At 46.3% G+C, this 288,358-nt stretch overlaps 2 long non-coding RNA genes across 2 annotated transcripts; one reads left to right on the top strand and one right to left on the bottom strand.

Moving 5' to 3' along the window:
- Positions 1–82,434: 82,434 nt before the first annotated feature.
- LOC141144035 (uncharacterized) lies at positions 82,435–181,269 on the bottom strand. The gene is made up of 3 exons (XR_012244334.1): positions 181,044–181,269; positions 175,795–175,872; positions 82,435–84,737 (listed from the first exon to the last, which is right to left on the bottom strand). It is a non-coding gene; the product is annotated as an uncharacterized lncRNA (long non-coding RNA).
- Positions 181,270–186,355: 5,086 nt separating this feature from the next.
- LOC141144034 (uncharacterized) lies at positions 186,356–215,328 on the top strand. Its single transcript, XR_012244333.1, has 3 exons — positions 186,356–186,671; positions 205,842–205,947; positions 209,976–215,328. It is a non-coding gene; the product is annotated as an uncharacterized lncRNA (long non-coding RNA).
- The last annotated feature ends 73,030 nt before the right edge of the window (positions 215,329–288,358 follow it).

Here is a 288,358-nt window from a genome sequence, read left to right as displayed (position 1 = left end):
ATGTATAAGTGCCAGCCATCAGTGCCCATCAGTGCCGCCTATCAGTGCCCAGCAGTGCTCCCTATCAGTGCCACCCATTAGTACCCATCAGTGCAGCCTTTCAGTGCCCATCAGTGTCGCCTATCACTGCCCATCAGTGCCCACCAGTGCCACCTATGAGTGCCCATCAGTGCCCATCAGTGCCGCCTATCAGTGCCCAGCAGTGCTCCCTATCGGTGCCACCCATGAGTACCCATCAATGCAGCCTTTCAGTGCCCATCAGTGTTGCCTATCACTGCCCACCAGTGCCACCTATGAGTGCCCATCAGTGCCGCCTATCAATGCCCATCAGTGCTGCATATCAGTGCCCATCAGTGCCATCTATCAGTGCCCATCATCAGTGCCACCTCATCAGTGCCATCTCATTGGTGCCACCTCATTGATGCCACCTTATCAGTGCCCGTCAATGCAGCTTATCAGTGCCCATCAGTGAAGGAGTAAACTTACTTTTTATTTTTACAAAATTTTTCAGTCTTTTTTATTTGTTTAGCAAAAAAAAAAAAACACAGAGGTGATCAAATACCACCAAAAGAAAGCTCTATTTGTGGGAAAAAAATGCTATAAATTTTGTTTTGGTACAACGTCGCACAACTGCGCAATTGTCATTTAAAAAGTGACAGCGCCGAAAGCTGAAAATTGGCCTGGGCAGGAAGGGGGGGGGGAGGGGGGGGAGTGCCCTGGTATTGAAGTGGTTAAATAATTTGGATTTTCGTACGAAATGCATTTTTTAATGAAACGAAATAAATAAAAAAAAAACTAATTTTGGGAGTAACTAAAGAAATATAATTTTCGGGTGAAACCGAAATTCCGAAAAAAAATATACCGTGTGCTTATGTCTAGGAGTTCGCGCCGCAACCTTTTTTTTTTTTTTTTTTGCCCATTTCATTTTTTTTGGGGTGGTTTATCCACTTTTAAAGGGGCGGCGTCACTCGGTATTATTTAGATATAATCTTTCCGGCGCCATCACTTGTCACTTTCTGTTCACAGAGAATGTTTACAGAGACGTCAAACGTTTTTCTTTTTGTTGTGCGCAGGAAATACAAAACTGTATTTGATTTATTTCTTTTTTTTTCTATAGAAAAACCTTGTTTGACTTATTATTTATCACTAGATTTTAGAAAAGTGGGATTTTTGCTGACTGGGGATGAAGTTAATAGTCTTACACATAATGCCGTTAACGACGAAACTGGAGGAACCTGGAGAAGAGATATATAATGGATGATCTCATTTGTATTGATGTATGGAAATGTTCAGAAGACCCGGCGGGCACCAATCATTACCCTCATCAGTCTCTGGCATGGGACCCACTCTGGTGTCAAAAACTTTCCTAAACTTCCTTGCAACTTTTTTTTTTTTTTTTTTAATCCGTTTAATTACAACTTGTCAGCCGGGGACGCCGTGTAAGCTAAACAAGCGACTTTGGCACAGAACTCACCTCTCCGGCTCCTCTATAGAGTTATGTCATCTCAGGGAAACCCCGAAGGGAATTCAGACCGAGGATCAGGAAAGCGTTATATTATTCAAATTATAAGTGGAGGAATTGATGGAAATGTCACATAAGAAGCGCCGTGGACAAAAAAAAAAGAGCTGTCAGAATTTCGGTGAGGATTACAGAACAGCCGGCTCTGCTAAAAATGTGGGAGGTCACCGTGAGACCTAATTGACAAATTGTTTTATAGGAAAAAAGTATTTAATAATATGATATGATTTACAGGGAGAAGTTCTGGGAAGGCGACAGAACGGAAGATATCGCTGAGCAATAGACACAAGTACAACCGAGAATTTCCATTTCTCTGAAATTTGGCTAAAATGTTGCCATAGAAGTTAATGGCGGCAAAATGAGTGTGGTTTTTGGTCATTTTTATGGGTTTGTGCATTGATGAGGCTGCACTGATGAAGCAGCACTGATGGGCACTTCTGAGGCTGCACTGATGGGCACTGATATGCATCACTGATGAGGCTGCACTGATGGGCACTGATAGGCAGCACTGATGGCACTTTTGAGGCTGCACTGATGGGCACTGATAGGCAGCACTGATGAGGCTGCACTGATAGGCAGCGCTGATGGGCACTGATGAGGCTGCACTGATGGGCACTGATAGGTCGGCACTGATGGGCACTTTTGAGGCTGCATTGATGGGCACTGATAGGCAGCACTGATGAGGCTGCACTGATAGGCAGCGCTGATGGGCACTGATGAGGCTGCACTGATGTGCACTGATGAGACTGCACTGATGTGCACTGATAGACAGTGCTGATGGACACTGATGAGGCTGCACTGATGGGCACTGATAAGCAGCACTGATGAGGCTTCACTGATGGGCACTGATGAGACTGCACTGATGGGCACTGGTAAGCAGCACTGATGAGGCTGCACTGATGAGGCTGCATAGATGGGCACTGATAGGCAGCACTGATGAGGCTGCATGAATGGGCACTGATGGGCACTAATATGCTGCACTGATGGGCGCTGATGAGGCTGCACTGATGTACACTGATAGGCACTGATGAGGCTGCATGGATGGGCACTGATGAGCAGGGCTGGACTGGGATAAAAATTTGGCCCTGGACTTCATCCAGACCGGCCCACTTTATTTGTGCAAACAAGCACAAAAACAGTATATAAACTATACGCAATTGTAGCATAACATAAGGAGTCCTCACTAACCTCTTTTACTATTTCACTTATTCTCCTCTGTATTTTTCTCATCTTTCTCACATCACTGTGTGAAGTTGAGGGTGAACCAAGAAAGCCATTACTTTGACAGGCTGTCACTGAAACCAGCCCACTGAGCCATCGGCCCACCGGGAAACTCCCTGTAGTCCCAATGGCCAGTACAGGCCTGCTGATGAGGCTGCACTGATGAGCACTGATAAGCAGCACTGATGGGCACCGATGAGGCTGCACTGATGTGCACTGATAAGGCTGAACTGATGTGCACTGATGAGACTGCACTGATGGGCACTAATGAGGCTGCATGGATGGGCACTGATGAGGCTGCATGGATGGGCACTGATGAGGCTGCATGGATGGGCACTGACGAGGCTGCATGGATGGGCACTGATGGGCACTGATGAGGCTGCACTGATGTACACTGATAGGTTGCACTGATGAGGCTGCACTGATGGGCACTGATGAGGCTGCACTGATGTACACTGATAGGTTGCACTGATGAGGCTGCACCGATGGGCACTGATGAGGCTGCACTGATGTACACTGATAGGTTGCACTGATGAGGCTGCACTGATGGGCACTTGGGCACTGATGATGCACTTAAAGAGGAATTCCAATATATTTTTAACTGAACCTAAACATTCTCCCTCCTCCCTCCTAACAATTATACTAACTAACCTGTAGAAGAAAGCTGTGTATAAATACTTATTTTCAAGCCAGTCCAGTCCAGTTATGTGATCTCATTTGTGTCTGCCAGCGGCAGCTGCAGGGGAGAGGAGAAAGCACTCAACAATGGCAGGAATGATGAAGTGATAGCTGGAGTGATGATGCCACCCATAGACTCTCATGTCCCAGAGGTTGCCGGAGCTCCCTCCTGTCACCTACTAGCAGACACAGGGGAGCGGATCACATGACCAGAGCGGCCGGAATACAGATAAGTGTACAGAGCTTTCTTACACTGGGTTGTTAGAATAGGTGTTCGAAGGGGGGTGGGAGCAGTTTTAAGATTAGTTGGCTTTATCCCCGAATACTAATTTAAGCCTGAGATGTCCATTTTGAAATGTGTTAAAAAAAAAAAAAAAAAAAAGAAGAAGAATATTGCACTTTTAATAATGACTTGAAATAAATGTTTTCCTTCCCTGTTGAGTCCATTGCATTTCAGCAAATGGCAAAATATCACTAAAATGTTTCTGATTTCCATAAACCGAAAATGACCAATTTTCTGCATCCCTATTGCTTAGTATGCAGTACCCTGTTTCTCCTGTAGTAGCGCTATAGAGAGAAAGAGGCTGAACCAACCTGGGATTTGTCTGTAGGCCCTCTAGTGGTCAGTCACAGTACAGCAATCCAAAAACCTTGTTTACTTACAACAAAACTTTTTAGATAACTTTTATAGCAAAGCCCCCCCCCCCCCCCCTCCCAATCCTTTAGCCAGCAATCTATTTTCTGTAGCAATTTAGGACGCTGTAAAAATTCTGTATATTTTACCCTAATGGCAATCATTAGGATGAGAACAAACAAAAATCGATATCGCGGAAGAGCGTCTCCAATTCATTGTGACATGAAGGGAATTGCTCAATAAGCTTTGGGAACAATGGAAGAAGTTCTGCCGCCGATTAAACGGCGAGGAGGAAACGGCTTCCATTGTTTTCTAGAAAAATCGCGGCGTTAACAAACAGCCCAATCTCAGAATCCCATTTATTCCGGGAGCCGGCTGTAATTGTTAGTTCCTGCCGGAGTCATGTACAAGCAACGCAGAACAAGCAATAAGTAATTGGATTTGTGATGAACAGCCCCGCACTCTCCAAATTATTCCGCATCAAAGCCAATCCCTCACAAGGAGAACTCCGGCTTTGCCGAGAAATTGTCCGACTCCATGCAAGGATTTCAGCTAAACTTTACTTCAGATCCTTACCTGCTTTGGTTCTGTAGATACTCATGTAGGCCTTGTCAACATTTTCTGTCTCCCTGCGCTACCTTCATAGAGCTTTAGGAAATATATCACCATAGAGCATATGTGTCAAACACAAGGCCCACGGGCCGAATGCGGCCCTCTGGGCCATTTCATGTGGCCCTCGCACCCCTCCTGCAGCCCCAGCGCTCCCTTTGTCTCCACCTGTTTTCAGCAGTTGGCAGCTGCGGGGAGGACAGAATTCCTCTTACAGATCCTGCTCCCCTCTGTGCAGCTGCAGCACCCCTTGGTCTCTGCCTTCCCAGGTCTCAGGATTCAGCTGATTCCAGCCCACCTCTGGTCCTCCTCCAGACCCTGCACTTTCTGATTCCCAGCTCTCCCCCTCCCACCATCTTCCGGGAGCAGCACAAGGTAAGGGGGGTGCACTGTCATATAAGGGAGGGTGGAGGACTCTTGACTTCTGATGGTGGAGGGGCTCTTGACATTTGATGTAAGGGGGGGGGGTGCTCTGGACATCTAGTCTTACAGATACAACCGTCCCTTTGATGCGGCCCATGATGAAATTGAGTTTGACACCCCTGCCATAGAAGAAACTGTAATTCCTCAACCAGCTCAGTGCGGACTGACCAATCACATGACCGTGATGACAAATCAGATTTGTCCTAATCTATCCCAGGTTCCCTAGGGAAGAAAGGAGATGAATGTAAAGGGGCACCCGAAATGCAGTAGGTATGAAATAAAGCGCTGACTGACTTGGTAGGTCACCAGTTGTAGATAGGAGGTCCAAAAGGCAAGGTAAGAAAGGTCTCTTTACAGAGTTGAGCCAATGCGTTTCGGGGGACAAAGGGCTCCCTCTTCTTCAGGGCTGCTGTTTGAATATGGATCCCGTTAGGGTCTGTCTGGGACCTGAGCATCAGGATGCTGCCTCTCAAGCCTCAGTTGACCTGATGCTCAGGTCCCAGATAGAACCTAACAGATAGAACCTAACAGGATCTATATTCAAACAGCAGCCCTGAGGAAGAGGGAGTCCTTTGCCCTCGAAACGCGTTGGGTGCCCTCGAAACGCGTTGGGTATATATTCTACCATCTATACTCCGAATAAAGCAGTTTATTTTACAACTACTGCATTTTGGGTTCTCCTTTACATCCACCTTGCCGCACCCTGAGGTAGCAGTCCATACCCATAACAGGGTTTGCCACCTTCACAAAACAGTCGGGCATCAAACTCTGTAAAGAGACCTTTCTTACCTTGCCTTTTGGACCTCCTGTCTACAACCAGTGACCAACCAAGTCAGTCCAGCGCGATCTCTACCCTTCAAGAATAGGTTCCCTAGGGAAGAATAGGAGGAACAGCACAGTTTGAAAACCCAGAACCACCACACCTGGTTGATGAACCTGTGTCATCAGAATCAATGCAAATTTTTTTTTTTTTTTTTAAAAAGACAGTTTTTTCAGGAGCAGTGATATTAATGATGCTTAAAGTGCAACTAAAAAAAATGAAAAATTCATTTAAATATAGTGCCTGGGGGGTTCCCTTAGTCTGCCTATAAAGTGGTGCATCTGTACCATGTAAAGAACCTGCTGCAGCAAAACTGACCTTTATAAAGAGAAAAAAAAAAGAGTCATATCACATTTCTTCTTCCTTTTCGGGCGCTCCTTTACATTCCCCTCCTTTGATCACTACGGGAGCGACCACCTGGCTGCACCCTGAGGTAGCAGTCCATACCCATAACAGGGTTTACCACCTTCACAAAACCATCAGGCATCAAACTCTGTAAAGAGACCTTTCTTACCTTGCCTTTTGGACCTCCTATCTACAACCAGTGACTAACCAAGTCAGTCCAGCGCGATCTCTACCCTTCAAGAATAGGTTCCCTAGGGAAGAATAGGATGAACAGCACAGTTTTTAAACCCCAGAATCACTACACCTGGTTGATGAACCCGTATCATCATAATCAATGCAAAAACATTTTTTTTTAAAAGACAGTTTTTTCAGGAGCAGTGATTTTAATGATGCTTAAAGTGCCAAAAAAAAAAAAGAAAAATTCCTTTAAATATTGTGCCAGAGGGGTTCCCTTTGTCTGCCTGTAAAGTGATGCATCTGTACCCTGTATAGAACCTGCTGCAGCAAAACTGACATTTATAAAGGGAAAACGAGTCATATCACATTTAATTTATTGCCGGCAATAGAAAAATGTTAAAAAAATAACGCCGCTCGGGCCTGGTATGAATTTTAAGGAAGAACCCCATGCCAAAATGCAAAAGTGGGCGCCCCCTCTGAACCATACCAGGCCACGAGCCCTCAACATGGGGGGGTGGGTGCTTTGGGTTAGAGGGGCACAGCCCCCCCCACCCCAAAGCACCTTGTCCCCATGTTGATGGGGACAAGAGCCTCTTCTCCACGACCCTAGCCGTTGGCTGTTGGTGTCTGCGGCGGGGGGGCTTATTGGAATCTGGAAGCCCCCTTTAACAAATGGGCCCCCAGATCCCGCCCCCTATGTGCATGAGTATGCTGTACATAGTACCCCTACCCATTCACCAAAAAGTGAATAAAAACAAGAGGCAGTTTTGACAATTCCTTTCTTAATAATAAAAATGCCCCCTGGTGTAAATACATCATCAATCACGCTGCCGCCACTGCCAGACCAGAAAAAAAAATGCTCCACTGTCAACTAGGGCAAACCACTAAATGCTTGGCTTGCCATTTGACAGTTCTTCTATAGGTAAGGGTGGGCCCACCTGGCGATGTCACCTGGTGGCACCACCCACTTGTGACATCATCAACCCAGTATGCACCGGTCTGTGACATCACAAGGCGGGTGGTGCCACCCTGAGACGTCACCAGGTGGCTCTGCCCACTTTGCAGGGGCAAATTCTGGTGTTTGCTGAACGGGCAAACAGGCGATGTTCTGGCCGAACTTTTGCTTGGCCCGAACCATTCGTCCAACTCTAATTGTGAAAGGCCATTGCCATCCGACAACACAGCTACATTAATAGTCAATGCTTATCTCCGGCTGCAAGTAATTTGGCAACAAGAGGCATGCAGAAGAAGGTATGGGGGTGGGGGTGTCAGGGGTGACGACCGCGCAATTGTCAGTTAAAGAAGTGCAGTGCCATATCACAAAAAATGACCTGGTCATGAAGGGGGGTAAATCTCCTGGAGCTGAAGTGGTTAATGTCCTGTTAATGTCGTCTTTACATCAGGGTCTCCAGAGTTCCTTCTTACATCAGGGTCTCCATCAAAATACCTCCTTACAACAGGGTGTCCATCAGAATACCTCCTTAAATCAGGGTCTCCATCAGAGTTCCTCCTTACATCAAGGTCTCCATCAGAGTTCCTCCTTACATCAGGGTTTCCATCAGAGTTCGTCTTTATATCAGGGTCTCCATCAGAGTTCCTTCTTACATCAGGGTCTCCATTAGAGTTCCTCCTTACATCAGAGTCTCCATCAGAATCCCTCCTTACATTTTGGTCTCCATCAGAGTTCCTCCTTACATCAGGGTCTCCATCAGAGTTCCTCCTTACATCAGGGTCTCCATCAGAGTTCCTCCTTACATCAGGGTCTCCATTAGAATCCATCCTTACATCAGGGTCTCCCTTACAAAAAATTCCACACTTACATCAGGGTCCTCATCAGAATACCTCCTTAAATCAGGGTCTCCATCAGAGTTCCTCCTTACATCAAGGTCTCCATCAGAGTTCCTCCTTACATCAGGGTTTCCATCAGAGTTCGTCTTTACATCAGGGTCTCCATCAGAGTTCCTTCTTACATCAGGGTCTCCATTAGAGTTCCTCCTTACATCAGAGTCTCCATCAGAATCCCTCCTTACATCAGGGTCTCCATCAGAGTTCCTCCTTACATCAGGGTCTCCATCAGAGTTCCTCCTTACATCAGGGTCTCCATCAGAGTTCATCTTTACATCAGGGTCTCCATCAGAATACCTCCTTACATCAGGGTCTCCATCAGAGTTCCTCCTTACATCAAGGTCTCCATCAGAGTTCCTCCTTACATCAGGGTCTCCATCAGAGTTTGTCTTTACATCAGGGTCTCCATCAGAGTTCCTTCTTACATCAGGGTCTCCATCAGAATTCCGCCTTACATCAGGGTCTCCATCAGAATCTCTGCTTACATCAGGGTCTCCATCAGAGTTCCTGTTTACACCAGGGTTTCCATCAGAGTTCACCCCTTTATATCAGGGCCACCATCAGGTTTCCCCTACATCAGAGCCCCCATCATTATCCCTTACATCAAAGTCCCCCTTACATTAAATAACACACTTACATCAGGGTCTCCGTCAGAGTCCCCCTTTACAAGGGGGACCCATCAGAGCCCGCCCTAACATTAGGGTCTCCATCAGGGCTCGCCACACATCAGGGTCCCCATTAAAGTATACCCTTACATCAGGGATACCTTGAGAGTTCCTCCTTACATCAGGGTCTCCATCAGAGTTCCTCCTTACATCAGGGTCTCCATCGGAGTTCGTCTTTACATCAGGGTCTCCATCAGAGTTCCTCCTTACATCAGGGTCTCCATCAGAGTTCGTCTTTACATCAGGGTCTCCAGAGTTCCTCCTTACATCAGGGTCTCCATCAGAATTCCTCCTTACATCAGGGTCTCCATTACAAATTCCACACTTACATCAGGGTCCTCATCAGAGCCCCTCCTTACATCAGGGTCCCCATCAGAGTCCCTCCTTACATCAGGGTCTCCATCAGAGCTCCTCCTTACATTGGGGTCTACATCAGAATTCCTCCTTATATCAGGGTCTCCATCAGAGTTCGTCTTTACATCAGGGTCTCCAGAGTTCCTTCTTACATCAGGGTCTCCATCAGAGTTCCTCCTTACATCAGGGTCTCCATCAGAGTTCGTCTTTACATCAGGGTCTCCAGAGTTCCTTCTTACATCGGGGCCTCCATCAGAGTTTCTCCTTACATCAGGGTCTCCATCAGAATTCCTCCTTACATCAGGGTCTCCATTACAAATTCCACACTTACATCAGGGTCCTCATCAGAACCCCTCCTTACATCAGGGTCCCCATCAGAGTCCCTCCTTACATCAGGGTCTACATCAGAGTTCCTCCTTACATCAGGGTCTCCATCAGAGTCCCTCCTTACATCAGGGTCTCCATCAGAGCTCCTCCTTACATTGGGGTCTACATCAGAGTTCCTCCTTACATCAGGGTCTACATCAGAGTTCCTCCTTACATCAGGGTCTCCATCAGAGTTCGTCTTTACATCAGGGTCTACATCAGAGTTCCTCCTTACATCAGGGTCTCCATCAGAGCTCCTCCTTACATTGGGGTCTCCATCAGAGTTCCTCCTTATATCAGGGTCTCCATCAGAGTTCCTCCTTACATCTGGGTCTCCATCAGAGTTCCTCTACATCAGGGTCTCCATCAGAGTTCATCCTTACATCAGGGTCTCCATCAGAGTTCCTTCTTACATCAAGGTCTCCATCAGAGTTCCTCCTTACATCAGGGTCCCCATCAGAGCCCACCCCCTTATATCAGGGTCACCATCAGGTTTCCCCTACATCAGAGCTCCCATCATTATCCCTTACATCAGAGTCCCCCTTACATCAAATAACACACTTACATCAAGGTCTCCGTTTGAGTCCCCCTTTACAATGGGGACCCATCAGAGCCTGCCCTAACATTAGGGTCTCCATCAGGGCCCGCCACACATCAGGGTCCCCATTAAAGTATACCCTTACATCAGGGTTCCCATCAGAGTCCCCTTTTTATAGAGGTCCTCATCAGAGCACCCCCTTAGATCGTGGTCCCCATCAGAGTTCTTAATTATATTAGGGTCACATCAGAGTACCCCCCTTAGATTGGGTCCCCATTAGTGTCCTCCTTACATCAAGGTCCCCGTCAGAGCCCATCGCCTTAGATCAGGGTCACCATCAGAGTCCCCCTTACCCCAGAGCTCCCATCATTATACCTTACATCAGCGTCCCCCTTGCATCAAATTCCACACTTACATCAGGGTCTCCATAAACGTCCCCCTTGCAATAGGGCCCCAATTAGAGTCTGCCCTTACATTAGGATCCTCATCGGAGTCCCCCCGCTTAGATCAGGGTCTCCATTAGTGTCCCCCTTACATTAGGGTCCCCATCAGAGCCCACCCCTTAGATCAGGGTCTCCATCAGAGTTTTCAATTACATTAAGGTCCCCATCAGAGCCCACCCCTTTAGATCAGGGTCACCATCAGTGTTCCTCTTACATCAGAACCCCCATCAGAATCCCTTATATCAAAGTCCCCCTTACATAAAATTCCACACTTACAGTACTTCAGGGTCTCCATCAGAGTCCCCCTTACAATATGATCCCCATCAGAGTCCGCCCTTACATTAGGGTCTCCATCAGGGCCCCCCCACACATCAGGTTCCCCATTAAAGTATATCTTTACATCAGGGTTCACATCAGAGTCCCCCCTTTTATCGTGGTCCTCATCAGAGCACCCCCTTAGATCAGGGTCCCCATTAGAGTTCTCTGTTATATTATGGTTCCATTATGAGTCCCCCCCTCACTCCCTTAGATCCGGGTCCCCATTAGAGTCTCCCTTACACCAGGATCCTCATCAGAGCCCCCCCCTTATTAGACTAGGGTCCCTATTAGAGTCTCCCTTACATCAAAGTTCCCCTTAGGGTCAAAGTCCAGCCATCAGAGTCTCCTTTACATCAGAGCCCCCCCCCACATCAAAGTCCACCTTTACATCAAGATGCTCCACCTTACATTGGGGGTCTTCATCAGAGTTGGCCCTCACATCAGGGTCCCCATCTAAGTCCACCTTTACATCAGTCCCCCTTTAATCAGGATCCCCATCAAAGTACCTCTTACACCAGAGTCCCTTTTAGCACCCCCCTTACATCAAGGGGTCAGATAAAATCTTGCAGCGGCAGATTTGGCCCACAGGCCGTAGTTTGGAGACCCCAGATTTAATCCCTACATCCTTTACACAAACTCTGCGCTTGCTGATACCTCCAGGTATACAATGGTGTGTAACACAAATTGCTAATCAGCCAATCACATAACAGCAACTCAATGCATTTAGACATCTAGACGTGGTGAAGACGACTTGCTGAAGTTCAAACCGAGCATCAAAATGGGTAAGAAAGGGGATCTCGGTGACTTTGAACGTGGCGTGGTTTTGATGCTGGACGGGCTGGTCTGAGTATTTCTGGGATCTTCACACACAACCATCTCTCGGGATTACAGAGAATGGTGGGAAAAAGAGAAAATATCCAGTGAGCGGCAGTTGTGTGGAGGAAAATGCCTTGTTGAGGTCAGAGGAGAATGGGCAGACTGATTCCAGATGATAGAAAGACAACAGTAACTCAAATAACCACTCGTTACACCCAAAGTATGCAGAATACCGTCTCTGAACACACAACACATCCAACCTTGAAGCAGATGGGCTACAGCAGCAGAAGACCACACCGGGTGCCACTCCTGTCAGATAATAACAGGAAACTGAGGTTACAATTGGCACAGGATCACCAAAATTGGACAATAGAAGATTGGAAAAACGTTACCTGGTCTGATGAGTCTGGATTTCATCTGCGACATTCAGATGGTGGGGTCAGAATTTGGCGCATGGATCCACCCTGCCTTGTATCACCGGTTCAGGCTGGTGGTGGGGGTGTAATGGTGTGGGGGATGGGATATCACCGGTTCAGGCTGGTGGTGGGGGGTGTAATGGTGTGGGGGATGGGGTATCACCGGTTCAGGCTGGTGGTGGGGGTGTAATGGTGTGGGGGATGGGATATCACTGGTTCAGGCTGGTGGTGGGGGGTGTAATGGTGTGGGGGATGGGGTATCACCGGTTCAGGCTGGTGGTGGGGGTGTAATGGTGTGGGGGATGGGATATCACTGGTTCAGGCTGGTGGTGGGGGTGTAATGGTGTGGGGGATGGGATATCACTGGTTCAGGCTGGTGGTGGGGGTGTAATGGTGTGGGGGATGGGATATCACTGGTTCAGGCTGGTGGTGGGGGTGTAATGGTGTGGGGGATGGGATATCACTGGTTCAGGCTGGTGGTGGGGGTGTAATGGTGTGGGGGATGGGGTATCACCGGTTCAGGCTGGTGGTGGGGGTGTAATGGTGTGGGGGATGGGATATCACTGGTTCAGGCTGGTGGTGGGGGTGTAATGGTGTGGGGGATGGGATATCACTGGTTCAGGCTGGTGGTGGGGGTGTAATGGTGTGGGGGATGGGGTATCACCGGTTCAGGCTGGTGGTGGGGGTGTAATGGTGTGGGGGATGGGGTATCACCGGTTCAGGCTGGTGGTGGGGGTGTAATGGTGGGGGGGATGGGATATCACCGGTTCAGGCTGGTGGTGGGGGTGTAATGGTGTGGGGGATGGGATATCACCGGTTCAGGTTGGTGGTGGGGGTGTAATGGTGTGGGGGATGGGATATCACCGGTTCAGGCTGGTGGTGGGGGTGTAATGGTGTGGGGGATGGGGTATCACCGGTTCAGGCTGGTGGTGGAGGTGTAATGGTGTGGGGGATGGGATATCACCGGTTCAGGCTGGTGGTGGGGGTGTAATGGTGTGGGGGATGGGATATCATCGGTTCAGGCTGGTGGTGGGGGTGTAATGGTGTGGGGGATGGGGTATCACCGGTTCAGGCTGGTGGTGGGGTGTAATGGTGTGGGGGATGGGTATCACTGGTTCAGGCTGGTGGTGGAGGTGTAATGGTGTGGGGGATGGGGTATCACTGGTTCAGGCTGGTGGTGGGGGTGTAATGGTGTGGGGGATGGGATATCACCGGTTCAGGCTGGTGGTGGGGGATGTAATGGTGTGGGGGATGGGGTATCACCGGTTCAGGCTGGTGGTGGGGGGTGTAATGGTGTGGGGGATGGGATATCACCGGTTCAGGCTGGTGGTGGGGGTGTAATGGTGTGGGGGATGGGGTATCACCGGTTCAGGCTGGTGGTGGGGGTGTAATGGTGTGGGGGATGGGATATCACCGGTTCAGGCTGGTGGTGGGGGTGTAATGGTGTGGGGGATGGGGTATCACCGGTTCAGGCTGGTGGTGGGGGTGTAATGGTGTGGGGGATGGGATATCACCGGTTCAGGCTGGTGGTGGGGATGTAATGGTGTGGGGGATGGGATATCACCGGTTCAGGTTGGTGGTGGGGGTGTAATGGTGTGGGGGATGGGGTATCACCGGTTCAGGCTGGTGGTGGGGGTGTAATGGTGTGGGGGATGGGATATCACCGGTTCAGGCTGGTGGTGGAGGTGTAATGGTGTGGGGGATAGGATATCACCGGTTCAGGCTGGTGGTGGGGGTGTAATGGTGTGGGGGATGGGGTATCACCGGTTCAGGCTGGTGGTGGGGGTGTAATGGTGTGGGGGGTGGGATATCACCGGTTCAGGCTGGTGGTGGGGGTGTAATGGTGTGGGGGATGGGATATCACCGGTTCAGGCTGGTGGTGGGGGTGTAATGGTGTAGGGGATGGGATATCACCGGTTCAGGCTGGTGGTGGGGGTGTAATGGTGTGGGGGATGGGGTATCACCGGTTCAGGCTGGTGGTGGAGGTGTAATGGTGTGGGGGGATGGGATATCACCGGTTCAGGCTGGTGGTGGGGGTGTAATGGTGTGGGGGGATGGGATATCACCGGTTCAGGCTGGTGGTGGGGGTGTAATGGTGTGGGGGATGGGGTATCACCGGTTCAGGCTGGTGGTGGGGATGTAATGGTGTGGGGGATGGGATATCACCGGTTCAGGCTGGTGGTGGGGGTGTAATGGTGTGGGGGATGGGATATCACCGGTTCAGGCTGGTGGTGGGGGTGTAATGGTGTGGGGGATGGGGTATCACCGGTTCAGGCTGGTGGTGGGGGTGTAATGGTGTGGGGGATGGGGTATCACCGGTTCAGGCTGGTGGTGGGGGTGTAATGGTGTGGGGGATGGGGTATCACCGGTTCAGGCTGGTGGTGGGGGTGTAATGGTGTGGGGGATGGGATATCACCGGTTCAGGCTGGTGGTGGGGGTGTAATGGTGTGGGGGATGGGATATCACCGGTTCAGGCTGGTGGTGGGGGTGTAATGGTGTGGGGGATGGGATATCACCGGTTCAGGTTGGTGGTGGGGGTGTAATGGTGTGGGGGATGGGGTATCACCGGTTCAGGCTGGTGGTGGGGGTGTAATGGTGTGGGGGATGGGATATCACCGGTTCAGGCTGGTGGTGGGGGTGTAATGGTGTGGGGGATAGGATATCACCGGTTCAGGCTGGTGGTGGGGGTGTAATGGTGTGGGGGATGGGATATCACCGGTTCAGACTGGTGGTGGAGGTGTAATGGTGTGGGGGATGGGATATCACCGGTTCAGGCTGGTGGTGGGGGTGTAATGGTGTGGGGGATGGGGTATCACCGGTTCAGGCTGGTGGTGGGGGGTGTAATGGTGTGGGGGATGGGGTATCACCGGTTCAGGCTGGTGGTGGGGGTGTAATGGTGTGGGGGGTGGGATATCACCGGTTCAGGCTGGTGGTGGGGGTGTAATGGTGTGGGGGATGGGATATCACCGGTTCAGGCTGGTGGTGGGGGTGTAATGGTGTAGGGGATGGGATATCACCGGTTCAGGCTGGTGGTGGGGGTGTAATGGTGTGGGGGATGGGGTATCACCGGTTCAGGCTGGTGGTGGAGGTGTAATGGTGTGGGGGATGGGGTATCACCGGTTCAGGCTGGTGGTGGGGGTGTAATGGTGTGGGGGATGGGATATCACCGGTTCAGGCTGGTGGTGGGGGTGTAATGGTGTGGGGGATGGGATATCACCGGTTCAGGCTGGTGGCGGGGGTGTAATGGTGTGGGGGATGGGGTATCACCGGTTCAGGCTGGTGGTGGGGGGTGTAATGGTGTGGGGGATGGGATATCACCGGTTCAGGCTGGTGGTGGAGGTGTAATGGTGTGGGGGATGGGATATCACCGGTTCAGGCTGGTGGTGGGGGTGTAATGGTGTGGGGGATGGGGTATCACCGGTTCAGGCTGGTGGTGGGGGTGTAATGGTGTGGGGGATGGGGTATCACCGGTTCAGGCTGGTGGTGGGGGTGTAATGGTGTGGGGGATGGGATATCACCGGTTCAGGCTGGTGGTGGGGGTGTAATGGTGTGGGGGATGGGATATCACCGGTTCAGGCTGGTGGTGGGGGTGTAATGGTGTGGGGGATGGGGTATCACCGGTTCAGGCTGGTGGTGGGGGTGTAATGGTGTGGGGGATGGGGTATCACCGGTTCAGGCTGGTGGTGGGGGTGTAATGGTGTGGGGGATGGGGTATCACCGGTTCAGGCTGGTGGTGGGGGTGTAATGGTGTGGGGGATGGGGTATCACCGGTTCAGGCTGGTGGTGGGGGTGTAATGGTGTGGGGGATGGGATATCACCGGTTCAGGCTGGTGGTGGGGGTGTAATGGTGTGGGGAATGGGGTATCACCGGTTCAGGCTGGTGTTGGGGGTGTAATGGTGTGGGGGATGGGGTATCACCGGTTCAGGCTGGTGGTGGGGGTGTAATGGTGTGGGGGATGGGATATCACTGGTTCAGGCTGGTGGTGGGGGTGTAATGGTGTGGGGGATGGGGTATTACCGGTTCAGGCTGGTGGTGGGGGTGTAATGGTGTGGGGGATGGGGTATCACCGGTTCAGGCTGGTGGTGGGGGTGTAATGGTGTGGGGGATGGGGGTATCACCGGTTCAGGCTGGTGGTGGGGGTGTAATGGTGGGGGGGTGTTTTCTTGGCACACTTTGAGCCCCTTAGTACCAACAGAGCATGGTTTAATCACCACGGCCTCCTGAATATTATTATTATACAGGATTTATATGGCGCCAACAGTTTACGCAGTGCTTTACAACATTAGGGAGGACAGTACAATTACAATACAATTCAATACAGGAGGAATCAGAGGGCCCTGCTCATTAGAGCTTACAATCTAGGAGGGAGGGTCAAGTTATACAAAAGGGTAATAGCTGTGGGGGATGAGCTAATGGAGAAAATAGTGCAGTTGTTAGATGAAGGCAGGATAGGCTTCTCTGAAGAGGAAAGTTTTCAGGGATCGCCTAAAAGTGGATAAATTTGGAGACAGTCTGACAGATTGGGGTAGGGAATTCCAGAGGATGGGCGAGGCTTGGGAGAAGTCCTGGAGGAGGTGATGAGGGAGCTAGAGAGCAGGAGGTCTTGGGAGGAACAAAGAGGGCGATTAGGTTGGTATTTGGAGATTAGGCTAGTGATGTAGCTGGAGGATGAGTTGTGGATGGCTTTGTAACTTATTGTTAGTATTTTTGAATTTAATTTGTTGGGCGAGTGGCAGCCAATGGAGGGATTGCCAGAGAGGGGTAGCAGACACTGAATGGAGACCAATGGAGGGATTGGCAGGGAGGGGTAGCAGACACTGAATGGAGACCAATGGAGGGATTGGCAGGGAGGGGTAGCAGACACTGAATGGAGACCAATGGAGGGATTGGCAGAGAGGTGTAGCAGACGCTGAATGGAGACCAATGGAGGGATTGGCAGGGAGGGGTAGCAGACACTGAATGGAGACCAATGGAGGGATTGGCAGGGAGGGGTAGCAGACACTGAATGGAGACCAATGGAGGGATTGGCAGGAAGGGGTAGCAGACACTGAATGGAGACCAATGGAGGGATTGGCAGAGGGGGGTAGCGGACACTGAATGGAGACCAATGGAGGGATTGGCAGAGGGGGGTAGCAGATACTGAATGGAGACCAATGGAGGGATTGGCAGAGGGGGGTAGCAGACACTGAATGGAGACCAATGGAGGGATTGGCAGAGAGGGGTAGCGGACACTGAGCGGTTTGTAAGGTGGATGAGTCTGGCAGTAGCATTCATGATGGACTGAAGGGGGGAGGAGTCTATTTAAAGGTAAGCCAATGAGGAGGGAGTTGCAGTAGTCAAGGTGAGAGATAACCAGGGATTGAATCAGGAGCTTTGTGGTTTCATTGGTTAGAAAGGGACGTAGTTTAGAGATGTTGCGGAGGTTGAGGCGGCTTTGGAAAGTGATTGGATGTGGGGCTGAAAGGAGAGTTCAGAATCCAGGATAACACCTAGCACCCTGACATGTGGGGACGGGTGGATGGTTTTGCCATTGCTCTTGACAAAGAAGTCAGGGGAAGAGGCACGTGGGGGAGGAAATATTATAAGCTTGGTTTTGGACAAGTTGAGTTGGAGGAAGTGACGTGACATCCATACAGATATGTCGGTTAGTAAGTTAGTGATTCGTGAGGAGACTGATGGAGTGAGTTGAGGGGTGGAGAGATAGATTTGTGTGTCATCAGCATAGAAATTATATTGAAAGCCGTGAGAGGCTATCAGCTGACCCAGGGAAGAGGTGTAGATTGAAAATAAAAGAGGTCCAAGAACAGAACCTTGGGGGACCCCGACAGAGAAGGGAAGAGGAGTGGAGGAAGTAGACTTGTAAGTGACACTGAAGGTGCGTTGGGATAGGTAGGATGAGAGCCACTGAAGAGCGCAGTCACGGAGACCGAGGGAGTAAAGTTTTTTGAGGAGGAGGGGGTGGTCAATTGTGTCAAAGGCAGCTGAAAGATCCAGAAGTAGGAGTACAGAATAGTGTCCGTTGGTTTTTGCAGTTAGTAGGTCATTTGTGAGTTTTAAAAGAGCAGTTTCTGTGGAGTGTTGAGGGCGAAATCCAGATTGAAGGGGATCAAGAAGGTTGTTTTTAATGAGGTGGTCACTCAGTTGGTTGTAAACCAGGCGTTCAAGGAGTTTAGAGGAAAAGGAGAGCAAGGAGATAGGGCGTAGGTTGTTAAGATTGGTAGGGTCCAAGGACGGCTTTTTAAGTATGGGGGTGACCAGTGCATGTTTTAGAGCGTCTGGGAAGATGCCAGAGGTGAGGGAAAGATTGAAGATGTGGGTTAGAGAGTGTAGGATGGAGTCAGAGGGCAACCAGAGCATTTGAGAGGGAATAGGGTCCAGGGGACAGGTGGTTAGGTGGGCGATAGAAAGGAGTTTAGCAACTTCGTCTGGAGTAGCAGATTTGAATAGGGGGAGTGTCAGTTGTATCTGTTGACACGGGGTCTTAGCTGGGGGAGATACCTGTAGAGTGGAGATTTCATCGCGGATTGTATCAATCTTGTTTTTGAAGTGATTAATGATCTCCTGGGCAGTGAGTGAGTCAGTGGGTGGAGGCGGTGGAGGCCAAAGTAGAGTTGAAGGTAGAGAAGAGTTTACGGGGACTGGATGAGAAAGTGTTAATAAGAGTTGTAAAATAGGTTTGCTTGGCAGTGTGGAGGAAAGAATAGTATTTTTGGAGGGCAGATTTGTATTGGTTGAAGTCTTTGAGAGATATAGTCTTGTGCCACAGACGCTCAAGAGCAGGACTACGTTTTTTGAGAATTTTAGTGTCATCTGTTTGCCAGGGTTGTAGGGGTCGAGGCCTGATTCTGCGTGTAGTGAGGGGAGCGAGCTTGTCCAGGGTGGAGGACAGGGATTTATTGTAGAGGGACGTGGCTTGGTTGGGACAGGACAGGGGAGAGATTTTGTCATAGAGGTGGTCAGTAGTAGAATAGAGGAGAGAGGAGTTGAAGTTGCAAAAGTTTCTACGGGTGATGGTTAGGCGACTGGAGGGAAAGGTGGTGGAAGAAAGGGGGAGAGAGAAACTAATAAGGTGGTGGTCCAAGATAGGAAAAGGATTGTTTGAGAAGTTGCATGGAGTGCATAGGTAGGAGAATACAAGGTCAAGGGTGTTGCCATCAGAGTGAGTAGAAGCCTGTACCCATTGCTTCAGGTCAAATGAAGAGGTTAGACTAAGAAGTTTAGAAGTAGCAGGAGTGTTTGTATTAATAGGGATGTTGAAATCACTGAGAAGGATTGTGGAAATTTCTGAAGAGAGAAAGTAGGGTAGCCAGGCAGAGAAGTCATCAAGGAAAGTTGATAATGGTCCAGGGGGCCGGTAGATCACAGCAATTCTTAGGGAAGTTGGAGAGAATAGACGTATACAGTGGGCTTCGAATGATGAGAGGGAAAAAGAGGGAGGAGAGTGAATAACCTGGAAGGTGCATTGGGGGGATAGGAGGAATCCCACTCCATCTCTCTTGCGTCCATTAGGCCTAGGGGAGTGAGTCCAGTGAAGGCCACCCTGGGAGAGGGAAGCAGGAGAAGGGGTGTCATGTTCGTGTGAGTATGTGAGTATTGTTGCTGACCATGTCCATCCCTTTATGACTACAGTGTCCCCATCTTCTGATGGCTCCTTCCAGCAGGATAATGCACCATGTCACAAAGCTCCAATCATCTCACCACTGGACAATGAGGTCACTGTCCTCCAATGGCCTCCACACTCACCACATCTCATCCAATAGAGCGCCTTTGGGATGTGGTGGAATGGGAGATTGGCGTCATGGATGTGCAGCCGACAAATCTGCAGCAACTGTGTGATGTTATCATGTCACTATGGAGCAAAATCTCTGAGGAACGTTTCCAACACCTTGTTGTATCTATGCCACCAAGAATGAAGGCCAAAGGGGGTCCAACCCGATACTAGCAATGGGGACCTAATAAAGTGGCCGGTGAGTGAACACTGTAATATACCCGGAGGAAGCTGATGCTGTAAATCTGACTTTTCGCAGAAGATGTATATAGTAGGGAATGATTTTCTAGTAATATCAGTGTGAAGTGAGATAAAGTTCCTGGAAAGCCTCTTGAAGCTCCTCTCCTGAGAAGACTCTCTGTGAAGGACATTAATAAGCTGAAGAGGAATCCGGATATTCCGGAGTAATAACTGGAAGATAAGACTATAAAAAGCATCTAATAACCCCGGACACAGCTGTGCGCCGCACACATCAGCCACGCCGCGTCTCTCCGCACAGCTGTACAAGGCTGAGTGATCCCAACTAGGAAATCATCTCATAGCGGAACATTCCCAGGACTCCTCCACGTCCCGCATCAGTTCCCTCTGTGAGATCTGTAGAGACCACCGGATGATTTTCTACCTTTTCATGCCGCCATTTTTATGACTATCCTCTGACACCATCACCATCCTCTGACACCAACACCATCCTCTGTCACCATCACCATCCTCTGACACCATCCTCTGACACCATCCTCTGACACCAACACCATCCTCTGACACCATCACCATCCTCTGACACCATCCTCTGTCACCATCCTCTGTCACCATCACCATCCTCTGACACCAACACCATCCTCTGACACCATCACCATCCTCTGACACCATCATTATCCTCTGACACCATCACCATCCTCTGACACCATCACCATCCTCTGTCACTATCACCATCCTCTGACATCATCACCATCCTCTGACACCAACACCATCCTCTGACACCGTCACCATCCTCTGACACCATCCTCTGACACCAACACCATCCTCTGACACCGTCACCATCCTCTGACACCATCCTCTGACACCATCACCATCCTCTGACACCAACACCATCCTCTGACACCATCACCATCCTCTGACACCATCCTCTGTCACCATCACCATCCTCTGACACCAACACCATCCTCTGACACCATCACCATCCTCTGACACCAACACCATCCTCTGACACCATCACCATCCTCTGACACCAACACCATCCTCTGTCACCATCACCATCCTCTGACACCATCCTCTGACACCATCCTCTGACACCAACACCATCCTCTGACACCATCACCATCCTCTGACACCATCCTCTGTCACCATCCTCTGTCACCATCACCATCCTCTGACACCAACACCATCCTCTGACACCATCACCATCCTCTGACACCATCACCATCCTCTGTCACTATCACCATCCTCTGACATCATCACCATCCTCTGACACCAACACCATCCTCTGACACCGTCACCATCCTCTGACACCATCCTCTGACACCAACACCATCCTCTGACACCGTCACCATCCTCTGACACCAACACCATCCTCTGACACCGTCACCATCCTCTGACACCATCCTCTGACACCATCACCATCCTCTGACACCAACACCATCCTCTGACACCATCACCATCCTCTGACACCATCCTCTGTCACCATCACCATCCTCTGACACCAACACCATCCTCTGACACCATCACCATCCTCTGACACCATCCTCTGTCACCATCCTCTGTCACCATCACCATCCTCTGACACCAACACCATCCTCTGACACCATCACCATCCTCTGACACCATCCTCTGTCACCATCACCATCCTCTGACACCAACACCATCCTCTGACATCATCACCATCCTCTGACACCATCCTCTGACACCAACACCATCCTCTGACATCATCACCATCCTCTGACACCATCCTCTGACACCAACACCATCCTCTGACACCATCCTCTGACACCATCACCATCCTCTGACACCATCACCATCCTCTGACACCATCCTCTGTCACCATTACCATCCTCTGACACCATCACCATCCTCTGACACCATCCTCTGTCACCATCACCATCCTCTGACACCATCCTCTGACACCATCACCATCCTCTGACACCATCCTCTGACACCATCACCATCCTCTGACACCGTCACCATCCTCTGACACCATCCTCTGACACCATCACCATCCTCTGACACCATCCTCTGTCACCATCACCATCCTCTGACACCATCACCATCCTCTGTCACCATCACCATCCTCTGACACCATCACCATCCTCTGACACCGTCACCATCCTCTGTCACCATCACCATCCTCTGACACCATCCTCTGTCACCATCACCATCCTCTGACACCGTCACCATCCTCTGTCACCATCACCATCCTCTGACACCATCCTCTGACACCAACACCATCCTCTGACACCATCCTCTGACACCGTCACCATCCTCTGACACCATCACCATCCTCTGACACCATCACCAAACTTTGACACCATCCTCTGACACCGTCACCATCCTCTGTCACCATCACCATCCTCTGACACCATCACCAAACTTTGACACCATCACCATCCTCTGACACCGTCACCATCCTCTGTCACCATCACCATCCTCTGACACCATCACCAAACTTTGACACCATCCTCTGACACCGTCACCATCCTCTGTCACCATCACCATCCTCTGACACCATCACCAAACTTTGACACCATCACCATCCTCTGTCACCATCACCATCCTCTGACACCATCCTCTGACACCATCACCAAACTTTGACACCGTCACCATCCTCTGACACCATCACCATCCTCTGACACCATCACCAAACTTTGACACCATCCTCTGACACCGTCACCATCCTCTGTCACCATCACCATCCTCTGACACCATCCTCTGACACCATCACCAAACTTTGACACCATCACCATCCTCTGACACCGTCACCATCCTCTGTCACCATCACCAAACTTTGACACCATCACCATCCTCTGACACCGTCACCATCCTCTGTCACCATCACCATCCTCTGACACCATCCTCTGACACCAACACCATCCTCTGACACCATCCTCTGACACCGTCACCATCCTCTGACACCATCACCAAACTTTGACACCATCACCATCCTCTGACACCGTCACCATCCTCTGACACCATCACCATCCTCTGACACCATCCTCTGTCACCATTACCATCCTCTGACACCATCACCATCCTCTGACACCATCCTCTGACACCATCACCATCCTCTGACACCATCCTCTGACACCATCACCATCCTCTGACACCATCCTCTGTCACCATCACCATCCTCTGACACCATCACCATCCTCTGACACCATCCTCTGTCACCATCACCATCCTCTGACACCATCCTCTGACACCATCACCATCCTCTGACACCATCCTCTGACACCATCACCATCCTCTGACACCGTCACCATCCTCTGACACCATCCTCTGACACCATCACCATCCTCTGACACCATCCTCTGTCACCATCACCATCCTCTGACACCATCACCATCCTCTGTCACCATCACCATCCTCTGACACCATCCTCTGTCACCATCACCATCCTCTGACACCGTCACCATCCTCTGTCACCATCACCATCCTCTGACACCATCCTCTGACACCAACACCATCCTCTGACACCATCCTCTGACACCGTCACCATCCTCTGACACCATCACCAAACTTTGACACCATCCTCTGACACCGTCACCATCCTCTGTCACCATCACCATCCTCTGACACCATCACCAAACTTTGACACCATCACCATCCTCTGTCACCATCACCATCCTCTGACACCATCACCAAACTTTGACACCGTCACCATCCTCTGACACCATCACCATCCTCTGACACCGTCACCATCCTCTGTCACCATCACCATCCTCTGACACCATCACCAAACTTTGACACCATCCTCTGACACCGTCACCATCCTCTGTCACCATCACCATCCTCTGACACCATCACCAAACTTTGACACCATCACCATCCTCTGTCACCATCACCATCCTCTGACACCATCCTCTGACACCATCACCAAACTTTGACACCGTCACCATCCTCTGACACCATCACCATCCTCTGACACCATCACCATCCTCTGACACCGTCACCATCCTCTGTCACCATCACCATCCTCTGACACCATCACCAAACTTTGACACCATCACCATCCTCTGTCACCATCACCATCCTCTGACACCATCACCAAACTTTGACACCGTCACCATCCTCTGACACCATCACCATCCTCTGACACCGTCACCATCCTCTGTCACCATCACCATCCTCTGACACCATCACCAAACTTTGACACCATCCTCTGACACCGTCACCATCCTCTGTCACCATCACCATCCTCTGACACCATCACCAAACTTTGACACCATCACCATCCTCTGTCACCATCACCATCCTCTGACACCATCCTCTGACACCATCACCAAACTTTGACACCGTCACCATCCTCTGACACCATCACCATCCTCTGACACCATCACCATCCTCTGACACCGTCACCATCCTCTGTCACCATCACCATCCTCTGACACCGTCACCATCCTCTGTCACCATCACCATCCTCTGACACCATCCTCTGACACCAACACCATCCTCTGACACCATCCTCTGACACCGTCACCATCCGCTGACACCATCACCATCCTCTGACACCATCACCAAACTTTGACACCATCCTCTGACACCGTCACCATCCTCTGTCACCATCACCATCCTCTGACACCATCACCAAACTTTGACACCATCACCATCCTCTGACACCGTCACCATCCTCTGTCACCATCACCATCCTCTGACACCGTCACCATCCTCTGTCACCATCACCATCCTCTGACACCATCCTCTGACACCATCACCAAACTTTGACACCATCACCATCCTCTGACACCGTCACCATCCTCTGTCACCATCACCAAACTTTGACACCATCACCAAACTTTGACACCATCACCATCCTCTGACACCGTCACCATCCTCTGTCACCATCACCATCCTCTGACACCATCCTCTGACACCAACACCATCCTCTGACACCATCCTCTGACACCGTCACCATCCTCTGACACCATCACCAAACTTTGACACCATCACCATCCTCTGACACCGTCACCATCCTCTGACACCATCACCAAACTTTGACACCATCACCATCCTCTGTCACCATCACCATCCTCTGACACCATCCTCTGTCACCATCACCATCCTCTGACACCGTCACCATCCTCTGTCACCATCACCATCCTCTGACACCATCACCATCCTCTGACACCGTCACCATCCTCTGACACCAACACCATCCTCTGACACCATCACCATCCTCTGACACCATCACCAAACTTTGACACCATCCTCTGACACCGTCACCATCCTCTGACACCATCACCATCCTCTGACACCGTCAGGGGTGGACTGATAACTCATGGGGCCCCCGGGCAATCAGAGATTATGGGGCCACACAGTATACACAGACAGATGTAAAAAAAAACACAGATTTATACATACTGTCCCTGGTTTTACTGAGGCTGGTAACCCTGATGGGGCCCCCTAGTGGCCCAGGGCCCTCGGGCAGTGCCCGAGTGGCTCAATGGTCAGTCCGCCCCTGGACACCGTCACCATCCTCTGACACCATCCTCTGACACCATCACCATCCTCTGACACCATCACCATCCTCTGACACCGTCACCATCCTCTGACACCATCACCATCCTCTGACACCGTCACCATCCTCTGACACCATCACCATCCTCTGACACCATCCTCTGATACCGTCACCATCTTCTGACACCATCCTCTGACACCATCACCATCCTCTGACACCGTCACCATCCTCTGACACCATCCTCTGACACCATCCTCTGACACCATCACCATCCTCTGACACCATCACCATCCTCTGACACCATCCTCTGACACCGTCACCATCCTCTGACACCATCCTCTGACACCATCCTCTGACACCGTCACCATCCTCTGACACCGTCACCATCCTCTGACACCGTCACCATCTTCTGACACCATCCTCTGACACCATCACCATCCTCTGTCACCATCACCATCCTCTGACACCATCACCATCCTCTGACACCATGATCATCTTCTGACACCATCACCATCCTCTGATACCGTCACCATCTTCTGACACCATCCTCTGACACCATCACCATCCTCTGACACCGTCACCATCCTCTGATACCGTCACCATCTTCTGACACCATCCTCTGACACCGTCACCATCCTCTGACACCATCACCATCTTCTGACACCATCCTCTGACACCATCACCATCCTCTGACACCATCACCATCTTCTGACACCATCACCATCCTCTGACACCATCACCATCTTCTGACACCATCCTCTGACACCATCACCATCCTCTGACACCATCACCATCTTCTGACACCATCACCATCCTCTGACACCATCACCATCCTCTGACACCATCCTCTGACACCATCACCATCCTCTGACACCATCCTCTGTCACCATCACCATCCTCTGACACCATCACCATCCTCTGACACCATCACCATCCTCTGACACCATCCCCATCCTCTGACACCGTCACCATCCTCTGTCACCATCACCATCCTCTGACACCATCCTCTGTCACCATCACCATCCTCTGACACCATCACCATCCTCTGTCACCATCACCATCCTCTGACACCATCCTCCGACACCATCCTCTGACACCATCACCATCCTCTGACACCATCCTCTGACACCATCACCATCCTCTGACACCATCCTCTGACACCATCCTCTGACACCATCACCATCCTCTGACACCATCCTCTGTCACCATCACCATCCTCTGACACCATCCTCTGACACCATCCTCTGACACCATCACCATCCTCTGACACCATCCTCTGACACCATCACCATCCTCTGACACCATCCTCTGTCACCATCACCATCCTCTGTCACCATCACCATCCTCTGACACCATCACCATCCTCTGTCACCATCACCATCCTCTGACACCGTCACCATCCTCTGTCACCATCACCATCCTCTGACACCATCCTCTGTCACCATCACCATCCTCTGACACCATCACCATCCTCTGTCACCATCACCATCTTCTGACACCATCCTCTGACACCATCACCATCCTCTGACACCATCCTCTGACACCATCACCATCCTCTGACACCATCCTCTGACACCATCCTCTGACACCATCACCATCCTCTGACACCATCCTCTGTCACCATCACCATCCTCTGACACCATCCTCTGACACCATCCTCTGACACCATCACCATCCTCTGACACCATCCTCTGTCACCATCACCATCCTCTGACACCATCCTCTGACACCATCCTCTGACACCATCACCATCCTCTGACACCATCCTCTGACACCATCACCATCCTCTGACACCATCCTCTGTCACCATCACCATCCTCTGACACCATCACCATCCTCTGTCACCATCACCATCCTCTGACACCATGATCATCTTCTGACACCATCACCATCCTCTGACACCATCCTCTGTCACCATCACCATCCTCTGACACCATCACCATCCTCTGTCACCATCACCATCTTCTGACACCAGGCTGGGAGCACCCCGGCCATTATAGTAATGCTACTAAATGACCAAACCATTCATTGCCCGTTCATTCAACTGCACCGCACTGCACATTACATACACAGATTCACTGCTGTGCCAGTTATTGATAAGGGCAGCCCAACATACTAATATGCATTCTCCCACTGACACCAACAATGGGGCACTATTCCTCTCACTGACACCAACAATGGGGCACTATTCCTCTTACTGACACCAACAATGGGGCACTATTCCTCTCACTGACACCAATGCTGGGGCACCATTCCTCCCACTGACACCAATGATGGGGCACTATTCCTCCCACTGACACCAATGATGGGGCACTATTCCTCTCACTGACACCAATGCTGGGGCACCATTCCTCCCACTGATACCAATGATGGGACACTATTCCTCTCAGTGACACCAATGATGGGGCACTATTCCTCCCACTGACACCAATGATGGGGCACCATTCCTCCCACTGATACCAATGATGGGACACTATTCCTCTCAGTGACACCAATGATGGGACACTATTCCTCCCACTGACACCAATGATGGGGCACTATTCCTCTCACTGACACCAATGCTGGGGCACCATTCCTCCCACTGATACCAATGATGGGGCACTATTCCTCCCACTGACACCAATGATGGGGCACTATTCCTCCCACTGACACCAATGATGGGGCACCATTCCTCCCACTGATACCAATGATGGGACACTATTCCTCTCAGTGACACCAATGATGGGGCACTATTCCTCCCACTGACACCAATGATGGGGCACCATTCCTCCCACTGATACCAATGATGGGACACTATTCCTCTCAGTGACACCAATGATGGGACACCATTCCTCCCACTGACACCAATGATGGGGCACTTTTCCTCTCAGTGACACCAATGATGGGGCACTATTCCTCCCACTGACACCAATGATGGGGCACCATTCCTCCCACTGATACCAATGATGGGACACTATTCCTCTCAGTGACACCAATGATGGGACACCATTCCTCCCACTGACACCAATGATGGGGCACTATTCCTCCCACTGACACCAATGATGGGACACTATTCCTTTCAGTGATACCAATGATGGGGCACTATTCCTCCCACTGACACCAATGATGGGGCACCATTCCTCCCACTGACACCAATGATGGGGCACTATTCCTCCCACTGATACCAACAATGGGGCACTATTCCTCCCACTGATACCAAAGATGGGGCACTATTCCTCCCACTGATACCAAAGATGGGGCACTATTCCTCCCACTGATACCAATGATGGGGCACTATTCCTCCCACTGACACCAATGATGGGGCACTATTCCTTGCAGCAGCACATTCATTTGTTTGCTGGCCGTGTAATCAAAGGGTCAGGAATTGTGTTGACTTCATTAACCAGATATGACCACATGGCCTTATTTACATCACTGGGTACATCACGCCCCTTTGTTTACATTTAGGGATCTGGAGATGTCAATCATGACCAGCGTAGTGTCGGGATTGGATGTTTCCATTAGGTGGTCTTTTTTTTTTTAGTGAGTCGGCGGCTCCGTTCACCATAGACGGGAATCTGCATGATTGGACAACCTGATTGTTGGTGGATTTACATATTTTTCTTTTTTACTTGAGAATTTGTCAAAAAAAGTAGAGGTCCCTATTTACACTTTAAAGGGTACTAATTCACAAGAGGGTGGGGGTAACTGGGGCCCCCTTTATTTTTTTAAAGGGGGCTTCCAGATTCCAATCCCCCCCGCCTGAAAACCCCCCTCACCACCACTGGGCCAGGGTTGTTGGGAAGAGGCCCTTGTCTTCATCAAAATGGCAAAGTAACCCCGGCTATGTTGAGGACATGTGGCCCGTTATGGTTCAGGGAAAGGGCCCACCTTTCCTCCCCTGCCAGGCTGCAAGCTTAGATAAGGGTTTGTTGGGGGGGGGGGTTATGTGGGATTCCCCCCCCTGACATCTTCACCAGAAGAGCCTGAGGTCAGATATAAGGAGCATGGAGACAGGACGCAACTCTGCCGGCAGCCCCCCCCCCCCCCCCATTGTTAGAATATACCCGTCTACAAGGGACCCCGGCTGACAAATAAACAGCTATTTCTGCTGACTGGTGACGGTTTAAAGAGTTTAATTAAAAAACACGAAGCGAGTTTCCTGTCGGTGTGTCGATGTTCAGCCATCGGAATCGCCGGCTGGTGACAGCTCTGCTAAATGACGATCAGCCATGCATCGGGCCGGAGTCACAGCTGACATTATGACTAATGAGCAAAGGAAGGAGGACTCTACCGACGAGCTGATGAAAAGGGAAAAAAAATAAAGTTTGATAAAAGCAACTCCGACAAATTTCCTTTTTTTAAAGCTGAACTCTGGAATAAGGAAATCTTCTCTAAATCGATCGGTCATGTGACTTCTTCTGGAACCTCGGTGATCTTTGTGTATTTCCTCCAGATCTGTGTAGTAATCCAGTGTGAGACTTCCTGTAATAAAGACCGCCCACCGCTGCCTTCATTTCTTGTGATGCGACTGGTCTTGTCTCCGCCCCATCCTGTAGTTTTCTGCAGATATCCTGTAGTGGGTGGAGCCTGCTGGGCCCCTCCCGCAGCTCTACTCTCTCTCCTTGTGAAAAAGTACTGGTCTTGTCTCCGCCCCCTCATTTCGTCTTTGGTAGTGGGTGGAGCCTGCTGGGCCCCTCCAACAGCTCTGCTCTCTCCATGTGAAGGGGGACTGGTCTTGTTTCTGCCCCCTCATTCAAACTTCGGTAGTGGGTGGAGCCTGCTGGGCCCCTCCCACAGCTGTGCTCTCTCTCCATGTGAAGGGGGACTGGTCTTGTCTCTGCCCCCTCATTTAAACTTCGGTAGTGGGTGGAGCCTGCTGGGCCCCTCCCACAGCTGTGCTCTCTCTCCTTGTGAAGGGTGTCTGGTCTTGTCTCCGCCCCCCTCCGTTAGTTTTCTGCAGGCATCCTGTAGTGGGTGGAGCCTGCCGGGGCCCCTCCCACAGCTCTGCTCTCTCTCCTTGTGAAGAAGTACTGGTCTTGTCTCCGCCCCCCTCATTTCGTCTTTGGTAGTGGGTGGAGCCTGCTGGGCCCCTCCAACAGCTCTGCTCTCTTCTTGTGCAGGGAGACTGTTCTTGTCTCCGCCTCCTCTTGTCGTTTTTTTGCAGGCATCCTGTAGTGGGTGGAGCCTTCTGGGCCCCTCCCACAGGCTTTGCTCTCTTCTTGTGCAGGGAGACTGGCCTTGTCTCCGCCCCCTCCTGTAGTTTTCTGCAGTCATTCTGTAGTGGGTGGGGTGTGCCGGGCTCCTCCCGCGGCTCTGCTCTCCTTCTGCAGGGTGACTGGCCTTGTCTCCGCCCCTTCTGTCGTTTTCTGTAGTGGGTGGGTTCCGCTGGCTCCTCCCTCAGTTCTGCTGCCTGCATAGGCAATGTACAGCAGCCTTTATATTTGTTATTGTTTAACATGGACCTAACATCACACATGTTTTTTTATGTAGGAGGCGGGGCTCTTGCACATAATGCCAGAGGCTGGGCTTGCAAAAAAAGGGGTGTGTCTATAGACAAACCTTATATTCCTTTAACCAGGGCCAGGACAAGGGGGGGGCAGAAGGGACGACTACCCTGGGCACTGTGGAATCATGTGAGGTAGGGGCGCTGCAAGTAGGAAGGGAGGGGGGGATTTGGGATTTGGGGTGGGGGGGAGAAGATGTGCACTAGGAGGCAAAATTTTAGGGGTAGAAGATTTGTGCTAGGAGGGGGAATTGGGGGGGGGGGATTTGTTCTGGGAGGGGGGGTTTGGGATTTGGAGTGGGGGGGGAGAAGATGTGTACTAGGAGGCAAAATTTTAGGGGTAGAAGATTTGTGCTAGGAGGGGGAATTGGGGGGGGGGGGGATTTGTTCTGGGAGGGGGGGTTTGGGATTTGGAGTGGGGGGGGAGAAGATGTGTACTAGGAGGCAAAATTTTAGGGGTAGAAGATTTGTGCTAGGAGGGGGAATTGGGGGGGGGGATTTGTTCTGGGAGCAGAGAATTTGGGGTGGGGAGAAAAGATGTGTACTAGGAGGCACAATTTTGGGGGTAGAAGATTTGTGCTAGAAGGGGGGATTGGAGGGGGGGGGTAGATTGTTCTGGGAGGGGAGGATTTGGAGTGTGGAGGGGAGAAGATGTGTACTAGGAGGCACAATTTTAGGGGAGGATTTGGAGTGGGGGGGGATGTGTACTAGGAGGCAAAACATTAGGGGTAGAAGATTTGTGCAAGGAGGGGGATTGGGGGGGGATTTGTTCTGGGAGGGGAGGATTTGGGGTGGGGGGAAGAAGATGTGTACTAGGAGGCACAATTTTAGGGGTAAAAGATTAGTGCTATAAGGGGTGATTGGAGGGGGTGTATTTGTTCTGGGAGGGGAGGGAGAAGATGTGTACTAAGAGGTGAAATTTTAGGGGTAGAAGATTTGTGCTTAGAGGGGAAATTGTTCTGGAAGGGGGGGATTTGGGGGGGGGGGTGTACTAGGAGGCACAATTTTAGGTGAGGATTTGGAGTGGGGGGGATGTGTACTAGGAGCCAAAACATTAGGGGTAGAAGATTTGTGCTAGGAGGGGGGATTGGGGGTGATTTGTTCTGGGAGGGGAGGATTTGGGGTGGGGGGAAGAAGATGTGTACTAGGAGGCACAATTTTAGGGGTAGAAGATTAGTGCTAGAAGGGGTGATTGGAGGGGGTGTATTTGTTCTGGGAGGGGAGGATTTGGGGAGAAGATGTGTACTAGGAGGTGAAATTTTAGTGGTAGAAGAATTGTGCTAGGAGGGGGAAATGGAGGGGGGATTTGTTCTGGGAGGGGACGATTTGGGATAGGGGGAGATGATGTGTACTAGGAGGCACAAATTTAGGGGTAGAGGATTTGTGCTTGGAGGGGTGATTGAAGGCGGGGGGAATTGTTTTGGTAGGGTAGGATTTGTTTTGGGAGAGGAAGATTTGGGGTGGGTGGAGAAGATGTGTACTAAGAGGGGGTAGAAGATTTGTGCTTGGAGGGGTGATTTTATCTGAGGTGGGGCATTTGTGCTTGGTGGAGGGGGAATTGGTGCTTAGGGGGTAAGCATGGAGATTAGTTCTTAGTTGTTTTGTGGGGGGGGGGGGGATTTTCGCTGACCCATAATTCTCATACATTTTGGAGGGGTGGGTTGCAGTTTGGCATGTTCCCCTCGTCTCTAGGTGACTTTGTCTCTGCACTGCCTTTAACCCAGGAGTCTCCAGGCTGGTCATGTCACACCCGGGGTCCTTTTCACTTCAGGGGTGGGCGGTCCAAAAAACCCCCCCCCCCAAAAATAACACTCACGTAGTGACATAGGCACTGTTTTGTTGCATGTTTCTCCTTTGAAGGTCTGTGGGGTGATGTACTCCCCCAGGGGGCGGGTCCATGACACCCTGAGCTCACAGGAAGTTGCCTGATGCTGGATGTCATTCATCATAGAAGAGGAGTATTGGCTTGGACCAGAGAAAGACGCAGAGGAGAGCACCGGAGTGTGAAGTTGGTGAGTAATGCTCTGCAACATTAAAAGGAGAAACAAAAAGCCATAGATGTGAGCTCTAATTTTATATCTACAGATGTGGGAACATACGTGGGAAGGTTATTGCTGCCTTTATCATAAAAAGTACATTTGATGGTTGTTTTCTTGTAAGACTTCGGTCATTTCAGTCCATTTACAAATGTACGGATTTGTCAGTGTTAGCACTTTAATGGCCTTTTGTACTGAATAATGTTTCCTGACCTTTAAAAAAAATCATGGATGGCGGCGCAGTGCTGAAAATAGGGAACGCTGTGTGGGGAAAATATTGTATGAAACAGGAAACATATACAGAGCTGTGAAAAAGTATTTGCCCCCTTCCTGATTTTTTTTTTTTATATTTCTCACACTTTAATGATTCAGATCATCAAACTAATTTTAATATTACACAAAGTTAACCCGAGTAAATCCAAGATGCCGTTTTTAAATTATTATTTAATTTATTAAGGGAAAAAAAGCTGTTTAAACCTGCCTGGCCCTATGAGAAAAAGTAATCGCCCCCTCCCGTGCCGAATCCTGAATGAACTGGGATTAACCACAATTTTTTCGAAAGCCGAGTTAAATTTCACTTGCTACACCCAGGCCTGATTACTGCCAGACCTGTTGAATCGAGAAATCACATAAATAGAAGCTGTCTGACAAAGTGAAGCACGCTAACAGATCACAAAAAAGCCACACATCATGCCACAATCAAAAAAAAAATCAAGAACTGATTAGAAAACAAAGTAATGTACACGTATCGGTCTAGGAAGGGTTTCAAAGCCATTTCTAAGGCTTTGGAACTCCAATGGACTACGGGGAGAGTCATTATCCACAAACTGAGATAACTTGGAACAGTGGTGAACCTTCCCAGGAGTGGCCGGCCTACAAAAATTACTCCAAGAGCATGACGTCTAGGATGTCATAGAAGAACCCAGAACAACATCTAAAGAACTGCAGGCCAAACTTAACTCAGGTAAGATCGGAGTTCATGATTCGCCAATAAGAAAGAGACTGGGCAAAAATGGCGTCCATGGGAAAGTTCCAAGGCCAAAGCCACTGCTGACCAAAAAGAACGCAAAGGCTCATCTCACATTTACCAAAAAACATCTTGATTATCCCCAAGACTTTTAGACAAATATTCTGTGGACTGAGGAGGCAAAAATGTAACTTTTTGGAAGGTGTGCGTCCCGTTACATCTGGCATAAAACCAATACAGCATTTCATAACAAGAACATCCTACCAACAGTCAGACATGGTGGTGGTAGCATGATGGTCTGGGGCTGCTTTGCAGCTTCAGGACCTGGAGGACTTATCATAATTGATGGAACCATGAATTCTGAGCTCCACCAGAAAATCCTGAAGGAGAATGTCCGGCCATCAGTTCCAGACCTCAAGCTCAAGTGCACTTGGGTTATGCAGCAGGACAATGATCCGAAACACAACAGCAAGTCCACCTCCAAATGGTTCAAACCAAGCAAAATTTAGGTTTTGGAGTGGTCTACTAAAGCCTGGACTTAAATCCAATTGAGATGCTGTAATATGACCTTACACGGGCCGTTCATGCTGGAAAACCCTCCAATGTGGCTGAATTTAAAACAATTCTGCAAAGAAGAGTTGGGCCAAAATTGCTCCACAGCAATGTGAAAGACTCATTGCCAGTAATCGCAAGAGCTTGATTGCGGTTGTTGCCACCAAGGGTGGCACAACCAGTTATTAGGTTTAGGGGGGCAATTACTTTTTCACATAAAGCCAAGCAGGCTTGGACAGCTTTTTTGCCTTAATAAATTAAATCATCATTTAAAAACTGCATTTTGTATTTACTCGGGTTATCTTTGTGTAATAAAAAAAAATTGTTTGATGACCTTTGAGTCATTTAAGTGTGACAAATATGCAATAAAACAAAAAAAATTAGAAAGGGGACAAATACTTTTTCACATCATTGTAAAAGTAATGCAAAAGTGGGTATAACTTTTTTATTAACTTATATAGGTAATTCAAATTTCACATGTTGGTAGTAACTCTTCCTCTATGCAAAGATACTACTCAACATAGTCCCCATCACAAGCTATACATTTGCCCCATCGTTGAACCCATCTCTTGTACCTCCGTGGTTTCTACTTCTTTACAACCACTTTCCCCTCGTCTGTGTCATCAAATCTTTGTCCCCAAACAATATGTCCTTTATTGGACCAGACAGGCCCCGGGTGCCACACATCGGGGGGGTGTCAGGCCAACAAGCCTCCCTGTTTGGGAACGAACCAGCCAAGCTGCATTCCATCCCCAAAGACAGATGCTGACGGTGCAGTCGAGATCTACTGTTATACTCCTCGTTGCAAGCGTCTGTGAGTGCGCCCAGTCGGGTTGTCTTCCCACCGGGTAGTTGTGCTTTATCGAACTTAACTTCAATACAGTTCTGTTACTGCAACTTGACTCTGAATGTTTACTGCTGCCGCACCATGCTACACCTCCCCACAGGCTGACCTCCCGATTATGCCGGTCACCTGATTTGTAATCACAGATTGCCGTGGTGAATGTGGATGGTTTTCAGATGCTTGTTCGGTCATTTGCCTTTTAATGGCTTCTCTAAGTTTCCTAAGTATCTCAATGTACCCCTCGCTGGTCACAGTACAACCACGTTCCAGAAAAATAAAGGAGAACGACGCCCTTGTCATCCCAAAAATGTCTCCATGACGTTCTGTGCTGATCGCTGGCTGTTGAACTTCTTGGGTCTTGGGGAAGAGGTGAGACGCCAGTCTATGGACTGATTATTTGTCTCCAAATCATAAAGATGAGTCAACATTTTATCCCCTGTCACCGGATCAGCAAAAAAAAAACATGTCTTCATTGGCACCAAACATTTCCAGCAGATCAGAACAGACCTCCATCTTTCTCTCCTTCAAATATGGTGTTAGCTGTCGAGGTAACCACTTTTTTCCAAGACCCTAAATCGTCCGCCATCTTCTGTCTGTCTTTGCGAATCACTTCGTTCACTCGCTGACAATTCCTGGCAGTGGTCACAGTTGATGGTCTGCCACTTTGTTGTTTGTCTTGAGTGCTGGTTTTCCCTTCTGTAACCACTTGCCTATCGGGAACTTTCACCCTCTACCTGACCAGGCCAGTTTTCAGCTCTCAGCACTATCGTGTTTTTTTACAATTGTGCGGTCATGCAACACTGTACCCATATGAAATTTTTATCATTTTTTTTCACACAAATAGAGCTTTCTTTTGGTTGTATTTAATCACCACTGGGTTTTTTATTTTTTATTTTTTGCTAAATAAATGAACAAAGACCAAAAATTTTGAAACAAAAAAAAAATGTTCTTAGTTTCTGCTATACAATTTTGCAAACAGGTAATTCTTTTCCTTCACTGATGTGAGCTGATGAGTGTCAGAAACCATGAAATCAGGCCGAGACAGAAGTACAGTTAAATCACATTTGTTTAATAATAAAAGTAAAAAGAACAAACGTAGCCAAAACATAGCCAAAGTTCAGTAACCGGAACGGATAGTCAGTCAAGCCAGAAGTCAATGATGAATGTAGTGGAGCAGCAAGCAAGATCTGGAGCCAGTAGGGATGTCAGCAAAGCAAGTCTTGAACAGGATCGCAGGAGATCATTTCTGCGATGTTGACCAAGGCGAAGGTAGAGCTCCTCTGGACTGGACAGCTTAAGTAGACAGGACTGATGAGCAGGATATCATCAACAGCTGAGTAACTGTGGAGAGATAGGAGCTGGCAATTAGCCAACAGCTGAGCGGCCAACTCAGAGAAGGAAGGGCTGAGCTCAGCCCTGACAACGAGGCTGCACTGATGGGTACTAATAGGCAGCACTGATAGCCATTGATAGGCTGCATTGATGAGGTGGCACTGGTGGACACTGATATGCAGCACTGAAGGGCACTGATGGGGAGGCACTGATTGGCAGTACTGGTGGGCACTGATTGGCAGCACTGATGGGCACTGATTGGCAAGCACTGATGGGCACTGTTGGGACTGCACTGATAATCAGGACACTAATGATCAGTGCCCTGATTATCAGTGTAGATGTCCCCTTTCACACTTGCTGGTTAGCGGCTCTCCTCATGCTGTGACCTCATGCATGAGGAAAGGAATGCCGATAACTGGCAAGCGTTTACTTCGTGATCAGCTGTGTTTGGATACAGCTGATCAGGTGGTAAAGGGCCACTGTGATTGGCCCTTTACTGTGAACACAGAGCACGCAAGGGGGCGAGCGAGGGGAGTGGTTCTGGGAGGACGTCCATGGACGCCCTCCCGGAACGAGAGAGCCGCTGTGATTAACTCCTAACCCCGATCTGTGATCAGCAGGAAGAGGCAGCACCACATCGCTATTCACAGATGAATTCTTTAATGTTCAGTTAATTAGCAGTTACACATAAAACTAAAGCAGGCCTATTATTAAAATTCACTCTTCACATGAATGGACGGGGCACACGTCACCATCAACAAATCCCAATGGCGTTTTGAGTAAAAATACATTTCATTTTTTTTCCCCAGATTAAAAAAAATTGCTCCTAAGTTTCTGCCTGTGACCTAAAGCCTAGACAGCCCAGTCCCTGGTCTCTAGCTGGGAAGACCATATGTACAGGTGTTTTGTGTCATTGTAGACGGGGTTAGGGTAGAGGTCCCCTTTAGCAATAGGGCTCCAGACTTCTCCAGACATCTTTCCTGATCTAACGGAGTGCCAGGATCCTCTGAGGGTGGACAGCAACCCCTCTCCATCAACTTCCATTGAGCTTTGCCACCTTGGAAGCTACCTTTGCCACCAGGTGCCTGCCGCAACGGGCGCGGGTGGTTCTGGGAGGACATCAATAGGCACCCTCCTGGAACTGGACGACCGCGCTGTAGCCGTCATTTGGCTATAGCGCGTCCGGCAAGTGGTTAAACTTCTTCATGCATCTGCGCACATTGCTCTTGTCAATGGTGTCAACTCCGTAAACCTTCTGTAGCCTTCTGTGGATGTTGGACAGCCCGCACCCCTCCTTCATCAACAGCTCTGTTTGGTTGCGGAGGCCATAGCTTCCAAGGTGGCAAGGCTCAATGGAAGTTGGTGGAGGGGGATTGGTGTCCACCCTCAGAGGATCCTGGCACTCCTTTAGACCAGGGAAGATGTCTGGAGGAGTCTGGAGCCCTATTGCTAAAGGAGACTTCTACCCTAACCCCGTCTACAATGACACAAAACACCTGTACATATGTTCTTCCCAGCTAAAGACCAGGGACTGGGCTGTCTAGGCTTTAGGTCACAGGCAGAAACTTAGGAGAAATTTTTTTTATCTGGGGGAAAAAATAGATGTATTTTTACTCAAAACACCATTGGGATTTGTTATGGTGACATGTGCCCCGTCCATTCATGTGAAGAGTGAATTTTAATAATAGGCCTGCTTTAGTTTTATGTGTAACTGCTAATTAACTGAGCATTAAAGATGATGAGAATTCATCTGTGAATAGCGATGTGGTGCTGCCTCTTCCTGCTGCTGAGATATAACGATTTTGTGCCACGTGAAGTCATAATGTATCCATGAGAGAGATTCAGCTGTATCTTATTATTAGTGGAAATTCAAATTTTATGACAATTTCACTCAGATCCTCTGACGCCCCCATGCGCTGTCCCAGCTCCTTCACCCCCCAAGCATGCCATCATGTCACCTGTCCCCTTTATCTGCACTGCTTGCTCTCTTTTTAGCTCTTTCTCTGTCAAACACTTTTCTGCTCCTTCACATTTCTCTTCTTTTGCCTGATAAAGGGAACTAATTATTTTAGAAAACTTGTATTATAAGAATTTTTTTTATCTGACAAAAAGTACCACCTGTATTATAATATATACAACATGGCCAAATGCATGTAGACACCTGACCATCAGTTCAAGTTTCTCCAGTGAAGGGTCCTGTTAATACTCCATCATACAAAGACATTGTAGACAATTGTGTTCTTCCAACCTTGTTGTAACAGTTTGGTGAAGACCCTTTTCTGTTCCCCCTGTGTGCAAAGCCAGCTCCATAAAGACATGGTTTGACCAGTTTGGACCAGTTCCATAAAGACGTGGTTTGACCAGTTTGTGGGTTGACCAGTTTGAGTCAGCCCCATAAAGACATGGGTTTGACCAGTTTGTGGGTTGACCAGTTTGGACCAGCTCCATAAAGACGTGGTTTGACCAGTTTGTGGGTTGACCAGTTTGGATCAGCTCCATAAAGACATGGGTTTGACCAGTTTATGGGTTGACCAGTTTGGGCCAGCTCCATAAAGACATGGTGTGACCGGTTTGGACCAGCTCCATAAAGACATGGGGTGACCAGTGTGGACCAGCGCCATAAAGACATGGGTTGACCAGTGTGGACAAGCTCCATAAAGACATGGGTTGACCATTTTGGACCAGCTCCATAAAGACATGTGTTGACCATTTTGGACCAGCTCTATAAAGACATGGGGTGACCAGTGTGGACCAGCGCCATGAAGACATGGATTGACCAATGTGGACCAGCACCATAAAGACATAGGTTGACCATTTTGGACTAGCTCTATTAAGACATGGTGTGACCAGCTTGTACCAGCTCTATAAAAACATGGTGTGACCAGCTTGTACCAGCTCTATAAAAACATTGGTTGACCAGTATGGACCAGCTCCCTAAAGACATGGGTTGACCAGACTGGACCAGTTCCATAAAGACATGATTTAACCAGTTTGGTGCGCAGGAACTAGAGTGACCTGCACAGAGCCCTGACCTCAACCCTACTGAACACCTTTGTGGTGAATTGAAATGAGGAATGTGAGCCATCCAACATCTGTATCTGACTTCACAAATTTGGCACAAATTCCCACAGACACCCTCCAAAATCTCGTGGAAAGCCTTTCCAAAGAGGATGTTCTAGCCACAAAGGGGGACCAACCCCACATTAACGTCCATGATTTTGGAATGGGACATCCAACAAGCTCACCTACCTGTAGATGTGATGGTCAGGAGTCTACAGATTTTCTGGCCATATAGTGTAGCTTAAAGCCACTCTGTCACTATTTTTAAAACGAAAACAAATATTTTTCTACAAAGAGAAGCTTTAATATTTACCAGCCTACCTTTACTCTCTTAATATCTCTGTGAAGGTTCTCATTCATCCAGTTCAATGTATATCTAACAGTAGCCCTCTCCTCCCAAGCTGACCGTCCCCGGCCCATTCCTTTCATTCATTGCATTTCAGCTCCTTCAATCATCAACATCACATGTGGGCATTACCTAGGGTGGTCCGCATGCAAATACAGCATGCCAAGGAACGTCCACTCCTCCGGACCGACACCTACCCATCAAAGACGTTTTGATATTTGCATAACTCTTTCCATTGCTTGCATCAGGACTGAGGGCCCTTTAGTGGAGTACTGAGGCAGAGCGCTGTGATGTCTTCAGGAAGCATTCTCTGCTTGCATTGTATAGAGAGGCACAGAGACCCAGTAATGACATAATTGAGACCAGTGGCGTCGCTAGGGGGTGGCTTTTGGGGCTATAGCCCCGAATCTGGGGCCCATAGCCCAGAGTCTCTGCAGGGGTCCCCAAGGGTAGGGGAGGCTCTCTGGAGACCCTGATGTAAATGGGGGGCTCTCTGGGGACCCTGATTTAAGGGGGAGGCTCTCTGGGGACCCTGATGCAAGGGGGGGCTCTATGGGGATATATACACACACACACACACACGTATATTATATACATGTGTATGCCCGCCCAAGCGTATGACTTTTTTTACTACGTTGCTATGGGCTCTAGCCCCAGATCTTTTGTAGACCTAGCAATGCCCCTGATTGAGACTAACATAAGGTATGGAATACAAATGTGAAGGTTTTATTTAAATATTTCATTAGCATTTTGATGGGGGGGGGGGGACCAACGAAGGCAAATAGAAGCAGAATAAACATGAGTAAAAGCTTTGAATTTGATGCATTTGGTTTTAATACGAAGACAGGGTTGCTTTAATTGTACATTATTTGAAGTATTGGGAGTAAAGGATGAGAAAAAGAAGGCCAAAAAAATGTTGGTTTCAGAAGGGGGATATTTGATTGCCTTGGTCGGTGATGTACTGTTGACTGACAGCCATTTTCGCCCCGGGAAAACTGATGGCCTTTCCAATCCATCTCTTCCCCTCCGGGCCTCGGAATATCTTCATATGGCCCCTGTCAAGCAGCTGATTCATAATGTAATTTAGGAACGTGTACATCAACATCGGCCATTAGCGGGATGCAGAGGATGAAAGTCACTTCCAATATGTTTTATGGTTGGACAGTATTTGCTTTACACATTATTAGCATTAAATCATTCCATTGAAAGCTCATTTGTGTTCCCGTCGGATAGAACAGGACATTAGGCCGCCTGTGCGGACGATTGAAGCAATCAATGAAGGTAGGGACAATATTTAAACCTAATGATAATAATTCACTTATCATTTGTAGGAAACAATTATGGTGCAAAAGAGGCGGGCGCGACTAGATAGCCGCTGGGGGATTTTTAATCCAATCTTTTTTTTTTTTATCCATAAGACCAACTCCCCCATCCCCCCCCCCCCACACACATCATTTTATGGCATTACCACAATGCTGACCTGATATAACAGCCAGGCGTAAAATGGAGAGATTTTCGAGATCATCTCCGTTGCCCCGGTAAAGACGTCCTTTCAGCTGAAACGTGTTGGGCGGTGTTTTAGCAGTGACACCATCACGCAGAGGCGCTCAATGTTGTTCTGTAATATGCCTGTTGCTTCTCATATTATGTGAGTAGTTTACCTTTAATTTAAATAAATGTGGTTTTTAAGTACTACTCAATGAGCGATCCCCTTCCTTTTTATGTTTGATCACTTGGGCTAAATATACAGTATCTCACAAAAGTGAGTACACCCCTCAGTCACATGTTTGTAAATCTTTTCTTCTATCTTTTCATGTGACAACACTGAAGAAATGACACTTGTCTACAATGTAAAGTAGTGAGTGTACAGCTTGTATAACAGTGTAAATTTGCTGTCCCCTCAAAATAACTCAACACACAGCCATTAATGTCTAAACCGCTGGCAACAAAAGTCAGTACACCTCTAAGTGAAAATCTCCAAAGTGTCAATATTTTGTGTGGCCACCATTATTTTCCAGCACTGCCTTAACCCTCTTGGGCATGGAGGTCACCAGAGCTTCACAGGTTGTCACTGGAGTCCTCTTCCCCTCCTCCATGACGACATCACGGAGCTGGTGGATGTTAGAGACCTTGCGCTCCTCCACCTTCCGTTTGAGGATGTCCCACAGATGCTCAATAGTGTTTAGGTCTGGAGACATGCTTGTCCAGTCCATCACCTTTACCCTCAGCTTCTTTAGCAAGGTAGTGGTCATCTTGGAGGTGTGTTTGGGGTGGTTATCATGTTGGAATACTGCCCTGCGGTCCAGTCTCTGAAGGGAGGGGATCATGCTCTGCTTCAGTATGTCACAGTACATGTTGGCATTCATGGTTCCCTCAATGATCTGTAGCTCCCCAGTGCCGGCAGCACTCATACAGCCCCAGACCATGACACTCCCACCACCATGCTTGACTGTAGACAAGACACACTTGTCTTTGTACTCCTCACCTGGTTGCCCCCACACACGCTTGTCACCATCTGAACCAAATAAGTTTATCTTGGTCTCATCAGACCACAGGACATGGTTCCAGTAATCCATGTCCTTAGTCTGCTTGTCCTCAGCAAACTGTTTGTGGTCTTTCTTGTGCATCATCTTTAGAAGAGGCTTCCTTCTGGGATGACAGCCATGCAGACCAATTTGATGCAGTGTGCGGCGTATGGTCTGAGCACTGACAGGCTGACCCCCCCACCCCTACAACCTCTGCAGCAATGCTGGCAGCACTCATACGTCTATTTCCCAAAGACAACCTCCGGATATGACGCTGATCACATGACCTCAACTTCTTTGGTGGACCATGGCGAGGCCTGTTCTGAGTGGAACCTGTCCTGTTATACCGCTGTATGGTCTTGGCCACCGCGCTGCAGATCAGTTTCAGGGTCTTGGCAATCTTCTTATAGCCTAGGCCATCTTTATGTAGAGCAACAATTCTTTTTTTTTCAGATCCTCAGAGAGTTCTCTGTCATGAGGTGCCATGTTGAACTTCCAGTGACCAGTATGAGAGAGTGAGAGCGATAACACCAAATTTAACACACCTGCTCCCCATTCACACCTGAGACCTTGTAACACTAACGAGTCACATGACACCGGGGAGGGAAAATGGCTAATTGGGCCCAATTTGGGCATTTTCACTTAGGGGTGTACTGACTTTTGTTGCCAGCGGTTTAGACATTAATGGCTGTGCGTTGAGTTATTTTGAGGGGACAGCAAATTTACACTGTTATACAAGCTGTACACTCACTACTTTACATTGTAGACAAGTGTCATTTCTTCAGTGTTGTCACATGAAAAGATAGAAGAAAAGATTTACACAAATGTGAGGGGTGTACTTACTTTTGTGAGATGCTGTGTGTGTGTATATATATATATATATTCTCTTTTTTTGTGTACTTTGATTTTTTTTTTTTGACAGCATCTGAAACATTCAATCCAAATTGTAACTTAAAAAAATGGAAAGAGACAGTGCACCATTTCTTTTAAACTCTTTTTTTTCTCTTTATAAATAATTTACATTTACAGTTTTTTTTTTATTTAACTAAACTACAAAGAAATGCTGACTCAAAAAAACAAAACCACCAGTGGGTGAAAAATAAACTATTTATTATAAAGTTCAGTCAGATTATTAATAAGCAGTTTTCTACAGTGTAGCTCTCTGACTTCTGAGTCCTGCCAGTCTGGTGGTCAGGGTAGCGTGTAACGTATGTACATATCAACACACAGATATGAAATATATATTAGTACATTATTAATACAGGACTCATGATGCTGATTCACTATTCCGGAAGTTTCCGTGTTGAATGACGGACTGACAGCTGAAGAAGAACGCGGCTCCACTAATTGATTGAAGAACGGCTCATGGCGTTGTGGGGGGAGTCCATACTCTTCATGTTGTCAGAGTGTCGGGACCTCGGTGAATAAATAGCGCCGGGGAATTGATGAAAGCACCAGAGATTGTCTTTTACTATATTTTCTCCAAGCAGAGATCTGAAAATCTGATTTATTTCTCATTTGTCTGACTTTTTTTATGAGCAGTTCAGTCCGTGTGAAATTCAAGACGGTTAATGTGACTTTCAGGGTTGCATCAAGGTCAAGATTTTGAGTTTGGTGAGAAGTAAAAGCCAACTTTTTTTTTTGTTTCAAGGTGATTAACACATTATATTTATTAATATAATTTTTTATTATTAGAAGTAGTATATTTATTATTATAATTAGTAGCAGTAGTATCTGTATTATTATAAGTAGTAGTATTGGTAGTAGTGTTAGTGGTAGTCATTATTATTTTTTATGGTAGTAGTGATGGTACTAGATTATTATTTATCATTATTATTTATAGTGATGGTGGTAATAGTAGATTATTCATTATTATTATTATTATGATAAATATGATAAGCGCTGCATAAACTGTTGGCGCTATATAAATGCTGTATAATAATAATAATAATAATGACTAATAGTAGCAGTAGTAAAGATAATATTAGATTTATTATTATAATTAGTAGTAGTAGTAGTGGTGGTAGTAGATTATTCATCATCATCATTATTATTGTTATTATTATTAATAGTAAAAGCAGTAGTAAATGTATTAATATTATTATTATTATTATTATTATTATTATTATTATTATTATTTATAGTAGTGGTGGTATTAGTATATCATGTATTATTATTATTATTAGTAGTAGTAGTAGTATATTTATTATTTTTATTAGTAGAGATAATGGTAGTAGTAGTATTATTAATAGCAGTGGTAATACTAGATTTATTATTATTATTAGTAGTAGTAGTGGTGCTGGTGGTAGTAGATTATTCATCATCATCATCATTATTATTATTATTATTATTGTAATTATTATTATTATCAATAGTAGTAGTTGATATATTATTATTATTATTATTATTATTTATAGTAGTGGTGGTGGTAGTAGATCATTTATTATTATTATTAGTAGTAGTAGTAGTAGTAGTATTTATTATTTATTATTTATTATTATTTTTAATAGAGATAATGGTAGTAGTAGTATTATTAATAGCAGTGGTAATACTAGATTTATTATTATTAGTAGTAGTAGTAGTAGTGGTGGCAGTAGATTATTCGTCATCATTATTATTATTATTATTAATAGTAGTAAAAGTTGTAGTAGATGTATTATTATTATTATTATTATTATTATTATTATTATTATTATTATTTATAGTAGTGGTGGTGGTAGTAGATCATTTATTATTATTATTAGTAGTAGTATATTTATTATTATGTTTATTAGTAGAGATAATAGTAGTAGTAGTATTATTAATAGCAGTGGTAATACTAGATTTATTAGTAGTAGTAGTAGTAGTAAATGTAGTAGTAAATTATTTATTATTATTATTGTAATTATTAGTTGCAGTAGTGGTAATATATTTATTATTATTTTTAGCATTAGTGGTATTATTATTTCTATATTGTGTAATTAAAATTGTATTAGATACATCTGTTGAACTACGCATAGCCCCCACGTTTAAGTAGATGTAAACCCTAACTAAACGATATTTTGTTTGCTCTTTGCTTTGCGTATCAAAAATAAAATTGTATTTTTTATTTTTATTTTTCGTTTCTTGTTACATCTCAGTGGCACTGGTCTCCTGCAGCCTCTTTGCAGCCAATTCTTGATTATATGGGCCATTCACAGAACACCTTCTCAAAGAATGCAAAGCGTTCTCATTGGACAAGGTGGGGAGGACAGTAACATCACAATCTCCACCTTGCCCGATCAAACAATGCAAAGCATTCTGTAGACGGTGCCTGTGCCAAGTGGAACCTGGAAGGAAGAAGCAATCACCATAGTAGCAGAGACTACTACAGCGATTTCCAGCTTCTACGGGGATCCCACAGGTATGGAAGATGTATAATTACATCGGTCCAAGCTGGTACAATGGAACTGTGCAATAAAATCAGTACCTGGAATTCATCTTTAAAGTAAATGTGAATCCAATCACCCAATCTCAAAAATCTGAAGCCTTTATTAAAATAATCTCTGGTGATCCTGCCATAAAGGTCCTCATTCTGGCACTTCCTTCCATGTGGAGACAACACACAGTTCCTGTATCCCAGTTGTTCCTCTTGCACGATCCCTTACCTGCTTTTAGTGGGGACTACAATGGAACACAGAAATGTATACCTGAGCCACGGAGCAGAACCTGGCTGTCAGATTGACAGCCAAGTCCCGCAGATTACCCCGAGAGAGCTGGTCTTCATGCGTAATATGCAGGGCTGGGCTGTTAGTTTGACAGCTGGGTGTAGCTCTGGATTAGGAGTAATGATCATTGCCACCAGGCAACTAGTGGAGCTCATATCCGTTAACTTGACATATTAGTTCCATCATGTGTCTATGGAGTCAGGGGGCTCAGATGTCAGTTGGACAACCAGTTGAGCTCTGAACAGGAGGAACTGATAAAGAGCCCCAATACACAGAGAGGGTCTCAGTTGCTCTCCAAAACCCTCCCCTCACAGCTTTCCTGGTGGTGTGAGAGCTTGCCTCGTAGCCTCTCTGAAGGTTCCACTAGTGAAGCCTTTCTCAATCGAGGTCCACATACTATACCTGTAGTGTAGATAGACATATTGGTCCCATCATGAGTCTGTGGAGTCAGGAGGCTCAAGTGTCTCTTGACCCCCAATCCAGCTCTGAACAGCAGTGTCAGGGTACCATTGGCACCGAACCGGGGCGTCGGCGTACGCCTATGCGCCGGCGAGCTCCGTTACGCGCTGTTCAGCAAATCCCTGTTGTTCCCGGGCGTCGGCGCGGCGCTAGGGCGCGCGCGAGTACGCGGCGCTTGTGCGCGCGCGCGTGTGCACATGCGCGCGTACGGGCGTGCGCGCGTTCGCGATAGCGCCGGCTTGGCGTCAAAGTGCACATAAAAGTCCCCCTGTGCCTCTGGCACATTGCTGCTTCGTCTCAGCTTCATGTTCCTTGTATTTGAACCTCATTGCTTGCTACCTATCTGACCCGGCTTGTCTGACCATCCGTCCTGCTCCAATCCGACCCGGCCTGTCCGACTATTCTTCTACTACCTGCCCGATACCGTTGCCGATCTCTGCCTGCCTACCGACTCTGCCTCTGCCTGCTGTTTTTGCCTGTCTCATATCCCTGCTGACCCGGACTGTCTGACCCTGCTTGTTCCTGTTTAGTCCTTGCTGTTGCACCTTCAGCCTCAGCTCCAGAGACCTCTGCATCTCCAAGTGTTCCAGTTTGCTGCCTCCAGTCTCACCTGATCTGCAGTCCAGCCATCCCTGTGGGATCTCTCATCACTTCAGCATCAGAGACTCAGCTCAACAGGCACTCCTACCCCACTGTGCTCAGGAGACCACTGTCCCCAATCCAGTGGCTCCTGAACCAGCGTTGTATGAGAGGTCTTCTCCTACAAGTCAGGCTCTACTACCAGGTACCTAACAGTACGAAGCAGCCATGTCTGAGCCTGCAGGAGATACCTCTCCATTGAAGGAGATATGCACACACCTGGCAGCTCTCACCCAAGCAGTGCAAGCCCTTCAGGACAATTATAACAGACTGGAGGGACAAGTTCAGAATCTTGCAGGGTCTAACCCTTCAACCTCCTCTTCAGCTGCTGCCCCAACACAGACTGTTCCAGGGCCTTCAGTGGTAATGCTCCCGCCAGAACCACGGGTCCCCATTCCTGAAAGGTTCTCCGGAGACCGGGCTAAGTTTCGGGGTTTCCGCAATGCTTGCCAGCTCTTTTTTGCCTTACAGCCCAGAACCTTTTCGCTGGAAGCCACTAAAGTTGGATTTGTAATTTCCCTCCTACAAGGGGAACCACAGATCTGGGCACATCGTTTACTTGAAGGGGACTCTGCTCTAACTCAAACCTTATCCGCTTTCTTCCAAGCCATGGCACAATTATATGAGGATCCTCAACAGACTGCCACAGCCGAATCTGCTCTGCTCGCGCTCCAACAAGGCCGCAGACCTGCGGAGGACTATGTTACTGAATTCAGACGTTGGAGCGCGGACACCTAGTGGAATGACGCGGCTCTGCGTCATCAGTTCCGCATTGGACTGTCTGAAAGTTTAAAAGATGAACTTGCTCGAGTTGGTGTTCCAGATACCTTGGAGGCCTTGATCACCCTAACCATTCAGATCGATCGTCGCCTCCGAGAACGCCGATCTGAACGATCAGTTCAGCCAAACCGCCCGACCTGGATGACACCACGAGCCCCGATTCCTGCATCACGCTACTTACCTGTGCCCAGTCCAAATTCAGTCAATGCCACACCAGATACCTCCGAACCAATGCAGTTAGGTCTGATGCGACCTGCCCTGTCTCCCGAAGAACGTGCCCGACGTCGTCAATTAAATCTGTGTCTTTACTGTGGAGGAGCCGGGCATTTTGTCCATAATTGCCCAGTCAGAATAAGTAAGTGTTCATCTCCTATACTTACCAGTCTCTCTGCTTTATCTACAAATCCTACCCACCTTGCCATTCCTCTCTCGTTACAGCTTCAAGAAAGGACACTCCAAGTCAACGCAATTATTGACTCCGGGGCATGCAGCTGCTTTATAGACTTAAACTTTGCCAATCAGCACAACATCCCTTTACGGACTAAAGCCCATGGACTTTCTGTCTTTCTTGCCGATGGCTCCCGTATTAGATCCGGACAAGTGACACAAGAGACCCTGCCATTATCCGCCACAACTTCTTCTCAACACAAGGAATTGCTGATCCTTGACGCCATCACCTCCCCTATGTTTCCCATTATCCTGGGCATTCCCTGGCTACAAGCCCACAATCCACACATCCACTGGGCATCAGGAGAAGTAAAATTTCTGTCATCCTACTGCCAGGAACACTGTTTGGCGAAAGATTCGGATCCCCAAGCTACCCTGCTTTGCCTGGACTCCGACCAGACAAATTGTCAGGTCATTCCCAAACACTATCATGACTACATTGATGTCTTCAGCAAAAAGGGGGCAGATTCTCTTCCACCTCATCGTCCCTACGATTGCCCCATCGAATTGCTGCCAGGATCCGAAATTCCCTTTGGACGCATCTTTCCCCTATCTGAGAAGGAACAAGAAGTGTTGAAAACATATATTGACGAAAACTTGGCCAAAGGATATATTCGCCATTCTACTTCTCCAGCAGGTGCGGGAATATTCTTTGTTACTAAGAAGGACAAATCTCTCCGCCCGTGTATTGACTACCGAGAATTGAATAAAATCACGGTCAAAAATCGTTATCCTCTACCCTTGATACCCGAACTGTTCCAGAAATTAAGGACTGCCATTATTTTTTCTAAGCTTGATCTAAGAGGGGCCTATAATCTGATCCGCATTCGGGCTGGGCATGAGTGGAAAACAGCTTTTCGGACCCGATTCGGGCATTATGAATATTTAGTCATGCCTTTTGGATTCTGCAATGCCCCTGCGACCTTTCAACACCTAATTAATGATGTGCTTAGAGACTTTTTAGATCTGTTCGTGATCGCATATCTAGACGATATTTTGATCTTTTCAGAATCCCTAGAGCTCCATCAGAAACATGTTTGCCAAGTGTTGGATCGTCTCTGCTTACACAGACTTTATGCAAAGGCGGAGAAATGCAAGTTTGAACAACAGAGCATCCAATTCTTGGGCTTGATTATCTCCTCAACTGGCATCAAGATGGACCCACAGAAGGTTTCTGCCGTTCTGGACTGGCCGGTACCCCTGGACAAGAAAGGGGTTCAGCGATTCATCGGGTTCGCAAACTTCTACAGGAAGTTTATCAAGGGTTTTTCTGCAATAATCGCACCAATCACACAACTGACCAAACAGAATACCCGTTTTTCCTGGAATCATCTAGCCCAAGAGGCTTTTGAGAACCTCAAGAGACTTTTTACCTCAGCACCTATTCTCAGTCACCCTGAACCATCCTTGCCATTCATTTTAGAAGTGGACGCTTCGGAGATAGCGGTCGGTGCGATACTCTCGCAACGAAAGGGCAGTAAGGATGTTATGCACCCCGTAGGGTTTTTCTCCCGAAAACTCTCCTCGGCGGAGAGAAACTATGATGTCGGTGATCGGGAGCTTCTTGCCATCAAGACTGCATTAGAGGAGTGGAGGTACCTGCTGGAGGGGGCTGTGCATCCAGTGCTAATTTATACTGATCACAAGAATTTAGAATATTTACGATCTGCTAAAAGACTAAAACCCCGTCAAGCCCGTTGGGCACTGTTTTTCTCACGCTTTTCCTTCCACATTACGTATCGGCCAGGTTCAAGAAATGTCAAACCAGACGCATTATCACGAATGCATGACAACCCAAGGGACTTATCTGCTCCGGACACCATTTTACCTGCAAACAATTTTTTGCTCATACAAACTGATCTTCTCTCTCAGATTAAGGAAGCATCTTCTGAATCAGCCAGACCCACAGGGTTTACCTTAAGTAGCAAGGACGGACTGTTCTGGAAAGGTAGCCAAATTTTTGTTCCTGAGGAGGTTCGGGTCAAGGTCTTGGCACTCCTGCACGATCACCCACTGGCAGGTCACTTTGGGGTTCGTAAAACACTGGAATTGGTACAGCGTACCTTTTGGTGGCCCAATTTAAAGGACTTTTGTGAAAAGTATGTCAAATCTTGCCCTATCTGTACCCAGAATAAGACTTCCAGGAGTCGAGCTTGGGGCCTGTTAAAACCTTTACCAGTACCCGATAGGCCCTGGAAGATGATATCCATGGACTTTGTTGTAGAGCTTCCATGTTCTGAGGGGTGTTCTGCTATCTTCGTGGTAGTAGACCGTTTTACCAAGATGGCCCATTTTCTTCCATTAAAAGGAACCCCGTCAGCTATTGAAAGGGCTCACATCTTCATTAAGGAAATCATTAGACTTCACGGAATCCCTGTAAACATAACCTCTGACAGAGGGGTACAATTTACCTCACGTTTCTGGAGAGCCCTGTGTGAGTCTTTAAAAATTAAGCTGGCCTTGTCTTCGGCCTATCACCCTCAGACCAATGGTCAGACGGAGAGGACCAATCAGACTCTTGAGCAGTATATCAGATGTTTTACTTCTTTCTCCCAAGATGATTGGGTATCCTTGCTGCCTTTGGCAGAATTTGCCTACAACAATGCCAAACATTCAACCACCGGTCAATCCCCCTTTTTCGCTAATTATGGTTTCCATCTAACCTTTTTACCCGATTTCCTTCCAGAGTCCTCAGTCCCGGCAGTACAGAGTACGGTAGACTTCATCAATCATAACAACCAGATGTTGCAGGAAGCAGTATCCAAGGCTCAGGCGGACAGCAAGAGGATCTTTGACCGGAAGAGAAGAGGGGAATTGAAGCTTCAGCTTGGCGATCAGGTATGGCTATCTACAAGTAATATCAAACTAGCATGTCCTTCTAAGAAGTTGGCACCTAGATTTATGGGACCATTTCCGGTTAAAAGAAAGATCAATGAAGTTTCGTATGAACTAACTTTGCCTGACTCTCTTAAAATACACCCCGTGTTTCATGTGTCATTGCTCAAACCTGCTGTACCTGATCCCTTCCCCGATAGAGGAACTAGACCTCCTGAACCTATTGTGATTGATGGCAACGAGGAATTTGAGGTCGAGGCTATCCTTGATTGCAGGAAAAGACAAGGGCAAATCCAGTTCCTAATTAAGTGGAGGGGCTACGGCCCAGAAAGTAATTCATGGGAACCAGATAGTAATGTGCATGCTAGGCGTTTAGTGCGAGCCTATTTTTCTAACCATCCGGAAAAGAAAAGTCTTTTGGGCACCCGGAGGTTGCCCCTTGGGGGGGGGGCAATGTCAGGGTACCATTGGCACCGAACCGGGGCGTCGGCGTACGCCTATGCGCCGGCGCGCTCCGTTACGCGCTGTTCAGCAAATCCCTGTTGTTCCCGGGCATCGGCGCGTGCACGTGCGCGCGTACGGGCGTGCGCGCATTCGTGATAGCGCCGGCTTGGCGCCAAAGTGCACATAAAAGTCCCCCTGTGCCTCTGGCACATTGCTGCTTCGTCTCAGCTTCGTGATCCTTGTATTTGAACCTGATTGCTTGCTACCTATCTGACCCGGCTTGTCTGACCATCCGTCCTGCTCCAATCCGACCCGGCCTGTCCGACTATTCTTCTACTACCTGCCCGATACCGTTGCCGATCTCTGCCTGCCTACCGACTCTGCCTCTGCCTGCTGTTTTTGCCTGTCTCATATCCCTGCTGACCCGGACTGTCTGACCCTGCTTGTTCCTGTTTAGTCCTTGCTGTTGCACCTTCAGCCTCAGCTCCAGAGACCTCTGCATCTCCAAGTGTTCCAGTTTGCTGCCTCCAGTCTCACCTGATCTGCAGTCCAGCCATCCCTGTGGGATCTCTCATCACTTCAGCATCAGAGACTCAGCTCAACAGGCACTCCTACCCCACTGTGCTCAGGAGACCACTGTCCCCAATCCAGTGGCTCCTGAACCAGCGTTGTATGAGAGGTCTTCTCCTACAAGTCAGGCTCTACTACCAGGTACCTAACAAGCAGGAACATATATAGACCCCCAATACACAGAGGAGGTCTCAGCTGCTCTCCCAAACTCTTCTCTCACAGTTTTCCGTGAAGGGGAGAGCTTGCCACATAGCCCTTTTGAAGCCTTTCTCAACCAAGGTCCACATATTATACCCGAAGTAGTATGTAGATAGACATCTTAGTCCCATCATGTGTCTGTGGAGTCATCTAGGCCTCAGATGTCTGTTGGACAACAAGTCCAGCTCTGAGAAGCAGGAACTGATATAGACCCCCAATACACAGAGGGGGTCTCGGCTGCTCTCCCAAACTCTCCTCCCACAGCTTTCTGTGAAGGGGAGAGCTTGCCACATAGCCCCTCTGAAGCCTTTCTCAACCAAGGTCCACATATTATATCTGAAGTGTAGCTAGACATCCTTGTCCCATCATGTGTCTGTGGAGTCATCTAGGCCTCAGATGTCAGTTGAACAACAAGTCCAGCACAAACTGATATAGACCCCCCTCCAATACACAAAGAGGGTCTCAGGTGCTCTCCCAAACCCTCCTCTCACAGCTTTCTATGTAGATGAGAGCTTGCCGCTTAGACCCTCTAAAGGTTCCTCTAGTGCAGCCTCTCTCAACTAAGGTCCATAGGGTTCCTCCAGAGATTTCTAGGGGTTTCTTGAGCAATACGCTGTGGTAGGTTCACTGTCTGCCTGGTTTTGGAATCAATTTCACTGGGCAAATCCAGTGACCAGGGACCAAATAGGTAGCTAGGAAAACTAGGTAAATTTAGTTCTTTCTGGCTACACTGTAATTAGTGGCGTAGTCTGTGATTGCTTTGGGCTGTTCTGGGCTCCACTGGTTGCAGGTTTGATTGCTTCTCCCTGCCTTGTGGGGGATTACAAAATGTGATGGGCTGGAAAGGCAAATCGGCAACCCGAATATTTATGTTGCCTCAGCCCAGTGCCCAGTAGGTGACTGGGGAATGCATAACTAGTCTAGGAACTGAGGCAACCCGGTTCTTGTCCAGGAGAAGAAGTTCCCAGCCTGAAGGGCTGAGGCAGCCCGGCTGAAGTTCTGAATGTGGTCACTGTGTTCCCAGCTTCTGCTGAATTTGGAAACGGGGGCTATGTGCTGAGATTTGCTGCACCCATACAAGGGACTTTGCTCAGTATCCGTTCTAGAAAGTTCACTAAGGAGAGTATGTTGGATATTGGAAGGTGGCATCCAAATATCCAGGGACACTGTAAGTACAGACCTGTGTGCAGGGTCCTGGTGACTGCTGCTGCTGCAACCCCTTGTGCATTAAGGCTAAAGCATGCCTGGCCTGGGACATTGCATATGGTGTCTCAGTGCTGTCCATCTCTTTGGCTACCACTAAAGGGGACTGTTCCAAGGAGTAGCTACAGAGTGAAGAGTGTACCTTTTTCCCACGTCTCCCTATGCCAGCTATTCAGCAATATATTTAAAATAAAAGCAACCCCTAGACTGTTTACTGAGGCTGAAGAGTGACTGTTGCTGTGCGCCTGGCTGCTGTTGCGCTAAACTGGAAAAGGAACCTAGGGCAAATCAGCAGGCCTTTCCGGAGATGAACGCTACATAAGTAACAACAATCATCTTTTTAGCTGTCTCTAAGGGTGACATTCTCCCAAATGACCACTAATGCAAGAGGTTTAAAGAGACCTAAACATTTTCAGGGGTTGCTCTGGGATAATAAAGATTGAGTAAGTCTACTGTAGAACCCGCACGTCATACCTGCAGAAAGTTCACCCACCTTCCTCCCACTGATAGTGTCATTAACCATTGCAACATTTAGAAAAGGCACTTAACATCCCGATTTGTAAGAAATTAAAAAAACGTAGCCTGTAGAAAATCCATCGTACCATCATCACGGCTTCTTCTGGGCTCCAAAGCTGATTACTGTTTGGCAAGCTGCTGTTTAGTGGATTTTTAAACCTGGCCTTATTAAACTTGTAGAAGAACGGTGCTTTCGGTTATTGATGGAATGTCTCAGGGGCCATCACAGCAAGAGATCTTGGCATGGTTGGCTCCTTCTTATAAATTAGTCATCTTGGAAGCGAAGCTGTCATTAGACTCTGAAAAGGCCCCGGTGAAGTCTTGTCATTGACAAGTTCCATTAAGGTTATGTCACCGGGCCAAGACGAGGGCAGAAGGGAGATCATCGTAAGTTAAGCTGCCATCAGCCTGGAGGAACGCATTACCACAAATATAAAGGCTACATACATCATGCTGAGAGTCGTTTATTAAACTTGCAGGCAGGATGGTCAATAAAACGCTCTATACCTGTAGTGTAGATAGCAGAGAAAGTTAGTTTGGAGGAATCTGAACAAAATAGGGTTTTAAAGCAAAATTCTGGGCAAACATCTTAATGCACAGCTGTCACTTTATCATCTAGGTGATTTATAATTCTGTTTAATCAGTCTTGTGATGTAGACATCCCTTGCCAGACAGCATAGCTGGTGACCTTGATTTTTCCAAAAACAGTTATCCAATACTGTCACGTACCTGGTGGAGATTATTCAGAGGGGGGGTGCTTCTCTTGCACCCCTTCTTCAACAACCTGGATAGTGGTGACAGGATATGTGAGGGCACAGAGGGGCACGAGGGCCATTGCTGTAGGCAGTATCCAAGCAGAAGGCAGGAGTATTGCCAAAAGTCGAATGGTGTCAACAGCCGGGCAGTGAGGTACTGAATCAAGAGGTAGGGACAGTGACAGGAAACAGAGTGAGGTCAGCAACAGCCAGGCAGCGAGGTACAGTAACATAACACAAAGTCAGTGTCAGGATACAGACCATGTTCAGAAACAGCCAGGCAGCAGGGTACTAGAACATAAGGCAAAGTCAGTGTCAGGATACAGAAGAGGGTCAGCAACAGCCAGGCAGCAAGGTACAGGATTAAAAGGCAAAGTCAGTGTCAGGATACAAATAATATAAAATGTTCACAAAATGAATCTTGTAAAAGGCAGCGCTTTTGTAACCATTGGCGTTTTAGGTTATCTACAAAATCCAGTGTCAGGATACAGACGAGGGTCAGCAACAGTCAGGTAGTAAGGCACAGGAATATAAGGCAGAAGCAGTACTGGGAAACAGGCCAAGGTCAGCAACAGCCGGGTAGTGAGCTACTGAATCAAGAGGCAGGGACAGCGTCAGGAAATAGAGCTAGGTCTGCAGGAAAGTACAGGAACATAAGGCAATGGCAGTATCAGGATGCAGGCCAGGGTCAGCAATAGCTGGGCAGCAAGGTACAGGAACATAAGGCAGAAGCAGTGCCAGGATACAGATCAAGGTCAGCAATAGCCGGGCAGTGAGGTACTGATTTAGGAGACTTGGAAAGTGTCAGGATACAGGCCAGGGTCAGCAACAGACAGGCAGCAAGGTTCAGGGACACAAGGCAGAAACGGTGCCAGGATACAGGTCAAGGTCAGCAATAGCCAGGCAGCGAAGTACTGAATCAGGAAGCAGGGAAAGCATCAGGATACAAGCCAAGGTCAGCAAGAGCTGAGCAGCAAGGTACCAGAACTTAAGGTAGAAGCAGTGAAAGAATACAGGCCAAGGTCAACAACAGCCAAGCAGTGAGGTACTGAATCAGGAGACAGGGAAACAGCCAGGCAGAAAGCTACAGGAACATAAGGCAGAGTCAATACCAGGATACAGGCTGAGGTCAGCAATAGCCAGGCAGCGGAGTACCAAAGCAAAAGGCAGAGAGTGAGAGGAGTCCAAAACACAGGATGAGGTTACAAAGGGCAGATATAGATCCAGAGACATGTCAAAGACAAGCTGGGTCATACATAGGAAGGCAGGTCAGGTAACAGAAGTAGCAGGTTTAGGAGCTAGCTGAAGACCAGTCCATGTCACGCACCAGTTTATAGAGGCTGTTTGGTGCCAATACCAGTGCCCACAGCATTTAGTGTGCATGTCTGGCAGTGACCCTATGCAGAACCTTGTAAATGCACCCGCACTAGTTTTCTTGTCCTGGAATGCACTGGTCCTTCCCTACCAAGACACTTTAGTCACCAACCTACAAGTCCCAGTGTTTCAATAGCTGCACACAGCAACTATAGAGCAGGACCCACACCTTAGCTCAGATTATAACCAGAACAGGCTCTGGGTATTCTGATCATCTAGTGCAGGTCCCATACTGTGTGATAAGCTCAGAAGTTCCTAGACCAGATATGTGGTTCTGGGGTAACGGCCTGTAGGTGGGATGCAGCGTGGTGCAGAGACAATAATTCACTTAGGCGGTTGCAACAAAACTTGTATTGAAGAGATGCAACAAAAGTTCACAACAAGCCCAGTGGGAAAGCCACCCAGCCGGGCACACTCACAGTTCAGTAGCGGGACAGAAGTGGCTTCCAGCCTGAATTACAGCATCTGTTGAGAGGGGACCAAATGTGGCCTGGCTGTCTGGTCCCAATCGGGGGATGGTCTAGCAGAGATGAGGCCCAACTCTTACCCTCCTCGTCAGGAACCTTTCCCTAGTGCTGTTACTGTCCCTCACTGTCAGGGTACTTGTCCCTACAATGTCCACCATTGCCAAAGTGCATCAAAACCTGGGAGCCAGGGCCTTAAATATGCTCTGCCTGACCCAAGATGGCTGCTTGAGTCACATGAGGCGGCAGCATCCAATAGGATAGCTTCCACAGTGACCCAGGAAACCAAAGAGGAACCTTGTTTCTCCTGACTTCCTCTCCAGGAAAAGTGGCTCCGCAGGAGAGCGCCACCTGCCATGAAGAATGTAGACTGCACCTGCCTACATGCCTAAGACCCCTTTCACACTGGGGCGGTTTGCAGGCGGTATTTCGCTAAAAATACCGCCTGCAAACCGCCCCTAAACAGCCTCCGCTGTTTGTTCAGTGTGAAAGCCCGAGGGCTTTCACACTGAAGCGGTGCGCAGGCAGGACGGTGAAAAAAGTCCTGCAAACCGCTTTTTTGGAGTGGTGAAGGAGCGGTGTATTCACCGCTCCTTCACCGCTCCTGCCCATTGAAATCAATGGGACAGCGCGGCTATACCACGGCTATAGCCGCGCTGTACGAGGGATTTTAACCCTTTTTCGGCTGCCAGCGGGGGTTAAAACCGCACCGCTAGCGGCCGAATACCGCTGCAAGAACGACGGTACAGCAGCGCTAAAAATAGCGCTGTTGTACCGTCGACGCCCCCACCGCCCCAGTGTGAAAGGGGCCTTAATGCTGGGTACAGGTTGAGTTTAGCATGCCCCTCAGCCCCCTTGTATATACACACGTATCCACTGATCAACCATTGATCACCTGACTGATAAGTTGCAATATATTGATCTTGGTTTTAGATACACTGTGTAGCCAGTTTACACAGGAGGCCATTAAGCAGGCAGGCAATCGGCAAGCCCAAGGTGCACAGAAGAACATAACATGAAACTTCAAATTATAAACTTTCAAACTTAAAAATAAAAAAATAAAATAAAGCGGATCAAATCTTTCACACCTTTAATAGTAGCAGCAAATAGAAAAATATATATATTTTGATATTCTGAATTTTGTTATTTTTGGGAAAACTTTTCTATCATTGACAACTTGCAGAGCGCCTGATTATGACATACTTCTGATATGAATTTCTCCTTGCCAGGCTGGAGGATTAATTAGCAGTTTGCTGGTGAAATATAATTGTATTTTCTGTCATTTGCTCTCCTTTTTTTTTTTTTTTTTTTCCCTCTCCCCGGCTCCCACTCTTATCTGCCCTTGTTGTTAATCTATTCACAAACTCAAATAACTGGGAGGAATGGAACGGATATTTTGCATGTAGATGAAAGCTTGTTTTCTGTTGCTCAAGGTCACTGCGTTCACGATTAGAGATTCGCAATCGCGTTCTCAGATATCTCTTCAATTTGCCTGCTAATTATTTTGGAAATTTTGCATAAAGATGTCACGGGAGATAAATGTTGACTTAGACGTGTTAACTTTGGGCAATCGAAAGGTCTGAAGAACTTTTGGTAATTACCTGCGGTTTGCGGCGTTACCATTGTAGTACAATCGGATGGGCGCGATCAAAGCGGGATTGGCTCTTATGTAAATAGCACATCTCTGGTTTTGCTGTCAAGGTCGCTGTGTGAGTTAAGTGTCCTTTAGAAATCCTGATATCGTATTAGGCCTGCGCAAAAGGATACAGTACGGTTCTATGGTGATCTCCAGCAACAGTGTAATAGAAGAGGACAAACCATATGCAATTTCCCATCGGAGAGGTCCCAATGGTTCCAATACAGGAACAAGATTGCTCCATGAATGCTTCTGAGAATGTGCACTGATGGAAGTCAACCACACACTAGTTCTCCTAATGGCAAATATGGGGGGTGATGTCACAGGGAACTCCCTGGGCTCTTTAATCTGTAATAGTAAATCTCATACATGATATATATACATATATATGTATTTTGGAATTAGCTAAAATGTAACGTTTGCCCGTTTCTCCTGGGTGGAGCCCTCTTCTGTCTCCTGGGTGGAACCCTCTTCTGTCTCCAGGGTGGAGCCCTCTTTTTTCTCCTGGGTTGAACCCTCTTTTGTCTTCTGGGTGGAGTCCTCTTCTTTCTCCTGGGTGGAGCCCTATCCTGTCTCTTGGGTGGAGCCCTCCTCTGTCTCCTGGATGGAGCCCTCCTCTGTCTCCTGGGTGGAGCTCTCTTTTTTCTCCTAGATGGAGCCCTCTTTTGTCTCTCGGGTGGGGCCCTCTTCTGTCTCCTGGGTGGAGCCCTCTTCGGTCTCCTGGGTGGAGCCCTATTTTGTCTTCTAGGTGGAGCCCTCTTCTGTTTCTTTGGTGAAGCCCTCGTCTGTCTCCTGGGTGGAGCCCTCTTCTGTCTCCCTGATGGAGCCCTCATCTCTCTCCTGAGTGAAGCCCTCTTCTCTCACCTGGGTGGAGACCTCTTCAGTCTTCTGAGCGAGGCCCTCCTTTGTCTCTAGGTTTTAGCCCTCTTCTGTCTCCTTGGTGGAGGCCCTTTTCTGTCTCCTGGGTGGAGCCCTCCTTTGTCTCCTAGTTAGAGCCCTCTTCTGTCTCTCAGGTGAGGCCCCCTTCTAACTCCTGACTGGAGCCCTCTTCTGTCTCCTGCGTGGAGCCCTATTTTGTCTCTTGGGTGTAGCCCTCTTCTCTCACCTGGGTGGAACCCTCTTCTGTCTCCCTGATGGAGCCCTCATCTCTCTCCTGAGTGAAGCCCTCTTCTCTCACCTGGGTGGAGACCTCTTCAGTCTTCTGAGCGAGGCCCTCCTTTGTCTCCAGGTTGTAGCCCTCTTCTGTTTCCTTGGTGGAGGCCCTTTTCTGTCTCCTGGGTGGAGCTCTCTTCTGTCTCCTGGGTGGAGCCCTCCTTTGTCTCCTGGGTGGAGCCCTCCTTTGTCTCCTAGTTAGAGCCCTCTTCTGTCTCTCAGGTGAGGCCCCCTTCTAACTCCTGACTGGAGCCCTCTTCTGTCTCCTGCGTGGAGCCCGCTTTTGTCTCCTGGATTTAGCCCTCTTCTGTCTCCTTGGTGGAGGCCCTTTTCTGTCTCCTGGTTGGAGCTCTCTTCTGTCTCCTGGGTGGAGCCCTCCTTTGTCTCCTAGTTAAAGCCCTCTTCTGTCTCTCAGGTGAGGCCCCCTTCTAACTCCTGACTGGAGCCCTCTTCTGTCTCCTGCGTGGATCCCTATTTTGTCTCTTGGGTGTAGCCCTCTTCTCTCACCTGGGTGGAACCCTCTTCCGTCTCCTGAGTGGAGGCTGTCCTCTGTCTTCTGGGTAGATCCTGCCTCCAGGGTGGAGCCCTTCTCTATCTCCTGGGTGGAATTATTTTCTGTCTCTTAGATGGCTCTCTCTTCTGTCTCCTGGGTGGAGCCCTACTCTGTCCCTTCTTCTGTCTCCTGGGTGGAGCTCAGAAATGTAGTCAGCTGTCCTACCATAAAGTTTGTGCACACCTGCACATTCAATCAGCTTTCGTCACCAAAAAATAGTGGACCCAAGGTTTTATCCCACTCAAGTCTCTACAAAGTCTCCAGACTCCAGGACCCTGTCCAGGATTTAATAATCCCAGAGAAAACTGCAAAATCCATTTTCTCCCTTGGAGACAATCATCCCAGAGGTCCTGGGTGAGAACCCTGGGTAACTCCAGAGCTACTAAACACCGTTATATCTAGCCTCACCAAAAGCCTATATACATTGTGGCATGGTGCAGTCCTTTTAAACTATTAAAAAAACATATATATACTGTATACATATATATACATTATATATGTAAAGGATTCAAGCAGAAGTTTCCATCAGTAGCCATCCATCAGTTTCTAAAATGCACCAAAAAATGCTAGTGCCCAACCCCCTTCCTGCAGCCCAGGCCAGTTCCATTGATCCCTTCCAATGCCTTGCAGGCTGGAGCCCCTTTACTATAAAATACACACATTGGATATTTTTAGGGAATGTCAGAAGACAAACATCTAAAGTAATTATATTGATTCCACACCAATCACTCTATACCTCATCATTTCACAGTTAGCAGCACGATCGCAATAAAAAAATATGAAAACGCTCGGCTTAGTTACCCTCTCAGTTAGACAATGACTAATCACACAACCATATGAGTTATTATTACAGGTATTTATACAGCACCATCAATTTACACAGCCCTTTGCATATATATTGTACAGCCACATGAGCCCCTGCCCTAAAGGAGCTTCCAATCTAAGGTCCCTCACTCACATATCTTAGGGTCAGTTTAGACCGGAGCCAATTAACCTACCAGCCAGGGGCGGCCCATCCACTAAGGGCGCAGGGGCACCACCTCCCCTCTCCATCACCGCCGCCACCCCCCTATTCAAGCCCCTTTCAAGACGCCGGGCTCATGAATTACAGTGGTGGCTGTTTTTTTTTTTTAAGCACCTGACTAGAGCCAGAGGCTCTAATAGGCTTCAAAATGGGGTGGGCTGGGATGTAGAGCACTGCGCTCAGAGCCCACCCAGGTGTGTTAGAATAGCGAATGAAAATTCAATATTCTTACACCGAATCGCCTCTCCACCAATCAGGAAGCAGCGTGAGTCTGATACCCGTTTTCCGATTGGCTGAAAGGAGGGGTGGTCCTGTCGGACGCCTAGGAGGAGGGGGGAGATGCACGGCGGAAGCCGCCATGATCCACAGGAGGAGGAAGGAAGAAAGCCGCCGCCCCCCTGGACACGCTGCACGCCCACCTCCTAGATGGGGTAAGTGCGGGGCTTTGATGTCCCGACCGTCCTCCCGGGGGTTGCCGCCGACTGACTGCTGACCAGCCAGGGGTTGCCGCCGACTGACCGACCAGGCCGGGGGGGGGGGTGATGATGGGGGTTCCACCGACCGAATGGGGGGGTTGCCGTCCCCCCCAAAAGAAAAAAACACCAGCTGCCACTGCTACCAGCATGTTTTTTTGGAGTGCATGCAGAGTCCATGCAGATGCTGTTCTAGTTGAGATTTTAAGAGGTACCTCTGGCAAATCAATTAATACTCCAGGTGATGCCGATAGGGTTGCCACCTGTCCAGGATTCACCCAGACAGTCCGGGTTTTGAATCATGTGTCCGGGTTTTCAGGCGGACTGAAACCCGGACACATTATTCAGACTGGGCTGTGGCTCCCCAAGTAACCAAGATAGTCACACATAAATCTGTTGCTGTCTGGGAGCTACGGGCGGCTGTCTGGGGGCAAGTTCGGCATCAATGGGGGGGGGGGGGGGGCAGGGCGATGATGTCATCAAGAGCAATTTGACCACACCCACTGTTCGCTCTGGCATGCTATGTGCACCGCATTACTACCCTCCTTGGGGCACCCAAAGGTGTCCCAGGCCACTAAAGTGTTCAGGTTTGGCTTGGAAAAAAGGTTGGCAACAGTAGATGCCGAATAACATATACAGTATCTTTTCCCCTGAGGGCGCCATCCCTAAAGAGTACAATCTGATCAACTGTCTAGCTACTGTTACCTGAACACTGGGAGCAGAGAGACATGGATGGTGGGACCCACTTTGCCATCCGTCCACAGTATAATATATATATATATATATATATATATATATATATATATACATTCTTACTTTTACCATTGTTATGAAATCAGCTAGATGCCATAACCCGGGTATCATTGTTTTCTGTGGGCGATTTGGAGTCTGATAAAAGTGATCCTAGTGGCTCAATCGCCGCCGAATCACTTTTAGAGGCAGCTGGAGAGGTGCCCCCCCCCGCAGCTTCCCGGTCATTTTCGGGTTTACCAGAGCCGTCGGTAAACACGGAAGTGATCCGATGGGGCCGATGGCGAGGCAGGAAGTCGAGTGAGGGACGGCAAGTCGAGTGGCCCCCCACTCAGCTCTATGCCCTTGGAGGACCGGAGTGACCACTTCCTGTTCTCAGGCGTAAAAAAACTTTTTTTTTTTTTAAGTCAAAGTATCAAAATCTTTTTTATCTTTTGCTTTTAAAGGTAGATATGAGATGTGAGGTGTTTTTGACCCCAGATCTCTCAATAAAGAGGACCTGTCATGATTATTTCTAATACAAGGGATGTTTGCATTCCTTGTCATAGGAATAAAAGTGAACAAAAAACAAAAAAAAAAAAAAAAAAAAAAAAAAAAGGGACAGTGTAAAATTAAAAAGTAAAATAAATAAGAATTTTTTTATTGTTAGGTATGTATTTACTCGGTGTAACATCATCTTTTACATTGTACAAAAAATAATGGGGTAACTGTTGTGTTTTGTTTTTTATGTAATTTATTACAGTGTATTTTTTCCAAAAAAAAGTGTGTTTGAAAGATTGCTGCTCAAATACCGTGTGACATAAAATTTTGAAACATCACCAAGGTCCATACAGACATGGATGAGCGAGTTTGGGGTGGAGGAACTTGACTGGCCTGCACAGAGTCCTAAAAAACAAATGATTTGTTGCGCTTAATAATAAGCTGCAAGAAAAGCCGCTAACACTAAATTGCCGGGTACAATAAACGTAATGTGGGAATAGGGTGTAGCGCTTAAAAACACAAAATATTACAAGGACATAAAGTTCATGAATAAAAGTTCATCTCTATAAATAGGAAAGAACTTGAGACAATCAGAACAAAGTCCACCAGGAAGAAAAATAATCAGAATCCACCATAGGAATGTAGAGGAAATTATATAGATCCCGTCACCTTCACCCAATATAATGACACTTACCATCAGTGTATGGGTTATACACATAGAATGCATTCAGGTAATGACAAAAAACGATCCTTCCAGCTTTAATAGCATTCCACTGCATATGTGTTCCAAAGAGATCCTTCTCCCAATAGACCAGAAAGCAGACTAATAGTATCCTTCCTCTCAGCAGGATATAAAGCTAGTTGTATTCTAAGGCTCAGGATCGATAATCATATAAAAACAAGAAGTAAAAAGAGAACGCTCGTTGCGCAGGCATCCAATCAGAAAGTATTTATTGTACAAAGAAGAATATAAAATAAACTCACATTTTAAAAGGAGTTCAAAAGCAAAAGAGGGAGAAGCGACCAGCGCTTCAAACCAACAAGGTAGCCGCTGTGCCTCCGTCCGTCCGCGTCCTACGTCACACGTCCCGTAGCTCCACCCAACGTTTCGTCATCAACATGCGTCTTCAGGGGCGTACTGCCCTCAACCCCATAGAACACCTTTGGGATGAATTAGAGCGGAGACTGCGAGCCAGGCCTTCTCGTCCAACATCAGCGCCTGACCTCACAAATGCGCTTCTGGAAGAATGGTCGAACATTTCCATAGACACCCTCCTAAACCTTGTGGACGGCCTTCCCAGAAGAGTTGAAGCTGTTATAGCTGCAAAGTAGTGGTGGCTGGTGCTCAATTTTCTTGGGGGGGTGGGTGGCCTGCGGCCTAGTAAGCCAACCAACAAGCACCCCCCACATGCCCCCCCCGTCGCTCAATCGCGCATCACTCGCCCATCGCCCACCAGGCCCCTCGCCAGCCCCTGCACTCACCCCATTCAGGTCACGGCTTCCACCACTGCGTCTCCTCCTCCGGTCGCTTCTCCTCCCAGCCAATCAGGACTTAGGACTCTCAGCCAATCGTTTCTCAGGACCCATTGCCTGATTGGCCAGGAGGAAAAACAGGAAGACATTAGCGAATATTAATTTGCAATCGTACTACAACTGGGTGGGCTCGGGGTGCAGTGCTCTACGCCCTGAGCCCACCCTTTTTGAAGCCAATTAGAGCCTCCGGCTCTAATCATTTGCTTTTGAAAAAAAAAAACAATCCATGTGTCTCTGGCGCCCTGCATGTAGATTAGGGGCTGGACGGATGCATTAGAGGGACAGCGCCCCTGCACCCTGCATGAGCAGCCGCCACAGGCTGCGAAGGGCGGAGCCAACTCAATATTGAACCCTACGGACTAAGACTGGGATGCCATTAAAGTTCATGTGCGTGTAAAGGCAGGCGTCCCAATACTTTTGACAATAAAGTGTATGTCAGATGGCAAGTGGTTAAAGATGTATTAATGATTACAGAGCTGCACTGATTTGCGTCTTTTCCATCTGCCCCCCCCCCCCCCCCCCGGGGTTCTGTTTTAAGAGCCTTTTCCTTATAAAATTCGGGTGGCCCGTAGCGGTAGGCGCCGCATCAAATCCAGAGTGACACATTGGCTGAGAGTGTCTCCCTGCGGCTGACGCCGCTCATATAACATGCAGAGCGCGCGTGGCGGCGCGCTTCACTGGTCTGATAAAATTAATTTTGTAATAATTGCTCCAAACGCTCGGGCATTGCGCACCTTCCTCCGCGTGCGTGATTGACTTCTTCGCCGAGGAAATAATTTTGGCCTTTCATTTGGAAAAAAGTAATTAACTGCCTGGGTATGCTTAGTTGAGTAAGTCATTACAATCTCTTATGGATGCAAATGAGGGTGTTTTGGGCAGAAGTTGCGAGCCGCATCGCGGCACTGCCGCCGCCACCGCCGCTCCCCAGTCTTAGTTTTTTTATTTTTAGTCGCAGGTTCCGGGGGGGAAAATGTAGGTCTGAAAATAAAAGCTGTTTATGTTTAATTTATAGCGCGTAGTTTAATGGTTGCATTGGTTGTACAAATAAAAAGGCGGAATTATGGGGATCGGCGGCTTTGGCGGAGTAAAAGGTTAGTCGCCAGCGGCTGATAACCGGAGACGAGGCGCGGGCTGGAAAAACGTTCCTATAAAGTTACGTTTTCATGTTCACGTTCATTCCAGGTATTGTTCAGCTTTGATAAAGCAGAAAAATGTTCCACAGGGCTGGATGGCGACCCGGCCAATTACGAGCAACGGCGGCGGAATGTTAAAGCTGAACTCCGGACAAATATAAAAGACACAAATTAATGGATTCAAGCGTTACAGCAGGACTCCGGGAAAAGTAAAAGTCCTCCATTGCAGTGGGGCTGCACACACACATTGCAATGGTTAACTGCCTATATACACTAGGGGGATGGGGGATGGGTACAGCAGGTTTACTTACCTAATCCTCCAATTTCGGAGGCTCTACAAATAACTCAACACACAGCCATTGATGTCTAAACCACTGGCAACAAAAGTCAGTACACCCCCGCCTTAACCCTCTTGGGCATGGAGGTCACCAGAGCTTCACAGGTTGTCACTGGAGTCCTCTTCCCCTCTTCCATGATGACATCACGGAGCTGGTGGATGTTAGAGACCTTGTGCTCCTCCACCTTCCGTTTTGAGGATGTCCCACAGATGATCAATAGGGTTTAGGTCTGGAGACATGCTTGGCCAGTCCATCACCTTTACCCTCAGCTTCTTTAGCAAGGCAGTGGTGGTCTTGGAGGTGTGTTTGGGGTGGTTATCATGTTGGAATACTGCCCTGCGGTCCAGTCTCCGAAGGGAGGGGATCATGCTCTGCTTCAGTATGTCACAGTACATGTTGGCATTCATGGTTCCCTCAATGATCTGTAGCTCCCCAGTGCCGGCAGCCCTTATGCAGCCCCAGACCATGACACTCCCACCACCATGCTTGACTGTAGACAAGACACACTTGTCTTTGTCCTCCTCACCTGGTTGCCCCCACACACGCTTGTCACCATCTGAACCAAATACGTTTATCTTGGTCTCATCAGACCACAGGACATGGTTCCAGTAATCCATGTCCTTAGTCTGCTTGTCTTCAGCAAACTGTTTGCGGACTTTCTTGTGCATCATCTTTAGAAGAGGCTTCCTTCTGGGATGATAGCCATGCAGACCAATTTGATGCAGTGTGCGGCGTATGGTCTGAGCACTGACAGGCTGACCCCCCCACCCCTACAACCTCTGCAGCAATGCTGGCAGCACTCATACGTCTATTTCCCAAAGACAACCTCTGGATATGACACTGATCACGTGACCTCAACTTCTTTGGTGGACCATGGCGAGGCCTGTTCTGAGTGGAACCTGTCCTGTTATACCGCTGTATGGTCTTGGCCACCGTGCTGCAGCTCAGATTCAGGGTCTTGGCAATCTTCTTATAGCCTAGGCCATCTTTATGTAGAGCAACAATTCTTTTTTTCAGATCCTCAGAGAGTTCTTTGCCATGAGGTGCCATGTTGTACTTCCAGTGACCAGTATGAGAGAGTGACAGCGATAACACCTAATTTAACACACCTGCTCCCCATTCACACCTGAGACCTTGTAACACTAACGAGTCACATGACACCGGGGAGGGAAAATGGCTAATTGGGCCCAATTTGGACATTTTCACTTAGGGGTGTACTGACTTTTGTTGCCAGTGGTTTAGACATTAATGGCTGTGTGTTGAGTTATTTTGAGGGGACGGCAAATTTACACTGTTATACAAGCTGTACACTCACTACTTTACATTGTAGACAAGTGTCATTTCTTCAGTGTTGTCACATGAAAAGATAGAAGAAAAGATTTAGAAAAAATGTGAGGGGTGTACTTAATTTTGTGAGATGCTGTATACTCCAGCACAATCATTAAAAGAAAAGTTTCCATTATATATGGTTTTGCACACTTTGCCTTAACCAACCTCACAGAAGAACTTAATTAAAATAGGTAGGACAACTGAAAACCAGTAACTGTTGAGTACAGTAATGTACAGTAAAGTGTATCCCCCACTTTAAATTTCAGCAAAAATTCACACCTCTTACCAAAAAAAAAAAAAAAAAAAAACAAACAAGAAAATGCCCCCCCTCCCAGCACAAATCCTCTCTGCCCCGCGTCTCGAGGGTGTCCCCTCTTCCTCAGAACTAAATTTGAACTGGTGGTAGATGGTTTTGAAGGAGGCAGCAATCAGGTGGATCAGATCATGTGATGCCCCTCCCACAAATGACTTATAAATGTAATAAATGTATTTCCTTTTTTTACTTATTTATCAAGCGTTGCCTCTGCCGCTCCTCTAACCCACCAGTTTCAGCACAATATTATAATTTATTGTTTTCTTGTATTCTGTGTAAAAATGATGCCTTTGTGATGTATTTCAATAAGTCTTTTTGCTCTCCAGCCTATAATGCAATATTGAAATAAGCGTCAAATCTTTTCCCCATCATCCAACTTTCCTCTGAAAACTTTCCCTCTTGAAAGGTTGGCCTGATGAACGAGTCGGGAGAGCGATGAGAAATGACCGTTCAGTCAAAAGACATCACTTTCATTTTGGAATTATTATTAAATCCACTTTATTTTCGGTCGGCACAGTTGTAGGCGAAGTAATTTGATGGGAATTTCATGCATAGCGCGGCTTTCGTATAAAAGAATTCAGAGTACGGCTGTCTGTAGCTAACGCCGCGCCATAACATAACCTCATCATCATTTTAGAGAGGGATTTATCTTGTCTCCATGCCTTGGTCAGGTACGTGCCGAGAGATTCTCCTAACCCTTTACTGCCAGAGCCTCTTTTTTTCTCTTAATTTTTTGCACACGTTAAAATGCTAATTTTTTATAACCTTTAGAACCACTTTAACTTTATCGCGAACACAAGGTGGTACTAACCAGTCCCTGAAATCCAGTACTGCCCTCCTCTGGCAAGATCACGCCACTGTAAGAATGGCCTTGCAGTAAAATGCAGTAAAAAATGGAGTTCGGGGGTCTCGAGTGAAGGGTTCTGGTAATACTCCATCATACCAAGACATTGGAGACAATTGTGCTCCTCCAACCTTGTGGTAGGAGTTTGGTGAAGACCCCTTTCTGTTCCAGCATGACTGTCCCCTATGTACAAAGCCAGCTCCATAAAGACACGGTGTGACCAGTTTGGTGTGGAGGAACTTGAGTGTCCTGCACAAAGCCCTGACCTCAACCCTACTGAAAACCTTGGCATGAATTGGAATGAGCCAGGTCTTCCCAACCAACATCTCCATAAAGACATGCTGTGACCAGTTTGGTGACGAGGAACACCAGTGTCCTGCACAGAGCCCTGACCTCAAGCCTACTGAACAGCTTTGAAAAGAATTGGAATGAGCTGGGTCTTCCCAACCAACATCTCCATAAAGACATGGTGTGACCAGTTTGGTGAGGAGGAACTTTAGAGTCCTGCACAGAGCCCTGACCTCAAGCCTACTGAACAGCTTTGAAAAGAATTGGAATGAGCTGGGTCTTTCCAACTAACATCTCCATAAAGACATGGTGTGACCAGTTTGGTGTGGAGGAACTTGAGTGTCCTGCACAAAGCCCTGACCTCAACCCTACTGAATACCTTTGGGATGAATTGGAATGAGCCAGGTCTTCCCAACCAACATCTCCATAAAGACATGGTGTGACCAGTTTGGTGTGTGACAGGCCAACACAAAGTGGCGCATAATTGTGAAGTGGAAGGAAAATGATAAATGGATTTCACATTTTTTAAAAAATAAATATGTGAAAAGTGTAGTGGGGGGGGGGTTTGTATTCAACCTCACCTGCCCCTGAGTCAATACTTTGTAGAACCCCCTTTCTCTGCAATTACAGCTGCAAGTCTTTTTGGGGATGTCTCTACTAGCTTTGCACATCTAGAGAGGGACATTTATGTTTATTCTTCTTTACAAAATATCTCAAGCTCTGTCAGATTGGATGGACAGCATCTGTGAACAGCAATTTTCATGTCTTGTCACAGATTCTCCATTGGATTTAGGTCTGGACTGTGACTGGACCATTCTAACACATGAATATGCTTTGATCTAAACCATTCCATTGTAGCTCTGGCTGGATGTTTCGGGTCGTTGTCCTGCTGGAAGGTGAACCTCCGCCCCAGTCTCAAGTCTTTTGCAGACTCTAACACAGTGGTTCTCAAAACCTGTCCTCAGAACCCACTAACAGGCCAGGTTTTAAGTATTACCTTGGGGGAGATGCAGACTAGAATACTACAATCACTGAGCAGGAAATTATATCACCTGTGATGTATTTCAAATATCTTGCAAACCTGGTCTGTTAGTGGGTCCTAAGGACAGGAGTTGAGAACCACTGCTCTAACAGGTTTTCTTCTAAGATTGTCCTGTATTTGGCTCCATCCATCTTCAACTCTGAACAGCTTCGATGTCCCTGCCGAAGAAAAACATCCCCACAACATGATGCCACCACTATGTTTCAAGGTGGGGATTTTTTCTTCAGGGTGATATGCAGTGTTAGTTTTCTGGCCAACACATAGTGTTTTGCTTTTAGGCCAAAAATTTAAATTTTGTTCTCATCTGAGTAACTTCTTCCACATGTTTGCTGTGTCCTCCACATGGCTTCTTGCAAACTACAAACAGGACTTCTTATGACTTTCTTTCACCAATGTCTTTCTTCTTGTCACTCTTCAATAAAGGGCAGGTTTGTGGAGAACACGACTAATTATTGTCCTGTGGACAGATTCTCCCACCTGAGCTGTGGATCTCTGCAGCTCCTCCAGAGTTACCATGGACCTCTTTGCTCTTCTCTGATGAATGCTCTCCTTGCCCGGCTGGTCAGTTTAGGTGGACGGCCATGTCTTGGTAGGTTTGCCGTTGTGCCATACTCTTTCCATTTTCCAATGATGGATTAAACAGAGCTTCGTGAGATGTTCAAAGCTTGGGAGATTTTTTTTTGATAACCTAACCCTGCTTTATACTTCTCCACAACTTTATCCCCGACCTGTCTGGTGTGTTCCTTGGCCTTCATGATGCTTTTTGTTCACTAAGATTCTCTGACAAACCTCTGAGGGCTTCATAAAACAGCTGTATTTATACTGAGATTAAATCACACACAGGTGGACTCTATTTACTGTAGCACCCTGGTGTTTAGACAGGGTTGCTAGTAAATTTAGTTTGCCAGGCGGTAGTTGCCCTGGTTAATTGTTAGTAGATCTACTGATTCCTCTCTAGTTCTGGACATGCTGCACCTTCTCTCTTCTATCGCTAGGTGGCGTTATGCTGGTGACATTGGATAGACAAGGATTTAGCAAGGTCAGGTTATGAATGGATGGGGTGTCTCAGCCAATTGGCGGGGGATTCTTTAGCCCCTTGGACTGCTGGGGGAGCCTATTCATTTGGTTGGAGTCAGGTGATCGGGGTTCTGTGCCACCGGGATGGCTGTCTGGGTGGAAGTATGTTATGTTACCTAGTCTGTGGCCTATCCCGGGGACATCTGGCTGCTAGGCTATCTGAGGGCCTATCCAGAAGAAGGAGAAGCAGCGCAGGGTTGGGACTGCAGGATTGGAGTCCAACTAAGAGTAACCATTCCACAGGATGGTGGACTAGTTGTGGTCGGAGGTAGAGGGGAAGCTGTCGCCCCTAAGGGACCATCCACCTTGTTGCTTGAGACCACTGTGAGTAAGCTGGAGCCAGTACCAGAGCAGTCTTCTCACCAGCAGGGGACGGTGAGGAACTGGGAAAGCTTCAGCAAGTGCCAATCCAGGGACCCAGCGGGACAGCAGAGGTGACTCTTGAGGAATATCTGTGAGTGCCAAGCCAAGGACCCAGCAGGGAAGCGAGGGTGACGCTTCAGGAACATACCGAATTATGGAAGTGGAGGAAGAGCTCAGGGGATCCAGTGGCGATTGGGGCTGAAAGTCTAGCTCGATGAGTGAAGGCCTACAGTGAGAGACTGTATCATGCGAGGAGAACTATTTGTGTTACCAATAGCTAAATACAACTACCGTTAGTGACTGTTACAAGATTTGTTGCCATAGGGGACAGTAGTCCTACCTATACAGAAGTGGTGTCCGGCTGGAGGCCTTCTACTGTATAGCTGTCTACCTATAGAAGTCTCGGAGTCTGCCAATTGTCATTGCATCTACTTAAGGGTGTCCTGGCCCTAACCCTCTCTCCCATAGTTTTTGTTCAGAAGACAATAAATCTCTTTGCATTCAAAAAGTGTCTGGCGCCCATCCCTTTAGCTTGTATTACACCTACGATGCCTTGTAACCCACTCTACTCAGAAGGATGTCAGCTCTCCCTGACTCTGGAGGTCACCGTTCGGCCTCTAGAGGTCCATGACCTGAAGGCAATTGGTTCCACTAGATTTTAGTTAAGGGTATCAGAGTAAAGGGGTATCAGAGTAAACTTTTCACATATTTATTTGTAAAACATTTTGAAAACCATTTATCATTTTCCTTCCACTTCACAATTATGTGACACTTTGTGTTGGTCCATCACATAAAATCCCAATAAAATACATTTACATTTTTGGTTGTAACATGACAAAGTATGGAAAATTGCAAGGGGTATGAATACTTTTTAAAGGCACTGTAGTATCTATATATGTATATATATATATATATATATATTTTTTTTTTAATTCCCGAAGAATAGACATTCCCTTTAAGCTCTTCTACATTTAGAGTTTATTTATGGAACAGATGTGTCTCTTTTGATATATTTGAGCTGTTTTGAGTCCTATGGGAAAAAAAAATCACATTATACTTTTCTCTGCTTATATTGAACGCTTATTTTTTTTTAACACTTTGAAACAGTTAGAACTTTAAAAGTCTTTAAAAGTTTCCTCCAAACCCCTCGCAAAGGTCAGCGCGGGACACGCCACGCCTCTAATAAATGGCTCATATCGCCTTGTATTACTTCACAAATATAAATGAGCTCTTGACATCTATTTGTCGGCCAATTGCTGTTGACACGCGGAGCCGGAGCAGATTAGAGCCACGGAATAATGAACAATTGAGGAGATTAGGAACTTGTTGTCAAGTTTATGAGGTCTTTGTATGGATATGAAGATGTCACTGGTATCGCACACAAGCTTGGTTAATGGATAATTGCGTGCGTGTAAAAAAAGCCGCAGAGCTGGAGAGTGGCCAGGAGCCTCATTAGACTTCTCATTACAGTCAATAAAATTAAACTTGGAGAGGACATTGCTTGAATTAACGGACGCGCTAAGTGCGCTAGCGGAATGGCTACATCTGTTTGCAGCTTGGAAGACTGAAGAAACGTGGAGACGTGGCTGTGACCCGCCACACTTTGTCACCTGTCCCTGCCTCCGTATGTGTCTTCAGCTGGAGTCATGCCTGAAATGGCAGCTTGCAACCATGGTTTATGGGTTACTTACGGGAGTAGAGTCCGGTTACAAAGATAGTCAGCAGGAAGAATTTATTGGTAAACTTTATACAACAATTTCCAATTCATCTCAGAGGCATCGGCTTCATTTATACAAAAACAATACGCATTGCCAAAGCTTATTAAATGGATAGGCTGCATTCTCAGTGATGTCATCACTCTCCAGTGAATGGATAGGCTGCATTCTCAGTGATGTCATCATTCTCTAGTGAATGGATAGGCTGCATTCTCAGTGATGTCATCATTCTCTAGTGAATGGATAGGCTGCATTCTCAGTGATGTCATTGGTCTCTAGTGAATGGATAGGCTGCATTCTCAGTGATATCACCACTTTCTAGTGAATGGATAGGCTGCATTCTCAGTGATGTCACCACTCTCTAGTGAATGGATAAGCTGCATTCTCAGTGATGTCACCGCTCTCTAATGATTGGATAGGCTGCATTCTCAGTGATGTCATTGGTCTCTAGTGAATGGATAGGCTGCATTCTCAGTGATATCACCACTTTCTAGTGAATGGATAGGCTGCATTCTCAGTGATGTCACCACTCTCTAGTGAATGGATAAGCTGCATTCTCAGTGATGTCACCACTTTCTAGTGAATGGATAGGCTGCATTCTCAGTGATGTCACCGCTGTCTAGTGAATGGATAGGCTGCATTCTCAGTGATGTCACCGGTCTCTAGTGAATGGATAGGCTGCATTCTCAGTGATGTCACCACTCTCTAGTGAATGGATAGGCTGCATTCTCAGTGATGTCACCACTCTCTAGTGAATGGATAGGCTGCATTCTCAGTGATGTCACCGGTCTCTAGTGATTGGATAGGCTGCATTCTCAGTGATGTCACCACTCTCTACTGATTGAATAGGCTGCATTCTCAGTGATGTCATCACTCTCTAGTGAATGGATAGGCTGCATTCTCAGTGATGTCTCTACTCTTTAGTGAATGGATAGGCTGCATTCTCAGTGATGTCACCACTTTCTAGTGAATAGATAGGCTGCATTCTCAGTGATGTCATCGCTCTCCAGTGAATGGATAGGCTGCATTCTCAGTGATGTCACCACTTTCTAGTGAATAGATAGGCTGCATTCTCAGTGATGTCACCACTTTCTAGTGAATAGATAGGCTGCATTCTCAGTGATGTCATCGCTCTCCAGTGAATGGATAGGCTGCATTCTCAGTGATGTCACCGGTCTCTAGTGAATGGATAGGCTGCATTCTCAGTGATGTTACCCCTCTCTACTGATTGAATAGGCTGCATTCTCAGTGATGTCATCGGTCTCTAGTGAATGGATAGGCTGCATTCTCAGTCATGTCACTGATCTGTAGTTAATGGATAGGCTGTATTCCCAAGGATGTCACCGCTCTCTAGTGATTGGATAGGCTGCATTCTCAGTGATGTCACCACTCTCTAGTGAATGGATAGGCTGCATTTTCAGTGATGTCACCACTTTCTAGTGAATAGATAGGCTGCATTCTCAGTGATGTCATCGCTCTCCAGTGAATGGATAGGCTGCATTCTCAGTGATGTCACCGCTGTCTAGTGAATGGATAGGCTGCATTCTCAGTGATGTCATCAGTCTCTAATGAATGGATAGGCTGCATTCTCAGTGATGTCATCAGTCTCTAGTGAATGGATAGGCTGCATTCTCAGTGATGTCACCGGTCTCTAGTGAATGGATAGGCTGCATTCTCAGTCATGTCACTGATCTGTAGTTAATGGATAGGCTGCATTCTCAGTGATGTCATCGCTTTCTAGTGATTGGATAGGCTGCATTCTCAGTGATGTCACCGGTCTCTAGTGAATGGATAGGCTGCATTCTCAGTGATGTCACTGCTCTCTAGTGAATGGATAGGCTGCATTCTCAGTGATGTCATTGGTCTCTAGTGAATGGATAGGCTGCATTCTCAGTGATATCACCACTTTCTAGTGAATGGATAGGCTGCATTCTCAGTGATGTCACCACTCTCTAGTGAATGGATAAGCTGCATTCTCAGTGATGTCACCGCTCTCTAGTGATTGGATAGGCTGCATTCTCAGTGATGTCATTGGTCTCTAGTGAATGGATAGGCTGCATTCTCAGTGATATCACCACTTTCTAGTGAATGGATAGGCTGCATTCTCAGTGATGTCACCACTCTCTAGTGAATGGATAAGCTGCATTCTCAGTGATGTCACCACTTTCTAGTGAATGGATAGGCTGCATTCTCAGTGATGTCACCGCTGTCTAGTGAATGGATAGGCTGCATTCTCAGTGATGTCACCGGTCTCTAGTGAATGGATAGGCTGCATTCTCAGTGATGTCACCACTCTCTAGTGAATGGATAGGCTGCATTCTCAGTGATGTCACCACTCTCTAGTGAATGGATAGGCTGCATTCTCAGTGATGTCACCGGTCTCTAGTGATTGGATAGGCTGCATTCTCAGTGATGTCACCACTCTCTACTGATTGAATAGGCTGCATTCTCAGTGATGTCATCACTCTCTAGTGAATGGATAGGCTGCATTCTCAGTGATGTCTCTACTCTTTAGTGAATGGATAGGCTGCATTCTCAGTGATGTCACCACTTTCTAGTGAATAGATAGGCTGCATTCTCAGTGATGTCATCGCTCTCCAGTGATTGGATAGGCTGCATTCTCAGTGATGTCACCGGTCTCTAGTGAATGGATAGGCTGCATTCTCAGTGATGTTACCCCTCTCTACTGATTGAATAGGCTGCATTCTCAGTGATGTCATCGGTCTCTAGTGAATGGATAGGCTGCATTCTCAGTCATGTCACTGATCTGTAGTTAATGGATAGGCTGTATTCCCAAGGATGTCACCGCTCTCTAGTGATTGGATAGGCTGCATTCTCAGTGATGTCACCACTCTCTAGTGAATGGATAGGCTGCATTTTCAGTGATGTCACCACTTTCTAGTGAATAGATAGGCTGCATTCTCAGTGATGTCATCGCTCTCCAGTGAATGGATAGGCTGCATTCTCAGTGATGTCACCGCTGTCTAGTGAATGGATAGGCTGCATTCTCAGTGATGTCATCAGTCTCTAATGAATGGATAGGCTGCATTCTCAGTGATGTCATCAGTCTCTAGTGAATGGATAGGCTGCATTCTCAGTGATGTCACCGGTCTCTAGTGAATGGATAGGCTGCATTCTCAGTCATGTCACTGATCTGTAGTTAATGGATAGGCTGCATTCTCAGTGATGTCATCGCTTTCTAGTGATTGGATAGGCTGCATTCTCAGTGATGTCACCGGTCTCTAGTGAATGGATAGGCTGCATTCTCAGTGATGTCACTGCTCTCTAGTGAATGGATAGGCTGCATTCTCAGTGATGTCATCGCTTTCTAGTGATTGGATAGGCTGCATTCTCAGTGATGTCACCGGTCTCTAGTGAATGGATAGGCTGCATTCTCAGTGATGTCACCGCTCTCTAGTGAATGGATAGGCTGCATTCTCAGTGATGTCATCGCTCTCCAGTGAATGGATAGGCTGCATTCTCAGTGATGTCATCGCTTTCTAGTGATTGGATAGGCTGCATTCTCAGTGATGTCACCACTCTCTAGTGAATGGATAGGCTGTATTCCCAAGGATGTCACCGCTCTCTAGTGAATGGATAGGCTGCATTCTCAGTGATGTCACCGCTCTCTAGCGAATGGATAGGCTGCATCCTAGTGATGTCACAGCTCTCTAGTGATTGGGTAGGCTGCATCCTAGTGATGTCACAGCTCTCTAGTGATTGGGTAGGCTGCATTCTCAGTGATGTCACCGCTGTCTAGTGAATGGATAGGCTGCATTCACAGTGATGTCACTAATCTCTAGTGAATGGATAGGCTGCATTCTCAGTGATGTCACCGCTGTCTAGTGAATGGATAGGCTGCATTCTCAGTGATGTCATCAGTCTCTAATGAATGGATAGGCTGCATTCTCAGTGATGTCATCAGTCTCTAGTGAATGGATAGGCTGCATTCTCAGTGATGTCACCGGTCTCTAGTGAATGGATAGGCTGCATTCTCAGTCATGTCACTGATCTGTAGTTAATGGATAGGCTGCATTCTCAGTGATGTCATCGCTTTCTAGTGATTGGATAGGCTGCATTCTCAGTGATGTCACCGGTCTCTAGTGAATGGATAGGCTGCATTCTCAGTGATGTCACTGCTCTCTAGTGAATGGATAGGCTGCATTCTCAGTGATGTCATCGCTTTCTAGTGATTGGATAGGCTGCATTCTCAGTGATGTCACCGGTCTCTAGTGAATGGATAGGCTGCATTCTCAGTGATGTCACCGCTCTCTAGTGAATGGATAGGCTGCATTCTCAGTGATGTCATCGCTCTCCAGTGAATGGATAGGCTGCATTCTCAGTGATGTCATCGCTTTCTAGTGATTGGATAGGCTGCATTCTCAGTGATGTCACCACTCTCTAGTGAATGGATAGGCTGTATTCCCAAGGATGTCACCGCTCTCTAGTGAATGGATAGGCTGCATTCTCAGTGATGTCACCGCTCTCTAGCGAATGGATAGGCTGCATCCTAGTGATGTCACAGCTCTCTAGTGATTGGGTAGGCTGCATCCTAGTGATGTCACAGCTCTCTAGTGATTGGGTAGGCTGCATTCTCAGTGATGTCACCGCTGTCTAGTGAATGGATAGGCTGCATTCACAGTGATGTCACTAATCTCTAGTGAATGGATAGGCTGCATTCTCAGTGATGTCACCGGTCTCTAGTGAATGGATAGGCTGCATCCTAGTGATGTCACCGCTCTCAAGTGAATGGATAGGCTGCATTCTCAGTGATGTCACCGCTCTCTAATGAATGGATAGGCTGCATTATCAGTGATGTCATTGGTCTCTAGTGAATGGATAGGCTGCATTCTCAGTGATGTCACCGCTCTCTAGTGAATGGATATGTATTTCCACACTTCTGTCCATCATTTGTGTCCACAGCTGTGTTCATCCAATGGCTCCACTTTATTTTTTTTCCCTCCAATAACAGACTCGGAAATATTGTGACAGTATCACCGCAGGGTGCCATGCACACAGCCCCGCTCCTCTCCAGCTGGTATTTCATCATTTCTATTCCACTCTGATGGATTAACAACACATCTTTATGACACAAAGTCACAGTCCTCCCTATGCATGAAAACACAATGATTTGCAAAGAATTTAATTTGAAGATGTCCAGGCTTTAATCAAATGACGCCCGAACTGCGGCACCGCGGAAAATAGCCGGACAATTCATCAAATCTTGCGCTGATGACAGCACTGTAGATAAGTAATTAAGGACGGTGATGGAAAGAGTAGGAGTTTGAGAGAGTGCAGTGGAATGGCTTGTGAGCTTCTGAAGACAGGTCGGATCTCTGACTCGCCATGACGGTAATGGCAATGAACAAACTGTAAAGGGTTGACCCTTTCACCGCCACCCCCCCCCCCCCCCCACTCACATTTTCCAGCATATGTGGCCAGAGCATATTTTATCTTTTCTCTTTTTTTAGCTTTTTGTGCTATTTTTTACTATTTTCACCCACAGATTTGGCAGTTTGTAAAAGACCCCCTAACTATATATTTTATACAAGCACAGAACCTGCTGAAGGTCCCATTAATTGAATATATCTTAGTAATGGTTGTGCAAATGTTTGTATTCAATATCTGTGTTGCCCTGGCTATTTTAGTGATTTTTTAATAGCATAAATATATGGAATAACACATTTTAGCTGCCATCTAGAATTCAGAAACTGGACTTCCTTTATTCATCTGCTAATGAACTTGTTTAACTGGTACATAAAGGCTAATTACACAGGAAGTGATGTTGGCAGGAAATGGGGGGAAGCAAGAAAGGAGACGATACAATCATGTGCTAGAAGAAGATCTGGGTAGAAGGAAGAGGCTTAATAACACAAGAAGTCCCGGATAGAAGGGGAAGAGCTCCATAAAACCAAGAAAGGTCTGTGTCAGCAGGAACTTCACCTGGGGATGACACTAAATCTACATTATGCGAGAACCCAGTTTCCTGCCTAAAAAGCCTAGAGTCCTATTTGTTATGGAAATCCCAAGTTAGAACCCAAGCTACATATTTTTTTTACCATGTCCCTATTGCATACAGACCACTGTCAATGCTCATTTGCTGGGAAGGATAGATCGCGTGTGCATGTGTGTGTTGTATGCATATTTGTAATACTCTGTATGTCTTGTATTGTTTTCATTCAATTGTAAGTAGTTTGTATGTACAGCATTCTAGTTTAGTATAAGCACATTAATATACTACAGGGATTTCTGCTTCCTTGCTTTACCGCAAAGTAACCTAAACTAAACAGGCAAAACAATATTGCACCCAAACGCAACATAACTTTCTACAGAATCCAAAAGATAAAACGTAATAAATCACAAATCTTTGTAAATGCATTGCAAGGGAACCCAGAGGTCCAAATGGGACCTTCAACTTTTCTTCAAAGTCCCTTGTGAAGGTATATAGAGCAGGTCCTTTCTAGGGAAACAGGTCTAAAGAAAGTGATGGAGACCTCAGTGTCTTCCTCCTCTGTGGCCTGGCACAGCATTGGACCTGGACATGTTTGGTGCAGGGCACTTCTGAATCCAGTTTGGCACAAAAGGAGAGCCATGAACATGGTAGACTTCTTCAACAATCTTCTCACTTGTCATCCTAAAAAAAAAAAATTGGTGGTGATGAGACCGGCATGAATACAGGACCTTGGTCTCATCACTGGAGGCCACCGAGGAGGAAAAAGCAACAGTGGATTGACAAGGTGGAAATTGAGGTAGATAGATATGAAAAGATGGAAGCAGACAGACATGGCAGTAATGGTGTTAGACATAAAGGGCAGAAATGGCAACGGACTGATGGGACAGGAATTGTTGCAGATGAAAATGGATGAAAGGGTGGTAATTCATGCGCCTGGTGCCCCGAAAGGGGCCGGAAGCATGAATAGGGGTGGCCGCGGTGGCAATGGATAGATTCATGCTTTGCATATAGGGGGTGGCGTGAGAGAGGGGACGGCGTCCAGGCGCCCCTAATAGACGGGCCGCCACTGCGACACAGCCATACACTTGTAACACAATAATTTGCATTGCCATTTACCCACCCAGGCATGTCTAATGTATTTCCTGAATGCAGACGTTTCATGTTGGAGAATTATGTCAGACACACATGTGTGGGTAAGCACTGATGCAAAGAAATGTCATTGTGTTAAAGATAGTATGGCTGCTTCCAGCCATTCAGTTGTATGACAGGCTGTACATGGCATGTACGGCTCCCCGGGCGTGGGAAAGCGACAAGAAGTATGTGCCGATACCCTTACTGTTCTTTTTTTTTTTTTTTTTTTGTAAATTGTTCTGCTCTAGGTGAATATTTAGTTTCTTCAGCCTTTTGTTTTCCTACAAGGACAGTGAAAAATATAGCAGTGCGTCTCTCTCTACACCGCAGTATTAGGGACTTTCACATCTATGCCTAAAAAAATTGCTTCAGATTCCTTTAAAAGTTTTATAGGAGAATAAAATTGACTTTTTGTTATTTTTGGTCTTTGCTTGTTGACTGTGAAAAGAAACATTACGTACCGATAGCGAGCCGGCTCAGCATTTTGTTGACACTAAATATCCTTGACTGGCCAGCTGTCCTCTACATTGTATCTGCAGAAAACTCCTTTCCTTTTAATTCCCCATCCTCTCCTACACCGATCACCGGTGATGCCTAAATCAGCGGCGGCACAGACATGAATAAAACAAACGCTCCTTCTATTGACTTGCACCCATCACAGGTGCCATGGCATCAATACCTCGCCTGACGTATTGGAACATTAATACTTGGTGCGGGTTGTATCGCCCTCCTGGTAATACAACAGCCGTATTGATTCCACGTACCTCTTGTAAGTGTATATTAGAGAGACAATCTAGAACCGGCCAGTGTCAGGAGCAGATAAATGGCTCAATAAAACCCAACAGGACAAGAACGTTCCACAATTCCTATATCATTCCTCCGAATGGATGTAGAGTTTTTCCTGGATGTGCTATACAACACCGCGACCATCAGGATCGATAAATAATTTCTTCTAAAAAGAGAAGATCCAACCATTTATATACAATTGACTGCCTATTAGGGCCCCTCTACACCTGTATATGCATTGATGTGTATTTTCGGAACATTGATAAATGTTTGGTTGAGGCCCCATAGCTGATTCAAGGTTTGTATGGCTGCAGTCTCCCCATCAAGGTGTAATTACCCCAAGAGGTGCCTTTAGGGCACTGTGGAAGCCCCAAACTCAACAAACTCAATATACAGATACAGACATTTTTTTTTTAATGTGTATGTTGGCTTGTAATATATGTTGTCTCACTTGTCACCACTTGTCCACCAAGGTATGTTTATAGACCTCCTTGAACTTAGGGAGTTGAAACAAGCTGCTGCTGCTGCAACCTCGAGCTTGTTGCCATTTTGTTCACCCGAACTGTTCTGTAAAAAGATCCCGATGCTGGAGAGCCACCTGATCACTGTTACAGGACTATGAAGGTGCCATGCTGTGGTTCCCAGGCTATCCCACTCCTCCAAGGAGCTTAGGCTAACACTAAACAGCATAGTTTGAGGAATCAGATCAAGGAATATCTATTCTCCGACCTGCTCTGAACATCAATAAACATGGAAGTGCTCAGCTCTGAGCACTTCCAGGTTCAGGGCTGTCAGAATACTGACTGAAATGTCAGGTAAACAATGGATCAAGCACCGTCTTTTGCTTGCTTGGCCATAGCAGACGGTAGGAGAGACATTAGAGGTCTGATAGACCTCTGATATCTCGATATCTCATGTCACCCAGCTTTGTAACATGACAGCCAGGAGAGGGCCCTCACCCAGCGCTGTGTCATGGCAGCCAGGAGAGAGCCCTCACCCAGCTCTCTGACATGGCAGCCAGGAGAGGGCCCTCACCCAGCTCTGTGGAGAGGGCCCTCATCCAGTGCTGTGACATGGTGGTCAGGAGAGGGCCTTAACCCAGCACTGTGACATGGCGGCCAGGAGAGGGCCCTCACCCAGTACTATGACATGGCGGCCAGGAGAGGGCCCTCACCCAGCACTGTGACATGGCGGCCAGGAGAGGGCCCTCACCCAGCACTGTGACATGGCGGCCAGGAGAGGGCCCTCACCCAGCACTGTGACATGGCGGCCAGGAGAGGGCCCTCACTCAGCACTGTTAAGTGCAGTTTTCAACTTAACTGCTTCTAGTTTATATTGCTTTGCCAAATTTAGCTATCAAAGAAATAAGACACAGAATATAGATTTCTGTATATCAGATCCGAGCCTTAAAGGTCCCGTACTCTCAACTGAACCTGTCGGCTCTTTATTGGGGCTTTTTATAAGGCTGGTTACACAAGCATCAGTTTGAGCAAATTTCCATATAAGGTAACAAGCAGTATAATTTCAACATACATGACGCTGGACTTACACATCTGGAAAGACTTAAGCTACGTCTTACAACTGACACGCACACATTATGTAGAAAAATGAAAAACAACTTAAGTAGAACTCCAACCTATTATTTCCAACCTTATCAATTTCCCCCTTTGACATCATCCCCTCCCCGATTCTGGGTCCTTGCAAACAAGTGAACAGCCGATACTTCAAAGAGTACTATCCCTGACCGCGGGTTGTCAGAGGAGGATAAGTCTTCTTTATTTACCCTCATCCCTCAAATCCATACCAGCATCTTATAAGCAAAGAGAATAGAAAAGGGGTGATGTCAAGTTACCCTTTTTGTCATTGGAGTTCCTAATACCTTTCTCTTTCCATTCTATCTGTTCATACCTTAATCTTCCTATATAAGCAACAGTTTATCACGGTAAGCAGTACAAAAACTAAAATTAGAATAAGTATCAGATTAAGCATCCAATTAAAAATTGCCGTAGCAGTGGGTGATCATCCAGCAAATACATCATACCAATGATGTGTTGTTTCATCTCTTATTTGTGAGGATAAATGTATTAATTTCCCTTTATCTATAACCGCAGATATTAGATTATTTTGAAGGGTATGTTCTTGTGTCTCTATGTGTTTTCTAAGTATTTCGGACTCATTTAAGATTTGCTGTAAGAGCTCTAATGATATTATAAAAGGAGTAGTATCAGTAAGATTATCTACCGTCCATTCTAGATTAAATATTCTATGTGCATCTGGTTCAAAAAGGAAAGTGTCATTTTGCCATTTAAGCATTTTAACATTCTTTACGCATCCTGAAAAAGGGGCCGTTTTATTTAAACTTTCCATAGTTTCCTGATCATTTGTGACTAAACAAATATGTTGTGTTCCTATCTCCATAAATCTGTTTCCTACACCTGCTGGTAATCTCTGAAACTTACATATGTTAGATTGATGTTTCAATAAGCAAAGTTCATAGACTGGAGAATTTCTTCCACAGACTATTCCCTTATTAGTTTTAGCACATAGACTTAGATCATGAGTCATGTTTTGTGTATCTACATAGTGTCCATAAATGTCAGGATACCAAAATTCAGGTAGATCCCTTCCTATCAGGAGTGGCATCACTATTAACTTACACATTACCTGGACCTCCTCCACTTTGTATACATCAAACCTTCCAGCACACCATCTTTCCTCACATTCAACTTCTTTTCCTGGTACTTCAAACCATGTACTTTCTAAATTTAAACCCTTAAAATAGTTCATCCAAGTGCGATTTGAATGTGATAAGATAGTGTAGAAAAAGCACATTGAGTAATGTTTATAAACTCCTGATTTTCTTTCCACAACTCCAGACTAGCTAGTGCTGTGTGATTAACCATAATATTGAGATATTTAGTTAATTGTACCTAGCTAATTTGTGTTTCGAATGTTGTAGGTAACCATTTGCTTGTGATTATTAAACTATCAGCTATGTGACTTCCTGCACGGTTCCACTTATTTTGTATCATTTCCATCTGTATCCCATTCATTATTCCCATTCCAGTTCCTGCAGCTCCCAGAACTGTATCATACCATTCTCGGCGATACCATTATTCTGGTAGCTGGGGAAAAGTTAAATTAAATTTGATTTTTGTTTTCTGTTGTGATACCGAAACATTTATGCAAGCTCTAGGAATAGGAGTTAATACAAAGGATTCGAAGATGGTGGGTAGAGCGTCCTCTATCTTTATATTGAAACCATAATGTTGCCATTGTATATATCCTCCTGTTGTGCTTTCCCGTTTCCTTACTAGTACAAAATACCATTCGTAGTAAGGATATTGTGTTATACTCTTATCCTGATTTACCCATCTAAGATCAGTACTATTTTCATGAACTGTTACATTGATACCCGGAGTCCATGTATAAACAAACATTTGAAAACATTCAAGCACTATTATCATAGAAGAATCTTCATTCTGTTTCTCTCGGTTCAAGACTCTTTTTGCAGTGTGATGCGTGGATCCAGGCTGCTTTTCCTTCCAATTTCACTGAAGTGGCTGTAGTCAAAAGCACTTGATAAGGACCTTCAAATCTAGGTTCCAATGTCTTTCTGGTGTGTTTCTTAACATATACATAATCTCCTGGTAGCAGTGTATGTGTACCTGCTATTGAGTTAGGGTCTGGAAGAGAAGAATACACACTTTTGTGGATCTTAGTTAGACGTTGTTGTAATTGTATCACATATGCAGTCAAACTATCACATTGCAATTGCATACTCTGTAGAAAGTATAGACCTAATCTAGGTGCATTCCCAAAAAGTATTTCATATTGGTTTGTTTAACTCTTGCATAGCTTTTTGTATTTTCAACTTTATTGTCCCATTTACTTTTTCCACTGATCCTGAACTCTGTGGATGATAAGGGGTGTGGAAACTTTGTTGAACCCCTAACATGGTCATCACATTCTGCATGATTTCTACTGTAAAGTGTATCCCCCTATCTGATTCTATTGTTTCAGGAAGACCAAACCTAGGTATTAACTCAGTAATCAGTTTCTTGGCTGTGACTTTTGCTGTAGCTTATTTTACTGGATAACTTTCGGGCCAACCCGAGAATAAATCGATACACACGAGGACAAATTCAAAGGGGCCGCTCTTAGGCATTTGTATGTAGTCAATTTGCAGTCTCTGGAAGGGGTATTGGGCCCGAACCTGGTGTTTCCGTGGGGTTTTTACTCTCTGTCCTGGGTTATTCAGGAGACAGATTTGGCAGGCTGCACAGTAGTTTCTTGCAGTACTACTGAATCCAGGGGCGAGCCATCCTTGGTTCACAATCCTATATATGGAATTGGAACTGACGTGTGTGGGTAGGTGAACTGCCGCTGCCATTGCTGGGTACAGAGAGGCAGGCAGGCATACTTTGCCCCCTTCCCTCCATACATTGTCAAGGTCTGGTGCTGCTCCCATCCTGACCCACTTATCTTTCTCGCTCTCCCCTGCTTGCTCCTGTAATTTACTCAGCTGCTGCCATGTTGGTTCTGGGATACTCACCTCTACCGCTGCTAAGGTTTCAGGGCTTCCTTCCCCTAGAGCTGCCTGTTTTGCAGTCAAATCTGCAAATGCATTTCCTTTTGCCTCAATTGTTTTTGCGCTCGTGTGTGCCACTATCTTCATGATTGCCACTCGTTTAACCTTTTAAAGATTGTTCAGAACTCTCTTAATCCCTTCTCCATGTTTTACAGGTGTACCTGCTGCTGTCAGATAACCTCTAGCCCTCCATATATGGCCATAATCGTGCGCTACACCATAAGCGTAGGCAGAGTCAGTGTAAATATTCCCTTCTCGTTCTTTTAAGTATTCTAGGGCTTGTTCTAAAGCTTTTAATTCTGCTTCTTGTGCTGACATGTGGGCTGGTAAGGGCTGTGCGTCAATCACCTGTGTATCAGTCACTACGGCATACCCTGTGTGATATTTACCCTTGTCATCAGCAAACCTACTACCATCTATGTACAAAGTGTGCTCAGCATTTAAAATTGGTGTATCTGTAACATGTACCTTTAAGAAAAATGTACTCTGTCTTAATTATCACCAGATGTTCCTTCTAACTAGAATGACTCTATTGTAGGGATGTTTAACCCTTTCAACTCTGAAAATACACTATATATAAATGTAAAAAATGATGTGTAAAAAATATCTCATCTTGATATAATAAACATGTCCTGTCACATAAAAATGATATATAAAAACTGCAACATATCTGATGGATAAATTATTTCATCAGTAGTCAAAAAAACTAAAAAGTCCATTGTTTTTAGAATGTCCTCTCTTATCAGAAGTTCTCGAGAATTTTTTTTTTTCTTCCTCTTCTTCTTCCTTATTAGCACTATTATTCCCCCTTGCCAAATCTGGTGACTGAAGAGGCAAAAAGGTAGCCAAATTTAAAGTTGTACAGCGCTGAAAAGTAACATTTGGAGGTAAAAGTAAAGTACACTGTAACCTTAATTGCCTAGCCATTGAAATGTGTTTGGGCTGTACCTGAGACAAGATTGCATGTATCTCATGTGTGGTATGCACTACAACTGGATTGTCTAGAACAATTTCTGATGACTTATCTAGGATTATCGACACCGCTGCTACCGCCCGTACACAGGACGGTGAACCTCTGGACACTGGATCTAATGCTGCTGAAAATTAAGCAACGGATCTTTGTTTTACATGTGCCTGTGTCAAAACACCTGTGGCGTGTCCAGTGATTTCAGCAATGTACAAATAAAATATCTTGGTGTAATCTGGAATACCAATAACCGGGGCAGAAATCAATAACCTTTTCAAAGTGACAAACGACTCATAAGCTACTTCTGTAAGCATATACGGTACAATTTTCAAACAATCGTATAATGGCTGCATCAAAGCGCTAGCATGTGGTATCCATTGTCTACAATATGACACAATACCTAAAAACATATGCAATTGTTTGAAATTCCGTGGGGGTAACATTCCCTTTATCACTTGAACCCTCTCCTCAGTGAGATGTCTCGTACCCTGTGATATACAATGTCCCAAAAAGATAACTTTTTCTGACACACTTGCAACTTTTTCTTATTAACCTTGCAACCTTTTTCTGCCAAAAATCGCAACAAATTAAGGGTGGTATGCAGGCTTTCAGTCTTTCACTTATCTGTGGAATTAATCCTTCCATAAACTGTCTATTGAAGGCTCAGATCGTGACTGGCAGAGCCAAATCCAATCCCTCATCTGCCATCATACTTTCCATAGATAAGTAAAATTCTGATACAGTCTGTCCTGGCATTTGTTTCATGAGTGATATTGACCCTCTCTCCTGTCTCTAAATTGCCATCCCCCCTCAGCTCGTCTGCAGGTCAGTCATAAACTAGTTAAACAGGGTCAGAGTCATTTTATGTCTGCATAAATCCTCCCCATCCTGCCAGGTTGCTTCATGTGTATTCATTAACTGTGTCACAAAAAAAAAATCTACAGAAAGCAGCTGGCTTTGCTATACAAAACCCATCCTCTACCCTCAATTTCAGGATATATCTTGTGTAGTTTACGTACTATGTCAGTATATGGGGGTGGGATGGCTGAACTAAGATTATTTAAAATTTCAACATTTTTTTTTTTTTTTTTTTTTTATTCTTCTGTCTTTCATATCCCAACCATCACAATCTGAATTATATTTCCACCCCTCTTCTTTTGCTCTATTTGAGACCTTAATTAAGCATTGAACCTGACGCATCCATTGCTTCTCTAACACCTCTCCTTGTCTGTCCCTTTTTATTTCACTCCATACATCCAGGTCTAAGCCCGCTGCTCCTTTCACCTTAAATTTACGAAGGACATCCTTTAAGTCCTATGCTTCATCTTTCCCATAGATGTTCTCAATTATCTGTGGCACCGTATAATGCACCACAATTCCCTGACGGGGTTTCGTGTTCTGCTGGCCCATTCTGACAGTCCGTGCCTAGGTAGCGTGTGGGACACTTAGTGTACAATACTAAATACTAAAAAAGCTACACTAGTTCCTCGTTGCCTTCCTCCTAGGGTGCCAGAATACTAAAAACCTCTCCGGATGAGATTTCTGAAATCGAATTACTTTATATGCTAGCCAACTCACAAATATTATGACCAGAATGGCAGCTACACATATACAAGCATTCCTTTAAGTGACCAGGTATCCGACTAGATCTCCGGGCTTATGGAGACCTCATTCCCCCTGTATCTGGGATCCCTCTCATACACTCTTATCCCTGCTTTATGGAGCAGACAGGGCTTATACTTTCAACCCGTCTATGGTTTATGAATTAAATTGAATATCAAACTTAAGCGGCAGACCCCCAAAGTCCTCTTGCGAGGTTAAGGACGCATTCTACTGCTCATTGGGATGATATTCTTTCAATTCATACCAACCTAGGCAAGGCTCATTCACTTTCTCAACAAGACAGACAGAAAACAAAACAACAATTAATTCCAGCAATATAAACCACAATATGCAGTAATTCTAGACTCACCACTACAGAGGCTGGTGTTTTAAAACCAGGAGAACCGTAACTGACAGAATGGATAGGCACAAATCAGGGGAGCACAGAATATAAGAAAAATAAAGCTTTTTCTTACCTGCGCAGGTTTTTTGATCTGTGGTTCCCGGAATGCCTGACCTTTTGTTCCGTCAGTCCAATTCATCCACCTCTTGAAGTGTCATCGGTGTGTCCCTGTTCGGGCGCCAGAAATGTTAAGTGCAGTTTTCAACTTAACTGCTTCTAGTTTATATTGCTTTGCCAAATTTAGCTATCAAAGAAATAAGACACAGAATATAGATTTCTGTATATCAGATCCGAGCCTTAAAGGTCCCGTACTCTCAACTGAACCTGTCGGCTCTTTATTGGGGCTTTTTATAAGGCTGGTTACACAAGCATCAGTTTGAGCAAATTTCCATATAAGGTAACAAGCAGTATAATTTCAACATACATGACGCTGGACTTACACATCTGGAAAGACTTAAGCTACGTCTTACAACTGACACGCACACATTATGTAGAAAAATGAAAAACAACTTAAGTAGAACTCCAACCTATTATTTCCAACCTTATCAGCACTGTGACATGGCAGCCAGGAGAGGGCCCTCATCCAGCACTGTGACATGGCAGCCAGGAGAGGGCCCTCACCCAACGCTGTGACATGGCGGCCAGGAGAGGGCCCTCACCCAGCGCTGTGGCATGGCAGCCAGGCCAGGAGAGGGCCCTCACCCAGCACTGTGACATGGTGTTCAGGAGAGGGCCCTCACCCAGCGCTGTGACATGGTGTTCAGGAGAGGGCCCTCACCCAGCGCTGTGACATGGTTGTCAGAAGAGGGCCCTCACCCAGCGCTGTGACATGGCGGCCAGGAGAGGGCCCTCACTCAGCACTGTGACATGGCGGCCAGGAGAGGGCCCTCACTCAGCACTGTGACATGGCGGCCAGGAGAGGGCCCTCACCCAGCACTGTGACATGGCGGCCAGGAGAGGGCCCTCACCCAGCACTGTGACATGGCGGCCAGGAGAGGGCCCTCATCCAGCGCTTTGACATGGCGGCCAGGAGAGGGCCCTCACCCACCACTGTGACATGACGGCCAGGAGAGGGCCCTCACCCAGCTCTGTGGAGAGGGCCCCCATCCAGCGCTGTGACATGCGGCCAGGCCAGGAGAGGGCCTTAACCCAGCGCTGTGGCATGGCAGCCAGGCCAGGAGAGGGCCCTCACCCAGCACTGTGACATGGTGTTCAGGAGAGGGCCCTCACCCAGCGCTGTGACATGGTGTTCAGGAGAGGGCCCTCACCCAGCGCTGTGACATGGTTGTCAGAAGAGGGCCCTCACCCAGCGCTGTGACATGGCGGCCAGGAGAGGGCCCTCACTCAGCACTGTGACATGGCGGCCAGGAGAGGGCCCTCACCCAGCACTGTGACATGGCGGCCAGGAGAGGGTCCTCACCCACCAATGTGACATGGCGGCCAGGAGAGGGCCCTCACCCAGCGCTTTGACATGGCGGCCAGGAGAGGGCCCTCACCCACCACTGTGACATGGCGGCCAGGAGAGGGCCCTCACCCAATGCTGTGACATGGCGGCCAGGAGAGGGCCCTCACCCAGCACTGTGACATGGCGGCCAGGAGAGGGCCCTCACCCACCACTGTGACATGGCGGCCAGGAGAGGGCCCTCACCCAGCACTGTGACATGGCGGCCAGGAGAGGGCCCTCACCCAGCACTGTGACATGGTGGCCAGGAGAGGGCCCTCACCCAGCACTGTGACATGGCGGCCAGGAGAGGGCACTCAGACCTTTGTAGACACCAAGTTTTCTATCTTTGCTCACAGCAATGAAAATAAGTAATAAATAAGTTTGCAAGTGCATGCAAAGCACAGGTTCACTTTAAAGACTCATTCTAAAACAGCGGATAATGTAACTGGATATTTATTGTAACATTTTCCCAAGAAAATGTTTAATGATGGAGAAAAAATAATGCCAATGTTTCTCAGCAGAACTTCGGAAATTTGACTTTTAAAGTAAGAGTGCCGCATTCGTAACGTCTGAGAGTTGTTAAGAAAATTGGTTTCCCCTGAGAGGAGGAAATAAAGACCTGAAGAAAATAAAGACAAGAGTCCTTCAGAAACAGCAGGGGGCAGAGCCAGCATGAGCCGCACTCCACTATTTCTGCGGTAATTATTGCAATCTCCTGAAATGGCTTCAAGGGGCAGACTCCCGCTAATCAATACAGCTGAGCCATTGAAGGATCAGAGCGGCTCAGCGGGATGGACCCTAATCTCTGACAAAAGAGCTTCCTTGCTGAATTCCATGCTAAGCCCTTGTTATTCCGTGGAAGATGTTTGTGTTCAGCATGTAGCGGCATCTTGCACATGCCAAGACTTGATAAAACAAGGGAAAGCGAGAATGCTGGATTCAACTTATCAGTGGACAAATCAAACTAAGATGGCGGCTCTCAACAACGGCGGGGTATCCATTAAAGAGGACCCAAAGTTAAAGATCCCCGTGTATAAAGTCAAAAGACAGCACCAGACAAAGGATCTAGAAGACCAAAGTCTTTAAATATTGGTATTAACAGGAAAACACGAACCATGGGGAATCTGATTTAAGGGGTGGCAATGTTGTAAGGGGGGACTCTGATGGGGAACCTGATTTAAGAGGTGACCCTAATGTAAGAGGGGGCTCTGATGGGGAACCTGATTTAAGGGGTGGCCCTGATGTAAGGAGGGACTCTGATGGGGAACCTGATTTAAGGGGTGATCCTGATGTAAGTGGGGGTCTCTGATGGGGAACCTGATTTAAGGGGTGATCCTGATGTAAGTGGGGGTCTCTGATGGGGAACCTGATTTAAGGGGTGATCCTGATGTAAGGAGGGTCTCTGATGGGGAACCTGATTTAAGGGTTGATCCTGATGTAAGTGGGGGTCTCTGATGGGGAACCTGATTTAAGGGTTGATCCTAATGTAAGAGGGGACTCTGATGGGGAACCTAATTTAAGGGGTGGCCCTGATGTAAGAGGGGACTCTGATGGGGAACCTAATTTAAGGGGTGGCCCTGATGTAAGGGGGACTCTGATGGGGAACCTGATTTAAGGGGTGATCCTGATGTAAGTGGGGGTCTCTGATGGGGAACCTGATTTAAGGGGTGATCCTGATGTAAGTGGGGGTCTCTGATGGGGAACCTGATTTAAGGGGTGATCCTGATGTAAGGAGGGTCTCTGATGGGGAACCTGATTTAAGGGTTGATCCTGATGTAAGTGGGGGTCTCTGATGGGGAACCTGATTTAAGGGTTGATCCTAATGTAAGAGGGGACTCTGATGGGGAACCTAATTTAAGGGGTGGCCCTGATGTAAGAGGGGACTCTGATGGGGAACCTAATTTAAGGGGTGGCCCTGATGTAAGGGGGACTCTGATGGGGAACCTAATTTAAGGGGTGACCCTGATGTAAGGGGGGACTCTGATGGTGAACCTGATTTAAGGTGTGACCCTGATGTAAGAGGGGACTCTGATGGGGAACCTGATTTAAGGGGTGAACCTGATGTAAGGGGGGACTCTGATGGGGAACCTGGGGTGACCTTGATGTAAGGGGGGACTCTGATGGGGAACCTGATTTAAGGGGTGATCCTGATGTAAGAGGGGACTTTGATGGGGAACCTGATTTAAGGGGTGACCCTGATGTAAGAGGGGCTCTGATGGGGAACCTGATTTAAGGGATGACCTTGATGTAAGGGGGGACTCTGATGGGGAATCTGATTTAAGGGATGACTCTGATTGACTCTGGGGAACCTGATTTAAGTGGTGACCCTGATGTAAGAGGGGACTCTGATGGGGAACCTGATTTAAGGGGTGACCCTGATGTAAGTGGGGGTCTCTGATGGGGAACCTGATTTAACGGGTGATCCTGATGGACTCTGATGGGGGACCTGATTTAAGTGGTGACCCTGATGTAAGGGGGACTCTGATGGGGAACCTGATTTAACGGGTGACCCTAATGTAATGGGGTCTCTGAAAGAAATTTTGATATAAAGGGGACTCTGATTGGGATTTCAAGCCCATGATTATTTGCAAAGGAGACAATGTGGCCCTTGTACTGAAAAGTGTGGAGACCTCTGCACTAATGCAACTGAGAGATATGAAGTGTCTTCTTTTGCAAGGGACTTTTTGTAGAGGAAATGTCATGGTGACAGGGACACGGTGTCATGGTGACAGGGACAACTTGTGTGGAATACCTTCCCTGAAGACTGGAGGGGATTATAACAGCAAAAGGGGAGGAGCAACTCCATATAATCGGCCAAGGTTTTGGAATGGGATGCTCATCAAGTTCACAAAGGTGCGATTTTCGGGCGCCCAGAATCGGAGGTCATATAATGTATTGCGTGTCATGTGTAAAATGCGCAGAGGAAAGACTATGGAGGAACAAAGAAACAAAGTTCTCAAAACTGTCCAAACTCAGAAATCTCCAATTTGCCCAAACCGGGTCTGTTGTAATTTCACGCTCATTTGAAGCTGAACATGATTATACTGAGGGCATCGAGTTCAAAGTCTAGTGTAATAGAAAAATGTAAAACTACGTGAAGGAGGGGAATGAGGTTCAGGAGGGCAGAACTTCCAATATGAAGCCAAGATCAAGAAGACGGAGACATGACCTCCAACTAGCGGAGGAAAGATCACAGCCAAAGTATTATTTTTATGGAAAGAGCACCTAATGTTTGAAACAGTCAACAGCGGGCAAATTTAAATATACGTGGGACCAACAAAGATCTACACAAAAGACAAAAAAAAAAGTAAAATTAAAAAAAAAGGAGCCAACTTGATTGATCACTTGTATGTATCTGTCAGGAACCAAGAAACAGATGGAGACAGAAAATGCAGTAAAAATCACACCTTTTAATAAAATGGTAAAAATGGTACAACTGGTAAACACAGTCAAAACATAGCCAGGGTTCGAGCCAAATCGGGTAGTCAGAACAAGCTAGGAAATCAGGAAGCCAGAGATCAGCATAGTCAGAGGCAGCAGACAGGATGAGAAACCAGAAGGGACCTCAGCCAGGCAAGTCTTCAACAGGAATACAGAAGAGAGTCTCTAGATATGATGTCCAAGGCGAAGGCAATTGATGAAATGAACCAGGCAGTTTAAATAGCCAGAAGGGGCTGGCTGTGGGCTTGACTGACGAGCAGGAAATGACCAACAGGTGAGCCACTGTGGAACGATGAGTACTGGCAATAACCGACTGCTGAGCAACCTGAGCACAGAGAAGGAAGGGCTGAGAGCCCAACCCTGACAGTTTCTGAACTATGTATTTTGAACTATGGTGTTGGAGAAGACTCTTGAAAGTCCCTTGGACGGCAAGAAGATCAAACCAGTCAATCTTGAAGGGAATCAACCCTGAATATTCACTGGAAGGCCAGATCCTGAAGCTGAAACTCGAATACTTTGACTCATTGGAAAAGACCCTGATGCTGGGAAACATGGAAGAAAAAAGGAGAAGAGGACGACAGATATCAAGATGGATAGACAGCATCATTGAAACAACGAATGGACAGAAAAGCCTGGAGTGCTATGGTCCATGAGGTCACGAAGAGTCGGACAAGACTCAACGACTGAACAACAACAACAATGTATCAGATGCCATGATTGTATGGATAGGCACCAACATACCTAAAGTCACTAATAATCCAGAACACTTACCTGCTGGTGCCACTGTGGTTTTCTGGGTGGAGGGTTGTAGTTCCTGTGTCCACCAGCAGGTGTCTCCCAGCAGCCAGCAGATCCCAGTAATCAGTCTCCAGCTGGTGCTGGCTGCTGGAAGGGTATTTAATTCCTCCTCTACTAGTGCCACTCGCTTCAGTGTTTTGCCTGCCAGCCAGATGCATGCTTGCTGTTAAATCCTAAACCTGATTCCCGCCTTGCACCTACTGTATGTCCTGTTCCTGATCTTGCTCTTGCCCTGGATCCCGCACCCTGCTGACTTGTACCTGTTCCCCTTCTTCATGAACCAAGTCTTGGCCCCCCCCCCCCCTTCCTTGCATCTCTGGTATTACCCTGTGATCTGTGGTCCTGATTTTGTATATATTGTGTTATAGTTAGCTTGTTAGGTATTTTGTCACTCGGTTCACTTGTATCTTCATGTTGCTGTGTATTCTGTTTGCTGGTGTTTGGATAGAATTTGGTTTCGCTGCAAATAAATCTTACTTTAACCAATTCAGCTCTGGAAAGTTTCCCCCCCCCCTTCACGACCAGGGCATTTTTTTTTCTATTCAGCACTGCACTACTTTAACCGCTTGCCAACCTGCCGCCGCAGTTGTACTATGGCAACATGGCTCGGCTGAGCAAATCGCTGTTACGTCGATTCTTCTGGTGGCCACTAGGGGCGCGTCGCCAGAGGTGCGCGTGTGCCCGCTGCTCGCCCCTGGAGCCTATGCGAGTGCCCGGCAGTTTCGATGACCGCCGGGCTCCCGCAATCGCTCGTAACATGGCAAGAACCGGGATCTCTGTGTGTAAACACAGAGATCCCAGTTCTCTGAGGGGAGAAGAGACATATCGTCTGTACATACAAAGTATGAACAGCGATCTGTCATCTACCCTAGTCAATCCCAGCCCCCCTTCAGTTAGAACACACACTAGGGAACACAGTTAACCCCTTTATCGCCCCCTAGTGTTAACCCTTTCCCTGCCAGTGACATTTTGACAGTAATCAATGCATTTTTATAGCACTGATCGCTGTATAAATGCCAATGGTCCCAAAAATGTGTCAAAATTGTCCGATGTGTCCGTCATAATGTCGCAGCCCCGATAAAAATCGCAGATCGCCGCCATTACTAGTAAAAAAAAAATAATAATAAAAATGCTATAAATCTATCCCCTATTTTGTAGACGCTATAACTTTTGCGCAAACTAATAAATATACGCTTATTGCAATTTTTATTACCAAAAATATGTAGAAGAATACATATCGGGCTAAACTGAGAAAAAATTTGCTTTAAAAAAAAAAAAAAAAGGGGATATTTTATATAGCAAAAAGTACAAAATATTGTGTTTTTTTCAAAATTGTCGCTCTTTTTTTGTTTAAAGCGCAAAAAATAAAAACCGCAGAGGCGATCAAATACCAGCAAAAGAAATCTCTATTTGTGGTACAAAAAGGACGTCAGTTTTGTTTGGGTACAACGTCGAACGACTGCGCAATTGTCAGTTAAAGCGACGCAGTGCCGAATCACAAAAAATGGCCTGGTCATTCAGCAGCCAAATCTTCCGGGGCTGAACTGGTAATTGCGCTGTCATGCAACTCTATACCCTAATGGAATTTCTATATATATTTTTTTTCACACAAACAGATCTTTCTTTTGATGGTATTTCAGCACCACTGTGGTTTTTTTTAATTTTTGTTGCAAAGTAAACAAAATACACCGAAAATGTTGAAAAAAAACAAACAACATTTTTTACTTTCTGCTATAAAACATATCAAACGAAAAAAAAAATCTAATTTCTTCATGAATTTTGGTCAACGTTTATTCTGCTACATGTCTTTCATTCTCCTCCATTCAACACAACTTGGCTTACCGGTAGAAACTGCCCAATCAGGGAAAGCAATACGATGAATTATGTCCCTCTCGATGCATTTTGTGGGTCTCCACCCCACTTCCTCAGGTTGTGGGAAAGTATAGATAACAGTCAGAGTACACAACAACCAACATTAGAAATGTAATCACCAATAGATCACTTGGTCTTTGTCTGCCGCCACTCACTATGTTTCGGTGTGAATAGAAAATGCAATCCTGAGGATTTCGAATTTGGATCCATGGATTGTGAGGGTTGTTTTACTAAAGCGGGGCCAAACTAGTTCAAAAAGAGCAATCAAAGCTGCATCATCTTTAATATTGACCTTCATTTCTTGGTTACACTTTGCAAATGAGACTTTGCTACAATGTAAAGTAGTGAGTGTACAGCTTGTGTAACAGTGTAAATTTGCTGTCCCCTCAAAATAACTCAACACACAGCCATTAATGTCTAAACCGCTGGCAACAAAAGTCAGTACACCCCTAAGTGAAAATCTCCAAATTGGGCCCAAAGTTTCAATATTTTGTGTGGCCACCATTATTTTCCAGCACTGCCTTAACCCTCTTGGGCATGGAGGTCACCAGAGCTTCACAGGTTACCACTGGAGTCCTCTTCCCCTCCTCCATGATGACATCACGGAGCTGGTGGATGTTAGAGACCTTGCGCTCCTCCACCTTCCGTTTGAGGATGTCCCACAGATGATCAATAGGGTTTAGGTCTGGAGACATGCTTGGCCAGTCCATCACCTTTACCCTCAGCTTCTTTAGCAAGGCAGTGGTGGTCTTGGAGGTGTGTTTGGGGTGGTTATCATGTTGGAATACTGCCCTGTGGTCCAGTCTCTGAAGGGAGGAGATCATGCTCTGCTTCAGTATGTCACAGTACATTGTTGGCATTCATGGTTCCCTCAATGATCTGTAGCTCCCCAGTGCCGGCAGCACTCATGCAGCCCCAGACCATGACACTCCCACCACCATACTTGACTGTAGACAAGACACACTTGTCTTTGTCCTCCTCACCTGGTTGCCCCCACACACGCTTGTCACCATCTGAACCAAATACGTTTATCTTGGTCTCATCAGACCACAGGACATGGTTCCAGTAATCCATGTCCTTAGTCTGCTTGTCTTCAGCAAACTGTTTGTGGGCTTTCTTGTGCATCATCTTTAGAAGAGGCTTCCTTCTGGGACGACAGCCATGCAGACCAATTTGATGCAGTGTGTGGCGTATGGTCTGAGCACTGACAGGCTGACCCCCCACCCCTACAACCTCTGCAGCAATGCTGGCAGCACTCATATTTCCCAAAGACAACCTCTGGATATGACGCTGAGCACGTGACCTCAACCTCTTTGGTGGACCATGGCGAGGCCTGTTCTGAGTGGAACCTGTCCTGTTATAATGCTTTATGGTCTTGGCCACCGTGCTGCAGCCCAGTTTCAGGGTCTTGGCAATCTTCTTATAGCCTAGGCCATCTTTATGTAGAGCAACAAATTTTTTTTCAGATCCTCAGAGAGTTCTTTGCCATGAGGTGCCATGTTGAACTTCCAGTGACCAGTATGAGAGAGTGAGAGCGATAACACCAAATTTAACACACCTGCTCCCCATTCACACCTGAGACCTTGTAACACTAACGAGTCACATGACACTGGGGTGGGGAAAATGGATAATTGGGCCCAATTTGGACATTTTTTTTTTTTTTAATACAAACGTTTTAGTAATAAGCATCATTTACATTGAATATGACAACTTAGAACATGTAACAGAGTGTAATGCCAGTGATTACAGAGTTCACACATCAAGGTTAGGAAATCGGCTTTCAAACTACAGCTATTGTTGTCTGTTTTCTTTTGTAGTGTTACATCAATAGGATTCTGTGGGGAGACTGCCACGAAGAGAGAGACCTAAGGCAATCTGAGGACAATGTAGGCTCCACCACAGTAACGTGACACTTCAGCGTCAAAATTTTTTGAAAAAATACTAACAAATCATAAAACTAAAAGGAAAAGAAGAACTCAAAGACTGAGATATAAAACATAATAGTTTACGGGAAATCAAGTTGGGAATTGCTGTTGGTAATACTTCCTTGTGTGCAGGTGCCCTAGTAGTATGGTCAAAGAGGTATAAAAGTGTTCACGGGACCCAGGACCTCCATTTCAGATCATAAATGTGCATGGTATCCATGATAGTGTGGAAGACCTTCTCCAAGAGTTGGATAGCTGCCATTTGTTTAAGGACCTGATCCCAGGGGACCCGTGATCTCTGCTACCTTAGAGGTTACTTTCTGCCATAGGTCCCTCAGAGCAACGCAGCTCCAGAAGATGTGTAGGTGGGTCCCCTTCTCAGGGCAGCCTCTGAAGCAGTTCTTGGAGACAGTGGGGAAGAATTTGTGTAATTTAGTAGGGGTATAGTACCACCTGGTGTGTAACTTCGCCACTGTTTCCTTCACCGCCACAGATTTTGTACATTTATGCATATTGGAGATCCTATCAGACCATTCTTCCGGGGAAGCAACCACCCCAGTCTCCTGCTCCCAGCTAAGTATGGCAGATGATTTGTCTGGGAGGCCTAGGCTGCCTAGGAAGGTATATAGGAGGGAGATTGTCCCCTTGTCTCTGGACGCAGGGCCACATAGTTTCTCAAATGTTGTGCCGGGGTCAGAGGCAGCCCTGGGGTAGTGTGAGGTAAAAAAATGTCTAATTTGTAAATATTTGTAGAATTCAGTACTGGATAAGGAGTGGGAGGCTTGTAGGGCTAGGAAAGAGCAAATTACCCCATCCTTCTGAAGAGAATCTAGGGTGATGAGGTCTCTCATGGTCCATAGAGTGAAAGCGTTCGGGTTGGGAAATGCTGTGAGAAATGTGGGGTCCCCAATATATGATGCCAGCCTGGGGTTGGGCGGGAGTAATGAGGATTTTTCCTTATAAAGGGCCCATGGATGTAGGGATTGGCCTACCACCGAATTTAATGTGGAGATATCCTTAGGGCGAATTGCCTTGGCCCATATTAATCCTGGGAGGAAATATGGGGCTATTGAGATCTGCTCAAAGCGGAGCCAGGGGATTCCGTATGGGGAGGTGTGCCATTCTGACAGTTGTAATAGTCTGGCCGAGAGATAGTATAGCCAGAGGTTTGGTAAACCCAGGCCGCCCATGGCCCTTGGTCTATATATCATTTGTTTGCCTAAGCGGGGTTTTTTTTGTTTTGCCAGACAAACTTGTTTATGTCTCGTTGTAATGAGTCAAGAGTCTGGCGTGACACATAGTTGGGGAGGGCTCTAAAAAAAAAAAAAAAAAAGTTTGGGGAGGATAGACATTTTCACTGCCTGGATCCTGCCTAAGAAAGTGATGTGGTATGGGCTCCAAGTATGTAGCAATTGTCTGATGTAAGTAAATGCTGGCGGGTAGTTGGCATGGTTTGTGAAGCGTCGGTGCTAGCTTAATCCCTAAATATGGTAACGTCTGTCCACCCATGGAAAAAACAAAGTTGGATTGAATAGCTGCGGAAATTTGTTGGGGTAAATTTATCGAAAGGGCAGAGAATTTCGACAGGTTAACTCCCAGACCAGACAGATCCCGGAAGGTGCGTAAGGTGAAAATAAGATTGGGAATGGAGACTATAGGGTCTGATAAGAACATTAGGACACTTTGTATACCCCTTAATGTTGGGGTCTAGGTTGATCGCACGGGCCAGAGGGTTCGATGGCAAGGGCGAATAAAAGTGGTGACAAGGGGCACCCTTGTCTTGTTCCCCTGCCCGATGTAAAATAGTCAGAGTTACAGCCCGGGAGTTTAATTCCGATTTGGAGATTTTCACTTAGGGGTGTACTGACTTTTGTTGCCAGCGGTTTAGACATTAATGGCTGTGTTTTGAGTTATTTTGAGGGGACAGCAAATTTACACTGTTATACAAGCTGTACACTCACTACTTTACATTGTAGACAAGTGTCATTTCTTCAGTGTTGTCACATGAAAAGATAGAAGAAAAGATTTACAAAAATGTGAGGGGTGTACTTACTTTTGTGAGATACTGTATATAGCACAGTATGCACACTCCACTGTCATAATACAACCAAATATATTGAAATGGTAAGAAAAGAAGGTGAGAAGCAGTGTAGTTAGCTGTGTCTCTTTTCATCTAAGCACCTAGCATGGTCTCCACATAAATACTCCCATAAATACTCAAGCATATATTTCAGCATTATAAACACACACGCCGCTTGACGCTCTCGTCCCCCCACGTTACTTTGACAGCCAGGCAGCTACTTCACCATCTCACCCTATCCAACTCATTCTGGCAGTTGGCCCCGCCTCCCTCTGCCCCCTTTGGCTCGCAGCAGCCCGGGAGGAAAGCGTCCCCAGAAACGACATGGGGATGGTCGCGATTGGTGATAGCGGACGCTCACCTCACCCCACGTTGGGCTAGCGGCACCGTGATTGGAGGCAACGCAGCATTGCCTTCGCATGGGCTTGGGCGGGGCTTCTGGTTAGCTGGAGCGAGTGAAGGCGGCCCGAGTCGGTGGTGTGTCCCGTGTGTGCACGGAGCGAGCGGCGCGGGGGAGGCCTGGTTAATATGGTCATTACCCCCCATTTTTTGGGGGGGGGGGGCAAAGTGCATCTTATGGAGTGAAAAATACGGTAATAATAAACACATATTTAAAAGAGAAGTATGAACTTTTTTTTTTAGGATTCATACTTACCTACCTGGATGCAGCATCGGTCCCCCACCGGCTTTAACACTGAGAACCGAGCGATCACACACCGCCGATCACTCAGTTCTCAGAGCTGCTGCTGCTGGCTGTCAGTCTCCGTTTTCTGCTCTGCCCCCCCTCCCCCTCGCTCACTGGAGCGCTGGGTTGTGGCGGGGGATGGAAGGGGCCGGCTCAGGATCTCAGAGGCCCGCTGAGAGGCTGAGCCATGTGCCGGTCCAGGCATGTGGGTGGATCCTGACTCCATTGTTGCGTCAGATTTTATTTTCCACCATAGCCAAACAGGAAGTGAGAGGAAATTCCTGCAAATTAAGGGAAATCCTTGGGGACCCCTCAGGTCACAAGAACTAGTGTCCCCATTGGAAGATTTCCCCTCTATTACTTCTCTGGGGACAACCCAAAATTTGGGATTTTCTTTTAATTTCACTTTCAATGATAATGATAAACAGGACAAATAGAGAGGGGGAATCTCCCTAATGGGGGCAATAAAAACTGACAAGCATTCTAATTCCTCTGCACTCTATCCAAAGTTTAAAAAAAAGTTTTGTCTTTATTTATACTTTAAGGCAGGGGTGTCAAAATCAATTTCCTCGGGGGCCACATCAGCAGTATGGTTGCCCTCAAAGGGCCGGTTGTATCTGGAGTTTGCTACGTACAGAGAGCAAAGATTAGGAGTATGCTACATACAGAGTGCAGAGTTCCGGAGGATGCTATGTACAGAGTGCAGAGTTCAGGAGGATGCTATGTACAGAGTGCAGAGTTCAGGAGGATGCTATGTACAGAGTGCAGAGTTCAGGAGGATGCTATGTACAGAGTGCAGAGTTCAGGAGGATGCTATGTACAGAGTGCAGAGTTCAGGAGGATGCTATGTACAGAGTGTAGAGTTCAGGAGAAAGCTATGTACAGAGTGCAGAGTTCAGGAGGATGCTATGTACAGAGTGCAGAGTTCCGGAGGATGCTATGTACAGAGTGCAGAGTTCAGGAGGATGCTATGTACAGAGTGCAGAGTTCAGGAGGATGCTATGTACAGAGTGCAGAGTTCAGGAGGATGCTATGCACAGTGTGCAGAGTTCAGGAGGATGCTATGTACAGAGTGCAGAGTTCAGGAGGATGCTATGTACAGAGTGCAGAGTTCAGGAGGATGCTATGTACAGAGTGCAGAGTTCAGGAGGATGCTATGCACAGTATGCAGAGTTCAGGAGGATGCTATGTACAGAGTGCAGAGTTCAGGAGGATGCTATGTACAGAGTGCAGAGTTCAGGAGGATGCTATGTACAGAGTGCAGAGTTCAGGAGGATGCTATGTACAGAGTGCAGAGTTCAGGAGCATGCTACGTACAGAGTGCAGAGTTCAGGAGGATGCTATGCACAGTATGCAGAGTTCAGGAGGATGCTACATACAGGGAGCAGAGTTCAGGAGGATGCTACCTACAGAGTTCAGAATTTACAGGATCCCTCATTATACTGCCAGTAGACACCCCATATTTTGGTGGCCGGTTGTCCGGGGGAAGCTGAACCACCGCTCCCCCCTGGAAAAAACTGGTTTGGGGGCCCTCACCGAAGACATAAGCCTCATCCAGAGGCTAATGTCCTTGTGATCCCAGCGCCCTGCGCTGCTGGAACTGTTCATCATACCTTAGCCACGCAGATCCACCGTTGACTCTGTAGGCCTCACCCACAGAGTCCATGCAGCAGAAAAGCGCCGAACAGTGTTCAGGTTTTTTTTTCCCCTATTACGCTCGCCATAATGGCGAATGCTCCACGTCCGCAGTACAAACTAAATCCGTCTTACCCCCACTCTCCTGCCTTCTCCCCTGCCACTGCTCCCGCCGACCCAGATGCCGGGGGCGACCCTGACAGCCCTACAGCACTATCTGGCACCGTAGTAACCGAGATGGGGGAGGGGGCAAACCCACCAGACCACGTCCCCGTGCCGCTTCCCCTTTGGACTGCTCACCGGCCAACTGCTGCTGCTCCGTGTCATGCATCCCAGGCAAGGAGGGCCTGGATGCTGCAGATGCTTGCCGCTGCTGGCCACGCCTCCCGGCAATGGCTCCACCCACCGACTTGGCCTTCCTCTTTCCTTTCCGATCTGGGCCTTGTGCCTCTGCTGCACTGTCTCTGCTGGTGCTGCTCTGCTCCTCAACCCTCCTGGAAGGGGAACCCGCTGGTAAGCCATAGCCACCGGCCTGGACTGGTAAAGGCCCAGGGGCCGTAACTGAACTCCTCCGAAGCCGAGACTCCCCCTTACTGGAACATCAGAGTCCCAATGATGCCACCGAGCAGGCGGGGTAGAGGCACTTGCATGTGCCATAACCCCGCCCATCGAGCTCCGCCGATGCTGAGGATTCCGTCCAGACCCCACCACGGTGGAGGCCGTCTGGCGCTTCACCGTTGGGCCTGACGGGTCCCAATCGGGGCTCCTGCCGTGGCGCGAAGCTCGGGGGTAGGCTCCCGGGGAGAAACGCTCCGGAGGCCCAGACCTCTGAGCACGTGGGAGATCCTGCCCAGCCCCCCCTCCCCCCCATTGCCAATACAGATGCAGTGGGGCCACCTGGCTGTGCAGCCACTCAGGGCACCTGTTGGCGGTGGCCACCCAGAGCTAGGCCAAAAGCAGATCCACATTGGCCATGGCAGGAGGACTACAGGTGACACTGCTCCTGTCTAACGTTCCCTCTGCAATGCTGCCTGGGGCACCCCCTAACCCATTAGATAAACTATACCCCGCCTCTCGTTACCTTTTCCTCCAATCCATTACTCCCCCACTTCTGCACTATTTTCCTTAACCCCTTCATGTCTTTCTTATCACTCCTGTCATGCTGGCCCTCTGCTAGCTCCTCTTCTCTCCACTCGCTCCGGGCCTCGCTGTCCCCTGTAAAGCCAGAAGGCTTCAGGTGTTTACAAGTGACAGCGGGAGAGGAGGGCGAGAGCGCGCTATTTATGGTAATTCAGCTATTTCAGAAAAATACCACATTGTGGCCACTCCACGGAGCGAATGATCATAGGAAATAAACATATTAGATAAGATACGGGAATTATTTGTGACAGCTGTGTGGATGCTTGAGACGTTTTATTTTTTTATATTTTTTAATTTGTGTTTAATTGCTATTATTATAATTATTATTATTCGATTTATTTGCGTTATTTATTTATTTATTTATTTAAATGTTTTTATTTTATTTTTTTAGACTCCCAAGTTTTATATTACCAAAAGCTACAAATATTAATAGATTGATTTGAAATGTGAAATAAAATTTTTTATTTTCTTATATTATCTAATTATATTATATTTATATTGAAATTACATTTAAAATGATATTGATAAATTAGCATTTCTGAGATTTTAGTGATTGGGTTGAACTCTTCTTTAAGGGGAGATTATTTTGGAGTTTTTTTAAAAAAAATTTGTATTTAATTGTTATTATTATTTGATTTATTTGTATTATTTATTTATTTAAATGTTTTGTGTTTTTTTTGTTTTTGTTTTTTAATACTCCCAAGTTTTATATTACCAAAAGCTACAAATATTAATAGATTGATTTAAAATGTGAAATAATATTTATATTTTTTTTATATTATCTAATTGATAATTGATATTTCAGAGTTTTTTTTTTTTTCTTTCTCCTAAAACATCTTCTACCTTTTTATAGAATTATCCTGGAGAACAAATATTTCTCCGTCCCGATTGATTTAACTTTTTACAACCTTCATAAATATCGGAGGAAATTACAATTGCACTGAAGGAAAAGGCAGAAAAGAAATCCTGGGGGATAATAAATGTGGACGTTGAAAAGTCATTTATAAATACAAAGGAGAAGAAGAATGTGCGCCGGATGACGGACGGACGGTGAAGAAGGCAAAGCCTCTCCCGGCAAAAGTCTTCCTGGCAGGAATATTTCCACCAAGTCTTACCGATCGTTAATTCGCCGTAATGCCTGAACCGTTATTGCCTCCCAGAACCCTCCGGAGAACGCGCGGCGGCAATCAGCTCTATACAGCGCCGCAGTACTAATGTTATTCTCTGTACAAAGCGTCTCGGCATTCATCATGCGTATTGGAGAGCGCCTGGCACGGCGGCGGGAGTTAAACGCCGGTTAAGGTCATATCAATTAGGAAGAATCATTTACCTCTAGTAGCGAATCATTAAAATGCAATAAGGTCTCTCCACTCCTAATGTGAAATATTTCATTAGCACAATGACAGATGTATCGCTGATTGTTCTCCAATCCCTCGGAGGCGCGGCTGATTGCGCCATAAAAAACGTTCGCGTTGTCACAATCGGGATCTGTTACACGTCTCACAATTTTTTATCGCTTATTCGCTACGTTTCTCCTTCTTTCCCCTCATCGAGGGAATGAAAAAAAAAAAAAATAACATGAAATAAAAGGTGTTTGTGAACACGGATCTCTTTTCTTCCTGGTAGTGAAGTACATTTGGTTTACATTCAGTCAGATTGGGGGACGAGGCATGAGAGCAAACTCAGAGCGAACAAGGAGCATAGAAATACATTACACTAGCGTTTTACTTTTCACTTTGTGTAGTTGTTATGGAAGCGATTAGAAGAGAGTGTTAAGAAGTGGGTTATAGTGTTGGGGTTACAGGGGGGGTCAGTGTTGGTGTTACAGGGAGGGTTAGTGTTGAGGTTACAGGGAGGGTTAGTGTTGGGGTTACAGGGAGGGTTAGTGTTGAGTTCACAGGGAGGGTTAGTCTTGGGGTTACAGGGAGGGTTAGTGTTGAGGTTACAGGGAGGGTTAGTGTTGAGGTTACAGGGAGGGTTAGTGTTGAGGTTACAGGGAAGATTAGTGTTGGGGTTACAGGGAGGGTCAGTGTTGGGTTACAGGGAGGGTCAGTTTTGGTGTTACAGGGAGGATTAGTGTTGGGGTTACAGGAAGGGTTAGTGTTGATGTTACAGGGGGGTTAGTGTTGGGGTTACAGGGAGGGTTAGTGTTGGGGTTACAGGGAGGGTTAGTGTTGGGGTTACAGGGAGGGTTAGTGTTGAGGTTACAGGGAGGGTTAGAGTTGGGGTTACAGGGAGGGTCAGTGTTGGTGTTACAGGGAGGATTAGTGTTGGGGTTACAGGAAGGGTTAGTGTTGATGTTACAGGGGGGTTAGTGTTGGGGTTACAGGGAGGGTTAGTGTTGAGGTTACAGGGAGGGTTAGTGTTGAGGTTACAGGGAGGGTTAGAGTTGGGGTTACAGGGAGGGTTAGTGTTGGGGTTACAGGGAGGGTTAATATTAGGGTTACGGTGAGGGTTAATGTTGGGGTTACAGGGAGGGTTAGTGTTGGGGTTACAGGGAGGGTTAGTGTTAGGATTACAGGGAGGGTTAGTGTTGGGATTACAGGGAGAGTTAGTGTTGGGATTACAGGGAGCGTTAGTGTTGGGGTTACAGGGAGGGTCAGTGTTGGGATTACAGGGAAGATTAGTGTTGGGGTTACAGGGAGGGTTAGTGTTGGGGTTACAGGGAGGGTTAGTGTTGGGGTTACAGGGAGGGTTAGTGTTGAGGTTACAGGGAGGGTCAATGTTGAGGTTACAGGGAGGGTCAGTGTTGGGGTTACAGGGAAGATTAGTGTTGGGGTTACAGGGAGGGTTCGTGTTGGGGTTACAGGGAGGGTTAGTGTTGGGGTTACAGGGAGGGTCAGTGTTGGGGTTACAGGGAGGGTTAGTGTTGAGGTTACAGGGAGGGTTAGTGTTGAGGTTACAGGGAGGGTTAGTGTTGGGGTTACAGGGAGGGTTAGTGTTGGGGTTACAGGGAGGATTAGTGTTAGGATTACAGGGAGGGTTAGTGTTGGGGTTACAGGGAGGGTTAGTGTTGGGGTTACAGGGAGGATTAGTGTTGGGATTACAGGGAGGGTTAGTGTTGGGATTACAGGGAGGGTTAGTGTTGGGGTTACAGGGAGGGTCAGTGTCGGGGTTACAGGGAGGGTTAGTGTTGGTGTTACAGGGAGGGTTAGTGTTGAGGTTACAGGGAGGGTTAGTGTTGAGGTTACAGGGAGGGTTAGTGTTGAGGTTACAGGGAGGGTTAGTGTTGAGGTTACAGGGAGGGTTAGTGTTGGGGTTACAGGGAAGATTAGTGTTGGGGTTACAGGGAGGGTCAGTGTTGAGGTTACAGGGAGGGTCAGTGTTGGGTTACAGGGAGGGTCAGTTTTGGTGTTACAGGGAGGATTAGTGTTGGGGTTACAGGGAGGGTCAGTGTTGAGGTTACAGGGAGGGTCAGTGTTGGGTTACAGGGAGGGTCAGTTTTGGTGTTACAGGGAGGGTTAGTGTTGATGTTACAGGGGGGTTAGTGTTGGGGTTACAGGGAGGGTTAGTGTTGGGGTTACAGGAAGGGTTAGTGTTGAGTTCACAGGGAGGGTTAGTCTTGGGGTTACAGGGAGGGTTAGTGTTGAGGTTACAGGGAGGGTTAGTGTTGAGGTTACAGGGAGGGTTAGTGTTGAGGTTACAGGGAGGGTCAGTGTTGGGTTACAGGGAGGGTCAGTTTTGGTGTTACAGGGAGGATTAGTGTTGGGGTTACAGGAAGGGTTAGTGTTGATGTTACAGGGGGGTTAGTGTTGGGGTTACAGGGAGGGTTAGTGTTGGGGTTACAGGGAGGGTTAGTGTTGAGGTTACAGGGAGGGTCAGTGTTGGGTTACAGGGAGGGTCAGTTTTGGTGTTACAGGGAGGATTAGTGTTGGGGTTACAGGAAGGGTTAGTGTTGATGTTACAGGGGGTTAGTGTTGGGGTTACAGGGAGGGTTAGTGTTGGGGTTACAGGGAGGGTTAGTGTTGGGATTACAGGGAGGGTTAGTGTTGGGGTTACAGGGAGGGTTAGTGTTGGGGTTACAGGGAGGGTTAGTGTTGAGGTTACAGGGAGGGTTAGAGTTGGGGTTACAGGGAGGGTTAGTGTTGGGATTACAGGGAAGATTAGTGTTGGGGTTACAGGGAGGGTTAGTGTTGAGGTTACAGGGAGGGTCAGTGTTGGGGTTACAGGGAGGGTCAGTGTTGGTGTTACAGGGAGGATTAGTGTTGGGGTTACAGGAAGGGTTAGTGTTGATGTTACAGGGGGGTTAGTGTTGGGGTTACAGGGAGGGTTAGTGTTGAGGTTACAGGGAGGGTTAGAGTTGGGGTTACAGGGAGGGTTAGTGTTGGGGTTACAGGGAGGGTTAATATTAGGGTTACGGTGAGGGTTAGTGTTGGGGTTACAGGGATGGTTAGTGTTGGGGTTACAGGGAGGGTTAGTGTTGGGATTACAGGGAGGGTTAGTGTTGGGATTACAGGGAGGGTTAGTGTTGGGGTTACAGGGAGGGTCAGTGTTGGGATTACAGGGAAGATTAGTGTTGGGGTTACAGGGAGGGTTAGTGTTGGGGTTACAGGGAGGGTTAGTGTTGAGGTTACAGGGAGGGTCAATGTTGAGGTTACAGGGAGGGTCAGTGTTGGGGTTACAGGGAAGATTAGTGTTGGGGTTACAGGGAGGGTTCGTGTTGGGGTTACAGGGAGGGTTCGTGTTGGGGTTACAGGGAGGGTTAGTGTTGGGGTTACAGGGAGGGTTAGTGTTGGGGTTACAGGGAGGGTTAGTGTTGGGGTTACATGGAAGGTTAGTGTTGGGGTTACAGGGAGGGTTAGTGTTGGGGTTACATGGAGGGTTAGTGTTGGGGTTACAGGGAAGATTAGTGTTGGAATTACAGGGAGGGTTAGTGTTGGGGTTACAGGGAGGATTAGTGTTGGGGTTACAGGGAGGGTTAGTGTTGGGGTTACAGGGAGGGTTAGTGTTGGGGTTACAGGGAGGGTTAGTGTTGGGGTTACAGGGAGGGTTAGTGTTGGGGTTACAGGGAGGATTAGTGTTGGGGTTACAGGGAGGATTAGTGTTGGGGTTACAGGGAGGGTTAGTGTTGGGGTTACAGGGAGGGTTAGTGTTGGGGTTACAGGGAGGGTCAGTGTTGGGGTTACAGGGAGGGTTAGTGTTGGGGTTACAGGGAGGGTTAGTGTTGGGGTTACAGGGAGGGTTAGTATTGGGGTTACAGGGAGGGTTAGTATTGGGGTTCCATGGAAGGATAGTATGAGGGTGTGGGAGACAAATAGTGTTAGGGTTATATGAAATCTATTGTCACAGTCAGGACTCATTTTAGGGTCACAGGGAAGTTTAGTTGGGAAGTTATAAGGAAGGTTAGTGCTGGATCTCACTCTCAGTGCTGGAAGCTAATATAAAGACATACTTACTATCGGATATTAGAGGGTGTAGGTGGTCATAGGACTGAACAGGTTGGCGTGTTTTAGCCGTGTGCAATGTTCATAACATGTATGAGTATCTCAGCTTGGTGACAGCTCTGAACCGGAAGGGGGGCGGGGGATTTGTGTTTTGGGGGATCACCATGGAGAAGACATGAGCCTGATGGACAGTAAATAATATTTTGGGCCGTGTCTTTTATTTGGGGGAGGGGGGGGGGGACATGGTTACCCAACTGGAGAAAAACTCTGAAACTGTCCCCTGCATTACTTCCTTTCCACCACAAGAGGTCCTCAGTTTTCCCCAGCAATGTTCAAGTTTGAAGACTGAGGACAATGCTGTGAGTGCAGGGTGTCATGGGCCCGCCCCCTAAGGGGGTGTCACCCTTTATTTACATTGTATGAATACAGAGAGCAGCAAAGAAGATGCACACAAGAAGAACGGCGCTAAAAAATGATTTTATATAAAATGACATTTTATTCTAAATGTGACTCCAAGTGATCATTTCCTCTCTACCCCCCCCTTCCCCCATCCGGAGAACAATTATGGCAGCGATTTCGCCGGTCGCTATACGCGTCAATGTATTTGTGGGATTCGGCAGCCACAGGATTCTTAATGATTTTCTGCGTAATAATAGAGATAAGACGAGTGAATGTGGGGGGGGGTCCCGCGGCTCTGATTCATGCATTGTGCGGATGTCAGAAGACCCCCCCCCCCCCCGTATGGATGGCGGGATGGAATTGATGTCTTTGTGTTCCAGCGGTGGGGAAGCGGCATGAAGATTGGCTATCAGGCGTCTGGCAGATTCCGCGTAATTACCCGATAACAAATTACCCATCATAAGCCCACCTATAGGACGCCCCCCCGTGTATTTCCCTGCAATGGAAAGCCGCTGACGCTCCTAATCCAGGAGAAACTTCATTTCTAGGGAGATATCGGCCGAACGATACGGACCGGGGCTTTTCTCCACCCGACTAACTCTGTAACAATGTAACTACACAGCAATGCAACTATGTTACTCTGTAACAATGTAGCTACACTCACCGGCCACTTTATTAGGTACGCCTGTTCAGTTAAAGAGAAAAAAACGCGCTAGACTTAGATTAGTAAATAATAAAAACCAGCGACGGCAGCAGCTCAAATGTGGGAAACACACAAAAATAGATAAAATAGAGGAGAGCTGCGCCAATAACAATGTGTATATTAGCCTTAGTAAAAGACAATAGTCCATATAATTCAGTCCTCCAAGGACACCACAGTGACTCCACACATTGAAAAGAGTTCCCGGCCACCGTATAAAAGGCCTGCTTACCAGATAGCAAGCAAAAAGGGCGTTTGGCTGTAACCCAGCCACGGCCATTATCTTGCAAAAGATGACCACTGGATACACACAGGAACTGGACCTTGTAGCTGACAACCCCCTAAGCGTCTCACAGATTCGTAGCTGTACTTGAGGTGTACTCAGGATGGGCTCAGAAAGAAGAAAAACTGACCATAGCGTAATACAGTTTTGACCATTTAATAAAAAAAAGTTAGTAAGGCACTTACACATAAAAAGACAGAGATCGCATAAAAACAAATGCCGGCCGGCAAACACAGGAGCCCGTCCTCCTCTCGAACAGCGTGGTGACGTCAGTGCGTGCCCTCCCAGACGCGTTTCGTCATAGGTGACGTTTTCAATGGGGATTCTTATACACCTGTTAAGTTGCTTGGTAACACAAATTGCTAATCAGCCAATCACATGGCAGCAACTCAGTGCATTTAGGCGTCTAGACGTGGTGAAGACGACTTGCTGAAGTTCAAACCGAGCATCAGAATGGGGAAGAAAGGGGATTGAAGTGACTTTGAACGTGGCGTGGTTGTTGGTGGCAGACGGGCTGGTCTGAGCATTTCTGGGATTTTCACACACAACCATCTCTCGGGTTTACAGAGAATGGTGGGAAAAAGAGAAAATATCCAATGAGCGGCAGTTGTGTGGAGGAAAATGCCTTGTTAATGTCAGAGGAGAATGGGCAGACTGGTTCCAGATGATAGAAAGACAACAGTACCTCCAATAATTACTCATTGCATCCAAGGTATGCTGAATACCATCTCTGAACGCACAACACATCCAACCTCGAAGCAGATGGGCTACAGCAGCAAAAGACCACACTGTGTGTCACTCCTGTCAGCTAAGAAGAGAAAACTGAGGCTACAATTTGCATAGAATCACCAAAATTGGACAATAGTAGATTGGAAAAATGTTGCCTGGTCTGATGAGTCTGGATTTCACCTCCGACATTCAGATGGTGGGGTCAGAATTTGGCGCATGGATCCATCCTGCCTTGTATCACCGGTTTTAGGCTGGTGGTGGTGGTGTAATGGTGTGGGGGATGGGCACACTTTAGGCCCCTTAGTGCCAATTGAGCATGGTTTATACAGCATGGCCTACCTGAGTATTGTTGCTGACCATGTCCCTCCCTTTATGACTACAGTGTCCCCATCTTCTGATGGCTCCTTCCAGCAGGATAATGCACCATGTCACAAAGCTCCAATCATCTCACCACTGGACAACGAGGTCCCTGTACTCCAATGGCCTCCACAGTCACCCCATCTCATCCAATAGAGAACCTTTGGGATGTGGTGGAATGGGAGATTGGCATCATGGATGTGCAGCCGACAAATCTGCAGCAACTGTGTGATGTTATCATGTCAGTATGGAGCAAAATCTCTGAGGAACGTTTCCAACACCTTGTTGTATCTCCACCACCAAGAATGAAGGCAAAAGTGGGTCCAACCCGGTACTAGCAAGGGGGACCTAATAAGGTCCGTTGGCATGGACCATAGGGTGAGTACATGGATTGAAAACTGGCTACAAGGGCGTGTTCAGAGGGTGGTGATAAATGGGGAGTACTCAGAATGGTCAGGGGTGGGTAGTGGGGTCCCCCAGGGTTCTGTGCTGGGACCAATCCTATTTAATTTGTTTATAAATGATCTGGAGGATGGGATAAACAGTTCAATCTCTGTATTTGCAGACAATACTAAGCTAAGCAGGGCAATAACTTCTCCGCAGGATGTGGAAATCTTGCAAAAAGACCTGAACAAATTAATGGGGTGGGCGACTACATGGCAAATGAGGTTCAATGTAGAAAAATGTAAAATAATGCATTTGGGTGGTAAAAATCTGAAGTCAATCTATAGACTGGGGGGAGAACCTCTGGGGGAATCAAGGATGGAAAAGGACCTGGGGGTCCTAGTAGATGATAGGCTCATCAATGACATGCAATGCCAAGCTGCTGCTAACAAAGCAAACAGAATATTGGCATTAAAAAGGGGATCAACTCCAGAGATAAAACGATAATTCTCCCGCTCTACAAGACTCTGGTCCGGCCGCACCTGGAGTATGCTGTCCAGTTCTGGGCACCAGTCCTCAGGAGGGATGTACTGGAAATGGAGCGAGTACAAAGAAGGGCAACAAAGCTAATAAAGGGTCTGGAGGATCTTAGTTATGAGGAAAGGTTGTGAGCTCTGAACTTATTCTCTCTGGAGAAGAGACGCTTGAGAGGGGATATGATTTCAATGTACAAATACCGGACTGGTGACCCCACAATAGGGAGAAAACTTTTTTGCAGGTTTAACAAGACTCGTGGCCACTCATGAAAATTAGAAGAAAAGAGGTTTAACCTTAAACTACGTAGAGGGTTCTTTACTGTAAGAGCGGCAAGGATGTGGAATTCCCTTCCACAGGCGGTGGTCTCAGCGGGGAGCATTGATAGCTTCAAGAAACTATTAGATAATCACCTGAATGACCGCAACATACAGGGATATATAATGTAATACTGACATATAATCACACAACATACAGGGATATGTAATGTAATACTGACATATAATCACACACATAGGTTGGACTTGATGGACTTGTGTCTTTTTTCAACCTCACCTACTATGTAACTATGTAACCCGCTACTATCAAGGGGAACCTAATAAAGTGTCCAGTGAGTGTATTGTGTGTAACAAAGTAACTACGTAAATAGTTATCTATGAATATACTGTATGCAAATATGTACCTATGCAGCAATGTAACTATGTATATCCACTTGGGCTCTGGAAAGGTTTTACCCCCCCCCCCCTTCATGACCAGGCCCTGAGCTACTTTAACTGGTAATTGCGCGGTCATGCAACGCTGTACCCAAATGACATTTTTATAATTTTTTTCACACAAATACAGCTTTTTTTTTTTTGCAGGTCACCACTGGGGTTTTTTTTATTTTTTATTATATAAACAAATAAAGACCAACATTTTTTTGAAAAAAAAAAAAACAAATATTTTTTACTTTCTGCTATAAAACATATCAAATCAAAAAAAAAAAGAAAAATAGATAAAATATCAAATTTCTTCATAAACTTAGGCCACCGTGTATTCTGCTACATGTCTTTGGCAAAAAAAAAATTCCTAATAAGTGTATATTGATTGGTTTGTGTAAAAGTTACAGCGTCTACAAACTGTGGTATATACCGTATACTGGATTTTTTTTTTATAATTTATTTTTTTATACTAGTAACGGCGGTGATCGGTGACTTATAATGGGACTACGATTGCGAGGCAGGCAATCTGACACTAACTGATGCTGGGGGAGGGGGAGCTGAGTAACTGCCACTGACATCTTCAGTGACACTAATACAGTGATCAGTGATAATACTATACACTGTCACTGTACTAATGACACTGGCTGATGTTTATTCTCTTTGTTTCTTATCCCTTTGGGAACAGGCAGCAATATACCAGACCGTCTCTTTGCCTGTATGGCGGCCCCTCCGCAGTACATTGTGGGGGAGCGATAAACACGTGGATATACTTCATGTAATTATGTACCCAGGCAGCAATGAAACTATATTAATATGTAACAATGTAAAATGTATATTGGTTGTAAAGGTAGATAGAACATGTTTATTCTTTTAATAAATAAAAAAACACTTTAACTCTGTAACAATGTAAATAGATAACTATGCAGCTATGTTACATAGTTACATAGTAGGTGAGGTTGAAAAAAGACACAAGTCCATCAAGTCCAACCTATGTGTGTGATTATATGTCAGTATTACATTGTATATCCCTGTATATTGCGGTCATTCAGGTGATTATCTAATAGTTTCTTGAAGCTATCAATGCTCCCCGCTGAGACCACGGCCTGTGGAAGGGAATTCCACATCCTTCCCACCCTTACAGTAAAGAACCCTCTACGTAGTTTAAGGTTAAACCTCTTTTCTTCTAATTTTTAGTAAGTGGCCACAAGTCTTGTTAAACTCCCTTCCACCAAAAAGTTTTCTCCCTATTGTGGGGTCACCAGTCCGGTATTTATACATTGAAATCATATCCCCTCTCAAGCGTCTCTTCTCCAGAGAGAATAAGTTCAGAGCTCGCAACCTTTCCTCATAACTAAGATCCTCCAGACCCTTTATTAGCTTTGTTGCCCTTCTTTGTACTCGCTCCATTTCCAGTACATCCCTCCTGAGGACTGGTGCCCAGAACTGGACAGCATACTCCAGGTGCGGCCGGACCAGAGTCTTGTAGAGCGGGAGAATTATCGTTTTATCTCTGGAGTTGATCCCCTTTTTAATGCCAATATTCTGTTTGCTTTGTTAGCAGCAGCTTGGCATTGCTGAGCCTATCATCTACTAGGACCCCCAGGTCCTTTTCCATCCTAGATCCCCCCAGAGGTTCTCCCCCCAGTCTATAGATTGCATTCAGATTTTTGCCACCCAAATGCATTATTTTACATTTTTCTACATTGAACCTCATTTGCCATGTAGTCGCCCACCCCATTAATTTGTTCAGGTCTTTTTGCAAGGTTTCCACATCCTGCGGAGAAGTTATTGCTCTGCTTAGCTTAGTATCGTCTGCAAATACAGAGATTGAACTGTTTATCCCATCCTCCAGGTCGTTTATGAATAAATAAATAGGATTGGTCCCAGCACAGAACCCTGGGGAACCCCACTACCCACCCCTGACCATTCTGAGTACTCCCCATTTATCACCACCCTCTGAACTCGCCCTTGTAGCCAGTTTTCAATCCATGTACTCACCCTATGGTCCATGCCAACGGACCTTATTCTGTACAGTAAACGTTTATGGGGAACTGTGTCAAATGCTTCTGCAAAATCCAGATACACCACGTCTACGGGCCTTCCTTTATCTAGATGGCAACTCACCTCCTCATAGAAGGTTAATAGATTGGTTTGGCAAGAACGATTCTTCATGAATCCATGCTGATTACTGCTAATGATACCGTTCTTATTACTAAAATCTTGTATATAGTCCCTTATCATCCCCTCCAAGAGTTTACATACTATTGATGTTAGGCTAACTGGTCTGTAATTCCCAGGGATGTATTTTGGGCTCTTTTTAAATATTGGTGCTACATTGATTCTTCTCCAATCAGCTGGTACCATTCTAGTCAATAGACTGTCTGTAAAAATTAGGAACAACGGTCTGGCAATCACTTGACTGAGTTCCCTAAGTACCCTCGGGTGCAAGTCATCTGGTCCTGGTGATTTATTAATGTTAATTTTCTCAAGTCTAATTTTAATTCTGTCCTCAGTTAACCATGGAGGTGCTTCCTGTGTTGTGTCATGAGGATAAACACTGCAGTTTTGGTTACTGAAGCCCCCCGATTCCCTCGTGAAGACTGAGGAGAAGAATAAATTCAATACCTTCGCCATCTCCGCATCCTTTGTAACCAGATGTCCTTCCTCATTCTTTATGGGGCCAATATGGTCTGCCCTCCCTTTTTTACTGTTTACATACTTAAAGAATTTCTTGGGATTTTTTTTGCTCTCCTCCGCTATGTGTCTTTCATGTTCTATCTTAGCTGTCCTAATTGCACCCTTACATTTCTTGTTGCATTCTTTATAAAGTCTGAATGCTGATGATGATCCCTCAACCTTGTATTTTTTTGAAGGCCTTCTCCTTTGCTTTTATATGCATTTTTACATTGGAGTTAAGCCATCCAGGTCTTTTGTTCGCTCTTTTAAATTTATTACCCAATGGGATACATTGGCTAATACTCTTATTTAATATGCTCTTAAAGCAAACCCATCTCTCCTCCGTATTCTTTGTTCCTAATATTTTATCCCAATTTATGCCTTTTAGCAAGGTTTGTAGTTTAGGGAAGTTGGCTCTTTTGAAATTCAGTGTCTTTGTATTCCCTTTATGTTTCCTATTTGTGTGATTTATACTGAAACTAATTGACCTGTGATCGCTGTTACCTAAATTGCCCCGTATTTCCACATCCGTGATCAGGTCTGTATTGTTGGTAATCAGTAGATCCAGTAATGTTTTATTTCTAGTTGGTGCGTCTACCATCTGACCCATAAAATTGTCCTGCAAGACATTAAGGAACTGGCGAGCCTTAAATGAATGCGCGGTTCCCTCCGCCCAGTCTATGTCTGGATAATTAAAATCCCCCATTATGATAACACTTCCCATCCTTGCTGCTAATCCAATTTGTGATAGGAGATCCGTCTCCACTTCCTCCCTCAGGTTAGGGGGCCTATAGCATACTCCCAGTATTATTTTCCCCTTAGCTTCATCCCTTTGGAGCTCTACCCATAAGGATTCCACCTCCTCTCTAGCTCCCTCAGTGATGTCATCTCTCACATTCGCTTGTACATTATTCTTGATATATAGGCATACCCCTCCCCCTTTTTTACCCTCTCTATCCTTGCGGTGTAGGGTATACCCTTGAATGTTTGCCAGCCAATCATGAGAGCTGTTGAACCAGGTCTCTGAAATTCACACAAAATCCAAATCCTCCTTATACAACAGTATCTCTAGTTCACCCATCTTGTCCGCCAGGCTCCTGGCATTGGTGAACATGCCACGTAGTTTAGACCGGTCGCATATTATCCTCGTATTGGGTGTTTCGAGATTGCAACTAGGACTTGCTACTATACTCACCTTGTGTTTTTGTGCTTTGGTTAACCTACCACTAATGCCCCCCAATACTACCCTCTGGAGTATCTTCCGTGCTCACTATCTCTACCTCTGGACCCCCCCATCTCCTAGTTTAAAAACCCCTCTAACTTTTTGGCCATCTTCATTCCCAGCAGATCTGCACCCTCCTCATTTAGGTGCAGTCAGTCCCTTCTATAGTACCGGTTACCGACTGAGAAGTCAGCCCAGTCCTCCAGGAACCCAAACCCCTCCTTACTACTACAGTGATGTAATAATGTAACCATGCAGGGCTTGGGGCTCCACTGTAAAAAAAACATCCAAAAGGTCCGGTGACTCCTATTGTGGGGTGCGGGGGAAAGAAGAGCCGTCCCAGCTCTATACAGACACTCCTTTATTCAAACCACCGCACACCATCACAGACCAATCAGAGTCAGTAAATACAATTTTCATCCAGGCCACGCCCCCTGATGAGTTTCACCCCCCACTCACGGGATATATGTGCCCATCAGTGCCCATCAGTGCAGCCTATCAGTTTCCATCAGTGCCCATCAGTGCAGCCTATCAGTGCCCATCAGTGCCCATCAGCGCAGGCTCATCAGTCCCCATCAGTGCAGCCTATCAGTGCCCATCAGTGCAGCTGCATCAGTGCAGCCTATCAGTGCCCATCAGTACAGCCTATCAGCACCCATCTGTGCAGCCTATCAGTGCAACTTATCAGTGCCCATCAGTGCTGCCTCATCAGTGCAGCCTCATCAGTGCCCATCAGTGCAGCCTCATCAGTGCAGCCTTTCAGTGCCCATCAGTATAACCTATCAGTGCCCATCAGTGCTGCCTCATCAGTGCCCATCAGTGCAGCCTATCAGTGCCCATCAGTGCAGCTTATCAGTGCCTATCGGTGCAGCCTATTAGTGCCCTTCAGTGCAGCATATCAGTGCCCATCAGTGCAGCCTCATCAGTGCCCATCAGTGTAGCCTATCAGTGCAACTTATCAGTGCCCATCAGTGCAGCCTATCAGTTCCCTTCAGTGCAGCATATCAGTGCCCATCAGTGCAGCCTCATCAGTGCCCATCAGTGTAGCCTATCAGTGCAACTTATCAGTGCCCATAAGTGCTGCCTCATCAGTGCCCATCAGTGTAGCCTATCAGTGCCCATCAGTGCAGCTTAACAGTGCCCATCAGTGCAGCCTCATCAGTGCAACCTATCAGTGTCCTTCAGTGCAACTCCATCAGTGCTGCCTTTCATTGCCCATCAGTACAGTCTATCTGTGCCCATCTGTGCAGCCTGTCAGTGCAACCTATTAGTGTTCATCAGTGCAGCCTCATCAGTGCAGCCTCATCATTGCCCATCAGTGCAACCTATCAGTGCCAATCAGTGCTGCCCCATCAGTGCAGCATATCAGTGCCCATCAGTGCAGCCTCATCAGTGCAGCCTTTCAGTGCCCATCTGTGCAGCCTATCAGTGCAACCTATCAGTGCCCATCAGTGCTGCCTCACCAGTGCAGCCTCATCAGTGCCCATCAGTTAAGCCTCATTAGTGCAGCCTATCAGTGCCCATCAATGCAGCCTTTCAGTGCCCATCGGTACAGCCTATCAGTGCCCATCAGTGCAGCTTATCACTGCAGCCTATTAGTGCCTTCTCATCAGTGCCGCCTATCAGTGCCCATTAGTGCAGCCTCATCATTGCACATCAGTAAAGAAGAAAAATTACTTTTATGCAAAATTTTATAACAGAAACTTTGTTTATTTTGCAAATTTTTTGGTCTTTTTTTCATTTGCTGAGCGAAAAATAAAGACCCCCCCCCAGTGGTGATTAAATACCACCAAAAAAAAGCTCTATATGTCTCCGAAAAATGTCATATGTGTACAGTGCTGCATGACCGCGCAATTGTCTATTTAAAGTGTGACAGCGCTGAAAAGCTGAAAATTGGCCTGGGCAGGAAGGGGTGGCAGTGCCCGGTATTGAAGGGGTTAATCTTTCGGGTAGCCTGCGCTCCCCCGTCACCTGATAATGTTACAGATTGAGGGGTATTAATACATAAGAGGAATATTTGTGAATAGCTGCAGGAATTGTGCGGACACATATGGATGGATAGACGCCGCCTTATGTTTGATTAGACCGATAGCTCCCTCACATGAGCGCGGCGGACGGGACGCACTGCCACGTGAAGAACGACTTGGCCCCGAGTGCTGGTGATGGAGCGGGAGTAATCCCATCAGCCAAGAGAGCCAACATGAAATTGGAGAGTGAAAGATCGCTGGCGGCGAAAGGCTTGACAGATGGCGTTCGCCATAAAACGTTGACACATTTGCCCTTTAGGGCGATGTCTTTTTATCGCAAATTATTTATGGAATGTTTAGACAGAGACTTACCGGTCCTGCCAAAAAAAGACGCCGTCCCGCATAAAGTCGCGCTGATGGTGAATTACTGACGCATAACCGAGGAATTATATTGTTTACGGCAGGAAATAAAAGGCGCGGGCTTGGAGCTGGGAGAGATTCACGGCTTTTGTAAACTTTTTTGGCACGGTCGACTTTTGCGGATAACAAGAGAGGATGATATAGAGGGGACGACGTCGCAGACACGGCGCCGAGACTGACGCTCACCTGCGATGGGAGATTTATGGCGGAGATGAGGCCGTGTAAACATAAAAATGTTATATTGTCACAGATCATTTTTTACGGCGCTGAAGGATTTGTGTCATGCCATACACCATGCCGGGGGGGGGGGGGCTAAAGGTGCACGGACCCCCCCAAAGCCAATTGTGAGCGAAGGGCCCAGCAGAAAACTCTGTGAGTTCTTTAAAATGAAAATAAACCCAAATCCTAATACATTATCAAAAGCCATTTTCGATATTGTTTAAAATGTAAGCCTTTTTTTTCCCCTATATTCTAACCTGGTGATCCTGCCAGTAACACACTTCCTGTCCTAGCGTGACAACGCCCACTGGACTATATCTTTAGAGGAGCAGTGTTGTCACCCCAGGTTGTATGCTCCGGTGTCATGGGAGGTGGTCTGACGCAATCTGGAGGAAATCAGTCACCTGTAACTTGCACCTCTGTCCCTCCAGTGCTGTGTCCAGTGCTGTGTCCCGGGATCACAGCATCAACATTATTTGAGTTACTGCACATGCTCAGTAACGCAAGAAGGCATTAATTGCAGAGATGGGGGCCAAAGTGGGCGATATGCCTACTGTCCCGAATTAGCCAGGACAGTCCCATATTCTCAAGAAAAAAGACCTCTCCTGCGCTCAGGTGTCCATGAACTGGATATGTGGTGCAGCCACCTATAGAAGTAATGCCTAGCGTCTTGCAGCCCTCATTTGAACAATGGGTATTCAAGCTAAAAAAAAACAGAAAAGAAAGAGGGCGCACCAACCTAGTGCATTACCACTGATAAACTTTAATGCAGCATAAAAACAGTAAAAATCATACTCACAAACGAGCTAGTATAAATAGCTTTCAAAAGGGCGCAAAAGCGCTGTTTCTGTGGATCGACACCCCAGGACCTGTTGCCGAGAGGATAAGACCAGCGCAAATGGCTGATGGCTTACGCGTTTCGGGGGAGCACCCCTTTCTTCAGAGCCTAAGCGGGCAGTTAGGGCCCAAGTGATCGACATGTCTACTGTCCCGAATTAGCCAGGACAGTCCCATATCTTGGCCCTCTGTCCTGTTGATTGTGTGTCCCTGGCCAGATCACAGCATCATTCCTATTCGTTTTACTGCACATGCTCAGTAAATCAAAAAAGTTAGGGCCTAAGTGATCGACATGTCTACTGTCCCGAATTAGCCAGGACAGTCCCATATCTTGGCCCTCTGTCCTGTTGATTGTGTGTCCCTGGCCGGATCACAGCATCATTCCTATTCGTTTTACTGCACATGCTCAGTAAATCCAAAAAGTTAGGGCCTAAGTGGTCGACATGTCTACTGTCCCGAATTAGCCAGGACAGTCCCATATCTTGGCCCTCTGTCCTGTTGATTGTGTGTCCCTGGCCGGATCACAGCATCATTCCTTTCGTTTTACTGCACATGCTCAGTAAATCCAAAAAGTTAGGGCCTATGTGGGCGACATGCCTACTGTCCCGGATTAGCCAGGACAGTCCCATTAGCCAGGACAGTCCTGCCAACACTGTGTCCTGGGATCACAACATCAGCACTGTCTCTCTCCTTCGGCACCTTTCCTTCCCCGCTCAAACATGCACTGGTTACCCCATCCTCAAAAAAACCCTTGGTGGACCCCACCTGTTTGAATAACTCAAGACCCATCTCCCTGCTCCAGTTTGGCTTCTTGTACGCCTTGTCCACAACCGTATAAGCTCCTACGTTACTGACAACAACCTTTTCGATCCCCTACAGTCCGGCTTCCACCCACAACATTCCACGGAAACTGCTGTACTAAAACTCACCACCGACCTACTAACTGCTAACACCAATGGCCAGGACTCCTTACCCACACTCTTGGACCTTTCTTCTGCCTCTGACACAGTTGACCACCCGCTCCTCCTCAACAAACTCCACTCCCCTTGACCTCTGTGATTCTGCTCTTTCATGGTTCTCCTCCTACCTATCTCAGCGCACTTTCAGTGTCACATACAGCACCATCTCCTCCGCTCCTCTTCCTCTTTCTGTTAGGGTGCCCCAAGTTCGGTTCTTGGGCCCCTCTTATTCTCTCTCTATACCTCTTCCCTGGGCCAGTTGATGACCTCCCATGACTTCCAATACCCCCCTCTGTGCCGATGACACCCAGATCTATCTCTCCACTCCTCAACCCACCGCCCTCAATCTCCTCACGTATCACAAACTTACTGAGTGACATCTCCGTATGGATGTCACACTACTTTCTCAAACTCAATCTTTCTAAAACTGAGCTCATAATATTTCCTCCTGCCCGATCCCCTCCCCCCATGACTTTACCATTGAGATTAACAGCACAACCATTGGTCCCTCTGCACATGCCGGGGTCCTGGGTGTAATCCTTGACTCTGACCTCTCCTTCAGCCCCCACTTCCAATCACTAGCTAAATCCTGCCGCCTTAACATTTCCAGAGTCCGCCCCTTCCTAACGATACCACAAAACAACTTACTCACTCCATGGTTATTTCCCACCTGGACTACTGCAGCTCCTTCCTCACTGGCCTACCCTTACACAGGCTCCTCCCCCCTTCAGTCTATCATGAATGCTGCTGCTAGACTAATACACCTCACTAATCGATCCGTGACTGCTGCTCCTCTCTGCCAATCCCTTCACTGGCTTCCCCTACCCCACCGTATAAAATTCAAAATACTAACCACAACATACAAGACCATCCACAACATCGCCCCCATCTACATCACCAACCTCATCTGCAGATATCGCCCAAATCGTCCCCTCCGCTCCTCCCAGGACCTCCTGCTCTCTAGCTCCCTTGTTACCTCCTCCCATGCTCACCTTCAGGACTTCTCCAGAGCCTCTCCCATCCTCTGGAACTCCCTTCCCCGGTATGTCCGGTCAGCCCCTAACCTGTCCACCTCCAGGACTTCTCCAGAGCCTCTCCCATCCTCTGGAACTCCCTTCCCCAGTATGTCCGGTCAGCCTCTACCCCGGCCGCCTTTAGGTGATCCCTGAAAACTCACTTCCATCTAAGAACTGTACCCGAGTCACCTCCATCAGATCATCCCCCACAGCTATTACCTTTTGTATCAACTCCCCCTCCCTTTAGATTGTAAGCTCCATGAGCCGGGCCCTCCTATTCCTTCTGTACTGAATTCTATTGTAATTGGGCTGGCCCCCTCTACATTGTAAAACACCACATAAACTGTTGGCGCTATATAAATAAAGTATAATAATAATAAATAATAATAATGAATGAATGTAAGGACAAATAAATTAAATGATGAGGACAAATAAACAAATAAATGCACCAGAGGTGGTCCGTCCATTGTGGGCTCACGGGCGGCGCCCCCCCCCCCCCATCCATGCCCTGCCGCCTTCCCTATTCAATGGGCCCGGCCCCTTTCGGGACGCCAGGCGCATGAATTCCTATGGTGGGTTTTTTGAAGCTCTGATTATAGCCAGAGGCTCTAATAGGCTTCAAAATAGGGTGGGCTCGGAGCGCAGAGCATTGCGTCCGGAGCCCACCCAGGTGTGAATATTGACTGTTACACCACTGATCCTCCTCCCGGCCAATAGGGAAGCGGGTCTGATATCCGTCACCCGATTGGCTGAAAGGACAGGAGATCCTATTGGACGCCTAGGAGGAGGAGAGGAGAAGAGCCGCTGGCCGATGCCTGGATGCCCGCCGATGACCGATCCCCGACGCTGCCTTGGTGCCCCGATCCCCGCCGCTCCTTGGATGCCCGATCCCCGCTGCTTCTTGGATGCCCACCGATGCTTGATCGCTGCTGATGCCCACCGTCTAGAAAGGGGTAAGTGCCGGTGGACTGACCAGCAGATGGGGGGGGTTCAGTTGTTTGCCGCCCCCCCCAACAAAAAATCATCAACCGCCTCTGGATTGCGCACATGCACTGTAACTCAAAAAAGGCATTAATTGCAAAGTTTGGGGCCCCTGAGTGAACGGCGTGCCAAATGTTCCAGTTTTGCCAGGACAGTCCCACGTCTTGGTTCTCTGTCCTGCCGATGCTGTGTGTGCTGAATCAAAAAGGCATTAATGGTGGAGATTGGGGCCCCATGTGGGAGACGTGCCAACTGTGCTTGATTTTGCCAGGGCAATCCCACAAGCCCTTTGTTCTGCTGATGTTGTGTCCCAGGCTGTGCCTGGGCTGTGTCCCGGGTTGTGTCCCGGGTTGTGCCCCGGGTTGTGTCCCGGGTTGTGCCCCGGGTTGTGTCCCGGGATCGCTGTATCAATCCTATTTGAGTTTCTGCACATGCTCAGTAACTCAAAAAGGCATTAATTGCAGAGATTGGTGCCCTAAGTGGGCAACATGCCCATTGTGCCAGTCTTCCTAGGACAGTCCCATATCTTGATCCCCTGTCCTGTTGATGTTGTATCGCGGGATCGCAGTATCGATCTTATTTAAGTCACGTCTCGTGCTTCGTAACTCCAAAAGGCATGAATTGCAGAGATTGGAGCCTAAATGGGCGACATGCCTATTGCTCTGTATTTGTCAGGACAATCCCACATCTTGGTCCTCTGTCTGGCTAATGCCGTGTCCAGGGCCATGTCTCGGGATCACAGAATCTACCTGAACAAATCAATGTAAGGATGAATAAATGAATGAATGCAAGGACAAACAAATAAAATTATGAATATAAGGGCATATAAACAAACAAATGAATGAAGAACAAATAAATTAGTGAATGAAGAACAAATAAACAAATGAATGAAGAACAAATAAACACCTGAATGAATATAAGAAAAAAACAAACAAACGAATGAATGTAAGGACAAATAAATGAATGAATGTAAGGACAAACAAACAAATGAATAAATGTAAGGACAAATAAACAAACACACAAATGAATATAAGAAAAAATAAACAAATACATGAAGGTAAGGACAAATAAACAAATGAATACATGTAAAAATAAATAAAAGAATGAATGTTAGTTCAAAAAACAAATGAATAAATGAAGAACAAATAAAAAATTGAATAAATGTAATGACAAAAAAACAAATGAATGAATGAAGAACAAATAAACAAATCATGTAAGAACAAACGAATGAACGAAGCACAAAAAACAAATGAAAGAATGTAAGGACAAATAAACAAATGAATAGATTAATGCAGAACAAACAAATGAATGAAAGAACAAATAAATGAATGAATGACTGAATGAAGAACAAATAGAAGGGGCGCGTGCGTGGAGCCTGACCGATCGGCTCCATGCACGCGCCGCTCCACTGGGAACCACACTGGAGCCTTACACACAACAGCGGAATCACGAACGCCTCCCACGGACTCCCGGAGCTTCACATTGACCACCGCACTCACAGCCATGGTCATGAGGGGCCCCAAAACCAAGAATAAGGCTACATGCCCATGGACGTTTTTAAAAAACGAGCTGCAAAGCTAATACCGACGCCAGGAAAAAAAGCAGTGTTAAAAGCGTGATTTTTTTTTGTGTTTTGCATTGGTGTCAAAACCGTTTAGCCACGCTGGCTTTCAGCCACGTTTCTCTGTCTATATTCAAAATCAATGGTTCCCTATGGGAGCCCATTGATTTGGACAGAAGTCTCACCAGAAGTCGGATCAAGATGATCCGATTTTCGGTGTGACTTGTGTGCTGAGAATCTTGAAAGGGAACCCCGACAAAATTTTGCATGAGGTCCCCCCCAAGATCCATACCAGAACCTTATCCAAGCACGCAGCCCGGCAAAAGAGCAGAAGACCAAGCTAAAGAGCAGAGGATAGCGGAGAAAACCGGAGAGGGGAGAGGCCCAGGAAAAGAGCAGAAGATAGCGGAGAGGAACCGGAGAGGGGAGAAGACCCAGGAAAAGAGCAGAAGATAGCGGAGAAGAACCAGAGAGGGGAGAAGACCCAGGAAAAGAGCAGAAGATAGCGGAGAAGAACCGGAGAGGGGAGAAGACCCAGCAAAAGAGCAGAAGATAGCGGAGAAAACCGGAGAGGGAAGAGGCCCAGGAAAAGAGCAGAAGATAGCAGAGAAGAACCAGAGAGGGGAGAAGACCCAGGAAAAGAGCAGAAGATAGCGGAGAAGAACCGGAGAGGGGAGAAGACCCAGCAAAAGAGCAGAAGATAGCGGAGAAGAACCGGAGAGGGGAGAAGACCCAGCAAAAGAGCAGAAGATAGCGGAGAAGAACCGGAGAGGGGAGAAGACCCAGCAAAAGAGCAGAAGATAGCGGAGAAGAACCGGAGAGGGGAGAAGACCCAGGAAAAGAGCAGAAGATAGCGGAGAAGAACCGGAGAGGGGAGAAGACCCAGGAAAAGAGCAGAAGATAGCGGAGAAGAACCGGAGAGGGGAGAAGACCCAGCAAAAGAGCAGAAGATAGCGGAGAAGAACCGGAGAGGGGAGAAGACCCAGCAAAAGAGCAGAAGATAGCGGAGAAGAACCGGAGAGGGGAGAAGACCCAGGAAAAGAGCAGAAGATAGCGGAGAAGAACAGGAGAGGGGAGAAGACCCAGCAAAAGAGCAGAAGATAGCAGAGAAGAACCAGAGAGGGGAGAAGACCCCGCAAAAGAGCAGAAGATAGCGGAGAAGAACCAGAGAGGGGAGAAGACCCAAGAAAAGAGCAGTAGATAGTGGAGAAGAACCGGAGAGGGGAGAAGACCCAGAAGAAGAGCAGAAGATATCGGAGAAGACCGGAGAGGGGAGAAGACCCAGCAAAAGAGCAGAAGATAGCGGAGAAGAACCGGAGAGGGGAGAAGACCCAGGAAAAGAGCAGAAGACAGCAAAGAAGAAACGGAGAGGGGAGAAGACCCAGGAAAAGAGCAGAAGATAGCGGAGAAGAACCGGAGAGGGGAGAAGACCCAGGAAAAGAGCAGAAGATAGCGGAGAAGAACAGGAGAGGGGAGAAGACCCAGCAAAAGAGCAGAAGATAGCGGAGAAGAACCAGAGAGGGGAGAAGACCCCGCAAAAGAGCAGAAGATATCGGAGAAGACCGGAGAGGGGAGAAGACCCAGCAAAAGAGTAAAGGATAGTGGAGAGAGAGGAGAAGAGCCAGAGCTGCTTTAATAAAATATGGAAAAACCTGTGTAGTGTGTTTATTTTTGACACTTTTTTATTTAGGTGGATGGGTGGGGGTACGATGTACCCCATACTCACTCACCTAGGGTGGGGGGGGCCGTGATCTGGGGGGCCCCTTGTTAAAGGGGGCTTCAAGATCACGATAAGTCCCCGCCCGCAGACCCCGACAACCACCAGGCAAGGGTTGTCGGGAAGAGGCCCTTGTCCTCATCAACATGAGGACAAGGGGCTTTGGGGTGGGGGGGCGCAGGTGCCCCCTCTGCCCCAAAGCACCCGAACCCCATGTTGAGGGCATGTGGCCTGGTATGGTCCGGTGGGGGGGGGTGCTCGCTCGTTCCCCCCCCCCTTTCCTGACATGCTGGGCTGCGTGCTCGGATAAGGGTCTGGTATGGATCTTGGGGGGGGGCCTCAAGCAAAATTTTGTCGGGGTTCCCCCTCAAAGATTCTCAGCACACAAGTCGCACAGCAAGTCGGATCATCTTGATCCGACTTCTGGTGAGACTTCTATTCGAATCAATGGGCTCCCATGGGGAACCATTGATTTTGAGTAGAAGCAGAGAAACGCGGGACGGTGCATAGCGCTGTGTATAGCCCCGTTAAATCGCGTTTAACACCTTTTACCGGCGTCTGGCGTTTTTACAGCTCTAGCGCTGGAGCCTTCAGGACGCGCTGGTCCTAGGTTTTCTTTTAGTTTAAAAACGCCTACGCCACTTACAGCTCAAAAACGCCATGGTGGGCATGAGGCCATAGGCTAACATGGAGAGGCGTTTCTAAGCTGCAAAAAACGCTCAAAAAAGTGGCTGTAAAAACGTCGGTGGGCATGAGGTCTAAGCCGAGAATACTTGTCAGACAGAAAACAGTTTGTAGATATAGAGAATCTCTTGGCTTCATTCATCTTCTTCTCCTCCCGGCTCAGATGAAGAGTGATGGGACCGCAGGGTGGCGGTCCGGTGTCAGGGGCGGAGCATGTGACCTTGCCGGCAGCAATGACAATTGTCTCATTGTGGTGGGATGGGTAATGGATGAGATGTGAGCTCCATCACCGGGCATTGTACAGGACGTCACAGTATTATTTCTGTATAATTCACACACCTTCCAATACCGGGATATATCCTTCATCCTCTATAGGAAGAATGGGGGATGGTGTCAGAGAGTACAGATCTATATCACAGGTAACAAAGATGTACAGTGCCTTGAAAAAGTATTCATACCCCTTGAAATTCCCCACATTTTGTCATGTTACAGCCAAAAACGTCAATGTATTTTATTTGGATTTTATGTGATAGACCAACACAAAGTGGCACATAATTGTGAAGTGGAAGGAAAATGATAAATAAATATGTGAAAAGTGTGTGTGTGTGGGGGGGGGGGCATTTGTATGGCGCCCCCCGGAGTAAATACTTTGTAGAACCACCTTTCTCTGCAATTACAGCTGCAAGTCTTTTTGGGGATGTCTCATTTAGGTTTTTGGTTGTATAACGACAAAATGTGGAAAATTTCAAGGGGTATGAAAACTTTTTCAAGGCACTGAAAAAGGTGACCAAGTTACGCCTCTATTATTGTGCCATCGCCCCAGACCGCACAATGTTTTATATCCAATCAAAGGGTGTCAGAACCTCTGTCAGCTTTTATTTTTTTTTTGTAAATTCTTTATTTTCAAACTCCAACAGAGCAAGCGGTTACAGAAATAAAGTAAGCGGAATGACACACAGGTCCAACATCTTCCATTCCAAATGGAAAAGAAGACCAAAGGCACAGAGGCGTTCGACCTTTTGCTATTTGTGGCCATTATCAACAAGAATGACATTCGATCTGCAGAGAATGTTGCCTGAGAACATTCAGTTTCGCCCCATTCACACAGAATGGATTTCAATGGATGAACTGCAGACTGAATGTTATTAAAGCGGAACTAAACCCTCCTATCCTCTACAGCCAGGGAAGCCTTCATATTAGCCTCTGTTTGATCCACAGTTGCCATGGTGCTCCACATGTGGTCAGTTACGACACCAAAACACTTGATGGCTTGACAGCTCGTTTGAGAGCACAAGCAACTGTTAGGAAAGGAACATTTGTGTGCGCAGATGCACAAAACGAAGGAACTCTGCCCATGGCCTGATTAAGTGGCGGCCCGTTCCATACGGGGCTGAAGTAAATTATTACAATAGATATTATTTGAGGGTGGTTACGGATTCCCTCTATTTATTGCATAGATGTATTAACTTGTCTATTCCCATAGTTAGCTAGTCTATTAAAACTCTGATAAGCACAATGATATAAGGTTATCTAAGAAAACAAACACACTGCTTAGTAAAACAATGTCTTATTTATTTCCCAAGAAAATAGGAATATGCTAGCATGGAAATACTATAGAGAATTATACAGAGTATATGACAAAAGAACATCAAAGATACTTATCACATTGCTTTCCTTGGGATATTGTTTTGTCGGCTGGGCTCAGGATGGTAAAAGAGGGCTCTGTGCCTCTGTCAGCCCTTTTTAAACCTCACACACCATCCAGACCCACCCCATCTCGGTTTTTGGACGAATCAAAGTGTTCAAGGGGCAGCCCTCCTCGATAGATAATATTAATGTCCGTCCTGCCGTATTGGCCTCTAGGGGCAGCATTGTCCATGTATCATCTCTAGATGCCTTTTGATCCTTTCATCTTTGTCACCCACCGTCATCAATCATCCTGGCAGCCATGGCTCTCTTTGAAGATGGCTTGCAGTGTATTATCACACCAGTCGGCCCGGAGCCAAGCTCTTGTGACAGCCTTGCTAGCTTTCAGATGCAGATTCTGATATGCTATAAAGCTTTGATGTGTAACTGGTTACATTCCAACTTGGGGCCATCTGCCTGTATCAACCAGGGAATGAAATACCAGAAATATGATATTAAACCATGTTGCCTTCCAACAGGGGCGCATGGGCACCACCCCCCCCAATCTGTGCACCCGATCCCTAATCTACATGTAGGGCGGAGGCTCTAATTGGCCTAAAAAAGGGTGGGCTCGGGGCACAGAGCACTGAGCCCTGAGCCCACCCAGTTGTGTGACAATAGCGAATTTATATTTGCTATTAAATGAATGAATAATTTGTATAGGGCTGCAAATGCGAACTGAATCGCCTCAAGGCGCTATTGTCTTCCTGATTCTCCTCCCGGCCAATCAGGAAGTCTCAAGAAGTCTTAGGACAATTGGGTTTCAGGACCCGCTTTGGGCTGCATTCCCAAACAACCCAACTCCGGGTTGCCCGTTTGGCCGGGAAGAGAAGCAATGGCCCCCGGAGTGAGGACATGCCCTACCCCGGATCCTTGTATCCCTGTCATCTGCCTCCTAAGGTAAGGAGGCCTCCTCTGTCCATCTCCCATGGGGGAGGGGTCGAACTGGGGATATTTTCCTTTCTTTTCCTTTTAAGCCATCCATTGTGTACAATTCTGTTGCTAGCTGATCACATGATACGGACAGGGCCAATCACGGCCCACCTGTGCTATGTGATCAGCTGTGGCCAATCACAGCTAATCACAACAAAACAAACTGAATGAATCGATTTCATTCAGTAAAATGTTTGCTTATTGCAATGAAATTCATTGCTATAGGCAATGTGTAAAAACAAAAACAAAAAATCCTGATCACTTCCCCAGAGTAGGACAATGATACTATGGCAACATTATATTGCTCTGGTCGCAGTGTGTTAAAAAAAGAAAAAAAATATAATAATCTCTTTAAAAAAAATGTAAAAATTATTATTCATTTTTTTTGTACTGTCACCAGTCAGTGCCCCTGATCACCACCACACCAGTTATATGATGACGCCGTACTGCACTGGGGAGAGTATGTAAAAAAAAAAAATCATTTCTTTATTTTCCAAAAAATTCTGGCAAAAAAATTACAACTTCAAAAAACTCACCATGCCTCCTACTAAATACCTTGTATTGTCTACTTTCCCAATAGGGGTGATTTGTGGGGGCATTTGGACTGTCCTGGCATTTTCGGGCCTCAAGAAATGAGATCGCCCGTCAGTACATCAGGATCGATCGATTTTCAGATATCCATCCCATAGTGTGTGGACTAAATAATATACACTTAATTGGGTTATTCTCACCAAAGAAATTGAGCACAATACATTTTGGCCTAAATTTCTGAAGAAAGATTATTTATTTGCAAAATATGAAACAAAGAACAACGTGATAAGGGACTATATACAAGATTTTAGTAATAAGAACGATATCATTAGCAGTAATCAGCATGGATTCATGAAGAATCATTCTTGCCAAACCAATCTATTAACCTTCTATGAGGAGGTGAGTTGCCATCTAGATAAAGGAAGGCCCGTAGACGTGGTGTATCTGGATTTTACAAAAGCATTTGACACAGTTCCCCATAAACGTTTACTGTACAAAATAAGGTGCGTTGGCATGGACCATAGGGTGAGTACATGGATTGAAAACTGGCTACAAGGGCGAGTTCAGAGGGTGGTGATAAATGGGGAGTACTCAGAATGGTCAGGGGTGGGTAGTGGGGTCCCCCAGGGTTCTGTGCTGGGTCCAATCCTATTTAATTTGTTTATAAACGATCTGGAGGATGGGATAAACAGTTCAATCTCTGTATTTGCAGACAATACTAAGCTAAGCAGGGCAATAACTTCTCCGCAGGATGTGGAAACCTTGCAAAAAGACCTGAACAAATTAATGGGGGAGGGGCGACTACATGGCAAATGAGGTTCAATGTAGAAAAATGTAAAATAATGCATTTGGGTGGTAAAAATCTGAATGCAATCTATAGACTGGGGGGAGAACCTCTGGGGGAATCTAGGATGGAAAAGGACTTGGGGGTCCTAGTAGATGATAGGCTCAGCAATGACATGCAATGCCAAGCTGCTGCTAATAAAGCAAACAGAATATTGGCATTAAAAAGGGGATCAACTCCAGAGATAAAACGATAATTCTCCCGCTCTACAAGACTCTGGTCCGGCCGCACCTGGAGTATGCTGTCCAGTTCTGGGCACCAGTCCTCAGGAAGGATGTACTGGAAATGGAGCGAGTACAAAGAAGGGCAACAAAGCTAATAAAGGGTCTGGAGGATCTTAGTTATGAGGAAAGGTTGTGAGCTCTGAACTTATTCTCTCTGGAGAAGAGACGCTTGAGAGGGGATATGATTTCAATTTACAAATACTGTACTGGTGACCCCACAATAGGGATAAAACTTTTTCGCAGAAGGGAGTTTAATAAGACTCGTGGCCACTCATTACAATTAGAAGAAAAGAGGTTTACCCTTAAACTACGTAGAGGGTTCTTTACTGTAAGAGCGGCAAGGATGTGGAATTCCCTTCCACAGGCGGTGGTCTCAGCGGGGAGCATTGATAGCTTCAAGAAACTATTAGATAATCACCTGAATGACCGCAACATACAGGGATATGTAAGGTAATACTGGCACATAATCACACACATGGGTTGGACTTGATGGACTTGTGTCTTTTTTCAACCTCACCTTCTATGTAACAACGTGTTTTTTTTTTCCCCCGTTAATTTTTGCAAAAAATGTTGCAAAAAATAACACCCCCCCCCCCAGAGGTGATTAACTACCACTAAAGGAAAGCTCTATTTGTGTTAAAAAAAATGATAAAAATGTCATATGTGTACAGTGTAGCACGACAGCGCAATTGTCATTCAAAGTGTGACAGATCTGAAAGCTGAAAATTGGCCTGGGCAGGAAGGGGGTAAAAGTGCCCGGTATTGAAGGGGTTAATATAGTTTATTTTTATTTTTTTATCCAGTGTACCGCGCGCTTACTGGTTGCCGGTGTTTTAGTTTTCATATACAGTTTCAGGCAGGCCGGTATAAAAAGTCTAAATCTCTGTCTTTGACTTTTTCGGCAGTCGACTAGTTTGTCCTCCACACTCGGCGGTTGATGAATGGCGCCGGGGAGACAACGCTGTGTCTCTGATAGAGGAGTACCTGTCTCCTCTCCTGCGGGGGGGGCGTCACGTAGCGGGTGTGATGAATGAAATCCAATGATCCCCTGTAAGGACCGGGGATAAGAGACTTTACCGTATTACGGGTCTCCTTTGCTTAGCGATAAAATACAATGAAGGCAACAAAACTCATATTTCCCTGGCGATCCGACTGCGCCATGTTTATTTGGCTCCGGCTAATAGAGACGCATTAAGCTGAAGTATTTCCTTATGAAAGACACAGGGCGAGGAGGGGGGGCCTTGTAGATTCATCTCGGCACTGACTTATAATATGATAATTTGGGAACAAATACAGTATCTCACAAAAGTAAGTACACCCCTCAGATTTTTCGAAATATTTTATTCATGTGACAACACTGAAGAAATGACACTTGTCTACAATGTAAAGTAGTGAGTGTACAGCTTGTATAACAGTGTAAATTTGCTGTCCCCTCAAAATAACTCAACACACAGCCATTAATGTCTAAACCGCTGGCAACAAAAGTCAGTACACCCCTAAGTGAAAATCTCCAGATTGGGCCCAAAGTGCAGTGGCGTAGCGTGGGTTGTCAGCACCCAGGGCAAGGCAAGTAATTTGCGCCCCCCAACCTGCGGACTTTTAGCACTCCCCAATTCCCTTCAAATACAATAGTACTGACCTACCTGATTCCTATACTGACCACTACACACTACACTGACCACTATACTGAGAACTACACTGTCCACTACACTACATTGTCCACTACACTGACCACTACACTACACTGACCACTATACTGTCCACTACACTGAGAACAACACTGACCACTATACTGTCCACTACACTGAGAACAACACTGACCACTATACTGTCCACTACACTGAGAACAACACTGACCACTATACTGTCCACTACAGTGAAAATCTCCAAATTGGGCCCAATTAGCCATTTTCCCTCCCCGGTGTCATGTGACTCGTTAGTGTTACAAGGTCTCAGGTGTGAATGGGCAGCAGGTGTGTTAAATTTGGTGTTATCGCTCTCACTCTCTCATACTGGTCACTGGAAGTTCTACATGGCACCTCATGGCAAAGAACTCTCTGAGGATCTGAAAAAAAGAATTGTTGCTCTACATAAAGATGGCCTAGGCTATAAGAAGATTGCCAAGACCCTGAAACTGATCTGCAGCACGGTGGCGAAGACCATACAGCGGTATAACAGGACAGGTTCCTCTCAGAACAGGCCTCGCCATGGTCCACCAAAGAAGTTGAGGTCACGTGCTCAGCGTCATATCCAGAGGTTGTCTTTGGGAAATAGACGTATGAGTGCTGCCAGCATTGCTGCAGAGGTTGTAGGGGTGGGGGGGGGTCAGCCTGTCAGTGCTCAGACCATACGCCGCACACTGCATGGTCTGCATGGCTGTCATCCCAGAAGGAAGCCTCTTCTAAAGATGATGCACAAGAAAGACCACAAACAGTTTGCTGAAGACAAGCAGACTAAGGACATGGATTACTGGAACCATGTCCTGTGGTCTGATGAGACCAAGATAAACTTATTTGGTTCAGATGGTGACAAGCGTGTGTGGGGGCAACCAGGTGAGGAGGACAAAGACAAGTGTGTCTTGTCTACAGTCAAGCATGGTGGTGGGAGTGTCATGGTCTGGGGCTGCATGAGTGCTGCCGGCACTGGGGGGCTACAGATCATTGAGGGGACCATGAATGCCAACATGTACTGTGACATACTGAAGCAGAGCATGATCCCCTCCCTTCAGAGACTGGGCCGCAGGGCAGTATTCCAACATGATAACCACCCCAAACACACCTCCAAGACCACCACTGCCTTGCTAAAGAAGCTGAGGGTAAAGGTGATGGACTGACCAAGCATGTCTCCAGACCTAAACCCTATTGATCATCTGTGGGACATCCTCAAATGGAAGGTGGAGGAGCGCAAGGTCTCTATCATCCACCAGCTCCGTGATGTCGTCATGGAGGAGGGGAAGAGGACTCCAGTGACAACCTGTGAAGCTCTGGTGACCTCCATGCCCAAGAGGGTTAAGGATGGGCTGGGAAATAATGGTGGCCACACAAAATATTGACACTTTGGCAGTGGCGTAGCGTGGGGGGTGCAGGGGGTGCCGTGGCCCCGCGCGCGACATTTAGGGGGGCGCCAGTATGTGTCACTACTGGCTGCCTCCTCCTAATTTCAAGTTTCTGTGTCCCCCGCGCTCTGGCTGCCATGTTAAGTGTCTGGCGCCGTGTGATTGGGCATATGGGGGTCATGTAAGGCATAGGGCTGGCCTGTCCTCGATCGCTCCTGAAGTCCCGCCTCAGCACATGACCCCATATGCACAATCACAGTGCGCTGGACACTTAACATGGCGGCCGAAGCGCAGGGGAGAGAAGCTCCTCCGGATCGATGCAGGCCAGGAGAAGAAGGTGAGTGAGAGTCTTGTTACTGGCCCGGGGGAGGGGGAGAGAGAGACTGACTGTAGGCAGGACAGTATAGTGTAGGCTGTGTAGTATAGTGGTTAGTATAGTGGACAGTATAGTGTGGTATAGTGGACAGTAAAGTGGTCAGTATAGTGTAGTATAGTGGTTAGTATAGTGGTCAGTATAATGTAGTATAGTGGACAGTATAATGTAGTATAGTGGACAGTATAGTGTAGTATGGTATAGTGGTTAGTATAGTGGTCATTATAGTGTAGTTTAGTATGGAGTTCAGTGTAGTGTAGTGGTCAGTATGGGGGTCAGTGTAGTGGACAGTATAGTGTAGTGTGGTGGTCAGTATAGTGTAGTATAGTGTCGTGTAGTATAGTGGTCAGTGTAGTATAATGGTCAGTGTAGTGTAGTGGTCAGTATAGTGGTCAGTGTAGTATAGTGGTCAGTGTAGTGTAGTGGTCAGTGTAGTATGGTGGTCAGTATAGTGTCGTGTAGTATAGTGGACAGTGTAGTATAATGGTCAGTGTAGTGTAGTATAGTGGACAGTATAGTGGTTAGTGTAGTATAGTATAGTGGTTAGCATATAGTGTAGTTTAGTATGGAGGTCAGTGTAGTGTAGTATAGTGGTCAGTATGGTGGTTAGTGTAGTGGACAGTATAGTGGTCAGTATAGTGTAGTGGACAGTACAGTATAGTGGTCAGTATAGTGTAGTGGACAGTATAGTGTAGTGGACAGTATAGTATAGTGGACAGTGTAGTGGTCAGTGTAGTGTAGTATGGTGGTCAGTATAGAGGACAGTGTAGTATAGTGGTCAGTGTAGTGTAGTATGGTGGTCAGTATAGTGTAGTATAGTGGTTAGTGTAGTATAGTATAGTGGTTAGTATAGTGTAGTTTAGTATGGAGGTCAGTGTAGTGTAGTATAGTGGTCAGTGTAGTGTAGTGGACAGTATAGTGGTCAGTATAGTGTAGTGGACAGTGTAGTGTAGTGGTCAGTGTAGTGCAGTGTGGTGGTCAGTATAGTGTAGTATAGTGGATAGCGTAGTATGGTGGTCAGTGTAGTATAGTGGACAGTGTAGTGTAGTGGTCAGTGTAGTTCTCAGTGTAGTGTGGTGGTCAGTGTAGTGGACAGTAGAGTGGTCAGTGTTGTTCTCAGTGTAGTGGACAGTATAGTGGTCAGTGTAGTATAGTGGTCAGTGTAGTATAGTGGACAGTGTAGTGTAGTGGTCAGTGTAGTTCTCAGTGTAGTGTGGTGGTCAGTGTAGTGGACAGTATAGTGGTCAGTGTTGTTCTCAGTGTAGTGGACAGTATAGTGGTCAGTGTAGTGTAGTGGTCAGTGTAGTGGACAATGTAGTGTAGTGGACAGTGTAGTTCTCAGTATAGTGGTCAGTGTAGTGTGTAATGGTCAGTAAAGGAATCGGGTTGGTCAGTGTTCAAATCAAGTAGGTTAGTGTAGTGGTCAGTATAGGAATCAGGTAGGTCAGTACTATTGTATTTGAAGGGAATTGGGGAGTGCTAAAAGTCCGCAGGTTGGGGGGCGCAAATTACTTGCCTTGCCCTGGGTGCTGACAACCCACGCTACACCACTGCACTTTGGGCCCAATCTGGAGATTTTCACTTAGGGGTGTACTGACTTTTGTTGCCAGCGGTTTAGACATTAATGGCTGTGTGTTGAGTTATTTTGAGGGGACAGCAAATTTACACTGTTATACAAGCTGTACACTCACTACTTTACATTGTAGACAAGTGTCATTTCTTCAGTGTTGTCACATGAAAAGATAGAAGAAAAGATTTACAAAAAATGTGAGGGGTGTACTTACTTTTCTGAGATACTGTATTTGCTCCCAAATTATCATGTATCTTCTGATGCAAAGCTGGTGCATTAAACACGCTTCTGATTACCAATGTGGAGTTACATCAGGCTTTTGCTGAGATTGTAATCCCTGGCTCGGCTTGAGATCATATCCAAGCACAAATAAAGCTAAACGAGGACAGGCATACACAATTGTCAGGATTTTCATTCATTATTGTTTTTCACCTTTACCGTCTTTATTGGCTTCTCAGTACTGGTGATCTCCTCCAGGCGCTTTCATCCACTTCCTGGCTATGGCAGACTGCTCTGGACCATCGGTGGTGGACCATGTCTGAGCAATGGGTGCTGGCGCAGCAGCCTGGTGGTCTCCTCTAGTGGTGCACGGGCCAAGGGTAACACTGCAGCGGCATGATTAGGAGACAACCTTTAAATGACTGAACGAGGACCTTCATGGTGGGATCTCCGCGTATTATTTTTTAAGGAAAGTTGCAGATTTAAAAAGATTGAAAGCAACTTTTGGAATTTCAGTTTATATTTTGAATTTTGTGTAGGTTTTTGGTGACTGAGTTTAGATCTGCTTTAAATTTAAGTTTCATCTTCAAACTCATACTTAGTGTGTTACGTGAAAGATGGTCCACAGCCCCCCACCTCCCCACCGCCACTAAATTTGTGGACCCCCCAGGGCCTGCAGCTGGAAGAGTGCAGCCCGAGATGTTTGGTGAGAGGATGGGGGTCGTGTGGTGTGGGGTTGGAGGAGTTGTTCTGCTCCAGTGGTTGTGGAAGTGGTGGGGCAGCTTTATGGCCACCCAAGTTACTTCCACCTGAAGGCCAACAGTTGACTTGATAAGATTGAGGACCAGGCCTATTCCGACACTTCTTCTCCTTCACGTAAAAAGCTGTATTTTTTGCTAGAAAATTACTTATGCAGCGTTCACACGGTCGGACTTTTGGACCGGACTTGTCCGAGGGACGCCGACGGACCAAATCCAGCGGACAATCCGAGCGCAATTTTTTGGAAGAAATACAGTTTAATGAATAAAAAAAAAAAAAAAAATCACAATATATAACCCAATTTTTTGGTACAATATGAAAGATGATTTTAGGCCAAGTAAATAGACACCTAACCTGTTATGCATTAAAATAACACAGGCTTGTGGAATGGCGCCAAACTACAGTACTTAGAAATGTCCATAGATGATATTTACATTTTTTTACAGGTTACCAGTTTACATTTACAGAGGAGCTCTACAGGGCTTAAAAAAAGTATTCATACCCCTTGAAATCTCCCACATTTTCTCATGTTACAACAGAAAACGTAAATGTATTTTATTGGGATTTTATGTGATAGACCAACACAAAGTGTCACATAATTGTGAAGTGGAAGGAAAATGATAAATGATACAAATAAATATGTGAAAAGTGTGGGGGAGGGGCATTTGTATGGCGCCCCCCGGAGTCAATACTTTGTAGAACCCCCTTTCTCTACAAGTCTTTTTGGGGATGTCTCTACCAGCTTTGCACATCTAGAGAGGACATTTCTGCCCATTCTTCTTTGTAAAATACCTCAAGCTCTGTCAGATTGGATGGAGAGCGTCTGTGAACAGCAATTTTCAAGTCTTGCCACAGATTCTCAATGTGATTTAGGTCTGGACTGTGACTGGGCCATTCTAACACATGAATATGCTTTGATCTAAACCATTCCATTGTAGCTCTGGCTGGATGTTTCGGGTCATTGTCCTGCTGGAAGGTGAACCTCCGCCCCAGTCTCAAGTCTTTTGTAGACTCTAATGCCGCGTACACACGGTCGGACTTTTCAGCTACAAAAGTCCGACAGCCTGTCCGACAGACTTTCGACGGACTTTCGACGGACTTGCGGCGGACTTGCGGCGGACTTTCTAAAGAACAGACTTGCCTACACACGATCACACAAAAGTCCGTCGAATTCTTACGTGATGACGTACACCGGACTAAAATAAGGAAGTTGATAGCCAGTAGCCAATAGCTGCCCTAGCATGGGTTTTTGTCCGTCAGACTAGCATACAGACGAGCGGATTTTTCGACCGGACTCGAGTCCGTCGGAAAGATTTGAAGCATGTTTCACATCTAAAGTCCGTCGGATTTGAGGCTGAAAAAGTCAGTTGAAAGTCCGGAGAAGCCCACACACGATCGGATTACCAGCCAGCTTTAGTCCGTCAGCGTCCGTTGGATTTTTGTAGACGAAAAGTCCGACCGTGTGTACGCGGCATAACAGGTTTTCTTCTAAGATTGTCCTGTATTTGTCTCCATCCATCTTCCCATCAACTTTGACCAGCTTCCCTGTCCCTGCTGAAGAAAAGCATCCCCACCACATGATGCTGCCACCACCATGTTTCACGGTGGGGATGGTGTGTTCAGGGTGATGTGCAGTGTTAGTTTTCCCCACACATAGCGTTTTGCTTTTAGGCCAAAAAGTTGAAGTCCATCAAGTCCAACCTATATGTGTGATTATCTGACCAGATCACCTTCTTCCACATGTTTGCTGTGTCCTCCACATGGCTTCTCACAAACTACAAACAGGACTTCTTATGACTTTCTTTCACCAATGTCTTTCTTCTTGTCACTCTTCCATAAAGGGCAGATTTGTGGAGAACACGACTAATAGTTGTCCTGTGGACAGATTCTCCCACCTGAGCTGTGGATCTCTGCAGCTCCTCCAGAGTTACCATGGACCTCTTGGCTCTTCTCTGATAAATGCTCTCCTTGCCCGGCCGGTCAGTTTAGGTGGACGGCCATGTCTTGGTAGGTCTGCAGTTGTGCCATACTCTTTCCATTTTCCGATGATGGATTGAACAGAGCTCCGTGAGATGTTCAAAGCTTGGGAGATTTTTTTTTATAACCTAACCCTGCTTTATACTTCTCCACAACTTTATCCCTGACCTGTCTGGTGTGTTCCTTGGTCTTCATGATGCTGTTTGGTCACTAAGGTTCTATAAGAAACCTCTGAGGGCTTCACAGAACAGCTGTATTTATACTGAGATGAAATGACACACAGGTGGACTCTATTTACTAATTAGGTGACTTCTGAAGGCAATTGGTTCCACTAGATTTTAGTTAGGGGTATCAGAGTAAAGGGGGCTGAATACAAATGCCCCCCCCCCACACACACTTTTCACATATTTATTTGTATCATTTATCATTTTCCTTCCACTTCACAATTATGAGCCACTTTGTGTTGGTCTATTAACCTGGTAAGCCCAAGAACCACCAGAAAGTGACGTTGGGGGTGATCACTTTTAGCAGTTAGAGAATCACTGGCTGAAAAAAACAATACCTGATTTATGTCGTATTCCATCACCCTGGTATTCCACTTGAAAGCCATGACGTAAATTCCCAGTTAGGTGGTCTTCAAGTGGTTGCACACACTCCTGGCTGCTATAGCGTGCTTAACCCCTTCACAACCGCCCAATACATAGACAGCTCTCAGTTTGGACTAAGGATCAGTCGTGGGACTGGCTTCAGATCGTGTTAAGAACTATTTAAAGGGATGCCGGGGAGGCGGGAAGGAGTTAAAGGCCCTTGATACCAGTCTTATTTATATACAAGACTCAATGTGGGTGCGTTTGTTAACCCCTTGTCACCGACAGTCGGCACATAAGAGGTCTCACTGGACTGGACTTTTTTTCCGGTGGGGCCGCATATCTGTGTAGCGGTCTTTGTGCTGGGAGTGCACCACACAGCATGCTCCCAACACAGAGACCGGGGTCTCACTGAGAGCCCCGGGGCCCCGTACTAATGATCGGGACCTGGAAATCCCGCTTCCGGGTCACCTGATTGCTGTGGTAGCCTCTGATTGGTTATCAAAGTGATCAGTGACTGTGAGCCTGCCCCTGTGTTTCTCTCTCTGTGAATGGAGGGGAAAGATACACTGGATCTTTCTCTCTCTTTGCAGAGAGGAAAAAAAAGTGTGTGTAAAAAAAATTAAATAAATAATAATAATAAGAAGAAGAAATAAAAGAAAAAAAAATACTTAGATCACTGTTTGATCGAGGTCAGTGCCAGGGTTAGTGTAAATAACCTCAGATTTAAAAAAAAAGGGTCTTAAATATTATCAAGAGTATAGTTTTTTAAATAAAAAAATAAAAAAAATAAAAGATAGTAAAAATAATAAAAAAATAAAAGAAAAAAAATACTTAGATCACTATTTGATCTAGGTCAGTGCCAGGGTTAGTGTAGATGTTCTCAGATAAAAAAAGGGTCTTAATTATTATCAAGAGTATATTTTTTAAATAAAATAAATAAATAAAAGATAGTAATAATAATAAAAAAGAAAAGAAAAAAAATACTTAGATCACTGTTTAATCTAGTTCAGTGCCAGGGTTAGTAGAGATATATATATAATAATTAGTACCAGTGTCAGTGTGTTTTAGGTGGGATAAAAAGTGTTCACTATTGTTTCTGGGCTGTACTATGGGTGCAAACAACTAACATACACATATGTGGTATCACTGCGATCGATGGGAGCAGAATTTATTTTTGGTTGTTCTTTGGTGGTAGGGTATAGTGGTAACAGAATATATACAAAAAAAATGTTTTTTTTTTTTTAATATTTTGGGCCAGTTTACCTTTGATAATTAAAAAAAATAAATAAATAAATCAAGAGATATCCATTACCATTTACCACCAAATGAAAAGCCAAATTTGTCCTGGAAAAAAAGCAAGGTATAATCCACCTGGAGGCACAAAGTAGTTGTGATGATATGTACGGGTTCTACCAACACAAGTCAAAGTTGCAAAATTGTGCTCAGGCATTAACATTTGTTTTCCTCTTAGGTGCGAAGGGGATAAAGATTGGAATATGCCTTTAAGCCAGCCGCTTGAATCTCCAACACAAATAAAAAAAAAAAAGATATGGAATGACTGAGCCCAGCAGACCCCGCCCATAACTGAAATCCTCCATATTTCAGGACTGACCCTTTAAATGAAAACCTTGGTCTAATTGCATCCTCCGGAGTTCTGTGACAGAAGCTCGAGCTGCTAAGTGCCCGCTACATTTTCTAATATAGAGAGTTTGGCTGGAAAATGATTGAAATAATTGAATCCTTTTAAGAGTTGAGTCTTAATGAGTATGCAAATGAAAGAAATTGCAAATTGCCAACATATGGTACAGTTGTAAAAATGAGAGAAAATAGTTGTTTGCTGAAAGACACATTTATTAATTGCCGTTCCATCTACCGGGGGGAACATATGTGGATCTGGGGCTGCCAATGAGGCGGGATTACTGTTACTTTTACTTTCTGCTCATGGACTTTTTGTCCTTTTTGTTATGTATTTTTATGACTGTTGTGCCAATAAAGTTTGAAGTTGGTCTACAACGGTGTCTACGAATGAATTCTCGGGATTGTAGAAGCGCTCCACGAGCCTCAGCGTCCTTTGTGTTTCCATATACTGTATGCGCCCAAAACAAACCCAATGTAGACATTTCCACGGCTTTACTTTTCTGCTGCGAATACGAAGTCTGGTAACCGGAGAATTGGAGAACATTGTACAAGATTCTAATGCTGAGCCGGAGGATTCATTGTAGCACCATGGACAGAGAAGAACGTTGTATCATTCATGGTGTGATGGGGTATTGTGCTGTCCAGGGTGCTGAATATTTCCTGTCAGTAAAATGTAGATGTTCTAGGACAGTGATCTCCAAACTGCAGCCCACGGGCCAGATGCGGCCCTTTGCTTGCCTTTATCCGGCCCTCAGGATACTTTTCCTCTCTCTCGCTGATATCAACAATGGGGCATTATTTCTCCCACTGACACCAAAGATGGAGCATAAATTTATTCTCTGACACCAAAGATGGGACACTATTCCTCCCACTGACATCAATGATGGGGCACTATTCCTCCCACTGACATCAATGATGGGACACTATTCCTCCCACTGACATCAATGATGGGACACTATTCCTCCCACTGACACCAATGATGGGGCACTATTCCTCCCACTGATACTAATGAAGGTACAATATTCTTCCCACTGACACCAATGATGGGGCACTATTCCTCCCACTGATACCAATGATGGGGCACTATTCCTCCCACTGATACCAATGATGAGGCACTATTCCTCCCACTGACATCAATGATGGGGCACTATTCCTCCCACTGACACCAACGATGGGACACTATTCCTCCCACTGATACCAATGATGAGGCACTATTCCTTCCACTGATACCAATGATGGGACACTATTCTGCCCACTGACACCAATGATGGGGCACTATTCCTCCCACTGATACCAATGATGGGGCTCTATTCCTCCCACTGATACCAATGAAGGGACACTATTCTTCCCACTGACACTAATGATGGGGCACTATTCCTCCCACTGACACCAATAATGGAGCATAAATTGATTTTATTACACCAAAGATGGAGCACTACTCCTCCCACTTACATCAATGATGAGGGACTATTAATCCCACTGACACCAATGATGGGGCACTATTCCTCCCACTGATACCATTGATGAGGCACTATTCTTCCCACTGACACCAATGATGTGGTACTATCCCTCCCACTGACACCAATGATGGGGCACTATCCCTCCCACTGACACCAATGATGGGACACTATTCTTCCCACTGGCACCAATAATGGGGCACTATCCCTCCCACTGACACCAATGATGGGGCACTATCCCACCCACCGACACCAATGATGGGACACCATTCCTCCCACTGGCACCAATAATGGGGCACTATCCCTCCCACTGACACCAACAATGGGACACTATTCCTCCCATTGACACCAATGATGGGGGCACTGTTCATCAAACTAATACTAATGATGGGGCACTATTCCTCCCACTAATACCAATGATTGGGAACTGTTTCTCCTCCACCTCACCAGAAAGGTGCTATGTAATGTTTTACTTCCACTGACCACCAAGCTTGAGGCATTATCAACTCCCATTGTCCACAGTTCGGCCCCCTAAAGGCTGAAGGACAGTAAACTGGCCCTTTGTTTAGAAAGTTTGGAGACCTCCTGCTCTAGAAGAACCTGTCTCAAACTTTGTACCCCCATAGGAACCCTAGAACTTATTTTCAGGTCGCAAGGAGCCCCTGCTAAAATGACATCTACAGCTTATGATTCATTAGCAAGATCAATAGGTTAAAGATATAATAATAAAAAATTGGTATAGCTGTCACCAAAACAAGTGTTATCATAGCACTAGGGATTGTTGGGCTGGGGATTTATCTGGGCACCTCATCTCCAACTGAACATATTATTACTTACAAAATACATATGAGACTTATTAGGTTCTTTATTGATATATCAAAAGACTATAATATACTGTAGATAAAAGTTTTATTAACAAATATTAAAACCCCTTAAAGAAATAGCTTCTTTGTTACACATATGAGATGTTCAAATATATTTCTACCTCAACATCAACTCTTAATTAATGACTGCATCCTGAACTAAAATGCCTTTATAATCAAATACTAGATGATTGTTTCCATATAGGTGATACCAATCCTGGGATGAGGATAATTCCCAACATGTTTCATTGATTATAGATCTCATCTCATCGAGAGATAGAGGTGGTGTGTGTCTATCAGACGTTCCTACCAATGACCCTATGGACCGGAAACTCTTTCTAATACCCAGGGGAAGACCACAGGGAACATACAGTACAAGGAGTCTTGGAGCACCAACATTATATATATTTACAATGGATTTGCTTAGCTTATGTACAGTACCTATCACCAAAAAAAAAGCTTGATGTAACCCTTTTACAATAATTTGATAGCCAGGGATGAACCAATGGCAAAAAAAAAAAACCATCCTGGTCCATTCTATGGAGCCCAACAACAAGTGAAATAGTAGTTACTACTGCCAGATCCACATGCCAAAAGAGGACAACTTTCCTTATGAACAAGTGGTGGGGACAACCTTCCCATAAGAACAAGTGATGGAGACAACCTCTCCATATGAACAAGTGATGGGACAACCTTCCTCTATGAACAAGTGATAGGGACAATCTTCCCCTATGAACAAGTGGAAAGGACAACCTTCCCCTATGAACAAATGTAGGGGACAACCTCCCCCGATGAACAAGTGATGGGGAGAACCTTCCTCTATGAACAAGTGATGGGGAGAACCTTCCTCTATGAACAAGGGATTGGGACAACCTTCCCATATGAACAAGTGATGAGAACAATCTCCCCCTAGGAACACATCTTGGGGAAAACCTCTCCATATGAACAATTGGTGAGGACAACTTCCCCCTATGAATAAGTGGTGTGGACAACCTCCCCATATGAACAAGTGATGAGGACAATCTTTCCCTATGAACAAGTGATGGGAACAACCTTCCCCTATGAATGAGTGGTGGGGACAACCTTCTTCTATGAACACATCTTGGGGAAAACCTCCCCATATTAACAAGTGATGGGGACAACCTTCCCTTATGAACAAGTGATGGGGACAACCTTCCCCTATGAATGAGTGGTGGGGACAACCTTCTTCTATGAACACATCTTGGGGAAAACCTCCCCATATGAACAAGTGGTGGGGACAACTTCCCCCTATGAACAAGTGATGGTGACAACCTTCCCCTATGAACAAGTGATGGGGACAACCTTCCCCTATGAATGAGTGGTGGGGACAACCTTCTTCTATGAACACATCTTGAGGAAAACCTCCCCATATGAACAAGTGATGGGGACAACCTTCCCTTATGAACAAGTGATGGGGACAACCTTCCCCTATGAATGAGTGGTGGGGACAACCTTCTTCTATGAACACATCTTGGGGAAAACCTCCCCATATGAACAAGTGGTGGGGACAACTTCCCCCTATGAACAAGTGATGGTGACAACCTTCCCCTATGAACAAGTGATGGGGACAACCTTCCCCTATGAATGAGTGGTGGGGACAACCTTCTTCTATGAACACATCTTGGGGAAAACCTCCCCATATGAACAAGTGATGGGGACAGCCTTCCCCTATGAACAAGTGGTGGGGACAATTTCCCCCTATGAACAAGTGGAGAGGACAACCTCCCTATGAACAAGTGGTGTGGACAACCTCCCCATATGAACAAGTGATGGGATCAACCTTCCCCTATGAACGAGTAGTAGGGACAACCTTCTTCTATGAACACATCTTGGGGAAAACCTCCCCATATGAACAAGTGACGGGGACAACCTCCCCATATGAACAAGTGATGGGGGCAGCCCCCCCGTATGAACAGGTAGCAAGGGGACATCTTCCAGCTGGGACATTTGTTCTAGTGGCAACTGTCCAAGAAGTGAATTCTCCTCACTTTGTACAGATTTCCTCTGACTTCCTGTTGTATGTCTAGGACAGGAAGAGAAGAAAGATTGCCCCAAGGAGACACAGACTGCAAAAAATAAACTAGCAGGACTTCTATGCTGCGTACACACGACCGGACTTTCTGTCAGAATAGACTCTGACGGCCTTTCCGACCGAGTTCCGACGGAGTTCCACTGAAACGGACTTGCCTACACACGATCAAACCAAAGTCCGATCATTTAGAACGCGATGACGTACGACGGGACTAGAAAAGGGAAGTTCAATAGCCAGTAGCCAATAGCTGCCCTTGCGTCGTTTTTGGTCCGTCGGACAAACGGTTTTCCCGATAGGCATTGAGTCCGTCGGAAAGATTTGAAACATGTTCTATTTCTAGGTCCGTCAGAATTTTCGAAAGAGAAAGTCCGATGAAGCCCACACACGATCGGAACCTTTTTCTGCCGGATAGTCCGGTCGTGTGTACGCGGCATAACCCTTCCATACTCTATTCAAACTTTAAAAAAAAAAAATCTGTTGGCTATACCTACCTTCCAAGCACCAGCCACTGTCATCACATTCACTTATATTGAAGAGGAAGGTGTTGAGATAGAACACAAAACATTGAAGCAGAGCTGGGCTCTGACAGTGTCGTATTTCAGGCAAGGAGCAACCTTAGACATTAGGCAGAACACGGACTTCAATTGTGTTTGCAGATGTGGCGGAGAGAACTCTGCGGGGTCAAGATGATGACCTCACAGGTGAGGCCAAACACAGCAAATATTTTATAGGCAGCAGATAGATTTTTTTTAATTGGAGTATTCCTTTAAAATTACAGAAATCCTTAAAAAAAAAGAAAGAAATCCCGCTTACACGCTCCAACATGCCGAAATAGTTTAGCCACATCAATATATCTCATTTTCCGCTCATTATGTCGGGCCTATATGGGGCTTAGTACTTCAAGGTTACACGGAGGCTCTGAAAACACCTAATCCCCTCCTGCTTCCCCCAGATAAATATACATTATGACAGGTACACAGGATTAGCCGCTGAATTATATTGATTGTTGCCATGGAAACTGGCATCGCTTGTAAAGGGGCCCGCAGTGTGGGAGATACAGAGGATCCTGAGCTGTTAGTGTGACATGTAATACAATTATGTCAAGGTCATCACCTGCTAAGAGATCGCTCCAGACCGACGGTACACGGCGCGCCGCGCGTCACGTAACATGCCAACCGCTTCTCTTACAGAGGGCAACCCGGCCTATCGCAGAGTTCCTGCAATCCTCATTAATGTGGAGGCAGCCAGGAATGGCTTAATGGGGATGTACGTTCCTTTTAGCGGTTTTATTTATTTAAAAGAAAATATATACAGAAATGATGCCGGATGAATATAATCCCTTCAATGAGTATTATCCGGTCCAGCCCCTCCCCCACCCACCATATGGAGCAGCTTTGACATTTCTGCTATGGACTTGTTTATTCGGTGATAACCTTGCCATTATTCAGGATTACAAAGTAACACACAGTATTCTATCCACATACACATGTGCTACAAATGAGATACAATGTTGCAAAGTCCACAATCATTGGAGTCAGAGCTTGTGTACACTTGCATTGTCTATGAAGAGCGATCCATGGGGGATGACTTTTCACAGAGCGGCAAAGGGACCGCTGACGGGCATTGAGGAGGTGATACTGCCGTATATTGAATGCCTGGGTTTTTTTTTTTGACTTTTTGATTTTTTGATTTTCATGAGGTGGGTGTTTGACTCACGGTTGCAGCACCGCTCTATTGGCTTGAATAGGTCACATTTAGTGGTGGTCCTGCCTGTTGAACACAACACAATTTTTGACCCACCATGACTGCAGTATGTCTACTTCCTGGCATCAGTGGTGTATTTTGGTTTTGTGCTGCCTTAGGAAAGACTAAAATTTAGGGCCCCCCCATCTAAATTTGTCCCACCCCTTCCTTCTCCAGTGGCTATGTGGGGTCTCTGGTTGCTATGCGGAGTCTGTAGTGGCTGTGTGGGGTCTCTGGTTGCTATGCAGAGTCTCTGGTGGCTATGTGGGGTCTCTGGTGGCTGTGCGGGGTCTCTGGTGGCTATGCAGGGTCTCTGTGTGGGGTCTCTGGTGGCTATGTGGGATCTCTGGTGGCTGTGTGGGGTCTCTGGTGGCTATGTGGGGTCTCTGTGTGGGATCTCTGGTGGCTATATGTGGTCTCTGTTGGTTATGCGGGGTCTGTGTTGGCTGTGTGGAGTCTCTGGTTGCTATGCAGAGTCTCTGGTGGCTATGTGGGGTCTCTGGTGGCTATGTGGGGTCTCTGATTGCCATGCAGAGTCTCTGGTGGCTATGTGGGGTCTCTGGTGGCTATGTGGGGTCTCTGGTGGCTATGCGGGGTCTCTGGTGGCTATGTGGGGTCTCTGGTGGCTGTGGGGGGTCTCTGGTGGCTGTGCAGGGTCTCTGGTGGTTATGTAGGGTCCCTGGTGGCTATGCAGGGTCTCTAGTGGCTATGCAGGGTCTCTGTGTGGGGTCTCTGGTGGCTATGTGGGGTCTCTGGTGGCTATGTGGGGTCTCTGTGTGGGATCTCTGGTGGCTATGCAGGGTCTCTGTGTGGGATCTCTGGTGGCTATGCGGGGTCTCTGTGTGGTGTCTTTGATGGCTATGTGGGGTCTCTGGTGGCTATGCGGGTCTCTGGTGGCTATGTGGGGTCTCTGGTGGCTATGTAGGGTCTCTGGTGGCTACCCAGGGTCTCTGTGTGGGATCTCTGGTGGCTATGCGGGGTCTCTGTGTGGGGTCTCTGGTGGCTATGTGGGGTCTCTCTGGTGGTTATGTGGGGTCTCTGGTGGCTATGTGGGGTCTCTGATTGCTATGCAGAGCCTCTGGTTGCTATGTGGGGTCTCTGGTGGCTATGCGGGGTCTCTGGTGGCTACGCAGGGTCTCTGGTGGCTATGCAGGGTCTCTGTGTGGGGTCTCTGGTGGCTATGCGGGGTCTCTGTGTGGTGTCTCTGGCGGCTATGTGGGGTCTCTGGTGGCTATGTGGGGGGTCTGTGTGGGATCTCTGGTGGCTATACAGGATCTTTGTGTGGGATCTCTGGTGGCTATGAGGGGTCTCTGTGTGGTGTCTTTGATGGCTATGTGGGGTCTCTGGTGGCTATGTGGGGTCTCTGGTGGCTATCCGGGGTCTCTGGTGGCTATATGGGGTCTCTGGTGGCTATGTAGGGTCTCTGGTGGCTATGCAGGGTCTCTGTGTGGGATCTCTGGTGGCTGTGTGGGGTCTCTGGTGGCTATGTGGGGTCTCTGGTGGTTATGTGGGGTCTCTGGTGGCTATGTAGGGTCTCTGGTGACTGCAGGGTCTCTGTGTGTGATCTCTGGTGACTATGTGGGGTCTTTGGTGGCTATTCGGGGTCTCTGGTGGCTATCCAGGGTCTCTGGTGGCTATGTGGAGTCACTGGTGGCTATGTGGAGTCTCTGGTGGCTGTGGGGTGTCTCTGGTGGCTATGCGGGGTCTCTGTGCGGGGTCTCTGGTTGCTATGTGGGGTCTCTGGTGGCTATGTAGGGTCTCTGGCGACTGCAGGGTCTCTGTGTGGGATCTCTGTTGACTATGTGGGGGTCTCTGGTGGCTATGTGGGGTCTCTGGTGGCTATGTGGGGTCACTGGTGGCTATGTGGAGTCTCTGGTGGCTGTGGATGGTCTCTGGTGGCTGTGTGGGGTCTCTGGTGGTTATGTGGGGTCTCTGGTGGCTATGCAGGGTCTCAGGTGTAAACTGAGCCTTAGGCTCCTTTCACATGGGCACTGTTGGGTGGCAAACACAGGTGGTTGAGGTGCATTTTTAACTTTCCTCAGCCGCCTGTCAAAACCAAGCAATATCCATACACATTGGTGGCTATGCAGGGTCTCTGGTGGCTATGCAGGGTCTCTGTGTGGGGTCTCTGGTGGCTATGTGGGATCTCTGGTGGCTGTGTGGGGTCTCTGGTGGCTATGTGGGGTCTCTGTGTGGGATCTCTGGTGGCTATATGGGGTCTCTGTGTGGGGTCCCTGGTGGCTATGTGGGGTCTCTGGTGGCTATGCGGGGTCTCTGGTGGCTATGTGGGGTCTCTGTTGGCTATGCGGGGTCTGTGTTGGCTGTGTGGATTCTCTGGTTGCTATGCAGAGTCATTGGTGGCTATGTGGGGTCTCTGGCGGCTATGTAGGGCCTCTGGTGGCTATGTGGGGTCTCTGATTGCCATGCAGAGTCTCTGGTGGCTATGTGGGGTCTCTGGTGGCTATGGAAGAAATACTGTCACAAGTTAAATTCAGGGCAATGTGCTAGGGTTATTGCTCTCCACATTGCCCTGAATTTTAACTTGTGATCACAGTTTTTATTGCTGTATGCCGGCTTTTAGAAATAAAAAAACCTTCTTTTTGACCTACACTATATGGAAGCATTCTTTTTTTACATACCATCTGGATGAGAGCTGCCCAACTGTTCAGTCAGTTTTTTCCACTCAAGATCCAGTTCTGGTTCTCCTTCAATTGGAGGTTTGTTTGGTGGTTCCCCATATATATCTGTGAAGGTCCTGGATCCTTTGGAGTTCCATTAATTTGCCGGTTCCGGCAGCCTTGCCTTTATGACTCTTTGTCGCTGACATTTGGGTCCACCTGTTCTGGTAAGAGTACTTATATCTTTCTCCTTTGTTGAAGATGTACCACCCTTGATGTTTTCCTTGCCGGCCAGTGCCTTGTTTATTCCATCTTTGATTCTACTGTTGGTTGATGTACAGGCTATCTTCCATAGATTTCCTCATTTATTGGACTTTTTTATACCCGCCTTATACACATGTCACTTTTGCATATTTGACTTTTGTATGTTTTCACTTATATATTATTATATGATCATAACGAATGATCTGAAAAAAAACCCCCAAAAACGAATTAAACGAAAACGAACACATTTTTTCGGCAGTGCACAGAACATTTACCATATTGAAGCCAAACTCTGGGCTATTTTTCTGATTTACCCCCCCCCAGGAGGAATAAAAAAAGATGCCCCAGCAGTGATGGGACGAAGAAAACCCAGCCAATCACGTAACTGGCTCAGAGACTTCTGAGTATAAAGAAATAAATAAAATACATCTCCGCCAGGAACCCAGGAGAGAGTGGGGGGAGCTGAGGGGCAGGACAGGGAGCACCAGAGTTTGTCTTTAAGTTCATGAATGCTGAGTGATGTGTCAGTGTCCCCCCTTCCAGGTATTTATTAGAGATCACAGGACTCCCCCCGGACAATGCCTTCATCTGCTTTTCTCTCCAGAAGGATGGAGCCATCTTTGTTCAGGCATCATCCAGGGTCACCATCTTCATCCTGGACTGAGATGCCGGCTCAGAGATGGCAATCTTGTATATCCTGGTGCCTTGGTTGTGTTCACAAATGATACTGTTGTATATATTGTGACATGTCAGGAATTTATTCATATAGATGTGAAGAGTGCCCGGAGAGTCCAAAGTCATTTCTTATTTCTGATTACAGTGGGGGGAAAATAACGATCGTCTCCCCTGCAGAGTGTGTAAGTTTTGTCCACTTACAAAGAAATGAAGGGTCTGTAATTTTTATCATAGGTGTATTTTATATGATAGAGACAGAATATCAACCAAAAATCCAGAAAAATCACACGATACAAATGTTATAAATGGAGTTGCAGTTCAGTGAGTAAAATAAGTATTTGATCCCCAAGCAAAACACGATTAGTAGTTGGTGGAGAAACCCTTGTTGGTGATCACAGAGGTCAGACGTTTCTTGTAGGTGGTGATCAGGTTTGCACACATATCAGGAGGGATTTTGGTCCACTCTTCTTTACAGATCTTCTCTAAATCCTTAAGGTTTCTTGACTGTCTCTTGGAAACTCGAAGTTTCAGTTCCCTCCATAAATTTTCTATAGGATTAAGGTCTGGAGACTGGCTAGGCCACTCCCTGACCTCAATGTGCTTCTTCTTGAGCCACTCCTTTGTTGCCTTGGCGGTATGTTTTGGGTCATTGTCATGCTGGAAGACCCATCCATGACCCATCTTCTGGCTGAGGGAAGAAGGTTCTCATCCAAGATCTCACAATACATGGCCCCGTCCATTGGCCCCTCAATGTGGCAAAGTCGGCCTGTACCATTGGCTGAGAAACAGCCCCAAAGTATAATGTTTCCACCTCCGTGTGTGACTGTAGGGATGGTGTTCTTAGGGTCATAGTCAGCATTTTTCTTCCTCCAAACACGGCGAGTCCTCCTCCTCAGGAAGACACATGTACAGGTCCGTCTGAAGTTTGCCAGTGAACATCTAAATGATTCAGAGAAGGATTGGGGAGAAAGTTCTGTGGTCAGATGAGACTAAAATTGAGCTCTTTGGCATCAACTTGACTCGCCGTGTTTGGAGGAAGAAAAACGCTGACTATGACCCTAAGAACACCATCCCTACAGTCACACCTGGAGGTGGAAACATGATGCTTTGAGGCTGTTTCTCTGCTAAAAGTATAAGCTGACTTTGCCGCATTGAGGGGCCAATGGACGGGGCCATGTATTGTAAGATCTTGGATGAGAACCTTCTTCCCTCAGCCAGAACACTGAAGATGGGTCGTGGATGGGTCTTCCAGTATGACAATGACCCAAAACATACCACCAAGGCAACAAAGGAGTAGCTCAAGAACAAGCACATTGGAGTGGCCTAGCCATTCTCCAGACCTTAAAGGATCACTAAAGATATATACATTTTTTTTTAAATAACAAACATATCATACTTACCTCCACTGTGCAGCTCATTTTGCACAGAGTGGCCCCGAACCTGGTCTTCTAGGGGCCCCTTGGCGGCTGTCTCAGCTCCCCCCCGCAAGGACTCAACACCTTCATGTGAGCTCCCTCGCATGGTGTTGAGGGCTTGCGGTCGTGCTCCCGTGATACAGCCGGCGGCCTTAGCCGCTCACTGTATCACTCGGCCCCACCCCCCGATGCGCTGCGTCATTGGATGTGATTGACAGCAGCGTGAGCCAATGGCTGCGCTGCTTTCAATCCATCCACTCTAGCCAATCAACGGCCAGGCTGAGCGGCGAAGAGGATGTCGGGGGCGAGCGCGGGACTTTCGAGGGGTCAAGTAAGTAAAATGGGGGGGCTGGGGGTGGTGGTTTCGTCGGATGTTTTACCTTTACAACCCCTTTAATCCTATAGAAAATTTATGGAGGGAGCAGAAACTTTGAGTTACCAAGAGACAGCCAAGAAACCTTAAGTATTTAGAGAAGATCTGTAAAGAAGAGTGGAGCAAAATCCCTCCTGAGATGTGTGCAAACCTGGTCACCACCTACAAGAAACGTCTGACCTCTGTGATCACCAACAAGGGTTTCTCCACCAACTACTAAGTCATGTTTTGCTTGGGGGATCAAATGTTTATTTTACTCACTGAACTCCATTTATAACATTTGTATTGTGTGATTTTTCTGGATTTTTGGTTGATATTCTGTCTCTATCATATAAAATACACCTATGATAAAAATGATAGACCCTTCATTTCTTTGTAAGTGGGCAAATTTACACAATCTGCAGGGGATCAAATCATTATCCCCCCCACTGTATATTCCTTTAAATTTACATATACCAGGGGGTCTTCAGAAAGTTTCTACACTTGTTTATATGTAATGGAGTTTAAAAAAAGATAGTTACATACTTACAGTTAGTCTGGTTTAAAAAAACAAAACAAAAAAAAAACACAAGTCCACCCAGTTTAGCCCACAGAGGAAAAAAAATGTAACATTTTAAAAATTGAATTGCTTGTTTTAAAATTTGAAAGCAAAGCGACATTCTCTTAGTCCCCAGGAGCTCTGTGTAATCCTCGTGCTGCCAGCATTAGTAAATAGATAGGAAGGGAGATTACATTTACTTGTTTTATACTTTTGTCTTTACATTTCTTCCATTACTTCCTGTTTTCCGGCTTAGGCCAAGAGGATGTCATCCATCCCAGGAGTCTTCATGGGAGGAGGGGCTTTCTCAGCTAAGTGCACCCTCCTGCCTGCATGTCTGAGCTAAGGGCAGATGGATTCCAGGAAGTAAATGCTACATGAATTGCTTGCTCTCCATAATTTGGCTGCAGCCAGAAATAATAGGGGGATGTTTTTCACAGTGATTTCTCAACAAAATAAAGCATGGAGACATGGATGGATGGATGGATGGATGGAGACATGGATGGCTGGATGGATGGATGAATGGAGACATGGATGGATGAATGGAGACATGGATAGATGGATGGATGGATGGAGGCATTGATGGATGAATGGAGACATGGATGGATGGAGACATGGATGGAGACATGGATGGAGACATGGATGGATAGATGGAGACATGGATGGATGGAGACATGGATTGAGACATGGATGGATAGATGGAGACATGGATGGATGGAGGCATGGATGGAGACATGGATGGATGGAGACATGGATGGATGGAGACATGGATGGAGACATGGATGGAGACATGGCTGGATGAATGAAGACATGGATGGATGGAGACATGGATGGATGGGGACATGGATGGATGGATGGAGACATGGATGGATGGGGACATGGATGGATGGAGACATGGATGGATGGATGGAGACATGGATGGATGGAGACATGGATGGATGGAGACATGGATGGATGGATGGAGACATGGATGGAGACATGGATGGATGGAGATATGGATGGATGGAGACATGGATGGATGGATGGAGACATGGATGGATGGAGACATGGATGGATGGAGACAGGGATGGATGGAGACATGGATGGAGACATGGATGGATGGAGACATGGATGGATGGAGATATGGATGGATGGAGACATGGATGGATGAATGAAGACATGGATGGATGGAGACATGGATGAATGGAGACATGGATGGATGGGGACATGGATGGATGGGGACATGGATGGATGGAGACATGGATGGATGGATGGATGGAGACATGGATGGATGGAGACATGGATGGATGGGGACATGGATGGATGGGGACATGGATGGATGGAGACATGGATGGATGGATGGATGGATGGAGACATGGATGGATGGATGGAGACATGGATGGATGGAGATATGGATGGATGGAGACATGGATGGAGACATGGATGGATGGAGACATGGATGGGTGGAGACATGGATGGATGGATGGATGGAGACATGGATGGATGGAGATATGGATGGATGGAGACATGGATGGATGGAGATATGGATGGATAGATGGAGACATGGATGGATGAATGAAGACATGGATGGATGGAGACATGGATGGATGGAGACATGGATGGATGGGGACATGGATGGATGGGGACATGGATGGATGGATGGAGACATGGATGGATGGATGGATGGGGACATGGATGGATGGGGACATGGATGGATGGATGGAGACATGGATGGATGGATAGATGGAGACATGGATGGATGAATGAAGACATGGATGGATGGAGACATGGATGGATGGAGACATGGATGGATGGGGACATGGATGGATGGGGACATGGATGGATGGATGGAGACATGGATGGATGGATGGATGGATGGATGGGGACATGGATGGATGGAGACATGGATGGATGGATGGAGACATGGATGGATGGAGACATGGATGGATGGAGACATGGATGGATGGATGGAGACATGGATGGAGACATGGATGGATGGAGATATGGATGGATGGAGACATGGATGGATGGATGGAGACATGGATGGATGGAGACATGGATGGATGGAGACAGGGATGGATGGATGGAGACATGGATGGAGACATGGATGGATGGAGACATGGATGGATGGAGATATGGATGGATGGAGACATGGATGGATGAATGAAGACATGGATGGATGGAGACATGGATGAATGGAGACATGGATGGATGGGGACATGGATGGATGGGGACATGGATGGATGGAGACATGGATGGATGGATGGATGGAGACATGGATGGATGGAGACATGGATGGATGGGGACATGGATGGATGGGGACATGGATGGATGGAGACATGGATGGATGGATGGAGACATGGATGGATGGAGACATGGATGGATGGAGACATGGATGGATGGATGGAGACATGGATGGAGACATGGATGGATGGAGACATGGATGGGTGGAGACATGGATGGATGGATGGATGGAGACATGGATGGATGGAGATATGGATGGATGGAGACATGGATGGATGGAGATATGGATGGATAGATGGAGACATGGATGGATGAATGAAGACATGGATGGATGGAGACATGGATGGATGGAGACATGGATGGATGGGGACATGGATGGATGGGGACATGGATGGATGGAGACATGGATGGATGGATGGAGACATGGATGGATGGAGATATGGATGGATGGAGACATGGATGGATGGAGACATGGATGGATGGATGGATGGAGACATGGATGGATGGAGACATGGATGGATGGAGACATGGATGGATGGATGGATGGAGACATGGATGGATGGAGACATGGATGGATGGATGGATGGAGACATGGATGGATGGAGACATGGATGGATGGAGATATGGATGGATGGATGGATGGAGACATGGATGGATGGAGACATGGATGGATGGAGACATGGATGGATGGATGGAGACATGGATGGATGGAGACATGGATGGATGGATGGATGGAGACATGGATGGATGGAGACATGGATGGATGGAGATATGGATGGATGGAGACATGGATGGATGGAGACATGGATGGATAGATGGGGACCTTGCGTTGAATATTAAAAATGAATTAAATAGCGTTTTCAGTTTGTGGAGCTCATATACAGTTCGGTTCCCCTTTCCTATCCCACCTTCTCCTGATACGGAGATTACATGGATTCCTCTGCCGTGGATGTGACGCGTTTCACTATTTTGTATATATAACCCATAAAATGAGCTTTTATTTCATATCATTAAATCATATTTCATCTGCAATCCATTCATACATTACTTGTGTCTCCTTCTGAAGACTCTCAGTATGTTCTGATTATATATTTATAGGGGAGATTCTCTCCATCATTATCTGTCTGGATGGATATCTATCCTGCACATTCTATCTTCCGCTCTTCATATATCCCCTGTCAGTGTCTGCCTTGTATCCTCATTCTTTCTATCTCTGGATCTCTCCCGATAGTCTTCTCTATGACAGCTTTTCTATACTTTTCTCTTTTTTCTCTCCATAGATTTGTCTCATCCAGCTGATTTGGAAACCGACGATCCTTCCAATCCCCATTCCTGACATGTTTCCCCCACTGGGGGTGAAGGTGATAAGGCTGTAAGTGGGGCTTTGCGATTAGCTGGATGTCAACGCCAAAAACACAAGTCCCTGCCCCCCCCCCCCGCTCCTCCTTTGCTAAAACAGTGACCCCCCTGCTGAGGCTCTACCCTCCGCCATATTGTGCCCCACTCCATGCCAGAGGCCTCCATGCAATCTCCTTTATATCCCCACAAGAAGGAATGTCCACACCGGGGGCAGACTGTCCATTAGAGGCGCCGCCCCCCTATCCATGTATCCCCCCCCCTAATCTCCATTTGGGGCACCAGACACATGGATTCCAATGGGGGGGGAGTTTTTTTTTTAAGCACATGATTAGTACCAGAGGCTCTAATAGGTTTAAAAAAATGGTGGGCTCGGGGCGCACGGCACTGCTCTCCAAGCCCACCCAGTTGTGTGACAATATCGAATGTATATTCCCTATTTTCATACTGAATCTCCTACCTGGCCAATCAGGAAGCGGGTCATGAGACCTGTTTCCCGATTGGCCAAAACGATCCTATTGGACCACGACGAGGAGAGAGGAGGAGGGAGAAGACATGGAGGTTGCCGGAGGAGACACAGGGAACGAACCTGCTGCCCAGAGGGAAGCGCTGCCTGGAGGTAAGTGTGGGGCTCATCGACCGACCGGTTGCTGGTGACCCGACCCGAATGACAGGGGGGGGGGCTGGCTGTGGGTGCACACAATGATAAAGTTGCAGCACTTTTCTGGATTTATTTCACATCACAATGACACACTATCCAGGGTTCCTTGACAATACATAGTCAATCACATTTAGTGGATGGTCTGCAGTAGTCACATGTGAAAGCATGTGCAGAACTTTGGGTAGCCACCTTCCTTTAATCAGTCTCTCCTTCCACCCGGGGTCATTAGTACTAGGGATGGGCGAACAGTTCGTCCCGAGCATAAGTTTGGGCCGAACTTTAGTTGTTCGGACGTTCGGTGAACACCGAACAATATGCGGTGTTTGGGACAAATTCGGAAGCTGCTGGAACACCGTTAAGGTCTAAGAGACACTAACATGAAAAATCAAAAGTGCTCATTGTAAAGGCTTATATGCAAAATATTGTCATAAAAAGTGTTTTACCTGACCTGACCTAAGGATAACAATGACCCCAACACTGATCCCAATGATAACACTGATCCCAATGATAACACTGACCCTAACACTGACCCCAACACTGACCCCAATGATAACACTGATCCCAACACTGACCCCAATGATAACACTGATCCCAATGATAACACTGATCCCAATGATAACACTGATCCCAACACTGACCCCAACACTGACCCCAATGATAACACTGATCCCAATGATAACACTGATCCCAATGATAACACTGATCCCAATGATAACACTGACCCTAACACTGATCCCAATGATAGCACTGAACCCTAACACTGATCCCAATGATAACACTGACCCCAATGATAACACTGACCCTAACACTGATCCCAATGATAACACTGACCCCAATGATAACACTGACCCTAACACTGATCCCAATGATAACACTGATCCCAATGATAACACTGATCCTAACACTGATCCCAATGATAACACTGACCCTAATGATAACACTGATTCCAATGATAACACTGACCCTAACACTGATCCCAATGATAACACTGACCCTAATGATAACACTGATCCTAACACTGATCCCAATGATAACACTGATCCCAATGATAACACTGACCCCAACACTGACCCCAACACTGACCCTAACACTGATCCCAATGATAACACTGACCCCAATGATAACACTGACCCCAATGATAACACTGACCCTAACACTGATCCCAATGATAACACTGACCCTAACACTGATCCCAATGATAACACTGATCCCAATGATAACACTGACCCTAACACTGATCCCAATGATAACACTGACCCTAACACTGATCCCAATGATAACACTGACCCTAACACTGATCCCAATGATAACACTGATCCCAATGATAACACTGATCCCAATGATAACACTGACCCTAACACTGATCCCAATGATAACACTGACCCTAACACTGATCCCAATGATAACACTGACCCCAATGATAACACTGATCCCAATGATAACACTGACCCCAACACTGATCCCAATGATAACACTGACCCCAATGATAACACTGATCCCAATGATAACACTGACCCTAACACTGATCCCAATGATAACACTGACCCTAACACTGATCCCAATGATAACACTGATCCCAATGATAACACTGATCCTAACACTGATCCCAATGATAACACTGAACCCAATGATAACACTGATCCCAATGATAACACTGATCCCAATGATAACACTGATCCTAACACTGATCCCAATGATAACACTGATCCTAACACTGATCCCAATGATAACACTGACCCCAATGATAACACTGATCCCAATGATAACACTGACCCTAACACTGATCCCAATGATAACACTGATCCTAACACTGATCCCAATGATAACACTGACCCTAACACTGATCCCAATGATAACATTGACCCTAACACTGATCCCAATGATAACACTGACCCTAACACTGATCCCAATGATAACACTGATCCCAATGATAACACTGACCCCAATGATAACACTGACCCCAAAGATAACACTGATCCCAACACTGATCCCAATGATAACACTGATCCCAATGATAACACTGACCCCAATGATAACACTGACCCCAAAGATAACACTGATCCCAACACTGATCCCAATGATAACACTGATCCCAATGATAACACTGACCCCAATGATAACACTGATCCCAATGATAACACTGACCCCAAAGATAACACTGATCTCAACACTGATCCCAATGATAACACTGATCCCAATGATAACACTGACCCTAACACTGATCCCAATGATAACACTGACCCTAACACTGATCCCAATGATAACACTGACCCTAACACTGATCCCAATGATAACACTGACCCCAAAGATAACACTGACCCCAACACTGACCCCAATGATAACACTGATCCCAATGATAACACTGACCCCAATGATAACACTGACCCCAATGATAACACTGACCCCAACACTGACCCCAATGATAACACTGATCCCAATGATAACACTGACCCTAACACTGACCCCAATGATAACACTGACCCCAAAGATAACACTGACCCCAACACTGACCCCAATGATAACACTGATCCCAATGATAACACTGACCCTAACACTGATCCCAATGATAACACTGACCCTAACACTGACCCCAATGATAACACTGATCCCAATGATAACACTGATCCCAATGATAACACTGACCCTAACACTGATCCCAATGATAACACTGACCCTAACACTGATCCCAATGATAACACTGACCCTAACACTGACCCCAATGATAACACTGATCCCAATGATAACACTGACCCCAATGATAACACTGACCCCAACACTGATCCCAAGGATAACACTGACCCTAACACTGATCCCAATGATAACACTGATCCCAATGATAACACTGACCCTAACACTGATCCCAATGATAACACTGATCCCAATGATAACACTGACCCTAACACTGATCCCAATGATAACACTGATCCCAATGATAACACTGATCCCAATGATAACACTGACCCTAACACTGATCCCAATGATAACACTGACCCTAACACTGATCCCAATGATAACACTGATCCCAATGATAACACTGATCCCAATGATAACACTGACCCTAAAGGCCCGTACACACGATTGGACTTTTTGACAACAAACATGCAAATTAGCTGTTTTGGAGCAACATCCGGGGGCTCCCGGATTCCGATAAGCCCCCCGCCCACAGACCCCGACAACCAACGGCCAGGGTTGTCTGGAAGAGGCCCTTGTCCTCATCAACATGGGGACAAGGTGCTTTGGGGTGGGGGGCCGCAGTGCGCCCCCCTCCCCCAAAGCACCCACCCCCCATGTTGAGGGCATGCGGCCTGGTATGGCTCAGGAGGGGGCGCTCGCTCGCCCCCACCCCCCTTTTCTGATCGGCCGGGCTGCGTGCTCGGATAGGGGTATGGTATAGATTTGGGGGAGACCCCACGCCGTTTTTTTCAGCGTAGGGGGTTCCCCTTAAAATCCATACCAGACCTAAGGGCCTGGTATGCCCCTGGAGGGGAACCCGTGCTGGTTTTTTATTTAAAATTTGGCGTGGAGTTCCCCCTCAAGATTCATACCAAACACAGTGCCTGGCATTGACGGGGATCCAAGTCGGATCCCCGCACCAGTGTGAACCCGGCAAGGTGTCAATCTCGCCAATAAAAGTGGCGAGATTGACACAATATCAGACAACAATACAGAAGTTGACCAAAGGGTGGTGGTAAAGAGCTGAAAAAACACGTGATTTGGTGAAAGTTGGCTGGAAAAGTCCTGTCGTCTGTATGCAAGACAAAATTCCAAGGGAAAGTTTGTACAAAGTCCTATTGTGTGTATGGGGCTTAACACTGATCCCAATGATAACACTGACCCTAACACTGATCCCAATGATAACACTGACCCTAACACTGATCCCAATGATAACACTGACCCCAATGATAACACTGACCCCAACACTGACCCCAACACTGACCCTAACACTGATCCCAATGATAATACTGACCCTAACACTGATCCCAATGATAACACTGACCCTAACACTGATCCCAATGATAACACTGACCCTAACACTGATCCCAATGATAACACTGATCCCAATGATAACACTGATCCCAATGATAACACTGACACTAACACTGATCCCAATGATAACACTGATCCCAATGATAACACTGACCCTAACACTGATCCCAATGATAACACTGACCCTAACACTGATCCCAATGATAACACTGACCCCAATGATAACACTGACCCTAACACTGATCCCAATGATAACACTGACCCTAACACTGATCCCAATGATAACACTGATCCCAATGATAACACTGATCCCAATGATAACACTGACCCTAACACTGATCCCAATGATAACACTGATCCCAATGATAACACTGATCCCAATGATAACACTGACCCTAACACTGATCCCAATGATAACACTGATCCCAATGATAACACTGATCCCAATGATAACACTGACCCCAATGATAACACTGACCCTAACACTGATCCCAATAATAACACTGATCCTAACACTGATCCCAATGATAACACTGACCCTAACACTGATCTCAATGATAACACTGACCCTAACACTGATCCCAATGATAACACTGACCCTAACACTGATCCCAATGATAACACTGACCCTAACACTGATCCCAATGATAACACTGATCCCAATGATAACACTGACCCCAATGATAACACTGACCGTAACACTGATCCCAATGATAACACTGACCCTAACACTGATCCCAATGATAACACTGACCCTAACACTGATCCCAATGATAACACTGATCCCAATGATAACACTGACCCTAACACTGATCCCAATGATAACACTGATCCCAATGATAACACTGATCCCAATGATAACACTGATCCCAATGATAACACTGATCCCAATGATAACACTGACCCTAACATAAGCACTGACCCGAAAGCTAACACTTTTTTTTCCAACAGTCCTCTACAACTAAGCCCAATGAGGGTGAAACGCTTTCGAGGGGTGTGGCCAATGGGAGGGGACTGCAGGTGAAGCTTTTACTTTCACCTTGAGGCGTGGTAATACAGTCAGAGTGCCCCCCCCCCCAGAGTTTTGTATTGCTGTAGATGGGTGGATGGATGGATGGATGGATGGACAGACCAGGACGAGCTCCTTGAGGGACCAGCACTTTGAGCCGAGAAACGGCATGAAGGAGGCTTTATGGGGCGCCGTATCTGTCATGTATGATAACAGTTCTTTCTTGTTTGCACAGATTTCTCTAGGAAGGAGAAGAAGAAGATATCATACAATGTATCATAGAGGAGAGTCAGCACAGGGGCGGGATCTAAAACTATTGACCACTGTGATTGGCTATATCAGTGATCACGTGATTGGGAGCTGGTCTGATCATCCGCAGATCATTACTCTGAGAACAGGAACTGTCAGTGACAGCTCTCTCTCCATGCTGGGCTGATATGAAGCACCATGGAAGAAAGCCGACTTCTGTGCCACCACATATACTGTATATAGATGTCGTCAAATGACGACGCCCCTGAGGAACCCACCATGTTATTGAAGCACTTCACATCCGTAGTGAGGAAACTACATACCTGAATGCTGTGTATGCCATGTCTATTCTGATGTGTCACGTGATTTTCATCTACTTTCTCTGACATTTTAGACTAAAAGTTTAACAAATCAGAAATTTAAAAATAAATGAAAATTAAAAAAAGACTATGGAACAATATAAAGTTTTATATAAATATATAAATACATTTATATAAATATAAAGTTATCTTTCTCAATAATTACATGGCAGACCTACATGCTGTACATGCCTCCCTCATCACATCCTCGTTTGAATGTGTTAATGATATTTCAGATTATTCTGATTAACTGACGCGTTGCGCAGAGCGTGTCATGTAATACAATTATCTTTGGATCTGAACTAACAGAGAGAAATGAAAAAATGAAATTGTTAATTGCGTTCGCTGTTTGTAAATGGCACTTGGCCGATTGTCCATCGTTGATCACACCACACCGCAGATCCCTGTGATTATTTCCAATGATTAGAATATATGTGTAGTGCTAACCCCCCAGGAGCCGCTGGTTATGTCGGGTCTTCTGTTCTTACCTCGACCTTTGGCAAAGACCTCAGCACCACTGATACCTCGGTAGAGATGAATCATTTTTGTAAATTCCTTAGGGTCACCTTGAAATTAAACTCGAGACCTTAAAGGTAAAGTAACCAAGTATATTGTTGGATAATGTTCAGACAAGTCGGGTATAACAGTGAGAAATTCTTTGTAGATACACTAATATAAGGCTTCACTTGGTGTGGTTACGGTGCTAGCTTAACGTCAAACTAAACCAGTATAAACTGTAGCTCTTCTCACCACATGAGCAGCATAAGGCAACAACTGATTGGTACCAATGAAGATAGGGCTACGCTGCCTATGGTCACTTGGGGTGAGGAAGCTAGACTTAGGACTTCTTAAAAGAAGAAAATATGAATATTCTGTGAATAATGCTAGATAGAAAATGGTTTGCGTAATTCTTTGGGGTTTATCCTCTGCTGGCTAAGTTGGGGCCCTTGAAGACGTTGGTGCGTTTGTTGAAGAGGGAAGGGAATATCTCTTCACACAGCGGGTCGGTTCTAGAAACAATGGACTTCTTGGAGGACCGACAAGGGAGTGGCCAGGCAAGGGTTAACACATCTGAAATTCGGAGATAGTTATGTGTTATATATTGGCCAACGAGGCTAACAGTTCAGAAGCGAACAGATGAGGGTGATGCCAATGACAGTAGGGGGCACTAAAGTTCTCCAGATGATATAGCTAGTATAACTAGAGGCACGTTATATTTTTTTATATATATTTTTCATTCATTTTGTATAGAGTAAGGGACCCCTGTCTTTTTTTTTTTTTTGCCATCTGTGTCCCATTGGGAAGATTTACCTTCACTTCCTGTCCCATAGCCAAACAGGACGTCAGAGGAAATCTCTTCAAATGAAGGGAATTCCTTGGGGACCCCCCCAGGTCACCAGAACTAGTGTCCCCCATTGGAAGATTTCCCCTCCATGACTTTTCTGGGAACAACCCAAAATTTGAGATTTTTCATTTACTTTCACTAATAATGGTAAACAGAACATTGTCGTGATTTATTTCCAGCACGCAGGATCATTTATATATATATTTTTTTTTTTCGTAAATCCATACTTACCTAGGTGGTTGCAGCATCTGTCCTCCAACCCCCCCCCCCCCCGCTCTAACACTGAGAACCGAGTGATCAAACACCGCTGATCGCTCGGTTCTCAGAGCTCCGTGAACAGAGAGCTGCAGACTGTCAGACACCGCTCTCTGCTCTGCACCCCTCTCACTCATTGGAGCGCTGAGCTGTGGGGGGGGGGGGGCGAGAGCGGGCGGCTCAGGCTCTCAGCGGCTCGCCGAGAGGCTGAGCCGGGTGCTGGTGCTCTGTCAAAATAGCCAACTCGTCAAAAGCTCCAATTACGTCACTTCCGGTGCGGCCGAGACACTGCGCATGCACAGATCGTCACAGGGCGAGGAGAATTCCAGAACACCCCGCCATGGTGGTACACCTAAAACATTTCCGATTCCCCGTCCTATTGGTAAATAGTGACCGCTCACTGGAATTTTATTATAACATGGCGGTCCGTCGGCAAAGATAGAACTGTAGAGGAAGATTAGCTGGTTCCGGGTTTACCAATAGGACGGGGGAATCAGAAAGGTTTTAGGTGTACCAACATGGCGGCGTTCTATCATTTTCCTTGACCTACAACGATCTGCGCATGCGCGGAAGTGACGTAATTTGAGATTTTGATGAGTTGGTTATTTTGACAGAACACCAGGTCCAGGCATGTGGGCGGATCCTGAGTTCATTGTTGCAATCTAGCCCGCGCCTGAACCGGCTCTACGACGTCAGCAGACAGCGGACCTCAGCCCGCTGTCTGCTGAAAACAGATCACAGGAGTGCACAATAAACTACAGGAGAAGTACAGAAACACAAGCTTTTCCCGTATGTCTCCTTTAATAGCTGTATTTAGTTTCCAGCATGCAGGGTTATTTTTGGTGGTTTTATACAGTGTCTCACAAAAGTAAGTACACCCCTCAGTCACATTTGTGTAAATCTTTTCTTGTATCTTTTTATGTGACAACACTGAAGAAATGACACTTTGCTACAATGTAAAGTAGTGAGTGTACAGCTTGTATAACAGTGTAAATTTGCTGTCCCCTCAAAATAACTCAACACACAGCCATTAATGTCTAAACCGCTGGCAACAAAAGTCAGTACACCCCTAAGTGAAAATGTCCAAATTGAGCCCAATTAGCCATTTTCCCTCCCCGGTGTCATGTGTTACAAGGTCTCAGGTGTGAATGGGGAGCAGGTGTGTTAAATTTGGTGTTATCGCTCTCACTCTCTCATACTGGTCACTGGAAGTACAACATGGCACCTCATGGCAAAGAACTGAAAAACTGAAAAAAAGAATTGTTGCTCTACATAAAGATGGTCTAGGCTATAAGAAGATTGCCAAGACCCTGAAACTGAGCTGCAGCACGGTGGCCAAGACCATACAGCGGTATAACAGGACAGGTTCCACTCAGAACAGGCCTCCCCATGGTCCACCAAAGAAGTTGAGGTCATGTGCTCAGCGTCATATCCAGAGGTTGTCTTTGGGAAATAGACGTATGAGTGCTGCCAGCATTGCTGCAGAGGTTGAAGGGGTGGGTCATCTCGTAGTCTCCGCTCTAATTCATCCCAAAAGTGTTCTATCGGGTTGAGGTCAGAACTCTGTGCAGGCCAGTCAAGTTCCTCAACCCCAAACTCGTTCATTCATGTCTTTATGTACCTTTCTTTGTGCACTGGTGCGTAGTCATGTTGGAATAGGTAGGGGCCATCCCCAAAGTTGGGAGCATGAAATTGTCCAAAATGTCTTGGTATGCTGACGTCTTAAGGGTTCCCTTCACTGGAACTAAGGGGGCCAAGCCCAACCCCTGAAAAACAACCCCCACCCCATAATCCCCCCTCCACCAAATGAGTTGGACCAGTGCACAAAGCAAGGTCCATAAAGACATGGATGAGTGAGTTTAGGGTGGAGGAACTTGACTGGCCTGCACAACCTGATCCTGACCTCAACCTGATAGGACACCTTCGGGATGAATTAGAGCGGAGACTGCGAGCCAGGCCTTCCCATCCAACATCAGTGCCTGACCTCACAAATGCTCTTCTGGAAGAATGGTCAAACATTCCCATAGACACCCTCCTAAACCTTGTGGACGGCCTTCCCAGAAGAGTTGAAGCTGTTATAGCTGCAAAGGGTGGACCAACTCTATATTGAACCCTACGGACTAATGCCCCGTACACACGGCCGAACTTGCCAAGGGGCTAAACTCCGTCTGCATTTCCGACGGAAAGATTTAGAACATGTTCTATATCTGAGTCCATCGTAAATGCCAACAGAAAAAGTCCAATGGGGCATACACACGATCGGAATGTCTGACCGAAAGCTCCCATCTGACTTTTTCTGTCGGGAAGTCCGGCCGTGTGTACGCTGGGATGCCATTAAAGTTCATGTGCGTGTAAAGACAGGCATCCCAATACTTTTGGTATATAGTGTATGTCTTTAGTCTTTTTTTAGCAAGGGTCCCAGGCCTCCTTTGGACTGATGAAAACCTCCAGGGCCAGGGATAGCTGACATCCTTCTGTATGTGGTGGGTTGTGGGGCATGGTGGGTGCAAGGTAAAGTTATTGGGCGCCAGACACTTCTTGAATGCAAAAGAAAGTTTATTTCTCTTAACAATCTTTTTTTTGGGGGAAAGAGGGTTAGGGCCAGGATACCCTTGAGTAGTTGCAAGTTCAATTATCAGACTCCAAGACTTCAATAGGAGGACAGCCGTGCAGAGAAAGGCCTCCAGCAAGACACCACTTCTGCATGTGTAGGAATGCTGTCTCCTATGGCAACAGTCTTTATAAGTTTCTAACGCAAAGCGTAACAGTTCCTTTCTATTCCACTACAACTTCTCCTTGTAGTTCTTCAGCCCACTGAGCTCCCGGTCTCTCTCACTAGACTAGATGATTCATTATCACTGAATACCTTGAGCTCCTCCAATCTTCATGGTAGTATTTTCCTCAAGAGTCACCCCCGCCTCTCTGCTGGCTCCCTGGCTTAGCACTCCAGATACTCCTCAAGCTTCACCCCACTGGTCTGCTCGGTCCCTGGCTGGACACACAAGGCTGCTCTGCAAGTGTCACCTCCGCTGGTTGGGTCCCTGACTTGATCACCACCTGAAGTTTCCCGATTCTCCATTGTGCCCGTTCGGTGAGAACACTGCTCCGGTACTTGCTTCAGTTACTCACTGTGGTCCCCGGTAATAAGGTGGTTGGTCCCTCACTGGCGACAGCTTCCCCTCTACCTCCAACCATGAGAGGTTCTCCGTAACTTCTGGTTGGACTGCAAGCCGCAATCCCAACCCTACACTGCTCTCTTGCTTCTGGATAGACCCTCAGACAGCCTAGCAGCCAGATGTCCCCGTGATAGGCCCAATCTCTGGCCTAGCAGCCTGGGCAATACAACACACGTCCACCCAGACAGCTGTCCAGGTGGCACAGAACCCCGATCACCTGACCTCACCCGAATATAGAGGTTCTCCCAGCAGGCCAAGGGATTTAAGAAAACCCCTGCCCATTGGCTGAGATACCCCATATACTCATAACCTGACCTTGGGTTGCCCTTCTCATATCTAGTACCACCAAGTTCCCGGCCACCTAGTGGTAGAAGAGAAAAGTGCAACAAGGCCAAACTTAGGGAGAAATCAATAGACCCCTAAAAAAAACAGGATAACTATTCCTGACAAGTAAATTTGTGAGGACATCCCTGCCTAAACTCCAGGGTGCCACATCTGTATCTCTTGACGCCAACATAGCACCATATATGTGGTAGTTGCTGCCATGAAACGGCAATAGGAAAGGAAAATTAAGGTAATTATTTGATACAATTTCCCGTATTTCTCACCCTCGTCGGCACCACCTTCGTTCCACCACAATGGGCGGCAGACGGGCAATGCCCCGGTGATTCTTTCTTATCCCTAGCAGGAACCCTTGTCCCCCTCCCCCCCCTCCAGGAATGTCACCTGCCGGTCCCATCGCTGTCCTCTGGATTCCTCGAAGTCTTCCCAAGAATTGATCACACTTCGGGTTAGCATTGCGGCACGGCTCCCCCCTCCCCCCCTCCTCACCTATGACTACATTATTTTCTGCAACGTTTCCATTACTTGTCATCTGGACCCGCGCCTGCCAAACCAGCGCCGCCAGTCCGCCAGCCTCCAAATAGTATTAAAATGCAAATAAGATTGATTTCTAGATAACTCGGAATTCCTCCCCCTCCCCCCATCCTCTGGAGTTTCCTCGCCAACAGAATAAATAGAAGAAGCAGCAAAACTTTGCCGATGACAAGCGGCTCACCTGGGCGAGCCTCACCCTCTGCGGGATGAATGACAATCGCCTCGCTAATGAATTCCATTCCTTCCCCTCCGCTCTTTCATGCCCCCCCCTCCCCCCAACACCCCCTCCACATTTGCCTTTGGTTTTAATGAGATATCTGTCAGATGTAGAGCGGAGGTTGGCCCCGGACTCTGACAGCTCATAGACATGGCAGTGCCGGAGAACGAGAGCGGCGGGGAGAGCACCATATGCCGGAGATGGGAAGACATTGATATGCGCAGCGGCGTGCCACCCCCCTCCTCGCCCCCTTGTCCCGCGCTCTATAACCTTTTCAGATTTTAATTTACTCCACCGACATCTGCTCATCACACCTTTTTATTCCCCCAGCCGTACCGCGTAGGTCAGATCGCTCGGCGATCGGTGAGGGTCAGTTCGCTGCGTCAGTCCCATTACCACAGTGCGGCGCGGGATCAACGTCATTGGCGCCCGATGACCGATAAGACAAGTTTGCTACTTATTACCCATCAGGAGATAATATTCCCAATAGTTGTACCGGCTCCTCTCCTGGACTGAAGTGGCTTCCTCTGATTTCACCGCACACTGCGAGCTGCTCACCATGTACATTAGAAGCTGCAGCATGTCAGACAGAGCCCCGCCCTCATTTCCTGGCTGGAGGATGTCCAGGGACATCTGGCCTGACTGTCCATGAGGGGGGGGGGGGAGCCGCTGATGTCACACCGCAAAACTGTGTGTGGTCAGCAGCGGCGGTGCGTCCATAAGGGCGCACGGGCGTCGCCCCCTCTCTTCAGCCACCCCTCTAGACCCAATAGATAGATTCATGCAATCTACCTATGGACGCTGCTGCCACTCCTTTTCCAGGCACCAGCGCCTGAATTACAGCGGCGGGGGGTGGTTTTGAAGCACCTGTTTAGAGCCATAGTCTCTAATAGGCGTCAAAAAAGGTGACCTGCGAGCGCCATGCTGAGTGCTCGCAGGTCACTCAGCTGTGTTAGAAAAACGAATGAATATTTCCCCTCCTAACACTAAACCGCCTCTCCGCCAATCAGGTGCTCAGATATGTTACCCAACCTCATAGGATTACCTGTAAGTAGTTCTGGGAATCCGGCTATACCCCCCCCCCCCTCTCCCTCTACATAGACCTATTATATCATTTCTTTTAATATATATGTTTTTAATATTTATAGACACCTACCTCATACCTGCTCCTGAAGAGTGGCAGTTGCCACGAAACGCGTCGAGCCAATACATGCCCTTTCGTCTATACTATATTATCATCACTTTACTACCTTGTATACCAATTGGACTGTACCAACCAATTACGGCTATAACTATTTATCATGGAGACACACTTTAGTGAATTTGGCTATCTACAATGTGTATAGTATGAACCAATCATGTCATTTTACTATGGGATTGTGAGCCAATAGTTGCCCCCTTATGTCTACAATTGCATCATTACCTTATCTTACATATCAATTGGATTTTACCAATCAACCAAGATTACAATCAATTATCGTAGAGACCCGCCTTTTATGAAATTGCTTTTTACAGTATTTACAGTACGAACCAATCATGTTATTAATTGTATTTCTGTCATATTCTATGTACAATTGGAGACCTGCCTCTAATGAATTCGGGTTTTTATAGTATCAGCATGAACTATGTCATGATGTGATGCTTCTATGCAACGTTTTTGGTTCTATTGTATTTTGGGTACCCGCCATATTCATGGTTATCGTGTCATCTCCTGGGGTGCATGTTTCATATAAAGTCCCACCTTTTTTTTTTTTTTTTTTGTTCAGATCTGTTACCCGTCACCTGATTGGCTGAAACGCCAGGCGCTGTGATTCGACGCCTATCAGGCATCCAATCATAGCAGAGGACAAGAAGAGAGGACAGGAGAAGACATTGAGGAGCATTGAGCAGCTGTCCCACCGAGACAGGGTAAGTGCAGACAGCGGGCAGAGGGCACAGTGGGAGCATTTAATATGGCACAGTGGCTACATTTGATGGGCACAGTGGCTGCGTTTGATGGCACAGTGGCAGCAATTGATGGGCACAGTGGCGGTAATTGATGGGCACAGTGGCTGCGTTTGATGGCACAGTGGCTGCGATTGATGGTACAGTGTCGGCAATTGATGGTACAGTGGCGGCAATTGATGGGCACAGTGGCTGCGTTTGATGGGCACCGTGGAGGCAATTGATGGTACAGTGGCGGCAATTGATAGGGACGGTGGCTGCGATTGATGGGGTTTTTTTTTTTCAGAATTTTTCAGTTTGTTTGCGCCCCCCCCCCCCAAAAGTTTTGAGCACCAGCCGCCACGGGTGGTCAGCCATTTTGTTGGAGGTTTTTAATACTGCATACCTGGATACTGATGTGCACCAGTATTAGTGCACAAAATAAGTTAAGTATAGTATTTTTTAAATAAAAAATACAGTTTATTATGGAGGATGGAGATGGATTGAGAACATCCGCAAGGTGGAGAAAGGCATAACAACCCTGGCAAAGGAGACCCCTCTTTACGGGGCATTATTTATTTGTTTTACATTTGTATTATGTTTTTGGAATCTGAGTTTCAGTATATATCATTCACTCTCACCATTCACCATTCACTCTCACCATTCACCATTCAACATTCACTCTCACCATTCACCATTCACTCTCACCATTCACCATTCACTCTCACCATTCACTCTCACCATTCACCATTCAACATTCACTCTCACCATTCACCATTCACCATTCACTCTCACCATTCACCATTCACTCTCACCATTCACCATTCAACATTCACTCTCACCATTCAACATTCAACATTCACTCTCACCATTCACCATTCAACATTCACTCTCACCATTCACCATTCACCATTCACTCTCACCATTCACCATTCACTCTCACCATTCACTCTCACCATTCACTCTCACCATTCACCATTCACTCTCACCATTCACCATTCACTCTCACCATTCACCATTCACTCTCACCATTCACTCTCACCATTCACTATTCACCATTCACTCTCACCATTCAACATTCACTCTCACCATTCACCATTCACTCTCACCATTCACTATTCACCATTCACTCTCACCATTCACCATTCACTCTCACCATTCACCATTCACTCTCACCATTCACTATTCACCATTCACTATTCACCATTCACTCTCACCATTCACCATTCAACATTCACTCTCACCATTCACTATTCACCATTCACTCTCACCATTCACCATTCACTCTCACCATTCACTATTCACCATTCACTCTCGTGCAAGAGCATCTGGTGAGCTTTTTTCTTCAGGGAGCGGAGGTGGCACACATCACTGTGGTGGAGGACTATCGGTGTAGTCTGTTACGCTTATTTCCTCATATCTGAGTGGATTTGAGTCAATGTTTTTTCCATGAATTTGCAGGACATTGCTTCACATTCCGATGGACACTGACCTACAATTTATGGACACTTTGGTGTTGATTGAACTTTGCAAAGAGCAGTTGCTCCAGAGATTAGTACATGAGGAGAAGCTCTGCTTCCTTCCCTCATCCAACAATGTGCAAGCAAAAATGCAGTTTTTTTTTTATTTTCCTTGCACAGGATTGGGTATTCTTTTCAAAGTGAAGCTTTACCTCATTTACTAAGCTCAGGAGCACCAAAGTGCACAGCCTATTAGCCATTAGTAAATCAACCCCACAATATGTGTAGCGCTGCCCCTTGTGAGGGCTGGCAGGGGCATTGCTAGATCTACAAAAGATCTGAGGCTAGAGCCCATAGCAGCGAAGTAAAGAAGTAAAGTAAATCATACGCTTGGGTGGGTATACACGTATATATAATATACGTGTGTGTATATATATATATATATATATATATGTATACAGTATCTCACAAAAGTAAGTACACCCCTCACATTTTTGTAAATATTTTCTTCTATCTTTTCATGTGACAACACTGAAGAAATGACACTTGTCTACAATGTAAAGTAGTGAGTGTACAGCTTGTATAACAGTGTAAATTTGCTGTCCCCTCAAAATAACTCAACACACAGCCATTAATGTCTAAACCGCTGGCAACAAAAGTCAGTACACCCCTAAGTGAAAATATCCAAATTGGGCCCAAAGTGTCAATATTTTGTGTGGCCACCATTATTTTCCAGCACTGCCTTAACCGTCTTGGGCATGGAGGTCACCAGAGCTTCACAGGTTGTCACTGGAGTCCTCTTCCCCTCCTCCATGACGACATCACGGAGCTGGTGGATGTTAGAGACCTTGCGCTCCTCCACCTTCCATTTGAGGATGTCCCACAGATGATCAATAGGGTTTAGGTCTGGAGACATGCTTGGCCAGTCCATCACATTTACCCTCAGCTTCTTTAGCAAGGCAGTGGTGGTCTTGGAGGTGTGTTTGGGGTGGTTATCATGTTGGAATACTGCCCTGCGGTCCAGTCTCTGAAGGGAGGGGATCATGCTCCTCTTCAGTATATCACAGTACATGTTGGCATTCATGGTTCCCTCAATGATCTGTAGCTCCCCAGTGCCGGCAGCACTCATGCAGCCCCAGACCATGACACCCCCACCACCATGCTTGACTGTAGACAAGACACACTTGTCTTTGTCCTCCTCACCTGGTTGCCCCCACACACGCTTGTCACCATCTGAACAAAATACGTTTATCTTGGTCTCATCAGACCACAGGACATGGTTCCAGTAATCCATGTCCTTAGTCTGCTTGTCTTCAGCAAACTGTTTGCGGTCTTTCTTGTACATCATCTTTAGAAGAGGCTTCCTTCTGGGACGACAGCCATGCAGACCAATTTGATGCAGTGTGCGGCGTATGGTCTGAGCACTGACAGGCTGACCCCCCACCCCTACAACCTCTGCAGCAATGCTGGCACCACTCATACGTCTATTTCCCAAAGACAACCTCTGGATATGACGCTGAGCACGTGACCTCAACTTCTTTGGTGGACCATGGCGAGGCCTGTTCTGAGTGGAACCTGTCCTGTTATACCGCTGTATGGTCTTGGCCACCGTGCTGCAGCTCATTTTCAGGGTCTTGGCAATCTTCTTATAGCCTAGGCCATCTTTATGTAGAGCAACAATTCTTTTTTTCAGATCCTCAGAGAGTTCTTTGCCATGAGGTGCCATGTTGTACTTCCAGTGACCAGTATGAGAGAGTGAGAGCGATAACACCAAATTTAACACACCTGCTCCCCATTCACACCTGAGACCTTGTAACACTAACGAGTCACATGACACCAGGGAGGGAAAATGGCTAATTGGGCCCAATTTGGAGATTTTCACTTAGGGGTGTACTGACTTTTGTTGCCAGCGGTTTAGACATTAATGGCTGTGTGTTGAGTTATTTTGAGTGGACAGCAAATTTACACTGTTATACAAGCTGTACACTCACTACTTTACATTGTAGACAAGTGTCATTTCTTCAGTGTTGTCACATGAAAAGACACTCTACAAGACTCTGGTCCGGCCGCACCTGGAGTATGCTGTCCAGTTCTGGGCACCAGTCCTCAGGAAGGATGTACTGGAAATGGAGCGAGTACAAAGAAGGGCAACAAAGCTAATAAAGGGTCTGGAGGATCTTAGTTATGAGGAAAGGTTGTGAACTCTGAACTTATTCTCTCTGGAGAAGAGACGCTTGAGAGGGGATATGATTTCAATATAAAAATACCGGACTGGTGACCCCACAATAGGGAGAAAAGTTTTTTGCAGAAGAGAGTTTAACAAGACTCGTGGTCACTAATTAAAATTAGAAGAAAAGAGGTTTAACCTTAAACTACGTAGAGGGTTCTTTACTGTAAGAGCAGCAAGGATGTGGAATTCCCTTCCACAGGCGGTGGTCTCAGCGGGGGACATCGATAGTTTCAACAAACTATTAGATAATCACCTGAATGACCGCAACATACAGGGATATACAATGTAATACTGACACATAATCACACACACAGGTTGGACTTGATGGACTTGTGTCTTTTTTCAACCTCACCTACTATGTAACTATGTATATGTAACTACACATCCCACAATGCTTTGCTCTGCTCTAAGTTTAGTCTGAAAGGAAATGACACATGGAGTCCAAGTCAACACTAGAGGGAGACAACCCCACATTGATTATCACTGTACACCGTCCCTGAATTGCAGCATAATAGCCATCTCCTGGCCACATATGAGTTTTATATTTTTATTTTGTGTGGTGATGCACTTTAGAGCGCTACTGTGAAATGATTATTTTCTGATTGCAATATATTTTCACCTTTTCGTTTTCTTGACATTTTTGGTATAAGTAGCGACACAATTATTTACACATTCTGGAGTGCAGTACATATATATATATACTTACTATCTGTCAACCACCACCCCCAAGACAAGGATCGGAACCGTGCGATATCCATGCAATGTGTAGGATCAGAAGGATTCACTGTAAAAAAATGAGGGATATAAAATGAGAAAATGAAGTTGTGTATTTATTGGCATATAACACGCACTTTTTCACCATGAAAAGCGGGTGCAAATAGCGTGTTATACACCAATACTTCAATTTTTGCTGCCTCGGAGGGGACAGGGAGGGGGACGGGACGAGCGCCGTCAGATTACATACAGCGACAATCTTCTGTTTACTTGGCGGCCTCTGTAATAGGAAGTCCCATCTCCTGGGCCGCCATTGGACCACTGTTCTGTCTATCATAGGAGATTCTCACTATATGTAATCTGTTGGCGCTCGTCCCGCCCCCCTCCCTGTCCCCTCTAGGCTGCAGATGGGAATTGATCAGGCTGCACTGATGGCAAAAGGTGAGGCTGCTGCACTGATGGCACTTGTGAGGCTGCAGATGGGGATTGAGCAGGCTGCAATAATGGCAATGGTGAGGCTGCTGCATTGATGACAATGGTGAGGCTGTTGCATTGATGGCAATGGTGAGGCTGCTGCATTGATGGCAATGGTGAGGCTGCTGCATTGATGGCACTAGTGAGGCTGCATTGATGGCACTTGTGAGGCTGCAGATGGGCATTGATCAGGCTGCATTGATGGCAATGGTGAGGCTACAGATGGGCATTGATCAGGCTGCATTGATGGCAATGGTGAGGCTACAGATGGGCATTGATCAGGCTGCATTGATGGCAATGGTGAGGCTGCTGCACTGATGGCAATGGGGAGGCTGCTGCATTAATGGCAATGGTGAGGCTAGAGATGGGCATTGATCAGGCTGCATTGGTGGCAATGGTGAGGCTGGAGATGGGCATTGATCAGGCTGCATTGATGGCAATGGTGAGGCTGGAGATGGGCATTGATCAGGCTGCATTGATGGCAATGGTGAGGCTACAGATGGGCATTGATCAGGCTGCATTGATGGCAATGGTGAGGCTGCTGCACTGATGGCAATGGGGAGGCTGCTGCATTAATGGCAATGGTGAGGCTGGAGATGGGCATTGATCAGGCTGCATTGGTGGCAATGGTGAGGCTGGAGATGGGCATTGATCCGGCTGCATTGATGGCAATGGTGAGGCTGGAGATGGGCATTGATCCGGCTGCATTGATGGCAATGGTGAGGCTGGAGATGGGCATTGATCCTCATTTTGCTTCAAAGTTTCCTTATTTAAAATGTAAGTTTGTTTCCTGAAACTCCCTTCTTAAAATGAATGTGCGTGTTATACGACGATAAATACAGTATATAGGAACCTTTATATTACAGTATGGTATGGACCTCGATTTCCTTGTTTAACCCCCCCAGGAATAAGGGTATTTAAGGAATATATACAAAAAATCTCCCGCTGGTTTAAAATGTTCTTCTGTGGGCAGGATACTAGGGATCACCTCCGTTACCCAAACTTTCAGAGCGATTGTAGATCCCTGGGGCTTCTCCAGGAAATGTCCGGGAATGCCATGCTTGTTGCGCCTTCTTCCATGAAGCGTCTATGCTCACCGAATCGCTTGTGAAGGGTGCGGATGGTTCTCCATACATAAAATGAGCCACACGGACAGGTCAGGCAATGCACAACATGTTCGCTGGAACCGTTATAAAATTCCATCGATCGTATCGGTTTTACCCTTCAGCGTAAAAACTCTTTTGGCCACGTTCCACCAACTGGCAAGTCAGACATCATTTTTCACGGCATCGGTACATTCCCACCATAGGGATCAGAGGAATATGATTGCCAGGGATTTGGGGGTTACTTGTTCTGATCTTACTAGGTGCGATTTTCATTATTATATTTGTATTGGTTTCTGAGTGAGGGTTGTCTTCTGCCTTTCAACATAATGCTAGGAACCCCCGCCCCCCCAAAAAAAAAAAATCAACTAGGAACAGGGAACTTCAGGCCATGCGATTTACTACCCAATTTCATGACAAATACAGAATTATGGAGAGTATTTTGTCTAAACATTGGTCCATACTACTTAAAGACACCTTTCCTGCAGACAAGAAAAAAAAAGCATTGGGGGGGGGGGCAAGTTCCAGCTAGTTCCAGAGCAGGGGTCTTACTGTAGGTTGTTGTTGTGGTTTTAATTCAGCCACGTCATCCATTCACTGGGATCGCTCTTTGAAAATACTGCAGGTCTGATTGGCCACCAGCAGCAGGGCGGTGACATCACAGCAATTGTGGTCCACCCAGCATTTTCCCCCAGCAGGGCGGGGACAAGGGGTGGGCGAGAGGGCCCGGGCCCTGGGCGCAGTGTGTGTGTGGGTGTGCCAGCGGGCTCCTACAGTGTTGACAATCGATAGTACTGGGCACTTGTCCACACCTGTCTCCAGCGCAGCAAGGATTTGTGCTGGGGGGGGGGTTGTGCTGATAGGAAAGATTTGTGCTGGAAGGAGGTATATGGGGATGAGGATTTGTGCTGGGAGGGGGATTTTTTTTTTGGGGGGGGGGGTAAGAGAATTTGTGTAAGAAGGAGGAGTTTGGGGGGGATTTATACTGAAAGTAGTGATACAGGGGAGGATTTGTGCTGGAAGGGGGTATATGGGGGGTGAGGAATGGTGCTCAGAGGGGTGATTTGTGCTGGAAGGGTGGTATTTGTGCTGGGAGGGGGGAGATGGAGGGAAGCGTTTGTGCTGAGAGGTTTGAGGGGGGTATATTTGCTGGAAGAGAGCATATTGGGGGGGGGGGGTTGTGCTAAGAGGGGGGATTTGTGCTGGGAGGAGAATTTGCGTAAGAATGAGAGGTTTAGGGGGGATTTATGCTGGAAGGGAGGATATGGGGGGGAGTGTTTTTGCTGAGGGGGTATTTTTACTGGAAGGGGGTATATGGGGGTGAGGAATGGTGCTCAGAGGGGTGATTTGTGCTGGGAGGGGGGAGATGGAGCGGAGGGTTTGTGCTGAGAGACGGGATTCAGGGGGAGGGAGAATTTGTGTAAAAATTAGAGGTTTGGGGGGGATTTATGCTGGAAGGGAGGATATGGGGGGGGGGGGGTGCTGGAAGGGGGGAGATGTAGGGGAGGGTTTTGTGCTGAGAAGGGGTATTTTTAATGGAAGGGGGTATATGGGGGTGAGGAATGGTGCTCAGAGGGGAGATTTGTGCTGGGAGGGGGGAGATGGAGGGAATCATTTGTGCTGAGAGGTTGGGGGGGGGGTATATTCTGGAAGAGAGCATATGGGGGTTGTGCTAAGAGGGGGGATTTGTGCTGGGAGGGGGGATGGAGGGGAGGGCTTGTTCTGAGAGGGGGGGATTTGGGGGAGAGAGAATTTGTGTAAAAATTAGAGGCTGGGGGGGTATTTATGCTGGAAGGGAGGATATGAGGGGGTATTTTTACTGGAAGGGCTTATATGGGGGTGAGGAATGGTGCTCAGTGGGGTGATTTGTACTGGAAGTGGGTATTTTCCTGGGAGGGGGGAGTTTGTGCTAGGGGGCGGTTGGGGGTGGCAGACAGAATTTGTGTAAGAAGTAGAGGTTTTGGGGGGATATTTGCTGGAAAAGGAGGATATGTGGTGATTTATGCTGGGGGGGGGGGGGTGGAGGGGAGAGCTTGTGCTGAGTAGGGGGATTTGTGCTGGAAGGGAGTATATGGGGGTGATTTGTGCTGGGAGGGGGGATTTGAGTATATGGGGGTGAGGATAATGGAAGGGGGGGGTTTGCCATCTTTGCCCTGGGCACTGGATGACCTTGTCCCCATAACAAATCCACAAGGGGCCTGAGCATTGCAGCCCCAACTCACCGGTTGCAATGCTCTGCAGGCTTCCTACTAAATGTTTAATAAAAGCACATTTTTCCTGATATCAGACTTATTGGATTTACAGAATTTTTTTGCAGTTGGTGGGATTTGCTGTTGAAGAGACAATGTGGACAATGTGCGATGTATTGCAGAGATGAGATATACTGCATAGATGCAGCTCCACCTGGCTGCCTGTAGATGGCACTGCAGGCTTTTTATCTTTCTTTGTATTTAATGTATTTCATACTTTGTTTCCAAAAATATATATATAAAAAATAACAGAATAATATAAACTTAATGGCTATAGTAATATCATTGAACATTTAGTACAGGCGGGATCAGGTGTAATCTCAGTGGTCTTGGTTTGTTCAGGACTCTGAGGGGTCTTATTATAAGAGGTCAATGGAGACATTTCATGTTTCTTTGAGGTTTTTTTTGTCCATTGGAAATATCGGATCCGCCGGTTCCGTCTCTTTATGACACCGCCGAGGGCAATTTCTCTGCTGATCTTCATTATATTCTAATTAAGGTGAACATTGCTCAGTCTGATCTCCACATTTCTTCTCTCATTTTGCCAGTTTTTTTTCTTTTTTATGACTTAAGCGTGGAGCCACAGCTCCGCCTTCCTACCACTGACACCGCCGTGCATGCATGGGCTGCAGGAATCGCAATGTGATCCGGCAGAAGACCCTCCTGTGCGCTGCTCCATGCAAATCTATACAGCTGCTATGAATCGAGGCCTAACTTTTTTGAAGTTTAATCTGCTTATATTTTTGACTTCCCTGGTCCCCCCCCCCCCCCCCTCCCCATCATCAACGGGCTAATGAAATGATTTAAATAAAATCTTATTTTCATTACATTTTCTTTATTTTAGACCAAACAATGTCATCACTGGGTCTCTGTGCTTCTCTATGCAATGCTGGCAGGCTGGTGGGAGGGGCCAGCAAGGTGCTCTCAGGAGCCCTCGGTTCTGAGGGTGGCTTTTGGGAGGGATTATGCAAATAAAAAAATGCCTTAAAGAGGCAGTAAAGGCTTTAAAAAATTAATTAAAAAAAACACTCTGCAAGGTAAAGCCATAATGTGCATCGCATACTAGCAAAGCTCCCAGCTGTCCCGGATTTCAAGGGACTGTCCCGGATTTCGCGGGACTGTCCCGGATTTCGAGGGACTGTCCCCTGATTTGGAACAAAGTCCCTCATTCCTCCTCGTTTGCCCCTCATTTTGGTCTGATCTATGTAGTTGTATATAAAATGCACTTTTTATCTTTCACAAATACACAGAAATCCCTATTCTGTTCGGGGAGAGGAGATATGTCGTTTGTTCCTAATAAATAGGAACAGTGATATGTCTCCTCTCTTAAAAAACAAGGAGAAAGAGGCGCCTCTGGGTGCAGACGTTTAAAACAATTATTAAAAAGATATAGCAACAGCTGGTGATGCACTCACATTTAGTAGAAAAAAGTAGGCAAAGGACTGTCCCAAAGCAATCAAGGGGATCCGTGGGGTCATCTAATCCTGGCTGATGGATGACAGAGATACTGGGCAGTCTGTAAACGCTGGATGTTTTCGGCCGAACAGCAAAGACAGGCTCCAGAGAGAGGCTTGGATGGCATCCGATCAGGCGAGGGATGATGACGTCACTCGATATGCGACGCGTTTCCTGAGCTGGCTCACCGTGAATGGTGTGACGGCGGCGCTCCTTTGTCAAGCTGATTGGCTGGGAGCTGAAGAGGAATTTAAGTAGAAAATGCTGAAGGGGAAGGGGGCGGAGTGGGGGCGGAAAGGGGGATGGACCTGAATCTGATGTGTGGAAGTGTCAGCAGAGGAGGAAATCAAGGAGAAGGACGATATGAGGGGATGTGGTGTGCTGATTTGAAAAAAAGGGGGAAAATAAATAGAAACTAAAAACTATTGGTTACAATGGGAAGGTAGGAGGGGGACAATGTAAAAAAGGAAGGGAAAATTTATCATAATATGCACAAGTGTAATGAATGGAATGGACGGGGGCAGAGGGCTGCAACACAACTATGGGAGGAAAAATAAATTAAAATAAAAAAGGAAAAATCATGTGTATGTGTGTGTACACATATAAACGGTAGCATGCACCTGTGTGCATATACAAAAAGTCAATTGCATATACACCCTATATATATGTACAGATAGATGGTGACCACATGTGTCACCTATTGGGCATAAAAGCAAGCGTGCAAGCAGGCACATGCGTGCGCACACGTATGTGCGCCACCACAACATGACACACGCTGCATATGGATCGATGAGCTCGAACCCCCATAGGTGACAAAAGGATATGGATGGTATATTATAAAGGAAAAATATATATAATAAAAATAAATATACAAAAAATACAAATAAATGGTCGCTACATGAATTGGATAACATGTAGGAGTATATGTATATATAATATGTACAATACATGCATGCATTATTGTGCATCCATATATAGTGTTGATATTGATGTATACATATACATACGTGTATGTGTGGGGAGGGGGAAAGGGGAGGTAAACGGGAAAGAAAGAAAAGGGGGGGGGGGAGGTAGTTGGGAAAAAGGAGGAAAATGGGGAGGAGGGGGGGGAAATGGGGGAAAAAAATTGTGTGTATGGGGGGGGGGAGGGGCGGGAAAAGGAGAAAGTGAGACCTAGCGTATCGTGACATACAAAATCTAGCTAAAAAATGGGTAGTATATCTGCATTTACCAATATATACGTCCATTATACAATGCAACAGAAAGGAATAGAATTAAAATCAATAAAGTTAAAATCAATAAACCTATGAGTAAAGGAATATAACAATCAATGGGAAAAAAAAGATAAGTAAACCAGAAGAGTGTGGGTACCATGTAAGTTAATATTCATATCCGCCTTACAAAATGGTAGAGGTTTCAATACATTCATTGATTCCCCCCGGGCGAAAGGGCATCTAAACGGTAGATCCAATAGGTCTCTCTTGCACACAATTTTTTGAACCTCTCGGCAGGCGGAGAGACCTAGGGATCTGTTCTATAACCAAACTGAGAGCCCAAGGGTAGAGCCCTTATGCACTGCAGCAAAATGTTTCGGTACACTGTGGGGGTCCTGTGCCACCCTCTATGTATCTTCTATGTTCCCCGAAGCGTTGTCTTAGGGGCCGAATAGTGCGGCCCGACATAAATGAGGCCACATGGGCAGGTCAAGCCGTACACAACGTAGTCGGATGAACAATTATAGAAATCTTTCAGAATGTATGTCTGGTCTTTAGTGCAAAAGGATTTTTGGCCATGTTGGACAAAGTGGCAAGTCTTACATAGTTTTTTCCGACATTGAAACATCCCTACTAGAGGGATGAGTGGGGTGGTAGGCACAAAGGTCGGAGTAATCTTGAGTTTACTGGGGGCAATTTTATTCTTGAGGTTGGGAGCCCTTCGATAAGTAACCTGTGGATATGTGGAAAGAATGGATCTAAGGTGAGGGTCTTGTTGGAGAATGACCCAGTGTTTTCGGAGTATCTTCTCCATTTTGTTATGTTCGGAATGAAAAGTGGTAATGAACTGGATGGGGCAATTCATCGGAGGCGTGTTGCTACGTGGAGGTTTCTCGTGAAGATAAGATTCATAAGCAGTCTCCACTAGGTCTTTCGGGTATCCTTTCTCAGAAAACTTTTGTTTGAGATGAATACTGGCGTCTATATAGTCCGCTTTTTTGGTGCAGTTTTGTCTCAAACGACAAAATTGACCTTTGGGAATATTTTTTTATCCAAGGGGGATAATGGCAACTTTTGAAGTGAAGATACGAATTGCCACTAGTAGGTTTGGTGTAGTTTTTGACATATATCTCCTGATGGTCATGTCTTAATTCCAGATCAAGGAAGGCTAGAGAAGTCTGATTACTGTCATGTGTAAAGGATAGACCATACTTGTTATTGTTACAGTGTGTAGTGAATAGTGGAATGAGGTCTAGAGGTCCATCCCAGATGATTATGATATCGTCAATATATCTTCCGAAATAGACGATATTAGCTGAGAAAGGGTTATTGTGATAAATGTACTGTTTCTCCCAAAACCCCATGGCCAAGTTTGCGTACGAGGGGGCAAAATTTGCCCCCATCGCCGTCCCCTGTAGCTGTAAGTAGAAAGTCACCGTTGAATGTAAAATAGTTGTGTGTTAAACAGAACTTGGTGGCTTCTATGATGAAGGTGGCCTGACGGGGGTTCAAGAGTTATCTTTAGACGTAAGTTCCCTGTATACTTCCATTCCCCATGATTTTGGAATCATGGCCCTCGAGTACTTTCTCTCTACAGACCCGCTCATGAACCCCCGTCAGGCCACCTTCATCATAGAAGCCACCAAGTTCTGTTTAACACACAACTATTTTACATTCAACGGTGACTTCTACTTACAGCTACAGGGGACGGCGATGGGGGCAAATTTTGCCCCCTCGTACGCAAACTTGGCCATGGGGTTTTGGGAGAAACAGTACATTTATCACAATAACCCTTTCTCAGCTAATATCGTCTATTTCGGAAGATATATTGACGATATCATAATCATCTGGGATGGACCTCTAGACCTCATTCCACTATTCACTACACACTGTAACAATAACAAGTATGGTCTATCCTTTACACATGACAGTAATCAGACTTCTCTAGCCTTCCTTGATCTGGAATTAAGACATGACCATCAGGAGATATATGTCAAAAAACTACACCAAACCTACTAGTGGCAATTCGTATCTTCACTTCAAAAGTTGCCATTATCCCCCTTGGATAAAAAATATTCCAAAGGTCAATTTTGTCGTTTGAGACAAAACTGCACCAAAAAAGCGGACTATATAGACGCCAGTATTCATCTCAAACAAAAGTTTTCTGAGAAAGGATACCCGAAAGACCTAGTGGAGACTGCTTATGAATCTTATCTTCACGAGAAACCTCCACGTAGCAACAACGCCTCCGATGAATTGCCCATCCGGTTCATTACCACTTTTCATTCCGAACATAACAAAATGGAGAAGATACTCTGAAAACACTGGGTCATTCTCCAACAAGACCCTCACCTTAGATCCATTCTTCCCACATATCCACAGGTTACTTATCGAAGGGCTCCCAACCTCAAGAATAAAATTGCCCCCAGTAAACTCAAGATTACTCCGACCTTTGCGCCTACCACCCCACTCATCCCTCTAGTAGGGATGTTTCAATGTCGGAAAAAACTATGTAAGACTTGCCACTTTGTCCAACATGGCCAAAAATCCTTTTGCACTAAAGACCAGACATACATTCTGAAAGATTTCTATAATTGTTCATCCGACTACGTTGTGTACGGCTTGACCTGCCCATGTGGCCTCATTTATGTCGGCCGCACTATTCGGCCCCTAAGACAACGCTTCGGGGAACATAGAAGATACATAGAGGGTGGCACAGACCCCCACAGTGTACCGAAACATTTTGGCTGCAGTGCATAAGGGCTCTACCCTTGGGCTCTCAGTTTGGGTTATAGAACAGATCCCTAGGTCTCTCCCGCCTGCCGAGAGGTTCAAAAAATTGTGTGCAAGAGAGACCTATTGGATCTACCGTTTAGATGCCCTTTCGCCCGGGGGAATCAATGAATGTATTGAAACCTCTACCATTTTGTAAGGCGGATATGAATATTAACTTACATGGTACCCACACTCTTCTGGTTTACTTATCTTTTTTTTCCCATTGATTGTTATATTCCTTTACTCATAGGTTTATTGATTTTAACTTTATTGATTTTAATTCTATTCCTTTCTGTTGCATTGTATAATGGACGTATATATTGGTAAATGCAGATATACTACCCATTTTTTAGCTAGATTTTGTATGTCACGATACGCTAGGTCTCACTTTCTCCTTTTCCCGCCCCTCCCCCCCCCCATACACACAATTTTTTTCCCCCATTTCCCCCCCCCCTCCCCCATTTTCCTCCTTTTTCCCAACTACCTCCCCCCCCCCCCCTTTTCTTTCTTTCCCGTTTACCTCCCCTTTCCCCCTCCCCACACATACACGTATGTATATGTATACATCAATATCAACACTATATATGGATGCACAATAATGCATGCATGTATTGTACATATTATATATACATATACTCCTACATGTTATCCAATTCATGTAGCGACCATTTATTTGTATTTTTTGTATATTTATTTTTATTATATATATTTTTCCTTTATAATATACCATCCATATCCTTTTGTCACCTATGGGGGTTCGAGCTCATCGATCCATATGCAGCGTGTGTCATGTTGTGGTGGCGCACATACGTGTGCGCACGCATGTGCCTGCTTGCACGCTTGCTTTTATGCCCAATAGGTGACACATGTGGTCACCATCTATCTGTACATATATATATGGGTGTATATGCAATTGACTTTTTGTATATGCACACAGGTGCATGCTACCGTTTATATGTGTACACACACATACACATGATTTTTCCTTTTTTATTTTAATTTAGTTTTCCTCCCATAGTTGTGTTGCAGCCCTCTGCCCCCGTCCATTCCATTCATTACACTTGTGCATATTATGATAAATTTTCCCTTCCTTTTTTACATTGTCCCCCTCCTACCTTCCCATTGTAACCAATAGTTTTTAGTTTCTATTTATTTTCCCCCTTTTTTTCAAATCAGCACACCACATCCCCTCATATCGTCCTTCTCCTTGATTTCCTCCCCTGCTGACACTTCCACACATCAGATTCCAGGTCCATCCCCCTTTCCGCCCCCACTCCGCCCCCTTCCCCTTCAGCATTTTCTACTTAAATTCCTCTTCAGCTCCCAGCCAATCAGCTTGACAAAGGAGCGCCGCCGTCACACCATTCACGGTGAGCCAGCTCAGGAAACGCGTCGCATATCGAGTGACGTCATCATCCCTCGCCTGATCGGATGCCATCCAAGCCTCTCTCTGGAGCCTGTCTTTGCTGTTCGGCCGAAAAACATCCAGCGTTTACAGACTGCCCAGTATCTCTGTCATCCATCAGCCAGGATTAGATGACCCCACGGATCCCCTTGATTGTTTTGGGACAGTCCTTTGCCTACTTTTTTCTACTAAATGTGAGTGCATCACCAGCTGTTGCTATATCTTTTTAATAAATTGTTTTAAACGTCTGCACCCAGAGGCGCCTCTTTCTCCTTGTTTTATAGTGCTACTGGGACATGGCTTTCACTCCCACTAGAAGGCTGCCCAGAATGTGGATTTTACACCCTATTCCTGCTTCCTTCATCTGCAGTGTTATTACATGGACTCATAATTTTCATGTTTAATTTAATTGTTATGGAATTTCTTTTCCTTATTGTTTATGCGCATCATTTTAAATTAGGATTTGTTTGTCTCTTTTGCGCCATTTACTTGCTGTATTGTTGTCTCCTCTCTTACTCAGTCCTATCCTCATACAGTTAGAACACACTGAGGGAACACACACTTAACCCCTTGATCGCCCCCTAGTGTTAACCCCTTCCCTACCAGTGACATTTACACACTAATCGGTGCATTTTTATAGCACCGATCGCTCTATAAATGTCAATGGTCCCAAAAATGTGTCAAAAATGTCCAATCTGTCCGCCGCAATATCACGATCCCAATAAAAATCGCAGATTGCCCCCATTACTAGTAAATAATAATAATAATAAAAATGCCATAAAAATGCATAAATCTTTCCCATACTTTGTAGACGCTATAACGTTTGCGCAAACCAATCAATATACGTTTATTGTGATTTTTTTTTTTTTTACTGAGAATATGTAGAAGAATACATATCAGCCTAAACTGGAAAGAAGACATTTCTTTTTAAAAACATTTTTGGGGATTTTTATTATAGGAACAAGCAAAAAAATATTTTTTTTTTCTTTCAAAATTGTTTTTTATATTTATAGCGCTAAAAAAAAAAAAAAAACGCAGAGGTGATCAAATACCACCAAAAGAAAGCTCTATTTGTGGGGGGAAAAAAAGGACGTAAAATGTAATTTGGGTACAGCGTCGCACGACCCGCGCAATTACCAGTTAAACTGACGCAGTGCCGAATTGTAAAAATTTGCCCTGGTCAGGAAGGGGGTAAAATCTTCCGAGGGCTGAAGTGGTTAAGATGTACATGAGTGTGTGTGTGTGTGTGTGTGTGGGGGGGGGGGCAAAAGTATGCAGGCATAGGACACACCCCTTGCCACGCCCCCTTAAAGGAAAATTGTACAAAAAAAAAAATGATTGGTTAAACCCACAAGTGCTTTTTTTTTACCACTACTATTCCTTTATATTGGCTTTTGGAATTTACAAATGCAGCAATTTAGAAATCGGATGAAAGGTTTAGCGCTGGGAAAACACTTTTTGATAGATAAAAATAGCATTTTATATACAATTATACAGATCAGACCAAAACGAGGGACAGATGAGGAGGAATGAGGAGCAGAGGGACAGATGAGGAGGAATGAGGAGCAGAGGGACAGATGAGGAGGAATGAGGAGCAGAGGGACAGATGAGGAGGAATGAGGAGCAGAGGGACAGATGAGGAGGAATGAGGAGCAGAGGGACAGATGAGGAGGAATGAGGAGCAGAGGGACAGATGAGGAGGAATGAGGAGCAGAGGGACAGATGAGGAGGAATGAGGAGCAGAGGGACAGATGAGGAGGAATGAGGAGCAGAGGGACAGATGAGGAGGAATGAGGAGCAGAGGGACAGATGAGGAGGAATGAGGAGCAGAGGGACAGATGAGGAGGAATGAGGAGCAGAGGGACATTGCTCCAAATCAGGGACAGTTGGGAGCTTTGGACTTGGGATTAGCCTTGTTCTGCTCCTGAAGCTCAAAGAGGCGGGAAGGAGAAGCAGCACAAGAAGCCAATCAAAACTCCAAATGTCTCCTCTGCCTTTCCAAAGCCTTAGATAAAAAAAAAAAAAAAAAAAAAAAAAAAACATTGATCTGATGCTTTCAAAAGAAAAATTAAAAATGTTAACATCCGCTCTAGACAGGAAGTGATGTCATGACGTCGCTTTGGTCCTCCTAGATCATAAAAGTGAGGAGGGACGATCTGGTCTCTCTTCACCTCATTTCCCGGGCTTGCCTGTGAGAATGGTAAACCTGGGAATCACCGGCGGCGGGGGGGGGGGGGTCAGCGGCGAGGGGGGAGCAGCGGCAGCGGCGAGGGGGGGAGCGGCAGCAGTGGCGAGCAGGGGGACGGGGGATGACCGCAACTCGCTGCTTCTAAAAGCACTCCAATAATCAGCCGCCTGAATCATTGGCCAGGACCTGCTGACAAACTCCCACTGTTTCGACAGGGTGGTTGGGGCGGTTTTACAGGCCGCCCCATCCACAGTAATTTATGGGCGGTCCCAAATTAGGTAAAGAGTTATTTTTGATATGGCGCCCTTAAAATCACCAAAAAAAACCCCAAAACCTTTTCTCTGTATAAAAACTGTTTTTGGGACGGGCATAGTAGTCTCAAATCGCACCATCCTAATTTTTTATTGTATAATCAGAGTTCGGATTTCGGTGCACTTATATTTATTACTCAATTACCAATTTTGTTTCCAATTGCCATTTTTGCTCCTGTTAAAGTGGAGGGCCACCCTAAAAAAAAAAAAAAAATTACATGAAAATGTTCCTAAAAATTTGGAGGAAAAAAAACTTACCAGAAATGGCTGCTGCTAAGCAGATCGTCCTAATCTGCCACTTCCTACACCGCCGTGATCTTCAGTCTTCTCCTCCTCGTGTTGTCTTCTGGGGAATGGGGCGCGGTGTGTTCTGGGAACTGCCCCATTCACAAAGCGCTGCGCGACTCACGCATGCGCAGTAGGAAATGGGCAGTGAAGCCGCAAGGCTCCACTGCCTGTTTCCCTTAGTTCGAATGGCGGCACCGGGACCCGAGAGCCGAGGGATGGGTCAGCCTCGGGGGGCCGACATCGCGGGCACCCTGGACAGGTAAGTGTGCTTATTAAAAGTCAGCAGGTACAGTGTTTGTAGCTGCTGACTTTTAAACATTTTTTTTTTCAGCCGGCCCACCGCTTTAAAAATAGAATTTAAAAAAGTAAATTTTTGATACAAAGATTGAACCATACATTGATATAAAGCGGGGTAAAATAAGCATTGAACACGTCACCGTCTTTTTAGGTAAATCTATTGGTAAAGGTTCTATTGACATGAAATGTTCCCCACATGTCGGTGACAACCCATCCAATCCATACATACAAAGACACCAAAACTAATCCGTTCAGAAATGAAGTTCTGTGTAATAAAATGGAAGGACACAGGAAAAAGTATTGAACCCCCTACCTGAAATGTATTTAATATTTGGTACAAAATCCTTTGTTGGTGATGACGGCTTCAAGGCGCCGCCTCCTGTATAGAGGAACGAGTCGCATGCATTGCTCAGGTGTGATTTTGGTCTTCAGATCTTGAAGGTTCCGTGGGCCTCTTCTATGAACTCTGATCTTTAGTTCTTTCCATAGATTTTCTATTAGATACAAGTCAGGTGATTGGCTGGGCCATTCTAGCAGCTTTATTTTCTTTCTTTGAAACCAATGGAGAGTTTCCTTGGCTTTGTGTTTGGGATGATTGTCCTCCTGAGATGTCCTCCTGGGATGTCCTCCTGAGATGTCCTCCTGGGATGTCCTCCTGAGATGTTCTTCTGAGATGTCCTCCTGAGATGTCCTCCTGAGATGTCCGCCCTCGTTTCATCTTCATCATCCTGGTAGATGGCAGCAGATTTTTATCACCATTCATCCTTCCTTCAATGATATGAAGTTTGCCAGTACCGTATGCTGAGAATAAGCCCCGCCCCCCGCACCATGACGTTCCCACCTCCAAACCTCACTGTTGGTATGGGGGGTGTTTTTGGGGTGATGTGACCTCCAAACATGGGGTGTATTATGGCCTCCAAAGAGTCCAATTTTGGTCTCCTATGACCAGGCTATATTCTCCCCGTATTTCACAGGCTTGTCTGAATGTTGTGCAGCAAACTTTAACCGAGCTTCTCCATGCTTTTTCTTCAACTGAATAAAAGAAGAAAAGTTGGGACTTTATATGGCTATTGAATGCCATTGTCTCCATCCCTGTTACTTGTGACGAAGAAAGGGAATAAGGGAAAGGGGGAAATTTGGGACTTTATATGAAACACACCACAGGAATCAAATGAATCAATTATTAAGTTTAGCTTAACATTTATTGGATACAAACGAGCATGCTGGACAAATAAATTCATCATAGTACATAGCATACAAAATATAATAAACATGATTGGTAAATCACATGATAGAATTGGCTAGATCATATAACTATGATAATTACATGATATGCCTCCCTGTATCCAAATAGTAACATGATAAGATTGTGATAGACCCAGTTATCTGAAAACATGGTTAACATGATGATAAAAGGCCATGGTACCATATAATTAATTCATAATTCTCGGGGGGGGGTAAAAATCACATAGTAAAAAAAATCTAGACGCGTTTCGTGGATATCTTCCACTCATCAGGAGCAAGTGAAGCCTGGGTAAATCTGTAATAAATTTACCATAAATATAGTAATAAATATAACTGAAAGAGGGGGACAGAAAATAGGGTCCCAACCCTCTTACCTATGGGTAGATCGTTTTGTATAAAGAAAGAGATGGTACCGATGATATTGACAGCTGGGAGCGTAGTAGGAAACATGACACCCGGGGAGGAGCTGAGGTATTGGCACTGCGGCAACAACACGACAAGGACAACCGATCAATGGAAATGTAGTGAAAAAGTTCCCCAAACGACAGCTGTGGTTGTAAATGGTGGAGGCCCGTAGGGTTTCTATAAAAATATATCATAGAAAATAATCATATATGGTGAAGGGTGGTTAGCATAGCTAATGAGTGAGGAAGGTAGTGACCATGTACCAAGAGAAAAGTAATCCAAGAAAGAAAACACAAGTGTGAGGAGAAAACATTAGTTGTAACACCAGGATAAATAGTAAGGAAATCTCTGCTCTGCTACACTCTGCAGTTATGGGTGTCGCCGGCCTCACCTGTTGCTTAATATATATTTCCTTCCTGCTACTTCCTGTCCAGCCCCTCATGTGCTTCTCTATTTAAATCCCTCTCAGACCACTTTCTGTTGCTTGAGCAACGCTTGTTTCTGAGCTCCCTTCTTGTAACCTGCTTTAACCGGACCTCTCGTCAACTGATCTCTTGTGTACCGACTCGGCTTGTTCTGATTACGTTGTCTGCAGCCCGGCCTGACCTTGGCTCGCTATCCAGCTCTCCTTTGCTTCATCCATTCGTGTCTGACGGTGTCTTCTGGTACTCCCCTAGTGAGCAGGGTGAACCCGGGGGGTCGTGACCTGGGGTCAGCACGCAGCTAAGCCCAAACCCTCGTGAGGGGGTCCCTGGCAGAATACCGACTGGCCCTTAGACTCCACGCCCTGGGGATCCCGTGTCACCTGCTCGCCTGTGGGCTCACTGTAAGTAGTACCGTGAAACCCACAAAATAACCGGTGTGAAAAAGGCACTAGAAAAAGTTACCAAAAATGTGATATTGTCACAGGGGGACAAAGGGTAAGTAAGGTAAATCCTCCATCAAGGAGCAGTGATAGATGCCAGTGGTGAGTCCGCCACAGAACCCCACCAGCGCCACACTACGTGCTAGTGGGAGAGAAGGCAAACGCGTCTGAGCCGCTACCACTCTGAAATAGGCGCCTAAATCCTCACACGTGATGCACGCAGATGGAAAAAGGTCACGCTAGCGGGCGGCGTCTCAAGTGACGTCACTGATGCCGCGTGCAGAGTGTGGCATCGACACGCAGAGAGTACCTGCCCCTGCTCCCGCATCTAGTGAGATCAGGAGAGGACGGGAAGGACCCGGTGCGCTTCGCCGCTCCCGGGGATGAATGGATGAACCACAGAAACCCCCAACAGGGACCTGATTGGATGGACCAACCCAATTAAATAAAACTGGCCTGTGATTGGCAAATAGTGTATGTCACAGATAGTAGCACTATGATCTAAATATAGAAGTGTGTGTGTTTCCATCCCTTGGCATTTGATTGAAAAAAAAAGAAGAAAAGTTGGGACTTTATATGAGGCAATGGCTATTCTTTTTCTGCAGCAATGGAGTGTTGCGTAGTGAGCGGTCATACAGGCCATGGCGGGGGAGTGTATTACTTATTGTGTACCTGCTAATTCCAGGTCTTTCTGAAGCTCTCCACAAGTGTTCCTCTTGGCTCTTGGACAACTCTTCTGATAATTAATTTCACTCCTCTGTCAAATCTTGCGAGGAGCACCTGGTTGTGGCCGGTTTATAGTGAAATTATGTTCTTTCCACTTCCAGATTATGGCCCAAACAGTGCTCACTGGAACATTCAGAATTTAGAAGTCATTCTGTAACCAGTGCCATCCGTATGTTTGGAACAATCCAGGTTGTGAAGGTCTTGAGAGAGCTCTTTGCTTTTACCTATCATGAGATGTTTCTTGTGTGACATCTCGGTAATGAGACACCTTTTTATAGGCCATCAGTTGAGACTGAACCGGCTGATATTAATTTGCACTGACAAGGGGCAGGATTGCTTTCCAATTACTGATAGATTTCAGCTGGTGTCTTGGCTTGCCGTACCTTTTTGCACCTCCCTTTCTTCATGCGTTCAATACTTTTTCCCTGTGTCATATTATATTACAGAAAAATTTTGAACGTATTTGTTTTGGTTTCTTTCAGTGGCGATGCGTCCATAATGGGGCACGGGTGCCCCCCCCCTCCAGCCACCCACTCTATCACCAATAGATATATTCATGCATTCATGCATTGCCCCTATTCGGCCTGGATTACAGTGGCGGGGGGGTGTTTTTGAAGCACCTGATTAGAGCCCTAGGTTTTAATAGGCGCCAAAAATGGTAAACAGCGAGCGCCATCCTTGGTGCTCACAGTTTACCCAGCTTTGTTAGAAAAGCAAATTAATATTTGCTTTCCTAACACTGAACCGCCTCTCCGCTAATCAGGTGCTCCAGTCTGTTACCCGTCACCGGATTGGCTGAAAAGACAGGCGCTGTGATTGGACGCCTATCAGGCGTCCAATCATAGGAGAGGAAGGGAGAAGACATCGAGGACATTGAGGAGCATGGAGGACACCGCTCTCCGCCCGCCGCTGTCACCCTCTGCCCCACCGAGACAGGGTAAGTGCCAGGCAGATGGCAGGTGGGGGGAGGGGGGCACAGTGGCAGCATTTGATGGGGCACAGCGGGAGCATTTGATGGGCACAGTGGGAGCATTTGATGGCAAAGTGATAGCGTTTGATGGGCACAATGGCTGTGTTTGATGGGCACAGTGGCAGCATTTGATGGGCACAGTGGCGGCATTTGATGGGCACAGTGGCGGCATTTGATGGCACAGTGGCAGCGTTTGATGGGTACAGTGGTGGTAATTAATAGTACAGTGGCTGCGTTTGATGGCACAGTGGCTGCATTTGATTGCACAGTGGCTGCGTTTGATGGCACAGTGGCTGCGTTTGATTGCAGTGGCTGCATTTGATGGTACAGTGGCAGCGTTTGATGGGCACAGTGGTGGCAATTGATGGGCACAGTGGCTGCGTTTGATGGTACAGTGGCTGCGTTTGATAGGCACAGTGGCTGCGTTTGATTGCAGTGTCTGCGTTTGATGGCACAGTGGCTGTGTTTGATGGCACAGTGGCTGCGTTTGATGGGCACAGTGGTTGCGTTTGATGGACACAGTGGCTGCATTTGATGGCACAGTGGCTGCGTTTGATGGGCACAGTGGCTGCGTTTGATGGGCACAGTGGCTGCGTTTGATGGCACAATGGCTGCGTTTGATGGGCACAGTGGCTGCGTTTGATGGGCACAGTGGCTGCGTTTGATGGGCACAGTGGTTGGGTTTGATGGGCACAGTGGCTGCGTTTGATGGCACAGTGGCTGCGTTTGATGGGCACAGTGGCTGCGTTTGATGAGCACAGTGGTTGCGTTTGATGGGCACAGTGGCTGCGTTTGATGAGCACAGTGGTTGCGTTTGATGGGCACAGTGGCTGCGTTTGATGGGCACAGTGGCTGCAATTGATGGTTTTTTTTCTCAGTTTTTTTTGCGCCCCCCCAAAAATTTTGAGCACCAGCCGCCACTGGTGTCTTTGTATGTATGGATTGGATGGGTTGTTACCGACATGGAAAATTTCATGTCAATATCACCTTTACCAATATATTTACCCAGAAAAATGGTGACATGTTCAATACTTATTTTACCAGCTGTATATATACAGGATGGGAATTCCTTATTCAATGCAGCATCAGAGGGGTTAATACTTTGTGGATGCAGCAGCCACCTCGGGTAGTAAGATGAGCGGGGAGCCCCCATATTTAATACATAATAATGCAGAATAACGTGGCCAAGACCCGTATAGATAAAACCGACACTCATCTTACTATTCCCATATATTGGCAGGCCGCAGTCATCCCGGCCAGATTAAACAGTCTCGGCGCTTACGCCGGCAGCACCAGGGATGGAGGGACGGGTGGAAGGAGATTAGTGAGAGTAATGAAGGATGGTGAGGCTCAGATGGAAATGATTGAATTACTCTGCAGTCAGGTGGAGATACAAATAAATGTATTTCTGATCTGACTGAGGAATGCACCGGAGATGATGACTTGACCAGAGAAAAGTCACATTAATACAACTTATAATACAAAGAATAAAGAGGATAAAGAAATGTGCCATGGTGGTCCACACACACACGACACTGGACGTAGTAGGCGGCCTTGGGGCTTCCAAAGGAGAAGAGGTCTAAGACCTCATCAAATTGTAGATTTATGACACAAATGTTTCGGCTGGTCCTTGGTCTAATAAATCTGCTATTTGATGAGTTCCTGTTCACCTTTGGAAGTCCCGAGAGTGTCCAGTGCTTATAGTTTACCAATCTTCTTAGATGTGGTGGCTTAGTTACAGACAATACCTGTTGATCTTGTCTTACAGGAAATGTAGTTTCCTTGAAACTTCTGCTGAGGTTCCCAGAAAGCGAAAGCTCTAAAGATACCGTGAATGAGCAGAGCAACCCCGGGGATAGGTGTCAGGACGCTCCCAACTACAGAGGAGCTTGTGAATGGCTATGTAAGTGCGCCAAGAGCACGAGTCCCTGCCCTGCTTCTTCCCTTCCAGAACAACAACCCACCTACTTTAGGCTTTAAACTTCCGCCATCTTGTGCCTGAGAGCCCCCTTCTACAGCAAGAGGCATCCTGGGGACTGGTGAGAGGGCTATTCACCCATGATACTGCTATCAGGGACTGAGCCGCTGACAGCAAGACACCAAGTGTACCCAATTCATACCACACCCATGCTGCATTCTATACCGCACTTATACTAGACTTACCCTATACCACATTTTACCAAACCTATACTGCATCTGAACCACAGCTACCTTGCATCTAAGTTGGGATGGTATTCCCACTAGTAACCTATGGCTGCAAAAGTTGGTCCATAAGGAAGGCTGAGCGCCGAAGAATTGATGCTTTTGAACTATGGAGTTGGAGAAGACTCTTGAAAGTCCCTTGGACAGCAAGAAGACCAAACCAGTCAATCTTGAAGGAAATCAACCCTGAATATTCACTGGAAGGACAGATCCTGAAACTGAAACTCAAATACTTTGGCCACCTAATACAAAGAGAGGATTTATTGGAGCGGACCCTGATGCTAGGAAACGTGGAAGGAAAAAAGGAGAGGAGGATGACAGAAAACAAAATGGATAGATAGCATCATCGAAACAACGAACATGAAGTTGAGCAAGCTCCAGGAGGCAGTGGACTGAGTGGAGGACAGAAAAGCCTGGCGCGCTATGTTCCATGAGGTCACGAAGAGCCGAACACGACTAAACGACTAAACAACAACTGCATGCAGGTAAACTGGGACTGTCGTTAAGGGCAAAGATGCTCCTAAAGGGTCCCAACGATAGCCGGCAAAAGAACATCTCAAAGGTCTGCCCCTCCCATAATAATTATTCTGGAAGCCCCCTTTGTTACCCTGCCATTCTCCTTTTTTTTGGACAGCGCATACCCAGTCAGTCCAGGACTAGCATTACCACCATAAATTGTGCTCTGGCAGTATAGTTCCAGCACTCGGTAGAGTAAACTTTACTACTGCTCACTTCTGCGTTTGAGGTGGCCTTGCTACTATCTATGCTGATCTGGTTTGATGCCTGTTTTCTTTGATATAGCACTACTATTGGGTGCTGAGTATTACTTTCAGTGATTTCCTGTGATATTGTATTTCGTACGCTCAACCTGGTGTGTCAGAGGGGCTGACGTTCTTGAGAAGGTCGAGCCAAAGAACGGAGGACCCATCCTATCCAGCAGCTCCTATGAGGGTAGTGCTACAGAAGAAAATATATCAGTCAAGTATGTGTGTAATGATCCCCCCTTTTTTAGAACCCTTTGCTGACCGCACTATAGCCAAAAGCCGGCTAAAGCGTGGCCGGCTAGTTCTGGGACACCATCATATGGTGGCGTGGCATGATCGCACCCACCACAGTTCCGCTGCGGAGCGCGGGCGGCACGCTCTGTGATTGCAGTGTTCTGAGGACATTGATGATCACAAATTGAGGTAAAGAGCCAATCAGTGGTTCTTTACCACGTGATCAGCTGTGTCCAATCACAGGTGATCACGGATCTAAACAGAAGCCGGTGATCAGCACTCCTTTCCTCATGCTGACAGCGTGAGGAGAGGAGAGCCGATAACCGGCTTTTCTAAATGGGACATCTACACTGATAATCAGAGCCCTAATTACCAGTGCAGTCCCAACAGTGCCCACCAGTGCTGCCAATCTATGCCCACCAGTGCTGCCAATCTGTGCCCAACAGTGCCGCCAATCTGTGCCCATCAGTGCCTCCTCAGCAGTGTCAGCTATCAGTGCTGCCTACTAGTGCACATCAGTGCTGCCTATTAGTGCCCACAGTGCCACCCATCAGTGCTGCATATCAGAGTAAATAGATACCAAACATGTCAAGCCCTAACAATGGGCACGCCCATAAAATTATGATGAACACAGATGCTAGACATGTGCAATTCATTTAGTTCCAAGTACATTTTTTAACGAATTTTGACAAATTCGTTAATTCGGAAATATCCGAATTAACGAAAACCCATTTAACACATTTTTTCGGATATTCAGAAATTTGGAAATTCAAAAATTCTGAAATTCTGAAATTTGGAAATTCAAAAATTCTGAAATTCGAAATCTGAAAATCCGAAAACCCAAAAATTCAAAAATCTCAAATAATAACTAACTAATAATAACTTAACTATAACTAACTATTAAATTATAGGTATTGGAATTTCCTTTAAAATTTGGATGTTAGTGAACGTAACGAATACGAATTTATCCGAAGTTATGAATTATCCGAAATAACGAATGCCGCATTGAAACGAATGGAGCGTAACAAATTAATAATAATAAATAACAATAATAAAAACTTTTTATTATTATTATTTATTATTAATTTGTTCTGTTCCATTCGTTTTAGATGCGACATTCGTTATTTTGGATCATTCGTAACTTCGGATAAATTTGTATTCGTTACGTTCACTAACATCCAAATCTGAAGGGAAATTTCAACACCTATAATTTAATAGTTAGTTATTCTTTCGAATTTTCGGATTTTCTTTCTTATTTTCGGTTTTATGAATTTACAAATTTTCGAATTTTCGAATTGCGATCATAACGAAAAAACGAAACAAAAACAAATGAAACGAAAGCGAACACATTTTTCGACAGTACACATGTCTAACAGATACCCACAATTTGCCATTGGTGACACAGATCATCAGATTAGAGTTTATCACAAATAACAGGCCTAGAATTCTTGCTCTTACTCCGTTGCGTGTGGTTGGTACGTAAAGCATATCACGCAATTGACGTCTTCCTATGTAGGCTCCCCTGACACAAGGGTTCCCTATTCTACATGCAGTGCCCCCCCCACCTCACATAATACCAGTGCCCGGGGCAGCTGCCCCCCCCACCTCACATGATACCAGTGCCCGGGGCAGCTGTTCGCCCACCCCCCACCTCACATGATAAAAGTGCCCGGGGCAGCTGTCCCCCCCCCACCTCACATGATAAAAGTGCCCGGGGCAGCTGTCCCCCCCCCACCTCACATGATAAAAGTGCCCGGGGCAGCTGTCCCCCCCCCACCTCACATGATACCAGCGCCCGGGGCAGCTCCCCCCCCCACCTCACATGATACCAGTGCCCGGGGCAGCTCCCCCCCCCCACCTCACATGATACCAGTGCCCGGTGCAGCTGCCCCCCCAACCTCACATGATACCAGTGCCCGGGGCAGCTGTTCGCCCCCCCACCTCACATGATACCAGCATCTGGGGCAGCTGCCCCCCCAACCTCACATGATACCAGCACCTGGGACAGCTGCCCCCCCCAACCTCACATGATACCAGCGCCTGGGGCAGCTGCCCCCCCCCCCAACCTCCCATGATACCAGCACCCGGGGCAGCTGCCCCCCCAACCTCACATGATACCAGCACCTGGGGCAGCTGTCCCCCCCCCAACCTCACATGATACCAGTGCCCGGGGCAACTGCCCCCCCAACCTCACATGATACCAGTGCCCGGGGCAGCTGCCCCTCCCTCCCCCATCCCGGTTTTTGCTGTTGCATTGGTGAGATTTCTCTTCACTTCCTGTTCTGGAGACACAACAGGAAATTAAAGGAAATCTCCACGAAGCGAATGGAATTCCCCATTTGAAACGTTCAATCGGATGCAAGCAAATATTCTATTTTTTTAATCTCCCATGGGCTTGGTTGGGTAATTCAAAAACATCTTCTCACCTTCTTCTCTGAGCTAAATGGAAATCCTTTATGCATTTTTAAATCCTATCGAATGATGGTCTTTCTTTTCTACATCTATTTTTCCCTGTAATGTGTTTGCGGTGACCAGCGGCAGATTTTTTTTTTTTATCACCTTTTTTTCCGGAGTTTACCTAATGTGACATAATTAGTCTCCCGGCAGCCGCATGCCCACACTCCAACTCCGCCATTGTGTTCCGAAGCGCCGTGTTTATCGCCATGGGGTTTTCAAAATCCATAGCAACGCATTCCGTACCGAAAATGTCTCGGGCTTTTATTCCAACAGGCAATCATGGCAACATCATTTTATTTTTTTTACTTTTTTCTTCTGGCGCTGTGAATGTCACATTTTAATGACAAAAAAAAAAATTCCTCCAAAAAGCTTCTTTTTTTTTTTTTTGCTTTGGAGGAAAAGAAAGAAAGACTTTTTTGTTATGTAACTAATTTACTTTAATTACAGTCTTTAACGTTATTTCTTCTAATTACCACTCTGTTTATTTGGGTAAGAAAAGTAGCATTGCACAAGCGAGACTCTGCGGAGGCCTAATTTAAGGAGGCTCCGATCGTAAAATCTCCGACACGTGTTCTGTCTGCTGAGAAAAGATGGCAACATTTTATTTTACATTTATATACGTAATATCTCTTTTTATTAAAGGGTTTCGGGTTGCAATATGAAATGTTTCCTAGACTAGGAAATAATGTGACAACAAAGAAACGTACAGATCATATCGATGCACAAGAATATCAGCTTGCATGTAAAATATACAATAGTGCAGGGGTATTGAAGTACAGTATCTGACAAAAGTAAGTACACCCCTCACATTTGTGTAAATCTTTTCTTCTATCTTTTCATGTGACAACACTGAAGAAATGACACTTGTCTACAATGTAAAGTAGTGAGTGTACAGCTTGTATAACAGTGTAAATTTACTGTCCTCTCAAAATAACTCAACACACAGCCATTAATGTCTAAACCGCTGGCAACAAAAGTCAGTACACCCCTAAGTGAAAATGTCCAAATTGGCCCCAATTAGCCATTTTCCCTCCCCGGTGTCATGTGACTCGTTAGTGTTACAAGGTCTCAGGTGTGAATGGGGAGCAGGTGTGTTAAATTTGGTGTTATCGCTCTCACTCTCTCATACTGGTCACTGGAAGTACAACATGGCACCTCATGGCAAAGAACTCTCTGAGGATCTGAAAAAAAGAATTGTTGCTCTACATAAAGATGGCCTAGGCTATAAGAAGATTGCCAAGACCCTGAAACTGAGCTGCAGCACGGTGGCCAAGACCATACAGCGGTATAACAGGACAGGTTCCACTCAGAACAGGCCTCACCATGGTCCAACAAAGAAGTTGAGGTCATGTGCTCAGCGTCATATCCAGAGGTTGTCTTTGGGAAATAGACGTATGAGTGCTGCCAGCATTGCTGCAGAGGTTGTAGGGGTGGGGGGTCAGCCTGTCAGTGCTCAGACCATACGCCGCACACTGCATCAAATTGGTCTGCATGGCTGTCGTCCCAGAAGGAAGCCTCTTCTAAAGATGACGCACAAGAAACCCCGCAAACAGTTTGCTGAAGAGAAGCAGACTAAGGACATGGATTACTGGAACCATGTCCTGTGGTCTGATGAGACCAAGATAAACTTATTTGGTTCAGATGGTGACAAGCGTGTGTGGGGGCAACCAGGTGAGGAGGACAAAGACAAGTGTGTCTTGTCTACAGTCAAGCATGGTGGTGGGGGTGTCATGGTCTGGGGCTGCATGAGTGCTGCCGGCACTGGGGGGCTACAGATCATTGAGGGAACCATGAATGCCAACATGTACTGTGACATACTGAAGCAGAGCATGATCCCCTCCCTTCAGAGACTGGGCCGCAGGGCAGTATTCCAACATGATAACCACCCCAAACACACCTCCAAGACCACCACTGCCTTGCTAAAGAAGCTGAGGGTAAAGGTGATGGACTGGCCAAGCATGTCTCCAGACCTAAACCCTATTGATCATCTGTGGAACATCCTCAAACGGAAGGTGGAGGAGCGCAAGGTCTCTAACATCCACCAGCTCCGTGATGTCATCATGGAGGAGGGGAAGAGGACTCCAGTGACAACCTGTGAAGCTCTGGTGACCTCCATGTCCAAGAGGGTTAAGGCAGTGCTGGAAAATAATGGTGGCCACACAAAATATTGACACTTTGTGCCCAATTTGGAGATTTTCCCTTAGGGGTGTACTGACTTTTGTTGCCAGCGGTTTAGACATTAATGGCTGTGTGTTGAGTTATTTTGAGGGGACAGCAAATTTACACTGTTATACAAGCTGTACACTCACTACTTTACATTGTAGACAAAGTGTCATTTCTTCAGTGTTGTCACATGAAAAGATAGAAGAAAATATTTACACAAATGTGACTGAGGGGTGTACTTACTTTTGTGAGATACTGTAAAATATTCTTCCAGCAGAGGTCCGAATTGCATATTTGGGCGATGACTGCAGTGCAGCCCCACAACCAGTCGCCTGCTTGTGAACTCGTACAGCCCCACCCTCTGCCCAGAGCTGTCCTGCCTCCAGCTGCCGGCTCTGAGAATGGCAGCGGTGATGGCTGTGGGCAGAACAATTCCTAAAGGGTGGCACCACAGGGGGGTCCGGTTGAGACATTGACTCGGTTCGCATCCGGGCCGCGGTCCGCCATTTAGTAATGCCTGCAATAGTGCCATGTTAGGGTGCACATACAAAGAAACTTATATACACTATATTGTCAAAAGTATTTTGAAGCGCATTTGTGAGGTCAGGCACTGATGTTGGATGAGAAGGCCTGGCTTGCAGTCTCTCCAAAGGTGTTCTATCGGGTTGAGGTCAGGACTCTGTGCAGGCCAGTCAAGTTCCTCCACCCCAAACTCGCTCATCCATGTCTTTATGGACCTTGCTTTGTGCACTGGTGGGCAGTCATGTTGGAACAGGAAGGGGCCGTCCCCAAACTGTTCCCACAAAGTTGGGGGCATGAAATTGTCCAACATGTCTTGGTATGCTGACGCCTTAAGAGTTCCCTTCACTGGAACTAAGGGGCCAATCCCAACCCCCAAAAAACAACCCCACACCATAATCCCCCCTCCACCAAATGATTTGGACCAGTGCACAAAGCAAGGTGTCAGCAGTCCTGACCTCAACCAGATAGAACACCTTTGGGATGAATTAGAGCGGAGACTGCGAGCCAGGCCTTCTTGTCCAACATCAGTGCCTGACCTCACAAATGCTCTTCTGGAAGAATGGTCAAACATTCCCATAGACACCCTCCTAAACCTTGTGGACGGCCTTCCCAGAAGAGTTGAAGTTGTTATAGCTGCAAAGGGCGGAGCCAACTCAATATTGAACCCTCCGGACTAAGACTGGATGTTATTAATCTTCATGTACATGTAAAGGCAAGTGTCCCAATACTTTTGGCAATATAGTGTATTTCTTCCTCAAGGAAACGTTAAAAAAGGATCCGTATTCCATAAGAAGAGAAGTCATGTGCAAAACAGACCACTACTGTAAGGGGATCCTAAGAGCAGGGATGAGCCGAACACCCCCCAGTTCGGTTCGCACCACAACATGCGAACAGGCAAAAAATTTGCTCGAACACCGTTAAAGTCTATGGGACACGAACATGAATAATCAAAAGTGCTAATTTTAAAGGCTTATATGCAAGTTATTGTCATAAAAAGTGTTTGGGGACCTGGGTCCTGCCCCAGGGGACATGGATCAATGCAAAAAAAAATTTTAAAAACGTTTTTTCGGGAGCAGTGATTTTAATAATGCTTAAAGTGAAACAATAAAAGTGTAATATCCCTTTAAATTTCATACCTGGGGGGTGTCTATAGTATGCCTGTAAAGGGGCGCATGTTTCCCGTGTTTAGAACAGTCTGACAGTAAAATGACATTTCAAAGGAAAAAAAGTCATTTAAAACTACTCGCGGCTATTAATGAATTGAAAATTTAAAAAAAAATGGTGTGGGGTCCCCCCAAAAATCCATACCAGACCCTTATCCGAGCACGCAACCTGGCAGGCCGCAGGAAAAGAGGGGGGGACAAGAGAGCGCCCCCCCCCCCTCCTGAACCGTACCAGGCCACATGCCCTCAACATTGGGAGGGTGCTTTGGGGTCCCCCCCAAAGCACCTTGTCCCCATGTTGATGAGGACAAGGGCCTCATCCCCACAACCCTTGCCCGGTGGTTGTGGGGGTCTGCGGGCGGGGGGCTTATCGGAATCTGGAAGCCCCCTTTAACAAGGGGACCCCCAGATCCCGGCCCTCCCCCCTGTGTGAAATGGTAAGGGGGTACAAAAGTACCCCTATCATTTCACAAAAAAAGTGTCAAAAATGTTAAAAATAACAAGAGACAGTTTTTGACAATTCCTTTATTTAAATGCTTCTTCTTTATTCTATCTTCTACCTTCTACCTTCTACCTTCTACCTTCTACCTTCTATCTTCTATCTTCTATCTTCTATCTTCTATCTTCTATCTTCTATCTTCTATCTTCTTTCTTCTATCTTCTTTCTTCTATCTTCTTTCTTCTATCTTCTTTCTTCTATCTTCTATCTTCTTTCTTCTATCTTCTATCTTCTTTCTTCTATCTTCTTTCTTCTATCTTCTTTCTTCTATCTTCTTTCTTCTATCTTCTTTCTTCTATCTTCTTTCTTCTATCTTCTTTCTTCTATCTTCTTTCTTCTATCTTCTTTCTTCTACCTTCTTTCTTCTATCTTCTTTCTTCTACCTTCTTTCTTCTATCTTCCTTCGGTTTCTTCCTCCATCTTCTTCTTCTTCTTCCTCCGATCCTCTGCTTCTTCTTCCTCCGATCCTCTGCTTCTTCCTCCAGGGTTCTCGTCCGGCATCTTCCTCCGCGGCGTCTTCTTCCCTTCTTCGTGCTCGGGCCGCTCCGCATCCATGATGGGAGGCTCCCGCTGTGTGATTCTTCCTGTCTTCTTACGGTTCTTAAATAACGGAGGGCGGGGCCACCTGGTGACCCCGCCCCCCTCTGACGCACGGGGACTTGACGGGGACTTCCCTGTGGCTTTCCCCGTGACGTCAGAGGGGGCGGAGTCACCCGTTAACTACTACCCCGCCCCCCCAAGATGTATGAGCTTTTTGTGCTAGCAAGAATTCCCCCCATCAAAGATTAAACACGAATCTGCTTGCTTGCCACCTAAGCATAAATTCCCCTCCTCCCAGGACAAATCCCTCCCCTAGCACAAACCTTTGCCCCCCAACACAAATGCCCTGCCCCAAAAATAAGAATCATCCCTCCTAGCACAAATCTTCTACCCCTCAAATTTCCTTTCCGAGTACAACCCCCCCCCCCCAATACTCCCCCCCAAAAAAAATCCTTTCTTAGCACAAATACTCCACAGTCAGCCTTACTAGCATACATAATATCACCTCTTTTTAGCACAAACCCCCCAAATCCTGCCCTCCTAGCACAAATCCTCCTCCCCCATCCCAACACAAATCTCCCTAAATCACCACTTCCAGCACTTTCACCCAAATTTCCCCTCCTAGGACAATTCTTACCCCCTTCCACCCCCCAAATTCCTCCTCCCAGCACAATTCCCCTCTCCCCAATTGCCTCATAGTGCCCCTCCCCCACCTCACATAATGTCAAGGTCTGATGAGTTGGATGCCACTGACTAGTGAGGGTGCAGGCTAAGGAAAGGTCCGTCTAGACCCAAAGCATACTGCAAAAATAGGAAGAGATCGCCTGGCCACCGCACACCTCACCCGGCCCGAGTGGTTAGCAGGTAAAAGCAGCCTCAGCTCGATTCATCCAGACTACAACTCCCAACATGTTTCGCCTCACCCTCAGGGCTCAATCATGGAGCTGAGGCTACTTTTACCTGCTAACCACTCAGGCCGGGTGAGGTGTGTAGTGACCAGGCTATCTCTTCCCACCTCACATGATGCCACAGTGCCCAGGGCAACCACCACTCCTGCCCACTTCTTCTCCCGGCCTTTCCCAAGCAGAGTCTAACTGTACACAGGATATCATAAGAAGACGCACAATATATGAATATGTGACTTGTATCATTGTGACAAGATTAATGTTGGGAAGGCCTGGAGGTTTTCCACATTGCTCCTGTGTGAACTTGGGCTCAAAACCACTATGACAAGCCACAGGAGTGGTGCTGGAAACGGCGTACAATTCCGATAGAAATCGCAGTGCATTCCTGTTCAAATTGCATGCAATTCTTTGCAGTGAAATTTGCACCCATTCATTTTGTATGGACGCAAATCACACTGCAAAGTATCAGTACTCAGTATCGGCGAGTACTTGACCGAAAGTATCCGTACTCGTACTCGCTGAAACAAAAGGGTTACCTGTCAAACAAAATGACTTTCAATTTGTAAAACTACTCCACACTGAACTCTTTTAAATTTTTCCAAAACGTCAATTTTTTCCAGAAGAAAAACAGGAAAAAAAAGTTTATTTCCCATGTCTTCAGAACTTCCAGAAATTTTACATCTCCACAAGATAAAAACTCAAGAAAGAACTGGGTATTATATTTTGGTAAGTACACAAATTGCGAACATTTTACATTTATTGAAAGTTTTTTCTCCCTTTGGTTCCTAATGTTGCCCCTCTGTGTATTGGCCTGGGAGGGACCTCAATGGACATAGAGGAACACATCCAATGATGGGTCCATGATGAAATTGCTCCAACATTATCTCCTCAAGCACTATATGGTAAGTGTAAGGTTACCTGACTATTACACCTATTTGAGCTTGTTGGACATTCCATCCCAAAACCATGGCCATTAATATATATTTGCCTACCTTGATCGTCACACTTTTAAACCTTGTAGGAAATCCAATTCTTAAACCATGACCATTGATATGGAGTTGGCCCTTTGTTGTGGCTATAACATCCTCCACTCTTTTGGGAAGGCATACCACCAGACTGTGAAGGGTGTCTGTGGTAATTTGTACCCATTTGTGGTGTCAAGTACTGATATTGGGTGAGAATACTTGGCTCATGATCAGCATTCCAATTCATCCCAAAGGCTATGCTTCCAGTAGGGATGAGGACACTTGAGTTCCTCCTCACCAAACTCATCAAAACATGTCTTTATGGAGCTGGCTTTAGTTTTTTGGGAACCTGCAAAATTTTGTAATGTGTATGTAGGAATTTGTTTCCAATTAACCAAAGAAGCATTTGTGAGGTCAGGTACTAATGTTGGATGAGAAGACCTGGCTCATAATTGGTGTTCCAATTCATCCCAAAGGTGTTCAGTAGGGTTGAGGTCAAGGCTCTGTGCAGGGCATTCCAGTTCCTACTCACCAAACCAGTCAAACCATGTCTCCATCAACCAAGGGCTTGAAAGCATGTGGCCAGTTGTAATTCATCAGTTATAAGTGGTTAATAATAAGGGCTACATCATACCTGGACTACGAGCATCAGCATCAAAACAGATTTGTAGGTAATAGTATCTGAATATATGGACAACAACATCCTAATTTCATCCCAGTAAACCCATCGTAATGGATGGTCATGCATTGCAGAACAGCCACCAGTAAAAATAGGGACAACCTCCCCTTACAATGCTAGCAGAGGAAAAGAAAAATGTTTCTGTTGGAGTTACAAGTAATATGTAAGCCTCTGTGGCTTTATCAGCCTCCACTGTTCTGGGAAGACTTTCCACAAGATTTTGGAGGGTTTGGGGAATTTTGGAGGGTTGTGGGAATTTGTCCCATGTGTGAGGTTAACTACAGATGTTGGGTGAGAAGACCTGGCTCACCATCAGTGTTTCATTTCAGCCCAAAGGTGATCAGTAGTGTTGAGGTTCGTTGGACATCTCATTGAGTTTGTGGGACATCTCACTCCAAAACCATGGACATAATATGGAGTATAACACCCACCTCCCCCATAGTCATTGACATGGAGTTGACTGAGTTTTGACCATAACATCCACTACTTTTCTCAGAAGAAATTCAACAAGAATTTAAAGGGTGTGTAAGGAAATTTGTGCCGGTTTGTGAAATCAGGTACTGATGTTGGATGAGAAGAGCTGGCTTACAATCAGTGTTCCAATTCATCCTAGAGGTGTTCAGTAGGGATGAGGTCAGGGCTCTGAAGGCCACTCCAGTTCCTCCACACCAAACTGGTCAAACCATGCCTTTATGGAGATGTTGGTTGAGAAGACCTAGCTCATTCCGATTCATCCCAAAGGTGATCAGTAGGGTTGAGGTCAGGGCTCTGTGCAGGACACTCAAGTTCCTCCACACCAGACTGATCACAGCATGTCTTTATGGAGCTGGCTTTGTACACAGGGGTCAGTCATGCTGGAACAGAAAAGGGTCTTTACCAAACTGTTACTATGAAGTTGGAAGAGCACAATTGTCTACAATGTCTTTGTATGATGTTGCTATAAAATTTTCCATAAAATAAACCCAGCAGCAGTTGTGGGTCTTCTGTGTAATGAAAGTTTGATTTGTCAGGTGATCCCACCTCTAGAAAGAGTGAAATCGAGGAAGCCAGGGGATCTCATTGAATGTTAGCTTAGATGGACCCTCTTCTTGTCTCATTTTCCTGTGGATTGCCCTGATGTTTCTTCCTATAATAACACTGCTGACTGTGATAAAAATGTACTTGTACAACGTTCAGATTTATCATCCCCGATCCTTCTCGGGATGAGCTTAGAACACACTGACTCCTCACACTGAGTACAGAACAATAGTTGCAGAGAAGAAATAAAATAGAAATCCATTCATTCCCCAGAAAAAGTGGATAATATAGCAATCAGGCTTTACTTCACCACTATGGAGATCTCACCAGCCAATCATCACCTGTCAGCTTTCAGCTTTCACATTTTTTACAAATAAATATGTGAAAAGTGTGGGGGGGGGGCATTTGTATTCAGCCCCCTTAACTCTGATACCCCTAACTAAAATCTAGTGGAACCAATTGCCTTCAGAAGTCACCTAATTAGTAAATAGAGTCCACCTGTGTGTCATTTAATCTCAGTATAAATACAGCTGTTCTGTGAAGCCCTCAGAGGTTTTTTAGAAAACCTTAGTGAACAAACAGCATCATGAAGGCCAAGGAACACACCAGACAGGTCAGGGATAAAGTTGTGGAGAAGTATAAAACAGGGTTAGGTTATAAAACAATCTCCCAAGCTTTGAACATCCCACGGAGCACTGTTCAATCCATCATCGGAAAATGGAAAGAGTTTGGCACAACCGCAAACCTACCAAGACATGGCCGTCCACCTAAACTGACTGGCCGGGCAAGGAGAGCATTCATCAGAGAAGAGCCAAGAGGTCCATGGTAACTCTGGAGGAGCTGCAGAGATCCACAGCTCAGGTGGGAGAATCTGTCCACAGGACAACTATTAGTCGTGTTCTCCACAAATCTGACCTTTATGGAAGAGTGACAAGAAGAAAGACATTGGTGAAAGAAAGTCATAAGAAGTCCTGTTTGTAGTTTGTGAGAAGCCATGTGGAGGACACACAAACATGTGGAAGAAGGTGATCTGGTCACATGAAACCAAAATTCAAATTTTGGCCTAAAAGCAAAACGCTATGTGTGGGGGAAAACTAACACTGCACATCACCCTGAACACACCATCCCCACCGTGAAACATGGTGGTGGCAGCATCATGTGGTGGGGATGGTTTTCTTCAGCAGGGACAGGGAAGCTGGTCAGAGTTGATGGGAAGATGGATGGAGACAAATACAGGACAATCTTAGAAGAAGACCTGTTAGAGTCTACAAAAGACTTGAGACTGGGGCGGAGGTTCACCTTCCAGCAGGACAACGACCCGAAACATCCAGCCAGAGCTACAATGGAATGGTTTAGATCAAAGCATATTCATGTGTTAGAATGGCCCAGTCACAGTCCAGACCTAAATCACATTGAGAATCTGTGGCAAGACTTGAAAATTGCTGTTCACAGACGCTCTCTATCCAATCTGACAGAACTTGAGATATTTTACAAAGAAGAATGGGCAGAAATGTCCTCTTTAGATGTGCAAAGCTGGTAGAGACATCCCCAAAAAGACTTGTAGAGAAAGGGGGTTCTACAAAGTATTGACTCCGGGGGGCGCCATACAAATGCCCCCCCCCCCCCACTTTTCACATATTTATTTGTATCATTTACCATTTTCCTTCCACTTCACAATTATGTGACACTTTGTGTTGGTCTATCACATAAAATCCCAATAAAATACATTTACGTTTTCCGTTGTAACATGAGAAACTGTGGGAAATTTCAAGTGGTGTGAATACTTTTTCCAGGCACTGTATGATATCATATATATGAGATATGATATGATATATGATATGATATGATATATATGAGATATGATATGATATGATATATGATATATGATAAGTTCCCACACTGCCGCCTGTCTCTGAATTCCTCCTCCTTGTGTGATATTGCTGATGTCTCAGTTTGTTTTTCTCTGTCCTCTGTGGCCTTCGATACGCAGAGAATTAGAATTTTGTTTTATCATTCTATGGCTGCTCTTTTGTTCTGATTTCTAGAAGCACTACGATGTCTTGTATAATTTATCTTTTCTTGTATATTTATAGCTGGAGCCGGGCAGAGCGCCGTCTCTGTACTTGGAATATATTTGTGGATTTGGAAGGTTCTCAGATGCCGTATTGGTAAAGGGAAGCTGACTGCAAGGGAGGAAAATAAAAGAAACAATGTAACTAGACAGGGGGAAATCTGCAGCTGTGCTGGGAGAAATATGGCGCCTCCGCCGCTGACTTCATTCTGGGAGTACTAGGTGTCTGCCTGTCATTGATCCAATGGAGAAAACTCCTTCTTAACAAAAGATCAGATCAGGATTGTCAACCCTACTGGATTTAACTGGCTGCATGCTTGCTCTGGGAGCAATGTCTAGCCATGTCTGAAGGACCAGTGAGAGGTGCCATGCCCCATGTTTTAGACTGCCAAGCCACCTTTATTGCCACTCTGGGGTTGTTTCATAAAATTAGAATAGCTTGAACTTTTGAGGCACCACACAGACTGTGTTAAAACATGTAATCTCCATATAAAATCATGGGATATCATTGTGTTAGCGCTGGGTACTACAAGAGCAAATCTCCAATTATCAGTGTCCAAATATCATATGTCCATGGAATTGTCTACATATAGGAATCAAAACTTGTCCTGATGCTGGTTCCACAATGGGGTGAGGATTGTTAACTCAACATGTTTCACAGTCAATCAATACTGATCGATCAGGAGTGTCATTAAGGAATTGGGGCTGAGCAAATAGCTCTCTGTCCAACGGGCCCAACACTAGCCCTGCCAATGGCAAGCCCACCCCCAGGTCATCAGTAGGTGGTAGCATAATACAGTGATTTCCACATCTGTTCAAGATTGAGTCCTAGAGCGGGGGGGGGGGACAACTTCCTACCATACGATGGGAACTTTATTCATTTTGTTGTCATGGTCAGGGGTCAGGCTCAGAGACCAGTAACTATACTAGTATATAGGCTCCCACTGACCAGCTGGATAAGTGCACAAGCGGGTCACCCTGGCGGATGCCGTGGGCTCACCTGAGGTGTGGGGTCTGAGCACTAACCGCTATTCACCAGAGGTCCTGATAGTGGAGATGGGTTTTGCTGTGTGTTGGTACCAGGTCGCGGCCCTCAGGATCAACCCACCAGGAGGTGAGCAAGCTGGGGTCCAGTATCCGATATAGCGGGTAGGGATCAAGCAGAAGCGTAGTCGAGGAGCAAGCCAAAAGTCAGTAAGAAGTGGTTGCCATTTCGAATCAAGTGTAGCTGAGAAACAAGTCAATGAGTGGTAGCGGAGATATGGACAGCAGCAGGAGAGACAATAGCGAAATATTGGCTGGAAAGAGCACAATAATCTGGCAAACGGGAAGTTGAAATGCATGGCTTAAAGTGGAATTTCAGTCATTTTTTCATCTTTCCATCTATTAAATCTTCTGCCCTTGTTGTTGTTGTTTTAACTTTGGATAGTAAAACATTTTTTTTTCTGCCAGTAAATTCATTATACAGCCCACTTCCTGTTCTTGTCTGGTCATTAGCCTGGGCTTATGACATCATGCACAGCTCTCTCTCTCTCACTCTTGTGAGAGTTTGCCAGGAAGGGAGGGGGGGATGAGTCATAAGAGGGCCAATGAGAGCTGCAGAGCTGGAGGTGTGCCTCTGTGTGTCTGTGTAAATCCAGGAAGTGAACAGGCAGCAGCTTTAGCTGCCTACAGTTAAAATGGCTGCAGCCAGACTCAGTGGAGGGAGATTTCTGCAGCATATTTGGCAAGTACAGAATCACAGTATATATAAAATAATATGCAAAGTAGTTGGAGGGAAGCTTCAGAATGGCAAAGATGTTTTTATTAGAAATGATGAGAGCAGACCGCAGTTCCGCTTTAAATAGGAAGTCATGGGAGAAGCAAAGACTTCAAGAGAAACAAGACACAAGGCAAGGACGTCTAAGGAATAGGGCAGGGAGCTGCCCACCATCTCAGATGGTTCAGCAAGAAGAGATAATGCCAGATACAGCAGAGGTTGAGGGTTCTGACAGTTGTGAACTGAGAATAAGCACCCAGTCCCATTCATGATCTTTACCAGTTCACCACCTCCTATGATTTATAATTTTAAGATGTTCTCCTACTGTTCCAACAGTAGGAGAACATCTTAAAATCAGTGGTCAGTTTCCACCACTAGATAAACTACATAGGAGTATCTATGCTTCTTCAGAAGGCCAGATTCTGGAACAGACTCCCAATAGCCAACTACAGCGGAGGCTATCCCTGGCTCCGGGGGTTACTTTAGAGCTGAACATTTGGGAATCTATTATTTGGTATCCATGCGGTTAATACATAAGATGATAACGGGTTGGAAGGAGAGGATCCTCCTTTTAGGCTGTATGATCTGCATTTTTTTTTTCAGAAACTTTTCTTCTCCGCTTTTCTCTCCAGTTAGAAGTCAACTTTTCATGAACATTTAATAACTATAATTTTTACTTGTATTTAGGAGGCAGCAGTGGGTGGGGAGCATGAGTCAGTAATCAGCAAATTGTCACTTCCCAAATTTAGTAGAGCTTGCCTTCATCTATAATACATTATTTACTTTATATTAGAAACATAAAAGACATAAATTACCAGCAGAAAAGTCCAAGGAATCGTTGGTAGAATTGGGACCCACAAGACTTATCTTTATACCCACCCATTGTACCCCATTGTACCCCAGTGTCTCCAGGCCCATCACATGAGGTGCTGGTTTCTCTTCTCAAAGGCTGGGCAGTCCATGATGATGCAGAAAGTGGTGTTAGGATGATGACATCATTGCTGTTTTCTACACTGGTATATATCCCTCCTCTGATACATTCAGACCACACAGTGTCTGGTCTCTGAAAAATTCTCATCGCCCCCCCCCGTGGACGCTTACTTCCCTCAAGGGTCAGTTTCTCCAGGCCTTGACTTATTATCCAGACTCCAATGGTACTTTAATGCTCACGTTTTAAAGAAATATGGGTAAGTGTTCCCCTATGTGCCTGAGGGCTCGTCCCAGCAGCTCGAAGAGGAACGACCGAACATTCACAGTCTGGGAGAGACTCCGTGTACTGGAACATCTCCAAGAATTCTGGTACCAAAACGAGTTCATAGAGACATAGAGTTTCCACAAGATTTATGAGGAATGAAACACTGGTTGACACATTTTTATAGACAAGGGTTGAGCTGGTCAAACCGGACTACACTTACCTTGTTGTCCATCAGGTGACAAGTTCATACCTTATCGTGGGAGAAAAGGGTCTTTCTCCAAGAAGACACCCAACCCAACAAAGAGCAGCAGTACCACGAGCCATGAGCCATGAGCGGGAACAGTATAGGGTTGCCACCTTTTCTTTGAGACAAACCCTGTCGTGGAAAAACCACTATACTCTTGTGCTATTAAGCACCCTTTCAGCCTTTTGGTATAATGCATCTTTAAACAACCCGTGTCTCCCGCATTTCCCCAAGTAAACAGACATAGTCACCTTCTTAGCTCCATCGTTCAACCAACTGACCTGAACTTTGGAGCAAACTTTATTCATATAACAAATAGAGCCTGAGGGTTTCACAATCGACCAATCAAGCACAGGCATTCATTCAAACAGGAGGGGTTATACAACAACCAATGAACAATGGCTTGGGGAGTCTTATGGGCGTGTCTGGGCATGATTTCCTGATCCCTGTCTCTGTAAGCTATCATCTTCAGCTAGACAATGGCTGGTCTTGAAAACATGAACGCTGTCTGACCATAACGCACCCAAAGGGTCCCATTTTTACTGTTGGCGTGAATCCTTATTCTGCATTGTTCAGAGAACAAAGCATGCCCGAATTATACTACCGTCCGTGTGGATGGGAGGTTATCTGCAGGGGCACGCCACAGCCCCTTGATCAGGCACACAGGGGTGACCCGAGCGTACATCCGCTAAACCGATAATGTCTTTGCAGAGCTAACACATCCCCCCTGACGATCGTTCTGTGCATCGCACAGTGGCCCTTCGCTGGAGGACATGTCCCCACTCTGCAAACACTTCTCTACATCCCCGAGGAGCTTTTCACTACCAAACGGTCTCAACCAGCGTCAGTCTGCCCCAGTCAGCTCTTTAGGGAGGGTTGCGGGAGAACTAACACTGGGAGACACTATGACAACACATATTAAATACATCTTCATAAAATTTCCACAACAACCCGCACACTTTAGCGGTGCACAGAAGTTTTTTTTTGGAGCTGTGTAAACTCTGTACCAGGTTGGGGTCCTCAGGATCGCCCCACCAGGAGGTGAGCAAGCCGGGGTCCAGTAGCAGATAAAGCTGGTTGGGATCATCAAGCAGAAGCGTAGTCAATAAACAAGACTGTGACTCATTGTCGGTGGGTGGGCAGATGTCCTGTTTCCTGGGAGCTGCAATGCATGCTGGTGTCCGCCCTCCCACCTCCCCTCCACAGGGTTGGGGGTGGGTGGCTGGGCGGATCTTTCCACCATGCATCGGCGCCACGCCCCCGGCACTGTGCATGTGACTTCCTTGGTTGGGCGTCGCACACAAAGACGTCCGGTATATCAGCTGGGCTGACATGCGGTGAGCTTCTCTGGCGTTCGCCTAGGTTTTGCTCCACTGTGTCGTGCCTGCGTGACGCTGAGGGGGAGCTGACGTTCAATGCTGGGGCTTCATCTCACTCCCTGCTTTATGGTATTCAGAGATGGTGCTGATACAACCTATGCACATCCTGATCCTCTCCCATCTATTTGGCTTCAAACATCACATGCATTCTTCAAGGTAATCTTCCGGGTGCTTTTTTCAATCACCTTGGTGATATCTGCAGCTTATATCATCTCGTTTTTTGTTACTTGTATCATCATAGATACATTTTATATATTTCCTACATTATAGAAGTCCCCTCCACTGCGGGGTGTTGGTGTGTGCGGTCCAGTGTTCCTCATTGAGGTCCCTCTCTCAGCTCCCAGGCCAGACTCCATGGCTCACCCCTGGCTTTGTTTTATCGCACGGTCCCGGTTTTGGCTATCATGTGAGTAACCTTTTTGGCATGGCCCATTATGCCCAAATTTCCCCCTGTTCTGCTGATTTTGTTAGACCCATGATACTATATTGCTTCTCATACATTTTTTAGGGAATTTAGATGCATCTGGCTCCTGAAGAGTGGATTGAAGTCCATGAAACGCAGCATCGGGCCTACTTTTGATGCATCAAACACACAATGACCAATTTTCTGATGTTTTTTACTTCACATGACTTTTGTCTTGCTTGGGGGATTAAGATGCATAATTGTACCTACCCATGTCCCATGGTTGTATATACATAGATTTATTGTCTATATGCGATTATTTTATGTCTAATGTATGCAATGCGTTTTTATGTCATGTTGATCATTGGTCCTTAATAAACATACATATGTTTGCACCTCTGTGAGTGTGATTGGGCTGCATCATGTGCACCTCATTCAAAGTCCCAAACCCCCCCCCCCCCTTTTTCATGATATTAAGGATGGGGGCGCAAACTTTCCCTTGCGTCCCAATTAAAGTCCTAAGTTCGCTTTTCCCCCCATTGCTTGGATAAACAAGACAAAGGTCAGTAACAAGTGGTTGCAGGTTGGAATCAAGCAGAAGCGTACTTGAGGAACAAGCCACAGGTCATTAGTGGAGATACAGACGGCAGCAGGAATGACAAGAGTGAGATATTGGTGGTGTCTTGAAAATTCCATTTTTTTTTTTTACCAGTTCTATTAATATATGGATGCGGCCCTCTCCACTATCATAAAAAAAAAACTTCTAGCAATACTTGGTTAAAAAAAAAAGCAACATTTAAATTTAATTCATACCCTTTGATAAAGTCACGTGTGGTTTGACGCAACGTGTCAGGGAGGAGTCAGGTGCCACTGCTTCCGGGTACGGCCGAACCCGGAAGCTTGTATTTTTATCGAGAATGACATTGTTTTTATCTGTAAGTTGCTACGTTTTTTAAATAAATATCCCTACATATTACACTATGGAGCCTTCTTTTCCTTCTCCCTTGTCCATCGGAGAAACATCTGAGGACGTTTTATTAACACAGGAGAGAGTCTGCTGCGGCCGCTGCTGGATCTGTGTCCCCTGAAGGCTGTGACAATCACTGCAAGCCGATCCCACACCGCCTGTCGGTACACACTCGACTCGGCCCATTGGGGGCCGCAACTTCAGGTGAGAGGCTGGGGAAACCATTGCTACACCCCTGGATCAAGAGTTGATCTACTTATGAGATACCACTTCTACACCATCCTTTAGAAGATTGCACTGGGCAGACATCGTGAATTGCACTATATGCATCTTTGAACTGTTTTTCTGGACATTTTTTAGTTCACATTTGTGTTAGTTTCCACTTTTGTCGCACACTGTTACTTATGCACTTGCACTTTTTTCTTAGTGCTGCTATTTAGTCGCACCTTATGCGTTTTTGGATTGAAATTTTGATGTTTTATTGCAATATTTTTTTCTTTTTTGGTCACTTCATCATGGAGTAGTTCAGTGAGTCTTTTGCCACACTATTTGTTATTTTCTATGGTTGTTATTCACCTCACTTCAGCACTGTCAGTGTATATTTTGATCAATGTGTCAGTATTTTTGCACATTGGTACGTATTTATTAGTGCACTTGCACTCTATTTTCTGAAGACTCCGGATTAAGTCGCACTGCTATGCACTTTCTGGATTATACCTATTTTGGTTATTTCAGTATGTATTAGCATACATTGTTTGCTACGCCTTTTGATATGTTCTTATGTTCTTTTATGCACACTGCACTTTAGGATTCCATTCACATTCACTGTTTGATTCTATGTCTACATTGTCAGTGTTTTTGTGCTAGCATTTTTGGACTTCTATTTCGTCATTTATCATTCTCCTTAGGATTATTAGTTATTGCATTATCAGTGGGGTAGCGCCACATATATTTATATTCATATTCCTATATTTTAATTTGCTAAATGCCAATTCCTTGCTTTATATTTTGACCCCATAAAGTGGTTTTGCTGGTGAGGAGAAAAGGACAGGTGTGTCGAATTTAGTCATCACATCCCAAAATAAAAAAAAGAGAAAGAAAAATACAATAAAATACCTCCAAAAATGTAAAGGCCAAAGCTCTTTTCTCTAAATGGTATTTATTATTATTTTTTAATGGTATTGCTGTATATTAAGTCTTCCTTGCCTGGGGCAGATTGCTGAGCTCAGCATGAAGTGCGGAATATTTACTTTACTCCGGAATAATCTTCCTCTATTATCTCCACACCGAGGATTCGTCACCTTAGCACAAAATTAAGCAGGAATTTTCTTCGCAGCGGAATCCGGCACACATGATCTAATCCGCTCGCGTGATATTAATAGCGTGTAGAAACATACATCGAATGTGCATTATAAGGCATCTGCCATATGCCAGCTGACACCGCGGGAAAAAAAAACCATATTGTCGCCATGCGTCAGGAAATCAACCCAGGGGGGCGGTTTGGTCATCAGGCGTGAAAAAAGAGAAGTGAAAATTGGCGATGTGCGAACCTGGCCTATGGATCCCTCATTGAAATGGAGATATATGTATACTGAGGGATTATGTGGAAGATGTTTCACACATAAATGGCTGACATCAGCTGTGACAGATGAGACGGAGCTGAAAAGGGGCCATATATATTTATGAGGCAAGAGATAATGGAAACTTTTACTGCATGGTGAGGCCGTGTTCCAGTGCGCTATTAGTGCAGATGCTGTATAATTCTGCTCCGCAAAGTTGGGAAATTAGGGTGTAGGCAGGTGCAGTTAGGCTTTCTGCCTGTAGGGGGCTCTGTACCATTATTGAACAGGAAGGTCAGTCTCAAAAGGGAATTGATCCCTTGATGATTCAATACAGTGCCTCGAAAGGAGAAGTGGTCTGATTGGATACAGAATTCTTGAGAGATTTTGGTGGCCATCTTGGATGAGGGAACCTTTTAAATAAAGGGGTCTTTAAATAAGTCACATGCCTGATGAAGGGGTCCTGCGTGGCTCCGAAATGTTGCTTTCTGCTGTAATTATGTAGTCACTGATTAAAGCTTTGGACCCATTTTGGACATCTTGGTGAGCTGGTAACATCACCTTCCCCTCTTTTAAATAAGGGAACCCAAGTAATTTTGGTGCATTTCTTGTGAGCAGCGGCGGCTGGTGCTCAATATTTTTGGGGGGGCAGCAAACCAACCCCCCAGTGGAGACGGACGGGTAGGCGGCGACCCGCAGGAGACATATGGGATAGCAATGATTAGAGGCCTCCTTACCTTAGGAGGCAGATGACAAGGATCTCGCTCCTTGCTCCGGAGCCATTGCTTCTCCTCTGGGCTGAACAGGAAGTGGGTCCTGAGACCCGATTGGCCGGGAGTCCTAAGACTCCCTGGCCAGTTGGGTCTCAGGACCTGCTTCCTGACTTGCCGGGAGGAGAAGCAGGAAGACAATAGTGAATGTTAATTCGCTATTGTCACACAACTGGGTGGGCTCCGGGCGCAGTGTCTGTGCAGAAATTTTTGAGTATAGCCTCATGTAATCGAGAGTAATAATTTGTTAAAAACGTACCATCATCCAAATTAATATACAAAGGCAAGGAAGAGTGGGATCAAGGGGACAGTGGCTGATGTTGGCCCAAGCGTGCTCCCACCCTGGAAAAGACTGGACTATATCGGTACAGATAAATAACAATGAACAGTTAGGTAAAAGGATTTATTACAGAGACAGAGAAATTACATAGTGTACTTGTTAAAATTGCAAAAACAGAGGCTCGGAATTGCCCAAGAGACATCTGTTATTACAGGGTATAGAATGGTCTGGTTCTCGACTAGTTTCGCGGTATTACCGCTTCCTCAGGAGGACCAATCTACGAAAAAATAATACATAATAATGCAGACAATATGCAGACAACAATCATAATACAGCATGTAGAAAAAACAACATAAGAGGTAAATAAAGAAGTGGCTTACCCTATATCTAGGTGAATATGTGCGGCAACCAGCTGCCCAAACATAACTCCCCCGCGGCGGACAAGGGGGATTGTGCGAAATTCCCTGAATGGATAACAAGATGGCAATTGAGGGGTCCAATATGTTGGCTGGTTGGGGGTAACAAGGGGGGAGGATAGTAGTTAGTGTAAACAAGAGAAATAATAGGGGGCAAGAGGGAGAAGGAAAGAAATGGGAAAGAGGAGAGGGGTAAGAAGGGGGGAAGGGAAATAGGGGAGGAAATTGGGAAAGGGGGGGGAAGAGAAAGGGGAAAAAGGGGGGGGGTTTGAACAAGGGGGAGGAGAGGAAGGGGGAAGGGGCAAAAAGGGGGGGGTGGAGTGGGGGGGTTTTTGGGGGAGGAAAATGGGGGTGGAAAGGAGAAGGGAGGAGAGGGGGGGGAAGGAAGGGGGGGGGGGGAGAGGGGAGAGGGGGGGGGCAGGGGATGGGGGAAAGGGGAGGGGGGGGAAAAGGGAAGGGGAAGGAAAACAAGGAGGGAAAGGTGGGAAGGGGGGGGGGAGGGAAGGAGAGGACGGGAAGGGGGGCAAGATGGGACAGGCAAGGCATAGAACCAGGGGAGGAAAGGGGGGGTAGTAGAGTTACCCGTACACCCGCTAAAACATAAAGGCATACGTTAAAACTTACCATGGTAAGGAGTGGTAAAGTACCAAGCCAAGTAAGGGCTTCTTGTTGGCGCAGGGGTCGGATGGCCCGTAGGGAGCAGGAGCACCCACTCTGTCCACCAGATGGGGCATCAGAGGGGGTACACGAGTGTGGGAGCCCAACAGTGTAAGGGGATATCCACAGGGTAATATGGAAGTCTGTTAATAAAACGTATCGCATATATCATGAGATACAGGGTAATATCCGTGAGACGGTATCCATAAAGGATAGCGTGGGGTAAAGGATAATATCCGAGGGTAAAATTAAGAACAAACATACCTGAAGGATCCCCGGTAGGACCACGGAGGCATCCCTTCCATCCAAGCCTACGTGTGCACTTTATGGTGGGGAGAGCCGCACTGCTCACCCAGAAGGCCCGAGGGCCCACTAAGTGAGCTCCCCAACCCGGAAACGCCCACGACGCCGCCGTCCGGTGGCGTCTGACGTCACCACCTGGCGGTGCCCGACGTTGCCGGGTCAGTTTCTCCGCACTGCACAGGTGCGCGACCAGCGCTACTGCGCAAGCGCGTTCAAGGCGAGCCAATGGGCGGAGAGCCCCAGGCTCGACGAGAGCAAGCAGGGAATGAACGGTAGACGTCATCCCTGCCAGGAGAGACACAAGTCCGCCGATGAGGGAGGCATAGGCAGCCAGGAACCGCACCAAACACCCAGGGAACGCCACAAAAATACAACAAAACTAAAATAATGGTAAAAGAGAACATAAGTGATGTAAACGGTTACAAGTAAACTAGGTATAGGTGGCAATGTGAATGCCACAATAACAATTACGGTGTTTGGTAAACACTAAGGAATTGACACTCCATAACGGCACAGATAACAAGGGGAACCCATTAACGGAGGCCATTGTGTGAAGTGAAAGGGATAGTGCACTGGGAATGATTGTTGGTGGGTGGAAAGGTGAGGAGTCGCAGCCATGGTTGATCACTGGACTGCGGATATATTCTGGATGAAGGGAAGTATGTGAACGAAACAGTTGGGAAGGTGATGAAGTGAATGGAATAGTGGGGAGTGAGGGCAGTGATACTAGAACGGGTGCATTGGGGGTGGAAAGGTGTACCGTGAACATAAGGGATGATAAGGGTGATGTGATGTAATGACGACCTACAAAGGGGAGGCCGTGTGGTTTAATTGGTGAAGGGTATCTCAAAGAGATCAAATTGGGGATACAATGACACAGGAGGCAGGTATCACCATACAGTACTACATTCACGGTGGTATGCAGATATAATTGCAAATAATGCCATGATATACTAATATAATGAGTAGAATGTAAGGGAAGTTACCGTGGGTGAAATTCAGCTAGAGATTATAAATGTGGGTAACATAGACAATCTCAGTTGGGCCGGGAGGTTACCGGTCCATAAAACACATACTCTTGGGTACAGGTAGTGAGTTAAAGCTGAATGACCCAACTAAAGAAACATAGTAAGTGGAAACCTAGAGTCCAACCTTGATATAATAAAAGGGCTAGAAGAGTGGCTGTATGGGGATAGTAGGTCCGCCTGAACCGTGATGGGAAGGTCCACATGTCTGAACCGTGTAGGAGGGGCAACCACCAACGTAATCGGTAATGGATACAAATAAGGGAAGTAAACTTAAAATTAGAGGCACTCAGGGGAAAGAAAAAGGGGTGTGTTATCCACCCAATGAATATGCACAAATTTTTGAGTATAGCCTCATGTAATCGAGAGTAATAATTTGTTAAAAACGTACCATCATCCAAATTAATATACAAAGGCAAGGAAGAGTGGGATCAAGGGGACAGTGGCTGATGTTGGCCCAAGCGTGCTCCCACCCTGGAAAAGACTGGACTATATCGGTACAGATAAATAACAATGAACAGTTAGGTAAAAGGATTTATTACAGAGACAGAGAAATTACATAGTGTACTTGTTAAAATTGCAAAAACAGAGGCTCGGAATTGCCCAAGAGACATCTGTTATTACAGGGTATAGAATGGTCTGGTTCTCGACTAGTTTCGCGGTATTACCGCTTCCTCAGGAGGACCAATCTACGAAAAAATAATACATAATAATGCAGACAATATGCAGACAACAATCATAATACAGCATGTAGAAAAAACAACATAAGAGGTAAATAAAGAAGTGGCTTACCCTATATCTAGGTGAATATGTGCGGCAACCAGCTGCCCAAACATAACTCCCCCGCGGCGGACAAGGGGGATTGTGCGAAATTCCCTGAATGGATAACAAGATGGCAATTGAGGGGTCCAATATGTTGGCTGGTTGGGGGTAACAAGGGGGGAGGATAGTAGTTAGTGTAAACAAGAGAAATAATAGGGGGCAAGAGGGAGAAGGAAAGAAATGGGAAAGAGGAGAGGGGTAAGAAGGGGGGAAGGGAAATAGGGGAGGAAAATGGGAAAGGGGGGGGAAGAGAAAGGGGAAAAAGGGGGGGGGTTTGAACAAGGGGGAGGAGAGGAAGGGGGAAGGGGCAAAAAGGGGGGGGGTGGAGTGGGGGGGTTTTTGGGGGAGGAAAATGGGGGTGGAAAGGAGAAGGGAGGAGAGGGGGGGGAAGGAAGGGGGGGGGGGGAGAGGGGAGAGGGGGGGGGCAGGGGATGGGGGAAAGGGGAGAGGGGGGGAAAAGGGAAGGGGAAGGAAAACAAGGAGGGAAAGGTGGGAAGGGGGGGGGGAGGGAAGGAGAGGACGGGAAGGGGGGCAAGATGGGACAGGCAAGGCATAGAACCAGGGGAGGAAAGGGGGGGTAGTAGAGTTACCCGTACACCCGCTAAAACATAAAGGCATACGTTAAAACTTACCATGGTAAGGAGTGGTAAAGTACCAAGCCAAGTAAGGGCTTCTTGTTGGCGCAGGGGTCGGATGGCCCGTAGGGAGCAGGAGCACCCACTCTGTCCACCAGATGGGGCATCAGAGGGGGTACACGAGTGTGGGAGCCCAACAGTGTAAGGGGATATCCACAGGGTAATCCACAGTGTCTGTGCCTCGAGCCCACCTTTTTTTTAAGCCAATTAGAGCCTAATCATATGCTCAAAAAAAAAACCCCCAGTTGGAATCCATGCGTCCAGCACCCTGCATGTAGATTAGGGGCCGGCGCATGGATTAGGGGGGCAGCACCCCTGCGCCCTGTATGGACGGGCCGCCACTGCTGGTGATTGTACAGTCAGGGACAGGAACCCTCTTCGAAAGAACAGTACAAAGCCTCCTTTGGCGCAGGGACAGCTCAGGGCAGGCTCCTTGGTCATTGCTAATACTACGGTGGTGGTAACGAAGACACGGAGTCGGTGTAAACTGCTAAATTGCCCTATTTACATTTCATGAAAGAATGCTACCTCTGCTAGCATGGTATGGTAGGTCAGTAACAGGGAAAGGATCGGTTATAGGGAGACCATAAGCAATACTGGTGGCTAGTCCTAATGCTGTACTGCTCACTGTTCTCCTTGCTGGAGAGGAAGCTGTAAATTAGGAACGGCACTGCAAGGATGTCCCTGCATCTGTTTCATCCACTCTGTGTATATGTGCTTCTTTCACCTTTAGCATACACCACCAGTCATCAGATCACCAGTTATCGGGGGGCAGCTCTGCCATGAGGAAGCAAAACCCTGCTTCTCTACCAAGATGGCCGCCTCCACACAGAGACATAGTGCAGAATAAGGCATGGTAGGTCAGTAACAGGGAAAGGATCAGTTATAGGGAGACCACAAGCAATACTTGTGGCTAGTCCTACTACTGTACTGATCATTGCTCTCCTTGCAGAAGAGGTAGCAGTACCTGAGAACCTGCACTGCAAGGATCTCCCTGCCTCTGCTTCATCCATCCTGTGAATCGGTACTTTCTCCACCTCTATCGTTACCCCACCAGTCATTAGGGGGCAACTAACTCTGACCCATGTGGCATTGTAAGACTCTGACAATTGCAAGTATAACTTCCAGAGGCAGAGGCATGATGGGACTTGCAGTCCCACAGCAGCTGGCAGGCCAAAGTTCACCTTTCCCTGATCTAAGGCACTGCTGATCTCTGGTCTCCCCAGATTAAGAGTGAGATTTTGTGATATCACTATTGTGCTTATCACTGTTCTCCTTGCTGTAGAGGAAGCTATACCTGAGGACCTGCAGTTCAAGGATCCCCCTGCCTTTTCATCCATCCTGTTAATATGTACTGTACTTCCTCAACCTCTATCACTACCCCACCAGCCATCAGATCTCCAGTCATCAGGGGGGCAACTCTGACATGAGGAAGCAAAGCCCTGACTTTGCCAGGATGGTTGACTCCACACAGAGACACATTGCAGAACAAGTCATGGTAAGTCAGTAACAGGGAAATGATCAGTTATTGGAACACCACAAGCAATACTAGGGGCTAGTCCTACTACTATACTGGTCACTGTTCTTCTTGCTTGAGGGGAAGCTGTACCTGAGAACCTGCAGTGCAAGGATCCCCCTGCCTCTTCTTCATCCATTCTGTGAATATATACATCCTCCTACTCTATCATTTCCCCACCAGTCATCAGATCACCAGTCATCAGGGGGCAGCTCTATCATGAGGAAGCAAAGACCTGCTTCTCTGCCAAGATGGCCGACTCCACAAGGAGACACAGTGAAGAACAAGGCATGGCACATCAGTAACAGGGAAAGAATCAGTTATCGGAAGACCACAAGCAATACTGGTGGCTAGTCCTACTACTGTACTGCTTACTGTTCTCCTTGCTGTAGGGGAAGCTGTACTTGAGAAACTGCACTGCAAGTTTTCCCTGCTTCTTCTTCATCCATTCTATGGATCTGTACTTTCTCCATTTCTATCATTATCCCACTAGTCACCAGATTACCAGTCTTCAGTGGGGCAGCTTTGACATGAAGAAGCAAAGATCTGCTTCTCTACCAAGTTGGTCGACTTCACACAGAGACACAGAGCAGAACAAGGCATGGTAGGTCAGCAACTGAGAAAGGATCAGTTATGGGAAGACCACAAGCAATACTGGTGGCTAGTTCTACTACTGTACTGATCACTGTTCTCAGCTGAAAGCCGTGGGGGGAGAAGCGGCTGTCAGCTGCTTTATTGAAATCCATACAGGTAGATCGGTGCTTGTAACTCCCCCTACCATTGCACCAATCACCCCTGACTGCCAGGTATCTAAGTACTCCTGCAAATGCTAGTATCGATATTGGTGCAACCCTAGTAACTACAGTACTGCTCACTGTTCTCTTTGCTGGAGAGGAAGCTGTACCTGAGGATCTGCAGTGCAAGGATCTCTCTGCTTCGGCTTCATCCATTCTGTGGATCTGTACTTCATCCACCTTTATCATTACCCCTCCAGTCATCAGGGAGGCAACTCTTACTCATGTGGTATTGCAAGACTCTGACACCTGCAACGATGACTCCCAGAGGCAGAAGCATGATGGGATGTGTAGTTCCATAGCAGCTAGAGAGATGAAGTTTGTCTCCCCCAATCGAAGGCATTGCTGACTTTTAGACCCCTTTCACACTGGAGCCACAGCTGCATTAGCGCTAAAGCGCCGCTTGTTTTCGCGGTGCTTTAGCACTGTTTGAGTGGAGCTTTTTGGCTGCTAGCGGGGAGCTTTTAACCCCAGAAAAGGCGTTAAAAACGTCCGTGTAGCTGTGCTTCCCAATCGCTTTTCAGGCGTTTTGGAAGCGCTGCCCATTCATTTCAATGTGCAGGACATTTTGGGAGCGCTAAATATAGCGCTCCCAATTCGCCCCAAAGATGCTGTTTGCAGGACTTTCCTAACATCCCGCAAGCGCACTGCCCCAGTGTGAAAAGTCACACTGAAATGAATGGGAAGAGGGTTTTCAGGTGCTTTACAGGTGTTATTTCTAGCGCTAAAACGCCTGAAAACCGCCTCAGTGTGAAAGGGATCTTAGTCTACCCAGATTTAGGGTGAGATTTGGTGATGGCACTACTGGGCTGATCACTGTTCACTTCGCTGGAGAGGAAGCTGTACCTGAGGACCTGCAATGCAAGGATCCCCCTGCTTCTTCTTCATCCACACTGTGAATCTGTCCTTCCTCCATCTCTATCATCGATCACCCTTCCAGTGATCAGATTACCAGTCATCAGGGGGCAGCTCTGATATTAAGAAAGCAAAGCCCTGTTCCTCTACCTAGATGGTCCCCTGCAGAACAAGGCATGGTAAGTCAGTAATGGGGAAAAGATCAGCTGCAGGGATCACAGACAATACTGAGGAGTATTCCTTTGTCCTCTGATTACCTTATTTGGATAACGCTTTCACTGTTCACTTCCTCTTAACATTCAATCTTCCACCATATGGATTGCATTTCTCTCCACTAACCCAACATTACAGAACATTCAGATAAATACAGAAATGGATCAGCATGTAGCCAACAAGCAGAAACAACAAAGAACACTGATGACTCATAGATAAAAGCTCAAAGAAATTGTAAAGCCGAGTAGATTATAATATTATATGGATGTATATGTATTATACAGGCCATCAAAGGGAGTTGTAATTTGAATTGCAATTCATTGTATTTTATTCCTTTTTTTAACATATAAATGAATGTCCATCACTGGATTTCACAATACCTCTTATTGGATGATGGCTCTTGTGCCTGATTTCAAGGACATGTCTGGCGCTTCTTTCAATCATGGAGGCTCAGCATCACTTGTGGGCAGTGCCCAATGCAGTCTGCCTAGGAACATCTGCTCATCCAGACTGACATCCACTCATTTTAGTGTAGCACGCTCTAGCTAGGTGCTAGAGTACATAGTTGTTAGTGTAGGTAAATGTTAGCCTGGCTGAGAACCAGGCTGGGTTGGAACTGGGTCAGAGTGAGGGACTCAGGGAGGCTAGATGACTCATCCAGCAGCACCCCTGGTACCTCCCCCTGCTTGTGGAACCTTGGAGAAGCTTCCAGAAGAATGGGAGAGAGGTTAGGAGGAGCTGCCTTGAGTATTATTGAGGGCCACAGCCAATTCCCAGCAAATGGGGAGGGAGGGGGTGGGCCCCTCTTAAATACTCAGGGTCATTCTAGCAGGGGCAGAGGAGCTCAGGTAGAAGCTGGAGATGTAGTGCTGAGGAGGCTGTCGGTGGCCCTTGGGGGTGCCCCCTAGTCTGGGGGGGGGGGGGTGACCTCGGGCCTGGTGCTTGGTGCTGGATGAATCCTCTTACATTACACGGAGCAGTCCTGTCCAGAGGCACGTGAGCAAGAGTGAGGACAGCAGGAGCCAGCTAGCACGTCCAGGAGGTCTCCAGGAGAAGTCGGCCGGGTGGGCTGGTGAGTGAGTGTGTAGTCTGGGAGGACAAGAGGGCTAGTGAAAGGGGCAGCTGCAGCCAGTCAGGCTGGCAGAGCCTCAAGAGGTGGTTCTGGGATCAGTGACCACAGGAGGAAGTGCAGTGAAAGTGCTAGTGGTGTCACCCCATCATTCTCAAGTATAGGGGCTCGCGGTCCCTGTCTGTAAAGGGCCATTGCTACAAATCTTTCCTTAGTGTGACACCACTGAGGATCTGCAAGCAAGTTTGTTCAGGAGGCAGAAGAGGACTGTATATAGTTGAAGTATCCCTGAGGAGTTTTTCGTTAGGAAGTCAAGTAGGTATCCCATAATCACCCCATCCCCATCCAAGTTTATTAACCCCTAAATAAAATACAACAACAAAGTTGCTGGACTGTTTCCCGTCCCAAGTGTGCCTGGCTGTGCAGGGTGAGTGATCCCTAATCACCAGCGGCTCCTATGGGGGGTGGGCTACATTAGCATAACTCCTCCCAAGAGCCCTCCCACTACTTGTGTAACCAAGTCCCGGACTCCTTTGGTCTAATGAGAACCTCCAGCGTTAAGGGATAGCTGACAACCTTCTGTGCAGAGTGGGTAAGGAGACATGGTGGTAGTAATGCAAGGTAGATTTATGGGTGCCAGATACTTCTTAAATGCAAAGAAATTTATTGTCCCTTAAACAGAACTGTAGGAGAGAGGGTTAGGGCCGGGACATCCTTTGGTGGTTGCAATGTTAATTGGCAGACTCCGAGACTTCTATAAGTAAACAGCCATGCCGGGAAAGGCAGCCGGCCGGACAGCACATCTGCATATGTAGACACGCTGTCTCCTATGGCAACAGTCTTGAACAGTTCCTAACAAAGGTTACAATGAACTCTTTCACTTCCTCTACAATTTCCTCTTGTAGACCTTCACTCAACTAAGCTCCCAGTCTCTCTCAGTAGACTTGCTGATCCACTGCCACTGGATCTTCTGAGCTCTTCCAATCTTCTCACCGAGTAACTTCCTCAAGCGTCACCCCCACCTCTCTGCTGGGTCCCTGGCTTGGCATTCAGGATACTCCTCAAGCGTCACCCCACTGGCCTGCTCGGTCCCTGGCTTGGCATACAAGGCTGCTCTGCAAGCGTCACCCCACTGGTTGTGGGGTGTCCCCGGTTGGTGCGAATACTGCTCCAGTACTTTCTTAAGCTACTCACTGTGGTCCCTGGTAATAAAGTGGATGGTCCCTTAGTGGCGACAGCTTCCCCTCTACCTCCGACCATGACAGGTTCTCCGGCCGGCAGAACCGTCACTTCTGGTTGGACTGCAAGCCGCAGTCCCAACCCTACGCTGCTCTCTTGCTTCTGGATAGGCCCTCAGACAGCATAGCAGCCAGATGTCCCCAGGATAGGCCTCAGGTCTCTGGCCTAGCAGCCCGGGGCAGCACAACACACGTCCACCCAGACAGCTGTCCAGTTAGCACAGAACCCCGATCACCTGACTCCACCCAAATAAATAGGCTCTCCCAGCAGGCCAAGGGACCCAAGAAGATCCCTGGCCATTGGCTGAGATACCCCATCTATTCCTAATCTGTCCTTGCAATGCTCTTGACTTAACTAATACCACCAGATACCCGGCCACCTAGTGACAGAAGAGAGAAGTGCAGGAATTCCAGAATTAGTGTGGAATCAATTGATCTCCTATCAATTGGCCAAGGCAACTATACCTGGCAGGTAAATTTACTAGCAACCCTGCCTAAACATCAGGGTGCTACACTGGCATCAGGGCGAGACAGTAGAGACAGAAGATGGCAGTGCTGATTAGGAAAGGGAGTCCCGGAGTAGGGAGAGAAAGGGATGGAACGAGGGACAGCATGACAAGGTGGACATTCCACAGTCATGCATATAGGCAGAAAAAGTTGTCCCCTTTGAAGAAAAGGGGGTAGCTGGAGCGGGGAGGCGCTGGTGTGCTGGAAGAGCAGGAGAAGGGGGAAGTGACGTTATTCGAGAGCGGCGAAGGAAGAGATTCCCACCCCCCCCCCCCCCGAGGTTTGGTTGATATAAAAGGGGGTTCAGGACGGCCCGGCAGTGGTGGGTCTTTGGAGGAGGAGAAGATGGCTGTATATATATATATATATATATATATATATATATATATATATATATATATAATATGGCTGGGACCCATCTGTGGTATGGGGGTCTCAGGTACCTTCCGGTTAACGAGGGGTTAACCAGGAAGGGGTAAAAGGTAGGTGACTGCGTACCGTCTCTGAGTCGGTGACTTGCGACTGGAGGCCTAAAGTTTACAAGAAGTTGGTCGCAGTGATCAAGTTGTGTGTAGTTGCCCTCGAAGACCCCAAAAGTATATAGAAAATTGGTTAATGGTTATTTTAAAAATGTTATTTATTTAATTTACGGTAATGGTTAATAAAAAGGCCATCAGGCCATTTACTCCAAAAAACCTTGTCACGTCATTTGTTGGGGATTGGGAGGGGTTTAGAGTTTATGTATAACAGGTTGGGTGAGGGACTGCGGGTTATGTCCTTCATATGTCATGAGATTTGGGTTCGCCTGAAAGTGAATTCTGCGGGTTGAGATTGCCGGTCCTAATGAATTTGTCTGCAGATTCAAGTATTAGTTTTTTTGTTTTTTTGTTACCATAATGCACTGTATGGCCCTTGTACAATGGTCAGCAGGCTAATGCCGCGTACACATGAGCGGACTTTTCAACCGGACTGGTCCAACGGACAATTCGACAGTGTGTGGGCTTTGTCGGACTAGCATAGAGACGAGCGGATTTTTCAATAGGAACTGGGTCCGGTGGGGTTCCGACGCAAAGATTTGTAACATGTTCCAAATCTAAAGTCCGTCAGATTTTCGACCAGACTTTTCCGCTCGTCTCTATGCTAGTCCGACAGACGAAAACCGACACTAGGGCAGCTATTGGCTACTGGCTATGAACTTCCTTATTTCAGTCCGGATCGTACGTCATCACGTACAAATCCGTCTGACTTTGATGTGATCATGTGTAGGCAAGTCCGTTCGTTGGGAAAGTCCGTTGGAAGTCCGCCGAAAGTTCGTCGGATAGTCCATCGGACCAGTCCGGTCGAAAAGTCCGCTCGTGTGTACGCGGCATTAGAAGGGCCAATAAGGGGATTTTTAGGATATGTCAGACACCCCGTCCCGTCCCCCCCCCCCCCCGCAATAAAAGGTGGGCACAAAATGATTCCTGGCCCTGCGTAGAGACACTAAGCAATCAAACGGGTCCCTTTAAACTACCATTCTGGACTGCCATTCAGTTAAGACATTTCCTCACATCTATACCTAACCCGCAAGGGTTTGCCAAGCCTTTGACCACATTCGAAGACTACTGCTCCGATGAAGGTACACTCTCGAGAACGCTGTCTGTAATGTATAATCTCCTAATTGACCCGACAGATGACACACACCTGACCTTCCTAAATAAGTGGGAGAGAGATTTGAACTGTACGTTCACTTCGGGCCAGACTCAGCGTATTGTAACATTTGCACTAAAATCCTCCATCTGTACAAAAGTACAGGAAACTAATTATAAGCTCCTAACAAGGTGGTATTTAACCCCCCAGGCCTTGCATACTTACTACCCGAACAACTCAGCACTTTGCTGGAGGTGTCGGGCGGAAAGGGGTACGTTGTTGCATATATTTTGGTCAAATTCCACCAACGGTGGCAAGCTGGGTCCGGAGGGTAGAGGATATTAGTAGAATGGAAGACCTGGTGCACACCGCGAGACACCAACAGGAAAAATATAAAAAGATGTGGGCACTGTGGCATCATTTCATTCTATCTTCAGAGGGCATCACCCTTAGAACTTCTTGATAAGGTTCACTCCCCAATTGATGCAGAATCCAGAGTCGTCCTGAATCAACCAGAGCCCTTCAAATCCCCTCCTTCCCCATAACCACCCCATGTCCTCCCCCCCCCCCCCCCTCTCTTTCCGTTCCCTCCCTTCCCTTATGTGTTGTCTAGTTTCCTTCTGTTGCCCCTCCCCCCTTAGGCATCGAAGTTTCGCCTGGGTGGGGTGGGGGGTGAAGAGGAACACCCGGAAGTGATTCTCTTCCAACATGTTGATGACCTTCTCCTTTGTGCAGCTGACTTACCCCCTGTTGAAGTCAGCTCAGAAAGCCTGTTGTGCTATCTTGCCAACCAGGGGTGCAGAGCCTCAAAGCCCAAATTGCAGTGGTGCTCAACACCTGTCATTTTCCTTGGACACTGTTTGTCCCATGGGACAAGACATCCCACTGAAGGCAGGGTGCAAGTAATCTGATATCCTACTGCCACAAGGTCAGAAATCCCTTCATGCCTTCCTTGGACTAATTTCCTAGTGCAGAGCATGGATTCCAGAAGCCTTCCTACTGATGCTCTGCAATCAGACCCCTTCCAGATGTCTCCTGAAGAAATATCTAAAGTTTGAAGCCTTTAAGTGCGCCACCCCCGGCGCTAGGGCTCCCAGCCTACGACAAAACGCTCAAGCTCTTTGTATCCGAACGTCTGGGACATGCTGCAGGTGTACTCACCCAATCACACGGCATCAGCCTACGCCCCATAGGATATTATTCCTGTCGGCTGGATGCGGTAGCAAGAGGAAGCCTATTGTGTCTGCGAGCTGGCTTTGCTATACAAGCCTTGCTTGACAAAACTTTGAACTTGGCCCTCGGACACTGCCTCGTTCTGCTTGCTCCCCATGACGTTGTTGCCATATTCAACCAAGATCCAGCCGAAACACTAGTCCACTACCAGACACTTGAGACTCCTGTGTTCCCTGCTACTGGACAGCATTACTCTATTAAGTTGTCAAACACTGAACCCTACCACCCTTCTTCCACTTCTCGAGGGGGGAAAGGAGGAGGAGTAGAGTCTTGACTTGTCACCCCATGACCACACAGGACACGCGGTCACCACTGAAAACACTGTTCTACAAGCTGAAGCCTTACCACCGGTGATGTCTGCACAGGAGGCAGAGCTGTAAGCACTTACTACAGCATGTAAATGGGCAGAGGGAAAAAGAGCCAACATTCATATGGACTCAAGATATGCTTTCAGCATTGCCCATGATTATGGTGTTATCTAGGACAGAGGATTCCTGATGGCTGCAGGAACACCTGTGAAAACTTAATTGATGCCTTGCTTCTCCCAACCCAAGTGACTATTCTGAGTAAAGCAAACGACAAAATGAACTCAAAGGAAGCTCGAGGCAATCATCTAGCCAATTCAGCTGCCAAACAGACAGCTGATGGTCCACGGGAAGTGGACAGCAGGGTGGTAGAAGAAGACCACCCCGTGCTTACCTTACAGACTTTCCCAGTGGACAGAGTTTATCTAAAAGAACTACAGGAAACAACAAGTCCGGATAAGAAGGAAAGCTGGAAACGGAGAGGAGCAACTCTCAGAAATGGACTATTCGAGTGCAACAAGAAGCCTTGTCTACCCAAGAGTATGTACCCAGCCGTGGTGCAATGGGCACATGGAGCTGCCCACTTGACAAAGACTTTTATGAACTCTCTTATCAACAAATGTTGCACCAAGAGTTACTCCACTGACCGACAACTTCTGCAGATAATGCATTATCTGCACCAAATGTAACCCAGGATGCACAGGAAAAACACAGAAGAAGCACCTGGCAAAAGCCCTATACCCCATTCCAGAGGATGCAAATTGATCATTCTCAAGTGCCAAGAAGTGGCAGATTCAAATACGCCCTAGTGGAAGTGGTCATGACTGCCAGGACCACAGCTAAGAAACTACTGAGTGAGATAGTATGTAGATTTGGGGTCCCAGAGGTGATATTGAGAGATCAGGGCCCAGCCTTAACAGCAACCCTTACAAAAGAGATTTGGGCAGCACTGGGGGTTCAGTTGGCACTACACATCCCATACCACCCTCAAAGTAGCGGGAAGGTAGAAAGGATGAATGGGACACTAAAAACAGGATGTTAAAGATGGCCCAAGAGACTAACATGAGTTGGCCCATTGCCCTGTTCAGTGTCAGACACACCCCCGGGGGAAACATGCCCTATACCCTAATGAAATTTTGTTTGGTTCAGCTCCCAGACTTGGTTGTTACTTTCCACAACAGTAATGCCGCGTACACACGGTCGGACTTTTCGTCTACAAAAGTCCGACAGCCTGTCCGACAGACTTCCGACGTACCTTCGGCGGACTTGCGGCAGACTTTCTTACGAACGGACTTGCCTACACACGACCACACAAAAGTCCGACGGATTCGTACGTGATGACGTACACCGGACTAAAATAAGGAAGTTCATAGCCAGTAGCCAATAGCTGCCCTAGCATGGGTTTTTGTCCGTCGGACTAGCACACAGACGAGCGGATTTCGGGGTCCGTCGTACTTACGACGTAAAGATTTGAAGCATGTTTCAAATCTAAAGTCCGTCGGATTTGAGGCTAAAAAAGTACGTTGAAAGTCCGGAGAAGCCCACACACGATCGGATTACCAGCCAGCTTTAGTCCGTCAGCGTCCGTTGGACTTTTGTAGACGAAAAGTCCGACCGTGTGTACGCGGCATTACAGTTGCAGTCTGATGTGTTGACTAATTATGTAACCACATTATCAATAGAATTAACCTGAATGCATGTCCAGGTGTTTTCTTCCATTCCAGATCCTGAATTAGATACAGGAACACACCAACTACTGTCTGGAGATACTTGAGCCAAGTTATGATGGTCCATTCCAAGTTTTGCTGACCACAGCCACCTCAGTCAAGTTGGCCAGGAAGAACACCTGAATGCACGCTTATCACTGCAGGAGAGAGTGTTTTCGGGTGCTGCATATCCTTTTTCTGTTTGATCTAGGGGGGAGGGGCCCAGGAGGTGGCCATCACAAAAATGATAACATAATTACGTTTTGGTGTAACTCTTCAGGTACACATGTGACCACCTTTACCTTAGATTACTGTGACATAGTACCTTGTCCGTTTGACCCTTCATGGTGATGCCATTGGTACAGTGATATCCCTGACAGTAAGGACATATATGTATGCCACACAGACAGTTACTGGGGACAGAGTTGTGGTTTCTGTGGGGGCCAGTGGGTTGGAACACAGGGCCAGACTAGGCGATCACAGAGTGCATTAGACAAAAAAGATGAAAATAGAAAGCCCCATATCCTAACTGAAGATACCCCTGATACATACACTGACCCAGCACACAGTCAGAGGAGGAAGCGAGCAGCTCTCTCCGGAAGCTTTGACCCTCATGTATACATAGATGTCATAAGGTTTACAAGGGGGGTCCCTGATGAATTTAAAGCCAGGGGCCAGGTAAAAGCTGGTTTTGAGTCTTTGATCCCCATAACAACTGTCAGCAAGAATGTAGATTGGATTAAATACATGTCATGGTTATGCAATAGAGTTTGTCGATCAACATACCTGTCTCCATGTGTTCATCTCTAGAGACCAGCTGACCCTCACCTGACTGCTTTTGTAACCTCTCCTCTAAGCATGGTCCCACCCAAGGCCCTATCAGGGAACCCTATATTAACCTGTGCACTGCAAGCCAGCAGTGCTGATCAACCATTGTGTGTTAGCCTCTATGTGTTCTTGCTGTGTTTCCTACATCTGATTCCTGTTACCGACTTTGGCGTGTTCCCGACCATCCCTGTCTGCTTGTGGCCCTGACCTTGGCTTGTCCCTTACTTTCCTTGTTGTTCCAGCCTGCTGCCTCCTTCCTCTTCTCCTGTAGTCTACCGTGAGCGTGAGCTGTGAGACCCTGGGGGCCGCGACCTGGAGCCAGACTGCAGCGCAGTCCATCCTTACCATTAAAGGCTCTGGTGAACACCTGCTGGCTCTTAGACTCCGCGCCCTGGGGAATCTATGCTCTAGCTTCCAGTGGGATATGTGTCAGTGATCCAGTAGACCTGCTTCCTGAACCTCCTAGGGTTCAATCCGCAGCAGTCAGCCGTAGGGTCCACTACCTTGCGGTGCACTCCTGATCCCAACGGTGTGCATCTGTCACCCAGCCTCTAGGTGACCTGACACTACACATATTATAACCAACAGAGATTTGTAAATTACACTAAAGATGCCCTCCAGGGAATTGCTGACCAGTTATCCCCCACTTCCTACATGACATTCCAGGACCGGATGGCCTTAGACATGGTGCTAGCTGGGAAAGGAGGTGTTTTGTAAAATCATAGGAAAAAACGGGAACCTGTTGTACATACATTCCTGATAATACTGGCCCAAATGGTAAGGTTACTTTAGCTATAAAGAAATTAGAAAATCTGTCACTGGAGTTGAAGAAGAACTCAGGTATCACAGACCCATGGGATCAATACTTTAGCTGGATGAGTGAGTGGTAGAAGGTGCTCGTCCAGATACGGGTAAGGGTATTAATAATCCTGGTTCTTCTAGCCCTGATTGTATGCTGTATTCTACCTTTTGTAAAAAAGTTAATGAGCAAGGCTGTAGACAATAGCACACCTACATTTCTCCACCAAGAAGTAGAGGACCCCCTTATGATGGAAGATGACAAACCCTTCACTCCTCTACAGTCACTCCCTGTCGATAACCTCACAATCCTATAGGGTTATAGGGATAGATAGCGCCTGACTGCACCTCTCCAGCTGTATTGAGGAGGGTAGTGAACAGTTGCTGCCCAATTCTATATACAGCCTAAAAGAGTTGCTGAGGAGAAGGGCCAGGCCAAAGTGGGACCTTTAGTATTAGGGACAGAAAAGAGAAAATAGTCATTTTAGGGGGGATTGTGAAGGAATGTGATGTAAATAATAATAATAATCTGAAAATGTCTATTTTCTTATGGGCATACATATTTTTCTACCTTACTCATTATATAAGTATATAGATTTGCTCTGTTCCTATATTTTCTCAAAATGGCGGGTACCCCCTACATCCCACATATCAGAAGAACGCGGAACTGAAGATAAAACCAAGGACAGCCAAACCTCGTTATGAAGATTCTCCATCTTCTTCTTTATCTTAACCAATGAGATGTACCTATTAGACTAACATAGCAATGACGTATTTTTGTGTATAAAACATTAGCACCGCCTTGAATAAATTAGAAGTGTAAGAAGTAACGGTGCTGAGCGTGTCTCAGAGTGTTTACTTCTATATGCATGCATATCCACACTTTCCAATTAGAGACAGCAGCAGATAACCTTGGGCTCGATTGGAGCTCTTAATCATTTCCATAACAATTGGAAGATAGTGGAGGCGGAGGATAACTGAGGCATTTCTTCAACTTCCTCCTTCTTAGGGAGACTCTCTGAGGTGGGGAGCTTCAGCCTCTCAACGAGTAGTTGGGTTGAGTAGTTAGTCTCTGAATTAGAGGATCACTTTTAGCTGTTGTCCACCCATAGCAAACTGATCTGCGGTAACAAACCTTTCCCTCAATAAATAAAAAAATGGGGGTTTTGTATCAGGTGGGTGTTTTTTGTTTTGTTTTTTTTTTGTTTTAACGTCTTTTTATGGTTTTAGCCAGGTGGTTGCCTAATTGAGTCACTTAGCCTTCTTTCCACATCCAGGAAAACATGCAGTAGGACCTGGGGTACAGAAACAAGGCAGCAGGTGCCCTGGTCTGAGGAGTCACAATGTGAAATATTTGGCTGTAGCAGGGGGCAGTTTGTTTGGAGAAGGGCTGGAGAGCGGTACAATAATGAGTGTCTATAGCAGGGTTTCCCAACCAGGGTTCCATGGAACTGTAGGGTTCCTCCAGAGGTTGCTAGGGGTTCCTTGAGCAATGAACAATTTCTGCCTCTCAGATAAGTTCCCACTGACACCATTGATCTTTTTAGCGATCTGTAAGGGGCTGAATCTTCCCAATGACCATAAGTGTTAGGAACATTCTTCCCACTGGCCATCACACTAATGTATCACGAGTTGTAGATATAGTACTTTTTAACAGGGGTTCCCGTAGACTGGAAAGTTATTTTAAGGGTTCCTCTGCATTGAAAAGGTTGACAAAGGCTGGTTTACAGTCAACTGTGAAGCATAGTGGAGGTTCCTTGCAAGTTTGGGGGCTGTATGAAGTTGGAGATTTGGTCAGGATCAATGGTGTCCTCAATGCAGAGAAATACAGGCAGATACATCTCCATCATGCCATACCATCAAAGAGGCATGTGATTGGCCCCAAATTTATTCTGCAGCAGGACAACCACCCCAAACATACAGCCAACATCACTAAGAACTATCTTCGGTGTAAAGAAGAACAAGGAGCCCTGGAAGTGATGATCTGGCCCCCCACAGAGCCCTGATCTCACCAGTTTGTCTGGGATGAAGGAGTGGAGGCAGCCGACATCCACGGAAGATCTGTGCTTAGTTCTCCAAGATGTACATAGAACAACCTACCTGCCGAGTTCCTTCACCAACTGTGTGCAAGTCTACCTAGAAGAAGGCAAAGGGCGGTCACCCCAAATATTGATTGGATTTGACTTACTCTACTCTTCGTTTACTTTCCATTTTGTTAATTGATAAAAATAAACTATTAACACTTCGATTTCTGAAAGCATTCTTCATTTACAGCATCACACCTGCCTAAAACTCTTGCACAGGAGCACAGGAGTGTAGATATACAGAAGATATCTATCTATGATGTTGGGCGAGAAGGCTTGGCTCGCAGTATCCTCTCTAATTCATCCCAAAGGTGTTCTATCGGGTTGAAGTCAGGACTCTGTGCAGGCCAGTCAAGTTCCTCCACCCCAAACTCGCTCATCCATGTCTTTATGGACCTTGTTTTGTGCACTGGTCCAAATCATTTGGTGGAGGGGGGATTATGGTGTGGGGGTTGTTTTTCAGGTGTTAGGTTTGGCCCCTTAGTTCCAGTGAAGGAAACTCTTAAGGCATGAGCATACTAAGACATTTTGGACAATTTCATGCTCCCAACTTTGTGGGAACAGTTTGGGGACGGCCCCTTCCTGTTCCAACATGACTGCCCACCAGTGCACAAAGCAAGGTCCATAAAGACATGGATGAGCGAGTTTGGGATGCAGGAACTTGACTGTTTGACCATTCTTCCAGAAGCGCATTTGTAAGGTCAGGCATTGATGTTGGACGAGAAGGCCTGGCCTTGCAGTCTCTGCTCTAAATCATCCCAATGGTGTTCTATCGGTTGAGGTCAGGACTCTGTGTAGGCCAGTCAAGTTCCTCCACCCCAAACTCGCTCATCCATGTCTTTATGGACCTCGCTTTGTGCACTGGTGGGCAGTCATGTTGGAACAGGAAGGGGCCATCCCCAAACTGTTCCCACAAAGTTGGGAGCATGAAATTGTCCAAAATGTCTTGGTATGCTGATGCCTTAAGAGTTCCCTTCACTGGAACTAAGGGGACAAGCCCAACCCCTGAAATACAACCCCCACACCATAATCCCCCCTCCACCAAATGTTTTGGACCAGTACACAATGCAAAGTCCATAAAGACATGGATAAGAGAGTTTGAAGTGGAGGAACTTGACTGGCCTGCACAGAGTCCTGACCTCAACTCGATAGAACACCTTTGGGATGAATTAGAGCAGAGACTGTGAGCCAGGCCTTCTCCTCCAACATCAGTGCCTGACCTCACAAATGCCCTTCTGGAAGAATGGTCAAACATTCCCATAGACACCCTCCTAAACCTTGTGGACGGCCTTCGCAGAAGAGGTGAAGCTGTTATAGCTGCAAAGGGCGGAGCCAACTCAATATTGAACCCTACGGACTAAGACTGGGATGTCATTAAAGTTCATGTGTGTGTAAAGGCAGGCGTCCCAATACATTTGGCAAAGGACAAAAAAATAACAACTGCAAGAAATCCCTTTAGAGCCGACACTTATAGCAGTAAAGGGTGTTTTATTATAGGTGGATGGAGAGATGGGGGGGGGTTGTTCTATCTCAGAAGAAGATTATGTTGCGGAGTGCAGGGGGTTCACTAAATGTGGAATAAAGTGGTATTTATAAAGTACTCACAACACTAATCGCTGTTCTTTCCTTCCTTTACCTTCTGCCACAATGACCTCCTCTGTGTTCGCTTCACTAACTTCCGGCTTCAACTTTTTCTCCGTTTCTTTTTTATTTTTTTTAAGGGATGTGTACACCAATCAGCCATAACTTTATGACCACTGACAGGTAAAGTGAATAGCTTTGATTATCTGGTTACAATGGCATCTGGAAGTGGGTGTAATCTATTAGGCAGCAAGTGAACATGTTGTCCCTGAAGTTAATGTGTTGGAAGCAAAAAAAAAAATGGACAAGTGTAAAGGATTTGAGGGACTTTGACAAGAGCCAAATTGTAATGTCTAGTTCAACGTTTTTCTCAACTCCAGTCCTCAAGTGCCCCCAACAGGTCATGTTTTCAGAATTCCCCTCAGATGAAACGGCGGTGGTAATTACTAAGGCAGTAAAACTGATCAAATCACCTGTGCAAAATAGTGGAAAGCCTGAAAATATGACCTGTTAGGAGTACTTGAGGACTGGAGCTGAGAAACATTGGTCTAGATGACTGGGTCAGAGCAAGTCCAAAACTGCAGCTCTTGTGGGATGTTCCCGGTCTGCAGTGGTCAGTCCTACCAAAAGTTGGCCAGGGAAGGAAAACCGGCCAACAGGTGACAGGACCATGGGGGGCCAAGGCTCATTGATGGAGGTGGGGAGAGAAGGCTCATTGATGGAGGTGGGGAGGGAAGGCCCATTGAGGGAGGTGGGGATGGATGGCTCATTGATAGAGGTGGAGAGGGAAGGCTCATTGATGGAGGTGGGGAGAGAAGGCTCATTGATGGAGGTGGGGAGGGAAGGCTCATTGATGGAGGTGGGGAGGGAAGGCTCATTGATGGAGGTGGGGAGGGAAGGCTCATTGATGGAGGTGGGGAGGGAAAGTTCATTGACGGAGGTGGGGAGGGAAGGCTCATTGATGGAGGTGGGGAGGGAAGGCTCATTGATGGAGGTGGGGAGGGAAGGCTCATTGATGGAGGTGAGGAGGGAAAGTTCATTGACGGAGGTGGGGAGGGAAGGCTCATTGATGGAGGTGGGGAGGGAAGGCTCATTGATGGAGGTGGAGGAGGGAAGACTCATTGATGGAGGTGGGGAGGGAAAGTTCATTGACGGAGGTGGGGAGGGAAGGCTCATTGATGGAGGTGGGGAGGGAAGTCTCATTGATAGAGGTGGGAAGGTAAGGCTCATTGATGGAGGTGGGGAGGGAAGTCTCATTGATAGGGGTGGGGGAGGGAAGGCTCATTGATGGAGGTGGGGAAGGAAGGCTCATTGATGGAGGTGGGGAGGGAAGGCTCATTGATGGAGTTAGGGAGGGAAGGCTCATTGATGGAGGTGGGGAGGGAAGGCTCATTGATGGAGGTGAGGAGGGAAAGTTCATTGACGGAGGTGGGGAGGGAAGGCTCATTGATGGAGGTGGGGAGGGAAAGTTCATTGACGGAGGTGGGGAGGGAAGGCTCATTGATGGAGGTGGGGAGGGAAAGTTCATTGACGGGGGTGGGGAGGGAAGGCTCATTGATGGAGGTGGGGAGGGAAAGTTCATTGACGGAGGTGGGGAGGGAAGGCTCATTGATGGAGGTGGGGAGGGAAGGCTCATTGATGGAGGTGGGGAGTGAAGGCTCATTGATGGAGGTAAGGAGGGAAAGTTCATTGACGGAGGTGGGGAGGGAAGGCTCATTGATGGAGGTGGGGAGGGAAGGCTCATTGATGGAGGTGGGGAGGGAAGGCTCATTGATGGAGGTGGGGAGGGGAGGCTCATTGATGGAGGTGGGGAGGCTAGCTCATTGATGGAGGTGGGGAGGGAAGGCTCATTGATTAAGGTGGGGGGAGGCTCATTGATGGAGGTGGAGGAAGGCTCATTGATTAAGGTGGGGGGGGCTCATTGATAGAGGTGGGAAGGGAAGGCTCATTGTTGGAGGGGGGGGCTCAGTGATGGAGGTGGGGAGGAAAGGCTCATTGATTAAGGTGGGGGGAGGCTCATTGATAGAGGTGGGAAGGGAAGGCTCATTGATGGAGGTTGGGGGGGCTCATTGATGAAGGTGAGGAGGGAAGGTCCATTGATGTAGGTGTGGAGGGAAGGCTCATTGATGGAGACGGGGGAGAGAAGGCTCATTGAAGGAGGTGGGGGGAAGGCTCAATGATGGAGTGGGGGGGGGGGGCTCATTAATGGAAGTGTGGAGGGAAGGCTCATTGAAAAAGGTGGGGGGAGGCTCATTGATGGAGGTGGGGAGGGAAGACTCATTGGTGGAGGTGGGGAGATGAAGGCTTATTGGTAGAGGTTGGTAGGAAAGGCTCATTGATGGAGGTGGAAATGGAAGGCCCAATTCATGAATGTGATGAGGGTAGGCCCATTTATAGAGGTGAGAAGGGAAGGCTCATTGATGGAGGTGGGGGAAGCTTATTGATGGAGGTGGGGGGGGAGGTTCATTGATGGAGGTGGGGAGGGAAGGCTCACTGATGGAGTTAGTGAATGAAGGCTCATTAATGGAATTGGAGAGGGAAGGCTCATTGATGGAGGTGGGGAGGGAAGGCCCATTGATGGAGGTGGGGAGGGAAGACTCATTGATGGAGGTGGGGAGGGAAGGCCCATTGATGGAGGTTGGGAGGGAAGGCCCATTGATAGATGTGGGGAGGAAAGGCTCATTGATGGCGGTGAGGGGGGAATACTCATTGATAGAGGTAGGAAGGGAAGGCTCATTGATTAAGGTGAGGAGGAGGCTCATTGATAGAGGTGGGGAGGAAAGCCCCATTGATAGAGGTGGGAAGGGAAGGCTCATTGTTGGAGGTGAGAGGAACACTCAGTGATGGAGGTGGGGAGGGAAGGCTCATTGATGGAGTTAGGGAGGGAAGGCTCATTGATGGAGTTAGGGAGGGAAGGCTCATTGATGGAGGTGGGGAGGGGAGGCCCACTGATGGAGGTGGGAGGCTCATTGATGGAGGTAGGGGGGAGGCTCATTGATGGAGGTGGGGAGGGAATAGCTACTGGAGCCCAAATTGCTGATAAAGTGAATGCTGGTTCTTATAGAAAGATGTCAGAACACACAGAGCATCGCAGTTTGTTGTGTATGGGGCTGTGTAGCCGCAGACCGGTCAGGCTATCCATGCTGACCCATGTCCACAGCCAAAAGCAACTACAATGGGCGTGTGAGCATCAGTACTGGACCACCGGGTGATGGAAAGGCTCATTGATGGCAGTGAGGAGGGAATACTTATTGATAGAGGTAGGAAGGGAAGGCTCATTGATTAAGGTGAGGGGTAGGCTCATTGATAGAGGTGGGGAGGAAAGCCCCATTGATAGAGGTGGGAAGGGACGGCTCATTGATGGAGGTGGGGAGGGAAGGTCCATTGATGGAGGTGGGGGGAATGCTCAGTGATGGAGGTGGGGAAGGAAGGCTCATTAATGGAAGTGGGGGGGGAGGCTCATTGAAAAAGGTGGAGGGAGTCTCATTGATGGAGGTGGGGAGGGAAGACTCATTGATAGAGTTGGGGGGAGAAGGCTCATTGATGGAGGTGGGGGGAACGCTCAGTGATGAAGGTGGGGAGGGAAGGCTCATTGATGGAGGTGGGGGAGGGAAGGCCCATTAATGGAGTTGGGGAGGGAATGCTCATTGATGGAGGTGGGGAGGGAAGGCTCATTGATGGAGGTGGGGAGGGAAGGCTCATTGATGGAGGTGGGGAGGGAAGGCTCATTGATGGAGGTGGGGAGGGAAGGCTCATTGATGGAGGTGGGGAGGGAAGGCCTATTGATGGAGGTGGGGAGGGAAGGTCCATTGATGGAGGTGGGGGGAATGCTCAGTGATGGAGGTGGGGAAGGAAGGCTCATTAATGGAAGTGGGGGGGAGGCTCATTGAAAAAGGTGGAGGGAGTCTCATTGATGGAGGTGGGGAGGGAAGACTCATTGATAGAGTTGGGGGGAGAAGGCTCATTGATGGAGGTGGGGGGAACGCTCAGTGATGAAGGTGGGGAGGGAAGGCTCATTGATGGAGGTGGGGGAGGGAAGGCCCATTAATGGAGTTGGGGAGGGAAGGCTCATTGATGGAGGTGGGGAGGGAAGGCTCATTGATGGAGGTGGGGAGGGAAGGCTCATTGATGGAGGTGGGGAGGGAAGGCCTTTTGATGGAGGTGGGGAGGGAAGCCCCATTAATGGAGGTGGGGAGGGAAGGCTCATTGATGGAGTTAGGGAGGGAAGGCTCATTGATGGAGGTGGAGAGGGTAGGCCCACTGATGGAGGTGGGGAGGCTCATTGATGGAGGTAGGGGGGAGGCTTATTGTTGGAGGTGGGGAGGGAAGAGCTACTGGAGCCCAAATTGCTGATAAAGTGAATGCTGATTCTGATAGAAAGATGTCAGAACACACAGAGCATTGCAGTTTGTTGTATATGGGGGGCTGTGTAGCCGCAGACTGGTCAGGGTGTCCATGCTGACCCATGTCCACAGCCAAAAGCGCCTACAATGGGCGTGTGAGTATCAGTACTGGACCACCGGGCAATGGAAAAAGGTGGCCTGGTCTGATGAATCATGTTTTCTTTTACATCATGTGGATGGGTGGATGCGTCACTTACCTGGGGAAGAGATGGCTCCAGAATGCAGTATGGGAAGAAGAAAAGCCAACAGAGGCAGTGTAATGCTTTGGGCAATGTTCTTCTGGGAAACCTTGGCTCCTGCCATTCATGTGGATGTTTCTTTGACATGTACCACCTACCTAAACACCTAGGGCAGAGCCGAGAGCTGTAGTGAGAGGAGATCTTATGCGGGGGCCGCATGCAGAGTTGATGCTCTGAGAAAATGTCATTGTAGATGTACACAGAGCTGAAGCAGATACTTGTGTGTCTCTTAGCGGTTACAATGTAGCACACCAGGCAGTGCTCAGAATAATGTGTTTTATCCTTGGACTGAATAAATGTTTTTATAAGGTTTATAAGGCAATGAGGTTATTGTGATTTCTCTGAGTTTCACTTTTGCCCACATGGAGAAGCCAACAGCCAAGGAGGAGTGAACATCAATACCCGTAAAGGGGAAGTGCGCTGATAGACCGAAACAGTGGTTGGGTCAACTATTGGATGTGAGGACAATACCTGAATGGAATGGCAGCAGTCAATGAAGTGGTGGAGATTGTGTGTAAAGACACAGGTTCATTTTAGAAGAGTCACGGTGGTGTTCATGTGAAAGAAAATGACACTTGTGTAATACAAGACACTGCAACCTGTAGATGGTCATGCTTATTAGTATTGTAATTGTCTGATGCAAATATAGTATTCGAAAAAAAAATCATACATTTGCATATAATACATTGTATTACAAGTGTTTTTGGTATATTGATCTGCTACAAATCTCACTTGAGTAACTCAATAGCCTATAGAAGGGGTTTCCAGTTTTCTAAACAGAGGACTTCAGACTTTTGAGGGGGAACTGTGGCCAGTGAAAGTAGAAAATGCCTCAGGCTTGGAGTAAGAAAATCACACAGCACCTGTGGTAGGAGGAGAAATAGTGTCCGGTCATTGGTATTGCTGGGAGGAATCGTATCAATTGTTGGTGTAAGTGGGAGGAATAGTGCCCCATTGCTGGTGTCAGTGGGAGGAATAGTGCCCCATCATTGGGAGGAATAGTGCCCAGTGTCAGTGGGAGGAATAGTGCTCCATCATTGGGGTCAGTTGGATGAATAGTGCCCCATCATTGGCATTGGTGGAAAAAATAGTTCTCCATCATTGGTATCAAAGGGAGGAATAGTGTCAATAGTTGGTGTCAGTGGGAAGAATAATGCCCCATTGTTGGTGTAAGTGGGAGGAATAGCGCCCCATTGTTGGGGTCAGTGGGAGGTATAGTTTCCTATTGTTTGCATCAGTGGGAGGAATACTGTCCCATCATTGGTGTCAGTGGAAGGAATAGTGCCCCATTGTTGGTGTCATTGGGAGGAATAGTGCCCCATCATTGATATTAGTGGGAGGAATAGTTTCCTATTGTTAGCATCAGTGGAAGAAATAGTTTCCCATCATTGGTGTCAGTAAAAGGAATAGTGCCCTATTGTTGGTGTCAGTGGGAGGAAAAGTGCCCCATCACTGGGGTTGGTGGAAAGAATAGTGCTCCATCATTGGTGTCAGTGGGTGGAATAGTGCCCCATCATTGGTGTCAGTGGGAGAAATAGTGCCCCATCATTAGTATCAATTGGAGGAAGGTGTCCCTTTATTGCTGCCAGTGGGACAAATGGTACCCCATTGTTGGTGACAGTGGGAGGAGTGCCCCAATATTGGTGTCAGTGAGTGTAATAGTGCCCCGTTGTCAGTGGAAGGAATGGTGCCTCATCATTAGTGTCAGTAGTGCCCCATGGAACAGATAAAGGCAAGCAAAGGGTAGCTTTTGGAGACCACTGGTCTATATGCACCTAGCTAGATAACTTCTTTAGAAGCCCCCAGATTAAATAATATAACCTGATAAATATATTGTGTGCCACATAAAAACACGTCTGTACTGCATGTGGAATTAGAACCAACTATAAATATAAAGCTATAAAATAAACTCCTTGCGTACCAAGGCCCCGGCTGCAAATCTACGTAAATTGAACATCAGTGATAGTGACATCTTCTCATACATAATGTATTCACTGTGTCCACACAGTTGTAGCAATCGGCATGAATTATATATCACGGATATCGCTTATAGCCACATCACCTTATTAATATGGGCACAAGGTCAGTACAGTCATTGCAATAAACAGAAGCAATATAGTATGGGGACCCTCACGGGACTGCGTGGGGTATGTTTTAATTCAGCGTGCAGCAAATATGGCGTTTTATTGCACCAAGTAGATGTCAGGTTATTTAATACAACCCCAATTTAAAAAAAAAAAAAAAGTTTGGAGGTTGTATAAAAAATCTTCATAAAAACAGAATGCAAAAATCTGCAAATCTCATAAACCCGGGTTTTATTCACAAAAGAAGATAGAAAACATATCAAATGTTTAAACGGAAAAAAATTGACCATTTTAACCACTTAAGAACCGAGCCTCTTTCTGAAAATTGGTGTTTAAAACTGTTTTTTTTTTGGCTAGAAAATTACTTAGAACCCCCAAACATTATATATTTTTTTTTCCTAACACCCTAGAGAATAAAATGGCGGTCGTTGCAATACTTTCTGTCACACCGTATTCAGGCAGCGGTCTTGCAAGCGCACTTTTTTTTGAAAAAAATACACTTTTTGGAGTTAAAAAATAAGACAACAGTAAAGTTAGCCCAATTTTTTTTATATTGTGAAAGATAATGTTACGCCGAGTAAATTGATACCCAACATGTCGCACTTCAAAATTGCGCCCGCTCGTGGAATGGCGAAAAATCCCTTACCCTTAAAAATCTCCATGGGCGATGTTTAAAAAAATGATACAGGTTGCATGTTTAGACTTACAGAGGAGGTCTAGGGCTAGAATTATTGCTCTCGCTCTAACGATCGTGGCGATATCTCACATGTGTGGTTTGAACACTGTTTGCATATGCAGACGCTGCTCACGTACGCGTTCGCTTCTGCACGCGAGCTCGGCGGGCACGTTTACAAATTAAAATTTTTTTTTCTTATTTATTTTACCTTTTTTTAAATTTTTTACACTGTTCTTTAAAAAAAGAACTGTGTCACTTTTATTTCTATTAAAAGGAATATAAACATCCCTTGTAATAGAAAAAAACATGACAGGACCTCTTAAATATGAGATCTGGGGGGTCAAAAAGACTTCAGATCTCATATATACACTAAAATGCAATAAAAAAAATATATATTTTTAATATCATTTGGAATAAAAAAAAAAAGTCCCTTTAAGAGCTATGGGCGGAAGTGACGTTCTGACGTCGCTTCCGCCCTGCAGTGGTATCGAGATGGGTGGGGGCCATCTTCTCCTCACTCGTCTCCATGCCAAGCCAGGAACAGGACACAATCGCCTCCGCCTCTGCCGGCGGCTCCGGTAAGCGGCGAAGGGCACCGGAGAGCGGCGGAAGGGGCTGGGCCCCTCTCCCGCCGCCGATAAAAGTGATCTTGCAGCGAATCCGCCTCAGAGACCACTTTTATCTTGAAGCGGACCGTCCACTGAAGAAGAGGTTACGGGGGTTATGGCAGCTAGCTGCTGCCATAACAACGGTATTCCTCTTCAAAGTAGCAACATAAAACGACGGCGGGTGGTCCGTAAGTGGTTAAGAAAAAAAAAATCAGGTCATTGTGAAATTGATGGCAGCAACACATCTCAAAAAAGTTAGGACAGGGCAACAAAAAAGCTGGCAAACTAAGTGGTACTAACAAGGAAGAGCTGGAAGAACATTTTACAACTAATTAGTTTAACTGGTAACAGGTCAGTAACATGATTGTGGACGGCCTTCCCAGAAGAGTTGAAGCTGTTGTAGCTGCAAAGAGTGGGCCAACGCAATATTGAACCCTCCGGACTAAGACTGGGATGTCATTAAAGTTCATGTGAGTGTAAAGGCAGGCGTCCCAATACTTTTGGTAATATAGTGTATAGCATCTTCAGCACATAATGTCATCAAAAGGTTCCCAGAATCTGGAGAAATCTCTGTGTGAAGGGACAAGGCTGAAACACAATATTGGATAGCGGTGATCTTCGGGCGCTCAGACGGAATTGCATTAAAAGCACTCATGATTCTGTGATGGACATCACTGCATTTGCTCAGGAACACAGTTTGTCATGCCGTCCAAAAATGTAAGTTAAAGCTCTATCACGGAAAGAAGAAGCCGTATCTGAACATGATCCAGAAATGCTGCCATCTTCTCTGGGCAAAGCTCATTTAAAATGGTTTGTTGCAAAGTGGAAAACTGTTCTATGGGTCAAACTTCATTTGAAATGGTCTGTTGCAAAGCGGAGAACTTTTCTGTGGTCAGACAAATCAAAATTTGACATTCTGTTTGGCAACCATGGGCCCCGTGTGGACCGGCTTGTTATCAGCTCTCAGTTCAAAAGCTGGCATCTCTGATGGTATGGGGGGGAATTAGTGAGTATGGAATGGGCAGCTTGCACATCTGGACAGGCACCATCAATGCTGAAAGATAGATCCAGGTTTTAGAGCAGCATATGCCCCATCCAGGCTACATCTTTTTCAGGGAAGGCCTTGCATATTTCAGCAGGATAATGCTAAACTGCATACTGCATCGATGACACCAGCATGCCTTCCTTGTAGAAGAGTGCTTAACTGGCCTGCCTGCAGTCCAGATCTCTCACCAATCGAAAATATTTGGCGTGAGCTACACACCAATCAGCCATAACTTTATGTTCACCCATCTAATATTAAGTAAGTCCCCCTTTTGTCACTGAAACAGCCCTGACCAATCAAGGCAAGGACTCCACTAGACCTCTGAAGGTATGCTGTGGTATCTAGCACCAAGCCATTAGTAGCAAGTCCTTTAAGTCCTGTAAGTTATGAGGTGAGGCCTCCATGGATCAGACTTGTTTTTCCAGAGCGTCCCACAGATGCTCAATTTGACTGAGATCTGGAGGCCAAGTCAACACTTCAAACTCATTGCTGCGTTCCTCAACCAATTTTGCAGTGTTGCAGGGTACATTATCCTGCTGAAAGAGGCCACTGCCATCAGGGAATACCATTTGCATGAAGGGGTGAACCTCATCATCAACAATGTTTAGGTAGGTGGTGCATGTCAAGTAGCATCCACATGAATGGCAGGAGCCAAGGTTTCCCAGCAGAACATTGCCCCAAGCATCACACTGCCTTGCCTTCTTTCCTTACTGCAACCTAGGGCCATCTCTTCACCAGGTAATTGATGCATCCACATCCAGCCATCCACATGCTTCATCAGACCAGCATGATTCATCAGACCAGGCCAACCTGCTTCCATTCCTCCGTGCTCCAGTTCTGATTCTCACGTGCCCATTGTAGGTGCTTTTGGCTGTGGACATAGGTCAGCATGGACACCCTGACTGGTCTGAGGCTGCGCAGCCCCATACATAACAACCTGCGATGAACATTTTTCTACTTTCGACACCTCAACTTCAGATCCCCACCTCCATCAATGAGCCTTCACCCCCCACCTCCATAAATGAGCCTTCCCTCCCCACCTCCATCAATGAGCCTTCCCTCCCCACCTCCAACAATGAGCCTTCCCCCCCACCTCCATCAATGAGCTGTCTCTCCCCACCTCCATCAATGAGCCTTCCCTCCCCACCTCCATCAATGAGCCGTCTCTCCCCACCTCCATCAATGAGCCTTCCCTCCCCACCTCCATCAATGAGCCTTCCCCCCCACCTCCATCAATGAGCCGTCTCTTCCCACCTCCATCAATGAACCTCCCCCCCCACCTCCATCAATGAGCCTTCACCCCCCACCTCCATCAATGAGCCTTTCCTCCCCACCTCCATCAATGAGCCTTCCCCCCCACCTTCATCAATGAGCCGTCTCTCCCCACCTCCATCAATGAGCCTTCCCTCCCCACCTACATCAATGAGCCTTCCCTCCTCCACCTCCATCAATGAGCCTTCCCTCCCCACCTCCATCAATGAGCCTTCCTTCCCCACCTCCATCAATGAGCCTTCCTTCCCCACCTCCATCAATGAGCCTTCCCTCTCCACCTCTATCAATGAGCCTTCCCTCCCCACCTCCATCAATGAGCCATCTCTCCCCACCTCCATCAACGAGACTTCCCTCCCACCTCCATCAATGAGCCTTCCCTCCTCAACCTTCATCAATGAGCCTTCCCTCCCCACCTCAATCAATGAGCCTTCCCCCTACCTCCATTAATGAGCCGCCTCTCCCCACCTCCATCAATGAGCCTTTCCTCCCCACCTACATCAATGAGCCTTCCCTCCTCCACCTCCATCAATGAGCCTTCCTTCCCCACCTCCATCAATGAGCCTTCCTTCCCCACCTCCATCAATGAGCCTTCCCTCTCCACCTCTATCAATGAGCCTTCCCTCCCCACCTCCATCAATGAGCCATCTCTCCCCACCTCCATCAATGAGACTTCCCTCCCACCTCCATCAATGAGCCTTCCCTCCTCAACCTCCATCAATGAGCCTTCCCTCCCCACCTCCATCAATGAGCCTTCCCCCCACCTCCATTAATGAGCCTTCCCTCCCCACCTCCATCAATGAGCCTTCCCTCCCTACCTCCATCAATGAGCCTTCCCTTCCCACCTCCATCAATGAGCCTTCCCTCCCCCACCTCCATCAATGAGCCTTCCCCGCACCTCCATCAATGAGCCTTCCCTCCCCACATCCATTAATGAGCCTTCCCTCCCCACCTCCACCAATGAGCCTTCCCCCCACCTCCATCAATGAGCCTTCCCTCCCCACATCCTTTAATGAGCCTTCCTTCCCCACCCCTGACAAAGAGCCTCCCACCCCCCCTATTCCCCCATCTCCATCAATGAGCCTTGGCCCCCATGGTCCTGTCACTGTTTGGTTGATTTTCCTTCCTTGGACCACCTTTGGTCAGTCCTGACCACTGCAGACCAGGAACAATCCACAAGAGCTGCAGTTTTGGGGTTGCAGCGGAACAGCGGCAATGACTTTATCAACCTAAACCCTGACAATGACAAAAAATAAAATAGTCCCTCCTATTCTCCCACCTCCTGGGCCCCTCTGTTGATGAGATGGGGCCCAGGGAAATGTAATTTAAGTCCTGGTAAGCAAGCAGGAGCGGGGGTGTGGTCTAGTAAAAACAATGTATTAATTTAGGCTAAAATTAACAATAAACCTACCCCAGGCCCCTCTGTTTAGCCAGCATAGCTCCCAACTGCCCCTGATTTCGAGGGACTGTCCCTGATTTGGAGCAATGTCCCTCTGTCCCTCTTCCCCCCTCATTTGTCCCTCATTTTGGTCTGATCCATGTAGTTGTGTATAAAATGCACTTTTTATCTTTCAACAAGTGTTTCCCAGTGCTAAACCTTTCATCTAAATTCTAAATTGCTGCATTTGTAAATTTTAAAAGCCAATATAAAGAAATAGTAGTGGTAAAAAAAAAAACACTTGTGGATTTGATTAACTTTTTCTTTTGGTTAATTCTCCTTTAAGGGTGTGTGGCAGGGGGCGTGTCTTATGAATACATACTTTTGATAGTAGGTGTCCCTCATTCCCATCTCAAAATGTTGGGAGGTCTGCACCAGGACCAGTAGTACTGCCTTATTAACGGCCCTAGTAGCCAGCTACACACTGTGCAGATCGTAGCTGTGTGCAAGGGAATCGGATTTTACCTATAGCGTGGGTAGGAGGAACTCTTAGTGCCTGTGCTCAGGCTGTGTACCGTGCAGGGATGGGAGATGGCTGGCACTGTATCAGGTGTGGTGGGTGGCTTTTAGGAGGAGGGGGGGCATGCCCCCCTAAAACCAGAAATGGGTTTAATACTGCTTTAAGTTGAGCCATGGCAAACTATAGAAATTGCTTTGACTGATTACTGTCAAGCAACCTAAATTTCAGCAAGAAGCTCCTGCTTAACGACCACCTCACGCAGATATACTGCGGCAGAAGGGCACGTACAGGCAGATTAATGTACCTGTACGTTGCCCTTTAAGAGGCAGCTTGCGGGCGGGCGCGCACGCGCCGGCGGCGGCACGAACTCCGTGACCATGATCGCGGGTCCCGCGGATCTCCCCGTTCTGCCTAATGACACTGACAATGATCACCGCTCCCTGTAATCGGGAGCGGAGATCAGTGTCGTGTCACACGCAGCCCCTCCCCCCACAGTTAGAATCACTCCCTAGGACACACTTAACACTTACAGTGCCACCTAGTGGTTAACCCCTTCACTGCCAGTCACATTTACACAGTAATCAATGCATTTTTAATCGCACTGATCGCTGTATAAATGTGAATGGTCCCAAAATCGCACCAAAAATGTCCGCCATAATGTCGCAGTCACGATAATAATCGCTGATCGCCGCCATTACTAGTAAAAAAAAAAAAAAATTATCAATGAAAATGCCATAAAACTATCCCCTATTTTGAAGACGCTATAACTTTTGTGCAAACCAATCAATAAACGCTTATTGCGATTTTTTTTACCAAAAATATGTAGAAGAATACTTATCGGCCTAAACCGTGAAAAAAAAATGTTTTTTTTTATATATTTTCTGGGGATATTTATTATAGCAAAAAGTAAAAAATAATGCGTTCTTTTCAAAATTGTCGCTATATTTTTTGTTTATGGCGCAAAAAATAAAAAACGCAGAGGTGATCAAATACCACCAAAAGAAATCTCTATTTGTGGGGGGAAAAAGAACGTCAATTTTGTTTGGGAGCCACGTCGCACGACCACGCAATTGTCAGTTAAAGCGACGCAGCGCCGAATCGCAAAAAAAGTGCTCCGGTCTTTGGCCAGCCAAATGGTCCGGGGCTGAAGTGGTTAAGGCAGGGTGGCTGCACTTGCATACTCTTTAAGAGAAGGAAGAAGAAAAATGTTGACCAAGCTTACAGGAAATGATGAGCAAAGGGAAAGTTGTGAATATTTTTTTCAGTCCAACTAGCAGACAGGTAGAAGCCGCAATTGTAAGAAACAATGACTGTACAGTATAGCAGTGCAGTATGAATCACATGACTGGCTGAACAGAATGACTTTTTTTTTTTTTTCCGTTGATTATCTTTTATTTTGCTTTTTTTAAATGAAGCTGCTTTACAATGCAGTGAAAGCCTCCTCCTCCTCTCCGCCATCAGCGATTTGCATCTCTAATTCCTCCTCCTCAGAATACGGAGCACCGGTGTGAAGCGATAGGTCACTGACTTTACAGCGGCACGGAATACATTTCTTCCTGCTAAGCATCAAGTACTGCCACCCCCAGACATACAGAAGACATAAATGACATACTGTCACTACAAATAAAAGAGCAGTCAGGGATTATTGTGCCGAGGTCTGCACAACAACCAAAGGGGCGAAACATAAATTTCTTCTTTTATCTCGGAACGCGCGCTGAATTTAATGGCTTCCTGGAAGAATCACCTTGGAATGAATGGACCGTAAACATATAAACATTTCCAGAGGAGTAAATGGGAGATGGGTTTTATTTGACTCCTCTAGAACAGCTTTATATTGCTGATGGAGACGTTCTACAGGAAGCACCCGTGTAGAAAAAAAAAAAACCCACCCCACCCCCCCACTTCCGCCCTAATAAAGTGCTACGAAGTAAGTCAGAGCTTCATATAATGCAAAATAATTCTAATAAATGTGATATTGGAATGTAATCTCCCGTGGTCCGAACACCAGAGTACGTGGTGGAATCTGTCAGGGCTAAATAAACATAGAATAATTATAGAGTGCGTGTGATGGAGAAATCAGTGAGGACCTTAAAGTGAAAGGCGGTAGTGATTTGGCTCGGGGCGCACTCACCACTAAGTGGCATCACCGGTTGCTGGTATCATTTCCTCCCTGTGATATCACATGTGGTAATGCTATCAGGGAGGTATGGCCAGTTCAGGATCCATTCACTCACATGTGTTGTGAGCCGTTTCTAGAGATACAATCCAGGAAAGCTGAACTTGGAGCAGGGAGGCCTGGGGCAGCTTTGAACATTGAATAGGGGCCTCATACAGGCAATTAAATACCTTGCTAAATACTTCAGTTCTTCCTCCAGGCCTTGTACTGTTTTCACTTTACTCCCTCCTGTCTGTAATCTGGTGACCCTAGAACATGCCTGCTAGTGATCATAGAACACATCTGCTTGTGACCCTTGAATACACCTGCTAGTGCTACTGGAACATGTCTGCTGGTGATCCTTGAACACACCTGCTAGTGATATTCGAAAACACCTTCTAGTAATACTGGAACGTACCTCCTGGTAATGCTAAAACACACCTGCTAGTGATACTAGAAGTCTAGAACACAAATGCTGGTGATCCTAGAACACACCTGCTGGTGATCATGGAACACATTTGCTGGTGATCATGGAACACATCTGCTTGTGATCCTTGAACATACCTGCTAGCAATAATTACCGCCTGGTGATCCTGAAAAACAACTGCCAGTGATACTAGAATATATATGCTGGTGATACTAAAACACACCTGCTGGTGATCAAGGAACAGATCTGCCAGTGATGCTGAAACACACCTGCTAGCGATCCTTGAACATACCTGCTAGTAACACTGGAACGTACCCCCTGATGATTCTGAAACACAACTGCTAGTGATACTAGAACATATATGCTAGTGATTCTAGAACACACCTGCTGGTGATCATGGAACACATCTGCTTGTGATCCTGGAACACATCTGCTTATGATTCTGGAAAGCATCTGCTAATGATCCTGAAACATACCTGCTAGTGATCCTTGAACACACCTGTGTCGGAGTATTCGGAACAAGGATGCGCATGTGCTGAAATGAAGACCTGGCATGGTTGCCAATACTCTGCATGGCTGTGAACATTTGCACAAGAATGCAGACAGACGCATTGGGATTGCGTCAATGCGCTTGCTGGCGCAGGTGCGTGTAAAAGGGAAAGCCCACTTTCTGAACCGGCGCCAAACGTCCTTTATAAGGGTGGTTGCAGTGACAAGAGATTGCTGGACGATCTTCAGCTCACCTGTACTCCTTGATCCTGTGTATCCTGTATTCTTTGGACTTCTCATTATCAACCCGGCTTGCCTCTGGACCTTCCTACTATCTGACTCCTGGATCTGACCCCGGATTGCTTAAAGGGCTCTGCCTCTTCTGACCTTCTTTGCATGACTCTGGCCTGCTCTCCTGACTACCCTTCTGCCTGCTCTACCTGTTTCCTGTGTATGACCTCAGCTCTGTTCCTGACTATATTTCTGCCATCCCTCCTGCTTGATCCTCCACCTATGACCCAGAGCTGTGATCCTGATGACACCTCTTCAGTCCTGCTCTACCAGTTTGACCACTCCCTTGTCGTGGGTGCTATCTTGCTTTTGCCAACTGCCTCTGTCCTGCTGCACCTCTGCGGGTTCCAGCGTTCCTGCCATCAGACTTGATGGATCATCTGATAAGCACCTAGCTGCACACTCTACAAGCACCATCTGTGGATCTACCTAAATAGCACCCATACTTCTTTGAGCCCTGCGCTCCCTGTTCTCACCTCCAGTGGTGCTTGGTGCTTACCCGCAAGCATACCTCCCAACCGTCCCAGTTTCGCCGGGACCATCCTGGGATTTCAAGGAAAACCTGGTGTTTCACGAATCTGGGCAGAATACCGCAGCATAGCCCAGTGCCGGAACAGGTTCTGGCAGTTGACGTCACCTATCAGTGTGCGCCACACGCTGTGCGCATTATTCACTAGTCCAGTCTGGGAATTGATGGTCATTACCTGGGGCAAGTCTGGTCTTTAGGCAATCCCGTAGTGTCAAGTCATTTTATCTTGATGAGTGAACTCGAACCTCACCCCTGTCCTCAATCAAGCCTTGGAAGCTCTCACATCCTCGGACTTCACAGGTTCACTTTAAAGAAAAAGTATTTCAAATCGAAATAACTCCATTAGAATGTATTAGAAATACAGTTTTTATCACTTTCTTATCAACCCAGCTTGCCTCTGGACCCTCCTACTATCTGATTCCTGGTTCTGACCTCGGGTTACTTAAAGGGCTCTGCCAAATCTGACCATCCTTGCATGACTCTGGTCTGCTCTCCTGACTACCCCTCTGCCTGCTTTGCCTGTTTCCTATGTATGACCTTGGCTCTGTGCCTGACTACATTTCTGCCACCCCTCCTGCTTGATCCTCCATGTATGACCCTGGCTGTGATCCTGATGACGCCTTTTCAGTCCTGCTTTACCAGTTTGACCACTCTCTTACCATGGGCGCTATCTTGCTTCTGGCCACTGCCTCTGTCTTGCTGCACCTCTGCGGGTTGCAGAGTTCCTGCCATCAGCCTTGATGGATCTTCTGATAGGCACCTAGCTGCACGCTCTACAAGCACCATCTGTAGATCTACCTAAAAGGCACCCATACTTCTTTGAGCCCTGCGCTCCCTCTTCTCACCTCCAGTGGTGCTTGGTGCTTACCCACAAGCATAACTCCCAACTGTCCCAGATTTGCCGGGACCATCCCGGGACTTCAAGAAAAACCAGGTGTTCTGTGAATCCGGGCAGAATCCCGCAGCGGAGCCCAGTGCCGGAACAAGTTCCGGCACTTGACGTCACCTGTCAGTGTGCGCAGCACACTGTGCGCTTTATGCACTAGTCCAGTGTGGGAATTGATGGTCGTTACCTGGGGCAAGTCTGGTCTTTATTCAATCCCGTAGTGTCAAGTCATTTTATCTTGATGAGTGAACTCGAACCTCACCCCTGTCCTCAATCAAGCCTTGGAAGCTCTCACATCCTTCGACTTCACAGGTTCACTTTAAAGAAAAAGTATTTAAACTTGGAATAACTCTGATGGCTCCTTCTGTGTATTGGCCTCCATTAGAATTTATTAGAAATATAGTTTTTATCACTTTCTTACGAGTCCTAATATCTTTCCTGTCGATATTAGCACATACAACCATTAGGCACAAAAAATAAATAAAAAATCAGTTAATGCGCAGATTGTAATGGGCGCCGACGGACTAATTAAAAAAAAAAAACAAATGACGATCTCGCCTATTCCAACACATGTCCGTATCGGCGCTTTGTTCGTATTTGCGCTTTTAATGTTTTATTTATTCAGTCGCACATCGCATTAATTGTTACAGTGAATGTGCGCACTCACAAATTGTCTGCTGAAATATTGCTTTTAAGATACATTAACACTCGGCATAACACTTTTATTACTCTGCCTAGGACACTTGTAAAATCAAATCAGTAATTACAAACTCATTTGTTGTTCATTATGGAGGCGCGGAGAAATTTCATTGTTTTTTTTTTTCTTGAGTCGGTTCAGCAAAAAGTAATAGTGGAAAAAGAGTTGAGAGAGTGGCGGTAAAAAGTTGAAGTTAGTTTATATCGTATGGCGATTTCTGCAGCTGTCATGCGTACATTCCTGTCCAAATAACAAAAATATAAGGACCCGTGAGATGTCTACAGGAGCACCTGCCTGAGGCGGTTCAAATTATCACTCAGCATTAATGATGGGGTGGACATTGCAAGAATACGCACAAGGGTGCAAACACCTTGTCCATTACCATAGAAAGTTTTATTGAATCCACCAAGACAAATGGATACTCACAAGTGAATAAAACAACAAGCATAAAACTGGTGTACTTTAGGTAACCTGTCCTAGGACCAAACAATTGGATGGCTGACGTGTTTTGGGGGATAGCCCCCCTTCCCCAGAGCCAGTAGCTCTGAGGAAGAGGGTTTTTCCCCCGAAAAACGCATCATCCATCCAATTGTTTGGTAGTAGGATGAGCTAGAAGTTTACTCGTAGCTCTGAGGAAGGGGGTCTGTCCCCAAAAATGTGTCAGCCATCCAATTGTTTGGTCTTAGGAGGAGCTGGAAGCTTATAGCTCTGAGGAAGGGGGTCCTTCCCCCGAAACGCATCAGCCAACCAATCGTTTGGCCCTAGGACAAGCTAGAAGCTCAAAGCTCTGAGGAAGGGGGTCTGTCCCTCAAAATGTGCCAGCCATCCAATCGTTTGGTCCTAGGACGAGCTAGAATCCGAGGCGGTATGTTGAGGACCCAATGCCAGACAGACAGAGGGAATGGATAGACAAGCAACAAGCTTATAAAATAACCATTATGAGAAAGGCAGAGAACAGACGAGAGAGTTGGTCGCATGTTGTCTCTACTGATTAGATCTAACACCCCCCCCCCCTCTACGGTCTCGGCAGTTAGGATGTGTTAGTTAGGAGAGATCTCTACTGATGCATTTGAGATAATACATACTTTTAGTGAATACTATAGCTCTCCGTATAAGTCCAATAGGGGAACCAGGAGGGAAAAAATGGACGACTTCCTTCAGAAAATAACAATCCCGACTTTGACAGAGAGGGACAAAATGGTCATGGATGCACCAGTGACGTTGGACGAATTGCGGCGAGCAGTGGCGGGGATGCCAAATCATAAGACGCCAGGCCCCGACGGACTCCCAATAGTAATATATAAACGATATGGAGAGGTACTGCTCCCGGAGCTGCTAAAGACATTCGGATGGGCATTAACCAATGGGAAATGAAATTACGATATTGTTGCGCCACTATAAAAAGGATGTAGGGTGACACATATAGCAGCCAGCATCAACAATGTAGTGACAATGTGAAAAATATAAAATTAAAAATGCAGCGCTAAACATAAATATCAAGATTATGTGATACACAAATGTGTGGCTATCAGATGTGCGACGTGATAGTGTGATAACCATATGTGGAGAAACAAATATTTTCATAAAAAAGGTTTTTAGTCTATGACCATATGGATGTCCAACTGAATGAACATTATGATCATATAAGTGTCCAACAGTGTAAACAGTATGTGTTTAAAATTAAGGAGAGGATTGTCACGGGTGCATATTCAATATGCCCCAGTAGAAGGACCTCTAGTCCGAAACATGTCGGGTTGCGATTGTCTACTTGTTTTTGGTACCACGCTATTCTCATTGTGATCACTTTTTAATTCCGGTTGCTGTCATTTGGATTTTTATTTTGTTTGGTTTGCAATAAACCTGTCTATGTGGGATCTTCTCCTCCTTTTGCATGTCCCTATGCTGGCTTAGTGAAAGGTGTATTTTCCTACCATATATCCGCCGGGGAGGTGTCCACACCTGGACTCGGAACATCTGACTTCTCCAGGGTGTCTATGATTGCCATAAAGGAACCAGTGGAACCTGCCGCACATGCTTTTCCATCAAGCATCCATTCAGATCGGTTGATCCATAAGCCCGTATGACACCTAGCCGTATGGCAAACGTGTCCACCTGTTCCGGTAAGCGTATTTGCTCCTTTTATTTCCATCTGTGGATACCGAGTACTGGAACACCACCCTTGTGACCTGCATGGCACCCGTGACAATCCTCTCCTTAATTTTAAACACATACTGTTTACACTGTTGGACACTTATATGATCATAATGTTCATTCAGTTGGACATCCATATGGTCATGGACTGAAAACCTTTTTTATGAGAATATTTGTTTCTCCACATATGGTTATCACACTATCACGTCGCACATCTGATAGCCACACATTTGTGTATCACATAATCTTGATATTTATGTTTAGCACTGCATTTTTTATTTTTATATTAACCAATGGGAGACTGCCCACCTCAATGTCGGAAGCCACTATTGTTGTAATAAACAAGGAAGGGAAAGATCCACTGGAAGCCTCCTCTTATCGCCCAATCTCATTATTATGTTCGGATGTGAAAATATTGAACAGAGTACTACCAACCCACTTGAATGGATGTATTCAAAATCTTATACATCCTGACCAGTCAGGTTTCATTCCAAATAGGTCAACTAGCATTAACATTAGAAGAGTCCTTTTGAATATGCAGATCCCAACAGATAATGGTGGCTCTAGGGCTATATTGGCCTTGGATGCAGCCAAGGCCTTCGATAGCCTGGAATGGGACTATTTATGGAGAGTGTTAGAGAGATTCGGGTTTGGCTCTTCCTTCATTAGGTGGGTGAAAATACTCTATACCGAACCAAGAGCAAAAATAAAAATGAATAACTAATACACTGATTTGTTCCAGCTGGAGAGAGGGACGAGACGGGGCTGTCCCCTGTCCCCCTTATTATTTGCTCTTGTGATGGAACTGCTAGCAATCATGACTAGATCAATGCTGGGTATACAGGGATTTCTGAGGCGGACAGAAGAGGATAGGATAGCACTGTTTGCAGATGATGTCCTGTTTTTCCTCGCAGATGTCCAAACTTGTGATACAAATGGTTGGAGAGTTCGGACAATTCTCTGGTCTGGTTGTCAACTGGGACAAATCGGCCTTGCTACCGGTCGACCCACTTGACAACCAGACACTGTCGGGAACTGCCAATCTAAAAGTGGTTGCAAAATTGAAATATCTGGGGGTTTGGATTGCTAGCAATATAAATCTATACCTTAATGACAACTTAGCCCCACCACTACTCAAACTAAAGCAAAAAGGAGATGCTTGATGCCGACTCCCACTGTCTGTAGCAGGACGCTGCAATTTAATCAAGATGATCTGGCTGCCCCAGCTACTATATCTCTTCCATAATTCCCCAATGTGGATAGGCCAAAAGTGGTTTAAAAGAATAGAATCCCTGTTTAGCGACTTAATTTGGAAAAAGGGCCTATCTAGAATTAGCTTGCAAACTATGCAGTTACCGACCAAAGAAGGGGGTATGGCTGTTCCGCACCCGAGGTCTTATTTTCTGGCATCCCAGTTACAGCAACTAGCAGGTTGCAGAACCCATGCAGGGGGAAATTCCAGCGGTAGGATGATGATAATGGGGGCCCCGCATAATACATTAATAGAGGTATTAGAGGCAGACTAATTTATCCATAGATGCCCAACGATAAAATTAATTTGCAAAGTATGGCAGACAACAATAGTATTGTTGGGGTATAGAGGGATATCAGAAAATGCCCCGCTATGGAACAATAGAAATCTAGCGGAATTAAGAGATATAGAGAGGCCTATGGAATGGGAAAGACGGGGCATTAACCGATGAAGCCAATTGTATGAGGGCAATGTTATTAAAACATTCTTAGATTTAAAACAGGAATTTAGTATACCAAATAACTCATTCTACAAATACCTTCAAATCAGGCACGCTATCCAGACGCAGTTTAGGTCCCAGTCACTAGAATGGACCCAGATCTCCACTCTCGCAAAAATAATGAATTGAAATACATCCAAAGGATTAATTTCCGAATTATATTCCAGACTGGAAGTTAGAGCAATAAACCGAGCGGGACCCTCCAGAGTCGAGTGGGATGGGAGAGAGATGTGGGACCAATGACCAAGAGGAATGGGATAGGATCTTGAGACAAGGAACACTGGTCTCAATTTCCCCCTCACAGAAGATATCTCATCTCTTCTTAATGCATAGAGTATATTATACCCCCAAAAAAATGTTTAAACTTGGGTGGAGACAAAACGATCAGTGCCCCAGATGCAGCGCATCAGGGGACCTTATCCACATGGTATGGAAATGCCCGAAGCTATTTAGATACTGGACAGAGATTGTAGATAGGATAAATAAAACCTTTAAGACTGCAATAGAACCGACGGCCAGGACATGCTTATTGGGGGATATGGAGGGGGGCAGAGTCTCGAAGGACACTATTGAAGTAGTGTTAAGATGCCTATTTCAAGCGAGAAAACGAATTGCACAGCAATGGCAAGCACATAAACCCCCGACTGTAGAGAACTGGGTTGAGAATATGAACTCAGTAGCTGGGAACAGAGAGTGATATTTATTAGACAAGGTAATTATAGAAAGTTTGAGAGAATGTGGAGACCCTGGCTGGATAAGATGGGTTTATCTCTTATAGGAGGAGAATGGTGAACGAACAGTGATTTCCCCTGCCCTCCCCCTTCCCCCTCTTTTAGGGATTCTAGATGCCCTTTGCTCTGTCACTCCTCCCGACCTCCTAAAGTATGTTTGCCCATTTACTCATTTGTTTGATGACTCTACAACCAATAGAATATATATATAGTTGAGGATGCTGTGGTGTGTGGGTAGGGGGGGGTGGGGGGTGGGTGTGGGCTGGAAGGGAGGGAGTGGGTAGATAGAGCAGTAATAACACCATGTATTGTAAAATGCTATGTAATATTTTATAATGATGCATCTTTTAACTTTTTTTTGGTACCTGTGTAATAACAATATATTAAACAAATAAAAAAGTATTTATATTCAATTAAATAAAAATAAATAAATAAATAAAGATAAAAAAATAAAAAATCCTATAGCTCTGAGGAAGGGGGTCTGTCCGCCGAAACACATCAGCCATCCAATCGTTTGGTCCTAGTAGGAGCTAGAAGCTCATAGCTCTTAGGAAGGGGGCCTGTCCCCTGAATTTCATCAGCCATCCAGTCATTTGGTCTTAGGACAAGCTAGAAGCTCATGGCTCTGAGGAAGGGGTTTTTTTCCCCTGAAAAGGTGTCAGCCATCCAATCGTTTGGTCCTAGGACAAGCTAGAAGCTCATAGCTCCGAGGAAGAGGGTCTGTCCCCTGAAACGCGTCAGCCAACCAATCGTTTGGTCCTAGGATGAGCTAGAAGCTCATAACTCTGAGAAAGATGGTCTGTCCCCGAAATGCGTCAGCTATCCAATCGTTTGGACCTAGGATGAGCTGGAAGCTCATAGCTCTGTGGAAGGGGGTCTGTCCCCCAAAACACATCAGCCATCCAATCGTTTGGTCCTAGGATGGGTTACAGCAAGCTCGGCTGAAGTACACCAGTTTTTTGCTTGTTGTTTTATTTGCTTGTGAGTATCCATTTGTCTTGGTGGATTCAATAAAATTATTTATGGTAATGCACGAGGTGTTTGCGCCCTCCTGTGTGTTTTTGCAGTGTATCGAAGATTCCCCAGTCTGCAGAGGGCTGCACCTCTAAGAGGCATCGTGGATTGAAGTACGGATTTGGAAAAGCCCTGTATTTAGCGCTGAAGTGTTTTTGGAGGATAGGATAGACATACCGGATTCGGTTGGAGTAAGGTACCGGGTTTGGGTGCCAAATCTGAACCCCATGTCAATGGGAACAAAATGTTAAATGGCGCAGCTATGGGATCTTCTTTAAGTCATTTCCCATATATGGCCATGCCAATATACGTTCAATAGTGTCACCTGGGAAGCCCCGCCCTTGTAAGTATCAGCTGTTGTCTGCCAGACCTATTATTTACCGGGAATGAACTGATGGGAACACGCGAGTAGGCATTTTTTCTTCTGGCAGGCCACAGGGCACCATGATTGACATGGATCTACATTCCTGATCAACGCGATTGGTGATGGCTGTACTTTGTGGGACATTTTTGGACTAACCGAAAACTGGGGGGCGTTTTTTGATTTTTTATAAATGAGTTGGGGTACTATGTATTACTTACTCATTCACATAGCAATGGGCCAATATCTGATGTCCCCCTTATTGTTAAAGGGGCTTCCAGACTCCCTGCCCACAGACCCCCAAAACCACCGGGCCAGGGTTGTGGGGAAGAGGCCCTTGTCTTCCTGGCAAGGCAGCCTCCCACGTTGAAGGTGTCAAACTTTCCCCCTAACGCAGGTGGTCTGATATTATAGCTAGCTTTTGTGTTCCTCACCTATAGCAGCCCCATAAGGGCAAGCAGGCCTACCGGTACCGGTTACCTTCAGGACTTATACACCATGCTTTGGAGCCTGGCCACCACTCCAGGTAAGGTGCGAACTAAGCAAAGCAAACGGGTACTTGAGGTTGGCAGAGTGGTTCAATGTTGGGGTCAATCCATAGTCAAAAGGCAGGCAGAGTACAGAGAATCGTCCGATATCCGATCCAAGGTCATCAACGAGGGAATCCAAACAGCAGAGGCAGGTCAGACAAACCGAGAGCTTGGAGCACGTGTGACAAACACAATATCACAAGCATGAGATTGCAGGCTTGGCCGGCTTAAATCAGGTTTGGTCTCCACCCTGAGACTGACCAGACAGACAGGGAAAGTGCATTATAGCCAAAACCAGGATGCTGGAATGAGACCAGCAGCTGTGAAGGATCAAGAGCACTACATGCACCTGACAGCGGGCGTCTGGTATGATTCAGGAAGGGGGGGCACACACGGGCCCCTCCCTATTCCTGGGGGTACCACACTTTTTTTGTTATTATTTTTTGCATGGGTTTCCCTCTTTTATAAACCATACCAGACCCGAAATGGTAATTTTTCAGGTGTTAGACCAAACAATTACCATTCTTAGCTAATCCAATGCAGTCTGGGGACTGTACATCTTTGCCCAAATATGTAGCCACTAGGCAAAGTCACTGACTGGAGCTCAAGGATGGCATTTTAATGATAAAAGGTCGAATGTAATAGCTTCAGTATTCTCTAAATACACTTGTGGGCATTGCCTACTCGCCCAGAGCACATCGGGCCTTTTGCTCTCTCACTCTTCTCCTTCATCCTGACCCTTCAGTGTATGCGCTAATGTACGGGACCAGGCAGGGCCGCATTCATGTGGCATCAACATTATGGTGGCACCCCGACTTAGAAGTGAGACGTACATCCTGGTGTCTCTGTATCAAAACCTGAAACAATCATACAGGTGCCTCCTGGTCCCAGGATACATACACCTGCTCAGGATCCAACATTTTGAAGGAGACACCACATAGCAGTGTCCTATTCAACCAGTCCAGCTTGACTCTGCCACCTATCCCCCAGTGAAAAAACAGGGTCCCAGCCCACAGACCCCATGCACATGCACGATTAACTCTTTTCTCTCCTGTACCATACAGCTAGGTCCCTATGGTCTCTGCTATGCGGGTCCGGTCCCAGTTGCTGGGATACCGACCACTTAGGAGGTAGGCTATGAACTGCTCCCCTCATGATATACGAGACCCGTCGCTCCTGCCGGTACCGCTCTCCTGCTGTCTGGTTGTCATATCATCCTTCTCTTGTACTTGTTGCCCCAAGAAACGGCATGTCACCACTTGCACAATGTGTGTGCATTGCATGCCCTGTTCTTCCATACGCCATTACCACCATGCACCCCTTTTAGTAACTTCAGACCAGGCAAGGACAACGTTTCAAAAACTTTTCTGAATACTCTCAGCATAACAGTTCCAAAACAAAGTGCAGTCTTTTCCCTAAACGAATCCCTAACTCAGGCTTGTGGCTGCCCCAGCATACCTGCACAGGCAAGAGTCCATACACAGCAGAGACCACTGTGGTAGATCTCCGGGGCTGCTGTTCTTCAGGGAGGACTGCAGGTCCCAGCAATCCCCTTACATGTGGAAGGTTCCTAGAGAAAGGTAGCTGCAGCAGCTCTGTGATGTGGCCCGAGATTGCATACTGTATCCTGTTTGTGTCTTCTTTTCCATGCAGATTGTCTGACTGGGCTGAGCCCTCCTCCCCTTTATATCAGCACAGGGAGAGAGGCAGAGCTCAGTGGAAAATGCAGGAAACAATTTACCTGGTTCCCTCCCAGCTGGGGCTGCAGCTTTCTCACTAACCAGCATTTCAACCTGCTCAGAAATTATCATTGTTATTATTAATCATCATCATTTTTGTTGGCGTTATTCCTATTATTTTATGGTAAACTGAAGAAAATAATTGGTTGTTGCTTGTTTTGTTGATGCGGGGAAACAGGCTCATTATTTACAGTATGAATGCGTTTCCTGCTAATTAATGTTATTAATTTCTCAGGTGACCTTTATAAAGGGTAGAGGAAGTTCTCTGCTGAGAAAAGCTGTAAATCTCACATGTGGAAGTTCTGGATTAATTATGGGTCGGTAAATTGCACTTAATTGGGATTTCAGCTCTGCCGGCTCCCATCACAACACCATGCCGGAACTCGCTTGGGTTGCAGGTCTTCCCGGCCCGGCTCCAAAGGACATGACCTTACAGGAGACCTGAGAGAAACACAGGGGCTCCATCTCTGAAGATGCTAAGTGCCTGGCTGCCATGCTGATCCTTTGACTTCAAAGCTTTATTCACAAGTAGAGATGAACGTAGTAATGGCGACATTGATTTTACTGTTACTTTTAGCTGAATCAGAATCTCATAAGTTAGCACACAGGGGGGCACAACTGAAAAGTCTCCAAACTTCTCAGTACAAGGGCCACATTGTATATTTTATGAATTATTGAGGGGCCAAAAAAACAGATTACTCCCCCCTTACATCAGGGTCCCCATCAGAGTCCACCCTTGCATCTGGGTACCCATCAGAATCCCTCTTACATCAGGGTCCCCATCAGAGTTCACCATTACCTCAGGGTCCCCGTCAGAGTCTCCCTTACATCAGGATCCTCATCCGGTTCCCCCTTACATTAGGGTCCCCATTAGAGTCCCCCTTACATCAGAGATCCCATTAGAGTCCCCCTTACATCAGGGTCCCCATTAGAGTCCCCCTTACATCAGAGACCCCATTAGAGTCCCCCTTACATCAGGGTCCCCATTAGAGTCCCCTTAATCAGGGACCCCATTAGAGTCCCCCTTACATCAGGGTCCCCATCAGAGTCCCCCCTTACATCAGGGTCTTCATCAGAGTCCCCCCTTACATCAGGGTCTTCATCAGAGTCCCCCCTTACATCAGGGTCTTCATCAGAGTCCACCCTTACATCAGGGTCTTCATCAGAGTCCACCCTTGCATCGGGTTCACCACCAGAGTCTCCCTTACACCTGTAAGCTCTAGGCATTTACCAGCAGGGTGGGAGGCAGAGCAGTCTGGACGGAAGGAGTTCCCTTTTCCTGTGAATAACTGAATGCTGAATGTTATTGGTTGCTGGGATGCTTCCAGCAACTGATAGGGATGATGACAGCAGAGTAGGGGGGAACCTGTGCTGGAGACATTGGGGGGGAGGGGGGATAGTACAGCAACGGCACCCCTGTTTTTTCTCATGACAATGTATTCTTTATACTAGAGGATAAATGTTAAAAATGAACATGTTTCTAGAATTCACCCGCAGCTGCACCTGTACAAAGGATCTTGGCATTATTGACCTAATATGACCATCAGGGAGGAAAGAAGGAAGGAAGGAAGGAAGGAAGGAAGGAAGGAAGGAAGGAAGGAAGGAAGGAAGGAAGGAAGGAAGGAAGGAAGGAAGAGGGAAGATGGGATGGAAGATAAGAAGGAAGAAGGGAGGAGGAATGGAAGAGAGAAGGAGGGAGGAAAAAAGTAAGTAAGCAAGAAAGAAGCATAGAAAGAGGGAAAGAGAAAACAAGGAAAACAGAAAGAAGGAAGAAAGAGGGAAGGAAGGAGAAAAAGGAAGGAAGGAAGGAAGGAAGGAAGGAAGGAAGGAAGGAAGGAAGGAAGGAAGGAAGGAAGGAAGGAAGGAAAGAAGGAAGGAAGGGAAGATGAGAAGGAAGGAAGAATGGAAGAGAGAAGGAAGGATGAAAGAAAGAGAGGGATGGATGAAAAAAGGAAGACAGGAAGTAAGCAATAAAGGAGAAAAGAAAGAAAGCAAATAAATATGGAAGAAAGAGGGAAGGAGAAAGAGGAAGGAAGGAAGAAAGGAAGAGGGAACAAGAAAAGAAAGATGAGAAGGAAGGAAGACTGGAAAAAAGGAAGAAGGAGGAAAAAAAGGAAGGGATCAAGAAGGAAGAGAGAAGGTAAGCAATAAAGGAGCAAGGAAGGAGAAAAGAAAGAAAGCATGGAAAGAATGAAGAAAGAGGGATGGAAGGAGAAAGAAGGAAGATGAAATTGAAGATAAGAAGGAAGGAAAGAGAAAGAGGGTAGGCGAAAAGGACGATGAGAAGGAAGGAAGAATGGAAGAGAGAAGGAAGGAGGGAAGAAAGAGAGGAAACAATGAAAAAAGGAAGAGAGGAAGTAAGCAAGAAAGGAGCAAGGAAGGGAGGAAGGAGAGAAAAAGCACGGAAAGAAGGAAGAAACAGGGATGGAAGGAGAAAAGGAAGGAAGGAAAAAGAAAAAGGGGAAAATAACAAAGAAGAAAAGGAAGATGAGTGGAAGAATAAAGGAAACAGAAAAGTAGCAAGGAAGGAGGAAAGAAGGAAAGGGAGAAGTAAGGAAGGATCAAAATGGGAAGGAAGGAGCAAAATATAGAAAGGCTGCTTCCATAAAGTTCCTTTATTAACAGACAGGAGCAGTGAAGAAAAGAAGGAAGGAGGAAAGAAAGAAAGCAAGGAAAGAAGGAGGAAAGAGGGAAGGACGTAGAAAAGGAAGGAAGAAAACAGGAAAGCACAAGGAAGGAAGGAGAACAATTATAGAGGAGGGATAAAATACAAATAAGGATGGATGAAAGGGAGAAGGAAAGGAAGGGAGGAAGGAAGGAACAAAAGAGAGAAAGAAGGAAGGATAGAAAGTAGGGGAAAGGAGACGGGGAAGGAAAAAAAGACTGTAAAAAGGAAGAATAGAAGCAAAGGAAAGGAGGAATAAAAGATAGAAAGAAAAAAAGGGTAGAGGGTAGGAGAAAAAAAAGCGAGGGAAAGGAAGGAAGGAATAAAAGATTGAAAGAAGGAAGGATAGAAGTCAGGAGGAAAGGAAGAAAAGGGGGAAGGAGGGGGGAAGGAATGAATGAGAGAAAGAAAGAAGGAAGAGAAGGGAGAAAGGAGGGAAGGTAGGAGATAAGGGTTCTTCCATATTCTCCAACATGTAAATTGCCCGGTCACCTTTATTTCCAGGGCTTTCCATCTACAATTGTGGGAAAGGTCAGTGAATTCTCCATACCAGACAACTGATGCATACAGCCATGTTTCTGGACAGATCCTCTTGTCAATACCGGGTATTATCTTCATTTGCACTCTCCTCCAGGGCGACACGCAAGAATCTTTCTATTCCTGATATAAGTTTTGTTTACACAACACGGCCGGCGGCGGAATCGATTGGGTTCCGCGCCTCTCTAATAACCCGCAGACTGACATTTTACAGACGGGTAATTGTCTCTTATCACTTTTAAAACACCTGCACTGATACACAGAGGGAAAAAAGCGGGATATTAATGAGAGACAAATTATGTCTCCTCTCCCTCTGACTTCTCATTTCTATCTCTTTATTTTTTACTTTTATTTTTTATGCCATTTTACCATTTTAGAGTTTATCCGCAGAGTTGGGATTGAATTCCTCACGCCTGTTATCCATTTGCAGACGCTTTGTCATAATGAATGTTAATGCTCAGGACTGGAGCAGACAGCGTGCAAATATTTCTAACTAGCGGCGAGGATCTTGGGAATAAAGGACGGCTTTATAGAAGACGGCTTGCTGGGTTGTGACCGCTGTTGTTTTAATTTTCTCTCCCATCGAACATTTCCAATGTGGTTGCGGGTCCGTGGCTGATCCATTTTCTTCCTGTTCCTGGATGTTATGTCGTCTTTATAAGCCTTGAAAACAACTGGTTGTTTCACACATGGCATCATATGAGCAGCACAATATTCCATATTTATTAAGTAGCAATTGTTTCATAAGTCAGTCATTTGGTGGGCTTTCCACCATCAGATGCTCATCGAAAAAATTTCCCACATTTATAAAACTCTTTTTGACCTTTGTATATCCCCACTGCTCCTACACTTTTCATCCTACTGAGTGAAATTCTCATTAACATTCATTACATACAGTATATATACAGTGGGGGAAAATACAGTGGAACCTCGGATTACGAGCATAACCCGTTCCAGGAGAATGCTCGTAATCCAAAGTACTCGCATATCAAAGCCAGTTTCCCCATTGAAATCAATTGAAACGAAAATAATTTGTTCCGCATTGACTTTAATGGCATGCAATACTGCATGCGGCCAGAGGAGGGGGGAGGGCACCAGAGAGCCTCGGAAACGGCCGGAAAGACCCGAGGACACCTCGGCTGACCTCGGCAAACCTCGGAAAGACTCAGTTCCCGAGGTTTGCCGAAGTCAGCCGAGCTGTGCTTGGGCCTTTCCGTGCATTTCCGAACAGCGCCGCTCGGCTACGGCGCCCCCCACCTCAGGCCAAACGCGGTACTGCACACGCTTTGACCTGAATTGTGCTCGTTTTGGGAGACAAGACTCGCAAACCGAGTTACGATTTTTTAAAATACAGTGCTCGTATTGCGAAACGCTCGTTAACCGCGTTACTCGCAATCCGAGGTTCCACTGTAATGATTGGATCCCCTGCAGATTGTGTAAGTTTGCCCACATATAAAGAAATGAAGGGTCTATCATTTTTTATCATAGGTGTATTTTATATGATAGAGACAGAATATCAACCAAAAATCCAGAAAAAACACACGATACAAATGTTATAAATGGAGTTGCAGCTCAGTGAGTAAAATAAGTATTTGATCCCCCCAAGCAAAACATGACTTAGTAGTTGGTGGAGAAACCCTTGTTGGCGATCACAGAGGTCAGACGTTTCTTGTAGTTGGTGACCAGGTTTGCACACATCTCAGGAGGGATTTTGGTCCACTCTTCTTTACAGATCTTCTCTAAATCCTTAAGGTTTCTTGGCTGTCGCTTGGCAACCCAAAGTTTCAGCTCCCTCTAAAAAAATGTTTATAGGGTTGAGGTCTGGAGACCGGCTAGGCCACTCTATGACCCTAAAGTGCTTCTTCTTGAGCCACTCCTTTGTTGCCTTGGCGGTATGTTTTGGGTCATTGTCATGCTGAAAGACCCATCCATGACCCATCTTCAGTGTTCTGGCTGAGGGAAGAAGGTTCTCATCCAAGATTTTACAATACATGGCCCCGTCCATTGGCCCCTCAATGCGGAAAAGTCAGCCTGTACCTTTAGCAAAGAAACAGCCCCAAAGCATCATGTTTCCACCTCCTTGGGTCTCCCCTGGGCTCTGGTTATTGTTTGCTTGTGCCTGCTGTTTTCCATATCTCCTTGGCCAACCACTAGTTAGGTAGTAGGCAGTTTTTTGCCAGTCGTGCATGCTGGGGAAGGGTATACATATTCCGGAGTGACCTTGCAGGGATGTAGGTGGCTTCCTGACCCTCCTAGGCCTTCTTGTAGGAGGGCCGCAAGCTACTCCACACAGCCAAACCCTAAAGCTTGGGCTAGGGCCATTAAACTGGGCTATTCAGACCATTCTCTTTACTCTGTATCTATCCAAGTCCTGTCTATCTGCCAACATGTGCATGTGAGACTTTTACACTCCATCCTCCCTGATCCCAGTCTACAACAACCCAATAATGCCTGCAGCACACTTCACACAGGGCCCCACAGGTTCAAAACGGTTCAGATTAGGGCTCTGGAGTCATGGGGACCCAGATAGGCAGTGGCGGAACTACCAGGGTCGCAGAGGTTGCAGTTGCGACAGGGCCCTGGTGTTCTGACACCCCCAGCAAAATCTGGTTTATACACTCTGTGCAAACTCCTGAAGCCTAGTTCTGAGGAGCAAACTCCGGCACTGCGCTTCGGTTCTTTGCCTAATGGGGCGTGCCAGCGTGGGCACTCGGGGTACCTGTCCCACATCCAGTATCCGGTGTCCCACACACGGTAATCGCCCCATCAGTGGCAGCTGACATGTCTCCCAGCTGACTGCCTGCACAATCCACACCTTGCTGAAGCCGGCTCCTCCCTCTTGGCTCTGATGTTCTCTTGCATACAAACATGAGGAGCTGGGGAGGAGTATAGAACAGATAGAGCCGCGCTGTTGAAGTCTGTGTTTTTTGCAATTTTTAGAGAAGGGTCTACCAGGGTCGCAGAGGTTGCAGTTGCAACCGGGCCCTGGTGTTCTGACAGACCCCGTGCCCTGGTGTTCGGGCAGACAATACAAAAATACACCTGGAGGAGTGATAAGTGGATATGTGCAGGGGGTGCTTTGAGAAAGGTGAGGACAGGGTGCAGGGGGTGGGGGCATCAGGGGGGGATATTTGACACCACATCTTGTAGCACAGGACCTGTCCCCTCCCAAAGCACCCCCCAGCACATATCCTTTTACCTGCCCAATCAAAAGAGATGCCTCCTGCCTCAGTGGGGGCAATTGCAGCGTCCGGGACCCCTGGCACCCCGTAAGAGATGCCGGCAAGTGCCCTAGGTGCCCACCCTGGAAAATTGGGGAGGAAGGGGAGATTTGTGCTGGGATGTAGGGGTGTTGTGCTGGGAATGGGGATTTCGGGGGTTAAGAGAGTTTGTGCTGGAGAGGATTTTGGGAGTGGAGAGGATTTGTTCCAGGATGGAGGAGACAGGGGCATATGTACAGGGGTCGCAATTGCAGCATATACAGGAGGGGCGGTGGCATATAAAGCAACAAAGCCTCTCCATTTTCCAAATGGAGGTGATTGGTTCCTCTACATGCCACCAAATTAAAAAAAAAATAATAAAAAACAAAACTATAAAAATAAATAAAATAAAACGGTCAAAACTAATAATAAATAAAATAACAAAAATAAAAAAATGACTTAGACTGGTGGTGTGAACTACCAGGGTCACAAAGGTCGCACTTGGAATGAGGACCTGGTGTTTTGCCATCATAGGGAGGCCATGGCCAGCAGTCAGGGGGGCCCTTTATGTTTTCTTGCGCCGGGGCCCTGAAGGTTCTAGTTACGCCTCTGCAGATGGGGTTGCCACTCATTTGGGATTTGCCATAGTCCTGGGTTGAAATCATGTGCCCAGGTTTCAGACCACCTGAAATCCTCTGTTTTGTATACCAATACGGTACTGTTAACGTTTTTGAGGTTAGCAATGAAAAGAGGAAATGTGTATGTGGTTGTACCGTATGGTCTGAATGGAAAAGATCAGAAATCAAATATTATTAATAAGCAAGAGAAAAGCATGGGCAAAAGAATGAAAAGCTTTGTTCTAACCCTAATAGGCTTGAAGCCAAACTCTGGGCAGTAAAGTAATAATCAAAAAGGTCTTTACAATTTTTACATCCCCCCCAAGAAGAATTTAATGGTATTTTTTCTAGAGAATAGAATAATACATATGTGACAGACCCAACCAGGACAGGGGCTTTTGGAAAGGACTGCAGGGTAGCCTCTTGCCTACTGACTATGGGCCCTGGTTTTTAAGGGAACACTAGTCTTTGGGAGGTGTGTGCCTGGGGGACCCTTGGAGTGGTCTTGCTTTGGATTTGGGATTTTCTCCCCGAAGCACACAGACTCTGGGAATGTAGGTCCGGGATCCATATTTAGGGGCTCTATGGCAATACCCAGCAATGACTGCTTTAGTACTTGATACTCAGAGCAGATGTTAATATTATCAGCTCAAAGTAACCTGTCTGGGGTCTCCTGATATAATCTGTTTAAGGTGTTCTGTGTTAAGTGTCTTTCTCCCATTGTTAATGGAGTCACCCATTGTTTCTGTCTGCTCATCTCTGTGTGTACTTATGATAATGTGTAATGTACTTTGTTGTAGACTTGTCGCTGGATGGTCTGGTCCTCCCCTGACTAGTCAAGGCTAATTGTTTGATTAGCATACTGTGTATGTTGGCTTTTTCTTAGCTATGTTAATTATATTCATGTGTGCAGTATACGATAATGTGACCAGGCTCACCTGATTTGGTGTACTATAAAATCTGTGTGAGTTTTCAATAAAGGGAGTTCCAGTTTGCATCTGAGCTAGTCCCGTCTAGTATCTTGGGTGCAATATGCCGCTATAATACCTGGTTCCTGGTTCCAGACTGGAGGAAGCTGTATACTAATAGAAACACCAAAGCGGTGTGCTGGACGATTCCGTCACAATTATCTGATTCCGTCATAATTATCTTACAAAATGGTCCTGAGACAACCTTCTCTCTCCAGCCCTGAAATCCATCCACCCATTCATAGATTCCATCCGTCCATCCAACTATCTATCCATCCATGGATTCCATCAATCCACGTATTAATGGATTCTATCATCCATGGATTTCACCATCCATTCATCCATAAATTCCATCCATGGATTCTATCTATCTATCTATCTATCTATCTATCTATCTATCTATCTATCTATCTATCTATCTATCTATCTATCTATCTATCGGGATTCTTTTTACAGGTTAAACATTTTTAGTTAATGTAAAGCACCAAGAGACAAATAAACAGTTGCAACAAATTAGCCTCCCGTGTGGTTGCTTACATGGAACCAGTCGGGGAGAGTAGTAAAAAATATAATATCAAAGGCTTGAGGGTCAGAAGTTCCATGATCCGGGCTAGGAGGGTGTCATAGTGCTGAGTAGATGGGTATCAGGAGTACAAGAAGGAAGGGAGGGAGTGAGAGGGGGGTGGAGGAGAAAGGGAAAGGTTGGGGGTAGTAAGAGAGGAGGGGGGATGGGGGAATTGAAGGGTAGGGGAATAGTAAGAGGTGAGAGGGATAGGGTGAAGGGGAGAGTAGGGGGGTTGTAAGAGAGGAGAGGGATGGGGTGAAGGGGGTAGGGGGTAGTAAGAGAGGGGGGATGGGGGGAATTTAAGGGTAGGGGGTCGTAAGAGGTGAGAGGGATGGGGTGAAGGGGAGGGTAGGAGGTAGTAAGAGGTGAGAGGGATGGGGTGAAGGGGAGGGTGAGGGGGTAGTAAGAGGGGAGAGGGATGGGGTGAAGGGGGGTAGGGGGTAGTAAGAGAGGAGGGGGGATGGGGGGAATTGAAGTGTAGGGGGTCGTAAGAAGTGAGAGGGATGGGGTGAAGGGGAGGGTAGGAGGTAGTAAGAGGTGAGAGGGATGGGGTGAAGGGGAGGGTAGGGGGGTAGTAAGAGGGGAGAGAGATGGGGTGAAGGGGGGTAGGGAGTAGTAAGAGAGGAGGGGGGATGGGGGAAATTGAAGTGTAGGGGGTCGTAAGAAGTGAGAGGGATGGGGTGAAGGGGAGGGTAGGAGGTAGTAAGAGGTGAGAGGGATGGGGTGAAGGGGAGGGTAGGGGGTAGTAAGAGGGGAGAGGGATGGGGAGAAGGGGGGTAGGGGGTAGTAAGAGAGAAGAGGGATGGGGGAATTGAAGGCAGGGCGGTAGTAAGAGGTGAGAGGGATGGGGTGAAGGGGGATAGTAAGAGGGGAGAGGGATGGGGTGAAGGGGAGGGGGATAGTAAGAGGGAAAGGGATAGGATGAAGGGGGGTAGAGGGTAGTAAGAGGGGAGGGGGATGGGGGGAATGGAAGGGTAGTGGGGTAGTAAGAGGTGAGAGGGATGGGGTGAAGGGAAGGGGAGGGTAGGGGGGTAGTAAGAGGGGAAAGGGGTGGGGTGAAGGGGGGGTAGGGGGTAGTAAGAGGGGAAGGGTAGGGTGGTCATAAGAGGGAAAGGGAAAAGGGGGGATTTTTACATCTACATCTTCATGCTCAGGATTCCACGTGTTGGTCTGGCATCCTGCCACGTGTCGTCTCGGCCGCCTTCCTGCGTTTCGTTAACTCCCCCACAGTGAGATGCTATTCTCTTCCTCATTTTCCATGTTGTTCCAAAATGTAGAGGACTGACAGAGAAACCCTGAACTTTCTTTTCAGCCAAAAAATAAAAGCTTTCAGCTTTTTATAGCTGACAAAGAAATAGCAGGTATGAGACATACTTTTACCGCTGACAGTTTTCCTCCCTGACCTTTAAAATTGTTTTTCAAGATTTCTGAGAAAAACATCAGATTTGCATTTCTCGGAACCACCCACATAAAGAACAGGCTGTAGGGATTCCCATTCCCATATGTCACAGCATGACAACTGTCAAACTATCGCTCCTTGATGCTTATGACGTGGCGTGCGGGGCTTAGTGCAAATGTGACTTGATTGCTAATTACAGAACAGACGGGGCTCCTCCGGCTGAGGACAAGTCAACTCAATCAGTGAACTATTAACACTATTCATGAACCATGGCAAGCATACAAAAGTCTGATATTGAACTCAGTTCACCCTTAAAGTGAACCAGGCATGTGAATATACCCTGTATGACCAAAAGTATGTGAACCCCCTCCAAATGATTGAGTTCAGGTGTCACTAGCGAAGGGTCATGGTAATACTCCATCATACAAAGACTTGGTAGACATTTGTGCTCTTCCACCCTTGTGGTAACAGTTTGGTGAATACCCTTTCCTGTCCCAGCATGACTGTGCCCCTATGTACAAAGCCAGCTCCATAAAGACATGGTGTGACCAGTTTGGACCAGCTCCACATAGACATGGTATCACCAGTTTGGTGTGGAGGAACTCGATTGTCCAGTGTACAGAGCCCTAACCTCATCCCTACTGAATACCTTTGGGATGAGTTGGAATGCCCATGGTGAGCCAGATATTCTCATCCAACATTCGTACCTGTCCTCACAAACAGGCACAAATTCCCACAGATGCCCTACAAAAGCTAATGGAAAGCCTTCTCGGAAGATTAGAAGATGTTATAGCCGCAATAAAGGGCCAACAGTGCTGCCAGCTTCTCCCCCTCTCTCTTCTGCCAGCTATCAGCAGATATGTGACACAGGGGATCGGGTTCATGTCTTGTCTACCAGCCCCTTCCTTTCCGTAATAAATACATTGAGTGCTTCGCACCAGTCACTGCTTTGTTTATTCATAACTGAAGCATATTAAACTGTGTTTTCTATGCTTCAGTTTGTGAATGAACAGGAAGCCTCAGTACAGCGTGTTTCCTGTTAATTTCGCAGTGTAGCTAAGGCTGAAGAAGGTGATTGAGGAATCCTTGTCCTCAATCATTTTCTCTGCCTCAAAAGTGAGACATCAGGAGTCTGTTTAGACTGGGGACCAGCAACCCGTTGATCACAATCCACCGATAGATCTTTGGCGGGTGACAGGTGTAAGGGGTTAAATCTGCTTAGACCTGGACAATCAGTGAGAATTCTTTCAGAGCTCTGGAAGCATCCAATGCACACGAGAGAGTCGTTCAATGAATGCTTGCTTTTAATGGTACGGGTCGTACCTTTATACAAATTATGGAAAAAGAATATTGCACAACTTAAAGAGAAAGGAGGGAGGGAGGAAGGACAAAGTTCATCACATGAGGCATAATTCCTATATAAACATATAGCATCTCAGACATAGTCTAAACTAGTATTTTAGCTGACGGTTGATATTATCCAAAGACATAGTCTGAACTATTTAATGCTGACGTTCTGACTTTGTCTGAAGACATAATTTCAAAACCAGTTCTTACCAGACCTTATCTATCCTGTGGTCATCGTGATAAACAAGACCCTAAAATAAAGATATTCCTCTGTCAGCTATTTTAAAGTTTTGGTCATGGTAACTCTTTCTCATCCTTCAATCCCCTCTTAAATCACAAAGTGATTTCACCATGATCACCTAATGTTCTCTGTGTGGGGTCATTTTGTTGCGTTGTATAATTACAGATACATTGAATAAGCTTGAACAATATATATATATATATATATATATATATATATATATATATATATATATATATATATATATATCTCAAGAAAAAAAACAGGCACATTAAAATTAACATTCCTGCCTGTCGGAACCAAGAGAAAATAGAACCAAAAAAATCACCGAAACTTCCTAGTCCCTTAAAGGGGTTCCACCCATCTTTGGTAATATCTCTGGCCTCAGCTTGGAGGTTTGACACCTTCTTTCGGTGTTTATCAATTATATCATAATAATCCGGATCTTCGATACTGGTATTATGAATCCATGTGCAGCACTCATAGTCCTCCGTTACTTCAGAGTCCGGTCAGAGCAGCACTTATGGATTCGGTAGCTTCTTCGTGCAGATCTAGTTGTTTACGAACAGCCCTTTGGTCAATACTTAACAGTTTGATGTCTACAGAGTTCTTTTCAATAAGGTCATCCATAATTTTGGAGTAGATATTCAATCTTTTCAGTATTTCTATTCCCCATCCTGTCCAAAAGATCTGTCACCGGGGCTGTGATACGGCCAGTTATTCGGGAGAGAGGCGGGAGAGGAGCCGATTCTCTTTAATCTTTTACATGTGAATACTGCCTGTATGCTGGTTACTGAAAGCTGTTATTGAAAGCTGTTGCTGCTGATGCCTCACCGTGTACACATCTCCTCCTGGTATTATCCCTGTAATGGAACCGCTGTTTTGACCTGACTGATTTACTCAGGGGTCCATCTATTGAGGTGAGAGGCTAGCATGACCGAAGGTGGAGGTCCACGTGTGTCACCACAGTCACCCTGCAATTTTCTCTTGTCACTTGAGTCACTGGAGGAATCACTGGAATTTGCCTGCAATTTGTTTACATTGGACTTTTAGTTTATTTCTTATTTATTTTATGCGCTGTACTGCTCTTTTCTTTATGCTATTTTATGGGATTTGATAAATTTACCCTCAGTATCACAGCTGCTGTTTAGCTAGGTTTTGTGGTTTGCGCTGGTTGACCTTGTTTATAATTGTCCATGAGGGAAACCATGCCCAGGCTTGGTCTTTATCAGAAAACAACTCTCTTTTCTCGATGTGTTTAAGGTGGTTCAAACAAAATCAGGAAGGGGAAAGGGATAGGGGGATGGGGGAAAGGGGAGGTGTGAGTATCACCTGTACTGGGTCACAAAATTACATATGCCTGTACGTAGTGCTTAGCCCGTTAGGGTATTGTTGCTGTAACCATAATTTGACCACTGTAAAAAAGGGGAGTTGGGGGAAGGGAGCAAACCCATAAGAGATGGGTTTAAAAAAGGGGTTACTATGAGCAACAATGTAATCATTGGTCTTAGTAGTTAGATAAAATCAGTTTTATTCAATCATCTTTAACATGTAAAATCGCATCTGGAAATTGATACTGTAAATATCACAACAATGGTGCAATTGGGGCCGCGGACAACAAAACAGACAGGACAAACATTACATGAAAAACATATATGGCTACCCAGTCAGGGCGTATTGCATTATTCCTCGGTGACCATGGAGGACTGTCAATCAGTCGAATAGTGATATGTTGGTGTCCACTAAGAATAAATATTCTATTTAATTTTAAGTTTTAAAGTGCGGTCATCCGTGGCAAAATGCAATTAGAGGGTGGAGAGTGCAGTGGGAGAAAGGCACCTGTGCTGAACCAGGGTTGGATTGCAATTCCTATTAACATCTATTGGATTGAGGTTTAAATATAAGTATTACTCCAAAATCAAATGAAGGAGGGTAAAGACAAGTAGTCCTGTAGCATATTAATAGCAAAACAATAGTCAGAGAGTCATTAATCAATCCTTATCAGAGGTATAGGAGTTCCTGATTCAGACTAGTATCGGACAGAAGATAGGATCATGAGTTTTCTATCAACACTTATTGGTAGCTGTAGTTAGAGATGGTAGCGCTATATAATCTGGTATTGTTGCTTGCAGTGAAATTGCAATGGTACTTAATTACATTGATATAGCTGTACGTTACCATCTACATCATAGCTGCGCCGCTCCAGGGTGCTGTGGTCCAAGATGAAGCTACGTCAGTGAACCACGGCGAAACGCGTTGACGTCACTACGCTGCCCAGTCTATGCGTTACAGGCACGGAGGAGAGTGTATGGTGGCCAACTTTAGCAGGGAGCTCACGATCGCTGCGGGCTCCAAAGGCGGTGGATACCTAATAGACATTACACAGCTACAGGAATTTCCCATTTTCCCGGGATCGCCGCAGCTGAACTATTTAGGAGTCATTTTTCCAGCTTTGACGGTCTCTCCCTGCAGCCATCCAAAGGACACCCTATATGAGATATGGGACGCATCGGCACGCAAGCTTTGAGGATCACAGCACCCTGGAGCGGCGCAGCTATGATGTAGATGGTAACGTACAGCTATATCAATGTAATTAAGTACCATTGCAATTTCACTGCAAGCAACAATACCAGATTATATAGCGCTACCATCTCTAACTACAGCTACCAATAAGTGTTGATAGAAAACTCATGATCCTATCTTCTGTCCGATACTAGTCTGAATCAGGAACTCCTATACCTCTGATAAGGATTGATTAATGACTCTCTGACTATTGTTTTGCTATTAATATGCTACAGGACTACCTGTCTTTACCCTCCTTCATTTGATTTTGGAGTAATACTTATATTTAAACCTCAATCCAATAGATGTTAATAGGAATTGCAATCCAACCCTGGTTCAGCACAGGTGCCTTTCTCCCACTGCACTCTCCACCCTCTAATTGCATTTTGCCATGGATGACCGCACTTTAAAACTTAAAATGAAATAGAATATTTATTCTTAGTGGACACCAACATATCACTATTCGACTGATTGACAGTCCTCCATGGTCACCGAGGAATAATGCAATACGCCCTGACTGGGTAGCCATATATGTTTTTCATGTAATGTTTGTCCTGTCTGTTTTGTTGTCCATGGCCCCAATTGCACCATTGTTGTGATATTTACAGTATCAATTTCCAGATGCGATTTTACATGTTAAAGATGATTGAATAAAACTGATTTTATCTAACTACTAAGATCAATGATTACATTGTTGCGCATAGTAACCCCTTTTTTAAACCCATCTCTATTGGGTTTGCTCCCTTCCCCCAACTCCCCTTTTTTACAGTGTTTAAGGGGGTACCTGGGGCATGAGCTAGCTTTCAAAAGATGTTGGTGCTTTCCTTTTTCATCCCCTATGATTCCCATCACTGGAATCAATGAGGCCAAATAACACCACCCTCTGGTACCAACCGGTATCCATGGACAGCATTCCTTGCCGCAACATACATATATACTATCCCCTAGGGAAAATGATCATTGGCTTATAGTATCCTTATGTATTCAAATTCAAATGTATTCTATTTGAACTTCAGATAATGGTTATATTCTTTCTATGTTATTCTTTTTTATTCTGTTCTTTTTGTTTCTATTATATTCTAGTCTTTAGTCTCTAGTTTTTTTTTTTCTATTCTATTTTGTTCTGTTTTACTCTATTATATTCTATTCTTTTATTATCTGTTATATTATTTTCTAGTCTATTATTTTTTTTTCTATTCTATTCCTTTATTTACTATTCTTTTTCATTCTCTTTGGAAATTGGAAAACGATTCAAATTCAAAAACTTTTCAAATACGAATTTGAAAACTATTCGAATTTGAAAACAATTCGAATTCGACAAGTATTCTAAAATGATTTGAAAATGATTGGAATTCAAATTTCATCCGAGTTTGTTTTTTTTTCGTTATTTTGGATTTGTTTAAATTCGGTACTATTACTATAAACAAAAAATTTGTCCAAATTTTAATTTGAAACTAAATGAACCGCACTTGTCTACTTTGATCTCTTTCATGTTGCTCAGGTAGATCTCCACCTCTCCAAGGTTGCCTTCCCCTGGTTTAGACCTCACCAGATATTAAGGGCTCACTCACTCAGGTACGCCAAATGTGTGGTTTGTTCATGTAGATGGATCTGTGTTTGGGGCCAGTGGTCAGTATCTCCTGAATATAATTAGGCAGGAGGAACGGAACAACGGTGGAGCCTGATGGTAAAGGGCTCTCACCAAGTTTCCTGAACTCCAGGCCTTCCTGGTTGGGGTGGGGGCTGCTGTGGTCTGGGCTGTGGGTCAGGGCTGCTTTGAAAAGCCAGTGGTGAATGTGTCCCGGAAGAGGCAGTTCAGGGGTGCCGTACAGTCACTGTGTTTATGCACTTGATTTTATAGCACCGTGGTCACTTCATCACTACACACGTTTTTCACACCTGCCTCTTGGGCCGAGCCTTTTGGCTAGGACCAGGGGAAATTTTTATGCCTGGCCGGAGGGCCGGCCATTGTATTGCACAATGGTCACTTTCACTCTCCCATCTTACTATCTCCCTCACTCTTTTATATACCCCGTGTTTGTCACTTTTTTGTATTTTTTTTGTTTGTAATGTATACACGTTTTGTCACTGTGTGGCGAGTAGGGTGTGGGTCCTCGGGCCTACTCTGAAAGTCTTGGGAAGGGGTGGACATAGGCCTTCTGGCTTGGTTCGCCCTCTCCTTTGGGGGAGCCCCACCTGTACTTGGGTTGGTCTGTTTCGGCAGACCTTCCAGTAAACGGGGGTCCGCCTGGTTTCGGCCAGATGGACCCATTGTTTGAGTACCTCAGTCCCTGTCTGGAGCCTAACGCCCCGGGGGGGATCAGGGTAAGGTCCTTCCCTAGTGGAGGACTCTGAACACCCGTTGCACGTTTTTGTGTTTCACTCTCTATGTGTTTGGACCCACACACCCACCCAGGCTGAGGGCGGTGTGGGGGGCTTTTTCAGGTAGTCTATACGGGACCCAATGATTTTTAACAGCAGCCGTGTTTGTGGTCGTCTGACCTCCAGGCTTCACACTTAAAATAACGCCGGTAGCTTTGCAGTGAGTCCTTCAACGTTTTTGCAATAGCTTTTATTAGCATTTTTTATTGTTTTTTCCGCGTTAGCGGTTTTTAGTGTTTTATTTATTTATTTATTTTTTCAATGGATCAAAAACGTTAATAAAACGCTGGTGAGCCACGTTTTTGAGCACTTATCGACGTTTATGAGCGTTTGGCGTTTTTTTGTGGTCAGAAAAACGATTCCTGAACGCGATTTTATGGCATTCAGAAAACAGCTCATAAACTCCACTGCTGATGAACGTCCAAGAAACGTCCCATGTGTGCCATGGACACATAGGATAACATAGATGGGGAGTTTATGGGCTGTTAAAAAAAAAAACGCCCAAACTCCGAAAAAACGGCCGTTTATGAGCTTCAGTGTGCATGGAGCCTAATATTGCTGTTTCCAGACAAACGCATGAATTGCATTAGGCTCCATGCACATTGAAGCTCATAAACGTCCGATTTTCGGAGTTTGGGCGTTTTTTTTAACAGCCCATAAACTCCCCATCTATGTTATCCTATGTGTCCATGTGCACACATGGACGTTTTTTGGACGTTTATCAGCAGTGGAGTTTACAGGCTGTTTTCTGCACGCCATAAAATCGCGTTCAGGAGGCGTTTTTCTGACCACAAAAAACGCCAAACGCTGATAAACGTTGATAAACGCTCAAAAACGTGGCTCGCCAGCGGTTTTTAACGTTTTTGATCCATTGAAAAAAAAAAATCAAAATAAAAAAAACGCAAAAAAACGCTAAAAAACGCTGAAAACACTAATAAACGATATTGCAAAAACGTTAAAAAACGTTGAAAGACTCACTGCAAAGCTACTGCCGCTTTTATAACGCTATTTTATTGTCCAGTGTGCTCATTTTGATGCAAAAAAATCGTTCTCCGCTCCAGCGAACGCCCAATTGGCTCAGTTTAAGTGAGCGCAAATCTCTATTAAAATGTATATTTTATGGACGAACACCATTGTATCCCCCGTGATGTGCGTCTATATCTATGTTTGACTACATATAAGAAGATTTTTCCTTTCTTCGTTTCTTAAAAGCCCGCAAGAGCGGAGCTCCATTTAATCTCATATAAATGCCGCTTAAAACCCTGAAAAAAAAAAAAAAATTGCTGGCAGGCCGAATGGTAAGTAATGCTCGATGTGTTTTTTTAAAAGCCGCTGAATTCGCACGCAGATCTGCGCAAATCCTTCATCCGATAGTCATTTCATTTCCTCCTGACAAAGCGCGCGTCTTTCCAGGATTTCTTTGTGTTTTTCTTTTTTTTTTTTTGAACATAGAAGGAAATTATCACTGTGAAATGACTTGCGGAACTTTGCTTTTGGAAAGGAGAATCGCTGATCTTTTGTAAGTTGTGAAAAGACGCGTTCACCCGCTACAGGCTGCGCTTCTATTGGAAGGAATCTGAATACAGTGCCTTGCAAAAGTATTCACCCCCCTTGGCTTTTTACCTATTTTGTTACATTACAGCTTTTGGTTCAATTTTTTTTTTAAATCTGAATTATATGTGATGGATCAGAACACAATAGTCTAAGTTGGTGAAGTAAAATTAGAAAAATATATACATATAATAATAATATATACATATAATAATAATAATAATAATATGCATAAAACTACCGTATTTATCGGCGTATAACACTCACTTTTTTCCCCTTAAAATCAAGGGAAAATCGCAGGTGCGTGTTAATCGCCGATCCCCTGCGATCCCGAGCTGTCACATTTTCAAAATCGCCGACCGCGATTTGAAAATGGCGCCGCCGGTGCCGAAATACACAGAGCCGGTCCTCGGCTCTTCCCGGCGGCTCTCGTTCACTTTCGGCTCCACTCGTAGTCCCGAGCAGAGCTATCCGAACCTACTCGGCTAGGTTCGGATAGCTCTGCTCGGAACTACGAGTGGAGCCGAAAGTGAACGAGAGCCGCCGGGAAGAGCCGAGGACCGACTCTGTGTATTTCGGCGCCGGCGGCGCCATTTTCAAATCGCAGTCGGCGATTTGGAAGCCCTAGAATGGCAGGGATCACTGGGGCAAGGCTGCACTGGGGCAAGGCTGCACTGGGGAAGGCTGCACTGACATGGCTGCACTGACAAGGCTGCAATGATGGGCATTTAAATGTAAGTTTTTTTCCCTTCAACTTCCCTCCTAAAAGTTTTTTTTTCCTTAAAATTCCCTCCTAAATTGGGGTGCGTGTTATACGCCGGTGCGTGTTATACGCCGATAAATATGGTACATATATATATATATATATATATATATATATATATATATATATATATATATATATACATATAAATAGAAATATATACATATAATAAAAAGTATATAGAAATATATACATATAATAAAAAAATACGTAAAATAAAAAAATATGCATATAATAAAAAAAGTATATATAAATATATACATAAATATATATATAAATATATACATATAATAAAAATATATACATATAATAACAATAATAATAATATACATAAAACTATTTTTCAGAAATAAAAAACTGATAATTGGCATGTGCGTATGTATTCACCCCCTTTGTTATGAAGCCCATAAAAAGCTCTGGTGCCACCAATTACCTTCAGAAGTCACATAATTAGTGAAATGATGTCCACCTGTGTGCAATCTAAGTGTCACATGATCTGTCATTACATAGACACACCTTTGTGAAAGGCCCCAGAGGCTGCAACACCTAAGCAAGAGGCACCACTAACCAAACACTGCCATGAAGACCAAGGAACTCTCCAAACAAGTAAGGGACAATGTTGTTGAGAAGTACAAGTCAGGGTTGGGTTATAAAAAAATATCCAAATCTTTGATGATCCCTAGGAGCCCCATCAAATCTATCATAACCAAATGGAAAGAACATGGCACAACAGCAAACCTGCCAAGAGACGGCCGCACACCAAAACTCAGGGAGCGGGCAAGGAGGGCATTAATCAGAGAGGAGCACAGAGACCTAAGGTAACCCTGGAGGAGCTGCAGAGTTCCACAGCAGAGACTGGAGTATCTGTACATAGGACGACAATAAGACGTACGCTCCATAGAGTTGGGCTTTATGGCAGAGTGGCCAGAAGAAAGACATTACTTTCAGCAAAAAACAAAATGGCACGTTTAGAGTTTGTGAAAAGCCATGTGGGAGACTCCCAAAATGTATGGAGGAAGGTGCTCTGGTCTGATGAGACTAAAATTCAACTTTTTGGTCATAAGACGCGATGTCTGGTGCAAACCCAACACATCACATCACCCAAAGAACACCATTCCCACTGTGAAACATGGTGGTGGCAGCATCATGCTGTGGGGATGTTTTTCAGCAGTCAGGACTGGGAAACTGGTCAGAGTTGAGGGAAAGATGGATGGTGCTAAATACAGGGATATTCTTGAGCAAAACCTGTAGCACTCTGTGTGTGATTTGAGACTAGGATGGAGGTTCACCTTCCAGCAGGACAATGACCCCAAACACACCGCTAAAGCAACACTTGAGTGGAATGGCCTAGTCAAAGCCCAGACCTCAATCCAATAGAAAATCTGTGGTCAGACTTAAAGATTGCTGTTCACAAGTGCAAACCATCCAACTTGAAGGAGCTGGAGCAGTTTTGCAAGGAGGAGGAATGGGCAAAAATCCCAGTGGTAAGATGTGGGAAGATCATAGAGACTTATCCAAAGAGACTTGGAGCTGTGATAGCCGCAAAAGGTAGTTCTACAAAGTATTGACTTTAGGGGGGGTGAATAGTTATGCACATTGACTTTTTCTGTTATTTTGTCCTATTTGTTGTTTGCTTCACAATAAAAAAAAAAAACTTCAAAATTGTGGGCGTGTTCTGTAAATGAAATGATGCAAATCCTCAAACAATCCATGTTCATTCCAGGCTGTGAGTCAACAAAACACGAAAAATGCCAAGCGGGGTGAATACATTTACAAGGCACTGTATACAGTGACAGTGCTTTTTTTTTTTTTTTAGCACTGATCACTGTATTGGTGTCACTGGTCCCCAAAAAAGAGTCACTTAGTGTCAGATTTATCCGCCGCAATGTCACAGTCCTGCTAAAATCCGCTGATCGCCGCCGCCAAATTCAAAATGTGCCATTTTGTTTTTTGCTGAAAGTAATGTCTTTCTTCTGGCCACTCTGCCATAAAGCCCAACTCTATGGAGCGTTCGGCTTATTGTCATCCTATGTACAGATCCTCCAGTCTCTGCTGTGGAACTCTGCAGCTCCTCCAGGGTTACCTTAGGTCTCTCTAAGTTTTTATACTTATTATTTTTATTATTATTTTTATTGTTATTGTTATTTTGTTATTATTATTGTTATTATTGTTATTTATTAGTATTCATTCGTTACGTTCCATTTGTTTAGATGCGGCATTCGTTATTTCGGATAATTCGTAAGTTCGGATAAATTCGTATTCATTACGTTCACCAACAGCCAAATTTGAAAGGAAATTCCAATGCTAATAATTAGTTATTATTAGTTAGTTAATTATTCTTTCAAATTTTCGGATTTTCGAATTTTCGAATTTCTGAATCTCCGAATTTACAAATTGCGATTATAATGAATGACCCGAAAAAACGAAAAAACTCATTTTGAATTTAACCACTTCAGCACCGGCCTATAGTCAAATGACGTCCACAGATGGGATCTCCCATCCTGGGTGGACGTCATATGACGGCCTCGGGTTCCCGGCCGCCTAGGGGGCGCGTGCGCCGTGTTGCTCGGGACCCAGTGCGTGTGCCTGGCGGCCGCGATGTTGGCCGTTAACCGGGCCGGACCGTGGATCTGTGTGTGTAAACACACAAATCCACGTCCTGTCAGCTCAGAGGAGAGCGATCTGTGTTCCCAGAACGGAGGTCTCCTCCCCTTGTACGTCCCCTCCCCCTACAGTTAGAAACACTCCCCTAGGAAACACATTTAACCCCTCCCCGCCCCCTAGTGGTTAACCCCTTCACTGCCTGTCACATTTACACAGTAATCAATGCAATTTTATAGCATTGATCGGTGTATAAATGTGATTGGTCCAAAAATGTGTCAAAAGTGTCCGATGTGTCCGCCATAAGGTTGCAGTCACGAAAAAAAAAAAAAACGCGATCGCCGCTATTACTAGTAAAAAAAAAATATATATATTTTTTTTTAAAAATCCTATAAATCTATCCCATATTTTATAGACGCTATAACTTTTGCGTAAACCAATCAATATACGCTTATTGTGATTTTTTTTACCAAAAATATGTCGAAGAATACGTATCGGCCGAAACTGAGGAAAAAATTAGTTTTTTTTTTTTTTTAAATTGGGATATTTATTAAAGCAAAAAGTAAAAAATATTGTGTTTTTTTCAAAATTGTCGCTGTTCTTTTGTTTATAGCGCAAAAAATAAAAACCGCAGAGGCGATCGAATACCACCAAAAGAAAGCTCTCTTTGTGGGGGAAAAAAGGACGTCAATTTTGTTTGGGTACAACGTCGCACCACCGCGCAATTGTCGTTTAAATTGCGACAGCGCTGAAAACTAAAAATTGGTCTGGGAAGGAAGGGGGTGAAAATGCCCGGTATTGAACCGGTTAATTTAATAGCTATTATTTCAGATTTTGCATATTTTTCGGGTTTTCGAATCTCGAATTTATGAATTTTCAAATTTACGAATTTTCAAATTTTTTAACTTACAAATATTCGGAAAATACGGGTTTTCGTTAATTCGGATGTTTCCGAATTAACTAATTTGTCGAAATTTGTTAAAAAAAAAAAATTCAAAAATACACGAATTGCATATGTCTGTCACGTACTAGATATGCCATCTGGCACAGAGCGGCCGCCCTGCCGCAGTATATCTACGGCCGGCGGACTGCAAGCGGTTAACCCTTTCACTGAAAGAAAATAAAGCACCCAGTACTAGTGTCCGGGTAAGGGGTTACTATAGCAACAATTGTTGGGTATTTTTTTCCAAAATGACTGACTGTATTGCCAAAAAATTAAACAAATCTCTTTATTAAATAATTTAAAATACGATTAAGCATATTGTACAACAACCTTGAATTAGAATAAAAGTAGATTGAGCATAATTAGGTCCTATTGGGCCCAATTACTGCATGCATGATTGAATAACGAACCAGACAGAACGAACAAAAACAGTACATTAAACAAAAACAAATGACATACAACATACAACGAAACAAAAAGACAGTTAAGAGTCCTTATTGGCGAACACTTGCGAGAAATCAATGACAAAACTAAAATTCCCGAAAAACCCCTAGCAAAGCACTTTGCCCAATTTCATGGGGGTGGTTCTCGCGGCATGAGGGTAAAAGGCATTTATGACTTAAAGTGGAGTTCCACCCACTTTTACAACTCTTCAGCATCCCTCACTAAACTGCGCACTGTAAACAAATTGGATATTTTTAATTTTTTATTCTCAGCACCTCCTGTATATCTGCTGTATTCATTTTTCACTTCCTCCTCCCTGGCCGCGGCCCATCGCATCATTTCCTGTTTGCAATGCCTTCTGGGAAGGGGTGGCAACTTCCTCTGAAACTGCCGTTGCTATGGAAACCTGACCTGAAACCTATTACACTGCTTGTGCTGCACTGAGCATGTGCGAGATCTGCAAGGATGAGATCCAGGAAGAAATACAGTCTGGCTTCAGATGCCCACACTTAAGATGGCCACGGCCTGCTGTAAGTTTATAAAATAACAAACTACTGCTATAAACTAACAAAACAGACCTTAATTTACAGACTAACTTTACTAGAATACATTAAGCTTGTGTATTATAGGGGTATTTTTATTTAGAAAGTATAATTTCAGCCGGAACACCACTTTAAATTTACCCTCTAGACGTGGCGACTTTGATCGCATACTTTTACAAAAAGAAAAGTGGTGGGTGTACCGCCTAAAGTCGCTTATCCCCGTTGGGTTAAACACCGAATTAAATTTCCAGCCTTTTCTACCTACCTAGACGACCATTTCAGTTCAAATTTATCATTTTTTTTATTTCAATCAACCGGGTGTGTTGACTCTGTGT

The sequence above is a fragment of the Aquarana catesbeiana genome, linkage group LG05 (assembly GCF_042186555.1).
Source record: "Aquarana catesbeiana isolate 2022-GZ linkage group LG05, ASM4218655v1, whole genome shotgun sequence".
In the NCBI taxonomy this organism is placed as follows: Eukaryota; Metazoa; Chordata; class Amphibia; order Anura; family Ranidae; genus Aquarana; species Aquarana catesbeiana.
The sequence above is the reverse complement of the archived record's forward strand: the minus strand, read 5'-3'. Positions and strand labels throughout refer to the sequence as shown.